This window comes from Ranitomeya variabilis, chromosome 8, assembly GCF_051348905.1.
Source record: "Ranitomeya variabilis isolate aRanVar5 chromosome 8, aRanVar5.hap1, whole genome shotgun sequence".
NCBI lineage: Eukaryota > Metazoa > Chordata > Amphibia > Anura > Dendrobatidae > Ranitomeya > Ranitomeya variabilis.
In genome coordinates this window covers 195091056-195337139 of record NC_135239.1, presented here as the reverse complement: position 1 = coordinate 195337139, position 246084 = coordinate 195091056, and the positions used below count along the sequence as shown (strand labels likewise).

The 246084-nt window shown below is 44.5% G+C and overlaps 1 protein-coding gene across 2 annotated transcripts; it reads right to left on the bottom strand.

The window, feature by feature from the left end:
• Nucleotides 1–4400: 4400 nt before the first annotated feature.
• SYNPR (synaptoporin) lies at nt 4401–191670 on the bottom strand. 2 transcript variants are annotated; one of them, XM_077275882.1, is made up of 6 exons: nt 191461–191670; nt 191302–191367; nt 77059–77183; nt 51517–51715; nt 14835–15026; nt 4401–7067 (listed from the first exon to the last, which is right to left on the bottom strand). In XM_077275882.1, exons 1-6 carry the CDS (start codon nt 191476–191478, stop codon nt 6762–6764), a joined length of 906 nt encoding a protein of 301 aa, XP_077131997.1. In that variant the 5' UTR covers nt 191479–191670; the 3' UTR covers nt 4401–6761. The 2 variants fall into 2 exon arrangements, with proteins under 2 accessions (XP_077131997.1, XP_077131998.1); XM_077275883.1 differs by lacking the exons at nt 191302–191367; nt 191461–191670 and adding an exon at nt 111922–112315.
• Between the last annotated feature and the right edge of the window lie 54414 nt (nt 191671–246084).

The following is a 246084-nucleotide window of genomic DNA, read 5'->3' as shown; positions in this document are numbered from 1 at the left end:
CTCCAAAACTGAACTTCTTCTGCTCCCGCCTTCTACTAACCTCCCTAAATCTGACATTTCCCTCTCCGTGGGTGGCACCATAATAACCCCCCGGCAGCAGGCGCGCTGTCTGGGTGTTATGTTTGACTCCGATCTCTCCTTCACCCCCCACATACAATCTCTTGCCCGCTCGTGCCGCTTACACCTAAAGAACATCTCTAGAATCCGCCCTTTTCTCACCATGGAGACAACAAAAACTCTCACTGCCGCCCTGATCCACTCCCGCCTGGACTACTGCAACTCTCTATTAATTGGCCTCCCCCTCACGCGACTTTCCCCTCTCCAGTCTATCCTTAATGCAGCAGCCAGGGTTGTCTATCTAGCTAATCGTTACTCAAATGTGTCTGCTCTTCGCCAGTCATTACACTGGCTGCCCATTCATTACAGGATACTATTCAAAGTACTTGTTCTCACTCACAAAGCTCTTCACAGTGTGGCACCCCCTTACATCTCCTCCCTCATTTCTGTCTATCGACCTAACCGACCTCTGCGCTCTGCTAATGACTTTCGACTAACCTCTGCACTAATCCGTACCTCCCACTCCCGACTCCAAGACTTCTCCCGTGCTGCACCAATCCTCTGGAATTCTCTACCCCAAGAAATTAGGACCATCCACAATTTGCATAGTTTTAGGTGCTCCCTCAAAACACGTTTGTTCAGAGCGGCCTATCATGTTCCATAATCAGTTATTTTGTTTGTGTGTAGCCCATTCACTACTTCCATCTATCCCCCACCCCCTGAAGATGGCTGGACCATCATTGTAAATACATCATTGTAAATACACACCTGTACTTTGTATCTCCCCACCTCATTGTAGCTCTCACGAGCAGGGTCGTCTTGTATTGCTTTAATTATTGTATTGTTAACATTGTTACTTATGACTGTTGTGTTTGAAGCTGTTAAACTGTAAAGCGCTGCGGAATATGTTGGCGCTATATAAATAAAGATTATTATTATTCACAGTAGGGACCGTGTTCTTTTCTTGATATGCTTCATTTTTCCATCTGTGAACATAGAGCTGATGTGCCTTGCCAAAAAGTTGAATTTTTGTCTCATCTGTCCATAGGACATTCTCCCAGAAGCTTTGTGGCTTGTCAACAAGTAGTTTGGGAAATTCCAGTCTAGCTTTTTTATGATTTTATTTCAACAATGGTGACTTCCTTGGTCCCCTCCCATGAAGTCCACTTTGGCTCATACTATGACGGATGGTGCGATCTGACACTGATGTTCCTAACAGTATACTGTTAGTGAGCTGTGAGGTCCCCTGGTCCCAGTATGGCACCATCAATACATGAATATATCACCAGAACCACATCAGTGCATGAATATAGAACCATCATCATCGTCGGCATAGTAGTTTGACCAACAGTAGAGATAGTTAGGCTTAATGATTGAGACTAATCCAGAGTAGGAGGGGCTAAAGTAAAGGGACAGAGACAGTTTCCTGTAAGGAGGTAAGATCGGGCTCGGCCTACTCTGAAAGCTTGTGCCACTGTATAAATAACTGCCCCTCACTGTGCCCCCTGCACCAAATATGACACCCACGCTTTCCCATTTTTGGTACATTGCCTCTGCAAAGTCTTCTCATGTAAAATACTGTCTCCAAATTTTCTATCTTTATGAAGTACAATTACCACACTGTCCGTGATTTGAACTATAACTGCGACATTGTTCTCCTTTATGAATGTTAATTACCATACTTTCCGCCCTTATGAACTACAACTGCTGCACTGTCTGCTGTAATGAACTGTAAGTGCCACACTGTCTCCCTTTATGAACTATAACTGCCATATTGTGCCATTTATGAGCTATAATGGTCACACTATCCTTCATTATGAACTATAACCAGCACTTTGTCCCCATTTCACAATGTCCTCTATCCACTGCTTCCCTTCATGTTGTTCCCATCTCCACGCTGTATCTTCACTCTGACCCCCTCATGCTGCCCCCTCTCCATACTGTACCCCTTTGCACATTCTCCCATCTCCAACCTGTTACCCTCTATGCTACCCCACACCATACTGTGCTCACTTTTCATGTTGCCTTTTTGCTCACTGTCCCTCCATGCTGCCCCTCCCTATATTGTACCTACTCACATATTCCCTCACACTCTGCATAATGTACTCACCATACTTTGCACACACACTACCCCCTACAATAAAAGTTCATTGTACCTTCAGCTCCACTTCAAAGAGCTTAATTTACTATAACTCAAAAGATGCAAATATAAGTGAATTTACCTGTTCTCTGCCAGCTGTCAGTTTAACAACTGGTTTGGAGAATGTCCGATTCCCACTCTTCGGACTGCCTCCACAGGTGAGGAAAATGAATTGAGCCCTAAATACTAGTTTCCTAATTTTGCCTTTCCTAACGATGATAGTGAACAATCCATAACCCTGACAGGCTAATTAAGGTCTGAAACCGTGGTCAAAGTTCTCTGAGCTGTGACAAAGTCACTGGCAAAGTGCTAGAGGGGAGATACATTTCCCTGAGGCCATTAGCTTAATTGATTTGAAACCCAGAAGTTTTCTTCAGCACAATATGTGATGAGAGGGGTTAATCAGTCATTTTAAGGGCTGGGTTTTTGTGGACAACCATAGAGAAGTTGGGAGGTTGTTCACCTTATCTCCAACTCAGGGTGTAGTCTGGGGTTTAAATAGTGGACCTTCTGAGGCATTCAGTGTTCAGTGTGTCTGGAGAGGCCAACTCCAGAAAGGTGTTCATTTTGAACTAACCTGTGTTGCTAACCCTGAGCAGGCGGATCCCTGCAACCGCAAGGACTGTGCTTGTTTTGTTTTTCTTGTTTCTTGCCCAAAGGCAAAAGGGCCGTGTTTATTTTTTACTTTACCGTGGATTATGCTGCATATCTAATAATCCAGTGAAGGACTTAAAGAGACCATATTCCCTTGTAATAATAACAGTAAATTTGACCAGGGGTGCCCAAACTTTTACATGCCACTGTATTATAACACCTCCCATGTCTTCCACCACTTGTGTTATGTGTTGTAGTAGTTCTGTTGTTATTGTGTTGGTCATTAATTTGGTCAACAGCATGTCCTCACTCTCCGCGAAGATTGGGAATTGCTCACTCTGTGTCACTTAATTTTCTTTTACTCTTTAACTTACTTTTTAAATAGTATTTAGTAATAATACCTCTGTATAACCTACATTCTCCAAAAATATCCAACCAATCAATTTAATAGGAAGTGCTTGAGTGATGTCACTGGTGACAGGTTGCATTTTCGGAATACTAGATCAAGACCAATGAATGGATACTTGTGACTGTGTGCGTGCGTGTGCGAGTCAGTCTGCAGCCACAAAGGCCACCAATGTGTTGGAAATCGAAGAGATCATGCATCTTAAAAGGAAGCTCTCATCAGAAACCCATTGTTCATATAAGTTCTTGTGTTAAATATATATTTTTTAAATATTTTTTGGCAATGTTATTTTTCTTCCATATAACAATCTGTAATGTAAGTAAAAATGAGAACTCTTGCAATTTTCACACTGGCCACTGGGGCTTTTTTAGACTCAAACTTCCTGTTGATTCAGGAAGTTAACATGTACATTAGCAGCAATGAACAGACTCAGACCCTTTGTTTTGTATTAAAGGGGTTGTGCAGACTTAGGGTAGAAGTCTGGTGACTGGAGACTTGTGAATCCTCCCAGTCTGGGAGCACTGTAAGGATTCTTTAGTGCTGGCACCAGAAGTGGCACCTTTTGTGTCTACTTATGCGATTTGCATAAATGCGGTCACAAGCCGACTAGACGTGCTTGTGCATTGAGCGAGGCCAGACACGTCTAGTCAGAATGTGGCCGCAAGTATGCAAATCGCATACAAGCAGTCACATGACTTCCCGCTCCTGGCATCAACATGGATAATCCTCACAGCATGCAGTGCGCACGCTCGGAGGATTCACAAGTCTACAGTCAAAGAATGACCTCAGACTTATACCCCAAGGTCAGACCGCCCTTTTAAAGCATCAAATGAGCATGTGCATGTGTCATTGTGAACAGAGGGGAAGAAGGTGGATCTGTGACATCTATTGTGATTACTGGATCCTGTATTATCAGCTGCGTACAGAGGTGCTACCTTTCACTATAATCCTGCCTCTGCTGATAAGGAGCCTGCTGAAAACTCTTACTGAAAGGATAGGAAGTATTAGTATAAAAAAGCCTCAAAGGTCAGTGTGAAAATTGAAAAATTACTAATTTTGCTTATTTAAAAAGAGACCCAACTTGAAAAAAAAAGATTTTTAAAACATGTAACACAACAATCTGATTTAAACAAGTCATTAGACTCAACGACTTCTCAATCAAAATGCAAAAATATACGAGAAATGAACAAAACTAATAAAAACTTTGATGCATTTTACGCAACAACTTTATTTGAGCCAAAATGCCATTACAATAGAGATTGTCCACGTAGATCCATACATCGTTTACATAGGTGTATAGTAATAACTACATCATTTGTGCTTGTGGTCTGCCAAGAGTACAGCCAGGAGGACGACAAATCAATGCATTAGGTAGTAGATTACGGTCACTAGAATACTCTTGGTAAATGTTAAAAGCTAGTTCAGTCGGTAGGTCCTTAACGCCTAAAATTCATGAATATAGATACATGTATTATAAAATAACATAAACCCCATACACCGGCCACCTATAGCCAGTGGACCTTAATCAATGGACAATATTAAAAAAATGGAATGTTCACGAAAATACATCAGAGACCATAGAAATTCCCCCAGATAGGTGTCTTGAGTTTCTATATATAATAAGATCAGTCACATCAATATCCGATTATAAGAATCAGCAATGACAATGTATTTGATCAACTATAGTCAAAGATTGAAGGGTATGACGTAGGGTAGCAGAACATACACTCACCTTCCAGTATTGCGCCATTACGGGTGTAACACTGACTGTTCTATAATACTGTATAATATTAATAACACTGTGATATTGGACTATTATATCCTTTATATGCTACTTTAACCTCTTTTTAATGCTTAGAATGGCGCAGGGAGCTTTAGCAGGTTCATAATAGTGAGAAGGTAGCAAGTGCAACAAGGAGAAAAGGACCTCCATAGCTTCAAGGTATTCAAAGGGATCGGTACAATCCCGCCTCCATTGTTTCTATCATTGTTGCCCTTGCTACCCAAACACGAGTCAGTAAGACATTGAAGACCAAGCATCAGTAATGATGAGGAAGGTGTTACAATTTTCAAAGACAGAGCTAGGAGGCGAAGATTTAATTGGTTGCCCTATCCCCATGTCAAAAGGTGTCCGTATGTCGAAGAGCAAAATCAGATAAACCTGATCATTTCAAAGGGACTGTCCAACGATTTCATGCATATGTTGGTCTCATGACTCTCCCTTGACCATTGATGTTAGGAAAAAAAAGGGATCGGGCATATTGATTTTAACATATCTGATCCTTTGTTGCCATGCCACCATAAGGGGTGTCCAGGAGCCACTTAGTCTCCTCGTTTAGGACACATGCACTCTTGGTCAAAGGGAGGAAAGTTGGAAAGAATAGCTGTTGGACAAACGATTGTGCATGGGTTTGGGTAGGTAGGGAGGAATAGCCAAGCATTCGGGTAACAAGCGTAAGAGCACCTTTAATACTCTGAACAAGGCAGAGTAGTATGTTGGCACCTGAATTAGCGCCAAGGATCTGGAAAACATGACCCACCAGCTTTCCACCCCAACCGACTCACAAGAATTCTCTCCAATGTATTTTTTGGAACCCTCTGACTCCTAATGGTAAAAATTGGGTGTTTTACTGTCAAACTATTGTCTAAGTCCATAAAATATGTACATCTCGGATTCAGCAAGCCAGCATATCCTAAATATATTCCCTGTAGAGTGAATTACGCCTTAGATTGTAAGAATGTAACACAGTAACGTGGTCCTCATCTCATACTAGCACACAAAGAAGGTCACAACTACTGTACATGTGTTGTAGATGTCAGTACAAGCTACTGATATATTGGTAAGGTACAAGACGTCACTTTTTTTTCTCCAAAAAAATATCATATGAAGATTTGAAAAAAAAAAAATCTAATGGTTACGGAGAGACTTTTTTGTAGGCCCCATACGTGTGGAAACCTTAAGGTTAGAATATGGAGTCCTCTTCATGTAAGAGGTCTCCTTATAATTGTCCTTGGAACACAATAGGTTGGAGCACGTTGAAGTGGTCAAGTGATGGTGGAACCAAAAACTACAACAAGAGATTAACGTTTGCACATTGTTACCATAACGTATGGCTACAGTACAGCATATATACCTCATGTCACTCTAGGTTATATATTACAAAAATACATGTCCGAACCATAGGATCATGCCCGAAACTATGCATTAAACAGAAAAGTAACAGCAAACTAACATACGTCAAGAAAGATGTAGCATGCAGGGTTCGGTTCGAACGATACCATTCTTAGCACAGTGAAATTTGCAATTTTTGCCACATATTAAAACATCCAAGTTTACAAAATGTGCTTACAGATATACACACAAACACAGTAATTTTATACACTAGAGATCTTCACCAGTTCCTAAATGTATCAGGATAGCACGATCCACCTTCTGTGTTTCCTTCAACTCTAGAAGAAACTGTTCGACAGTCTCTCAGGCATACACTGAATCATTCCTAATGAAAGCATTTCTTCTCAAGCTGTCTGTGGTCGTTGGGGTGGAACATGTTTTTCTCCATTCTGTTAAATCTGATTGGCAAAAGATGTTGGGCCTGTTTGGTTGTATCGAGCCTGGTTATAGTTTTGCTGGCCAATTCCACTTGGTTGTCCGAAGTTGGGTTGTTGTCCAAATCCTGCTTGTTGTTGGTTATATGGTGGAGTTGGTCCATAGGTATCTTGGTTGTATCCACCTTGGTTTAATGACTGACTACCAGACTGTTTTTCCATTGGCTCTTGAGGATATCTTTGTCCTGAAGCATGCCAGCCTGTCTCCTTGAAGACAAACCAGATGTTTCCAGCCCACAGAATGAAGTTTAGAAAGCCAAAAACCTAGAGGAAAAAGCAGGAAATGTGTTCTTAATGAATCTCAATAATGAAGACACAATTTGGAAAGTTGTCATTGACACTGTTATGTGAAAATAAAGGGTCTAGCAGGATATACAGTACTGTATATGAACTAGCATTTCCTGATCTCCTATTCCCTTCTCTGGAACTAAGGGACGATGCCAACCCTGAAAAACAAGCCCATAGCAAAATGTCACCTCCACCAAACTCTACAGTGGGCACAATGTAGTCAGCGGGTAACATTCTCCTGGCATTTACTAAAACCAGACTCATCCATCACGCTCCCTATTCTCCTGATACCTCCCCACAAAACCTCTGATCTTTACAAGATCTCCTCTGTTCTGCTCTAGTCTGCTCATCACAAAACTGTCTTCATAATTCTTCAAGTACTTTGGTACTTGCTAGCTCAACCTCAACTCTCTCGAAACCATCAGTTGCAACCTGAAATCCCCCCTCTTTAGGAAAGCCTACAACTTTCAAAACCAAGCTGCCACCACAATGCCATAAAAGCAACTTTTACGCTCACCTACAATCTTCTTCCACCTTATGCGAAGACTGCAAGTCCTCGCGATCAGGGTGCTCACTCCCATGATATCAATCTGTCACTTACTTGCACTGTTTAGTTACTTGTTTTGTACCTGCCATGTATTGTTATATTACATGTCCTGTAAACCCTACTTGTACATTAAGGGCTTTTTAAAATAAGTAATAATGATAATACATGTAAACTGGCCCGAGACCATTACCCCTATCATGGAGATCGTAGCTTAAACTTTTTTGACTCTTAGCTAAGATTCAATCTGCCCTTGCCATGTATCTAAATACCCAGGGAAAATAGACTGTCTTATTGGTAGATCAAGTCACCCTATGCTAATGCACGTGCCCAGCCAGCCCGCCAACTACACACTGGTATATGGGAACCTTGGGTCATATTTTTCAACGGTCTCAATTTCACAGAACTGTGGATCCTGGCAGATTTGGAGATGACCCAGTGTTAAATATTAATTATTAATTATTCTTATTCTCAATTCTGTACTGAACATATTGTCTTTCGCTGACATTACAAAAGCTATTTATGTATATGTAGCTCAGAGTATAAGTTAACACCATATAGAGAGAACACGTGGTTTTGTGGGACATATATATTATGTCTCTAAGGAGGGAGGGGGCTGGTCACGTGGGGGCTGTCACCTCCTGCCTTCACCATCATTCTCCATGGACGTCAGACAAGTCACAGAAGGAATGAACAACTGGTAGCCATGATGACTTCAGACTTCACACAGACAGACGACTTCTATCATTCAGAACTTTGGGAAAGATGTGGAACTAACGCTGATAGGAACAAATGGACAATCTGTTCGTAACTGTTTCACTTATTTTATGTTTTGCTGCAATGTGGTTTTTTTCTGTGGACAATCCAATAAACCACTATATTTTTTATGAGAATATCATGACATTTTTTCTTTAAGAGTAACGTATCTGGTAAAAAGTCCTGATTAAATAAATGTGCAAAATAAACATATTTAACACCCAGGCTGAAAAGGGGCAGAGTTTACGTAAACCTCACCTACGAGATACTCCCTTTGCTTAGTGGCCTTCTTTGATGAGAGTGGGACAGTATGCCATTGACTAATCTTTGATTTGGGAGTATATAGGTAAAATAACGTATGAAATAACGCATGAAAATGATCAATACCAATTTGTGATTGTTTATGGATTACATTTTGCTCCCTGAGTTCTAGAATTGTTGACTAGTGATGAGCGAGTATACTCGTTGCTCGGGTTTCCCAGAGCACGCTTGGGTGGTCTCCGAGTATTTTGTAGTGCTCAGACATTTAGTTTTCGTCGCCTCAGCTGCATGATTTACGGCTGTTAGCCAGGCTAAATACATGTGAGGAATGCCTGTTTGTTAGGGAATTCCCACATGTATTCAGGCTGTCTAGCAGCCACAAATAATGCAGCTGCGGGCGATTAAAACTAAATCTCGGAGCACTACAAATTACTCGGAGACCACCCGAGCATGCTCTGGGAAACCCGAGTAACGAGTATACTCGCTCATCACTATTGTTGACTTGTCTAAGTAGCTTCATACACAATGGTGCTTGATTTTGTGATGTCCTCAGAAATCTCCTTGGTTCCTGCAATAAAACACCCCTACAAGGCCCGGCTCCAGGTTTTCGTAGGCAACGGGAGAAAGAGTCTCAGTGGGCCTCTATAACACATACCACGATTCATGATGCACAGATACGGCAGAGAAATATAGAGATAGTATAATGCCAAAGATTTCACTTACTTCTTACATTACATGAGTGATATGTATTGCAACTTCTACAATAGCTCAGAAACTATCAACTGATATTGCATCATACAGTAGTATGGGCACCACATAGCACTCCATACAGAATAATGAGACCCAATATATTGCTCCATGCAGTATTGTGGACACCACATAGAGCTCCATACAGAATAATGTGCCCCATACATTGCTCCATACAGTATTATGGGCACCACAAAGTGCTCCATACAGATTAATTGACCCTATATAATGCTACATACAGTATAATGAGCTACATACAGTATATTGCTCCATACAGTATAATGAGCCCCATATATTGCTCCATACAGTATATAATAAGACCCATATAATGCTCCATACAGTATAATGAGCCTCATATAATGCTCCAAACAGCATAATTAGACCATATATTGCTCCACACATAATGGGCTACATATAATAATGTTCCAGTATACTATGGGCCCCATATAATGCGCCATACAGTATAGGATGGACCCTATACAGTATAATGAGCCCCATATATTGCTCCATACAGTATAATGAGCCTCATATAATGCTCCATACGGAATAATGAACCTCATATATTGCTCCATGCAGAATGGGCCCCATATAATGCTCCATACAGAATAGGTCACACATAATGCTCCATATATAATGGGCCCCATAAGATGCTCCATATACAATGGGCCCCATATAATGCTCCATATACAATGGGCCCCATATGATGCTCCAGTGTATGATGTGAAGTGAAAATCTGATTCAATTTTAGTTACATTTTATGCAGAAATATTGAACATTCTGATGGGTTCACCAAATTTAAAGAACCATTGTAGGTAAAAGAATATGGCATGATCTTTTTTCTCTTGCTGCATTTAGGACATTGTGAAATACAGAATGCCTTGATAATGGCATCTTGACTCCTCATCTCGACCAGATAATGCTTCGTCTGTTATTTTTCCTCATTTCCAATAACTGATAGAAAAGTGGACTTGACTCCAAACTTTAGGCGTCTGGAGTGTATAAAGACTTATGTCATCGTGGCATGGAGTCAGATTGGCACCGGCATGGAATGGCTCATAAAACCTAAAACCTGGCAGGACCTTACTTTGTTGAGTAAAATCTAAAGTGCGGCCCTAAACTAATGACCCTACAGATGTGTATGAAGGATCATTGTCACTTTTGCTGCCACCATTTCATCTCTCCAAGACATCGCCCCAATAAACTGCAGCATTTATCGGCTTGGTGGCTTCCCGCGGTGACGACGCGCAGTGTCACCTTTCAAGTTAAAATTGAATTTGGTGATAAATGAAGAAGTGAGTGACTTTCTCATATATTATTCATCCCCCTGGTACATCTGTCACACGAGTGGCATTTATATTCAAATTATTGAGTGTCGCAAGAAAATGTAATCTTAAATGCTTTGTAGATTAAATTTCAAGACTGTGTGTGTTCTGGGGGGGATTGTAATTAGGTAACCTTGACATCGTGTGATTTATCGCACCTTAAACAATCTCCTCAGCTTCTGAAGACAACTTCTACATTTTTGGATGAAATACGGCATTGAATCCTTGATTTTTGCACAATAGAGTCAGAGCTCTTGGAGGCGACCATCTGGAGTCGCAGTGATACATGGTCTTTTAGAGGGTTGGTCCTCCAAAAGTGAATTTATCAGCTATCCTGCCATTTTCGAATGATATAACATGACAACTACGGAGCATCATTTATTTTCATTCTCCATTGTTCTATTCCTCTGTTATTACTCCTTGAAATCTATGAATAAAATTAGAATTTTGAGAATTGTGTGCTCTCAGTTGGGGGCGTGTCCCTACACACCCTTGCGGGATCCAATCAGAGCTGCCAGTTTCAGACTGTAGAGGGACACACCCCTTGACACCCAGTTATTGGTTGTCATTTTATAGCAGCTTTTTCTATGCTTCGTTTTCTGGTGTGGATTGCGTTTATGCTTCGTTTTCTGGTGTGGATTGCGTTTATGCTTCGTTTTCTGGTGTGGATTGCGTTTATGCTTCGTTTTCTGGTGTGGATTGGGTTTATGCTTCATTTTCTGGTGTGGATTGGGTTTATGCTTCATTTTCTGGTGTGGATTGCGTTTATGCTTCATTTTCTGGTGTGGATTGCGTTTATGCTTAGTTTTCTGGTATGGATTGCGTTTATGCTTCGTTTTCTGGTGTGGATTGCGTTTATGCTTCGTTTTCTGGTGTGGATTGCGTTTATGCTTCGTTTTCTGGTATGGATTGCGTTTATGCTTCATTTTCTGGTGTGGATTGGGTTTATGCTTCATTTTCTGGTGTGGATTGCGTTTATGCTTCGTTTTCTGGTGTGGATTGAGTTTATGCTTCGTTTTCTGGTGTGGATTGCGTTTATGCTTCGTTTTCTGGTGTGGATTGAGTTTATGCTTCACTTTCTGGTGTGGATTGCGTTTATGCTTCACTTTCTGGTGTGGATTGCATTTATGCTTCATTTTCTGGTGTGGATTGCGTTTATGCTTCGCTTTCTGGTGTGGATTGCGTTTATGCTTCGTTTTCTGGTGTGGATTGCGTTTATGCTTTGTTTTCTGGTGTGGATTGAGTTTATGCTTCATTTTCTGGTGTGGATTGCGTTTATGCTTCATTTTCTGGTGTGGATTGCGCTTATGCTTCGTTTTCTGGTGTGGATTGCGTTTATGCTTCGTTTTCTGGTGTGGATTGCATTTATGCTTCGTTTTCTGGTGTGGATTGAGTTTATGCTTCATTTTCTGGTGTGGATTGCGTTTATGCTTCATTTTCTGGTGTGGATTGCGTTTATGCTTCATTTTCTGGTGTGGATTGGGTTTATGCTTCGTTTTCTGCTGTGGATTGCGTTTATGCTTCGTTTTCTGGTGTGGATTGCGTTTATGCTTCGTTTTCTGGTGTGGATTGCGTTTATGCTTCGTTTTCTGGTATGGATTGCGTTTATGCTTCATTTTCTGGTGTGGATTGGGTTTATGCTTCATTTTCTGGTGTGGATTGCGTTTATGCTTCGTTTTCTGGTGTGGATTGAGTTTATGCTTCATTTTCTGGTGTGGATTGCGTTTATGCTTCGTTTTCTGGTGTGGATTGAGTTTATGCTTCATTTTCTGGTGTGGATTGCGTTTATGCTTCACTTTCTGGTGTGGATTGCGTTTATGCTTCATTTTCTAGTGTGGATTGCGTTTATGCTTCGCTTTCTGGTGTGGATTGCGTTTATGCTTCGTTTTCTGGTGTGGATTGCGTTTATGCTTTGTTTTCTGGTGTGGATTGAGTTTATGCTTCATTTTCTGGTGTGGATTGCGTTTATGCTTCATTTTCTGGTGTGGATTGCGCTTATGCTTCGTTTTCTGGTGTGGATTGCGTTTATGCTTCGTTTTCTGGTGTGGATTGCATTTATGCTTTGTTTTCTGGTGTGGATTGAGTTTATGCTTCATTTTCTGGTGTGGATTGCGTTTATGCTTCATTTTCTGGTGTGGATTGCGTTTATGCTTCATTTTCTGGTGTGGATTGGGTTTATGCTTCGTTTTCTGCTGTGGATTGCGTTTATGCTTCGTTTTCTGGTGGGGATTGCGTTTATGCTTCGTTTTCTGGTGTGGATTGCGTTTATGCTTCGTTTTCTGTTGTGGATTGCGCTTATGCTTCGTTTTATGGTGTGGATTGCGTTTATGCTTAGTTTTCTGGTGTGGATTGCGTTTATGCTTCGTTTTCTGGTGTGGATTGAGTTTATGCTTTATTTTCTGGTGTGGATTGCGTTTATGCTTCATTTTCTGGTGTGGATTGCGTTTATGCTTAGTTTTCTGGTGTGGATTGCGTTTATGCTTCATTTTCTGCTGTGGATTGCATTTATGCTTCGTCTACAGTACATGTTTAATAAAGTTAGTTTTATTCAACAAAATTGCTGCAAAAACACTGTAAAAATGTTGCATTTTTTTTTCAGTATTTTTCACTTCCTCATTGCTTTCTACCTGCAAAAAAACAGTTGAAAAAATGCTGACATGCTGCAGATTTAAAAAAAAAAAAATGGGGGCAACATCTACCTCCAAGGCAGGTGAAATGTTTCATAATGAGGGGCTTTTGGGCTGTAAGGAGCCCATATACTGTTTTTGCACAGGGGTCCTTTTCCATAAGTGTCCACCAGTGGTTATGACCCTGCCCCTGAAGACCCCAAAACTACACATATTTTGGGTGGAACTTTGTACTATTAAAATATAAATAGAAAATAAAACCCAGACTCTGTCTTTTTTTGTATCTGTCACTAATTGTACCTAACAAAAATTAAAAGTACTAATAAAAATAGGGATAAAAAAGTTTAATGTCTGTCAAAAAAGTGAAAAAAATTATTTGAGTAACCGAATGAAAGAAAAACTTTGCAACAAATATATCAACATTAATGCACTATGACATAGCGGCCGTGCAGGATGGGATAAGCAGTGTTTATGTGACAGCGCTCATCTCCGTAGAATCATCGGGTTCTATCATCAGAATGAATTGTTTAAGCTGTAACTGTCATTTCAGGAGAACTTGCAGCAGAATGTCTGTGATGGCCTCTAGCTCCTCCTCCTCCATAGAATCTCATAAGCACCAACTGACCATCTATCATCTCCTATCTCAGTAATCTTCATTCAAGACATACTTTACACATAAAATATAAGTGAATGATCAGTCCCAGGAAGAGAAAAAAAAAACAGATTTCTCAGATAACATATCTTATTTTTATGTGTACTATTGATTTATGAAAAAAAAGGGGAATCTGTCAGCAGGTGTATGCTTTATAATCTGATGTAGAGGCTGAGACCCCGATTCCAGTGATGTGTCACTTTCTAGGTTGTGCTTTTTTCCAATAAAAGCAGTGTTTTATCAGCAGGAGATTATCACTACAGGACTAGGTGTCTTGTGGATTCTGGTTCAACCGCGCCCCCAGCACTTACTGGAAGCTTTCTGTGTACAATGACCGAAAGCGGCCAATCAGCGGTGTTGTGGGCGGGGCTATACACAGCTCAGCATTCCAAGCTATGCTAGATCCGCAACAGAGAAAACTGCGATTGTATCAAAACCGCTGCACCCAGTAAACTAAGTGATACATCGCTGGAATCAGGGTCTCATACTGCTGTCGGATTCCCTTTAAATCAACAGTTACTTTAAAACCTATTAGCCAGGTCAATGCAAAATTTCCATTGTCATAAATTATGTGACTATTAAGGCTGTGTATTTTATGTTTTGTGTCAATTTATTTGAATCTGAAGTATTGTAATATTTTCCCCAAATGCTGGATTCTTTTGAGGACCACAAAACTTGACCCCTGGGACCAACTTTATCTTACTTGACCTTTAAAGTTATAATATCTGTATCCACCGCTCCCGGGGTCTCTGGGAGAATTTCTACATTGATGGGTTCCAGATACGAAGCCCGCAGCATCCTCCCCAGTCCGTCCATCATGCGCGACCAACTTACCACTGATGTATTCAGACTTGACATGACAGGACTGCGCAGCGCCATGCACTTGTTGGAGGGCTGTTTACAAGCCGAAATCAGCAACAGAACTTCATCGGGGTCTGTCGCCACCTTAACATCGGAAAGTCCTTTAGCCCAGGCAGACGAGCTGACGAGCCACATGAATGAGAAAACCACAGTAACAATGAAATCCTGGGGAAAACATAAAAACAAAGTAATAGACAATCAAAATGATAAAAAATATTTTACGGTATCAATGGCTACTGTCTTATATCACTTAGGATCCTAATGATTATCATGGATTTCCAATGTATCTGTAATAAATTTACGGGAAAAAATCCAGTCCATAACCCTGGTCTACACAATTTTTTTGAGGAGTCATTTTGAAAAATTTTTGAAGACTCTTGAAAAATTGCTCCAAAACACACTTGAAAGACTCTTGATTCCTTCTGTAAAAACCCCTTTGCTGTCCATAAGTTCATTCTTTTGGGAGCTTTTTTTCTGCTTCACGTTTTGTAAAAAGCTAGGAGGGAGAAAAAAAAGTGCACGTCACTCCTCCGAAGCGGCTCCTGATGAAATCTGCTCCAAACTACTCACTGTCTAATCAAAATGCTGCAAAAAAACCATTGCAAAACTCTTCAAAACTCTTCAAAACTGATTAAGGAAACAAAAAAGTGTCCAAAAACTCCCCAAGGAAAGAACGTTTCAGATAGCATTGAGACCCATTTACATTTTTCACTCCTTGTTTCATTGCAGTCATTTGGTAAATTCAAAAGAGATCTTTTTATTTTCATTAACCCCTGGAGCTTTTTCGCGTTCTCGTTTTTCGCTCCCCTTCTTCCCAGAGCCATAACTTTTTTATTTTTCTGTCAATATGGCCATGTGAGGGCTTGTTTTTTGCAGGACGAGTTTTACCAGTTTTGAACGACATCATTGGTTTTACCATGTTATATACTAGAAATTGGGAAAAAAAATTCCAAGTGTGGTGAAATTGCAAAAAAAGTGCAACCCCACGCTAGTTTTTTGTTTGGCTTTTTTACTAGGATCAGTAAATGCTAAAACTGACTGGCCATTATGATTCTCCAGGTCATTACGAGTTCATAGACACCAAACATGTCTATATTCTTTTTTATCTAAGTGGTGATAAATATGCACAATATTCCGCTGACCTTTTTAATAATACCATTTTGGTGCAGATATGTTCTTTTGAGCACCTGTTACTGCATTTTAATGCAATGTTGCGGCAACAAAAAAACCCATAATTTTGGCGCTTTTACTTTTTTTCTCGCTATGCCATTTAGCGATCAGGTTGATCCTTTATTTTATTGCTAGAACGGGCGATTCTGAACGCGGCAATACCAAATATGTGTAGGTTTGATTTTATTTTTATTGTCTAGGGAGGGGGGGGGTGTGATTTGAACTTTTATATATTTTTTATTTTTTTAATAATTTTAAAAACTTAGTTTTTTCACTTTTGGCATGCTTCAATAGTTTCCATAGGAGACTATAAGATGCCACAACCCGATCAGCTCTGCTACATAGAGGCGATGTTCAGATCGCCTCTATATAGCAGAATTGCTCCCTTGCTATGAGCACCCATCACAGGGTGACGCTCACAGCAAGCCGGCAGTGACAACAATAGAGGTCTCCAGGAGACCTCAGGTTGTCATGCTAACAGACTGGTGACCCCCGATCAAGTGACAGGGGTCATCGGTGTGTGTATTTCCGGCCCTAAGCTGGAAGCGCAATATAAATGCTGCTATCAGGGTTTGACAGTGGCATTTAACTGGTTAATAGCCACGGGTGGATCGCGATTCCACCCGTTTCTATTGCGGGCACATGTCAGCTGTTCAAAACAGCTGACATGTCCCCTGAAAGATGTGGGCTCACCACCGGAGCCCACATCAAAGGGAGAGAGTCAGACATCTGCGTAAGGCCGGAGACACACTGCTGCGAGATACGGCCGAGTCTCGCTGGTTAAAAGCAAGCTGTGGCACCGGCACTCCGGAGCGGAGCGTGCGGCTCCATGTATTGCTATGCAGCTGCATGCTCCGCTCCGGAGTGCAGGTGCCACAGCTTGCTTTTAACCAGCGAGACTCGGCCTTATCTCGCAGCAGTGTGTCTCCGGCCTTAATGTACAACTGATGTCGGTGGGTTAATGTACGCTCTGCACCCATCTTGACTGAAAAAAAAAAACAGAAATGTAGAAATTTTTGCAAATTTATTAAAAAAGAAAAACTGAAATCTCACATGGTCATAAGTATTCAGCCCCTTTGCTCAGTATTGAGGAGAAGCACCTTTTGAGCTCGTACAGCCATGAGTCTTCTTGGAAATGATGCAACAAGTTTTTCACCCCTGGATTTGGGGATCCTCGGCCATTCTTCCTTGCAGATCCTCTCCAGTTCCGTCAGGTTGGATGGTGAACTTTGGTGGACGCCATTTTCAGGTCTCTCCAGAGATGCTCTATTGGGTTTAGGTCAGGGCTCTGGCTGGGACAGTCAAGAATGGTCACGGAGTTGTTCTGAAGCCACTTCTTTGTTATTTTAGCTGTGTGCTTAGGGTCATTATCTTTGTTGGAAGGTGAACCTTCGGCCAAGTCTGAGGTCCAGAGCACTCTGGAAGAGTTTTTCATCCAGGATATCTCTGTACTTGGCCGCATTCATGTTTCCTTCAATGACAACCAGTCGCCCTGTCCCTGCAGCTGAAAAACACCCCCATAGCATGATGCTGCCACCACCATGTTTCACTGTTGGGATTGTATTGGGCAGGTGATGAACAGTGCCGGGTTTTCTCCACACATACCGCTTAGAATTATTGCCAAAAAGATCTATCTTCGTCTCATCAGACCAGAGAATCTTATTTCTCATAGTCTGGGAGTCCTTCATGTGTTTTTTTAGCAAACTCTATGCGGCTTTCATATGTCTTGCACTGAGGAGAGGCTTCTGTCGGGCCGCTCTGCCATAAAGGCCTGACTGGTGGAGGGCTGCAGTGATAGTTGACTTTGTGGAACTTTCTCCCATCTCCCTACTGCATCTCTGGAGCTCAGCCACAATGATCTTGGGGTTCTTCTTTACCTCTCTCACCAAGGCTCTTCTCCCATGATAGCTCAGTTTGGCTGGACGGCCAGGTCTAGGAAGGCTTCTCGTGGTCCCAAACTTCTTCCATTTAAGGATTATGGAGGCCACTGTGCTCTTAGGAACTTTGAGTACTGCAAAACTTCTGTTGTAACCTTGGTCAGATCTGTGCCTTGCCACAATTTGTCTCTGAGCTTCTTGGCCGGTTCCTTTGACCTCATGATTCTCATTTGGTCTGACATGCACTGTGAGCTGTGAGGTCTTATATAGACAGGTGTGCGCCTTTCCAAATCAAGTCCTATCAGTTTAATTACACACAGCTGGACTCCAATGAAGGAGTAGAACCATCTCAAGGAGGATCACAAGGAAATTGGACAGCATGTGACTTAAATATGATTGTCTGAGCAAAGGGTCTGAATACTTATGACCATGTGATATTTCAGTTTTTCTTTTTTATTAAATTTGCAAAAATTTCTACATTTCTGTTTTTTTCAGTCAAGATGGGGTGCAGGGTGTACATTAATGAGGACTTTTTTAAATTTACCAAATGGCTGCAATGAAACAAAGAGTGAAAAATTTAAAGGGGTCTGAATACTTTCCGTACCCACTATACATTCCTTAACATGACTTTTGGGGAATCCTATAATCCAGGCGGACATAAGATTACAGTATGCCTCCTGCTGTATAGACTCTAATTGCCTACCCCAGATATATGCCAGTTGTGCCTGCTCTGTGTAGACGTTGGAGCAGCAGGACTGCAGGCAGATTTCAGCTCTCGAGCCTGTGAAATTGTGTATAGAGGTACCGTCACATTAAGCGACGCTGCAGCGATAGCGACAACGATGCCGATCGCTGCAGCGTCGCTGTTTGGTCGCTGGAGAGCTGTCACACAGACCGCTCTCCAGCGACCAACGATGCCGAGGTCCCCGGGTAACCAGGGTAAACATCGGGTTACTAAGCGCAGGGCCGCGCTTAGTAACCCGATGTTTACCCTGGTTACCATCGTAAAAGTAAAAATAACAAACAGTACATGCTCACCTGCGCGTCCCCCGGCGTCCGCTTCCCTGCACTGTGTGAGCGCCGGCCCTAACAGCAGAGCGGTGACGTCACCGCTGTGCTTTTACTTTCACTTTAGGGCCGGCGCTCAGTCAGTGCAGGAAGCGGACGCCGGGGGACGCGCAGGTGAGTATGTACTGTTTGTTATTTTTACTTTTACGCTGGTAACCAGGGTAAACATCGGGTTACTAAGCGCGGCCCTGCGCTTAGTAACCCGATATTTACCCTGGTTACCAGCGTAAAACATCGCTGGCATCGTTGCTTTTGGTGTCAAACCTGACGATAAACGCCAGTCTGACGACCAAATAAAGTTCTGAACTTTATTCAACGACCAGCGACATCACAGCAGGATCCTGATCGCTGCTGCGTGTCAAACACAACGATATCGCTATCCAGGACGCTGCAACGTCACGGATCGCTAGCGATATCGTTTAGTGTGAAGGTACCTTATTAGTTTGGAGTATAAATACTACTATCTGTAACATAGGCTTATCCTGCTGCTGTTAGGACATGCTGGGAGCTGTAGTCTTGCAGCAGCTGGAGAGCTCACAGATTAACACATGTGGAGGATTTGCCAACTAGTCAGCCTCCTCCATGTGCTGACGTACTGCACCATCTGAACACATGCAAAGCAACTTGGTGTAATGATGTTATGTGAAGCCTCTGGCACTCTGCAAGCTTCAATGATAAATGGCTTCTGCTGTCCTCCTGTTGTGAGTGATGTTCATATAGAAATCATTATCTGCACACAAGGGTTTCCCAGTTGCCTTCCTGTCACAGCTGGGGAGCAGCGAAGAGATGGAGAATTGCTATTCTTAGGAACATCTGAAGTCATTATAAGAATACATAAGAGCACAGGACACTACTCAAAATGTGCGAGGCAAATAATTACCTAGCACTGAAATGTATTGATCTATGTAGAAATGAATTTCAGGAGCTGCACTCACTATTCTGCTGGTGCAGTCACTGTGTACATACATTACATTACTGATCCTGAGTTACATCCTGTATTATACTCCAGAGCTGTACTCACTATTCTGCTGGTGCAGTCACTGTGTACATACATTACATTACTGATCCTGAGTTACATCCTATATTATACTCCAGAGCTGCACTCACTATTCTGCTGGTGCAGTCACTGTGTACATACATTACATTACTGATCCTGAGTTACATCCTGTATTATACCCCAGAGCTGCACTCACTATTCTGCTGGTGCAGTAACTGTGTACATACATTACATTACTGATCCTGAGTTACCTCCTGTATTATACTCCAGAGCTGCACTCACTATTCTGCTGGTGCAGTCACTGTGTACATACATTACATTACTGATCCTGATTTACCTCCTGTATTATACTCCAGAGCTGCACTCACTATTCTGCTGGTGCAGTCACTGTGTACATACATTACATTACTGATCCTGAGTTACGTTACATCCTGTATTATACTCCAGAGCTGCACTCACTATTCTGCTGGTGCAGTCACTGTGTACATACATTACATTACTGATCCTGAGTTACATCCTGTATTATTCTCCAGAGCTGAACTCAATATTCTGCTGGTGCAATCACTGTGTACATACATTACATTACTGATCCTGAGTTACATCCTATATTATACTCCAGAGCTGCACTCACTATTCTGCTGGTGCAGTCACTGTGTACATACATTACATTACTGATCCTGAGTTACATCCTGTATTATACCCCAGAGCTGCACTCACTATTCTGCTGGTGCAGTAACTGTGTACATACATTACATTACTGATCCTGAGTTACCTCCTGTATTATACTCCAGAGCTGCACTCACTATTCTGCTGGTGCAGTCACTGTGTACATACATTACATTACTGATCCTGATTTACCTCCTGTATTATACTCCAGAGCTGCACTCACTATTCTGCTGGTGCAGTCACTGTGTACATACATTACATTACTGATCCTGAGCTACATCCTGTATTATACTCCAGAGCTGCACTCACTATTCTGCTGGTGCAGTCACTGTGTACATACATTACATTACTGATCCTGAGTTACGTTACATCCTGTATTATACTCCAGAGCTGCACTCACTATTCTGCTGGTGCAGTCACTGTGTACATACATTACATTACTGATCCTGAGTTACGTTACATCCTGTATTATACTCCAGAGCTGCACTCACTATTCTGCTGGTGCAGTCACTGTGTACATACATTACATTACTGATCCTGAGTTACCTCCTGTATTATACTCCAGAGCTGCACTCAATATTCTGCTGGTGCAATCACTGTGTACATACATTACATTACTGATCCTGAGTTACATCCTGTATTATACTCCAGAGCTGCACTCACTATTCTGCTGGTGCAGTCACTGTGTACATACATTACATTACTGATCCTGAGTTACATCTTGTATTATACCTCAGAGCTACACTCACTATTCTGCTGGTGCAGTCACTGTGTACATACATTACATTACTGATCCTGAGTTACCTCCTGTATTATACTCCAGAGCTGCACTCACTATTCTGCTGGTGCAGTCACTGTGTACATACATTACATTACTGATTCTGAGTTACATCCTGTATTATACTCCACAGCTGCATTCTCACCTCTTCAGGGTTAAGAGATTAATTCTCCCTGCACTTTTTACTAGCTAATTCTGCTGATTACTTTTTTGGGGACAGAAGAATTAAGCCTTCACTCCACATAATGTATAGTAAGTCGTTAGAGGCGTTTCTGGATATTTCCAACAAAGGCCAGCATTACTTATGAATGCAGCTCTGGAGTATAATACAAGCTGTATCTCTAGATGATAAGTTTGGTAAAATGTTTAGAGTCACTTAGCTTTTTATGTATCTTTCAGTACATTCTATAGATGGGATTCAATGGCAGACGTACATGGACTCTACAGTGGGCGGACTGGTAACATAAACCCTCTGAATTACCGCGTTGTCTCCTCGGAATCTATCAATTCATCAACTTGACCAATTAAATATTTATGCAGATGAGCAGGTAGTTCCCACCATTTACAGATTATTTAATTACAGTGCCGGGCGTCCTACAACCCACTGAGTGAAATCGGACCCTGCGGGCAGTGGCGAGAGGACGCCGGGAATGAATTCTGTTCCATCCTGGCTCAGATAAGGCGGCCATCTAAGTTTGCTGTTTTCTGTAGATACCGTTCCTTCCTCTTATATAACCGTTTGGAATGCGACGGTAACCTTTAATAACAAATAATACTATATGCTTTTATTTTGCATTGTATTTTTATGCTTTTTTTTTAATATTTCATGTGTTCTGCAAATGCGAGAAGATAAAGCAAAATTCAAATGTCACCAACTAACAGAGTATAAAAACGTTCCCCTGTCCTAAAAGCAATCACCGGATAAGTCTGAATTGTGGTTTTGTGTCCACTCCTGCTATTCTACAGAACTGCTAATCGCTCGTTTGTCCTTTATCGCATCTTTTATACTGACATTAAAATCATTTTTTGTGCTGCTCCTAATTGAAACTTGGGAGAAACTGAATGACCGCATGGAAGATTGAGTTTTTATTAAAATCTTCCAATAAGGGTAGGCTTACTGGAGTGTATACAATATTGTGCAGAATTTCATCCAGGAAATTCAGATGATATTTTTTCTCACTTGTCATTATTATTAATCATTTACAGAACCATTTACAATATCCTGTGTTATAGAATTGTAATGTATTCATAAAGGATGGATTCTATTCTGTGGCTCTGTATGGCATCCAATTTTTTTCACGCACCCTTGGGTGAGTCTCATTCGATTTATAGAAGAAACTAATGAATGCTGACATTTTTTTCACAAGCCGATTTGGTCACTCATCTGCACTGCCCTATTGAATAAAATAGGTGGGACCGAAAATATGGTCGTGTGACCGAGTCCCTATAGTAACATATGAATGCAAATTACGAAGAACCCTTTGACTTGCTACATCATTGTTCGTCGCTCTTTATGGATATTTTATCTGTCCGTGTAAGGAGACTCTGACCTCTTTGGGAACCGATAAGGATAATATGTTTCCCTGAGCTGTAACATTCAGAAGGCATCAGGCTCGGACTGCCCCACAGGAGAACAGGAGAATCTTCCGGTGGGCCGCTGTGCAGGAATTGGCCACCACCCACTTACAGTATATGAGTAGCACTTGGCATAATACACTTGGTTCACCATATACAAGCAAAGGAAACATCTTATTGATTTACCAGTTATTGATATTATTTTTTGTTATTGCCCCATTTCTTTCATCACGCTTTACATGTGAAAAGGGGTATACAGAGCAAAGAGCAAGTACAATAATCTTAAACAAAACGAGTCACCGACTGGTACAGGAAGAGAGAAGACCCTGCCCGCGAGGGCTCACAGTCTACGGAGTAGGGGTGAGGATACAGTAGGTGAGGGTAGAGCTGGTCATATGGTGGAACGATGGTTACTGTAGATTGTAGGCTTGTCGGAAGAGGATGGTCTTCAGGTTCCTTTTGAAGGTTTCCATGGTAGGTGAGAGTCTGATATGTTGGGTAGAGACTCACAGAGTAGAGGGGATACATGGGAGAAATCTTGTATGTGATTGTGGGAAGAAGAGATAAGAGGAGAGTAGAGAAGGAGATCTTGTGAGGATCGGAGGTTGCGTGTAGGAAAGTACCGGGAGACGAGGTCACAGATGTATGGAGGAGACAGGTTGTGGATGGCTTTGTACGTCATGGTTAGGCATTTGAACTTGAGTCTCTGGGCAATGAGGAGCCAGTAAAGGGATTGACAGAGAGGAGAGGCCGGGGAATAGTGGGGGGACAGGTGGATTAGTCGGGCAGTAGAGTTTAGGATAGATTAGAGGGGCGTGAGAGTGTTCGAGGGGAGGCCACAGAGCAGGAGGTTGCAGTAGTCGAGGCGGGAGATGATGAGGGCATGCACTTGTGTTTTTGCAGATTCTTGGTTGAGGAATGTGCGGATCCGGGAGATATTCAACCCAGTTTATTTCTATGGAAATTTGTGAATGAGGATAAAGTCATATTTGCATATAGCTGAAAAGTGGGGCCATGGAATTGATGTTACTGGTGGTCCCTTGGCACCCCTGTCTGACACTGGAAGGCATAGTTAGCTTATAAAGGGAGAAGAATTGGCCTAATGGTGTCACGGGGAGACTAGGTGAGCGAGAGCTAATAACTGGGGCCCCTGCAATTTCCCTCAGACTAGGGAAATACTGACTGACCCTCTACCTGGAGTTTACACTGATGGTGTGCATGTCCAGGCCTCGAACCTCACCCTGTCTCCTGTTTCAACCCTAGGCTGAAACCTCCGCACACCACCCAGTGAAGAGGTAATACACCAATACCCACAGTTAGCACAGACAAGGATAAAGGAAAATATACACCACGCCGCAGTCACTCAGGAATACACTATAAATGTGCAGGGCAAAATAAATACAAATATAGGACGGAGTAAATAAGACTAAGGAAAATACACCACCAGCAACGAATCTCCAACAACCAGCTCTGAACTCCAGACCGAGATAACAACGCACAAGACAGAAGCTATAATCGGCGACGCCCAATGATCAGGAGAACTATTTAAAGGCACTGGGCATGGCCCAGCTTCCAATCCGAGGATCAGGTAAATTAACCCCGGAACAGCTAGATAAAATCTAGCCGACGCCAATGAGCAAATAGTGGTCAAAAGCGGAATTACCGCTGTCTGTCGAACGACCTGGTCTGAACAGCATCCGACATGACAAATGGTCATGGAAATTGTATGGAAAGGGAAAGAAGCCATTTTGGGTCCACCATTTTTTTTTGTCACCATCTCTTTTCTATATACGCTTCTAACAGGACCCAGTTGCCATTGCAAATAATCACGTTCCCTACAACTACGTCACCGAGTGTCGTAACTTTCCGCAGCAGCATTTTGTTTCGATGGAGAGAAGAGTGGAGTGATTAATGGTTACTGCGCTGACACATGATCGCCCATCTCCACTGCGCAGTCACATCTGCAGCCCAAGAAATATGATTGCAATTAGCATCTGTCTCCGCAAGTAACAGACAATAGAGAACAATGGCACAGCGACGAGCGCTGGAGAGATTAGCGCCTATTCCAGGAACCCTCACTGGTAATTAAAGGTTTTGTTATAAAATACTAAAATAGATCTTCCCTTGAACATTTAATGTCGCCTTATCGCAATGTTTGCCTAAAGAAGGACATTTTACTTGCATGTTCCAGGATAATAGGGAGCGATAATTACAGTTTACCGACCGGAGTAATACATGCATTAATGTTACTGCTGGAGACAGCCATTTACACAATAGTGTGTCCCAGTGGAGTCTAAAAAGTTCAGTTTTACTTGGCTTGGTTTTGTGATAGAAATATATATATCATGTAGATCTCACTTGCATGTATACTCCTCTATAATCATATATACTCTTATACTCACAGCTAATATATACATTATAATAAATGGTTTAAAATGGTTGACACGAACTAATATAACCCAGACAGATCATATGGGGTTTTCCATCCCTAAAAGCAGAACAGAGTCAGATGTTTGGTGACTGCTGATCAAGTGTCAGATGTCTCAACTCTGTCCTACATACAGAACTCAAGTTTACTTGCTTGGTCAGCAGTCATATGAGCATTAATCACAATATTCCATATATGTTTAGATAACCAATGGCAGAGGAGCTAGACAATATGGTAATTAACTAACCACCCCTGACAACCCCTAACCACTCCTTTCTATCTGCTATCATAAAACTATGTATGTACAATAAAGTATCAGTATTGATGGAATGTTGTTCTGTCACAGTTGTGTACAGTCCATTCTTGATGAGCGCTCAAAATACTCAGTCCAATTGGGAGCGGCCGCAGCACACACAGGGATATATTTATCCAACCCAAATATTTCCATAACATAATGGCCCCCAACAGCGAGGCATGGATGAAACGCACACGGGGACCCACTACTGACCGGAAAGAAGGAGGTGTTGCCACGGCCTTGGTTCACGGGCGGAGACTGCGCAGCTCCATAAGTAAGGTAAGAAAATGTTATCATCTTACCTGAAAGTCCCCTGTGCCCAGTCCTTGTCTATGCCTCTTGCCGGTCAGGTGTGGTCACCAATTCCCAGGTAGTGTAAAAAATCCGTAGCCACGAATCCAAACCCTGGGAGGTGTCTGCTGTGTGCCGTGTATGTGTTATGTGTTTGTGTAAAATCCGAGAGAAGAAGGAAAAAGTGACTTTTGTTTTTGGTTGCTGGGAAACAGACCGCAGGAGGTCAAATCGCTCGATAAGTTATTGCAGGATTCCCGTGCATAGGAGGAACAGGTAGAGTTCCGGGGCAGGTGGTCCCATGATCCAGGCACGGGTAGTGATAACTTAGAGGGCTACTGCAGATTCCCGTAGTGCCGGCGATCCAGTTAGGACGTCCGGACCGGGGTGGTAGATTTCCCGCTTGTTGTGCTCCTCACTCACTCAGGCGGCCCGGGCGCAGGTGCGTCCAGTGCGATTGGCAGTAGTCTGTTCCCAGCGCAACCTGCACGTGTCACAGAATTTAAAAGGGCATCTCTCGGATTGTCTATCTGTTTCTGTCTGTCAAGTGTTGCTTCTTTAAGAAGCATGAAATAGTAAGAGAAAGTTTTGGTTTTTTTTTTTTCTTTTCCTCTCTCTTGAACTTCCTCTTTTTTCAGCTACGAGCAGAGATGCATTGTAAATCACACTGTCACATCTGTTTTTTTTTCCTGACTGTTTTCAGCTGCAATGCCGGCTATGTGTAGCTATTTGTGAAGTGAAACAAATTGTATCTATCATTTTTGATGCGACATACGTGTTTTCAGATACGTGATTTTAGTGACATTGATTGCAATAGCATACGGAACGAAAAGGGGAAGTGTTTCTCTGACTGTATTTGAGCACAGAGATTCTAGAGAAAAAAAAAAGGGAGAAGAGAAAGGCCGTTTTAATTTTTAATTTTTTTTTTACTCTCTTAAAGGGTCTTTTTCTTTTTGCGGCATTTTAAAGTTTTTTAATTAAGTTTTCCTCAATCTTCAATCTCTTTACCTTTTTACTTTTTTGGGGGAAAAAGTTTTTTTTCCTTCCTTTTGTATCAAAATTTTGAGTTTTTAATTATGAACTAAGTTTTTGACGGTTTTTCTTATCGTTTTGGGTTTTTCTTAGAGTTTTATATACTCATTTTTAGAAGTTTTTTTCCTTTTTTTTAGCACTGTTTTTTTTCATTTTTGTGTGTTTTTCATTTTTTTTGCTTTTGCCATGGGGAATAAAGTGGCCGAGCAACAGGAAAGTCTTTTTACTTCCTAATGAGAAAACAGCCCCTAGTTAGTGGCAGAACACGAAGGTGTTAAGTATGTGAAGATTTTTGGAAGGTATAAAGTACGTGAAATTCATTAGAATGGCAGACTTCAAGCTGCGGAGTGGCATGACGTAGAAAGGGAAAATAAGGGAAGTTAGCTGATGTTAGATTGCTGAATACTAATACATGGTATGAAGTGGCAGCAGAGCTTACATCGTTTAGGTGGTACAGAAAGTTATGTGAGAAAACCAGGAAGTGATTTTTTGTGGGTATAAGACGGGAAATATTGGATCTGCGCAGTCTGCTTTTAGCAGAATCCATGGTATAGGTAGTTATTTTTGCACAGTATGTGGTGCGCCCCGTCTCTCCCTACAGGGAGAAGGCATAATTGCTCCTCTCTATTATTCTTGTTGTTCTCCTCTATCCTCTTTTTTTCTCTGTCAGTCTTTTCTCTCCGCATTCTCTCTCTCCTTTCCTCTCCTCTTCCTCCACATTTTTTCTCTTCTCTCTCTTCCCCTCTCTATCTCTCCCCTCCTTCTCCACTCCTCTCTTCCCCTCTCTATCTCTCCCCTCCTTCTCCACTCCTCTCTTCTCCTCCCTCTCTCTTCCTTCCACACCTCTCTCTCTCTCTCCTCCTTCTCCACTCCCCCACCACACCTTTCTCCTCCTTCTTTTCCTTCCCCACACCCATCTCTCCTCCCTCTTCTCCTCACCCTCTCTCTCCCCTCCTTCTCTCTCCACATTCTCTCTCCCCCCTCCTACTATTCCTTTGTCTCACTCCTCAACCCCTCCTCCTTCTTCTTCCTCTTTTTCCCTCCTTGTTGCCGGCTGGGCCAACGCCCAATTCAAACAATATGGTGCTTACAGCACAAGGTTTCCCTCTATGCCCCTGGCACAGTCCAGCCATTGCCAGTTGTGATATTTGGGAAAGAAGGTGAAAGCCACCCCCCCTACAGTGGGCAGCCCCAGACACATCAGGTAGCAGACAGCTCAGCCCTGGGTGCAGAGGGGGGAGGACTAATATCACCATGTATTGATAATGTACCGCTTCAGCACCGGCCAGAGCTGCCTACATTCACACCAACATGAAACTATAAGCCTAATCCATCATAGCTTCAGCAAGGGGGGAGACATCCTCACATAAAAAAGCAACTTCTAAGTCCAATATCAGTCAGTGTACGACCCCAGTACAAGCTATCACAACTATTCCTCTGATGAAGATGAAGAGGGAACATCATACATGCTGTCCAGTACTAGGAAAAGAAACCCACAGGCACCAAGAATGCAAGGGCAGATAGAGGCACCACCATTACACTATGTGCACTGCACTTCAAGTCAGGTGACAATCTTCCAGACCCAGGGATGCATCCCATGCCATTTTACCGAAGAATGTAGCAGAACCAGCGAACATATGCAGCCACCTGGAATGATCTCTGGGCCATGAATGAAAATAGAAGCAGGTGATGCACTCTGGCCAATCATGAAGGAACAATTCAAACTTCCAGCAGAATCAGACGTACACGCTTGGGAGTCAGGGCCACAGCTAATTGAACAGCTCAGAGAGTGGGCCAAAGGCAGATTGGCAGGACAAGCCATGACATGAGCCAAGATAAGACAGAGTCTGTAAAGAAGTTTCATGGCAGAGTAATGCAAATATTCCAAGACTTGGGCTTCACCATTCAAGACCAGATACACAAATGTTGGCACAGGCCTTTGTGCATGGACTGAGACAGCCAATCAGGAAACCACTGATAGTGGCTAGGCCTGAGAACAAGTCAATGGCAGTGGACTGACCCAGAAAAAATGTTTTATGTGCGCCTAGGAGACTGTTTATTGCCGATTGTCACCAAAACTGCCGCTATTATAGCACCACAAAGAGCGCGAAGAAGGAAACGGCTGCCGTGCTGCCGAGAACGCCAGAAGGGGAGCCAGAGGTGAAGACGCTGCAAAGTGCCGACCAACACACCAGAAGAACTGCTGCAGACTCCAGAGAGGAGACACCGACCTCAATAAGGTTAGCAAAGGGGAGAAGCTATGTCAGACCAGGGGTAAGAAGTGACGGCAGATGCAGCCGCAGCCCCTGTAAGGCCCCAAGACCTTGGGTTGGATGCAGCCGCCGGTCTCATGGCACCCCCGGGCCTCGCCACGAATGCACCTGCAGGCCCCATCTTACCACCGCAGCTTCAATCAGCAGGCCGGACCCCGCCAAAGGGACCAAGTCCCAACCAGGATTGCAGAGGACGGCCCCTCTCATGGTGACTACTAACCTGGAAGCGCAACCACCCTACAAAGACAGAAGAAGTGTCAAGTGTTACATCTGTGGCAAGTTTGTCCATTACCAGAACCAGTGCAAAGCACCCACGCCCCCGAAGAGACTGGACCCATGCAACCCAAGAGTTGGTCCAGAGAAACAGGTCAAGGAGGAAGTGCAGAAAGCAGTGAAGTACCCCGTCCATAGGACAGAGGCAAGCAAGCCAGGCCCGCAAGACACTACGCTCCTGACATGTAAAAATTCATCTGCTGGACCAATACCTCAAATTACCCTTAAAGTGGATGGCGTTGTCAGATCCAAAGTGGTGCAGCCAGAAGTGTGATGACACCTGTGGAACTCGCTGATCCCACCTGCCTATCAGAATCCTCTGTGTCTCGCATGGGCATTGGTGGTCAAGTCAGACATTCTCAGCTTACAAAGCCACTGAGCGTGTGCACTCAGCCAGGACACTCTATCCTGTCCCAGTTTGTGGTGTAAAGGACCTGCCACTCAACCTGCTGGGAGCGAACCTACTGCAGAAGCTGAAGGCAACCACAGTGTTCCAGGAAGATGGGACAGTGACACTTACTTCATCCCTGACCCAAGAAGAGTCATGCTGGCGGCCCTACAAGAACATTAAACAATCGATGAGGCCTACCCAAGGAGGTACTGGATGTAGTACCAGAAAGTCTATGGTCTAAGGGACGCCAGCACATGAGAAAACCTCAAGTTGCCCCAGTACGGGTGTCACTCAAGCCAGATACCCCATGCCCTCGTAAGGCCCAAGCCAGGCCTAGAGTCAAGCTGCCTCTGACCAACTGAAGGTCTACCTGGAAATAGGAATCATTGTTCCTTGGACATCGCCTTGCAATCCTCTGCTTTCCCCGTCAAGAAAAAGACTGTAAAAGGAGAGCCAGCCAAGTTCAGAATGGTATATGACCTGAGAGCTGTGAATGACGTCATGGTGTTTGAAACTGCAATTATGCCGAATCCGCACACTCTGCTCTCAAATGTGCCTGCCACAGCAAAAGTGTTCACAGTGACCGACCTGGCTAATGTTTTCTCCAGTGTTCCCCTTCATCTGGAAGACCAGTCCCTGTTTGCCTTAATGCACCAGGGGGGACACCACACATGGACAGTGATGCCACAGTGGGCCCAGAACAGCCCTCCACAGTTCACCAAAGCCATGTCCACAGTCCTCACCAACTGGGTCGCAGAACATGCAGAAGTAACCCTGCTACAATACGTGGACGATCTACTCCTTTGTGCAATTGACTTTGACAGGTATAAAGCCCATTTCCTTGTATCTCCTACTCTACCTGGCGGAGCAGCACTGCAAGATCTCAAAGAACAAAGTCCAGTGGCGTCTGAAGCAAGTTACGTTCCAGAGACACTGTATTGCTCACCAGGCGAAACACCTGACAGATGACCGGAAGACCACAGTGGAGAAGATGGTTCTACAGGCCTTCCTTGGCCCCGTTCCTCCTGACTGATGCAGTTTTCAGCTCGTTCAAGAAGTTAAAAGGCACAGTAGTCTCAGCACCAGCACTAGGCCCATCTGACTACGAGAAGCCCTTCCATCTCTACTTGATGAGAAAAGAAGGCCTTGCTACTGGAGTCCTGACACAGCTTCAGGGGGGAAAGCAGAGACTTTCGGACTACTTTTCAGCTTGCCTGGATCCAGTTGCAAGGGAAGCCTCTTCCTCCCGCATGAGAGCAGCAGTTGCAGCACACGCCCTCCTGGACAGGACTACTGACATCAGTGGAAAAACCATTGGAAATCCTGGCTCTGCATGACATCTCAGCAATCCTCAACCAAACCCAGCTAAAACATCTCTCCAAAGCCAGGCATCTTCGCCTCCAGTGCTCTCTACTCCTGCCCAACAATGTCACCATCTCCAGATGCACAGTCCTCAACCCGTCCACTCCCCTCCTTCTCCACTCCCAAGGGGGGATACAGATATGGACCTTCAGATAAAAAGTCTGATCAGAATCTGCATGATACCTTCTGCAGGGATCTGAATTTGCTCCGGACGGATGACCATGATTGCTTCAGCATCATGCAACAGGAAACAGCAGGACTACCCAAGGTGGCAGAAGAGCCACTGACCAACCCAGAGTTGATCCTCTATGTGGATGGCTCCAGATTCGCAGATGATGAAGGAAGATTCCACACGGGATGTGCAGTGACCAGCAATCAAGAGATCCTGTGGTCCAGAAGTCTGCTGCCCAGTCTGTCAGCCCAGGAAGCAGAACTGATAGCGCTGATGAAGGCCTACCAGATGGCAGAAGACAAGACTGAGAAAATGTATACCGATTCAAGGTACTTGCATGGCATAGCACACGACTTCGGACCCATCTGGGCTGCAAGGGACTTCATAACAGCAAGCGGAACAACCGTGAAGCATCATGGAGCCATTAAGGACCTGCTGAACACACTTCAACTTCCAAAAGTGGTGGCAGTACTAAAAGTCAAAGCGCATGGAAAACTAAACACAGTAGGGGCACGAGGCAACAACATGGCGGATATGGCAGCCAAAGAAGCAGTCAAGGGAAGACAATATGGACAAGTGGAAGAGGTCGTAGAGCCGGACGGCTACTACAGGACGGCTGAAGACAGGAAACCTGACAAGATGACATCCTGGGATCTGCTCAAAAAAGTTGCAAGAGCAAGCCCCAAAGGACAAGAAGGAATGCTGGATGCAGAAGTGAGCAACACATGAAGAAGGAAGGGTATACTAAATGGACTACAAACCCTGTTTACCCCGAAGCATGTACCCTATGGTGGTCCAGTTGGCACATGGGCCCACACACAGATTAAAGACACAGATGAATGATCCGATTGGTGCTTACTGGTTCGCTCCAGAAATCTCCACCCTAACAGCCAAGTTCATAAACAGCTGTCTGACCTGTGGCAAATGCAACCCTGGAAGAATGAAGAAAGTTCCCACACATCGTCTTGCCAGACCACTGTACCCCCTTCCAGAGGATCCAGATAGACCACATCAAGATGCCGCCAAGTGGAGGATTCGAATATGCCCTTGTGGCCGTGGACATGTTCTCAGGATGACAGCCAGAAGCTTTCCCAGTGAAGAACCAGTCAGCAAAGACTACTGCAAAGAAGCTACTCTCAGAGACGAGATATGCAGCTATGGGGTCCCAGAAGTGATAGAGAGTGACCAGGGACCCGCATTCACAGCAAATCTCACACGAGAGATCTAGTCAGCAGTAGGGTCAGACTTAGGCCTACACACTCCCAATCACACTACTCAGAGTTAGGCATACTCCCAGAGGCCCAGAAAAGCTGTTACCATATGAAATTTTGTTTGTGTCTAGTCCCAGGTTAGGGGTATCCTTTCCCTCAGCAGCTGATTATGCAATATGATACTTTGTCTGCTTATGTAATTGAACTCACCAAGAAACTTGCTAATATCCATTCTCGAGTTTTTTTCTTCATTGCCAGATCCAGATTCAGTGTCCGGTATGCACTCCTAGAAGCCAGGAGACTGGGTGTTGGTGAAAAAGTTTGTAAGGAGAACACCACTCGATCCCAGATTTGATGATCCTGCTCAAGTGTTGCTGATGACACCAAACTCTGTGAAACTGGAGGGAAGACCCACTTGGATCCACTCATCGCGTTGCAAGAAAGCTCCCCTACCAGAAGATGACATCCAAGCCAGAATGATGTTGCGGCCTGACCGAATAGATGGCCTACCTGATAAAGACTACACATCGCTCACTACACATGCTATTGACTAAGAGACTGATTGCAACGAACCCCCGTTAGGGACAGATCTCCTGACCGCCCATTTGCGAAAAGTCTGTACGGAGTGGGGCACAGGCGTTAGGCTTGTGTCAGTTCGCCGACAGCACAAAAGAGTTGCAGCACTTTGGGACAGGAGGCTAGGATTAGGGCAAGTGATATCTAAGGGGGGCTTGTGATAGAAATACCGTATTTTCCGGCGTACAAGACGACTTTTTAACCCCTGAAAATCTTCTTAAAAGTCGGGGGTCGTCTTGTACGCCGGGAATCGCCTTGTACGCCGGGTGTATATGGTGGGTGGGGGGGGGGGGAGTGATCCTGATGACGACGAGGGGGCGTCTCACAGAAAAGTGAGTATCCCCCATTACCTTATCATAGCGCTGCAGCGTGGGGTCTCTGTGCTGGGAGCGGCGGCGGCTGCTGTGCTGTGCTGTGGCGGCTCCTCTTCTGCAGTGTGGGGCCTCTGGTGCTGTGGGGCGGTGGCGGCGGCGGCGTATCTTCATGCAGTCGGGGCTCCTCCGGCATCTCAGCCTGGAAGCCCCGCCGGCAACTCCATCGGTACAATGCGCTGGCCTCCGGGAAAATGGCCGCTGCTTAGATTCAGATCTCGTTGAGATCTGAATCTGAGCATGCGCAGCCCCCAGCGGCCGGGCCACCGCATCGCACCTATTGAGCTGCCTCCGGGAAAATGGCCACTGCTCAGATTCAGATCTCGTCTCCCGAGATCTCGGGACGAGATCTGAATCTGAGCAGCGGCCATTTTCCCGGAGGCCACCTGACCGCATTGTACCCATGGAGTTGCCGGCGGGGCTTCCAGTCTTTGAGATGCTGGAGGAGCCCCGACTGTATGAAGATACGACGCCGCCACCGCCCCACAGCACCAGAGGCCCCACACTGCAGAAGAGGAGCCGCCACAGCACAGCACAGCACAGCAGCCGCCGCTCCCAGCACAGAGACCCCACGCTGCAGCGCTATGATAAGGTAATGGGGGATACTCACTTTCCTGTGAGACGCCCCCTCGTCCTCATCAGGATCACTCCCCCCCCCCCAAAAGGCACATATTCACCGGCCCTATAAGACGACATAGGGTGTATAAGAAGACCCCCGACTTTTAAGAAGATTTTATTTTTTAACTGGTAAAGTTGGGGGGTCGTCTTATACGTCCAGTCGTCTTATACGCCGGAAAATACGGTATATATATCATGTAGATCTCACTTGCATGTATACTCCTCTATAATCATATATACTCTTATACTCACAGCTAATATATACATTATAATAAATGGTTTAAAATGGTTGACACGAACTAATATAACCCAGACAGATCATATGGGGTTTTCCATCCCTAAAAGCAGAACAGAGTCAGATGTTTGGTGACTGCTGATCAAGTGTCAGATGTCTCAACTCTGTCCTACATACAGAACTCAAGTTTACTTGCTTGGTCAGCAGTCATATGAGCATTAATCACAATATTCCATATATGTTTAGATAACCAATGACATAGGAGCTAGACAATATGGTAATTAACTAACCACCCCTGACAACCCCTAACCACTCCTTTCTATCTGCTATCATAAAACTATGTATGTACAATAAAGTATCAGTATTGATGGAATGTTGTTCTGTCACAGTTGTGTACAGTCCATTCTTGATGAGCGCTCAAAATACTCAGTCCAATTGGGAGCGGCCGCAGCACACACAGGGATATATTTATCCAACCCAAATATTTCCATAACAGTTTCAGTCGCCTTACTAACATCCAATGGGTCGCAGTGCAAAATTGGGACCTAGGTTCCCACCTGCATGTTGGTCTCATGTATGGCCACTTCTAGCGTTCTAGATTCTATAAAGACATGCATGATCACCCCACATGTAATAATGTCCCCTGTCCCCTTCCTGTAAAAATATTTCCCTTCCTGAGCCCCTTCCAGCAATAATGTCACCCATCCTGGCCCCTTCCAATAATAAGTGTTTCCCATCCTGTGCCCTTACTATAATAATGTCTTCAATCCTAGGCAACTCCCAGTAATAATGCCCCTCATACTGGACCCTATCCTATATGTCCATCATCCTGGGTCCCTTCCTGGTATAATGTTCCTAATTTGGGTGCAATGTCTTCCATCCTAGGCCCTTTCCTAGGATACTGTCCCTTATTTGGTACAATGTGCACCATCCTTGCCCCCTTTCTGGTATAATGCTCATCCACCTTTGGGCCCCTTCCAGATATAATATTCCTCATTTTGATACAATGCCCCCATCCTAGGTCCCTTCCTAGGATAATGCCCCTCTTCCTATTTTATTTGTCCCTTATCTTGGTACAATGTCCCCCATCCTTGGCCTCTTCCTGATATAATACCCCTCTCCCATCTTGGGTCCCTTCCTGGTATAATGTCCCACATCTTGGTGATGCTTTAGAATGTAGAAGGAGTGAACATGGACTGCACTCAAATTCAAAGGGACTGACTGGGACAGACAAGTACAGCAATAAGTGACCTCCATCAGTCCCACAGACTTTGATTTAAGAGTCAGGGCAAGTGGTCGCCTGCTGCTCCAATCCAAACAGGACACATATGATAGGATCTCTGTTCTCTTTATCAGCTGGCGAGAGTCATGTTTAGATTACTATCTATCTTGTGGATCAGATTTGTTTGTATTTTATTGATACACTTTTGTTATAATTTTTTTTAATTTTTCATATTAATTTATTTATTTCCATAGTTATCGAATGTAACACAGGATCTGCCATTCACAATAGGTGATACAGTATCACAGCTCACCTCCTCCTCCTGTACAATCAATGACTGATAACACCTCTATATACAGTAGATAACACAGGATTCACCATTCACAATAGGTGATGTCACAGCTCACCTCCTCCTCCTGTGCAATCACTGATAACACCTCTATATACAGTAGATAAAACAGGATCCACTATTCACAATAGGTGATGTCACAGCTCACCTCCTCCTGTACAGTGACTGATAACACCTCTATATACAGTAGATAACACAGGATCCACCATTCACAATAGGTGATGTCACAGCTCACCTCCTCCTCCTGTACAATGACTGATAACACCTCTATGTACAGTAGATAACACAGGATCCACCATTCACAATAGGTGATGTCACAGCTCACCTCCTCCTCCTGTACAATGACTGATAACACCTCTATGTACAGTAGATAACACAGGATCCACCATTCACACTATGTGATGTCACAGCTCACCTCCTCCTCCTGTACAATGACTGATAACACCTCTATATACAGTAGATAACACAGGATCCACCATTCACAATAGATGATGTCACAGCTCACCTCCTCCTGTACAATGACTGATAGCACCTCTATATACAGTAGATAACACAGGATCCACCATTCACAATTGACAATATCACAGCTCACCTCCTCCTTTTTGTAGAAATATACTTTACTCATCTTAAATATTAGTGCAAATTTTGCAACATTTTAGCAGAACATGTAACTTTTTGCTCTAGTAAGGTAAAAATAAAATTTAGAGAGCATTTTTCATGCTATTTTAAAGAATTTGGTGCACAAAATGCCAACATATACCAGGAGACAAGAAAAAAGAAAAATGCAAAAAGTGAATTGGTAGAGAAAGGTTCAACTTGATGGATTTAGGTCTTTTTTCAATCTATGCAACTATGAATCTGCCTATAAATTGAAAAAATAATGTAATAAAATTGTTTAGAACTGCTGATGAAATGTTAGACGTATAAGAATGCGAAATAAGACCCCACATCCATAATGCTGATCGATTCCTAGAGATGACTCCTGACTTTGCCTCTTCTTCTGCTCCAGGCGGCCAAGCTCTGTACCAGTCACCAAGCTGTGACTACTGCGGCGTCTCCAGACTTCGAACCTGACATAGAAAGTCGTTGCAACTTTTGGGTTTAAGGGTAAAAAACACAATGAAATATCTTAAGCTCCGCACATGAATTTCGCCGACCCCCACATCGATTGCGAGAATTAATTTCTCCGGTGAGAATCATAACAGCCAGCAGCAAATATTCAGCTGAAGGGTGTGCAGGACATCCCTGCAGGCTATCATCTAAGCTAAAGGGCACATTTCGATTTTATTGTTACATTAGGCTTGTGTTATTCATTACTTTTCCTAATATATTATTTAAAATTACATATACTGTATATATATAATATTTTTTTTTTATATACTCGATATGTTACATTTTGTTCCTTTCACATTGACAGCCCAGAAGAAATTGTTGACATTCACGACATGTAAGGAGACATATAGGTTGGATTTATGTCATTCAAAAGTTATTCTAGGCGGTGATTAACTCTTTAAGGAGTTGCAGCGATTTCACAAGTTTGGGAGAAGTGATATGACACCGGTTATTTTTCCATTAAATATTAACATTTCTACGTTTCAGGCTGGAATATATAGACTGGCACTTTGCAAACAGTTGTCTTTAGCAATGAGTGGGCATGACATGGGTGGGCTATGCATATAATCTGATATCATGATATCATCTTTACTAAATTTACTTTTTTTAAATAACTTTGCCCAGCTTAGAAAGTTCTGAAACTTTGCAAAACACTATATTAGGGGATTTTTCTTCATCCCTGTGAAAAAAATTGCATGTAAATGGCTTCAAATCCCCTGCTTTTTCTCCCAGTTTATTTGCCTGCCTTTAGCTGCACTGATATCAGAACATTCTCATTTGGAGTACAGATGATGGCAGTGAAAAGGTGAACACATGTGTTTCCCGATCTGAGAGTGACAGGAGACCTGCGGCCAGTCAGGGCATTGCAGTCCAATCTTTGCATGGACCTCTGAATGCGCACTAAATCTGGGTAGAAGCTTCGACACTTAGACGAGTAGACAAGTGCTGACCCATCACTGCCATCATCTGTACTCCATATTAGTACATTATGAGATCATTGCAGCCAACGAGACTGGGGAAAAGCCGGGGTTTGTAAGACATTTTCAAGTAATGTTTTTTTTCAGGAATGAAGCTAAATAACCAAATTGATTTGCAAAGTTTTATAACTTTCCTTGCTGGAAAAAATGATAAAGAAAATTAATGCTTAGTTGCTCTAAGTTTCTGCTGCCAGGTTCCATTTAAACCTGTATGTTGGACTGGATCCTATGTGTTTGCTACTGTAGGGATATCATTTCTGAAGATGACATTTGTAGTGCACAACATAATGAAAAACCACGTTTGACCCTAATAGTAATAGTTTACCGTGACAGAGCTAGAAGACCGCAGCGTCTGATTTCTCCTACTCCTGAACTTTTTAGAAGCCCTTCACCTTCATATTAGATGGTGCAGGTTTCTTTTAGCAGTACAGGGGTTAATCTGATCACTTGAGAGGTCTTGGAAGCTTTCCTGCATTAAGGCTCTCACCTGTTCACTTTTAGCCACTCCCATCTCCTATATAATCTGGGCCCTGGCTAGCACTCATTGCCAGAGTAGCTTCATGCTGCATGGTTAGGCTACTTTCACACTAGCGTCGTGCACTGCACGTCGCTATGCGTCGTTTTGTAGAAAAAACGCATCCTGCAAAAGTACTTGCAGGATGCGTTTTTTCTCCATAGACTTGCTTTAGCGACGCAGTGCGACGCATTGACACACGTTGCAGCCGTCGTGCGATGGTTGCGTCGTGTTGCGTCGGTCTGTCGCCACCAAAAAACGTTGCATGTAACGTTTTTTGGTGCGTCGTGTCCAGCATTTCCGACCGCGCATGCGTGGCTGGAACTCCACCCCCGCCTCCCCGCACCTCACAATGGGGCAGCGGATGCGTTGAAAAACTGCATCCGCTGCCCCCGTTGTGCGGCGCAAGCACAGTATGTGTCGGTACGTCGCAACGTCGCATTGCGATGTGCGTCGTACGACGCTAGTGTGAAAGTAGCCTTAGGAGATGGTGGTTTGTTGTTGTTTGAGAAGGCTTTTGGTGGATTTATCTGAGACTGTTGCTAATTTTGTGTATGTTTATTTTCCCTCCTTCTCCTACTTTAGTTTTACCCCATCCTCCACTCCTCGGTGTTTACCTCTGTTGTTTATTTGAGTATATTTGTATGATTAGTATTTTCCTTTATCCCTGTTCGTATTACCTTGTTAGTCTGGTTGGTGTATTATGGTACACTACTACTCCCCTCTTCCCTGGGTGGGGGAAGGGTACAGACTGAGGGCGGATTAAGGAGCTAAGGCATGGCATGTGGCCCCAGCATCTTCACCATCAGGAGTAATCTGGGGAACAGGGTAAGCTAGGGCGCCCCTAGCGCTAGTGACAGGGAAAGGGCCCTTGATCCTTGGACACCTGACAACAGAGTAGCTTCTTGATTGTTTGTCCATAGGAATGAACTACATGACAGAAAATTCTCGTTTTGCTTCCTTTGTCTTTGCACAGTGAATTGTTTCTATGCAGCGGCCCAGCACGGGTATTTCTACTAATTAGTCCTGAAGATCAAGGGAGGACAGGACTAACCAGGAGAATATGTGTGCTGCAGATTTCAAGGTTTATACTTGTATTCTGCAATAAAAAGATATCTAATTACTTTTTAGCTGACTGGTTCACAAACTTGCAGCTGAGAAACTTACACAGGAGTATTTGAGAAGTTTGAGAAGTCGACAGTTTTCCTCTGTACAATTATACAACAAGCTACCAAAACAAATAATAAAAGTCAAGATAAATCCACCTACCGGAGTATTACTGCTTCTTCTTGGCAAAGAAAACATAACTGATCATTATTAAAACCATTATTTATTCTTAGTATGGTCTGAAAGTAAAATAAGAAGCAAGCCAAAGATGAAAGGCATTTTCCTTATTTTCTTAAGGGGACGTAACAAACCGTTTCAATTCGATGGGAGAGTTTAGTGGGCAAGCTCTGTGACATGACAGGGAGGAGGAGGAGGTGAGCTGCTACCATCACCTTATGTGAATGATATAAAGTGTAATCATATATTACTATCCTCCACTTTTATAGTAGAGGAGTTGTCTTATGATCATGAGATGACTTCTGACCCTACACCCGGTGTGCACATCACATCTTACTGAAGTATGAAAACTGCAATATTTCAAGATTTTTTTTTAGTTCAAGTAGTAACATTGAAAATGAAAGGGGTTGTCCACTACTTTGACAACCCCTTCTCATTCCCCATGTTTTGCCCCGTTAAAATAAAAAGACCTATACTCATCTACAGTGCCGTCAACGTTCCAATGGTGTCGGCACTTGCGTTCCCTGGGCTTGCGTGTGGTTGTTTTACGTCACATGAGCCCTAGGTCCAAACAGAACAGGCTTCACTATCCCTGCTTTGAACATCCACAGGAAGTCAGGGCTCAGGCTACGCTCTAACTTCCTCTTGATGTTCCTCTGACTTCCTCTTGAGGTTCCTCTGATTTCCTCTTGATGGTCCTCTGATTTCCTCTTGATGTTCCTCTGACTTCCTCTTGATGTTTGTTTTATCTGAAGGCGGGGAAAGTGACAAGCACACGTGAGCTTCAGGAACGCATGTGCCTACACAGGTGTAATGGCGTCGGCACGGGGTCAGTATAAGTGCTCTTATTTTAACGGGACCAAACATAGGCAATTAGAAGGGATTGTCCAAGTAGTGAATAACCCCTTAAAGAAATATTGATATTAGTCATGCACTCTCCTCTTCCATTCCTAGAATCAGGCTTCAGATTGAATCTAGTGGCATGGCCACTCCATTCACTGAATATGGAACTGATGGCAATAGCTGAGCCCTGTACTTGACTATTTCCGCCAGTTCCATAGTCTATGCATGGAGCAGCAGTGCACATGGGCAATCTTACCTCACCATGAACACTGGGGTTTAGAATGTCAATTCTAGTGATCGGAGGGCTCTTCTGGGACATCCAGTTATTAGACATGTATCACCTCTCACTTTTCATAGAGAAATTACTGGTGCTACATTGCTGTCTTGCTTTGAGCCCAACCTGTAATTGACCTACATATTCTAAAAGTTGTGTAAAAATGTGAAGAACAGAAGCAGAACGAGGTAAGTTTGGAAAGGTTACATCTGATGAGGGCTCTTCTTTCTTCTAAACTTCATCAGCTGCCTATTCCCATGGAAAATTTGCTGTTTTGTTTCGCCCGAGGGCTCTCCCTGTCCGAATCTTTATAATCCTGTCCATAACTCTTGTCACCGCACCGCTCTGAGATGCGCTCGATGCGCTGAACTTGACGGGATATCAAATACTAAGTGATCTGTGCAGAGAAGAACTCAAAGCACAATGACATCTCTTATCTCTGCTGGTGGCTTATAAATAATCTTCCCTGATGGGTAAGATCACAAGAATGGTTCTCAGCGTTTCTTCATGTCTTCTGCACCTTCTTCAGAGGTTTCATTGCTTAAATTAAAGAATTTGCCTCTGAAGCATTTGTATTGGAAGATATAAAAGTGTAAAACAAGAGTTATCCCACAGGCAACATTCAACACCTATCCATAGGATGGGAAAGTAATGTGTCATCCTGGAGGTCTGACCACTGGGACCACCACCGATTATGAAAACGAGTGTCCATGTGTGACGGACCGTAACTCCAAAGTTTGCATGTGTGACCATTGAGTTCAAGTGTTTGGACCTTCAAGATTATACATACATCACATATCTCATAGAAATGGGACAGCAACTATAGCACACGTCAAACTCTGGCCCGCAGGGAGATTATATTTGGCCCACAACACCGGCACTGACACCCATTGTGCTATGTGGGGCCAATGATTCTGTATAGATGACTATGTGAGGCCCATTATACTGTAGAATGCAGCCCTCACACACACACAACACAATATAATGCAGTCCCCCCACATACACAGTATAGTGCAGTCCCCCCACATACACAGTATAGTGCAGTCCCCCCACCTGCACAGTATAGTGCAGTCCCCCAACATACACAGTATAGTGCAGTCCCCACACATAGTATAGTATACCCCCCATGCAGTATAATGCAGCCGACACTTACACACACACAGCATAGTGCAGCCCCCTCCACATAGTATAATGCAGGTCCCCACACACACACAGTACTTACCTCTTCTGGTTCCCCGGCTGCTCTGGCTTCTGTAGAGCATCTCAGCGTCTCATCAGTTTCACTGCTGGCACACACTGAGTCAGGGGCAGAGGGGTAGTGATGGGAGAGGGAGCGTCATCTGACGCTCTCTCCTCCATCACTGCTTTCAACTGAATGTGGGGGGCGGCGCCGGGCCCCTCTTACTCACAGGCCCCATAATGGCCATGTAGTGTGCCGCTATTAGTGGCATGCCACTAATTGGGGGCCCCTGGAGGAGCAGGGGCCCCAGGCAGCTGCCTGGTCTGCCTGCTCCTAAAGCTGGCCCTGGGCACTGGTCACACATGGACCAGGGGGCCTAACAACTCACTAGTAACACAATTCACTTACTAATGGCTCAATGTTGCTTAGGCACCTCCCTATTGGTGAGGGTGCCTTTTATACAAGATGCCTCCGAGCTATTGGCTGGGGGAATTTTAGCAAGTGTGTGTTGCCTCTTTAAGAGCATTGGAGAGTGCACACACTAGGTGTTCTGCTGGAATACAGACACAGGAAGTAGGAAGAATGCTGGGGAGCACGCACCATGGCCGGGGTGGTAAGTACATTTGCATGGATGGGGAAGGGAGACCATGCAGGGGAGTCGGCATAGGTGTTACACTGCCCCCTGTATTCATTGATTAGAGCAGACCAAAAAAAAAAAACCTGGGAATACCGATGAAATATAAGATGGAACAGGCAAGAGGATATAATATTTGGTCCCTATATACTGCCTGTGTTCTCAGTGTTGGAACATGGAGGGCAATGTTGGCTTTAAATAAAGGGGTATAGGACTCTGCGTAGGGTTGCAACTAGTAGGGTAACATGAAGTTTCTTGGTCCAAAAGTACAATTTTGAACAGAGCCATCATGGGTCTTTAATAGTATTGGTCTTCTTACATTAGCCAAAAGGGACTTTTCGGGCCACCATAGGCTCGAAAGCTCTAGGTGTGACTGCAACCCCTGCACCTACTACAGTTATGGCCCCTGGTTGCCATCTCTATTACTATGCCATGAATTTTCTGAAAAGTTTTTGCTAAATTTCTGTTCTGTTTCTTTTAGATGCAATAATCTGATATTAATGATTTTCTTCAGCTCATACTACATAATTAAGTGCTGAGATTACATTAGTACGCGTCTTATCCTTGGCTAACCTGAGCAGCAGGCTTCATTTTGATGACATATTCATGAGCTTCATCATTACATCAACTCCATCTATTAACAATGCATTTTCCTGAATAGATTAATAGACTATTACAATCCTAGTTCTGTTGCCAGTGTTATAACACACAATAATTATAGATGATTAACCTAAAAGCGTACCTTTTGCTTCATACAAAACCTGTAAACAAGCACGTACTTGAAATTCCCATCCCCAACAAGTTAAAACTGCTTCAGGTGCACATATCAGTCTAATAGGTCCCGTAACTGTCAATTCTCATTCTCAATCCAATCATTTCAAGTGGTAGCGCCTCTTCATTAGCATTTTGCCAGCACCATAGGTGCTGGAGCTTCCTTTCCACTCCCTGGCCTACCATTATCCTATGATGTGTCTGTCTCAAGCTAAAACGTCACCTCTCTGTTATGCTTGACAGATAAAAAAGCAGGAGCAGAGTAACAATGATCTCATCCAACTTCTTGTACAGAGACAAAGACCCCCCTCCACGTCTTGAGCATAGACATAAACCTGCCCCCCATTTCTGGTATGTAAGGGCATGTTGAGGTCAACTCATATCCTGCATTCCTTCTTAGTAAACCGGGTACATTTTAAGTGTAACATGGTTTATTATGTAATGACGTATGTGTAATGTATAGTTGTGCATTTTTATAAGACTAGGGACAGAGTTAGGAAACTGTAGCACAAGTGTAGGATTTAGATAGAGTAGTAAGAACGATTAGAATTGAGTTTCGTATAGTAGAGGGCACTGTAGTTTCGGGAGCTAGGTAAGTTCAGTACAGAAATAGTTAAGGGTATAGGGAATTTCCCACTTGGGAGGGGTAGGAGTAGGTATAGTTGACACACTTCGTTGTTTAATGCAGCTAGTGAGTTGGATGGAGATCTATAAGCTTGATCTAGAAACGAGTTCAAAGAAGGACCAACAGTTCAGGGCCATAGGTCTGAAAGTCACACGAGTACAAGGAAACGGGAGCTGCATGAGAACGGCAGCCACTAGGTTTAGTGGAATATCCCAGAACATCCAAGCCCTACGGTCTGGAATAGGCATGGAAGAGCCATCCTTTATTTCGCCTTCGGAAGGGAAAATGGGCAGGAATCCCCATGCAAGAACTAGCTCGGGAAGTCGGGAAGCTGCAGTACCGGATGGTATGTTTCAGGTATAAAGATTGCCAGGAGAGCAAGGGACAGCACAGCTGGTAGGAACTGTGATTGGTGAGAATTATTCTGTGGTATCTGTGACTGAACTGAACTCGTGGAGAAAAGTTGATATGTTAAAATTGGACTCAGAGTCTGTTAGTCAATGTATGGTGACATCTGGAACTGGGACTGTGTGACCTGAGGAGATCTTCAATCCAAGAGTGAGTGATGTGCACTTTACACAAACCACACGACAGACAGGAAATTACTATTACTGACTACCACCCTGGCCACCTCACAGGTACAGAGACAAAGACTCACCCACTCTTTGTACATAAAACAATGCCCATCCCCACTTCATGTACATAAACAAAGACCTGCCACCACTTCCTGTAGATAGGCAAAAAAACAGCCCCGCTTCCTGTAGACAGACAACCCCCCACTTCCTGTAGACAGACGACCCCCCATTTCCTGTGGATATACAAAAAACCACCTCCACTTCTTGTACATAAACCTGTCTCCACTTCCGATCCAAAGACAAAGACTCCCCTCCACTTCCTGTACATAGACATAAACCTGCCCCCACTTCTTGTACAAAGACAAAGATTCGCCCCCTTCCTATACACAAACAAATACCCTCTACAACTTCCTATACATAAACGAAAACTCGCCCCACTTTCTGTATTTAGACAAAGACAAGCCTCCCCACTTCCTGTACATAAACAATAACCGGCAGCCACTTTCTGTACATAGACATAAACAAACCCTCACTTCCTGTACAGAAACAAAGGCCCGTCCTCCACTTTCGGTAATCTGTCTTAATGTCACTGATGCTAGGGAAGGATTACACTTGACAACAGGCAGTAAACAGCAAGTTACATAGATGGGAGACATCTTGTGGCCACTGCTTTGGAGTAAAAGGATTTGCAGATTATTTATCACATTGTCTATCAAATGAGATCAAGTTTGGGGTCTTTACTACATGGATAGACCCTCTCTTTGTTCCCTTTACATATTGCACAAGTACAGTACAGAAGTGGACTGGCTCTATAGAGAACCGAAGTACTAGCCACAGGAGTCATACACCAGGGTCATACTTGCCCATGAAGGCTTCCAAAGAGCCTCCAGTCTTGATGGGTCTCACAGCGTCATGTCGGACGCTGTTCAGACCAGGTCGTTTGACAGACAGCGGTAATTCTGCTTTTGACCACTATGTGCTCATTGGCGTCGGCTAGATTTTATCTAGCTGGTCCGGGGTTAATTTACCTGATGCTCAGATTGGAAGCTGGGCCATGCCCACTGCCTTTAAATAGTTCTCCTGAACATTGGGCGTCGCCGATTATAGCTTCTGTCTTGTGCGTTGTTATCTCGGTCTGGAGTGGTGAGCTAGAAGTTGGAGTATCGTTGCTGGTGGTGTATTTCCCTTTGTCTTATTTACTCCTTCCTATATTTGTATTTATTTTGCCCTGCGCATTTATAGTGTATTCCTGAGTGACTGTGTCGTGGTGTATATTTTCCGTTATCCTTGTCTGTTCTAACTGTGGGTATTGGTGTATGATCTTTTCACTGGGTGGTGAGTGGTGGTTTCAGCCTAGGGTTGAAACAGGAGACAGGGCGAGGGTCGAGGCCTAGACATGCACACCATCAGTGTAAACTCTAGGTAGAGGGTCAGTCAGGATTTCCCTAGTCTGAGGGAAATTGCAGGGGCCCGGGTTATTAGCTCTTGCCCACCTAGTCTCCCCGTGACATTATAATCGGCCTTTAAAAAAAAAAAAGGGGTTTCCTTTTTTTTGTTTTGTCATGGATCCCATGACTTCCATAACCCGCCAGTTGGAGGCGCTGTCCCTACAGGTCACTGAGTTGAGGGGGGCAGTGCAGCAACAGGGACTAGCAGTATCTAATGTGCAAGCTGGAGCGACAGGTAGAGTTGCTGAGCCTAAGTTTCCTTTGCCTGAAAAACTTGCTGGGGAACGCAGTAAATTTGTTTCTTTTTGTGAAGCTTGCAAACTATATTTCCGTATGCGCCCGATCTCCTCAGGTAATGAGGCTCAGCGTGTGGGCCTGGTATTGTCATTGTTAAGCGGGGATCCCCAAGAATGGGCGTTTTCTTTGCCATCTGATTGTGCTGCATTTGACTCTGTGGAGAGTTTTTTTTCCTTTCTTTCTTCTTATTTACGATGAGCCAGACAGAATGGCTCTAGCAGAATCTAAGATACGCACTTTTCGACCAGGGGGAGCGAGTTGCAGAGGATTACTGTTCTGAATTTCGTCGCTGGGCGATCGATACTCAGTGGAATGATCCAGTGCTGCGGAGTCAGCTTATTCATGGGGTTTCTGGAAGGGTTAAAAAAGCCCTTCTGATGTACGAGACTCCTACTTCTCTAGATTCCGCTATGAGTCTGGTTGTCCGCATTGATCGCCGTTTGCGTCAGGGGGAGCATGAGACACCGCCTATGGGAGAGGGTTTAGGTTCACGTGTGGTTGCTGCAGGTGAGCCCACAGAGCCTATGCAAATCGCAGGGGTGTCACATGTGAAGCGTCGAGCCCCTGAGCTCAGGAAGCAGGGAGCCTGTTTTTACTGCGTCAAGACTGGTCATTTTATTAACATCTGTCCTCTACTGTCAAAGAAAGACGCAACGGCGGAAAACTTCTAAGCTCAGAGGGTGTGGAGGAGACCAATCTGAGCTTATGTATATCCTCCATGGTGGTTTCTCAATGCATGCTCCCTGCTAAGGTTATTATCGCTGGCAGTGAGCTGCCAATTACTGTGTTTGTGGATAGTGGTTCAGCCACAAATCTCATTGATGAGGAGTTTGCGCGCACAGCAGGTTTTAGGATCGAAAAACTGCCTCATCCTATCCGTGTGGTCACCATCAATGCTGCTCCTCTCTCACAGGGGGGAGATTACTGAATTTGTGGCTGAGGTGAAACTCCACATTGGGGTTCTACATTCCGAGCAGGTTACATGTAAGGTACTCAGGAATCTTCCTGCTCAGGTGGCTTTGGGTTTTCCATGGTTGTCTATGCACAACCCGGTAATTGACTGGAAAACTCAAGACATAATTCAGTGGAGCGAATTCTGCCAGGAGAATTGCCTGGCCACATGTGTGTCTGCTGTGACTTCAAGCGTTCCGGAGTCACTTCTGGATTTTGTGGATGTGTTCTCTGAGAAGGGTTGTTCAGAGTTGCCGTCACATCGCCCCTATGACTATACTATTAGATTTAAACCAGGGGCCAAATTGCCTAAAGCAAGGATGTTTAACATCTCCGGTCCGGAGAGACAAGCATTAAAGGATTACATTGCTGAAAGTTTGAGCAAAGGGCACATCAGGCCTTCATCCTCACCTGTGGCAGCAGGGTTCTTCTTCGTGAAGAAGAAAGATGGCGGATTACGCCCGTGTTTGGATTTCAGGGAGTTGAACCAGATTACGGTTCGGGATCCATACCCTATGCCACTAATACCAGATTTGTTCAACCAGGTGGCGGGTGCTAAGTGGTTTACCAAGCTTGACCTCAGGGGGGCGTACAACCTCATAAGAGTCCGTCAAGGTGATGAGTGGAAGATGGCTTTTAATACCCCTGAGGGTCATTTTGAAAATTTGGTGATGCCATTTGGGTTGACTAACGCACCTGCAGTGTTCCAACATTTCCCCCATTCTTGTGCAGCCAGACGTGTCAAAGCCTTTTGTTGTGGAGGTCGATGCGTCTGAGGTTGGTGTGGGGGCAGTGCTGTCACAAGGCTCATCTTTGAGTGATTTGCGTCCATGCGCCTATTTCTCCAAGTAACTGTCGTCCGCCGAACGTAACTACGATATCGGCAACAGGGAGTTGTTGGCAATCACGTTGGCCTTTGAGGAATGGCAACACTTCTTGGAGGGGTCGGTATATCAGGTTACTGTTATTACCGATCATAAGAATCTGCTGTATTTGGAGTCAGCCAAGCGTCTGTCCGCCAGGCAGGCTCGCTGGGCATTGTTTTTCACGCGGTTCAATTTTGTTGTCACTTACAGACCGGGGTCTAAAAACGCTAAGGCGGATGCTCTATCCAGGTGTTTTCCGGGGGGAGAACCTCGCGAGGATCCAGTACCCATCCTCCAAAAGGGTGTTGTGATTTCGGCTCTCACTACCGAGGTTGAGGCTGAGATTGCCGAGGCTCAGGAGGAGGTACCATCTGAGCTTCCCATCAACAAATCTTTTGTACCGCTTCATCTCCGCCTAAAGGTTTTGGCGGAGCATCATGATGCTGTCCTGGCTGGCCACCCAGGGGTTAGAGGTACCTTGGAGTTGGTGTCACGTCGGTTTTGGTGGCCCAAGATCTGACAGGACGTGGTCTCATACGTGTCAGCTTGTACCACGTGCGCTAGGGCTAAGACTCCCCGCTCCCGTCCTGTTGGCACACTACTTCCTCTTGAGGTACCTAGTAAGCCATGGACGGAAATCTCCATGGATTTCATCACTGATTTGCCCTCATCAGCTGGAAACACGGTCATCTTGGTGATTGTTGATCGGTTTTCAAAAATGTCGCACTTTGTGTCTTTGCCTTCGTTGCCTAACGCTAAGACTCTGGCTCAGGTATTTGTGCAGGAGGTGGTCAGACTTCATGGGCTTCCGTCTGACATCGTGTCTGATAGGGGTACTCAGTTTGTGGCAAAATTTTGGAAAGCATTTTGCTCACGGCTGGGGATCAAGTTGTCTCATTCTTCGGCATTTCATCCTCAGTCAAATGGTCAGACTGAGCGTATGAACCAAAATTTGGAACAGTACTTACGCTGCTTTGTCTCTGATAACCAGGAGGAGTGGTCTACGTTCCTTCCTTTGGCTGAGTTTGCCATCAATAATCACCGCCAGGAGTCGTCTGGGGAGTCTCCGTTTTTTTGTGTTTACGGGCTACATCCTCAATTTTGTACTTTGAGTCAGGGGGGCTCTTCCGGCGTTCCGGAGGAGGACCAGTTAGGAGCACAATTGTCATCAGTCTGGAGGAGAGTTAAACAGCGCCTGTTGAGTGTGGGTGCTAGGTACAAACGTGTGGCTGACAGTAGGCGTGTGCCAGGTCTGGACCTGAGTGTGGATGACTGGGTGTGGTTATCCACAAAACACATAAGACTCAAAATACCATCCCTCAAATTGGGTCCACGGTTTATTGGTCCATTTAGGGTCACCGCCGTCATTAATCCAGTAGCGTACCGATTGGAGCTTCCTACGGTGTATAAGATACACAACGTGTTCCACAGGTCTCTTTTAAAGAAGGTGGTGGGTTCTGTGGACGCGGCGCCTATCCCACCTCCAGTCTTGGTGGATGGTAATTTGGAGTTTGAAGTCTCCAAGGTGGTTGACTCTTGTGTAGTGCGACGCACTTTACAGTACTTGGTACACTGGCGTGGTTATGGGCCTGAGGAGAGGTCCTGGGTACCAGCCTTGGACATTCATGCGGATTGGCTGGTCAGGTTTTTTCACCGTCGCCATCCGGACAAGCTGGGTCCTATAAGCCGTGAGGGCCCTGGGGTCCCTCGTAGAAGGCGGGGTACTGTCATGTCGGACGCTGTTCAGACCAGGTCATTTGACAGACAGCAGTAATTCCGCTTTTGACCACTATGTGCTCATTGGCGTCAGCTAGATTTTATCTAGCTGGTCCGGGGTTAATTTACCTGATGCTCGGATTGGAAGCTGGGCCATGCCCATTGCCTTTAAATAGTTCTCCTGAACATTGGGCGTCACCAATTATAGCTTCTGTCTTGTGCGTTGTTATCTGGAGTGGTGAGCTAGAAGTTGGAGTATCGTTGCTGGTGGTGTATATTTCCCTTTGTCTTATTTACTCCTTCCTATATTTGTATTTATTTTGCCCTGCGCACTTATAGTGTATTCCTGAGTGACTGCGGCGTGGTGTATATTTTCCGTTTTCCTTGTCTGTTCTAACTGTGGGTATTGGTGTATGATCTTTCACTGGGTGGTGAGCGGTGGTTTCAGCCTAGGGTTGAAACAGGAGACAGGGCGAGGGTCGAGGCATAGACATGCACACCATTAGTGTAAACTCGAGGGTCAGTCAGGATTGGTGTATGATCTTTCACTGGGTGGTGGGCGATGGTTTCAGCATAGGGTTGAAACAGGAGACAGGGCGAGGGTCGAGGCATAGACATGCACACCATTAGTGTAAACTCGAGGGTCAGTCAGGATTGGTGTATGATCTTTCACTGGGTGGTGGGCGATGGTTTCAGCATAGGGTTGAAACAGGAGACAGGGCGAGGGACGAGGCATAGACATGCACACCATTAGTGTAAACTCGAGGGTCTGTCAGGATTTCCCTAGTCTGAGGGAAATTGCAGGGGCCTGGGTTATTAGCTCTTGCCCACCTAGTCTCCCCGTTACACACAGGTCCAGCAGAAGACAACACTAATGGTGGTTGTAGGGTCAATCACCTGCCACTGGGGTCTATTTCTTAGTGACAGATATACAAATATCTTATACATCTTACTGCATTGGACTGGACTATCCCACTGTTATAGCGCCACGCCCTATTGGAGCTACTACACCATCTGCTCAAGGAATTAAGCTATGCTGTCACAAACCATTAAGTTGTAAAGATCAGAAACATTAAAAACAGTCTTTAGGAGGAATTATTTTCTAAAAGCACATCTAATCCTAGTTATACATGGGTGCTGATCGCATTTATACATAGATCCATAAAAGTGGAACTCCCCTTTAAGTAACAGGACATTCTTCTTGATTATTGCTGTCCTGGTTTTTCCTCATTACTCACAGTGGGTGGGAAGCTATTTTATCTATGTATGGAAATAGAAGAACAGTATTTTCTTACATTGTCACAATGGAGGTACATTAGTCACTTGGGTCAGTATTTAAAGTGACAGTAAGACTTACAATTAGGGGCCCCCTGTTGTTTTCCCGATACTTATTCTGGTAGAAGATGTAGACGACGGTGGCGGCCAGAGAGTAGAGGAAGGCGAAGACGGCAATTGTCACAAAGAACTCAGCCGAAGAAGAAAAATCTCCTATCAGCGAGAGATTTTCTTTCCTCTTCCCTTGACATGTGGGGACATCAAAATTCACCTGATGCAACCTGAAAAACAGAAGAACACAATTCACAGACGAGACTCAAATGCCACGAGGAGCAGAGGCATTTCTGATTCAATTACGCCTATTGCATTATTTGGTTCATACAGCGAGGGGCTTAAATATTTTATAGGGCAATGGAGGCGCCTATTATTGGCCCAAATGTTACTCTTATAACAAAGCCGTGTTTTGTCTGTATGACACTCACAAAAAGGATAATTAGGTTACATTCTCATTAAAGTAATGGCCGGGAGACATTTTAGCCTTGAATAAGAGGCTTTTTGTACGATTTTTTTTATTTTGTTCGGTTGAAGATTTAACCAGAACAGGATTAATTTATTTTGGGGAAAATAAAAACTTTCAGAAGCCTATTCCTAATGGAAATGTGTCATCGAAAAACGACCTATTGTTTAACTTAAGATTTTTTTCTTAAACGTAGTGTTTGGGGATGCTTTTTATTTTCCATATTATAATCTTTATTAAAAATAAAATGAGGAAGCTTACAATTTTCACACCGGCCACTGAGGCTTTTTTTAACACTCTACCTTTCTGTTACTTGAGAAAATTTACATGAACATTAGCAGCAATAAACGGACCCCAACTCTATCTTTTGTATTGAAGCATCTAATGAGCGTGTGCAAAGGTCATTGTGAAGGGTGGAGGGGAGCTGTGACATCATCTACAACACACATACACAGTTCCTCTTCCATCTCCAAGCAGGGATGCCAACATACTCAATGCCGCGGTCACGTCCTGTCACTCGGCATGCCCCACTCCCTACTTCTTGCTCCTGTGCAGACCACACTGTGTTCTCGGTGCGCCTAGGCGCACCCTCCCTGTTGTAAAAAGGGCAGCGCATGCACTGTGTTAATTGGCTGGGAGGCATTTCGCATAAAAGGCACCCTCCCCAGTAGGGAGGTGCCAAAGCAAATTGTCCCGCCCACAGGCGGCACACTTGGTTTGTGAACCCACTGTACCACCAGATTTGTAAAAACATGGAATGATCTTTCGAAAGGTAAATCGTCATCTCTTGTGTATGGCCAGCAAAACTTCTTGTTCTTTTACTATGAGTTTCCAGCAGACTCCTTATCATCAAGGCCAGAATTACAGTGACAGAATACACTGCTATACACAGATGATAACACAGGATCCACCAATCAGCTTAATGATGTAGTAATTCCCAGGAGCGGCCGAGCTGACCTCCATGTGAACGGTGAACGGGCTACATGAATAATGTAATCACATTACATGAATAAACGAGTAAATAAAATAATAAAGATAATAAAGATAACAAGAAATGAAAAGGAACAAGAGTCATAAAATACAAAACCTATCGACCCCTTACAGTCCAGATCCCAACATTAGAGCTTCGGGGGCCAAAATCGGACATACACAATCGGCATTTCTCCTGACGATCAGTCGGCGTCCACCCGATTCATTATGTATTTGTACTTTTCTTGCCTGTTTTATATACTTTTTTGCCTGTTTTATATACTTTTATGCCTGTTTTTAATTCTCATTTTTTTTTTAAGTCTATTTTATATGTGTTCCTCTTGTATTTATTGTAATGATCATTGTGGATGAGGTTTCCATATGTTTTTGGCCAATTTATCATTTGCGACTTTTTTTTTAAAAAAAAGTAACAAATATACTTTCCGTAATATTCAGCTTGGAATATTTTGGTGTGCAAAATTTTGAAACATTTTACATTAAAAAGTTCCAAAAAAAGATTAATGACGAAAAAAGAGAACATTTTTGATTTTGCGCAAATTCATGAGCCTCGTGTGCCATTTTGAAGAATTTGGAGCAAAAAGGTTAATAAATACCATAAGACAAAAAAAAAAAAAAGGAAAAGTGACTTTAATAAAAAATCACACATGATGGGTCGGCAACCCAGTAGCATAGCTACTGATGGGGGGAGCAGAGAGTGCGGTCACCCCATGCCCTCCATTGTGAGAGGCCACCGGAAACTATGGTGCCCTTAGTGCGGTCGGCAAGCGCAGTTAAGCTCTAAAGTAGAGCAGGAAGACATGATCTCCCTGCACTGCCGCACTCCGTTTTGTAGACAGCAGGTTGCTTTGAGCCTGTGCTCCGGCGCCGACGCACGTGCAGGACGTCAGAGTCTGCTAGTCCTGTGCGTGTGTAAGAGGGTGGTGCTGTTATGCACAGTAAGGAACACACTGTCACTTTAAGAGACTGCACCCCCTTGTCTGGTGTGAGATGGAATGTTCTGCTTTTCCCCTGCTTTAGGCTGTGATGATGAACTGCCCTAGCTTGAGGGGAGGAGTTGAGCCTGGACTGCGTGTGGAAGAAGAAGTTTCCAGAGGGAACTGAGAGAACTGTGTGCTGGTCTGTCTGCAAGGAAGAGTCGTTGGCTACAAGAAATATCACACAGCTTGAGACGAACTGCGTTTGTTAAATAGACTTTCCCGGTTACAGCAAAGAGTGGCTGTTCTGCGCTGGTTTGTGAAGCCACGAAGATACTTGAAAGGGGACTTACAGTTTCCAGGAGCAAGGAGAAGACCACGCTTTGCAGAGCCGATAGGAATCCGTGCGCACCACCGTTTTGGACTTCTGGGGCCCCCTGGGACTGGACCTGTGTCCCCAACATCACCGTGAGTCTGTTCCTGCCTGGTGCACCAGTTAGGGCATAGTGCAGGCTTCAGTAGTTAGAGCACGGTAGCTGTGTGGCCTGAGTAGTAAAGGCCAGGGAGGCTATGTGCAGAGTAGCATCGATATATGTTTCATTGTGTACAGTTGCTTGTGAGATAGATTTTGAGTTTGTAATTGTTGAAGTACCGTGCTGTTATACAGACAAGTCGACTCATGTGCATTATCTTTTGCTATTGTAAATTCCTGTTTGCACCTTCCTTGTCCCTTTCATCCCCTGTCTCCCAATAAATCTACCCTTTGTTGTTTGCACCTCGTCTGGTGTACAGTAGTCTTCCTGCACTGTGGTGGTCCCCGGGCCATCGCTTCAAGTGGCGCTGTCAGCAGGGTACTGTCAACAAGATGGAGGCAGCAGACAGCAATGGCGGGAATGCTAACATTAATGGGGATGCTGTGGGCATTGGTGGAACCCCTGCAAGGACACTCCCTATGGGCACCATATTTAGTGTGCTCCCAAAATTTGACGGCAAGAATATGCCACTGTCCGACTGGGTGTCCCGGCTGCAATGCACCCTGAAGATTTATAACATAAGCCCAGACCTTGAAGTGGACATTGCTTTAACTGCCCTAGAGGGGGAAGCCCGCAGAAACGTCTGCCTACAACCAGAACTCATCCGCAGCACCCTGAAGGAGCTAGTGAAGTTCCTGGAAGAGATCTACGGTGAGACTGCTAGCGTGGGACATCTTCGCGCCAAATTTTTCTCTAGGCTGCAGCGGGAAGAAGATGGAATTTCTCAGTATGCAACAGTACTGCAAGAAGTGTTCGAAGAGGTGCAGAGAAAGGAAGCGGATGGACTTGGCGGCATGGGCTCTAAAGACCGGATACTCCGGGAGCAATTAATTCTGGGACTACACAGTACATCCTTGAGGCGAGCACTGTCAGAACGGGTCCGGGCAGACCCGGCCCTTACGTTTCGTCAAGTCCTGGCGGAAACAGTGGCCCGAAGTAAAGAAGAAAGCTATGCGTCTGGAGTGATGCGTGTCCAGGGCGCCAATGCCAGAGGGGACCCAAACCATCAAGAAGTGCTGGTCCAGGTAGTGCAAGATTTGCAGCGGTCCCTTGTGAACGTACAAGAAAAACTGACCCAGATGGAGCGAAGAGTGGGGGAACTACAAGAAACTGACCCACCATACTCATACAACCATTCTTCGGCCCGATCGACAAGGGATCAGTGGGAACAAGCCCCCTCCCGTCAGACATCGGCGGCCCGAGGACAGGCTGGAAGTACCCCTCGGCGAGGGGGAGGCGTTCAATGCTGGGAGTGTAGAGGACGGGGGCACCTTGCCAGAGACTGTCGGAACTATACTCAAGGCCAGTGGAAGCCGCCGTTAAACTACCAACCCCCGCAGTAGTGCGGCACTCTGCTGGGGAGGCGAGAAGAGAGGCTGCTCCATATCATAACGAACACTTGATCGCTGGGAGCCCCATCCTACGTGCTGAATTTGAAGGAGTTCTGGTGGATTGCCTGGTAGATACCGGGTCACAAGTGACAACGATGCCAGAAGCGTACTTCAAGCAGCATTTCCAGGACCTGGCCAAGCCAGAAAAAGAGACATTGATCCGGTTGTTTGCTGCCAACCAACAACCGATCCCGGTCACAGGGGTCGTGTGGATAAATATTCGAATTTGTGGCCAAGAAGTTGGGAGAAAAGGGATCCTGCTAGTCCCCGAGCCTATCAAGAAAGATGTGCCTGTAGTACTGGGAATGAATATCCTACGTGAACTCGATCAGATTATGTTTACCAAACGGGGACCTGGATATTGGAAGAAGGCTACCCCACATAAGCCTACTCAAGAAGCCCTTCAACGACTGATCCGCGTCTGTGGGACGCAGAAGAGTGTGCCATCTTATCAGACGGTAGGGGTCATCCGGGCTCCTGGGAAAGAACCTGTAATCCTACCTCCCGAGCAAGAAACTATAGTGTACCTCCCAGTGGGGACTCACCGCAACCTTGATGGGTTGGAAGTGGTTGTTCAGCCTGTGGTAGGTGGAGGAGTGGATCAAGAAGTCATGATAGCTCGTACGATAGCTGTGGTCCAGCGAGGACATGTCCCCATAGGAGCTTTGAATGTGAGCCCCAGGGAGGTCGCCTTGCCACAAGGGACAGATCTGGCCCTGGTGTACCTGCATAAGGGTGAAGTGGTGAGTCAGAAGGAGATGTCTTTATCACCGAAAGAAGGCGTGGGGTGGACCCTAGCAGTTGCTGCGGAAGACGAAGAGACACCATCCCCGGAGTGGAGTGGACGGGTCATCCTTGAGCAAATGGAAGTGGATGTGAAGGCTATGGGCCCTGAGCGTGTGCAAGCGATAGAAACTATGCTGTGGAAGAATCAGGCCGCATTCACCCGTCATGCCGAAGATTTCGGCTGTACTGAAGCTATCACGCATGAGATCCCGACTGGGGAAGCTCGTCCAATTCGAGAACGATACCGGCAGATCCCGCCCAAAATGTACCAAGAGGTGAAAACATTACTGAGGCAGATGCTGGATTCAGGAGTGGTGCAGAGTAGTCAGAGCCCTTGGGCAGCCCCGGTGGTGCTCGTCAAGAAAAAGGACGGGACCATCCGGTTCTGTGTAGATTACAGAAAACTCAATGCCTGCACTGTTCGAGACTCGTATCCGTTGCCCCGCATCGAGGAATCCTTGACAGCGTTGGGGAAAGCCAACTACTTCTCCACCCTGGACCTAGCAAGCGGATATTGGCAAGTAGCCGTGGCAGAGAAAGACAGAGAGAAAACTGCCTTCATCCTCCCTATGGGACTGTTCGAGTTTAACCGGATGCCCTTCGGGCTCTCCAATGCTCCAGGCACCTTTCAACGGCTGATGGAAAAGTGTTTGGGAGATTTAAATTTCGAGGCTACCCTGATCTATCTGGATGACATCATTGTGTTTTCATCCTCTTTCGAAGACCACCTTGCCCGGCTTGGACAGGTACTCGGAAGATTGCGTGCTCATAACCTGAAGTTGAAGCCAAAGAAATGCCACCTCTTCAAGAGGGAGATCGAGTACCTGGGTCACATTGTGTCACAAGATGGAGTTCTACCCTCGCCAGAAAAAGTGGCTGCTATCCAGAAGTGGCCAGTCCCTCAAACAGTGAGAGAACTCCAGGCCTTCCTGGGACTCACGGGTTACTACCGTCGGTTTGTTAAAGACTTCGCGAAGATGGCCGGTCCTCTCAATGAGTTGCTGAGGGGGACCGCTGGAGTGCCGAAGACCCAGCGCATCCCCTGGGCACAGGGACAACACGAGGCCTTCCAGGCTATAAAGAGTGCCCTTACTTCGGCCCCGATTTTGGCCTACGCAGACTTCGATCAACCGTTCCTGTTGTACACTGATGGTAGCCTACATGGACTCGGTGCCGTACTTTCTCAGATACCGGATGGACATGAGAGAGTCATCGGGTATGCTAGCAGGTCCCTGCGAGACAGCGAAAGAAACCCTCACAATTACAGCTCCTTCCGGTTAGAGCTCCTGGCTCTGGTGTGGGCCATGACAGAAAAGTTTGCAGGCTTCCTGACAGGTACAAAAATTCAAGTTCGAACAGACAATAATCCCCTGGCCCACCTTGAGAATGCTAAACTGGGGGCCTTAGAACAACGGTGGATGGCTCGCCTGGCCAAGTTCGACTTTACTATCCGCTATCGCTCTGCTACCGAAAACGCAAATGCGGATGGGCTGTCCAGAGTGCCTGTGGAGACTCCAGTGGGGGATCTTGATGAACAACTCGAAGAGGAGGAAACCCCAGACTTTAATAAGTTCAAGCCCCCAATGGTTGTGGCCCAGTCAAGAAGGGAGGCCTGCGCATTACCTCGGTCCCTGGGAAGAACCAATGAAGAATGGGGACACGTTCAGGATGAAGACGAAGGGCTGAGACAGATGAAATGGTGGGTAACGCAAAAGCGGAAGCCTGGCAAACAAGAGAGAGATAATCTGGACTCCGAAACGAGGAGTGTGTTGCACCAGTGGGATAGACTGGAAGTGAGAGAGTCAGTACTATATCGTAAGAAGCAACAGCCAAAAGATATGGAAGTAAGGTGGCAAGTGGTCATCCCAGGAAGAATGGCTCAAGAAATAGCTAAAGAAGCCCATGAATTCGGAGCGCACTTTGGCTCCACAAAGACCTACCAATGGTTGCAGCGGCATGTCTATTGTCCTCGGTTGGAGCTTGTGGTGGAAGAGGTTTGCCGGCAGTGTCGAGTATGTGACCTCATTAAGAGTACTGAACAGAGGGCACCCATCCAGACCATACAAACTAGGGAGCCGCTGGAAGTCTTGATGATCGACTACCTCCTCGTGGGACACTCGGCCCGGGGGCTGCAATATTGTTTGGTGATGACCGATCATTTCTCTAAGTTCGCAGTAGTCACTCCGACTAGAGACCAGACTGCGGAATCGGCGGCGCGAGCCACCTGTCAAAATTTCATCCGGGTGTATGGGTGCCCAAAGCGCATCCACTCCGATCAAGGCGCATGTTTCCAAGGCAAGGTGATGGAAGAATTGTATCGCCTGTATGGCATCGAGCGGTCCCGGACCACTCCTTATCACCCGCAAGGCAATGGAGCTTGCGAACGCTTCAACAGAACCTTGCTTCAGATGCTGAGAACCTTGGAGGAAGATAAGAAGGTATGTTGGCCAGACTATCTGCCGGAATTGGTCTGGACCTACAACAATCGGGTCCACTCCACCACGGGTTACACCCCCTATCTACTGTTGTTTGGAAGAGCTGGACGAGAGATCATTGAGCTGAATCTGGAACAGCCAGAGGAGCTGATGGCGCGAAATGTCACCTCATGGGTGAAAGAGCATCGACAACGTTTGCAAACGATACGGCGGTTGGCAGGTCAGCAACTGCAAGCAAAAGAACATACAGCCCGCAAACCGACTCAAGAGTTACCGCTCCAACCTGGAGACCGAGTATTGGTCAGAGAGAAATGCCCCAAGGGAAAACCAAGTGAGACATGGGAAGTCCAGCCGTACAAGGTTATCAAGAGAGTGTATGCTAACGGCCCTGTCTACAAGGTACAGATTGAGAATGGGGCATCCGCCCCTAGAGTACTTCACAGAAATATGCTGCGGCCTTGCCGGTCTGAGGTCTGTTCTACGCCATTGTCGCCTGAAGGCGCCACTCCACTTCCTGAATCTGTCATGCCTGATGGCCAAATGGATGAGGAGTGGTGGACCGTCCCTGACACAGTAGGGGGTCCTCAGCCGCCCAGAAACGGTAATCCCATGGATGTACCAGTGCCGCCATGTGAGGATGAGACCAGACAAGAACTCACAATGTCCCCTGCAACAAGTGTCCCTCTGGAAGATAGTCAAGCCTTGCCTGACAGCCAAGAGCTTCAGAGATCCCAGAGGTCTAATGCAGGGGTTCCACCAGTCCGATATGTAGAACAGTGTGCTCTGTCTGTTTGTATACCTTTGTTGTCTCCTCCATTATACTTTTACCCTGAAGCTGTGATGGCCGAGGACGACCATCATTAAGAAGGGAGGCACGTAAGAGGGTGGTGCTGTTATGCACAGTAAGGAACACACTGTCACTTTAAGAGACTGCACCCCCTTGTCTGGTGTGAGATGGAATGTTCTGCTTTTCCCCTGCTTTAGGCTGTGATGATGAACTGCCCTAGCTTGAGGGGAGGAGTTGAGCCTGGACTGCGTGTGGAAGAAGAAGTTTCCAGAGGGAACTGAGAGAACTGTGTGCTGGTCTGTCTGCAAGGAAGAGTCGTTGGCTACAAGAAATATCACACAGCTTGAGACGAACTGCGTTTGTTAAATAGACTTTCCCGGTTACAGCAAAGAGTGGCTGTTCTGCGCTGGTTTGTGAAGCCACGAAGATACTTGAAAGGGGACTTACAGTTTCCAGGAGCAAGGAGAAGACCACGCTTTGCAGAGCCGATAGGAATCCGTGCGCACCACTGTTTTGGACTTCTGGGGCCCCCTGGGACTGGACCTGTGTCCCCAACATCACCGTGAGTCTGTTCCTGCCTGGTGCACCAGTTAGGGCATAGTGCAGGCTTCAGTAGTTAAAGCACGGTAGCCGTGTGGCCTGAGTAGTAAAGGCCAGGGAGGCTATGTGCAGAGTAGCATCGATATATGTTTCATTGTGTACAGTTGCTTGTGAGATAGATTTTGAGTTTGTAATTGTTGAAGTACCGTGCTGTTATACAGACAAGTCGACTCATGTGCATTATCTTTTGCTATTGTAAATTCCTGTTTGCACCTTCCTTGTCCCTTTCATCCCCTGTCTCCCAATAAATCTACCCTTTGTTGTTTGCACCTCGTCTGGTGTACAGTAGTCTTCCTGCACTGTGGTGGTCCCCGGGCCATCGCTTCACGTGCGCCGATGCCATGACAGAGCGTTGGTGCAGGCGGGCCTTGGCGATGGACTCGTCAGGATCCTGGATTAGGTGAGTATAGGATGTTTTTTATTTTGATTAAAACTTATGGGGGCATCATAAACAATGGGGGATCCCGAAACAGTGAGGGGGCCCTCAGACATTATAGGGACTACTGTGAGGTCCCTTATAAAGTTTAGAGGACATTATACAGCTTAGGCACCAATGTGGGGGCAGTTATACAGTCTGGGGGCTAATGTGGGGGCCAATATACAGCGTGGAAGCTAATGTGGGGGCCATTATACAGGTTTTTGGCTAATGTGGAGGCACTTATACAGTTTGGGCTTAATACAGTAGCCATTATTTGGTGTGGAAGCAGTTTGAGGGCTAATGTGGGGGCCATTATAGAGTTTGGTGGCTAATGTGATGACCATTATACAGTTTGGGGCCTTCTGTGGGGGCAATGATACAGTGTGGTGATTACACTGGGGGCCCTTATACAGTGTGGGGCTCTCATACATCGTAGGGACATCTGTGGGGGTCCTCATAAAGTGTGGGAGCCATTATACTGCACGGTAGCTAATGTGGGGAATATTATACAGCATTGGAGCTAATGTTGGGTCCATTTTACAGTTTGGGGCTTACTGACGGGGCCATTATACAGTGTGGGAGCTAATGCGGAGGCCATTATATGGTTTGAGGGCTAGTGTGAGGACTACTCTGGAGGCCATTATACAGTGTGGGTTCTACTTTGAGGACCATTATACTGTGTGATGACTTCTGTGGGAGTCATGATACTGTGTTTTGGGGAATCAGTGGGGATGTCATACTATGTATAGAGGAGCTGTGGGGGTATCATAATGTGTGTAGAGGAGCTGAGGGGATATCGTACTGTATATGGAGGAGCGGTGGGGGTATCATTCTATGTATAGAGGAGCTGTGGGGACATCATACCCTGTATAAGGGACCTGGAGAGACCCAGTGGACATTATTAAATGTTAAGTGGCCACTTAAGAAGCATTATTGTTATAGGGGCACTCAGAGTATTGTAGCCGTCAAAGGGGCAAAATGTGGCACTGTTTTCTAGGGCATTTTCACACGGCATTAATATTTTTTAGGGTTAAATTTTACTATTTAGAGGGCACAAAGAAGGCATTATTACTATGTAAGGGGCACAGTGGGGGCATTACTACGTGGCACGCTAAGAGGAGCGCTGTAATTGTGCCAAACAGCAGGTGCAGTAATAAGGACACATATGGCACCGGCTCAGTATTGGAGTAGGAGATTGTGTAGGTTGGGAATAGATGGGAACGTGGCTCGATATGTGAGAAGTCAGATGTGTCTTTGTTGTAATCCCTGCACATGAGTCCTGGCTGGAGAAGTTGTCATGTCGGTCTGGGCCAGATAGAAAAGACGGGAAAAGTGAACGACTCCACTAGAAAGTAAGTCAGCGATAAGTCACTATCTATAACTGCACTGTAATCTCTTATGTGTTCTGCAGGACTGGTATCTACCGCTATATGGTCACTATGTGGTGGTTATATCAGTACGCCACCATAGTTGTAATCAGGGTTACCAGTTAGGGGCCCACTCAGATGCTTGCCTTCCCCGAGCTGAACCCCTAGCTTTGCCTCTGGTGTGCCTCTTCATGTTTTTGTTCACTCTGCCTCCCAAAAAAAAAGAATAAGTGGCCACAAATTCCTATACAGCCCAAACTGGTGCCAATAAAAACTGCAACTCCTCCTGATAAAGTGCAGAAAGGTAATGATAAACTTCCATGTAGACTTCAGAGAGATGGCACAGATTTCTCCTGACACTGGTTTATATCCTCATTATTGATCCTCCTATATTACAAGGGCAGCAATTGTTCCTAATCATTTAGATGTGAATTATATCTATGCCTCAATCTAAGCCTCAGTGCATTATTGCACTCCGTGCATCGGCTTTTAAAAGGATTCGCAGCTGATTGTTCCAGACAGGTTTATATCACATTTATATATTGCCAATTCCCTTCTGAGCTTGTGAATTAAAATGCTTACATGGCATTCATTCTCTTTACTGTCTGAAATATTACACATCCAAAACTAGGTTTTATATTACTCCGTCTACCCAATTATTTGTCATGGGTTTGACAATGAAAAATGAAAATTCTATTTTGCTGCTATAATACGACCTAATCCTATTGTTATAAAAAGTTGTATATTGTAATTGCAGCTTGAAGGGATCTTCCCGTTATGTCACCTTTGGATATAGTCTCTATTTTGGGCTTCCTGTTTGGGGCTACCTTAGTCAGAGTGGAGAGCTACTGCAAATATTCTTCTGGAGGACTCATCTGAATGTACATCATGTATAACTGACTTTTTGCAGAGGCAGCAATAAATGAAAACTTTGTGACCACTAGTGATGAGTGAACGTACTCAGATAAGGCATTATCCGAGCATGCTCCTGTGCTAACAGAGTGTCTTCGGCGTGCTCGAAAAATATGTTCGAGTCTCCATGGCCACATGTCTAGTGGTTGTTTGACAGCTGCAACACATGCAGGGATTGCCTATGTTGTTCCATGTTTTCACCATTTGTGGAGAATGGCTCCCACTGTGGTTCGCTGGTATCCCAAAGCTTAAGAATTGGCTTTAAAACCTTTTCCAGACTGATAGATCTCAATTACTTTGTTTCTCATTTGTTCCAGAATTTCTTTGATGATGTCTAACTTTTGAGGATCTGTCTACTTGTCAAGTTTGTCTACTTTTCTTTGTCAGGCAGGTCCTATTTAAGTGATTTCTTGATTGAAAACAGGTGTGTCAGTAATCAGGCCTGGGTGTAGCTAGGGAATTTGAGCTCAGCTTCCCAAAGATGTGATAAACCACAGTTAATTAAAGTTTTTAAGTGGGAGTGTGGCGCAATCACTATTTCACAAAGCGCCCTGTAGTTTGGGATTTCTTTTTCTCTTAATAATAAAGTCCTCCATTTAAAAACTGCATTTTGTGTTTACTTGTGTCGTCTTTGTCTAATATTTACATTTGTTTGGTGATCTGAAACATTTAAGTGTGACAAACAAGCGAAAGAATAAGAAATCAGGAAGGGGGCAAACACTTTTTTTTCACAGAACTGTATATATTTTAAAGTTTCTACTTACTCAGTTGAGTTGAGGTAGGAACTGAAAGACGTTTAAGTAAATGTCCAGGTTGGTTTAATAGGTCTCCATAAACCATGCCACAAGCAAAGGAAATAAGTGGCCTTTCAGTGCAGGCAAAACAAAATAGTTCAAATAACGACACTTTAGCGATAGTTCAGTACACTTGGGCTGGATAGCATCCAGCATACAACCTTGGTCTTTAGACCACACACAGCAGGCCTTCTTACCTCCACACCCTGTGCACTAATTATACAGCTGGACTTTCTTATATCAGCCATATCACAGCCCAGAGTGGGGATATGTGAGCACCCAGTCCCACCTTCTCTCTTACTACTCGTAAACTTGTCCCTTGCCACACTCTATTAATACGCTCAGTACTATATGTGCTGGAGCTTGTTTCTGGGCTTACATCACTGAGGAAAAAAACCTCTGTGATACATATCTCCCATCAATGTTGTTTCCAGCGCCATCTCACGATATAAATATACTAGCTATTGAACCCGTTCTACGCCCGGGTGGCGAGCATTTATATTGGTATATGGTCTCCATCCTGGTATGTGCTGCTCCCATCTTGCTCTCCCATCCTGTCATGTGCTGCTCCATCCTGCGCCCCCATCCTGTCATGTGCTGCTCCACCGTGTCATGTGCTGCTCCATCCTGCATCCCCATCCTGTCATGTGCTGCTCCACCGTGTCATGTGCTGCTCCACCGTGTCATGTGCTGCTCCATCCTGCGCCCCACCCTGTCATGTGCTGCTCCACCGTGTCAGGTGCTTCTCCATCCTGCATCCCCATCCTGTCATGTGCTCCCATCCTGCGCCCCCATCCTATCACGTGCTGCTCCATCCTGCGCCCCCATCATTGCGGGCGGCTGTGCGGAGTGCGGGCGGCTGTGCTGAGTGCGGGCGGCTGTGCTGAGTGCGGGTGGCTGTGCTGGGTGCGGCGGCTGTGGACGGCTGTGCTGGGTGCAGTGGCTGTGCTAGGTGCAGCGGCTGTGCGTGGCTGTGGGTGGCTGTGCGTGGCTGTGGGCGGCTGTGCTGGGTGCGGCGGCTGTGCTGGGTGCGGCGGCTGTGCGTCGCTGTGCTGGGTGCGGTGGCTGTGGTGGGTGCGGCGGCTGTGCGTGGCTGTGCTGGGTGTGGCGGCTGTGGACAGCTGTGCTGGGTGCGGTGGCTGTGCTGGGTGCAGCGGCTGTGCGTGGCTGTAGGCGGCTGTGCGTGGCTGTGCTGGGTGCGGCGGCTGTGCTGGGTGCGGCGGCTGTGCTGGATGTGGCGGCTGTGCGTGGCTGTAGGCGGCTGTGTGTGGCTGTAGGCGGCTGTGCGTGGCTGTGCTGGGTGCGGCGGCTGTGGACGGCTGTGCTGGGTGCGGTGGCTGTGCTGGGTGCGGCGGCTGTGCGTGGCTGTGGGCGGCTGTGCGTGGCTGTGGGCGGCTGTGCGTGGCTGTGCTGGGTGCGGCGGCTGTGCTGGGTGTGGCGGCGGTGCTGGGTGCGGCGGCTGTGCGTGGCTGTAGGCGGCTGTGCGTGGCTGTGGGCGGTTGTGCGTGGCTGTGGACGGCTGTGCGTGGCTGTGCTGGGTGCGGCGGCTGTGGACGGCTGTGCTGAGTGCGGCGGCTGTGCTGGGTGCGGCGGCTGTGGGCGGCTGTGCGTGGCTGTCCTGGGTGCGGCGGCTGTGCTGGGTGCGGCGGCTGTGCTGGGTGCGGCGGCTGTGCTGGGTGCGGCGGCTGTGCGTGGCTGTGGGCGGCTGTGCTGGGTGCGGCGGCTGTGCTGGGTGCGGCGGCTGTGCTGGGTGCGGCGGGTGTGCGTGGCTGTGCTGGGTGCGGTGGCTGTGCTGGGTGCGGTGGCTGTGCGTGGCTGTAGGCGCCTGTGCGTGGCTGTGGGTGGCTGTGCTGGGTGCAGCGGCTGTGCGTGGCTGTAGGCGGCTGTGCTGGGTGCGGCGGCTGTGCGTGGCTGTGCTGGGTGCGGTGGCTGTGGTGGGTGCGGCGGCTGTGGGTGGCTGTGCTGGGTGCGGCGGCTGTACTGGGTGCGGCGGCTGTGGGCGGCTGTGTGTCGCTGTGGGCGGCTGTGCGTGGCTGTGGGCGGCTGTGCGTGGCTGTGCTGGGTGCGGCGGCTGTGGACGGCTGTGCTGAGTGCGGCGGCTGTGCTGGGTGTGGCGGCTGTGGGCGGCTGTGCGTGGCTGTGCTGGGTGCGGCGGCTGTGCTGAGTGCGGCGGCTGTGCTGGGTGCGGCGGCTGTGCTGGGTGCGGCGGCTGTGCGTGGCTGTGGGCAGCTGTGCGTGGCTGTGGGCGGCTGTGCGTGGCTGTGCTGGGTGCGGCGGCTGTGCATGGCTGTGCTGGGTGCGGTGGCTGTGCGTGGCTGTAGGCGCCTGTGCGTGGCTGTGGGCGGCTGTGCGTGGCTGTGCTGGGTGCAGCGGCTGTGCGTGGCTGTAGGCGGCTGTGCTTGGCTGTGGGCGGCTGTGCGTGGCTGTGCTGGGTGCGGCGGCTGTGCTGGGTGCGGCGGCTGTGCGTGGCTGTGCTGGGTGCGGTGGCTGTGGTGGGTGTGGTGGCTGTGGACGTAAGTGGTGTAAGTAACAAATAGCTGTGGCATGAAGTGCCACAGCCTCATGGCACAGCAATTTGTTACTTGCGGAGGGTGAGTATACTTACCTGTCCCGTTCCACCGACGCCATTCCGGGCCATGAATATCCCCCTGCTCCCGGAATCGGCGCCTGCGCAGTCCGCGCTTTCCGGCGCCATTTTCTTGAAGACACATTGCAGTGTGCCTTCAAGAAAATGGCGCCGGAAAGCGCGGACTGCGCAGGCGCCTTTTCCGGCACCAGGAGGACAGATTTTCTGTGTCCTCCTGGTGCCGGAAAAGGCGCCTGCGCAGTCCGCGCTTTCCGGCGCCATTTTCTTGAAGACACACTGCAATGTGTCTTCAAGAAAATGGCGCCGGAAAGCGCGGACTGCACAGGCGCCGATTCCGGGAGCAGGGGGATATTCATGGCCCGGAATGGCGTCGGTGGAACGGGACGGGTAAGTATACTCACCCTCCGCCTCCTGGCTCGTCCCTGTTTCTCTGTTGGAGATCGCGGTGTGCGTTCAGCGCTTACGCATACCGCGATCTCCTGGGAGCGTCGCTCTGTGGGGTCCAGACTGCGCCGGTGCTTGCGCTTGCGCAGTCTATAAAGGCTTCGGACAGAGTGACGCTCCCAGCGTTATATTATATATATATATATATATACAGTACAGACCAAAAGTTTGGACACCCCTTCTCATTTAAAGATTTTTCTGTATTTTCATGACTATGAAAATTGTACATTCACACTGAAGGCACCAATCAATTAATTAACACATGTGGAATTATATACTTACCAGCAGACACATCTCTACAACAACTGTTAAGAGGAGACTTTGTGCAGCAGGCCTTCATGGTAAAATAGCTGCTAGGAAACCACTGCTAAGGACAGGCAACAAGCAGAAGACACTTGTTTGGGCTAAAGAACACAAGGAATGGACATTAGACCAGTGGAAATCTGTGCTTTGGTCTGATGAGTACAAATTTGAGATCTTTGGTTCCAACCACCGTGTCTTTTTGCGACGCAGAAAAGGTGAACGGATGGACTCTACATGCCTGGTTTCCACCGTGAAGCAGGGAGGAGGAGGTATGATGGTGTGGGGGTGCTTTGCTGGTTACACTGTTGGGGCTTTATTCAAAATTGAAGGCATACTGAACCAGCATGGCTACCACAGCATCCATCCGGTTTGCGTTTAGTTGGACCATCATTTATTTTTCAACAGGACAATGACCCCAAACACACCTCCAGGCTGTGTTAGGGCTATTGACCAAGAAGGAGAGTGATGGGGTGCTACGCCAGATGACCTGGCCTCCACAGTCACCAGACCTGAACCCAATCGAGATGGTTTGGGGTGAGCTGGACTAAAGAGTGAAGGCAAAAGGGCCAACAAGTGCTAAGCATCTCTGGGAACTCCTTCAAGATTGTTGGAAGACCATTCCCGGTGACTACCTCTTGAAGCTCATCAAGAGAATGCCAAGAGTGTGCAAAGCAGTCATCAAAGCAAAAGGTGGCTACTTTGAAGAACCTAGAATATAAGACATATTTTCAGTTGTTTCACACTTTTTTGTTAAGTAAATAATTCCACATGTGTTAATTCATAGTTTTAATGCCTTCAGTGTGAATGTATAATTTTCATAGTCATGAAAATACAGAAAAATCTTTAAATGAGAAGGTGTGTCCAAACTTTTGGTCTGTACTGTATATTGTAGGGATTCTCTCGCTCTCAGGAAGCTGGGTAATGTTCACAAAGGCGCAAACTTCTTGGTGCAAAGGAAGTTTTATTTAACTTCATAAAGCTCTCCAGGTAATGGAAAAAAATGTCCATACACCTGACATCCAGACTTTGCAGGTCCAATCAGCTACTTGCAGGGACTACCAGTTTCCTACATGTCCTTCACCCAGACCTAAGGGTCAGAGATTCTTATGCCTCTAGATCCAGGCACTTATGAGCAGCTCTATGCTCTTTCAACTCCAGCTGAACCTCCTGGATTGGAGGATGGGAATGACTGGTCCTGCCCATCACTTACCAATCATTTCTGACACCTGAACCTCTACTGCTCCACTAAATCAAAATCTGTCAGAAGAACCCATCAGTGCTTGAGCCTTTTTCAGGTGTCACGTCACTGAGGCCAGTTGCCTCGGTGACACAACCACTCCGGCTCAGGTGCCCTCTTCCGTCCGTCTCAGACCTCAGGATTGTCCCAATAAAATCAGGACTCAGATGTCTGGAGAAGATGAGTGACGGCTTCTCTGGGGGCTTTAATGACGGCCGTATTGTTTGTCTCTCAACGTTCCCAGAAGCACATATAATGATATAAAATGTACAAACACTAAATATAAATCCATATATCGCAGTGTCGTGATTGCCAAAGACATTGCCTCTCATCATAAGTGATGAAACATGTCAGTAATATATCATTCCCTTTCAGAGGCATCTTTAAATGTGTCATTTCAATGGGGGCTGCATGCAGAGACCTGTGTTGGTCCTTCAGGGAACATCTGGCTATAATGGTCATGTGATGCCAAGAAGCCGTTAAATACATTATAGAAATTAATGATCCTGCACGCTCAGTGAGAGGGAATATGAATATACATGATGCACGAGAGGCAGAGGGAGCAGACTATACTCCCCTGCCAGGAGGAAAAGGGTAAATGTTCCCACTATGTCCAAAAAAATCACAAAGAAGAAGATTGAGTGAATTTGGATTCAGAGATTGTAACAATTTTGGTAAAATTGTAAATAAAAGATGATGTAAAAATATAATAAAACATAAAATAAGAAAAAAATCTATATTACAGGTTCTAAAAACCTCCCGATATGGCATCCGATAATCCATAACATTTTATAATCAAACAATGGGTGAGCGAAGCTTCCTGTTACAACTTGCTGCAGCTGCACAGTGAATTGATTGGTGACTGAGCATGTGCAGCGCTGCCGTATTCAAGTCTGAGGAAGGCAAGGGAATACTTTACTGGGCTGCTTCTATTAACTCCATAAAACTCCACAAACGGAGCACTATTCACAATACTCATCAACAAGGTGAAGAGCAATGAAGACACAGAACCCCTTTGATTCTGGGGTCCCAGTGTTGTGGTGCACTGTGATCAGACCTTTAGGTTTTGTTTCGCCGAAAGGAGTCTTCTGGGGATTAAATTATTAATGGATTGGTGGGATTCCAACCCCTAAGAACTCCAACGATCAGCAGAATAAAAAGGTTGTATCACTCTCTGAATTATTGAATCTGTTCAATATTTATTCAGGTACAGCAGCATGTTTTCACGGGTGTGTCAGAGGCTGGAGACAGTCACACAGCATCTGGCTGCAGAAGGTCTCTGCAGTTGGCTTTGCAGATGCCTTGCTAGTCCTTCTGATTCTTGGACCAAGTGGCATCCTCCCCCTTGACGCTAACTGACACACTTGGACCTGGCTGCTTCTGGGAATTGCTGGTGATATTTCCATTTTTCCCTGTTGAGGCTTGGAGCTATAGCTATAGCAGTCGGCTATCTTCCTCTTTGGTGCTGTTGGAGGACGTCTGTGTTATCTCTCTGAGTCTACTCAAGATAAGTGTTCCCCTCGTTTGTCTATCCCATCTGTCTTTAGCTGTAGTGGGGATCGACTAGCGCTCATCCCGTCCTTCCCTAAGCAGAGCTTATTGGCAGGGTCTGGCAGGGATTAGGTATCTGTTCGGCGATAGGTGCAGAACCTATATAGGGACGCTTGGGGAAGACAGGGAGACTTTAGATCTGCCTAGGGGTCTCCACTTCCCCCTTCCCCAGTGTTGGGTTCCTTCCCCTGATCCCTTTGTGTTGCACTTAGTCTTTCCCACACTGTGCGTGACACATGTGGCTTTGAACTGGAGCCGAACCCCATTCAGACCCTCATCAATAACACCTAGCCTATCCAAAGAATGTCCTAATGATAGGTAGATACTTTTTTTTTTTTTTTTCAAAAAGCACTCCTTAGATTAGAACCTCCTTAGAACCAAATGGATTATATAGAGAGTATTCCTTTTATATAGAGATAGATTAATTATATTTCATGGTTATGATACATAGATGACATCTTTTTTAATCTTTTAATTATTCTGTCACGTTTATTTTATAAACTGTAGCAAGTCTGTTGGTTTATAGAAATGGTATGTAAATCAGGCTGAGAACATGATTGAGCATTCATTTTAAATAATAAATAAGATTTTTAAATATTTGAAAAAAAGATAAAATAATGTAATTTCAGAAATGTGGAACAAGTTAGAAAAATCCCAGCTCGGAAATGCTAAATGTGGATATGAATATATAATTTATGTGGGAAGCATGATCTCACCGCAACAACACAGCAACGGTTATTCAAGTAAAATGCATGTTGTATAAAACACGTTTTAGGCTCCGAAAAATAGAATTTATTTTAGGCAGTCATTTATTTTTATAATCGTCAGTCAGTTATTAGCTATTAAAGAAGCTCTTCCATCAAAGTTTTTATCCTCTTAGTATATTGCAGCCATCATATTATATAACAGTATGTACTTACAATTGCTCATTTTGCCTTTCTACCCAGCTAATTCTTCTGTTTTCTCTGCTCTATGTCGAACCAGGAAGTCTTTTGACCCTGCATTTATCATCTTCAACTCTTAACCCAGCAGCTCCCTCTTCCCCCGTCAAAGACTTTTGCAGTGACTTATAACTCATACAGGGAAAATTGACCTCCTGTTTCTACATAGAGCTTAGAATAATTCAGCTAGTCAGTTATTAATCACGTGATGCCATAGGCCGAATGGAAAAGAGAAGAATTAGCTGGGGAGAAAGGCAAAATGAGCAATTGTAAGTACACAGTGCTATATAATATGATGATTGCAATGTCTTAAAAAGATAACAAGTTTGATCGGAGGGGGGCTTCTTTAAGCTTGAAAATTTAACCAAAATATATTAAAGCCCCCGTACACATCAGATTAACCAAACCAGCTGATTTTGTCAGGACTGGTGATGAAAGTGTTTGGTCAACTCTTATAGGAGTTATTCACCAACAATCAAGTTATCCCCCATCTTTAGGATAGGGCATAACTTGCTGATTTCTGGGAGTCAAACCACTGGGAACAACAATAGAGGGCTTTGTAGTCCTATCCTGAATGGAGCAGAGGTGTGCTCCATTCATTGTCTATGAGACTGCCCAACACATGGCTTGGTTATTTCCCATCCCATAGTCAATGAATGGAGCTGATGCCGAGCATGCACATCTCTGCTGCATTTAGAATGTTCTTGGGGTTCTAGAGCCCCATTCTTGACATTACTGGGGTTCCCCGCAGTCAGACTCTAGCAATCAGCAAGTTATCCTCTATCCTCCAGATTGACACACACGTATTGTTTTTTTAAAATCCTGACAGAATTGGAAAACTTGTTTTTTTTAATGTGCAGCATGTCACTTCTTTTAGGCTATCTGCACACGTTGCGGATTTTGCTGCGGGTCTGCAGCAGCTTTCCATGCATATACAGTACAATGTAAACCTATGGAAATTGCAATCTGTAGTGCCCATGCTGTGGAAAAAAACGCGTGGAAACGCTGCGGGTTACATTCCCCAGCATGTCAATTCTTTGTGCGGATTCTGCTGCGGTTTACACCTGCTCCACAATAGGAATCTACAGGGGTAAAACCGCAGGTGGAATCCACACAAAATCCGGGGTAAATCCGCAGTAATTCCAAAGGTAAAATGCAGTGCCTTTTACCTGCGGATTTCTCAAATCCACTGCGGAAAAATCTGCCGAGCTCCAAAATACGTGTGCACATACCCTTAGTGTTTTTGCAGCGTTTTTTTCCCACCCATAAAAAGCAATAAAAAAGTGAAAAAAACCTGCAAAAAAAACGCAACTCCATTTCTCGCTGCTTTTAAATCATATTTGGTGAACAAAACTAGCTTTATTAAACATGTACTGTAGACAAAGCACACATGCAATCCACACCCCAAAAAAATGTATCAAAGCGTTGCAAAAATGCAGCCAAAAAATGCTGAAAAATTAACGTTTTCAATGCAGCATTTTTCCTGGCTTTGGCTTCATAAAAAAAAAATGCATAAAAAATGCTGCAATGTGAATGCAGCCTAACACAAAAACTGATTTACACAATAGGTCATTTTTACAGATGACAAGTTCGAGATGAATTTTCACGTAGGTAAAAAAAAATAAAAATCTGTATTTCCGCTCCTCATTGTCACAACACATAAATGGAATAAAAACTGGCACTTGATGCATAATTGCACCTCATAAATCTCCAGCTATTTTTTTATACTGAGGTCGAGCCCTTGCTTTTTCGCCGGAGAAGTATGATAAATAAGCCCCGTGTTGTGACAGACGACCGGTCGCAGGAACCCATTTACAAAACAACAACAAAAAAAACAACCCCATTGTGTTTTCTGCAGAAAGGCGCGCTGCTATTCCGGGGACTCATTTGCAGAGGTTGAATTGAAGTGTTTATTCCTCTTTATCGAGAGTTAAGATGTATGGGGCTGCTTAGTATTCCGAAAATAGGAGCCTGGAATATGGCACCTGATCACCATAAATCCTGCGGGCGCCGGGGGGGATGATGGGGAAAACAATGCGCAATTTGTCTGTGCAGCTTTCTGGGAAATGACTTGTATTATTGGGGGGGAATAAAAAAATACTAGATGTTATAAGAGCAAGTGCAGATACCTGCGAGATCTATTGTGGGAAAAGTGTCGCAAACCTTTCGCCGCAGAGATATGGATCTTTATACAAAGCGAAATATTTGCAACAACTTTCACTTTTTTTTTTAAATTATTACTTTTTTTTGTGTGTGTGGGGGGGGGGATTTGTGGACAGAATTTTTCCATCACTTTTGGCATTTTTCTTTGTGGATTTTTCGATGATTAAATGAGTTAAATTCATGATGAGATGAAAGTGAATCTGAAAAAGGCAAAAAGGAATATTAAAAAAAAAAAAAAAAATCAGAAAGAAGGCAGAAGAAACGTATACTGTATGTATCCAAGAAGGAAGTCTTAAAGGGGTTATCCATTATTTTTGTTTTACTATGGGCCTAAGAACTACCTGTTGTGCCCAATGCCGATCACCGCCGGCACAGGTCATAGACTGGTCCTTATGGCGATTTGGCGCCTTCCACTGATGTTAAATTGACAGAGAAGTGACTTTTCTTCTTTTCTTTCACTCTGCTCTGTTGACGGGGCGTGACTGACTGACAATGTCATAATGATTGACAGCCGGCTCCCTGCTGCCTCACTGCGGGGAGTCGGCTGTCACCAAGCATGACGTCCACAGTCACACCTTGTCCATAGAACAACTTAGAAAAGGAAGAGCTGCTCTATTGACGTGAAGCAGTTAAATCACTGGCAGTAGCGGTCTGTGTCAGCGCTGGATAGAACTAATTAAAAGGGTTAATCCAATCTTCATAGGTGGATATTGTCAGATAGTGCTTTTAAAACCAAGCACTTTTTTAATTTACCGCTTATTAAAATTTACAACAGTTCTTGAGATATTAATGTTTTTCTTTTGTTTACAGCTCGTTGCTTAGGAAACCGACCGCCGCTCCAGCGATAACGGCCGGCTTCAAAACAGTGCGTATGAGCTCAATAAAAAAAATAAAATAAAAAATTGTTGTATTTACGAGCTCCATCTGACAATACCCATTTATGAATATGGGAATAATCCTTTAAAGGGGTTGTCCGCAACTTTAACATTGATGGGTTATCCGTAGGATAGGTCATAAATGTCTGATTGGTAGGGGTGCGACACCCGGCACTCCAGCTGATCAGCTGATCTCGGGGTCAGACGGAACTGCTCAGTTACAGAGTTGCACAGCTCCATCGACTGAATAGTGGCCAATGCCGGGTACTGCACATCTATTGATTTGTATAGGTGGCGGATGTGCAGTACCCGCTCTGGCCAGTATACCGTTGTTGGAGCTGTGCGGTGCAGCGACGGGACTGAGAAGTTCCGGCACCGATAACAGAACCATTAAAATGGGAAAATCTATTTTTTCCCCCTAATTTAAAGAGTAGAAAGTTCTCTCTTTTTTCATATATAACAAGGATCTGTCATCGCTCCGGATGTGTCTGTTTCAGTATATACTACTAATAAGATTGGCAGCATCCAGGACCAGTGGCCACATCGGTAGTCCATGATGGTCAGATCTGTGGGGAGAAGCCCATGGGAATACCCAATGTGAACTGGACCCCTTTCTCCACAGACCCCATAACATGTAATGGAACTTCCTCTTTATCTCATTGATAGAACATCAATATCAATGTAGTGGACATCCCCGTTACAGTTGTCTATGATTAGAAAAAGGGTCTTCTGGGTTTTGTTGGATATTTAAGGGTCTCAGCCTTATTTAAGTGAATAAAGTGGAGCTGCCCTGTTAGACACAGGACATGGACAGGAGAGGTGCCGAAACCTTGGACAATCCCAAAAATCTGTACTATTGCCGATAGTTCCATGATCCTACGATCAGTTCCCTGTGTGATTCATGGAGGAAAGATACTCACAAATTCCCTCCCCACAAAGGATAAGCTCTGATCGCTGTCATGCAAGTGACCTGTTATAGAGATATTAATTACCAGGAAGGCTTAATCATCGCGAGCTTCTAATGTGAGTCATCCATCAAATGGGGGAAGGTTCGTGACACTGGTTGCACACTCATCCTTCGTGATTAGCAGAGGTTAAGATAGATGAAAAGACCAAAAACACCTACAGTAAGACTGTGAACGTCGTCACCGGCATTCATTATGTACCAATTTATAAGCACATGTCAATATTGCCACTTTCCTCCATGTTATATTTTAATTTCCTTCTAAAGTAATGGAATTTTTGTTTCCAAATTTGCAAAAATTATTGCCAAATTTTGTAAAAATAAAATTGATTTTTTTCCTTCTTCCACTCTACTTAAACTGGTCACAAGTCAGTGGGAAGTGATGACTAGGATGTTGTCATAATGTATGGATCATGCAAGGGTGAAATCCAACATGCCTAATCCTTACGTCTGATGAGTCTACCTTTGGACAGTGGGGAGGCCTTAGATCGTCAAATGATTTTACCGGAATTGCTAAGTTTCCCCAACTTTTGTTTACATCTGATTTCCGTGCTCACAAATATCTTCATAGACTCCTAATCAGTGAAAAAGCAACTTTTTCTTTTGGCATACGTTGGGCGAGTGTGCATTGATGTACTTTTTTTTACTGTATAGTCTGCCAGACTTTCTATCGAGAGAGATAAAGGGCGTCACAGTCAATAATAAATGACCCAACAGAACATCCGTAGATTGGACTCTCGTGCTCAGATTTGGAATGATGCAAGGCTCATACATTGATCGTATCCATAGATTACAAATGTTCTTTGCACGTTTCACTCCATAATTTATCACTGTATGAAATATTAAACTTATGTCTGACCCCTAAAGAATAGAAAAATGAACCAGCACCATGAACGGAATATCCTATCCGGGTGGATTTCTATTGCTCCAATCCATTTACATGTGCCAGATTTAGCGATAAAATGAAGGATTATTCCAAGCAGAAAATGCTGATCCCGAAAGTGTGCTCCGAAATGCACCATCAGAATGGAGTGGTGACCGTACATGCTCATCATGGCACCACTGCTCTTTTCACTGCTGTCGCCAGCATGACCATAGAGGATTACAGTGGAGGTGCACATGCGTGGCTGCCAATCCATTCCAACAGGGCATTTCCGAGCTCTGTGCTCGAGGCTTAAACTGTCATAGGACAGAAAGCTAACACTAGAATTGAGCAAAAATATTTGCACCACCATCATCCAGTGGTCACATTGGTAGTCCTTGGCTGCCGAACCAGAACCCTGTGAGTCTCCTCCTACTTTCCAGCATCCCGGGTGGCTCTCCTAATTAGTAGACGCAGCACAAAGTCATACCACTGGAGGTCACAAACAAAGAGGGACCCTGTACAAGAACAATATATGTACCCTTTGCAGCCCAATAGCTCATCATAATGCACAATTCCACCTGCTTTGGAGGCGGACGTGGCCCTCTTACCTCTAGGGCCCCGTGTTATCACACAGGTTCCATCAATGATATGTCCACCCCTGGTGCACACACCACAATGATGAGGTCTTGCTGAGCCTCCTAATAAGAAGAGGTGATGACAGCAGGTAAGAGGTAGATTGCAGGGCTCTGGTCCGGCGACCACAGATTACCTATTTACTTGCTGCAATATTTTTGCTCAATTCTGGTTGAAGGGGTTGACTCTTTTCAAAAAACTTTTACCGATAAAAAGTTTGCTGCATTATAACATACTGTGCTTAACTTCCTTTTCTGATGTTTGGCACAATGTCTCTGCCACTGCCCATTATTTGGCTGCAACCGTGACGTCACGTCGACATCGCTGCAGTCAGTCACTGGGCTCAGCAGCTCTCTGTATGTAATGCAGTCTGGGTCAGTGACGGAGACACAGCACCGGACCCGGGAGAATAAGCAAAGAAAAGTTTGATTTTTGTTTTTTTACAATGAATATATCAAGAAAAGTTTTCTGAAAGTGATAAAACTGTTCAACTCGGTCCCATTGGATAAGTGATAGCTTTTTAAGGTTAGGAATAACCCGTGTCTTCTTTGGTCACGGATAAAAAAAATATACACATGCAAGTTGAAGTATCCAAATCAAACGTAATGGAAAGTTACCTGAATGGGTAAGCAATGGCGATATCAACGCGGAGGTCGCTCAGAGTTCTGTTGGCGCAATCCACACTGACTCTCAGCTCTCCGGAGTAGCCTCCACATGTTGCAAATGCAAAGATTGCAAAAAGCTGCAAGAATAGTAAAAAAAGACAAGTTTTTAACACATTGATGAGAGGATAAATTGAGATAAGAAATTGTAAAATATAGACAGTAGGTTACATTGTCATTCTATCACCATGGAAACAAAACGTCATAACTTTATATTACATGGAATGAGAACAACTGAAACTGACGCAGAAAAGAACTTATGGATATTAGTGGATAATAAACTATGCTAGAGATCAATGCCAGGCAGCTGCTGACAAGCAACATAAAGTCATGACATGATTCAATGTCTGAAGAAAAAAAAGCAGTTATGTATTCCAGCCATAATCCTTCTCCTGATCCCATGGCCGGCACAATGGTAATGCCCATGCCATCAAAATGCTGTATCATCACAAGACTGAACCTCTGTGAATAATATCCAGTCTGCAATTGGCTCCGAAGCTGTTATTGAAAGGGAACCTGTCAGCACATTTTAACTTATGAAAGTAGTGGAATAGCTAGATTGGGTCTTGTCTCCTGATAACAATGATACCTTTTTTGTAGAGATCAGATGCACCAGTGCTGAGAAATTTAGCAAAGAAAGCATAAGCAAATCAGGCTTGAAGTGCACTGGGGTGTGTTAGTGCTCTTAGAAGAAATGGTTCAAGTGCACTGACACGTCCGCTAAGCCTACCCAGCCTGTTTTGTTCTTTGCTAAATTTCTCATGACTGGCACATCGGATGTCTACAAAAAAGGTATCATTTTTATTGGGGGGCAAGCACCTATCTAGACATACCACTACTTCTGTATGTTACAACATGCTGACAGGTTCCCGTGAAGTTTATACTTATGTGTTAAAAGATGGACCACATATTGATGGGCTACTTGGATCAATAACTTTCTATTTCTTATAACAACAGCTGATTAATTATTGTCTATTATGTGAGATCATCTGTCATGGCACTGTTGCGGAATATCCCAGGGCTAGGGGCTCCTTCTCTATCTCTAAAGCTAGGGGCTTTAAAGATGCTCTCTAGATCACTTCTCATTGTGAAGATGCAGGGGCCACGTGCCTTGCAGAGCTCCTAAATCAGCCCTTGTCTGCCACCTCTCCTACCCAGGGAAGTTGGGAGCTGTAGTGTATAGAAATAATAATAATAATAATAATAATCTTTATTTATATAGCGCCAACATATTCCGCAGCGCTTTACAGTTTAACAGTTTCAAACACAACAGTCATAGGTAACAATGTTAACAATACAGTAATAAAGCAGAATAAAACAAAATGAGACGAAATAAGACGACCCTACAATCTACAATAAGGTGGGGAGATACAAAGTACAGGTGTGTATTTACAATGCCAATAGTAATAGAAATACCCAAACCAGACTAACAAGGGAAGACGTACAGGGATAAATGAAAATACAAATCATACAAATATGCACTCACAAACAACAGAGTGGAACACCAGTAATTAATTGAAGGAAAAAATAAATAGGAGAGGATAAAGATATGTACGCAGAGAAATCACCAAGCAATGGTCTTCTGAACAACACTCAAATCGCCTCCTCAAACAATCAACACCTCCAACTCCAGAACCAGGCAGTATGAAACTAACACTGGCAACCCCTGATTTCCAGAGGCGACTATATAGCAGAAGGCAGTTGTCAATTCTGAACAAAGCAAAAAATCTCCAGGCGCTCTCAACTGAAAAGATTAACCCCTGAACTGTTAGCAGAAACCTGCACTGTTTAATACGATGGTGAAGTGCTTCTAATCAGTGCAGGAGCAAGTGAAATTAGACAATGCGGTCTTCTGGCCTCTCTCTGTGGCGGTAAACCCACGACATCATCTTATCTGGGGATCAGGGGCAATGTAGAATACGGACAAGACGGTAAATGGGATCTGTAATACAGCAGGCGTAATAATGTTCCCACTTCTCAATAAACACTATAACATCAGCTCTAGAGATGGAAAAAGGGATGCGAGCACGGCATGTTCTCTTTGAATCCTCTCAAACTGCAGAATCCATTTAATTGGAAAAATACTTTGCCACGTTTGTGAACAGACGCTCCGAAGAAGCAGCCACTTCAGAGACATTTAAATGTCACCTCACATTCTGCCTCCAGTGAAATGTAGTCAGTGACACGAAGGAAACAACCAGTGAGAAAAATGTAAGTGTCAAACTGATTACATAGGATAAATATCTAATGATGATGTTTATTCAAATGCTCCCACTGCTTTCATACAATGTGTTCTCAATTAATAGGTAATGTGATAAAGAAATAATCTGCAAATCACTTCATTTAAAAACTGTGTTACCTTACCCTTGAAAATTTACTACAAAGAGCTGGTGTTTCTTCTATGTCTACCTTGAAGAAGAGCTACTGCAACACAAATATTGAAAAAGTGGCGGCATCCCATGAAAGCTTTCCAGTCCTCGATCATTAAGTATGATAATTAAACTCTTAAGAAAACATTCAGACCAGAATCTAAGCCCTGAATCACTTTGATTGTGCTTGCATCTACTTCCCTGCAGGAAACTCCAATAAAGTCGGATCCTTTCTCACCTCTTGGAACGGTTTCCCTTCATGAACTCAATTACGAAACACTGATAAAAAAAATATCAATATTCTGAACTGGTGAAATTAGGAACGATGTCACACAGATGTCACCTTGTCACACAATGACAGTGACCGTTACATTGTATGAGACAGGAAAAGTAATGTTTTCGCATTAACTGCAAAGTTTGGCTTATTATTGGGCAAGTTCCTGTTCTGACCTACATAATTGGCTTAAATTATACTTTTAGGTACTACAATAATATGACTCATGATGAATTTTGCCACTGGCTATATTGAGAAGTTGATAACATGTCAACCAGAGACATAATTTACAGATCATGTGGGCTGATATTTAAAGAAGACCTGTCACTTCCAAAAAAAATCGAGTTAAATATCTTGCAAAAAAATCCCCGAGCTCCCCAGATTCCGATGCTTTTTTCTGTTTTGTGCTGCGTCGCTCCATTGCAGAGATATTCACATTTGTTGCTTTTGGAGCGCAGCATGTGAAATCTCTGTTTGCAGACCAACTTGTTTTTTTTCTCCAATTCTCTAGGAGTGTGCGCTTTCAGCTCTCCCTCCCAGATGCTGCAAATCGCAGCTCCTCAGCTGATCTAGAGGTCTCAGACACTGCTTAGCTGTGATTGTCAGCATCTGGAAAGGAGGGGTGAAACTGCACATCCCAAGAGAAGACTCTGAAGAAACGCCCAGTTGGTCTGCAAGCAGAGATTTCACACTCTGTGATCCAAGAGTAACAAATGTGAATATCTCTGCAATGGAGCGACGGAGAGCAAAATGGAAAACAGAGGCAGAATCAGGGAAGCTCAAGGGTTTTTGGTATTTAACTCATTTTTTTGAGCAAGTGACAGTATCTCTTTACGTGATGCCTTATTTTCCTATGTAAAAGAGCCAGTGTTCTATTGATGAAGAATGCCATGGTAGAGCAGGTGGCACTTTAGCCTGCCATGGACATACTTCAAGGCTAGGAGCCATTATAGAATTATTGTTAGTTGGCTATAAAGATACCTGACAGGTAAAACTCAATATATGTTTGCATGAGACACCAGAAAAAAAATCCAAGCAAGTAATTTATTTTTGTCTAAAAATTATTTTTGCATTAGTCTTTCATTAAAAATGTTATCCAAGTTAGCATCTACAGCCTCTATGTATCATTGTACCTAGCGGACAGCTAAATGGGTTACTCATCAAATCTCCTGTAAGATCTTTGTCCTAAGATGGTTTGTGACAGATAAAAGATGAATCTTGATGTGTCTATAAATCGACTTAGAAGGGGAAGAGAGATAATTGTCACACACCCTTCTGTCATACAAAGTCACTGATTGGTTAGTCTGCTATGTACAGTGATACATACAGGCTGTAGAAGCGTTTGGCATGCGAACATTTATCCGACAGTTACCTAATGTGTAAGGCCAGCTTAAAAGTCAGAGCTATTGTTCTTCTGAGCTTTATCGTAATATAGGGGACACCTTGCTTCTCAGTATGCTCTTCTTGAATATATACACCTTGGAAAATGTCTACTTCTTAGAGGGGTTTATTAACTATAATCTGATCACAAAACATACCCAGTGATCATAAAACTATAAATGGGACATATATACCAGGCTGGGGAATAAAATGAAAACTGAGAAAAAGTGTTCATTTTCCCTATAGCGCCACCTCAGGAGAGTTTAACCATTACATGGTGGATTGACTGTGTAATGTAGGAAAGGACAAGTCCTCCAGAGAGAGACACTCTTTGTAGCTGCTTTCTACTTTATCCAAGAAATGAGGGTCTTGAGGATCCCCCTCTTTTAGGCCTCGCGTAGGCAACCATTTTAACAGACGAGTGCTATCTTTGGTTTTGACGGATCGCACTCGTACCCATGTTATTCTAAGGGGCTGTGCACATGTCCGATTTTTTCCTTGGTCCGAAGAAAAACATCGCGACATGTATGATTTTCCTCCAAGAAACGGATGGCTCTCTACAATTCATGTCTATGGGTCCATGAAAAAAATCTTTTCATAGACTGTCATAATGGAGAAGGTGGAGAAACGTTTTGTTTCTACATCTCCGAAAAAATTGGATCACATGCTGATTAGAATCTGATAAGCATAATCGGACTGATTTTTTTGGACGGAGAGAAAACGGTGGTCTGCACCTGCCCTTCCTGTAATTCACAATTTAATACTAGGACAACCCCATTTCTTGAATATTGACCAAACACAACTTGCACGATCTACCTATATTCTTTTTTTAAACTAGAAAAGACTCTAGACTAGATACATCTAAGAAGCCGGAATTAGCGATGAGGAAATAATCGGTAGAAATTGCAAACTTCACCGGGGCCACGGTTGATATGAATGCACTCACTGTACAGCCCTGCAGAATATGTCAGTATATGTAAGCTATGATGTTAGTAATATTAATGAAGCATAGATAATTAGATTTCATTTCATTAGGAGCTTTGAAGATGCTTATGGACTGGCCCCTCCGAGCCAATTCGTGATCATGTGACCAGGCATAAACTAAACCAACAGTATGTATAGCCAATCCACATGACCAGTGGGGGGGTCTACACTGGAATCTGATCATATAGCTCCTAAAAAGAGAAGTTTGTGTATCTATATAAGTGCAGGATGTGTGCACAAGAACCACAGTGTGCCCATTGGGCACCATTATTTCTATATCCACAACATTATTCTTTATTTTCCTTCCATCACCAGTAGATAAGAACTACCTAAGGAGCTCTGTATTCTGTCATTTTGCTTCTGGCTGAGGTCATCACTAGTCACTGAGAAGTTATATACTTTGTGCAATCTTCTTTGTTACATCAATCAGCTATATTCTATGGTTTCGATTCTCCTGCAGCACTCCCACAGGAGGAATGAAGTATTGCAGCAATCCTTTTAGAAAAGAAAATGGGGTATACATGTAATGAACAGATATAGCAGGTCCTCCAGAGCAAGAGCCACTTTTAGTAGTTACTCCACACTGTGGTAAGTTACAAAAATTCTTAAAAGGGGGATTCCTTTTATAAAATGAGCAAAAGTTACAAGTCTAACTCCAGTAGGGGTCGGCATGGAGTAGAGATGTGCGAAAAGATTTGGACTACCCTGGTCTGGCATCCACTTGTTAATCCATGGATCGGGGCAATGCCAGCTTCCGAGTCATCCTGGATGCCTTAGACCCAGTGATGTAGAAAATGGACCTTGACATCATGAGGTGTAGGCACTCAAGATGCCGGCATTCGAGTATTGACCAAAGAAGTTTGCAATTTACTCGTCTGGCTGCTAATGATTACTGGAGTGGACTCTGGATAAGGGTAATGCAAATATTATTGCTCGTCATTGCTCAAAAGAGAAGTTTTATGTATTACTAGATGGTGGCCCCATTCTAACGCATCGGGTATTCTAGAATATGTATGTAGTTTATTTATGAAGTTTTCAGAATAATGCAATTTATACACAGGATTCGGCCAGCCGGGCGTGACCAATTAGCGAAGCGTGGTTCGAATTCCGCGCCAATTTGCGGCCGGACTGCGCCTGTGGCTGATTGTGACCAATCAGTGAAGCCAGGGCCGGCTCCAGGTTTTTGAGGGCCCCGGGTGAAAGAGTCTCAGTGGGCCCCCCTCTTTAACACATACCACGATTCATGAAGCACAGATACAGCAGGGAAATATACCACAGCCAAGTAGCATATAACAAAGCCCACGTAGTATATAGCACAGCCACATAGTATATAGCACAGACCACATAGTATATAGCACAGCCCACATAGTATATAAACACAGTAGTGACACCAAAATCTGATTATCAAGAGAAGATTGAGTATAGTATATCCTATAATTTAATTATAATTAATGGATCACCCCCTATGTGCCAATTATAGTGGAAAACCACTAAAAAGTGCAAAACAAAGCTCCCAACATGAGGACCCGAGCCAATGAGAACAAGACAGGGAATATGCGTGATATCAAATTATTTAATTTATTATTAATAGATAGCAATATTGACAACCATTTATTGAAGAATATATAGTAAAATGAAATAGTTAAAATACATATATTAATTAATAATTTACAAAAATTGTGCACAGTAAAAGCCGCAAAATCATGAGGCAAGCCAAATACTATATAAATACATATGGCAATTTATCCCAGTACACACTAAAAAATAATAAGAGAACCAATAAAAAAATAATATAAAAAAATATATATAATATGTGTCAGTGATAAGAATATCACTAAAGAAACCAAACAATTCACTTTCAAATCTCCAGGTGACCATGTGTCAAAATAAGGTGCTATGTGCAACAATCCAATTATCACCAAAAACTCATAAAGTGTAGCAAAAGTGGCCAGAAGGCCAAAAAGTGCAATGTGCCAATGTAAATGGGAAATGCCAGTTACTTACAATGATAGATCAAGGGAGTGACCCCAGGCTGCCAGCGGCTATCTAATGTGCACCCCGACGCGCGTTTCAGACACGCAGTCCTTCGTCAGGGGGAGTGTATGATTTACATGACCGGAGGTGTTTATATACTATATCATATAATGGTGTTAATGTAAATCCCCGCCGTTTGTGCGGCGCATGAGCCGCCCGAGCAGACCGGAAGTCCGGGACGCAGCGTCATGTGACCGGACGCACACGATAGGATCATGGCGTTACCAAGGACACAGAGACGCCGCGGCCCCGACGCCAGACCGCCGAACGCTCATGCGCACAACAGCAGGGACAACATGGACACAGAGAAGCCCTAAAGGTGTTCGTGAAAAACCAGATGATAGGTGATAATAATTAAACGCTGCAGCGCAATTGTGAGAGTATCATAAGTGTAGTGAAACGCTGCTGTGTAGACAAACTATTCATAGCCATATTAAAGTGGCTATGTGCCATATTTTAAACAATAATGTGTATGACTATAGTGTACCAAAGGCAAAATAAATGTGGGTATGGTGTAAGTGAATACTGAAAATAATAACACTAATACAGATTATGTGACATACAAATAGTATTTATAATAAAATATATTCCTTAGGAGACTCACGCTTAGTCCCAAGGAAAAAAAATATAAATATAGCTATATACAAAAAGAAAATTGACACCATATAACAAAATAATAATATACATAACATTATTTATTTATCTAGTCCGTATGGATCCAATGTGAGCAGAGCCTCGCTCCATCAGAGCCGAACGACAAAAGAGCCCCAGGTGAAGAAGACAGGTCACAGGCTCCTGACTCCACGCGAGGGCCCAGCAAGCAATAAACCTCCGAAAAAGGTACTTGATTAAAAATTTGCCTAAGATGATATAAGCACACTAATTAATATAACATAAATGCTTCATATATCAATATTGGTCATGTTACAAATACATAATAGTTAATATATGTATCTATACAAATAAAATATATTATATATATATATATATATATATATATATATATATATATAGGTGATAGCCAAACCAATGATAAAAAATTAAAAAATTAAAAAAATTATTAAAATATATATTTATAATAAAAGTTATTAAAATATAAATATATACTCTGTATACAACAATAAGAGAATTATGTAGAAATATTTATAAAAATGGAGCAAAACTCAAATTTTCGTTAAGGCCTTTAGGTGACACTGTATCCAATAACCAAATCCATTTTGTTTCTAGTTGTGCTAGGGGTATACTTATCTTCCCATTTCTCTCATTATGTTTTATCATATCTATTCCTACCACCTGTAGGAGAGAGGCATCACTATTGTGATGTATCTTAAAATGTTTGGGAATAGTTTTTAGCATAGTGATGTCCTCACTTTCCCTAGCTGCTTGTATTCCTAGTACGTGTTCTCTTGTACGTACTTTTAGCTGACGGGTCGTCATCCCTACGTATATTAATGAACATGGACATACGGCATAATATATCACAGCTCGAGACGTACACGTGATTGAATGTTTAATTTGGTATGTTTTTGTACCCTTACTATCTTTAAACGATTGTGACCTCAAAATATTAGGGCAGGCTACACATCTCCCACAGGGTTTACACCCAGGTTGTGGTTTAATCCCATTCAGGAATGTAGAACATACTGATGGATCACTTGCATAGTGACTTTTGACAAGAGAATTACCAAGGTTCGGTGAGCGTCTGAATGTAATGGCCGGTTGTTCACCAATATATTTGGATAATATTGGGTCACTTTGGAGTATTGGCCATGATTTTGCCAAATAATGGCGCATTAAATCAGTCTGGCCATGAAATTGAGTGATATACCTTATGGGCTGTTTTTTAGTCAGAGGTTTGGCAGTATATAGCGCCTCATGTCTTGTTGTGTGCTTAGCCCTATTATAGGCCCTTTTAACTGATCTATGGCTGTACCCACGTTCATAAAACCTCCCCTTCAGAATACTCGCCTGTTTTTCAAAGTCCTCATCATTAGAGCATACTCTCCGAAGTCGTAAGAACTGTCCTATGGGTATGGAGTTTATCATAGCCTTCGGGTGTGATGATGACGCATGTAGGAATGAGTTAACTGATGTCGGTTTCCGATATAGATCAGTCTGGAGGATATTATCTACACCTCTTTTGACTACAACATCAAGAAATTCAATTTGATTCAGGTCCCATTTATATGTTAGATGTATGTTCAGCGAATTTTGATTCAGCTGAAACATAAAAGATTCCAAAGATTTTACAGAGCCTTGCCAAAGAATAAAAATATCATCAATAAACCGTACCCATAGGAGGATACGGTCCATTGCCGGTACAGTATCTGACATCAAGAGGTCCCTCTCCCACAGCCCCAGGAATAAATTTGCATATGCAGGCGCAAATGACGCACCCATTGCGGTGCCCTGGAGCTGTAGGTAGAAGGACCCCTTGAATAGAAAAAAATTATGGGACAAGGAAAATTCCAGAAGTTCTAAAGTCAAATTATTTATGTCTCCAGATGTTGGGAAGGAGTCCAAAAAATAACGAACAGCCCGTAGTCCATCGTTATGGCGTATATTCGTGTACAAAGATTCCACGTCACACGATACTAGTAAGGTATCACTACTGATGTGTAGGCCATCTATTTTCTTTAAAAAGTCACTAGTATCCTTAGTAAATGAGGGCAATACCTCAACCAAAGGTTGCAATCTAGAATCTACATATTTATTGATGTTCTCCATAAAGTTTCCACAGCCCGAGATAATTGGCCTACCCGGTGGTACAGTTTTGTTCTTATGGATTTTGGGTAATAAATAAAAAGTGGGTATCATTGGTTCTACCACTTGTAAAGCTGAAAATAAATCTTTAGTTATCACCCCACTATCCCTCGCCCTGTTAAGAATAACTAATAGTTCTCTTGAGAATTTGTCTAGGGGGTTGAAGGTAAGTTTTTTATAACAGTTCTCAACCCTCAGTTGTCTAAATGTCTCCGCCTCATATAGTGATTTGGGCCAGATGACTATGTTTCCCCCTTTATCTGCAGGTTTAACAAGAATATCCTGCATACCCTGTATTTTGGTCAAACTATTTCTTTCTTCCCTACTAAGGTTGGCAGTATGAGGGTAACGAGGGATTTTATCAAATTCCCTACTAACAGTCTGGACAAAAATGTCCAAAGTGGGGCATGTGGAAAGAGGTGGGAATCTATGTGAACGTGGTTTGATGGAATCCGGAATCTTACCTCCCTCAGTTCCGTTATGTTCTCGTGCCAGTTCTTCCAGTGTCTCTAGTGCCTCCTGTTCCGCCTCTGTAGGGAATAACAAATTTACATCCTCGTTATGGAAATGTCGTTTAAATAGTAATTTTCTTGCAAATAGATGCAAGTCTTTGATGGCAGTGAATTTATCAAAGTTGGCCGTTGGACAGAACATTAGTCCCTTACTCAGTACATCAAGTTCCATTTGAGAAAAGGTATGGGAACTTAGATTAATTACCTTATTACTATTTTCATTCCTTTCAGGGGAATATCTGAAATTCCGTTTGGTTGGTATGTAACGAGGTTCTCTTTTACGTTTTGGAGTAGAGATGACAGATACTGAAGTAGAGGCGGAAGAGGAGGCACAAGAGGTGTCACCGTTAGCCGTACTTGACGTTATGGATATCGTGCGTTCACGGTTCATATTCTTACGCCACCTATAGATTCTCCCATTTGCCAGGTCATTTTGGTCTCTCAACAATTTTTTGGCCTGTTTATCCTGTATGTCTTTTGCCCATTGATCCACCAGTTTTTCCAATTGTGGATTAATCATTCCAAACTGTTCAGGGGTAAGGTTATTCTTGGCCTTCATAAGATTTTCTTCTAGGGATTTATCAATCTCAGCCAGGTTTTTTAAATTAAATTGTATTAAAAGCTCCATTAATTTTTTAGATGTCTCATTACATGTAGTTTCCCATTTGCTGATGAAATCTTCGTCATTCACGGGAAAAGATGGTGTAATCTGAATCCTTAGGCCTCTAGGAATGAGTAGCCTTTGCACATAATTCTCCAAAAACGCCCTGTTCCACCAGGAACGTGTACGTTTATATGTCAAGTTCTTTATAGTATAGAAGAAATCATCATATTGTATACCACCATTGGAAGTTATAAGACTACCACTATTGCCAAACACCGCATTAATTTGTCCCTGCCAGGACTGTTCCCTGGTCCTAAAGTCCATGTCCAGGGCAGAAAGGCCTGTGCAAAACACAGTATATATATTAGTAAAGAAACACAGTAGTGACACCAAAATCTGATTATCAAGAGAAGATTGAGTATAGTATATCCTATAATTTAATTATAATTAATGGATCACCCCCTATGTGCCAATTATAGTGGAAAACCACTAAAAAGTGCAAAACAAAGCTCCCAACATGAGGACCCGAGCCAATGAGAACAAGACAGGGAATATGCGTGATATCAAATTATTTAATTTATTATTAATAGATAGCAATATTGACAACCATTTATTGAAGAATATATAGTAAAATGAAATAGTTAAAATACATATATTAATTAATAATTTACAAAAATTGTGCACAGTAAAAGCCGCAAAATCATGAGGCAAGCCAAATACTATATAAATACATATGGCAATTTATCCCAGTACACACTAAAAAATAATAAGAGAACCAATAAAAAAATAATATAAAAAAATATATATAATATGTGTCAGTGATAAGAATATCACTAAAGAAACCAAACAATTCACTTTCAAATCTCCAGGTGACCATGTGTCAAAATAAGGTGCTATGTGCAACAATCCAATTATCACCAAAAACTCATAAAGTGTAGCAAAAGTGGCCAGAAGGCCAAAAAGTGCAATGTGCCAATGTAAATGGGAAATGCCAGTTACTTACAATGATAGATCAAGGGAGTGACCCCAGGCTGCCAGCGGCACGGATCATGGCGTTACCAAGGACACAGAGACGCCGCGGCCCCGACGCCAGACCGCCGAACGCTCATGCGCACAACAGCAGGGACAACATGGACACAGAGAAGCCCTAAAGGTGTTCGTGAAAAACCAGATGATAGGTGATAATAATTAAACGCTGCAGCGCAATTGTGAGAGTATCATAAGTGTAGTGAAACGCTGCTGTGTAGACAAACTATTCATAGCCATATTAAAGTGGCTATGTGCCATATTTTAAACAATAATGTGTATGACTATAGTGTACCAAAGGCAAAATAAATGTGGGTATGGTGTAAGTGAATACTGAAAATAATAACACTAATACAGATTATGTGACATACAAATAGTATTTATAATAAAATATATTCCTTAGGAGACTCACGCTTAGTCCCAAGGAAAAAAAATATAAATATAGCTATATACAAAAAGAAAATTGACACCATATAACAAAATAATAATATACATAACATTATTTATTTATCTAGTCCGTATGGATCCAATGTGAGCAGAGCCTCGCTCCATCAGAGCCGAACGACAAAAGAGCCCCAGGTGAAGAAGACAGGTCACAGGCTCCTGACTCCACGCGAGGGCCCAGCAAGCAATAAACCTCCGAAAAAGGTACTTGATTAAAAATTTGCCTAAGATGATATAAGCACACTAATTAATATAACATAAATGCTTCATATATCAATATTGGTCATGTTACAAATACATAATAGTTAATATATGTATCTATACAAATAAAATATATTATATATATATATATATATATATATATATATATATATAGGTGATAGCCAAACCAATGATAAAAAATTAAAAAATTAAAAAAATTATTAAAATATCTCTGATGGAGATTGGGACCTGATAGTTCCTTGGGACTAAGCGTGAGTCTCCTAAGGAATATATTTTATTATAAATACTATTTGTATGTCACATAATCTGTATTAGTGTTATTATTTTCAGTATTCACTTACACCATACCCACATTTATTTTGCCTTTGGTACACTATAGTCATACACATTATTGTTTAAAATATGGCACATAGCCACTTTAATATGGCTATGAATAGTTTGTCTACACAGCAGCGTTTCACTACACTTATGATACTCTCACAATTGCGCTGCAGCGTTTAATTATTATCACCTATCATCTGGTTTCCTGGCACCTATCGTGTGCGTCCGGTCACATGACGCTGCGTCCCGGACTTCCGGTCTGCTCGGGCGGCTCATGCGCCGCACAAACGGCGGGGATTTACATTAACACCATTATATGATATAGTATATAAACACCTCCGGTCATGTAAATCATACACTCCCCCTGACGAAGGACTGCGTGTCTGAAACGCGCGTCGGGGTGCACATTAGATAGCCGCTGGCAGCCTGGGGTCACTCCCTTGATCTATCATTGTAAGTAACTGGCATTTCCCATTTACATTGGCACATTGCACTTTTTGGCCTTCTGGCCACTTTTGCTACACTTTATGAGTTTTTGGTGATAATTGGATTGTTGCACATAGCACCTTATTTTGACACATGGTCACCTGGAGATTTGAAAGTGAATTGTTTGGTTTCTTTAGTGATATTCTTATCACTGACACATATTATATATATTTTTTTATATTATTTTTTTATTGGTTCTCTTATTATTTTTTAGTGTGTACTGGGATAAATTGCCATATGTATTTATATAGTATTTGGCTTGCCTCATGATTTTGCGGCTTTTACTGTGCACAATTTTTGTAAATTATTAATTAATATATGTATTTTAACTATTTCATTTTACTATATATTCTTCAATAAATGGTTGTCAATATTGCTATCTATTAATAATAAATTAAATAATTTGATATCACGCATATTCCCTGTCTTGTTCTCATTGGCTCGGGTCCTCATGTTGGGAGCTTTGTTTTGCACTTTTTAGTGGTTTTCCACTATAATTGGCACATAGGGGGTGATCCATTAATTATAATTAAATTATAGGATATACTATACTCAATCTTCTCTTGATAATCAGATTTTGGTGTCACTACTGTGTTTCTTTACTAATATATATACTGTGTTTTGCACAGGCCTTTCTGCCCTGGACATGGACTTTAGGACCAGGGAACAGTCCTGGCAGGGACAAATTAATGCGGTGTTTGGCAATAGTGGTAGTCTTATAACTTCCAATGGTGGTATACAATATGATGATTTCTTCTATACTATAAAGAACTTGACATATAAACGTACACGTTCCTGGTGGAACAGGGCGTTTTTGGAGAATTATGTGCAAAGGCTACTCATTCCTAGAGGCCTAAGGATTCAGATTACACCATCTTTTCCCGTGAATGACGAAGATTTCATCAGCAAATGGGAAACTACATGTAATGAGACATCTAAAAAATTAATGGAGCTTTTAATACAATTTAATTTAAAAAACCTGGCTGAGATTGATAAATCCCTAGAAGAAAATCTTATGAAGGCCAAGAATAACCTTACCCCTGAACAGTTTGGAATGATTAATCCACAATTGGAAAAACTGGTGGATCAATGGGCAAAAGACATACAGGATAAACAGGCCAAAAAATTGTTGAGAGACCAAAATGACCTGGCAAATGGGAGAATCTATAGGTGGCGTAAGAATATGAACCGTGAACGCACGATATCCATAACGTCAAGTACGGCTAACGGTGACACCTCTTGTGCCTCCTCTTCCGCCTCTACTTCAGTATCTGTCATCTCTACTCCAAAACGTAAAAGAGAACCTCGTTACATACCAACCAAACGGAATTTCAGATATTCCCCTGAAAGGAATGAAAATAGTAATAAGGTAATTAATCTAAGTTCCCATACCTTTTCTCAAATGGAACTTGATGTACTGAGTAAGGGACTAATGTTCTGTCCAACGGCCAACTTTGATAAATTCACTGCCATCAAAGACTTGCATCTATTTGCAAGAAAATTACTATTTAAACGACATTTCCATAACGAGGATGTAAATTTGTTATTCCCTACAGAGGCGGAACAGGAGGCACTAGAGACACTGGAAGAACTGGCACGAGAACATAACGGAACTGAGGGAGGTAAGATTCCGGATTCCATCAAACCACGTTCACATAGATTCCCACCTCTTTCCACATGCCCCACTTTGGACATTTTTGTCCAGACTGTTAGTAGGGAATTTGATAAAATCCCTCGTTACCCTCATACTGCCAACCTTAGTAGGGAAGAAAGAAATAGTTTGACCAAAATACAGGGTATGCAGGATATTCTTGTTAAACCTGCAGATAAAGGGGGAAACATAGTCATCTGGCCCAAATCACTATATGAGGCGGAGACATTTAGACAACTGAGGGTTGAGAACTGTTATAAAAAACTTACCTTCAACCCCCTAGACAAATTCTCAAGAGAACTATTAGTTATTCTTAACAGGGCGAGGGATAGTGGGGTGATAACTAAAGATTTATTTTCAGCTTTACAAGTGGTAGAACCAATGATACCCACTTTTTATTTATTACCCAAAATCCATAAGAACAAAACTGTACCACCGGGTAGGCCAATTATCTCGGGCTGTGGAAACTTTATGGAGAACATCAATAAATATGTAGATTCTAGATTGCAACCTTTGGTTGAGGTATTGCCCTCATTTACTAAGGATACTAGTGACTTTTTAAAGAAAATAGATGGCCTACACATCAGTAGTGATACCTTACTAGTATCGTGTGACGTGGAATCTTTGTACACGAATATACGCCATAACGATGGACTACGGGCTGTTCGTTATTTTTTGGACTCCTTCCCAACATCTGGAGACATAAATAATTTGACTTTAGAACTTCTGGAATTTTCCTTGTCCCATAATTTTTTTCTATTCAAGGGGTCCTTCTACCTACAGCTCCAGGGCACCGCAATGGGTGCGTCATTTGCGCCTGCATATGCAAATTTATTCCTGGGGCTGTGGGAGAGGGACCTCTTGATGTCAGATACTGTACCGGCAATGGACCGTATCCTCCTATGGGTACGGTTTATTGATGATATTTTTATTCTTTGGCAAGGCTCTGTAAAATCTTTGGAATCTTTTATGTTTCAGCTGAATCAAAATTCGCTGAACATACATCTAACATATAAATGGGACCTGAATCAAATTGAATTTCTTGATGTTGTAGTCAAAAGAGGTGTAGATAATATCCTCCAGACTGATCTATATCGGAAACCGACATCAGTTAACTCATTCCTACATGCGTCATCATCACACCCGAAGGCTATGATAAACTCCATACCCATAGGACAGTTCTTACGACTTCGGAGAGTATGCTCTAATGATGAGGACTTTGAAAAACAGGCGAGTATTCTGAAGGGGAGGTTTTATGAACGTGGGTACAGCCATAGATCAGTTAAAAGGGCCTATAATAGGGCTAAGCACACAACAAGACATGAGGCGCTATATACTGCCAAACCTCTGACTAAAAAACAGCCCATAAGGTATATCACTCAATTTCATGGCCAGACTGATTTAATGCGCCATTATTTGGCAAAATCATGGCCAATACTCCAAAGTGACCCAATATTATCCAAATATATTGGTGAACAACCGGCCATTACATTCAGACGCTCACCGAACCTTGGTAATTCTCTTGTCAAAAGTCACTATGCAAGTGATCCATCAGTATGTTCTACATTCCTGAATGGGATTAAACCACAACCTGGGTGTAAACCCTGTGGGAGATGTGTAGCCTGCCCTAATATTTTGAGGTCACAATCGTTTAAAGATAGTAAGGGTACAAAAACATACCAAATTAAACATTCAATCACGTGTACGTCTCGAGCTGTGATATATTATGCCGTATGTCCATGTTCATTAATATACGTAGGGATGACGACCCGTCAGCTAAAAGTACGTACAAGAGAACACGTACTAGGAATACAAGCAGCTAGGGAAAGTGAGGACATCACTATGCTAAAAACTATTCCCAAACATTTTAAGATACATCACAATAGTGATGCCTCTCTCCTACAGGTGGTAGGAATAGATATGATAAAACATAATGAGAGAAATGGGAAGATAAGTATACCCCTAGCACAACTAGAAACGAAATGGATTTGGTTATTGGATACAGTGTCACCTAAAGGCCTTAACGAAAATTTGAGTTTTGCTCCATTTTTATAAATATTTCTACATAATTCTCTTATTGTTGTATACAGAGTATATATTTATATTTTAATAACTTTTATTATAAATATATATTTTAATAATTTTTTTAATTTTTTAATTTTTTATCATTGGTTTGGCTATCACCTATATATATATATATATATATATATATATATATATAATATATTTTATTTGTATAGATACATATATTAACTATTATGTATTTGTAACATGACCAATATTGATATATGAAGCATTTATGTTATATTAATTAGTGTGCTTATATCATCTTAGGCAAATTTTTAATCAAGTACCTTTTTCGGAGGTTTATTGCTTGCTGGGCCCTCGCGTGGAGTCAGGAGCCTGTGACCTGTCTTCTTCACCTGGGGCTCTTTTGTCGTTCGGCTCTGATGGAGCGAGGCTCTGCTCACATTGGATCCATACGGACTAGATAAATAAATAATGTTATGTATATTATTATTTTGTTATATGGTGTCAATTTTCTTTTTGTATATAGCTATATTTATATTTTTTTTCCTTGGGACTAAGCGTGAGTCTCCTAAGGAATATATTTTATTATAAATACTATTTGTATGTCACATAATCTGTATTAGTGTTATTATTTTCAGTATTCACTTACACCATACCCACATTTATTTTGCCTTTGGTACACTATAGTCATACACATTATTGTTTAAAATATGGCACATAGCCACTTTAATATGGCTATGAATAGTTTGTCTACACAGCAGCGTTTCACTACACTTATGATACTCTCACAATTGCGCTGCAGCGTTTAATTATTATCACCTATCATCTGGTTTTTCACGAACACCTTTAGGGCTTCTCTGTGTCCATGTTGTCCCTGCTGTTGTGCGCATGAGCGTTCGGCGGTCTGGCGTCGGGGCCGCGGCGTCTCTGTGTCCTTGGTAACGCCATGATCCTATCGTGTGCGTCCGGTCACATGACGCTGCGTCCCGGACTTCCGGTCTGCTCGGGCGGCTCATGCGCCGCACAAACGGCGGGGATTTACATTAACACCATTATATGATATAGTATATAAACACCTCCGGTCATGTAAATCATACACTCCCCCTGACGAAGGACTGCGTGTCTGAAACGCGCGTCGGGGTGCACATTAGATAGCCGCTGGCAGCCTGGGGTCACTCCCTTGATCTATCATTGTAAGTAACTGGCATTTCCCATTTACATTGGCACATTGCACTTTTTGGCCTTCTGGCCACTTTTGCTACACTTTATGAGTTTTTGGTGATAATTGGATTGTTGCACATAGCACCTTATTTTGACACATGGTCACCTGGAGATTTGAAAGTGAATTGTTTGGTTTCTTTAGTGATATTCTTATCACTGACACATATTATATATATTTTTTTATATTATTTTTTTATTGGTTCTCTTATTATTTTTTAGTGTGTACTGGGATAAATTGCCATATGTATTTATATAGTATTTGGCTTGCCTCATGATTTTGCGGCTTTTACTGTGCACAATTTTTGTAAATTATTAATTAATATATGTATTTTAACTATTTCATTTTACTATATATTCTTCAATAAATGGTTGTCAATATTGCTATCTATTAATAATAAATTAAATAATTTGATATCACGCATATTCCCTGTCTTGTTCTCATTGGCTCGGGTCCTCATGTTGGGAGCTTTGTTTTGTTTCACATAGTATATAGCACAGCCCACGCAATATATAGCACAGCTCACACAGCGTATAACACAGCCCACGTAGTATATAGCGCAGCCCACGTAGTATATAACACAGCCCACGCAGTGTATAACAGCCCACGTAGTATATAGCACAGCCCATGCAGTGTATAACAGCCCATGCAGTGTATAACACAGCCCACGCAGTATATAGTATCAGAACCCAAGAAGTGGACCCTCTGGGTCATGGCTTCAGAGCTCCCAAAGGGGAGTGGACCAGATGGGACCACCCCCTGTACAGAGAGTGTTTGGGACAGGGCCAAGGAGGGTGAAGCTGCAACTGCCAGAGCCAAAGGGACGACTGAAGATAGGACCAAGAATGGGTCAGAGGACAGGAAAGAGATGGAGTCACTGAGGCAAACAGAACGGAAGAGACACTGGACGGGCAGAGACTGCTGAAACTATGTACTGACCGGTATGGAAGAGACACACGATAAATGGGGAACTACAGGAACACGGGACCGGCAGGGATGGCAGGAACACTGGACAGGCAGGGAAGACTGGCGCACTGGACTGTGCAGGGAAGACTGGCACACAGGACTGACAGGGATGGCAGGAACACAAGACTGGCTGAGACAGCTGGAACACAGGACTGGCAGGGATGACTGGCACACTGGACTGGCAAGGATGGCAGGAACACAGGACTGGCAGGGAAGGCAAAAGACGAGAATGAGACATGAGCCCAGACAGGGTAAACGATAGTGGAGCCAAAGAGGCTAAAGAGACGCTGACTAGAAGCCAGCAATCACAATAAACGCAAGGGCGTCTTACCTGGACGGATGCAGGAGAGAAATACCCGACGGGCGCCGCCATATTGATGGCGGAGCCAGCGCATAACGACCTCCGAGAAGCCCCAGCAGTGAGAGGAGCACGTCTGCACATGTGCAGACCACCGAAGGGACGAGCACCAGGGAATCCAGACGGAGAGGTGCGAGGAGGAGCGTCGGGAGTGCGCCGGCCGGAAAGGTAAGTATTAGGCGGTGTAACATAAGGCACTGCCCACGTAGTATATAACACATCCCACATAGTATATAACACAGGCCACGTAGTATATAACACAGCCCACGTAGTATATAACAAAGCCACATAGTATATAGTACAGCCACGTAGTATATTTCCCAGCCATGTATATTGCACAGCTACGTAGTATATAGCACAGCCCACGTAGTATATAACACAGCCACATAGTATATAGCACAGCTCACATAGTATATAGCACAGCTCACGCAGTATATAACACAGCCACATAGTATATTGCCCAGCCACGTAATATATTGCATGGCTATGTAGTATATAGCACAGCTCACGTATTATATATCACAGCTCACGTAGTATATAGCACAGCCCACGTAGTATATAGCACAGCCCACGCAGTATATAGCACAGCCCATGCAGTGTATAACACAGCCCACGTAGTATATAGCACAGCCCATGCAGTGTATAACACAGCCCATGCAGTGTATAACAGCCCATGTAGTATATAGCACAGCCCACACAGTGTATAACACAACCCACGCAGTATATAACACAGGCCACGTAGTATATAACTCAGCTCACGTAGTATATAACAAAGCCATGTAGTATACAGCACAGCCACGTAGTATATTGCCCAGCCATGTATATTACACAGCTACGTAGTATATAGCACAGCCGATGTAGTATATAACACAGCCACGTAGTATATAGCACAGCTCAAGTAGTATATAGCACAGCTCACGCAGTATATAACACAGCCACGTAGTATATTGCCCAGCCACGTAATATATTGCCCAGCCACGTAATATATTGCACAGCCCACATAGTATATAGCACAGCGATGTAGTATATAGCACAGCCCACGTAGTATATAGCACAGAGATGTAGTATATAACAAAGCCCACGCAGTATATAACACAGCCCACATAGTATATAGCAATGTGGGCACCATATCCCTGTTAAAAAAAAGAATTAAAATAAAAAATAGTTATATACTCACCTTCCAACGGCCCCCGGATCCAGGCGAGGCGTTTAGCGATGCTCCTCGCAATGCTCCGGTCCCAAGAATGCATTGCGGTCTCACGAGATGATGACGTAGCGGTCTCGCAAGACCGCTACGTCATCATCTCGCGAGACCGCAATGCATGGCCCGGAGCATCGCGAAGAGAGGGAAAGGCGCCGGAAGGTGAGTATATAATGATTTTTTATGTTTTTATTATTTTTAACATTAGATCTTTTTACTATTGATGCTGCATAGGCAGCATCATTAGTAAAAAGTTGGTCGCACAGGGTTAATAGCAGCGTTAACAGACTGCGGTACACTGTGGCATAACGCGGTGTAACGCAGCCATTAACCCTGTGTGAGCGCTGACTGGAGCGGGCACTGATAGAGAGTAGGAAGGGGCAAACTTGCGGCCAGCCGTGACCAATCAGCGATGCGGGATTTCCGTGACAGACAGACAGACAGACGGAAGTGACCCTTAGACGATTATATATATAGATGAAGCACTAATTTATCAAATATCATGCAACACTTTGATAAATTTGGAGCAAAAAAACTCCCAGAAAAACAGACTTCAATAATTGTCCTCGTGAAGAATTCCCTCCCAAATCTTTTGCTGATACTCCTCAACAATAGCCTACACAAAGTAGAGATCCGAACACATCACCTAATAATAACAATAAAAGTGATTGCAATGAAAAGTTACAAAGTTTTGCTGAAGTTTCTCTTACGAGTAACTCAGCATTGAGCAGTGCTGATACATTCTGTAACTCAAGGGTTATAAAACAATTCGCACTACATTTATTTTTCAGCACTTTTTTTATAAGCTCCAACTGCATTAACGGTAATGGAGTATTGATGAGATTCACTAGCTGCATTCATTCTGACAAATTACATTATATACGGAAATGCAATCAAATACTAAACGTGATAAACAACAATATATATAAAAAATCCACTAATGTCAAATTGGGTTCCCACCACTAAGAAGAAAGGATTCTCAAATATCCCATCCCCCATCACAATATAGAATATTTACCAATAATGCTGTTTGCACCTGACATATCATCAGTAACCTCTAATATTTGTGACTCATCCCATAAGAGTCAAGTATTCTCCAAATGGGGTTGTCTTCTACTAGACCTGTGATTGCTGGTACCTTGGATGTCAAGCCCATCCTGCATAATTGCCCAAAGTAAAAGTGATTGAGAGCTAAACCGGACTGTCATTTAGCCGAAGTCTTAGACCATGAAAAAGACAGTAAAAGGCTCATGAGATATTTAAAGGGGCTATCCCCAGCAACAACAGGTATCATGCATCCACTGATAAGTGATCAATGGAGGTCCACCGCCAATCAAAAGAAGAATGATCCCATGTCCTATGTGCGAATAAGGCAGTAGTACACAAGTGTGACCTCTGTTCTTTTCACCGTCTAGGTGAGCGGTGGTCAAATATTGGACACTACCACTCTCATAGATCCAGAGAAGTGAATGGAGCATGAACAGTACCCCTTCATTCACATGGGACTTTGGGATCTCCTTTCTCAGGATCTCTGTGGGTCTCCCAATCTATCCTCTAAAAAAAGTCTTTAGCCACAAACATTTCTTGGTCACCATGACAAATCTGAGCCATGGTCCAGACATGACCCCAAAAAACATACTTTAACCCCCAAATCAGAGACCTGAGCAATTAACTGTTCAAGGTCAGCAGAGAGGGGTGGCAACCGCCTGGACAATTTTGTTCACCAACTAGGACACCCCTTCTTCACACTTGATCTTAGAATAAGGATGCACGACACCCCACCAAAAAATAAAGATGTTAAGAAACTGAATCCATATCCAAAGTCAATTTGGCCACAAGTGACCTGAGCTTCAGTGATTTAGGGGACATGTTTCAGAAGATTGTTTCCATCTATAAATCCTGGTAGAAATCCTGGACATTTTTCAGCAGATCTAGATGTTTCCTACTCAAAGATGAAGCTTCTACAAATTGCAGAGGATCTTGGTGTCAGGCACTGATCCGTATTTTGCAGTAACCTTTTATTTCTCGCTTAGTGAAGGTAAATTACTTTCAGCAGTGACTGACTACAGACTGGCAGCAAAAATGGCAAAAATGGTCAATAATATCCAATAGACGCTCAGTACATTTATAATCTGTGGTTAACTACAGTTGCAAAAAAGGAAAAAGATGATGTATTCTTTTACGGGACAAATCCAGACCATGCACAAAGGTGTTATTGCGTCACGTTGCTTGGGCATGGAGATAAAGTTGTCAGACTCTAGTTCATACAGGGCAGCTTTAAGGCTGGACATCCACATAAGTTCTGAAATTGTTTTTTCATTGTCACGCTCCCTTTTTTCAGATCATGCCCCCTCCATGTTTATTCTTTGCTCCTCTACACCACCATCACTCTTTAAATATCCATTAATGATCAGGCGTTATCATTCCCCTTGACAATAGTGTCTGCCAATACATTATTGATTAATTACAATTATCCATTTTGAGAGTGTGCAAGGATTTGCCTCATTGATAAGAAGAATGGTAATACCTAGTAATTATTTATTCCCGCTCACTTCCAACAATTATTCCATGGCCAACACCCGCCGCATGGGCAAAATGCTTGACCTTTTGGAGAGATTATTTGTAAACAGGTTTAGAAATAATCGTTATGTAACATGATGATCTATATTTTGATAGGAGGGTCCCCATATGGAATCCCAAAAACCAAAGAATTCAGCAGCAATCTGAATGTAACAGTGTCATGATATAAAGCCAACATTGATAAAGTCAGCGTGGAGGACGCTGCTGTCTTACGAGGTCCTAGGAGCTCACATCCTCGTATAAAGTTTGGGAACAGGAATGGGGATCAGTGATGTGACTGCAGCACAAAATTTTTAAGGTACGGTATATTAAAGGGGTTGTCTCATGAGCCTATCTTCAGGAGTGGAGATTATTACAACATGCACGACGCGCTCACGGGAAGGATGAGATCTGAAGAGTACAAACAAGCTTTTTATTCACCAACGCGTTTCGGTGCCATCCTTAAGGTAAAAAGCAAGTGATTCTTTACCTTGAGAAAGGCGCCGATCTGACTCTGAAACACGTTAGTGAATGAAAAACCTTGTTTATACTCTCCGGATCTCATCCTTCCCGCGAACGTATCATGATAATCTCTACTTTGCCAAACTATTATCTGGACGATACTCTCCTCCAACCATGGGGCTGCTGATAAGGCACATCAAGCTACTAAAGGTGTTGTGTTCTTAAACAACCCTTACAGAGGAGCGCTACCATCTCTCTCATCTTGCTCCTTACGGTACTGCCCTATCTGTGCGCGTTTGTCCCATCCAGATTTTCCATCTATCTGCGGGAGCACACACTCCGCTCCCTGTTTGAAAATTGATAGTTCACGCCAGTGGAATGGTTGAGCCACTGGCCCGAACTGCATGTACTCCGATTTTACTATCAGAGGAGGCGTTGGTTGAGCAGCATCGGAGAAGCGCAGAGAAACCAAGGCTGACGGGATCCAGTAAGATTCAGAGCACCATTTGCCAGATGTATAGAAAACAACTTGCAAATGCGCCCTCCTCTGTACTCAAAAAGGGAGAATTTTTAATAAGCAGTAAATCCCAAAATTGCTCGTTTTTTAAAGCACTTTTCAACTTTACCCATTTACCCAAGATGAGACCCCTTTAACATTTCTATTTTTCTAGTTTTCACTTTGCATTGTATGCCTTATGCTTAAATCTCTTTAAAGTTGGTTAGCAGAAAGAGTCCGGACAATTAACCAGAAAGATAGGACCTCAAAGGGAGAAACTAAAGTGCAGTCCCGGACATGATAGGGGTTTGGAAGAAGGAGACCAGGAACAGGATAATAGATAATTTTGCACATCCACAAAGTTAAGTTAAAATGCGTGAGGGTAGCGTTCAGGTCACATGGGATGGAACTTAGTTTAGGATTGATCGGAACTTGTGAGAAGGGGTGGGGAAATCTGTAGGTATCTTACAAGAAGAGGAGGAGCCGTTCATCATCATCATCGTCCCTGCGGATCCATGACCAGTGAGTGACCCTCCCTACCGCTTCGTTTTTGATAACATAAAATTCTGGCGTGGTGTGTAGGTTTTTTGCTTTGGACCATGTTTATAATTCAGTCCTAGCAGGTGGAGGTGAGGGATGTCCTTGGTTAATGGGGTAGGGTGACATCGGAGGTATGTTGACTCATCCTTATTAAGTTACGGTTTAGTTCTTGATGGGACAGTTCACAGTGAACATGTGAATCATTGGAGAAGGGTCAGCACCATGAAATTTGTCAAGGCGGTGCGACTGCCGAGTATAAATTCTGGTACTGGCCATTGTTAGGACATCCAGGATGTCCTCAGAGAAGGACAGAAGGACAGAAGTGCTATGACTGATTTGATATACGTTGTAATCAATAAAGGCTGCTGTGGCCATATATTTAGATGTCACTCAGCGTTATGTCTCCATAAATGCTTTACAATACCCTAGTCAAGAAGAGCAGCTATGAAGAATATCTCTTGCTCTGGAGGACCAAGAGATGTTCTGGAGGACTGCCTGGTCGTAATAAATAGATACTGTGTAATACCTGATTTCTCCTCTGGGAGTGATATAGTTTATCTGCACACTTGCTAAGTTCTCCGGCCGATCACTACTGAACATTGGAAAGCCTTATTGTTCACCTAGGATACAATATCCTTCATCTACCCCCCTCCCCCCAACAATCCCATTCTAATCTGCCAGATCGTTATACTAATATATTCTATTACCCATGAAAAAAATCCACATTCACATTGTGGTTTTAGAATAACTGAACCTGTAAGAGTATTGTCTGACGGTATTTCCCGTGAGCAATTAATATCATCCTGTATACAGACCGCAAACAAACATCCTTAGGGTTAATTAGCCCAGGTTACAATTTCTGGATAATTGCACAACCGGCTCAGTGTGCAAATGCTGGAGACACGGAGCAGGTGCCGCCGAGCGCCACTTAGCAATACTCTGGCCATTTATCTGGGGGTGATTTAACAACACTTCTTCGCTGCTATCAATTATGAATGAAGTATACAGATCCTGCCGTAGAAATATTCCTTGTAGCATCGAGCACTTAAACATTTTAAAACAGGCTGTAACAAAAAAAAAAAGGAACAGACTATATTTCCATCAGGCGTAAATAATAGATTACATCAAAGTTTTCTTTTTTTCTCAGCATAGGATTCTTCACATTCGATCGCCTATAAATACATTTTCATAAAAGCATCAATTTTCCTAATAAACTGATCTCCGCTGGAGATTGCGGAAAATCAATGACGTGATTGATTCATTGGAGGAGTCTCTTAATTATTAAATTATCACGGTGGATCCAACTTAGGCAGCACATGAAGAATGGAAGAGATCTGAGTATGTGAGATGCAGCTGGGTTGAGTTTGTCAGGTGTAGCGGAAGTAAACTTGCGACTTGGAGCAACCAGTGTTGCATCTAAAATTTCATAGAGATGAGTGCATGGAGACCATATGGCAGCACAGATAGTCCCGGTGGCTTAGTCATAGGCACCCTGCATGCTCCTTCATGGATTTTTTGCATGCTTTCTTAGAGCTGTGTATAACCTGCAGGTTGTACGGACCATAGTACTCTTGTATGACCCCGCCCGTGCTTAGCATTGTGGCCTTGCAGTGGTTGGATCCTGGGATCAAATCTAATCAATGGTCAGATCTCTATGATTTTTACAGGTTTTCTTCACAAACTGATACATTGGAAAGAAGGGTGTGGACTATGGCAAAATGTTTTGACAGCTAAGAAACTCCCCTCTACCCACGTAGATTCACACAAAAAAATGGAGCCCCTTAGTGTTTCCACATATTTTAATAGCCTATCCATGGCCTGAACACTCTACATCACCACACACAGTATGATGCCCCCACAGTGCCCTTACACATTGATGTTGCCATAGTGACCCTCCACACAATGATGTTGCCACAGTGCTTCTGCAGCGCCCCAGAGTTCTGGTCGTTGCAGTGCTGTGGCTTCGCCGCTAAGGGGAGCCATGGTACGTTCGATGGCACCGAAGGAGTTCCTCCAATCAGGTATCACAGACACCAATATGTTTCACAGCTGGGCCTCCGGGGGGGAGCTAAGGGTGCTATTCATTAGGCCACTCCCCACCATAGTGGGTAAACTGGGGGTCAGGCAGGAAGTTAGAGAGAACGCTGACGGGATTGAACGGAGCAACACCCTGTGGCAGGGGGTGTTGTGAAGGGAGAGACTGTAGGGTCTCTGCCAGGGGTGGGATCCTGGCAGAGGCTTGGCATTGAAAGAACGTAACGGGTCCGCGCAGGCTCCTGGAAGCGGCGGGACTCAAGAAAGGACTAGAAGCGAGATAGATTGTGCTGAGTGAGAAACGAGATCAAGCAGAAGGAGAATACCAGCAGGGGTTGTGCTGAAAGAGGCAGCACCCTGCTGAGGCGCAATACCGGTGGCCGGAACGCCGAGGGAGTGGATTAGAATACAGCTTCAAGCCATACTCCAAACAGCGGCAGGACAGTCGGTCTCAGGCGGGCTGTCTACCACATATCACCTATGAAGTCTTGGGGGGCAATTGCGGGAGAGGGGCGACTCTAGGGTCCCGGAAGAACTCCAGGCCTACCTGACAAACGGGTGCCATTCCAACCTGAATACAGGGAAGGGGTGGATTACAGAGGAACATCAAATCGAGTTGTGAGGGAACTTAAGAAACAGACACAACCGTTGTGGGGTTACTTTCCGTGAGCACAGCAGGGAAGGACTACAACACATAGCGCTAGAAGGAAGGCACAGATTTCCACCTGAGAGGAGAACTCTGGAGGTGCCATTGGACCGGCCGGCCTTGCGTAGCCTGGTGAACCGTGTTCCGGACTGAGGACTCAGAGATCTCCAGTAAAGAGGTAAAGAGACTGCAACCTGGTGTCCTCGTTATTTACCGCGACTTACACCCCACAACCGTACCGCTCCATCGCTACCATTACTACCACTTATTGCACCGGACGTCCCCCACTGACGGACAGGGCCACGGACCGGGTCTAGCCACCGTGACAACCCCGAGACTGAGAACTAGAGGCCCGGCTCCGGGTATCCCCTCGGCCCTGCGGCGGTGCGGGGGCGCTCCAACTTGGCGTCACGAACAGGATCTACTTAAGCCTGAAGAATCAGGTCATGTGTGCCTAGAGACTGTGATTTGTTGTGCTTGGACTGTACTTTATTGTAAGACTGTGCTGCGCCATTAGCCGCCAAAAGTTCCCGCCAAAAGGCGCCGCCATTGCTACACCCAAGGGGAAGGAGGGCGTGTTATGGGCGGAGACTCCCAGTGTGGCGCGAGAAATGGCTACCGCCCCCTGCACTTCTGGCTGCAGAGGAATGACCTGCCCCAAAGCAGAAGAGAAACACCCCTTGATATGCAACGGCGAGGGGCTGGTGACGGAGAAGCCCGACCTCGGAGAAATGGCGGAGCTAGGTGCATGCACTGCCACCGACTATCAGGCAGCGATGATGAACGGCGAGTGCCTGAGCGAGGAAGAAGCAGTTCCGGCCTGCCTTTCTTCACCGGAGATGGACCGGAAGCCTGCGGATCCGACAGCGAAGCTACGTCCACCAATCCCGACCTTGGAGTTAGAGGAGGAGGAACCACAGCCAGCGGAGCGGAGTCCGAGCATCCCATTGGAGGAGCCCCGGTCCGGGCTGCAGCCGACTCCAGCGTCCTCGTTAACGGACCAGAGCGACGCCGGTGGAACCACATCAGGCGCAGGTATGGGCGGCGCCCCTACTCCCCTGGACGGTTCTGCTCTCCCGACCGATCCTCCCCACAACAGTAACCCCGCGTTTACAATCGACCGGGCGGTTCTCACCCCCGGCGCGTTGGGGAAGTTGTTACCACCATTGCCAACCAGGTGGGGAGAGCCCATAGAAATGGACCCAGGAGGGGTGATGTTCCGATGGGATATTCCTTGGGTCGAGCAGGATGGGATTCCAATGGAAGGTCTCACTATTGCGATACTTACCTGGGACCAATACAAACAATGCGTGCTCCAGCATTGGGGGCAGCGCACTGAAGTTGAAAAACGGGAACTGCAGGGCAAAAAAATGATCTATGATGGGACGGATGCTGTCAGGCGAGGGACGGTGGCGGCATTCCACCCAAAGAAGGGGTGGGGTTCCATTTGGGAGTCGGGTCTACCTACTGGCATCTTCGTTGCCGGCTACGATGTGGAGACTCCCTGCTGTGATCGAGAAGGTGAACCACTCCGGGAGGGGGATCAGGTGACGTATACCCGTCACTGGAACACACAAGGATGGCGTGCCCGGAAAGTTCAGCGATACGAGTCTGAGAGAATGGCACCTGTGGCCCCAACTGTGGTCAATCCAGGGCTGCCAGACCTTGTTACTGTTTCTACTGTACGCTTTGTAGCAGCTCCTGAACTTGCCGACAGAGTTAGGCTTCAAATTCAGACAGCAGGCGACCAGGTGGTCCCTGCGGAGCTTGCCGCTGGTGTCCGTGCTACAGTGGCCGGGGTTCAGGAACCCGAGCCACCAGAAGAAGAATAAACCTCGATACCATGAAAATGTAAATAGTTACTGTTTGTTCTTTTAAGTTGCTGCTAAACCTGTCCAGGGTTAATGGATCCCTTTGTTGACCCGGGATCCCCTTTGTTTGTTATTCTTTTTCTAAAATTTTGCACAAGTTTAAAGAACTGCAGAAATCATGGACTGTGCATGATTCGAACTTTCTTTTGTAAATAGTTTGCACCTTCTTAAAGGTGCTCCCTACTGGTTTTAGCCAAAGACACTTTGCGAAGATATTTGCCCTATTGGTTTGAGCCAAAGACACTTTGTGAAGATACCTTTCCTACCGGTTCTAGTTAAAGACACTTTGCGAAGATACCATACCGGAACCTTTGCGTGGGCTGGTAGGCTGAGAAGACGAGCTACCTCAGAAAGACTTGGTCCCCTCTTAAAGGGGATGTGTGAAATTGAACTTGAGAAAGATACTGTTGCAGAACAGTAATGTGATAATGAAGCTTGAAAAAGAAATGTAACTGTTTTACATGCTAAGTTATATGTGTTGAATTTGTTGAAATGTGAAATCTAAATAATGTTTTGCAGAAAGAAAAGATGCAGAGAGCCCGTAGGGGTAGAGATAGAGATCTGCATAGCTGAAAGTAAGGAAGTAATGATGAAGGTGAGGATAGAAGGTCAACCCTGCGTCCCCATAGAAAGTTACTTTGTTACTAAGGACAGAAGGCGAACCCGTAGGGGTTAGAGAGTGAGTCCTTAAAGGAGCCGAGTAGAGCGGGCTCAGAGTTCTTTAAACGAAAGGAATGTTATGTCTATACTATGTATAGTAGTGAAAGGCAGTAGGCCCTGGCTGAACGGGGCGGTCCTGTAAAAGAAAGGAGAGGCAGTAGGTCTGGTGCCATAGGGACAGGCGGTCCTGCAGGTTCAAAGTAGGAGAATGTGAAGTTACCTTACCCTGTAATGTGATTATAGGAAGGCCTTTGGTAAACTAAGAGTGTATGTTTCTTAAAGGCAATGTTAATTTATTGTTCCAGAATTTGCACTAAGTAGAATACCCGGTTGGGTAACAGGAGTTATGCATAGCCTGTAATTTATAATGTTGACCATGTTTGTAACGTTAAAAGTGTCCTCACCTCCCATAAAGGGAAGCTTGTTCAAGTATACTTATCGTTTTGCACTCAACAAAATTGTATGTCTTTTTGCTAATCTGTATTGTTGTTTTTCTTCCCAGTCCCGGAGTACTGTGTTTAACCAGGGGGGAGTGCAGCGCCCCAGAGTTCTGGTCGTTGCAGTGCTGTGGCTTCGCCGCTAAGGGGAGCCATGGTACGTTCGATGGCACCGAAGGAGTTCCTCCAATCAGGTATCACAGACACCAATATGTTTCACAGCTGGGCCTCCGGGGGGAGCTAAGGGTGCTATTCATTAGGCCACTCCCCACCATAGTGGGTAAACTGGGGGTCAGGCAGGAAGTTAGAGAGAACGCTGACGGGATTGAACGGAGCAACACCCTGTGGCAGGGGGTGTTGTGAAGGGAGAGACTGTAGGGTCTCTGCCAGGGGTGGGATCCTGGCAGAGGCTTGGCATTGAAAGAACGTAACGGGTCCGCGCAGGCTCCTGGAAGCGGCGGGACTCAAGAAAGGACTAGAAGCGAGATAGATTGTGCTGAGTGAGAAACGAGATCAAGCAGAAGGAGAATACCAGCAGGGGTTGTGCTGAAAGAGGCAGCACCCTGCTGAGGCGCAATACCGGTGGCCGGAACGCCGAGGGAGTGGATTAGAATACAGCTTCAAGCCATACTCCAAACAGCGGCAGGACAGTCGGTCTCAGGCGGGCTGTCTACCACATATCACCTATGAAGTCTTGGGGGGCAATTGCGGGAGAGGGGCGACTCTAGGGTCCCGGAAGAACTCCAGGCCTACCTGACAAACGGGTGCCATTCCAACCTGAATACAGGGAAGGGGTGGATTACAGAGGAACATCAAATCGAGTTGTGAGGGAACTTAAGAAACAGACACAACCGTTGTGGGGTTACTTTCCGTGAGCACAGCAGGGAAGGACTACAACACATAGCGCTAGAAGGAAGGCACAGATTTCCACCTGAGAGGAGAACTCTGGAGGTGCCATTGGACCGGCCGGCCTTGCGTAGCCTGGTGAACCGTGTTCCGGACTGAGGACTCAGAGATCTCCAGTAAAGAGGTAAAGAGACTGCAACCTGGTGTCCTCGTTATTTACCGCGACTTACACCCCACAACCGTACCGCTCCATCGCTACCATTACTACCACTTATTGCACCGGACGTCCCCCACTGACGGACAGGGCCACGGACCGGGTCTAGCCACCGTGACAACCCCGAGACTGAGAACTAGAGGCCCGGCTCCGGGTATCCCCTCGGCCCTGCGGCGGTGCGGGGGCGCTCCACTTCCATGGTATGATCCATCTTAAAGTCCGCCACAAACATTATGACGTCCCCATCCCCCCTCACAATGATGTCTGATAAAGAGTATGATGCCCCCGCTCTACCCCCCACATATTGATATATGTCCAGGAAAGAAAGGAGAGGTTTGTGGATGGTTTCCGTGCTTGCTGATCAATGATGAGATGTGTATCCAAGTCAATTGTGGTCTTTCCTGATGAAGAAGTCTTTTGTACTTTGAAACACGTAGAATAAACCACTATTTCGTTTGACAATCTGGGATATGCCTCTCATCATTGATCACCAAGCGCGGAAACCATCCACAAACCTCTCCTTTCTTTCCTGGATATCGTTTGGTCATTTATTGACCCGAGAATCTGCTGCAGCTGATGTGCTTAAAAGGTGAGTGTAATTTTGAATTTATCGCCTGCCATACTCCTCGGATAAGACCCTATTTTGCACTGATCTCCCATACAGCTTTGCGATAATGCCCACATGCAAAGGCTTTCCCACAATGCCTTCACACACATAACAATGGCCTCCATAGTATGATACCTCCATAGTCCTACCCTTGTAAAGTATGATGTCCCTAGAGTCTCCCCACCTAATAATGCCCTCAAAGTTCCTCCACACAGTATGATTCCCTCACTTCCCCCTTACTATGATGCTCCCACAGTCCCCTCCAGATGTTGTGATTCCCCACCTTCACCCGCACATACTGTGATGTGTACACAGTCTCCCCCCACATAGTATGATGCCCCCATCTTCCCACACACTATAATGCTCCCACAGTATGATGTCCCCACCTCTCCCGTACTCAGTATGATGCCCCAATCTTCTCTCCACACAGTATTTTTCCCCCACAGTCTTCCTGCATAGTATGGTGTCCCTATCTCTCCTGTACAGAGTGTGATGCCCCCACTTCCCACATACTATGATGGTCTCACTCTCCCTAAACACCGTAGGATGTCCCCTACAGTAGGATGTCCTTCCCTCCACACAGTATGTTGCACCCACAGTCCCACTATACAGTATAATACCCTGACCTTCCCTCACACAGTATGTGGCCCCCACAATCCTCCAACACAGTATGATGTCACCACCTCTCCCCTACAAGATATGATGCCCCCAACTTCCTACACACAGTCCCCTCCACGCAGTATGATGTCCCCACCACACAGTATGATGCCCCCACAGTCCCACCACACAGTATGATGTCCCCACCACACAGTATGATGTCCCTACCTCTCCCCTACACATTATGATGCCATCACATTCCTTCTACACAATTAGCTTCCCCCACCTTCCCTTTCACAGTATGATACCCCCACAGTCCCCCACACAGTATGATGTCCCCACCACTTCCTTATGGAGTATGATGCTCCTACAGTCCTCCCACACAATATGATGAGATGCCCCCATAGTCCCACACACACAATGCTGCCCCTAAGCGATGACTATGATCAGTGCCACTCGAAACACCTTGGCATTACTCCTTCTGTCAACAGTATTTTAAAAATGTATTAAAGTTTTGGGATCTTACCCTCAGTTACAGTGCTGTCTGAACAACCATTGGATACACTAAAAACATACTGATGGATCGTTTCGATATGAGCCCCAATGGGAGCAGGGACTAATGTGAGTGCTAAGAATCGCTGTACACCGCTGCAGAATACGTTGGTGATATATAAACATTTTTTTTTTTAACTTGACGGCACAGATAAAAATTACACCACAACTTAGAAGATTGTTGCACCCATCTGTGGACCTGCCGATGATTGATCATTGCCATTGACCATCCGAGAAGATATTGCACTAATTAATAGGTAGTGACCTAATTGCATTAGCTGTCGGTCTAATGCAGGGACAGAGCAGTGCAAGAATCGCACACGTAATTCTCACTTAATGATCTGTCTCCATTCCTTAGTTTGCTGCACATCAAACACATTTACGGACAGATGTTTGGGGGGCCGGGGACGGTGAACCTAGCGCACTAGAAAAAAGCAGAGCGGCTGGATGCACTTAGGCAAAATAACATTATTTAAGATTTGCCCTTTGCAGGATAAAAAGATCACTGAACCGTAGGTTGTTTCCTTGTCAGTGGAGTTACACGAATATCTGCGCTAAGGGTGGGCTAATGAGGGGCTATGCCGGACTCAGGACTTGCTTCAGTCCCTCCTGGGGCTGACTGATAACCCATTACTGCAAACTTTGCATCCACCTTTCATCATAACCAGAATGGTGGTTAGATGTAGCAGAGCTGAACTTGTGCACAGTTAGGCTATGTTCCCACAATCATTTTTTTGTGATTTAAAAAAAAAAACAAAAAAAAACTATTTTGCTTAATGTGTGCAAAAAATCTACAACATCAAAAATTCACCAAAAGCTCAAAAGCCTTATACTGTACATTGTATCTCCATGGAGTTTACATATTCTACACATTTTCACATTCCACCTATATTCCAAAAACATGCATATGATATTGGCACCTCATTGGGGAAATTAAAGTAATGACGTGAACGCATTCTTCATACACTAAATAAATAGCATGCAGTCCTATGCAACAAAAAAAAAAAATGAAGGATGCAAAATGACAACTTCAACTCTGCTACATCTGTACTTGAATGTAATCTATACAATAAAGGCGAAAAATAAAATTACACCGTTGTTTTTTTTCCCCCTATAAACGAAAACTTGCGCCCCTGTTATACCATTATCTTTTTCTTCCTTTGTCAGGGAGATTAAAAAAAAATAACAAGATTTTAGACAATGCAATCTCAGGATAAGTCATTATTTCTGAAAAATAGAAAAGAAAAAACAAAATAGTAATTTATTTAATATAAAAAAAGGAGATAATGTTTCATATTTGCATCGATAAAAAATTATAATTCTTAAATTAAATACAAATATTTGTAATAAAACAAATTTATAAAAAAAAAATATAAATATATAAATAAATAAATAAAATAAAAATAAGGTATGTAAAATCCCGAGCACATCTCTTGTTCTTTTAAGACTTACCGGAGCGAATATCACCATACACATTTACAAAGGAATTGATAATCCAACTCTGCGCTCTGGAAATGTATCAGAGGTTGTAGCATGCTAAACCGGACAAGATTCCCAAACGCTTCTGTGCAGAGACTTCCAGTAGAGTAAATCAAGAGGAGCAGTGAAATCGATGCAAGGAAAAGTGAGATGTTAGAAAAGAGCAAAAAAAAAAAAAGCCTCAGATTCCTTTTTTCATATTTTTTTCTTGAGGGTTGGCAAGAATTGTCATAACATTAGAGATTACTGTAGAAAGCCCATAGTAAGGCGGGGGGATCTGTGCGCTACTTTTGTGAGCTGCAGAAAGCTTCCCTGTGTTCAGAGGCTTAGCTGTACTCTGTGCAAAGCGTGGTTCATAGTAGAATACGGGAGGGGGGGATACATGTCTTATGTATAGATTCACAAATACATCCAGGGAGGAGGAGACATATACTGGGTGGCATCTCCATGTGTGGAAAAGATGAACTTCTCTTTTCTTTTCATGTGACCGTGTCTTGGATTTAACAATACATTAGCATTAGAATCGATATAGAACTGAAGTGGGCTCAGTAAAGTGGTGGTCTTCAATGTGTGTGCTAGGCTCACTAGATGAGGTGGATCCTCAAAGCCCAAGGTTTGGGTGGGTGCACGGGCCACGGTTGTCGGTGCAGCAGGAAGTTAAAGCACATAGGAAATGGGTCGCAGAGGTCACAGACAAGTAGCAGAGGTCTGGAGACCAAAGACAAGTAGCAGAGGTCTGGAGACCAAAGACAAGTAGCAGAGGTCTGAAGACCAAAGACAAGTAGAAGAGGTCCTGAACACTGCAGACAAGTCGCAGAGGTCCTGGAGACCACAAACAGGTTGCAGAGGTCCTGGAAACAGCAGACAGGTATCAGAAGTCCTGGAGACCACAGACAGGTAGCAGAGATCCTAGAGACCACAGACAGGTAGCAGAGATCCTGGAGACCACAGACAGGTAGCAGAGATCCTGGAGACCACAGACAGGTTGCAGGGGTCCTGGAGATTGCAGACAGGTTGCATGGGTCCTGGAGACTGCAGACAGCTCACTAAGGTTCTGGAGACTGCAGACAGCTCACAGTGGTCCTGGAGACTGCAGACAGCTCACAGAGGTCCTGGAGACTGCAGACAGGTTGCAGAGGGCCTGGAGACCACAGACAGGTCGCGGAGGGCATGCAGACAGCTCACAGAGGTCCTGGAGACCGCAGAGGGTCTGGAGACCACAGACAGCTCACAGAGGTCCTGCAGACTGCAGACAGCTCACAGAAGTCCTGGAGACCGCAGACAGGTTGCAGAGGGCCTGGAGACCACAGACAGGTCGCAGAGGGCCTGGAGACAGCAGACAGGTAGCAGAAATTCTGGAGACCACAGACAGGTCGCAGTGGTACTGGAGATCGCAAACAGGTAGGAGATGTCCTGGAGACCATAGACAGGTAGCAGAAGCTCTGGAGACAGCAGATAGGTAGCAGAGGCCCTGGAGACCGCAGACAGGTAGCAGAAGTCCTGGAGACAGCAGATACGTAGCAGAGGTCCTGGAGACTGCAAACAGGAAACAGAGGTCCTGGAGTCCGCAGACATGTAACAGAGGTCCTGGAGACTGCAGACATGGAGCAGAGGTCCTGTAGACCACAGACAGATCACAGAGGTCCTGGAGACTGCAGACAGGTACTGAGCAGGTCTTGGTGCACAGACAAACTAAGAATCTTAATATAAAGATCCAGGTATGTGTCTTGGGAGGCCACAGCCGATTTCACGCAGTATGGTTATATATATATTGATGAGTTATAGGGGCCTGACGGGGGGAGTTGCGTTGTATTGTTTTTAAATGGTTTTATTGTTATGTGTTACCTATTAAAGTTGTTCCCTTTTGATACGCAATAGGTGGTGTGCTTACAATCATTTAGCGGCTTCTTTTCCTTTTTTGTTTCAGTATTCATTCTAGCCACTAATGTCAGCACCCCCATTTAAGCAGTATTGATATCTACCTAGTAGTGCGCCAGCTGTCAATCTTTAGTACTATTTGCCTAGATAGAAGATCACATGGGAGCACACCGGGTTACTTGTAAAGCCCAACATGGAGTACAAGACAGGTTAGGGATGTAAGGAGCAGAGCCTTGACTCCAGAGATGTGTGTAACACTGTGGCTCTAAAAAACTATAATTCCCAGCAGCTGTAAAGCCACATGCATGCCTGTCCTCTTCATTCGCTAGGTTAGGCGGATTCATACAATTGATAGATAGGTCATAATGACTCATAATGCTGATGATGAAATGGGGACATTTCATCCCTAGCTAACAGTCTTATGGTCATCTAGTTCAGTCCTGAGAACTAGTCCATAAGATAGGTGAGCTTTATACCAATGTGGCATTACAATGGGTGGTTTTGTGCAGAAAAGGGTCCCACGATTTTGGGATTGAGATGCCGGTAAGAATACTAGTGCAACCCCACGATCTGGAGTGTTGTTCGCACTTCTACCAAGACGTCACTCAGATGTCCTCAGAAAAAAACAGAGACATTGTGTGGACAGAACTTGTCCATTCAGCGGACAAATGGAATCATCATGATTTACAATTTTTTCCATCTCATTTTTTTACGCACTCGAAAGTCTGGTGAAATATGAATGGTAAAACCAGACACATAGACCAAAAACAGGAGAAAAATGGACTATAACAAGGGTGGAAAATGAACACGTATGTGTGACTGAAGCTTGTGGCTAAATTCAGGTTAACATTGCCAATCTAGGACCAGTCATGTTAGGAAATTGGGGCAGTGGCGAGGTTCACTTACAGCTCTTCGGGTTAAGCAGGACAAATGCCTGACTTGCACAACAGAAATGACTTGTGCATATGTAACACCCCAGGTAACCGGCTGTTACAGTGATGTTGCCTTCCTTTTGGGGAGGGTGATATCACGCTTGGAGGCAAGGAGGATTCACTTTACCAGGTAAGGCACTCACATTCAACACCATCTGAATCCAGGCCAGAAGTGCGAGCTCAGGACCCGGATTCAGGGGAGCTTCCCTTAGCTATAGGCTTCCTGATCTGGACGAGGAGTTAGGCAGTCTAGAGGAGAGAGTGAGAGGAGAAGGACATCTGGAACAGACAGAGGGGCCGAGCAGCCACGTGGGAGCTGCGACCCCTGAAAAAAAAGAGTGAGAATTTGAAAGAGTTGAATAGTGGAGGAGCTTAGAGGAAAGGAGCACAGTGGAGGAAGAGGCTCAGCAGGGGAACAGCGGCAGGACACCCTCAGAGCCAGAGCGCAGAAACCAGGTACCGGGAGCCCGAGGTCGTGTTGTTCTCCAGGACGCGCAACAGAACCAGAGGGCATATGACTGTATGTCAATTGCCCACATCAAGTCTGAGGTGAAGCAGTAACCTGAGAGCCCGTGATAGAGACCCTATAAAACAAACCTGTGTCCTTGTTCTTGCCATACTTTCCACCACACCATCAGTGCCCTACACCTGGGAAGCCCTGGGGACCCCGCTTCACCTGAGGGAAGCGTCACCATCTTGCTGCATACCATCACTCCAGAGGACCCCTTTAAGCAGCGTCAGTCACCACTGACCGAACAACACAGGTGGCGTCACGAACAATAAACTTTATTCATAAAACCCCTAAAAAACATTCCCTTTAAATTGGGTGCCCAGGGCCACGGACCGGGTCGCAGCCACCATGACATCCCCTTTAAGTACCGGACCCGGTACCGGGTACCCCACGGCCCTGGCCGGTGACTCACATACTGCAATTTTTTCACTTGCACCAGCGCATTCATTGGACAGTGTCAGCGTGCTGTCTGTTGAGCCCACCTGGACGATGGAGGGAAGCATGCTTTCCTCATTCTCTCATTATACCAATGTGTTTTGTTTTGCACTTATATTTTGGATACCCTATTTGATGCCTCCTCTGATATATTATGGTGTATTTTATTTTCCTAATTACTAAATGTGTTTTACATGCGAAAAGTGTCACATCATCACTTGCATTAACCGAATACTCATGTCATGTGACACTGACATGGCGCAAAAGTCAATGAGCGGCACTTGTCAGAAAGTGTGAGTTGCCGGGGTACTAACGGCTGACGTCCTAGAGTTAGGAGGGTAGTTACGGTGGACTGCAAGGGTAATGCATAGAGAGCACCAGTACTGCTGCTCAGAAAAAGAATCCAGAGACCCCAATGTATTTAGAGAACGGGTGGTGATAGATACCAGAGCTGCTGGATGTAACCCCCATTGTACCCACTGTAGTATCAGTGGCCGAGAGACCCAAAGTGGCATCTGACTAAAGAGGACCTGAGAGAGTAACGAGGTGAGTACATTAAGGGCAGAAACTAAACTAGGGCCACAGTGACCACCATGATAATGGTCAGAAACCTATTGGGGTTGTCAGGAACCAGAGAAGAAGTGGGCCTGTGTTATATTGTGAGCCGCCATAAAAAAAGTGATCAGAATTAACCTGAGTACGGTGCCATTCAGAAAGGAAGAGCAGGGTCTGATGGCAAAGAATGAAAGTGTTCCAGAAGTTGTTCCTTCCATCACAATGCTACAAGTACCATCCCCCAAGTTAGAAGACCTTGTGAATAAATTTCCAGTTGTTTTTAAGAAGCTCCTGTGTCACGTCGGTGTGTTATCTTGGAGCCCATTACCCATCGACCGCTAAGGGAGTCTGCAGCGCCCCAGAGTCCTGGTCGTTGCAGTACTGATGATCCGCCGCTAAGGGGGGCTATGGTACGTCTGATGGCACTGAAGGAGTTCACCTGACCAGGTATCACAGACACCAATACACTTCACAGTCTGGCCTCCAGGGGGAGCTAAGGGTGCTATGTATTAGGCCACTCCTCACAGTCTGGTAAAACTGGGGGTTAGATAGGAAGTTAGAGAGAAGCTGACTGGGTTGGAACCAGGCAACATCCTGTGGCAGAGGGTGTTGCAGGGGAAGATTCAGGGGGGTCCCTGTCAGGGGTGGGATCCTGACAGAGACCTAGCGAACAGAAAGAACGTTACGGGACCGCACCTGCACTTCATCGCGGCGGTACCCCAAGAAAGGACAAGAAGCGAGGTTTATTGTGCTGAGTGAGAAACGAGATCAACACAACAAGGAGAAACACCAGTAGGAGTCGTGCTGTAAGACGAGGCAACATCCTACTGAGGCTCGCAGCCGGTGGCCGGAAACGCAGAGGAAGTATTGAGCTCCAGGCCTTACTTCAAACCTACGGCAGGACAGTCAGTTATAGGCGGGCTGTCTCACCCAACATCACCTTAACAGACACAGGGGGCAACATTGGAGAGGGGCGACTCTAGGGTCCCGGAAGACCTCCGAGCCTACCCGTCATACGGGTGCGTCCTAGCCATATAATCTGGGGGACGAAGAAGAACATCATAATCGAGTTGTGAGGGAACTTCAGAAACAGACACAACAGTTGTGAGGACTATCCCGTAAGCACAGCAGGGAAGGACTGCAACACACAAGCGCTAGAAGGTAGGCACAGATTTCCACCTGCAAAGGGAACTCTGGAGGTGCCATCGGACCGGCTGGACTCACGCAGCCCGGTTAACCGTATTTCGAACTGAGGACCCTGAAGCCTTCAGTAAAGAGGTAAAGAGACTGCAACCTGGTGTCCTCGTTATTCATCGCGACCTGCACCACACCATCATCACTCTACACTTTCACTGAACGCCCCTCAGCAGGGTCATGGAACGGGCCTAGCCACCGTGACAACCCCAGAACCGAGACACAGAGGCCTGGTACCGGGTACCCCTCGGCCCTGCGGCAGTGGGGGCGCTCCAACTTGGCGTCACAAACATGATCTACTTAAGCCTGAAGAATCAGGTCATGTGTGCCTTGGAACTGTGATTTATTATACTTGGACTGTGACTTATTGCAAAGACTGTGTATTGCCGCTTGCCGCCAAAAGTTCCCGCCAAAACCCGCCGCCATTACAGCGCAGAGGAAGAAGAAGGGCGTGACATGGGAGGAGACTACCAAAGCGGCGCCAAAAGCAGTGACCGCCCCCTCCGACTTCTGCTGCGAGATGGCGACCTGCCCAGCAGCAGAGGAGAACCGCCCCCTGATTTGCAATGGCGGGAACGAGGTGAAGAGGGAGCTCGACCTCGAAGAAATGGCGGAGTCAGGTGCACGGCTGCCGATCTCAAGACAGCGACGATGATCAGCAGGTGCCCGAGCGACGGCAAAGTGATCCCGGCTTGCCCTCACCCAGAGGCGGAACCGCATCCACCGCAGCTGAAGGATCTGAACTCCTTGGAGCCGCCGGCGGAGGAGCCGAGCCTACCTATTCCGACCACGGAGCCAGCAGGTGCAGAACCATGGAGAGCGGAGCCACATCAAGAGGCCGCCTTGGAGGAGCCGCGGTGCGGGCTGCAGCCGATTCCAGTGTCCTTGTCAACGGAACAGACCGACACCGTTGGAATCACATCAGACGCAGGTATGGGAAGCGTCCCTGTTCCCCCGACCAATCCTGCTCCCCTGACCGATCCCGCTCCCGCGATCGCTCCTCACCCCGACAATAACCGTTTCCTCTCAATGGAGCGGGTGGTGCTGACTCCCGACATGATGGGGAAGCTGGTGCCTCCGCTACCCACCAGGATGGGGGAACCCCTAGACGTGAGTGCAGAAGGGATGATTCTCCAGTGGGATTCCCCCCGGATTGGGCCAGATGGAGCTCGGGAGGAAGGCCTCACCCTTGCTGTGCTCACTTGGGAACAATATAAACAATGCTTGATTCTACATTGGAAAAACCGAAAAGAGACAGAACAAACTGACACGCCAAAAGTGAAACACCCACAGCCTGCGCGTGGCAGGAAAGACGTGGTAAAGCGGGGAACTGTGCTGGCCTTTCACCCAAAGCGGGGTTGGGGCTCCATACAGGAACCGGGACTACCGACTGACGTCTTCGTTACCAGTTGCAACATGAAGACCCCTTTCCGCAACCGACATGGTGACCCACTATTGCAAAGGGGGATCAGGTGACCTACACCCACCACCGGAGTGCACAAGGATGATGCGCTCGGAACGTCCAACGATGTGGGCCTGAGGGGGTGTCACCTGTTGCCTCGATCATGACTGAACCAGACTTGACAGACCTTGTTGCTATCGCCACAGTGCGCCTTGTTGCAGCTACCGAGCTTGCAGCCAGGGTTAGCCTTCGAATCCAGACACCGGGTGAACTGACTGCACCCGAGAGACCAACCACCGATACTGACACCGCATCCGCCGGAGACCAGGGACCGAAGTCGCCACGGTCAGGAGATGTCCACTACCGGCTGATGTCTTGCAACTTATTATGAAGCTCTGAAGTGCTCACAAACTGTGTATAGTTTACTGTCCGTCTTTCTATGTGTCTTCTTACTGCTACAACCCGACTTGGGTTAACTCTTAAAGGGATCCCTTAGTTTACCCGGGATCCCTACTTTTGCTTTTGTTGTTGTTTCTCGTTCATCATTGTTGAAAAAGAACTGCTAGATCATGAACACTGCATGATTACAAACTTATTGTAAATAGTTTGCACCTTCTTAAGGGTGCCCTCTACTGGTTTTACAAAGAAAAGGACTCTTTGCGAAGAAACTGTTCTTGGAAACAGCACCGGAGTCCTTGCTGTATACGAACTTGCAGCTTGAGAAGTTGCACTACCTCCGAGAGACTCGGTCCCTTCTTAAAGGGGACGTTCACCAATAAGCACTTAAGGTGTAATGATGTCTTAAAAGAAGAAGTAATAATGCTTACATGTAAAAGTTATATGTAGTTAGCTAGTTAATTGTAAGAAATGTTTAATACTGTGTTAGAGAATGAGGACAGGAAGTGAACCCGTGTGGGGTTAGTCGGTGAGTCCTCCTAGGAGCCATACAGAGATGGCTCAGCGATCTTGAACTGAGAGAAGGATGATAAGTTCTATACTGTGTATAGTAGCAGAAAGGCAGTAGGCCCGGATGAGAGATGGGGCGGTCCTGCAACAGAGCGAGAGGCAGTAGGCCTGGGGCAGATAGACAGGTGGTCCTGCAGATGTAAAGAAGGAAAATGAAGAAAAGTTGATTAGCCTTATAGCGTTTTATAAGAAGGTCTTTAGTGGATTCAGCGTGTATGTCGTTAAAGGCAATGTTAAATTATTGTTCAGAAATTGCACTAAGTAGAATACCCGGTTGGGTAAGATAAGTTATTTATAGTATGTTATTTAAAATATTTAACCATGTTTGTAACGTTCAAGTGTCCTCACCTCCCATAAAGGGAAGCCTTGTTAAAGTTTACTTGTTATTGCATTTCAAAAATTGTATGTCTTTTTGCTGACATGTATTGTTGTTTTCTTCCCAGTCCAGGAGTACTGGATTTAACCGGGGGGGAGTGCAGCGCCCCAGAGTCCTGGTCGTTGCAGTACTGATGCTCCGCCGCTAAGGGGGGCTATGGTACGTCTGATGGCACTGAAGGAGTTCACCTGACCAGGTATCACAGACACCAATACACTTCACAGTCTGGCCTCCAGGGGGAGCTAAGGGTGCTATGTATTAGGCCACTCCTCACAGTCTGGTAAAACTGGGGGTTAAATAGGAAGTTAGAGAGAAGCTGACTGGGTTGGAACCAGGTAACATCCTGTGGCAGAGGGTGTTGCAGGGGAAGATTCAGGGGGGTCCCTGTCAGGGGTGGGATCCTGACAGAGACCTAGCGAACAGAAAGAACATTACGGGACCGCGCCTGCACTTCATCGCGGCGGTAGCCCAAGAAAGGACAAGAAGCAAGGTTTATTGTGCTGAGTGAGAAACGAGATCAACGCAACAAGGAGAAACACCAGTAGGAGTCGTGCTGTAAGACGAGGCAACATCCTACTGAGGCGCGCAGCCGGTGGCCGGAAACGCAGAGGAAGTATTGAGCTCCAGGCCTTACTTCAAACCTACGGCAGGACAGTCAGTTATAGGCGGGCTGTCTCACCCAACATCACCTAAGCAGACACAGGGGGCAACATTGGAGAGGGGCGACTCTAGGGTCCCGGAAGACCTCCGAGCCTGCCCGTCATACGGGTGCGTCCTAGCCATATCATCTGGGGGACGAAGAAGAACATCATAATCGAGTTGTGAGGGAACTTCAGAAACAGACACAACAGTAGTGAGGACTATCCCGTAAGCACAGCAGGGAAGGACTGCAACACACAAGCGCTAGAAGATAGGCACAGATTTCCACCTGCAAAGGGAACTCTGGAGGTGCCATCGGACTGGCTGGACTCACGCAGCCCAGTTAACCGTATTTCGGACTGAGGACCCTGAAGCCTTCAGTAAAGAGGTAAAGAGACTGCAACCTGGTGTCCTCGTTATTCATCGCGACCTGCACCACACCATCATCACTCTACACTTTCACTGGACGCCCCTCAGCAGGGTCACGGACCGGGCCTAGCCACCGTGACAACCCCAGAACCGAGACACAGAGGCCCGGTACCGGGTACCCCTCGGCCCTGCGTCAGTGGGGGCGCTCAAAGTCCAATGCCTTTGGCTCCTCCTTACCGCGCCATATTAAGCCAACAGCACATTGACCGATCAAACAATTGTCTGCACCTAGCTTAAGGTAAAAAAAAATTGAAGATTTAGGCAGCGGTCCTTCTGAGTGATACTTTAATCACACTTATAACGTTTCATCTCACACTGGGGCCTATCTCAAGATAAGACAATGGTTCAAACAATTCAAAGAATCATCACTAAGAAAAGTTTCTTCTATGATTAGTTATATGACAAGAAGGTTTTATGTGAGTCTCATGCATCCATATGCTATGCATATTTAAGATCAGATTTTACATACTGAAATTTTCAATGTCATTTAAAGCTAGTTTAAAATCTAATAAAGCAATCATATACAGATATAGATAGATAAAATAGATAGAATAAATTGGATAGATATTCTGTGAATATTTAATGTCATAAGCCCCTTTATATAATAAACTAGCACACTTTAGTGCCTTTCATGTGGCACTAAAGGGTGTTTAGCTTTATTTAACCTATTAAATAAGCAATTCATTTAAAAAATGAGATTCCTCCCTTTGTGTGGCATCCCCTTTTTTTAAATAACCAGCTAAGGGAAAGCAGACAGCTGTGAGCTGGTGTTATTATTCTGGAAAGGGACCAATATCCATGGAGCTTCCTAGCCTATTAATAATCAGGAAGAGCCCAGGCTAATTGGCAGAATTGATGGATGTGCCATTTCTGGGGTGGCTGAGAGCTGGTGTTATTAGTCTGGGAAGGGGCCAATATCCATAGCCCTTCCCAGCCTATTAATATCATACTACAGCTGTCTGCTTAGCCTTTGCTGGTTATTAAAAATAGGGGGGACCCCACATCATTTTTTTTGGGTCCCCCTTTTTTAATAACCAGTAAAGGCTACGCAGGCAGCTATGAGCTGATATTAATAGGCTGGGAAGCTCACAGCTGTCTGCTTTTATCTCAGCTGGTTATTAAAAATAAAGATGACCGCATGCACTAAACTTTATCAGCATGCACCAGAGACAATAAAAACGCTGCAAAATCTCAGCAAAACCTGATTTTTGTAAGCAGCTTCTTTACTGCCAAGAGAGCAGAAAAAAAATGCAGCAAAAATGCAACATGCGAACATAGCCTTCATCAGACTTTACCTTCTCTTTGGGAGTGCCCAGGAGAAGGGACGTTTTAAAAACTTTTGCCGATTTATATCAAAGTTTTAAAAAGTGAATGTGTGTTTTCATTACCTTAACCCATAAGTAGGTCAGACCTTAAAGGGAATCTGTCACCAGGTTTTGGTTATCCCATCTGAGAGTAGCACGATATAGGACACCAAGGATTGGAGTGAAAATGAGTTACGTCTGCACTGCCGGTGGAAGAGTGATGAGGATTTAGAATCCAGGAATTGGTCAACGCGTTTCAACGTGTCACGCTTCTTCATCAGGACAAAACACAATGATACATACAGTGAACAAGTGCAAGTATAAATATACATATATATCACTTTTCCATTGGCAGCGTAGGTTTAACCCATTTCCACTCCAATCCTTGATCTTCTTGTGGGTCTGCAGCCACCTAAGCCTTTTTAGCAGGTGGGATCACACAACCCGACCAGGTGAACACCATTGTCCACATTCTATCAATTTCGAATTTGCTAATTGTCCTTCTAGCTCTACATTCAGCATAATGTAGGGGGGAGACCTTCTTGCTACGAGGCCAGATGGAATGGACCATTGGGCATCGAAAATGGAGTTGTGGATAAAGGCAAATACTAACTCTTCTCTTAATTTATACCAGTCCGACCCCTTTTTTATCAGCCGGATATCCAAACTTACTTTCAAGACCCCCAGAAAACAACTAATTTTGCCTTGGAAAGTTGCCTTTGGAAGCTCATCAGAGACACAATAATCAGAAAGACCTCCATTCTAGCGCATTGAATGGTCACTTTTGGTTATTTTTAAGAACGGATGTAAAAGCTGCCTATGTGGGCAGCTCTCTCTATTTACTTCTCTCTGATTTATGGAAACGGCCAAGTAAGCGAAGCGAGAAAGCAATGTTCAGAGCAATAAATGCCAAATTGAACCCATTAAAACTTACGATACAAAATAAACACCATTTATTACCACCTTGCTGATGCTATAATCTACAGAAAGCCTAATTACCGTCAATAGTACTTGCACAGATAACTGGCCTTCAGAAGCTTGTAAGAAGCACCTGTAAAAATGCATTTTCTACTCCACTCCCACATGAAAATCATTATTTCTCGCACACGTTATTGGTTTCTGGACAGAACTTGTCAATCACGTTGTCTGCAGTAGGATGAATCTTCCTACATTGACGAGTGAACTTAACGCTGTAATGTAAGAAAAAGGATACATTTATTATGACTTTCCTAAATTTGGCTGTTCTGACTATCGGGATGATAGGTATTTAGCACGACAAGGTGCAGGGCTGGTTTAGCAGGGATGTGATAAATTAGGATGGCGCTGAGTAGGTTCCCATGAGTTTTTACCTTCTAACAATGGTGCAGCGCCCCAGAGTCCTGGTCGTTGCAGTACTGATGCTCCGCCGCTAAGGGGGACTATGGTACGTCTGATGGCACTGAGGGAGTTCACCTGACCAGGTATCACAGACACCAATACATTTCACAGTCTGGCCTCCAGGGGGAGCTAAGGGTACTATGTATTAGGCCACTCCTCACAGTCTGGTAAAACTGGGGGTCAGATAGGAAGTTGGAGAGAAGCTGACTGGGTTGGAACCAGGCAACATCCTGTGGCAGAGGGTGTTGCAGGGGAAGATTCAGGGGGGTCCCTGTCAGGGGTGGGATCCTGACAGAGGCCTAGCGAACAGAAAGAACGTTACGGGACCGCGCCTGCACTTCGTTGCGCCTGCACTTCAAGAAAGGACAAGAAGCGAGGTTTATTGTGCTGAGTGAGAAACGAGATCAACGCAACAAGGAGAAACACCAGTAGGAGTCGTGCTGTAAGACAAGGCAACATCCTACTGAGGCGCGTAGCCGGTGGCCGGAACGCCGAGGAAGTATTGAGCTCCAGGCCTTACTTCAAACCTACGGCAGGACAGTCAGTTATAGGCGGGTGGTCTCACTCAAATCACCTAAGAAGACATAGGGGGCAACAGTTGGAGAGGGGCGACACTAGGGTCCCGGAAGACCTCCGAGCCTACCCGTCACATGGGTGCGTCCTAGCCATATCATCTGGGGGGACGAAGAAGAACATCAAAATCGAGTTGTGAGGGAACTTCAGAAACAGACACAACAGTTGTGGGGACTATCCCGTAAGCACAGCAGGGGAGGACCACAACACACAAGCGCTAGAAGGTAGGCACAGATTTCCACCTGCAAAGGGAACTCTGGATGTGCCATCGGACCGGCCAGACTTGCGCAGCCCGGTTAACCGTATTCCGAACTGAGGATCCTGAAGCCTTCAGTAAAGAGGTAAAGAGACTGCAACCTGGTGTCCTCGTTATTTACTGCGACCTGCACTGCACCATAACATCATCACCATCCCCACCTTTCATTGGGCGCCCCTCAGCAGGGTCACGGACCGGGTCTAGCCACCGTGACCACCCCAGGACAGAGACTCAGAGGCCCGGTACCGGGTACCCCTCGGCCCTGCGGCAGTGGGGGCGCTACAATGGATATTGGCAGAATAATTACACTATAGAGGTTAGAAGAGTTTAGCCATACTTGTCGCAGAGCCACCTTCCTTTCCATCAGAACATGCCTGAAAGATACCTCAATTCTAACCCCCTGAATGTGCCCCTGGACTCAGCATTAAGTCAATGAAAATAATTGGGGGAATTTGGCTTTTGTGAGGCCTGGAGATTTTGCTAGCTCTTGAGAGGTCTCCACTTTTTCGAGGGCCCTCCTGGATATTCTGGGACAGTTGAATTATGACCTAAGCACTCATTTAGTCCCTCCATCCATTCGAATGACTCTCCCGTTACCGTAATTCACCACCCTTTGTTCCGAAATTCATTGTGGAATGATGGAGCCTTAGACAAGTTTACACTGCACCTGGAAAACAGTGATATGCTCAAACCGTACTTGTCCTTTCTCCATAAATGGTCCTCAGAGGTGAACTTTCATGGTGCTCCATGTATATACCCCAATCTAGAATGGTAATATAGATAACCATGTCTAATCTGTCATGGTACTATGGAGTTTTAATTCCATCGTTTGTGGTTTCCAGATGCTAATACACTACTTAAAAAAATAAAAGGAACACTTAAACAACACAATGTAACTCCAAGTCGATCACACTTCTGTGAAATCAACCTGTCCAGTTATGATGCAACACTGATTGGGAATCAATTTCTCCTGCTGTTGTTCAAATGGAACAGACAACAGGTAGAAATGATAAGCAATTAGCAAGAGTACCCCTATAAAGGAGTGGTTCTGCAGGGGGTGACCACAGACCATTTCTTTGTTCTCATCCTTTTTCGCTGTTGTTTTGGTCGCTGTACAGCAGCATGAGGCAGTGTTTACAATACACAAAAGTTGCTCAGGTAGTGCAACTCATCCAGGATGGCACATCAATACGAGAAAGAAGGGTAGCTGTGTCTGTCAGGACAGTGTCCAGAGTATGGAAAAGATGCCAGGAGACAGGCCGTTACACCAGGAGACATGGAAGGGGCTGTAGGAGGGCAACAACCCAGCAGCAGGACCGCTATCTCCTCCTTTGTACAAGGAGGAACAGGAGCAGCAGTGCCAGAGCTCTGCAAAATGACCTCCAGCAGGTCACTAACATCCATGTGTCTGCTCAATTTATCAGAAACAGACTCCATGAGGGTGATGTGAGGTCCCAACATTCACAAATGGGTGTTGTGCTAACAGCCCAATGCCGTGCAGGGTGATTGGCATTTGCCAGAGAACAACAAGATTGGCAGATATGATATTGGCACTGTCACGATCCAGTTTTGGATGCGTGGCAGCTCTGGTTCCACTATGATTTAAATGTAGCTTTTTTCCTTTCACGGCCAGCAATGGTTAACGTCTGTTTCCCTTGCTGGCTGTGTACTGCAATTGCAGAGTTGCTAGGTCAGCTGATGTGGGTGGTGACCACTCCCACCATACTTTAAATAGTCACCTGATGCATCAGCTGACTGTCGGTGATAGAGCAATCTATGTTGACCAAGCCTGGAGTAAGGAGCTCTCTGGTTGCAGTGGTGAATCTGCTGGTTTCGTGGAGTTTGTGGTCTGGGTGGCTTTCTTCAGCTGTGCGGTGCTTTGCAGCAGAGAAGGCTATTAAGCTAAGTTTGGTGTTGTTTCCTTGTCTGTCTTGTGTTTGTCACTATCCCTTGTGTTGTACCATCTGCAGTGGTGAGGCTAGTGTCCTTGCCGGTCAGTGCACTAGCCAGGGCAGTGCGAGGTGACAGCAAGGACAAGGTTCCTGATGGTGGCAGGGGAAGGACCCACTTAGGGGGTTAGGGGAGTGCAGGGAAAGGCTCAGTTTGGAACTCAGGCGTTGTCCATCCCTCATTCCCTATTGGTAGGGCCTTCCTCTCCTTTTACCATCCCGTTGTATATTCTAGCTAAATTTGGAGCAAAAAGGGTCTCAGATACCCTGCACACTGGGTTTTAGAAACTTTTTGCACCTACTTAATTAAGCATGTGGCTTATAGATAAGTGGGGTGTAGCTCAAATGTATCAAAGTACAATGACATTTTGGCACCAAATATTGGATGAAACTAAGTGAATCAGTAGTAATGTTCAACATGTCTGACACTTCCAACAATAGGCTCCACTATATCACCCAGCATCAGTCAATGATGAGTTTGGTGTATCTTTAGACTGCCTAGTCTAAATATTAGGATAAATAAATCTGGTCGTTGCCAATGTGTCATTTTATTAAACTGAAATATAATCCACTAAAATCACGATGGGCATCTAAGTCTGCACGGAGAACCTTACTCTGTTCCGATCAATAAATTAAACATAGCAAGGGTCAGGTAACACCGAAAACGTTGATAAATAATTCCTAAGTTTGAAGATTTTTTTTCAATAAAATGAGAATAAATACATGAAAGGTAATTTCTGATGAACCACTACCTAAACCCCTGAGAACAAGACAGACCACTTATTCTTTAGGGCGAATTACATGCATAGAATTTGTGCATAATTTTCATTATCCTGTCTTTAGTTTTACTGTTTATCCTTAAAAGGGGATGTCTAGGAGACCACACTTCTATGCCCACAGAACAATCGTTAATAAGATCGTTCTGTGCATATACTGTTACTCAACTATCCACGCTGAGTTTCTCAGGTAACCTAGTGAGCTCTTCTGACATCATCACCCCAGACCTTTTCAGGCTGGCTCGGGCACAGGCCAGGTGCTTGGGTATGAAGTAGCTTTAGTTCCACAGCAGTCTCAAGTTTTTGCAGCAGTTTGCAGTTTTTTCTCTTTGCTCAGCTCCAATGTGTCCGTAACCTCAGCTTCTCCTGACTTCCATGGTACAACCAGAGTTATTTCCTCATTTTTTTATGTTGTCAACACAAATTTCTCAGCAGTCACGTTATCAACTTTTAGCAAATGTTTTGTGGTCCTGTCCACACCTGGCCAGAGCAATCAAGGTAATACATCTCTTCAAGTGAATCTCCAGTTTGCCTATATTACATTATATTACACTGCTGCTTGGCAATAACTTACTACCTTCAAGTACCAATTTGCATACATTGCTGCTATTAACCATTTCCCTGCTGAAAGATACCAGACTGCATTTACTTCTACACCTGTGATTAACCATTTTCTTGCTGGAAGATACCATTCTGCATTTACTTCTCTGTTACTCCTGTGATTAACCATTTTCTTGCTGGAAGATACCATACTGCATTTACTTCTCTGTTTTACCTGTGGTTAACCATTTTCCTGCTGGAAGATTACAGACTGCTTTCACTTCTCTGTTGTACCTGTGATTAACCATTTTCCTGCTGGAAGACTCCAGATAGCATTTCTGAAATTAATTGCAACCCCACTGGAAGATGCTAGTTTCCTCTACAATTTCCATGTGTATCCACATAAGTGGCTCTGCTTCATCTGTGCTACCTACTCCCCTTGTTTGTCTTCTGTCCTGACTATCTTGCTGCCTATTCTTCTGTTATCTGCATGTCATCCATCAAGACCATTACATCCAGTCCGCATTGGTCACCCCGAGATACGGCTTTCATAATCTACTTTACCAGATGAGCCCTTATGACATAGGATATCATTTTATTGGTAGCTCATCACCTGAATTGCTCATTGTTTCTGGTGCTTGCCTTGTTCTTTCAAGGGTTTGTCAGCTTGTTTAGAATTGACTGATAGTCGAACACTCATTCCCTGATCAACAGCCGATGAAAATGGACCCTAATTTATATAACACTGATAGTATAGTATAGTTATGAGTGATTTGATGTATCTGTCACCGTACTGATTACACACTATATATGTTTATTGTAGGTTTATTGATTCATTGTAATTAGTGATGATTTGTACATGTGTTTTTTATGTATACTTTTGCTGATTTTTCATTTGCTCCTCCTCCTTCCTTCCCTCTGCATAGACTTCAATGGACAGCAGTAATCTGATCACTCAGTGAGCTGGCATGAGTCAGATTTTAGCTGTTTTTCAAAAAAAAGGATGAATTCAGGAGGCATTGGTAGGAGAGGAAGTGGAAGAGGAATGAGAAGAAGTGGCTAATAAGTGGCTAAAGAAGGTTATTTCTTCAATATGGAATATAGACAAAACGTTGGCTCAGTGGTTAGCACTGTTGCTTTGCAGTACCGACATCCTGGGTTCAAATCCCACCAAGGACAACATCTACAAGGAGGAGTTTGTATGTTCTCCCCATGTTTCCGTGGGTTTCCTACGGGTTCTCCCATTTCCTTCCACACTCCAAAGACATACAGATAGGGAACGTAGGTTGTGAGCCCCAATGGGGACAGTGATGATGATGTCTGTCAAGCGCTATATAAGTAAATATTATAAATAAATTGCAAACTTTACCAGAATGGAGAGAATCACGTTAGCTGTAGGAAATGAGGAGCCTTAGAGATTCAGATAAAGTTTTTATTAGCACCAACGCGTTTCGGCACCAGACAAAAATTTAGTAATTTGCCAAAATTGAATGCAAATTACAAACTCTATTATATTTAGGCCATTTTTTTGACCGACAGCAACATTGCAATATAGGATTTCCGCACTATCCATCTCATCACTGACCCATTCATTGACATGAGTCAGTTTGGTCCGCAAATTGGACTGAGCTCAGGCAATGTCTCTGCTTTTGTTTTGACGTATGTTAAAAAAAAACCATGTGTGTCTAAGTGCGTGTTCTACCTGCAAAAAAACTCCAAACAAATAAAAAAAACTAATAGAACCATTAAATTATGCAAAGTTTCTTGAAAAAGAGGGATCATTTAAGGTAGCGCCATTGTTAGATCACAGAGGCGAATGGGCTTTACTTGCGCCTCCCCTTCTTAAAGGGGCCCTTGTGTTGTTCCGCATTGTTCTTCTTTCCCCTAGTGATTTCCTCAGACGGACCCTTCCCCTGCCTTGTAGCACTATTACCACGTCACTCCCAAGCTATTCCCAACCACATAATCACTATAATTACTGCTGACATCTAATTAGCATTCCGCTTCCTTCCTGCAGCCGCTCCAGCTGAACACGTCTCACATCTTGGATCTACATTGCGCTGCCGCGGATGAACCTTACGGTTTTTCGTTCTATCTAACGTCTGTGATATTGATAATAAATAAGGCTTCTTTGCATTCAGAAGTGATTCCTCGGGCGTCTCATTAAATAAATTCTATTATGAAATCAGCAGAGAATTTAGATGTTAAACCCCACTGGGCCCTGAGAGCAGCGGCTCCGCGGTGAGGTTCTTCATATTAAATATGCAAGGAATGATGAATTTAAAGATGAATGTCTCAGCTCGGCTTCATCATTTACATCTTGGGTTTTGGATCTAGCGCCTACATTACACATCACCTGATCGGGAGCACATCCTCATTCTACATATCAATATCTAGAATTGTGATCCACTAAGGGCAGGAGTCGCAGGACGACACTCTCTGCTACTATGTGTTTTATTTTCTTTCACCTTCCTTTCTCTCTTTGCTTAATTATTTCTTCTTTCATTTCTTTCGTTTTCTTTTATTTATTGACTCTTTCATTCTTTCATTTATTTTACTTTATTTTTCTATCTTACTGATGCTCTCTTGATCTTATCTTTCTGTTTTCTTTCTCTTTTACTTCTTTTATTTTCTTATCGAATCATTCATTTTGTCATCCTGTCTTTTCTTATTGAATCTTCCTCCCTTTCTTCCTTTCTTTGTTAGTTCAATCCCTTACTTCCTGTCTTTCCTCCTCTCCTTCCTCCCATCCTTCCTTCCTTCATTCCCTCCCTTCCTTTTCTCTCTTCCTTGCCTTCCCTACCTTCCTTTCTCTCCCTTTCTCCCTTATTTCCTTCTCTCCCTTCTTTCCTTCCTATCTCCCTCCATTCCTTCTACCATACCTTGCTTCCTCCCTCCCTTCTTCTCTCCCTTCTTCACTCCTTCCCTCCCTTCCCCCTCTTTCTTCCTTCATTCCCTTCCCTCCCTTCATCTCTACCCCTTCTCTCGCACACTTCCCTCTCTTCCTTCCTACTTCCTTTCCTCCCTTCCCTTCCTTCCTCCTTCACTCCCTTCTTCCTTCCTTCCTCCTTCCCTCCCTTCTCTTCCTTCCTCCATTCCTCCTTCCCTCCCTTCTTCCTTACTTCCTCCCTTCCTTCTTCCCTCCCTTCCTCCTTCTCTCCCTTCCTCCTTCCCTCCCTTCCTTCCTTCCTTCCTTCCTTCCTCCCTCTCCCCCTTTCTCTTCTTTCTCTTCCTTCCTTTCTTCCTTCTTTCCACATAGATGCACACATAAATACACAGAGATAAACACACAAACACATGAACACACATAAAGATACACATACACATATACACATACATACTGTAGATACATAGATGGATACACACACAGATACACACAAACAAACTTGTAGATACACACACACAGATTTACATAGATATACACAAAATATACACACATGTGGATGAAGAGGGAAAGAAACCAGAAGAAAGAAAGAGGTTACGTATTTTAATTAGTTTGGTAGTGAAAACTGGGGAAAGGGACTGAAGGAAATGTGAGGGAATAGGGTCACTGCTGCAGGTTGAAGTGTGAGAAGAAGCGAGGAGTCTAGTCACCTTCTTCTTCTGTGACAGACTCAAGGATGGAAAGTGAATTTGAGGTGCGGGCGGGTATGGGAATCCAGGCTCTGAAGGGATTGTGAAAAAATGTCTCAACGGATATAACTGATTGATTTTTTTGTAGGTATCTATTATCTATCTATTATCTATCTATTTATCTATCTATCTATTATCTATCATCTATTATCTATCTATCATCTATTATCTATCTATCTATCTATCTATCTATCTATCTATCTATCTATCTATCTATCTATCTATCTATCTATCTATCTGTTATACAGTACAGACCAAAAGTTTGGACACACCTTCTCATTTAAAGATTTTTCTGTATTTTCATGACTATGAAAATTGTACATTCACAATGAAGGCATCAAAACTATGAATTAACACATGTGGAATTATATACTTAACAAAAAAGTGTGAAACAACTGAAAATATGTCTTATATTCTAGGTTCTTCAAAGTAGCCACCTTTTGCTTTGATGACTGCTTTGCACACTCTTGGCATGAAAAAACAGAAAAATCTTTAAATGAGAAAATGTGTCCAAACTTTTGGTCTGTACTGTACACTTCAACAGTGAGAGACAGAATCTTAAAAAAATCCAGAAAATCACATTGTATGATTTTTGCATAATTAATTTGCATTTTATTGCATGAAAATTGTCTCTTCAGAGAGGAAGAGCACTAGAACTCTGGTGCCACCTGTAGGAAGTAGCAATCCCACAAGTCAATGTCATCCCTTTAATGAGCCGTGTCACATGACTTAGGATAAAAGCCAAAACCAGAATCTCAATTTGCAGACACTGTGTTTTGGGGTACTGCCCCTCATCAGTGCAATGTGTGAGATCTGGTTTGGCTGAGAGAGAGGCGTCTGACCGGGATCCAAGAAGTATCGTTTCTCCTTGCGGAGAGTGACATATTAAGCATGCCGGGAGGAGGAGATTTAAGCCGCAATGTTCCTCTTGGAAATATGTAAATTGTCTCTTCAAAGAGGAGAAACGTTACTTCTTGGATCCCAGTCAGACGCCTCACTCAGCCAAACCACATCTCTCACTTTGCCCTGATGAGGGGCAGTACCCCGAAACATAGTGTCTGAAAATTGAGATTCTGGTTTGGCTTTTATCCTAAGTCATGTGACAAATCTCGTTAAAGGGTCGACATTGACTTCTAGGATTGCTACTTCCTATAGGTGGCGCTAGAGTTCTAGTCCTCTTTCTCTTTGAAGAGACAATTTGCATATTTCCCAGAGGAGCATTGTGGCTTTAAGTCTCCTCATCTCGGCATGCTTAACATGTCTCTCTCCGCAAGGAGAAACGTTACTTCCTGGATCTCATTTTATGGCTTGAAATAAGAATTTGATCACCTACAAGCTAGCAAGAATTCTGGCTCTCAAAGACCTGTTAGTTTTTCGTTAAGAAGCTCTCCTACTCTGCACTCATTAGTCAGGATTTATTTTACCTGTATAAAAGACACCTGTCCACACAATCAATCACACTCCTACCTCTCCACCATGGCCAAGACCAAAGAGCGGTCTAAGGACAACAGGGACAAAATTGTAGACCTACACAAGGCTGGGATGGGCAACAAGACAATAGGCAAGCAGCTTGGTGAGAAGGCAACAACTGTTGGCACAATTAGTAGAAAATGGAAGAAACACAAGATGACTGTCAATCTTCCTTGGTCTGGAGCTCCGTGCTAGATCTCGCCTCATGTGGTAGGGATGATTCTGAGAATAGTCAGGAATCAGCCCAGAACTACATAGGAGGACCTGGTCAGTGACCTGAAGAGAGCTGAGACCATCGTCTCAAACATTACCATTAGTAAAACACTACACCATCATGGATTAAAATCCTGCAGAGCACGCAAGATCTTCCTGTTCATGCCAGCACATGTCCAGGCCCATTTGAGGGTCACCAATGACCATCTGGATGGTCCAGAGGAGACATGGGTGAAGGTCATGTGGTCAGATGAGACCAAAATAAAACTTTTTGATATCAACTCCACTTGCCTTTTTGGGAGGAAGAAGAACGATGAGTACAACCCCAACAACACCATCCCAACTGTGAAGCATGGTGGGGGTGACATCATACTTTGGGTTGCTTTTCTGCAAAGGGGACAGGACGAATGCACCGTACTGAAGGGAGGATGGATGGGGTCATGTATCATGAGTTTTTGGCCAACAACCTCTTTCCCTCAGTAAGAGCATTGAAGATGGGTCGTGGTTGAATCTTCCAGCATGACAATGACCCGAAACACACAGCCAGGGCAATTAAGGAGTGGCTCTGTAAGAAGCATTTCAAGGTCCTGCAGTGGCCTAGCCAGTCTCTAGACCTGAACCCAATAGAAAATCTTTGGAGGGAGCTGAAACTCAATATTGCCAAAGTTGGCCAAAATTACCGCTGCAGTGAGGGCAAACTTGGTCAAGAACTACAGGAAACATCTGACCTCGGTAATTGCAAACAAAGGTTTCTGTACCAAATATTAAATTCTGTTATTCTATTGTATCAAATAATTATTTCATGCAATAAAATGCAAATTAATTATGTAAAAATCATACAATGTGATTTTCTGGATTTTATTCCTAGGTTCTGCCTCTCACAGTTGAAGTGTACCTACGATAAAAATTACAGACCTCTCCATTCTTTGTAGGTGGGAAAACTTGCATATTCGGCACGTATGTAACTGTACAATGCCCAGATAATGTTAAATAGTGACCAGATAGTGCCATAGAGTGCACTTCTCAGGCCTGAGTTACCTTAATTAAAAACAGTTAATGGGCATATATCCCTAAACTGGTTCACTTTATGTAGGGACACCTACACATGACCATGCTTCCTGCTGATATCATTCTATACTGGCCCATATTTCAACTAACAAGCTGATGTAACAGGAATTGCAGTATTAGTTTATGCAGAGTGGACAAGAAGAGGTTAAAGGGAAAGATTTTACTAGTGAAACCTGTGGTACAGCTGTATAGGTCAAAGCACAACAATAAAAATGATACCTGTCTTGTAATAATCCGATGCGCCAGCGCTGAGAAATCGAGCTTTGAAATAGCTTGTAAATTAGCCTGGAGCGTAGAGTACATGGACACGCCCCTAAAGCACTTCCAGGCTACTTTACATATTTCTTCAAAGCTCGATTTCTCAGCGCTGGTATATGGGATTACTACAAGACAGGTATCATTTTTATTGTTGTTATGTGACCTATGCGGCCGTACCACTAGTTGCAAGAGTAATATTTTCCTTTTTAGTGTCCTTTTATCCAATTTTAGCTGCTGACTTTAACTTTCTGTTATGTGTAAAAAAAAAAAAAAAGAGATTTTACTTTGGAGATGACATCAGTATCTTCCAGCACTTCTCGCTTTATCTCAGATCGTGGTATATGGGTCAATCTGCCTCGCACACTGACTTCCAGCCATTGCTATACAGGAGGTAAATGATGTATAGTCAGCCTTTATTTTTAGATTTTCACTTAATTCTTAACGATATCCAAGTAAAGTCATAAGATCAAAGGGATTATGACACTTGAAGTCGATGAAGCCCTCCATTCAGTTATTTAACGGTGCTGATGGCGCCCGAGGATATTCTCATGTGCGCAGCCTTTTCCAGCCTGTCAGCTCCATTTAATACTGATAATTGCACTTCTACCTTTTTTAACACTGCGGCTCAGGGAGGAATCATTACAAATCATGATAACTGCAGTAATGAAGGGGGTGTGACTCCTCGGCAAAGTGCAGGAGGAAAGCGATAAATTAGATCAGAGAGGGTTGGGCAGAGTAGGCAGTTGCCTAAGACCAAGTTCAGATGGGGGGGAGTCCAATTGCATCAGATTTGCACAGAAAAATATTTGTAGATAGGATATTTTTATGGCAATTTGAGAAAAACTAAAATTCTTCCTTTTTCAGACCATTCTGTAAAAATTATTAGATTTTGAGACACAAATATCGGTATTTAGTTGCGAGTCACAGTTAGTTGTGAGTCATAGTTAGTTACGAGTCACAATTTTATGGATGTACATCCATAAAAGTAATTGCCGGGCTTCACCCAGATCAGTGCCAGCCACAGTCTCAATGTCTAAAAGTGAGTGATTCAATCTATCACGAGTAGAATGCTGTTTACAAGAGGGCATGGTTCACATGATCCTCAGAGGTGTGGCTCACATGGTCCTCAGAGGCGTGGCTCACATGATCTTCAGAGGCGTGGCTCACATGATCCCCAGAAGCATGGCTCACATGATCCTCAGAGGCATGGCTCACATGATCCTGAGACGTGGCTCACATGATCCTCAGAGGTGTGGCTCACATGATCCTCAGAGGCGTGGCTCACATGATCCCCAGAAGCATGGCTCACATGATCCTCAGAGGCATGGCTCGCATGATCCTCAGAGACGTGGCTCACATGATCCTCAGAGGTGTGACTCACATGATCCTCAGAGGTGTGGCTCACATGATCCTCAGAGGTGTGGCTCACATGATCCCCAGAGGCATGGCTCACATGATCCTCAGAGGCGTGGCTCACATGATCCTCAGAGGTGTGGCTCACATGATCCTCAGAGGCGTGGCTCACATGATCCCCAGAGGCATGGCTCACATAATCCTCAGAGGCGTGGCTCACATGATCCTGAGGTGTGGCTCACATGATCCCCAGAGGCATGGCTCACATGATCCCCAGAGGCGTGGCTCACATGATCCCCAGAGGCATGGCTCACATGATCCCCAGAAGTGTGGCTCAGATGATCCTCAGAGGCGTGGCTCACATGATCCTCAGAGGTGTGGCTCACAAGATCCTCAGAGGTGTGACTCACATGATCCCCAGAAGCGTGGCTCACATGATCCCCAGAGGTGTGGCTCACATGATCCCCAGAGGCGTGTCTTTAGACTGTTCCGCATTTTTATCCTGTGAGTACCACCGCCTTGATTAAGACCATAAAAAATAGTCTTAAATAAAAATCCTATATCTCTGGAACCATATGAAGGATTAAATAAAAAACAAAACAAAAATGGAATAGTCAGGGGAGTAACAGGAGTAAAAGAAAAGCAAAAACTGGGAATTTTGACCTTGTGACAGGTCCTCTTTAAGCCTTGTTCTTTGGGGAAATTTTTTTTCTTTTTCAAGGCTAAAAAAAAAATTGTCTTTTGCAATTAGGCTTCAAGAAAATGTTTGCACTGTTTCGCTTTTATATGCTCTTCTTTGTGTCCAGTGCACATTTAATCTTGATGTTACCTGTGTTCATAAATCAGCTGAGAAGAGTTTAAAAAAGTACACATAGAAGTGCGACGAACTTTCCCCAGAATGAGCTCGTTGACAAATTCCCAGTTCAGCCCTGAATTAGGAAGCGGTAACTTACATGGTAATATGAAGTTTGTATTTATTTGCATCCTATATATATTCTTTACTTTCTGCACAGGCTTTATGATGGCAGCAGGTTCCTTCCCCGTCAGAGTGTATGTGATCACCTGATGACTGGATCTTCATCATCACTATTGTGTGGGGTCATTTATTATGGATATCGAACACTTTGTCTTGTGTCGCCTACAATGGCCGCCCAGGACTCCGTACGCCTGTGTTACATTATATATGACCTGTGATCTGTTTACAGCTCCGGCACGATGCGGGAATGTCCGTACATTGTGTGGATGAAATGAGCACTTTTAATTACCTTATCCTTATTATTCACAGTATAGATGAACCCAGAATGCAACTATATCTGCTTCTTAAAGGGGGACCTGTTACCAGATCAAAAGTGACGAGCTTTTGCTCTTATTTTATTCCTGGTCCTCCCTTGAATTTTCAGTTTTTTGTTTTTTTAAAATCCACCTTACGGTTCCAGAAATATGGCCCTTTGTGTTTAGTGCTCATTTTTACGGTCTTTATAAAGGGGTGTGGCTCACAGGCTAAAGACACGCCCCATATAATCATGTGAACCACGCCCACTTAGTAAAGATGCAAAAAATGAGCACTAAGTAAAAAGGCCAATATCTCTGGAACCGTATGGCGGATTTAAAAAAAACAAAAAGCGGATTACTCAGAGGAGCATCACATATTAGCTCCATTGTAGTCAGTGGAGAGGCCAACGGTGTGCTATAAACCAAAGGGGCACCATGGATTGTTCCAGGTCCCTGGACGCCACTGATGTCATCTTATTACAAAAACGTCCTTTCTTATCGAAGGAACTGTGCAAGAGATTTACATAGCATTGTTATTATTATTATGTATCTATTATTATGTATTATTAATTAGTATTTATTATTCTTTATTATTATTATTATTATTATTATTATATATTCATTATTATGTATTATTACTATGTATTTAATATTTATTATTCCGTATTATTAATTAGTATTTCTTATTTTTTATTGTTAATATTATTGTGCTAATTATTATTGATTTTTACTGATTATTATTGATTATTAATATTATCAATTTTTATTGATTACTATTAATATTATTACTTTTATTGACATAGTATCCTAATATATTATCTTAAATTCATTATGAATGAACGTGAACTACAGAGATAGAAAATCTTGCATGAAAGTTTGGAAAATTGGTATTAAAAACTTTGCAAGTTTGAAGAAAAGTTTCCTTTAGCAGCAACACTCTGGTGTTGTACTTCACTGCCCTCTTGTGGTCATCTTTTATATAACATGCTGGAAATGCAATGATTAGTCAGAGTTTGAGACTATAAGTGGGTAGAGGGCGTCGCTGGTTCCTACATTTAAGTAATTTAGATTTATGATGTGACCTATTTTTGGATAATGTGAGTAATTCACTGTTGATTCCCTTTAAAACATTTTTCCGAAGATAAATACATCATAGTCAGCCACCTACTCGCTCAACTTGATAGCTGATTAATCACCAGGAACATGGTCAATGCAAGCACAATGGCCGGAATACAATATAATATATGTATTTGACTTATTAATTGAAGATATTGTTAGGGTAAAGTCTGACACATTTCCTTCTAGAGTGCAGTGGTGGCGGCTTTACACCACTCCATCCGACGCTCAGCATTGTGCTTGGTGATGTACGGCTGCATGCAGCTGCTTGGCCATGAAATTCCATAGTCTTTATGCTGAGGTTTGGAAAAAGTCACAAATCTTAATACAGGCAGATGACATGACAAGGGTCTCGGTACTATACACCTGCGCCAGGGGGCTGAATGAGAAACCTGAAAACATTTCAGTGATTGAGAGGTTTGTCCCAATACAGTGTAATGATGTGTGTGTGATCCTGGAAAGTCCCTGTGCTGTAATTATAGTATTTCAGGAAGATCATCTTCATTACCAGTTTGCAAGGTTGCGCCAAGTAATGCGAGGATTAATGTATGGAAAGCCTGACCTCTGGTGGACAAAACTGTAACTGCAATTATAGGTAAAAATAAATTGTAATTTCATAAACAAATCAGTACATTTTATATTTATGGTGATGATCAGATTCTGCATTACCAGTCCAAAATGTAATTAATTAATTTTCAAAATATGTATACATGCATATTATCATCAGATAAGTGCTAGGTGGAAATGGGTAAAGTTAGACTTCGTGAAAAGTTTTAGTTTTAGGAAAGTGATGTCAGTTTTCAGACTGGTGGAACAGTTTTCCATTTTTTCCATCTTACAGGGAATTTGTCATCAGAAAATAACCTATTGTTTTAATTAGGTTTTTGTATTAAATATGTTATTTATTTTTTATTTTTGGGCAATGTTTTCTTCCCATATCACAAACTGCATTAAAATAAACAATTTTCACATCGGACACTAGAGATTTTTTTTTTAGACTGTCGTTTTATGAAATGCACATGTACATTAGCCACAATGATCCTATCTTATGCACTGAAGTGTCTAATGAGTGTGTGCAAAAGTCATTGTGAAGGCAGGGGGAGGAGGTGAGTTGTGATTAGTGGATCCTGTGTTATCAGCTGTATATAGAGGTGTTATTATCAGTCATTGCTATATTGTCTCTGATGGTAAGGAACCTTCTGAAAACTCTTTAAAAAACAGAAACTGTCACCATTGAGGGCCCCCTTACATCATACCATACAGTGAAAACATAATAGTGCCATATTGTGCCCATATAAATATATTTAATACTGCTATACAGTATTCCCAGTGACGTCAATAACAATGTTCTATAGTGTCCAAATATTACTATTACTAAATAATACTGCTTTTACATCACAAGATATAAGATTCAGAGCATGGCCCCAAAATTGTGGAAGTCTCCTTTGCCTTAGAGAAATTAATGAATATGGGCCTATATCATTTTCTTGCTTTGGTGAGAGTGATAACGTGCACGCTCTGGCAGCCGCAGGCTCTGGCTGTAACCTAATAGCTCACTACTCCCTCTGCTGGCCGCTATATGAAATTGCACATTGTGTGTTTCGCTCTGAACCTTCTGTGCAAATCAGTCATGCAAATGATAAAATTTTAATTTTCTTCTGATATGAAACGAGGCAAAGAACACTTTTCCTACCTCCCTACAACGGGCAACAGGGAGGGTAACAGTGCAGGTAAGGGATGGGAACAATAATGGGCGGTTTCGCATTGGCACCTTCATAGGCTACAACACAAAAGTAAAATGTCAGGTTAAGAAGGAGTTAAGTAGTAGAGGAGCCTGCTGCCCCCTAAAGTATTAGTATTCAGCTAATTAAACCAGTCCTGACATGCCGAAGCCCCCCTGCCGCTAGTGCTAAGACCACACTAATTCTCTAATCCGGAGCTGCTTGCTGGATGTTGTCTGTCCATTCTTCGCCTTGTTGTGACCAAAAACAATTTCAAAAGAATTCCCCATATTTTATAAAATGGCTATGAGAAATCTACACTCCCGGGGTCTGAACACCAAGGCCTTCTTTATACCTACATTTTTGTGTGTCCACATTTCACAGCACTGGAGAAAGTTGTTTTTTTGGGGGGATGCCGAGAACAGAGGTGAAGACTAGCTACCAAATCGATTGCACATTTCTACAACTTTATTCTTCTGGTCAGTACAACTACAAACATGCCAATCTGATATTTTTTATGTTATAATACTTTTTCTCCCCCAAAAATAACCATATTCACCATATTCTCAAAGTCATACGTCTTTTCAATTTTCCATTAATGGAGTTGTATGAGGACTTGATTTATTTACAGGATGGTCTGATTGCATCGTTCTGAAATTGCGTAGAGATGGAGGGCCTTCTCTTTCGCCCCATCTGTCTGACCACTTAAATGCCACAGTTGCTATTAATCGTGGCATCTAAGGGATTAAACTCCCGGGAACAGAGTTATCTCAGATCCCGAGATTTACAATTGGGCTTTAGCTGTATAACAAGGCAGGAGCTCACTGTGTAAGTGTTATGCCTGTGTAGCAACTCACTAAAAACTGCAACTGACCCTGCCGGTTCCTGTACAGTCTAGATATCCTTACTCCTCTGTACCTATTGGTGTCTCTGTGTGCGGATAAAGCACTAACTATAGTCTAGAAGATGGCAACTTGGACCTTTAACCGCCTAAAAGGTCATCAAGTTGCTTCACGTTCCTCCTAAAGAACCTTAGGACAGAGAAGAGTGTAAATTACCTACAAAAGGGAAAGTGTGCTGAAGAAAAGAAAGATCCCACTGTGAGCAAAGTAAATAACAAGATACGAAACAAAGAGTAAAGCAAGTACTGTTAACAAATATACCTCCTAATGATAAACAGAAGATACGTGCAGGGTTTAGCACAGAAATAGCAAAAAGTGGAAATCCTTAGCTGGAATTTCACAGACTGGCTCCAAATATCAACAGACTGTCAGGACATCCAAATGAATCTATAACCAGCAGGAAATGCCAGCAGAGGGAAAGAATATAAAGCTGCACCCAATAGGTGATAGGACAGACAAATGAAAACACCTGTGATAACTAAACAGACTTTAATCAGAATAACAGAACCAGGGAAAAGGTGTGTATGTTGTGGCATGGTGGATAGAGTAGCTGACAACCAAACACAAGATCAAGGGTTCTAACCCAGAAGCATGACAGTAAGTTGAGGGCTCAGATCCATACAATTCGTTCCTACTAGACCCACTAGTGCACCGTGAATTTCAGGAAGAAGTTAAACTGTTGTGCAGGTACTCTCAGCCCCAGAGTAACATATTCCCCTTAGTTTGGTGACAATATTCCAGTTTTGCTTTGGTACCTTTGTCCTCTGGATCTCTCTAGGTAACCCCTTGTGCATTCTGTCACTGACACAATCACCTGGTATCACAAAGGTCAGTCCAAAGCCCAAAAGTTAGACAGGCCAATAACAGGTTCTCCAGGCACCATGCCAAACACTGCACCAGCCAGTCCATTATACATTCCGTACACAAGGTGCTCCGGCACATCTACATCATAGACACAATATCACAGCCGCCCAAAAAAGTTCCCACAGTGACACATACACACAGTACATGAGTCCGGAGCCCACTGTCCTCTCACTTATCTTTTTATGCCATACTCTCACATCTCCTCCCAGAAGGCTCAGAGCTGGAGCAAGCTATAGCCATTTACTACTAACATGTCTCTCTGCTGCTGCAGCACCCCTTACAGACTCTTCTCACGCTCCTCCCTTTTCAGGTTGCTTCTTTGGGAATAGCTTCACCTACTTCTCTGAAGTTCTTACTTCAGTAACTGGTGTCCTAGTAACACATGAGGCGTCAGCCACACACTCACTTCCCGTTGCTGCTCTTTATAAACCTTCTGGCTCCTGCTCCAACAGAGACATCTTGTGGCAACAGTTTGCATTACTGTATTAATGTCTTTAAAAAAAACTGCTAAAACTTTTCCCAAACCCATTTTTGAGGTGGATTCAAGTTAATTTTACTAAGAGTAGAGTGAAAGATACTAGTGGGGGAACTTCGGCAAGAATGATGGCAAAGCTACTGATGAAGCCGATTTAGGTAAAACGACCGCCTGAGATTTCCTGTATCTGCTGCACCTGGGAAATCTCAGCAGCTGCGTGTAATGCTCCTGGGTTCCAACCCTTGAGCCTATGTTTTGTAGTTGGCTTCTCAGTCTGCCAAGCCTCAGCAGACACACCTTTTTACGTTCTATTATTCTGGCTGCTGTTTAGCATACCACAGGTGTTTTAATTTGCCTGCCCCATCACCTTTCAGGTGCGTCCCTGTATTCTTTCCCCCTGTTGGTGATAGTCTCATTTGGATGTCCAGCCATTTTGCTGTAGTGTAAAGCCAGTCAGTGAAATTCCAGTTAGGGTTTATCTGTTTGCTGTCTCTGTTGATTAATCTGCACCTATCTGTTAGGAAGTAGGCAGCATATTATATAACAGTACGCATTTTATTCTTTATTTTGCATTTTGTGGTTTACCTTACTCACTCTGGGATCTTTCCTTTTTTCAGCACACTTTACCTTTTGTAGGTAATTTACACTCCACTCCGCTCTGCACTCCGGTTCTTGAGGAGGAACAAGAAGAGCTTGACGGCCTTTTAGGCAGCATAGGTCAGAGTTTCCATCTTCTAGTTTGTGATCAGGGCTATCTCAGCTCATGCAGGAACCACTAGGGACTACAGGGTCAGGATCTCTAGTCTGTACAGGAACCGGCAGGGTCAGTTGCAGTTTTTAGCTTTTACCTATTATCCCGAGTGAGTTACTACACTAGCATAGCATTGCACCAGTGTCTAAGACCCGCCGTGGTCACATACTCTTTGGGTGGAATTTTCCTTTGCAAAACTTTACATGCAAAAATACTTTCCTGCGACATTGTCTCTCATGTAATATCGTTGAAACAATCTGATGTTGACGCTGTGACAATTAAACTGGCATGTGCTGATTGAAGTAATCATGAATGTGTATTGTGCTCCGGGAAGATGAGTTATTATTATGACAGCTTGTAAAATCTGCAACCACGGTGGAAGTCTCGGCTCAGTTGTCTGTTGCCTTTCTTTCAAATCAAAGTTGTTGTTTTTTATAAATATAACATGGGCATAGGACACTTTCATAAGACAACACCTTCTTAAGAGGAACTCCTATCTCCATATTTACTAAGGCTCACGGCGAAACATACTATGGTCCCGATTATTTACTTTTCTTTTTTTGTCTTGTTTATTTGGCGCCTTTTTTTTCACCAAATTCATCCAAATAGCGAACGCGGTTCATGAATGTTGCACAAATTAGAAAATGCTCGTTATTTTTCTCTTTAACCTGTTTGGCGACTTTTTTAGTTCAAAAAGTTTCTCGTTCTGCTAAAATGTTGAAAAAATAAAAAAGTTTCAGGCACGCAAAAAATTGAAGAGTGAAGGGGACTGGAGTCCATTTGTGCTAAATTTTGTGACTTTTTAATAAGAATTTGGAGAAAAGAACTGGGGTCTAAGGCCAGTATGAGGAGACTTAGAGGCCATCCAATGCTCCTCTGGGACATTAAATATGCAAATATGCATTTGCATCTTTTTTTAAAGTCAATTTTTATGCGTTCGTCTAGTTTTATTTATTTTTTTATTTCACTTCTAAGTTGTTTTCACCATAAGAATTTGGTGAAAAGAACTGATGTCTAAGGCCAGCGTGAGGAGACTTATAGGCCATGCAATGCTCCTCTGGGAAATTAAACATGCAAATTGTCTTTTCAGAGAGAAATAGGACTTGAATTCTACAGTCACCTATTGGAAGTAGCAATCCTAAAAGTTAATGTTTACCCTTTAATGAGCCTTGCTATATGACTTTGGATAAAAGACAATTCAGAATCTCCTCAGTCATGTGACAAGGCTTGTTAAAGCTACAATATTGACTTTAGGATTGCTACTTCCAATAGGTGGACCTAGAACTTTAGTCCTCTTTCTCACTGAAGAGACAATTTACACATTTAATGTCCCAGAGGAGCATTGCATAGCATGGCCTATAAGTCTCCTCACACTGGCCTTAGACCCCAGTTGTTTTCACCAAATTCCTATGGTGAAAACAACTTAAAAAAAATAGACAAACAAGTAAAAATTGATGCAAATGGAAAGATAAATGTGGCACAAAACACTAACAACTAAAAAAAGAGCGCAAATATAAAAGAGTAAGGCGCTAAATGTGCAATTTGTGCCTATGTAGGCTACAGCAGCTCTCTCTTACCTAAGGGGAGATTCATGTTATATTTTTTGTACGGGATTAATCAGATGAATATCATGGCTCACAATTAGAAGCACACATGGGCAGTGAGGCAGCTTTTTGGTTGTAAATTTGGAACTGGAACACTTTTTTAGGGGGTGATAATTATAGACGTGACTCCATCGCATCACCGGCAGAGCTCAGCTGGGGAAGGTTCCTGCTCTTCGTGATTACAGATGTCCATGTGACTGTGAACCCTGTGGCTTCCTATTTATGCAGCCAGAGATATAAATGCTTATTGGACTTTGTAGAACCAAATTATTATATCTCCTCTAGAACAAATCCCCAAATGAGTCATTTAATGTATTCATCAGCACATCCCCTCTGAGATGTCAGACATCTGCTAGTTCTATAGAGTAAGATACCAATAAGCGAGGCAGATTCAGTGGCCGCTAGGGGCAGACACGGCTGGTACTGAGGTCCTGGGCCAGAACTGTCTATGAGCCTCCTCTTACCCCAAAGCTATTACTTCTCTCCAACAATCCACCTGTAACTGACGTTATTTAGCTCATATCAATCTAACTGATACTAACAAACTGACCCTTCCTAATCTATGGGGCCCCGGGGCAGGTCCACAGGTTGCACCAATGGTATGTCGGTCCCCGATGCCCGCGGCATCTTGGGTGGTTCAGTTATATACATTGAAGATGGACTCGCATGGCGGCTACCATTGAAGTGGTGTGTCCTCTAGGAGAAGAGCAAATTCCTCTATAGGCAATGTGTACAAATCACAGACCCCATCAATGTTCACGAACACACGGGAAGGATGTGCACATTGATGATGGCACCACCTATTTTCTTGTCCTGGAAATCAAGAGTCTTACCATGTCTGTGGGTTAATCCATTGTGTCCACCAGAGTTGGGTCAACAAAAATACCGGCAGTAACGTCACACATGTCCTTAGCCACCAGCTTTCCAAATTTGCCAAGTTCCATTACATCCACCCCCTGAGTGGGGAAAAGCAATGCTTTCTGCATGGTTAAGGCAGGCATTTTCCAACTTTTCTTAGAGTCCAATAGTTCTTCTATATTTTTTAGCTGGAACTTCTCAAAAGGTCCTGGAGACTTGTCAAGAATGAATTTGCAACACTTGAGCTTCACTTTTCGCAAGAGGTCGGATTCATTTTATCACTTGGACTTCCTAAGTCATTGGGTTGCCCGAACTGATTCGTTTTAGTTGCACAGAAAGTGGAGGGCCCCATATAAAGATCCGTATTAGGCCCCCAAATTTCATGACAACAACCATTGAGTTCCCACGATTGCGTTGCAAGGACCCAACGAGGGTGATAAAGACCCTTTCTAGCCACTTAGATGACGAGGTCCCTGTTCACCACGGTATCTAAAGAGTTATTCTGCTGTGGCCACATCTGGCTCCAGTCACAGCGGTTTCCAGCAGGTGTTTGCTCTGTAAAACAGATGGCACCAACCGGAAATGTTGCAGGCTCAGCAACTGAGCCAACTCCATATATATGGCCAATATCGAGAGAAGTGGCAGGTCGCACCGTAGAAGCTTCGTGGTCTGCTGCAGATGCACCCTTACACCTTTGATCGGGCGATGGCGGTCTCTCCAGACTCTCCTATACACATGCACACCCAAAGCAACTGAGCGTGCATGTATGTACAATGGGGAAAGAGCTTTTTCTAGACACTTATGTCAGGGAGGCATCAAAATTCGGCAAGGTCGATGCTTCTCTTCCCTGATCTGAGATGGCCACAGACGTTAGATGATTGTCTGGTTTTGCTAAAATTGGGGGGTTGGGACAAATTTTACTTATTGTGTATAGTCACAAAACTCCAAAAACAGCGCCGTGCCACAATGTTCTCATGAATGGCCGTGACGGAGACCTTGTAACTGTCCAATAATATGGCGCTCATGCTGTGTACCATCCGCAGTGCCCTCTTAGGAGCGCGCCAGGCATGGGACGTAGCTTCATGTCCGATCCACTCCTTATACTGGTACATGTCCTGGGATTTATGGCGGCTTCTATGCTACAAAGCCAAATATTGCAGCGTATGTCCACTGAAAATATGAATCCCATTATCTACTTCGACAGAAAGTCTTTACATCTCAGCTGTACGGGACGGGGCACATTCAGAGCCACTAATGGACGGCTGATAAATCAGAGGTGAAGCGAGCCACGGAGAGAACGGTGTCACAGCCACCCCGTGATGGTTACTAGGTTGTCAGGTAAGGACAAGAGCCATTAATGCCTCTGGGCGACATGCTCTCTGCGTAATAAGCACCTTTCACGAGTAATGACAAGCAACAAAGTCTGGAACATGGCAGCGATCGAAAATATGCAACAGCGTCTGTTCATATCCCTGTGGGGTCCAGAGTCAGGAAAAAAGGAGAAGAGCTCATTAAAAATATCTAATCTTACCAAAGCTCATCTCTTACCCTGGGGGAAGGTGGAGGCTTTTCTACTATAAACTAAAGTTTTTTTTTCTTAAGTGCACATATTTAGGCTTAAAAATCATTTTTGCAATTGGGTTTCATAAGAAATGCTGCATCGTTTGTCTTCTATGTCCTCAGTGTTGCACTGTGAATTGCTGGCTCCAGAATGAGTTAACTGGGAAACCGTCAGTGAGCTCTAATGGAAGAGTTGGAACACTTATCCGTCTTTATATCAGCTTTCCACACCCCTTTATTGAGCTCCTCTCAGTTGACCGTAGAATGTGGAGGGAAAGAAAGAACCTGTAAAAGTCAAACGCTGCAACATTTTTAATAAAGACCGATTTGCAAAAATATTTTTTAGCTCCAAATTCATCCATTTAAGTTAAAAAAAAGGCCAGAAATAGGAAAAGTTGATTGGGTCGACAGGTGCTCTTTAAAATGTATATATATATATATATATATATATATATATATATATATATATATATATATATATACTGTATATATATATATATATATATACACTCACCGGCCACTTTATTAGGTACACCATGCTAGTAACGGGTTGGACCCCCTTTTGCCTTCAGAACTGCCTCAATTCTTCGTGGCATAGATTCAACAAGGTGCTGGAAGCATTCCTCAGAGATTTTGGTCCATATTGACATGATGGCATCACACAGTTGCCGCAGATTTGTCGGCTGCACATCCCAAAGATGCTCCATACAAGGCAGGATGGATCCATGCTTTCATGTTGTTTACGCCAAATTCTGACCCTACCATCCGAATGTCGCAGCAGAAATCGAGACTCATCAGACCAAGCAACGTTTTTCCAATCTTCTACTGTCCAATTTCGATGAGCTTGTACAAATTGTAGCCTCAGTTTCCTGTTCTTAGCTGAAAGGAGTGGTACCCGGTGTGGTCTTCTGCTGCTGTAGCCCATCTGCCTCAAAGTTCGACGCACTGTGCGTTCAGAGATGCTCTTAGGCCTACCTTGGTTGTAACGGGTGGCGATTTGAGTCACTGTTGCCTTTCTATCAGCTCGAACCAGTCTGCCCATTCTCCTCTGACCTCTGGCATCAACAAGGCATTTCCGCCCACAGAACTGCCGCTCACTGGATTTTTTTTCTTTTTCGGACCATTCTCTGTAAACCCTAGAGATGGTTGTGCGTGAAAATCCCAGTAGATCAGCAGTTTCTGAAATACCCAGACCAGCCCTTCTGGCACCAACAACCATGCCACGTTCAAAGGCACTCAAATCACCTTTCTTCCCCATACTGATGCTCGGTTTGAACTGCAGGAGATTGTCTTGACCATGTCTACATGCCTAAATGCACTGAGTTGCCGCCATGTGATTGGCTGATTAGAAATTAAGTGTTAACAAGAAGTTGGACAGGTGTACCTAATAAAGTGGCCGGTGAGTGTATATATACATATATACATATATATATATATATATATATATATATATATATATATATATAAAATGCTGCGTTCTGGGTTCTCTGTCCCTTTAATATTTTTGGAAACGTCATGGAAAAAAAAAATAATAAAAGTTCTTAGCTAAGAAGCAGCAGCCTCTGCATCTTCTTTCAATCTGGCATAAATTGATAGTTTGATACTTTGTTTTTCAATATGAACATCTGCAAATGTAACAAAAAATACACTAAATGCAATTAGAGGAATTGTTTCCCATAAGTGCTGGAGGCCGGCGAACGCGGCAGATCAGTTCTCCGCGGAAACATGTTTCAGAACAAAAACAATTCCTTAATATTTTAGGGGTAACTACCGTCATTTTTGGGGGGTCTGCTCTGTAAGTAACACGTGTGCCCATGAAATGAATGCATATACCTCTTATGCACTACTTTATAAATGTGAAAAGCCATAGAAATCTATGCACTACACCATCGGGGTATTGTAGGCGAAATATCCCTTTAATTGCCCGGTTTCTAGCTGATATTTGGAGGTTTCTACATTGTCTGCAGGTAGTATCTCGGGACTGACAGATCTCATCTAGCTTAAGTTGTACTTAGTAATTAATCAAGAGTTTGAGCAGAAGGTTGTATTGATTAATGCAGGTAAATGGCACAGGAGAGGCTAGAACTGCGCCCGGTGGGGCAGCATGCATGTCACAGGCAGTGCCCACTGTGGGGAGAGGTGGGAATACCAGTCTGCAAAAGCATTGTATCATTTATAGGAAATAGAATGGAGAAGATTCAGTAACCAAAACAGAAAATAAAGAGTTAAAACATTTGTCATCCAATGCATTTTTTAGACATACCATATTCCGTACAGCATATTATTATTATTATTGCAGTACCTAACATAGACAGCAGTGGCATCATACATCATGATCAATTCAGTTGAAAAATTGATATTCACTATCAATAAGATAACACTTGTGGCATATTAAAGGGCAGGGCTGCCCCTAGGAATTTTGGGGCCCCATACTGGCAGAATGTTCCGGGCCCCCTTGAGACTCCGCCCAGGCTCCACCCCTTGAACTGTCCACAGTCCCACCGCTCTCTCTTGGAAAAACTCCACTTCTCACCAATCACACATTAACAGTTCCCATCGCCAGATCACACATATAGCCAGCAGCCTTTGTTTTGGCCAAAAGATTTTTTAAGCCGCCACCACGACACGGTAGACTCTTTTGGCCAGGCCCTGCTCTACTCTAACCTATTAAACATTTGTTAAAATATGCAATACAATTTAGGTATATTTTTAAATTTTTAAAATGACCAATAATATCACACGCAAGGGACAAATCTCACAGTACTATGACCAGACACCATATTACCACCACATAGTGACCTATAAAACCACAAACAAAAAACAAATACCACCACACCATGACCAGACCACATATTAAAACCACAGTGACCAAATAATATCACATACAAGGGACAAATACCACCTCACCATGACCAGACCACATATTACCACCACATGGTGACCAATAATATCACATGCAAGGAACACATACCACCACACCATGGCCAGACAACATATTACCACCACTTTGTGACTGAATACTACAATACTGATCAGTATTAAAAAAACACAATACTAATATCACCATATGTGCCATTATACACAGGAGATCATTACTTAGTATGCAGTGTCAGTGTAGAGGTAATATAGTGATCGCTTGTGACATTATACACAGGAGCTCTGTATATAGTATACAGTGTATAGTGTCAGTGTATAGGTAACACACTGACTCATCAGTGATGCCTCTAGGTGAAGTTCTTCATCTTCATCCAGCACAGACCGCCATCACTTCTTCCAGCCAGGGCTCATCTCTGCAGGAAATAACACAGTTATCTCGAGCTCCGCTTGCAGAACACATTACTTAATTTTTTTCCAACTTAATAATAATAATAATAATAATAATCTTTATTTATATAGCGCCAACATATTCCGCAGCGCTTTACAGTTTAACAGTTTCAAACACGACAGTCATAGGTAACAATGTTAACAATACAGCAATAAAGCAAAATAAGACGACCCTGCTCGTGAGAGCTTACAATCTACAATGAGGTGGGGAGATACAAAGTACAGGTGTGTATTTACAATGATGGTCCAGCCATCTTCAGGGGGTGGGGGGTGGATGAGATACTGAATGGGCTACACACACACACACAAACATAAAATGACTGATTAGGGAACGTGATAGGCCGCTCTGAACAAATTAGTTTTGAGTGAGCGCCTAAAGGTATGCAAGTTGTGGATGGTCCTAATATCTTGGGGTAGAGCATTCCAGAGGATTGGCGCAGCACGGGAGAAGTCTTGGAGTCGGGAGTGGGAGGTACGGATTAGTGCAGAGGTTAGTCGAAAGTCGTTTGCAGAGCGCAGAGGTCGGCTAGGCCGATAGACAGAAATGAGGGAGGAGATGTAAGGGGGTGCTGCACTGTGGAGAGCTTTGTGGGTGAGAACAAGTACTTTGAATTGTATCCTGTAATGAATGGGCAGCCAGTGTAATGACTGGCGAAGAGCAGACATGTCCGAGTAACGATTAGCCAGATGGACGACCCTGGCTGCTGCATTAAGGATAGACTGGAGAGGGGAAAGTCGGGTGAGGGGGAGGCCAATTAAAAGAGAGTTGCAGTAGTCCAGGCGGGAGTGGATTAGGGCGACAGTGAGAGTTTTTGTTGTCTCCATGGTGAGAAAAGGGCGGATTCTAGAGATGTTCTTTAGGTGTAAGCGGCACGAGCGGGCAAGAGATTGTATGTGGGAGGTGAAGGAGAGATCGGAGTCAAACATGACACCCAGACAGCGTGCCTGCTGCCTAGGTGTTATTATGGTGCCACCCACGGAGAGGGAAATGTCAGATTTAGGGAGGTTAGTAGAAGGCGGGAGCAGAAGAAGTTCAGTTTTGGAGAGGTTGAGCTTCAGATAGAGAGCGGACATGATGTTGGAGACTGCGGACAGACAGTCAGTGGCGTTCTGTAGTACAGCGGGGGTAAGGTCAGGGGCTGACGTGTATAGTTGTGTGTCATCAGCGTAAAGATGGTACTGAAAGCCAAATCTGCTGATGGTCTGTCCAATTGGGGCCGTGTAGAGGGAGAAGAGAAGGGGGCCAAGGACTGAGCCCTGAGGTACCCCAACAGTGAGAGGAAGAGGAGATGAAGTGGAACTAGAGAACAGAACACTGAAGGAGTGGTCAGAAAGATAGGAGGAGAACCAGGAGAGAGCAGTGTCCTTAATGCCTAGTGACTGGAGCCTAGAGAGTAGGAGAGGGTGGTCAACAGTGTCGAAAGCTGCAGAAAGATTGAGGAGAATGAGCAGAGTGGTCACCGTTACATTTTGCTGTCAGAAGGTCATTGGTCACCTTGATGAGTGCAGTTTCTGTTGAATGTAGGGGGCGGAACCCGGACTGTGAAGGGTCTAGGAGGGAATGAGTGGAGAGGTAACGGGTAAGGCGGGAGTAGATCAGGCGCTCCAGGAGTTTTGAGATGAAGGGTAGATTGGAGACCGGTCTGTAGTTGTTTGCACATGATGGGTCAAGGGTGGGTTTTTTTAGCAATGGAGTAATGATAGAGTGTTTGAAGGAGGAGGGGAAAATGCCAGAGGAAAGGGAGAGATTAAAAATTGTAGTTAGGTGAGTTGTGACGACTGGAGAGAGACACTGGAGGAGGTGTGAGGGAATGGGGTCGGTGGTGCATGTAGTCGGACGAGAAGAGGAGAGGAGCTTGGAGACTTCTTCTTCTGTGATGGGATCGAATGTGGAGAGTGAGCCAGGGGAGATGCAGGGAGGAATGGGAGTCATTGCACTTGGTGTCTGGGAGCGGATTTCCTGACGGATATTGTCTATTTTCTCTATAAAGTGGGAGGCCAGGTTATCAGCACAAATGTCTGTGATAGTGTCTTGTGCTTTTGGCCTGAGGAGGGAGTGAAATGTGTCAAAAAGTTTCTTGGGGTTGTTGGATAGTGAGGAGATCAGGGTGGTGAAGTAGGTCTGTTTGGCAAGGTGAAGGGCAGAGTTATAGGTCCTTAACATAAATTTGAAGTGCAAGAAGTCTTCTGGGGTGCGAGTTTTCCTCCATAAGCGTTCAGCACACCTAGAGCATCGCTGGAGAAATCGGGTTTGCGATGTGAGCCAGGGCTGTTTCACTCTGTGTTTGGAGGTTCTACTCTACACCAGATGAAGAAAAAAAGGCAACATAGTATCACTCTGCACAGTAACAGGACCCCCCATTTAAAACAGTATCCTCAAAAAAGAAAATACATCACTGCAGTAATAATATCTCTTAATTAGCCCCTATGGTAATAATAATATCCCCCATCCTGGCCCCCGTGTGTCTCATTCCTGGCTCCAGCCATATGTTCTCCCATCCTGCCCTCATGAGTATCCATTCTGGCCCATATGATCTCCCCATCTTGCCCCATCTGTCCCATGATCCTGCCCCATCTGTCCCTTGATCCTGCCCCAACTGTCCCATGAGCCTGTCCCATGAACCTGCCCCATCTGTCTCATTCCTGCCCCATCTGTCTCCATCCTGCCCCATGTCTCCATCCTGCCCCATATTCCTCCCCCTGTCTGTCTCCATCCCACACCGTCTCCAATCATGCTCCCTGTGTCTTCAATCCTGCCCCCATATCTTTCATCCTGCCCCCAGTGTTTCTAATCTTACTCCATGTCCCCAATCTTGCCACCATGTCTCCAATCCTGCCCCGTGTCTCCAATCCTGCCCCCTGTGTCTCCATTCTGCTTCTTGTGTCTCCAATCATGCCCCTGTCTCCATCCTGCCAGCTTGCCGCTTTTAATAAAAATAAAAAAAAAATAAAAAACTTTCCTCTTACCTTGCCGCGCTCCTGTGGCGAACGATGTTCCCTCTAGGCTGACAGCGTGCACTTGCCGGAGAATGACAATGACGTCAGATGCCTGCGACGTGCGCGCTGACGTCAGCCTGGGCCTGCACGGCAAGAGAGTAACTGAACCCTGCATCTCGGACGCAGGGTTCAGTCACCGCACCGGCAAAATCCTGCCGCTGGGGACCGATCCACAAAAGAGACGCAGCCCGATGCAGGCCCCCTCTGCTGACCGGGCCCCATACGCCAGTCAGGGTAGTAATGCCCTGATGGCGGCCCTGTTAAAGGGGTAGTCCGGTCTTCAGCAACAAGTCTATAGTCACATGTGATAGGAGCGGCAGGCGTATGACTACAAGAATGTGATTTACATACATGTGATCTCATGCAGACTAGAAATACGTGGCCCCGCTCAATGCAGACAGTCTAGTTGGAATGTGACCAGAAGTTTGCAAATCACATACTTGCAGTCACATGTCGGCCCGCTCCTCAGAATCCTCACGTGCAGGCTGTCCGATGTGAAGACTCACAAGTCTGCAGTCACATAGAGGGACTGTAGACTTGTAGCACTGCAAGTTTTTGGATCCCCTTATTCAGGGACATTTTAACATCACAGGAATCTGGACAATTCTCAGCCAGATATCATGGGACCAGGAGAGCAGCTCAGGTAACAGAAGAAAGTAAGATATTTATTAAAAATTGTTGTAACTATGGCAGATAGCGCACATGAAATGGATTTGTAAAGTAGGAGACAACCCCTTTAAGTTGTATAGGAGTAAAAAAATACATAAATTGTATGTAGTCCTATTCCCACAGGATAGCTGCCGGTCCTGATGCAGGGGCTCACATCTATCACCTCAAAACGGAGTCCTATTGTGCGCCGCCATGAATGGAGACGGCCTTGCATGAGCTGCCACCTCCAATCACGATGGCATGAAATGGGGGATAAATGTGGGAATAAAATCTTCTAGCTATTGGACATTTATGCCGTTTTATGCTCTTTATTAATCTCTACCGTATGCAGTGGGTTAGATATAGGGGTGCAGAAGTAGTCGTCGCACCTCACCCTGGTGCCCTTATGGATGTCAACAGTCCCCCTATTACACAAGAGGACACCAGGTAGGTCGGAGCCCAATTTCACAATTTGCATGGGTCGCAGGAACTCTCATTTTCTCAGATTGTAATTACCCGTTACAATCATATACTGTCCTGCTCATCGTTATTGGCATCCGTGAAGTGTAAGTACATAATGTGTAAGAACTCCGGAAAAAAATGAATCAAGTGAAACAGTTTTTTTTTGTATCGAGCACTCGTGTTAAATACAAAAGAGCAAATGATAAACAATAAAAGAAAAGAAAAAACAACGGGAGGGAAAAATAGAAAAACCCAAAGCTTGTTGTGACACTGGTATTGGCACTTTTACATTAAATTACTATGGAAACACATTTTGGTTCGCCTGTGGTCAATCACAATTGTCGGTGCCCATGTGACATGAATTAACCAATTAATGATGACTTCAGTATTTTAAAAAGCCACATGGCTGTCCCTGTTCCTTTATCACAATGGGGAAGACAAAGGAGCTCTCCGAGGACATCAGAATTACTATTATCAGCAAACCGAAGGCTTCCAAAAGGTATAAGGCCATCTCCAAATACCTTGGTATCCGAGTTTCAGCAGTGGGCAATGTTAATAAGAAGTTTGCCAAGAGATGTTTTCAAAGGTTGCTGCAAATGGGAAAAAACACATCAAACATCCATAGACCTGAAGACCAACCTGGAACAGTCTGAGGTCATGGTTTTAACAAGTACTAGACGCCGAACACTAAACCAAGCATAGCTTTATGGGCGAAGGCCAAGGAAGAAACCATTGCTGAAGAAAATACATAAAAAGGAAGGACTGATCTTTGCCAAAGAATAGCTTGACAGACCACAATCCGTCTGGGAAAATGTTCTGTGGACAGAAGAAACAAAAATAGAGCTTTTTAGCAATGCAAAGAAACAGGTTATTTACAGACGGCGCAATGAAGCTTATAAGGGAAAGAACAACCGACCAACAGTCAAGCATGGTGGAGGATCCATAATGCTTTGGCGTTGCTTTGCTGTGTCTGGCACTGGAGGCCTTGACCCTATCAAAGGAACCATGAAACCAGAGAATTATCAAGAGATTTTAGAGCGAACTTTCCTATCCAGTGTAAGAAAACTTGGTTTGAGTCGAAGATCATGGGTCCTCCAGCAAGACAATGACCCAAAGCACACATCCAAAAGTACACAGGAATGGTTGAAAAAAAATTTTTGAATGTTTCAAAATGGCCATCAATGAGTACTGAACTCAAAAGCATTAAAAATCTTTAGGGTGAGCTGAAATCTGCCATTGGGAAAAAGAACCCTGCAAACAGTCAAGAGCTGCAAAGGAAGAGTGGGAGAAAATAGCAGCTGAGAAGTGCAAGAAGCTTATAGATGGCTACCATCAATGCCAAAGGGTGTGCAACCATGTATTAATTAGGGGCGCCTTTATTGCTGCAACATGTAAGTTGAAACACAATGTTTTATTGTTGTATTACTTTGGACCACTAATTAAAAAAGCCTGAGGATATAACTATGGCACATTTCTATTTATTTCTGAAGATATTTTACAGTCTTTGAAAAAATGAAGGGGTGCCAATAATGGTGACACCACTCTAAGTCTACTACGTTTTCTTCATATAGAGGTGGATCTAGTTGGTTGCCCTAAAAACATTCTTCATTTTTATTTCTTACAAGCTGTCATATCTCAGAAGCAAAAATAAATATATAACCAAGTCCAAAATAGCAATTTCTTTCATAATTCTGAATCCAAGATGAGAAACGACAGGTTGTGACTCTGAGCTATGTACCATGCAAAGAAGGAGAACCTCAAAGCTTCTTAACGCCAGAGAGCATGGCAGAATCCCGCGAGGAGACCCATGAAATAGTTAATGTGTTTAGTGCCGGGAGAAATGCTTTATGAATTTGTTATCGGAATTGGAGCCTGCAGTCATCAGCTACTTCACACAACACAATTATTGCTGGTCCTCCGCCGACTGATCTCAGCGTTTGTGACATGAAGACTTGAAAACCGTCAGGAGAAGACAAAGAATATTTGAAAAAGTCCTCCTCGATTTTCTACTGAATTTTATTTGGAATTATTAAGTAGCATAAACAATAGCCGCTCCATTATGTCCAATACTACATCTGCAGCAATGGCGTAATTCCAGTAATATGATGTTGGAACATATCAAGGATTTTGCCAATTTGACTTTAAATGGTTATTTCCAAAAAAATGTAAGTATCACCTATCCTTGGGATTGGGGGTAATTTGACAATCCTAAAAATGAAGTTCTGCAGACCCGTCTTGAGAGGAGCAGAGGTGGCATTCTCGGCCTCTGCTCCATAGAATGTCTGGATATGTAGGCCTAAAAATGAAGTTCTGCAGACCTGTCTTGAGAGGAGCAAGCAGAGGTGGCATTCCCGGCCTCTGCTCCATAGAATGTCTGGATCTTTAGGCCTAAAAATGAAGTTCTGCAGACCCATCTTGAGAGGAACGGAGGTGGCATTCTTGGCCTCCGCTCCATAGAATGTCTGGATCTGCTGGAGAAAGTGTAAATGAGGTTCTCAGCTATTGACAGTAATATTGGCAAAGAATGGAGCAGAGACTAAACATTTGTACATCCATTCCATTCAAGTCGTTGCTGGTGAGCCCTGATCTTGATGAAGGGGGAATGGTGAAATCAGACTCTACTGATTCATGAAATGTATGCCTCTTTGTGAATATGGAGGGTCTGAAAAGTGGGGTGCGACTCAGTGCGCCATGCCAGGAATATTACACCAGTCACCTCTGCACCTCCATCTAATTCGCAGCATTTTTTTTTACCTCTGAGTTTGGTGAAAATGGTTTGATAAATCAGGGCAAAAGTGTCATGGATGGAATTCAAAGCCTGTCATGTAAAAGATTTACTGCTTCAGCATTGGAAGAGGAGGACTGTGTAGAATGCTGACTCAAACTAACAGTGTCGCTGACAGAGGTAAAATCAATTGGCAGCTGCATTCCCTGCTTCTGCTTTTTATACAAAGTATGATAGTCCCTCTTAATTAGCTGTAGTATACTATGTGATATACAATTGGTAGGAGAATGAGGGTGATAGTCCACGCTACCGATGTAGATAACAAGAAACCGGGGAACAACAATGATATGATCAAGTGATTAATTCTCTACGCATTTCAAAGTCTTCCTCCTTAAATTGAATAGATTTGCTCATCTATACATATCGCACATATACAATGTCTTTCACCTCTTGGTCCACTTGCCACAGATGGGTATCTGGCACAACCAGCTCTACTTTTTGAAGGACGTGCTAGAGGGTTTCGCTTCAATGGTTCTGCGCTTAGAGTCTCTTCATACATTCTTTCAATTTCAGCTAAATATCCATGAACCTCTTCTCTCTCGTCAACAGGGCCACTAGCATTCAAAAACAGGAACCTTTTTAATTCGCAAGCGTATGCTCAACAGAGGTTTTTTACGCATAGAAAAAGTCTAAGATAAGAGAGAATTAACATTGTTTTACAAATTTTTATTTAACTGATAAAAAATTACCAGACCCCAAAATTCAGTGGAACGCAGGAGAGCAGAGAGCTCTGCAAGATTTCAGAATATGAGCAGGTACAGAGGCAGCAGTGACCACCAGTTTCCTGTATTTATGACATGCACTGACTAAGGGGGTGTGGCTATGATAACTACTGCTGCTACATCAGGACCAGGCAGCAGAGGTTTCCACTGTGACATTTTTTTAGCATAACCGTATACAGAAAAAAAAAATTTGAGAATAACCACATTGGAAAGGCATGTTAAAGAGGTTGTCCATATTATGTTTAGAAAATCTATTTGAGTGGAATTGAATTCTACTAGAATTTATCAAGCATTCTTATTCTCCAGAATGTGGATTTTTTTTTGTAATTTGCTCATAATGAATTCAGCAAAATAGTATCTGACTGGCCATCATTTTGCTGAATCGTAAAGAGCCATCAAAAAGTAAAAATAAAAAAACAGTAAAAACATACTAATCTGCTGTTTGCTCTCTCCCCGGTAAGGTCATCGATGCATATTGTTACCATCATTTAACACTGCATCTTAACAATTTGCTGACTTCACAAAATTGAATATATATATTTTTTTTAACATTCCCCCTAGGAAGTATAAGCACCAACCATAAAAAAATCATAATAATAAATAATAAAAAACATTATAATTATGCAATGTTTATATAGTCATTCCAGTGCACCAGCAATGTATAAAATTGCAAAACCTAATCACACCAGTGTGGTACATGGATAACAAAATCAACTATAAAAAAATAAATATATAAAAACTCATATATTCACAAAGTGCATATTGGCTGAAAAGAATATATGTATATATGTGTATGTACACATATAGATCTAAGAAGAATTAATTAATCCGCTGTGTACAACAGTGAACTCTATAAATAAGAAGCACAAGTAATAAAGTGCAAGTGCATGGGATTAACAAGGTGCTAAGCAGTGTGCATTTTAAAGTGGCATGTGCATGGTGTTCCAAAAATCACCAAGGGGAAAAAATGGGGGAATATACTTTTAAATCCTTTAATACTGCCTACCCCGATGCACGTTTCAGGATAGGGATTCCTTCATCAGGGGGTGTGCACACCCCTGACAAAGGAATCCCTATTCTGAAACACGCATCGGGGTGTGCGGTATCAAGATCTGGCGGCATTTAAAGGTATATTCCCCCATTTTTTCTCCTTGGTGATTTTTGGAACACCATGCACAGATGTGTGAGATGACTGTTGTTATTTTTTTTTTTTATATTTTTTCATATCTTACATTTATTACACTCTAGGGTTTTTCCAGACCCCTGAGCATCATAAGGGGCATGCAATTCCCAGACAATAAATTCGGTACAAATAGAATTTCCCAGTAAAATCCATACAGATTGGCTGTTTTCAACATGGCCACTGATGGAGGAGCATATGACGAGATCCGTCCATGATCAGCCTCCTCCAACTGAAACCTCGCACGTGTGAAAGCAGTTTTCAATTAGAGAAAGCTGATTGGCCGGTGTGGTCACATGCTCCTCCATAAGCAGCCATGTTGAAAACAGGAGCTCTTTACCGTCTGTGATAAAGACTGTATTAACAAGCAAGAGAAGACTCTGTAAAAGGATACATGTGGGCCTGCACCACGCCTTTACATTGGAGTTTAAGATAAATGTTCAATCTGCCACCAATTTCATTTTAATACCCCATAACCAGAACATTGTAGATAAATTCTTCTTTATCTCTCTGTTTTGATCCTTTAAATAATTACTCTTTAAAACATTAAAAAGAAAAAAGTTGCTCCGCAGAATTGTTTTACTCGTCCTCTGACAACACATGGAAAAAATATATATATATCCAGAGATCAATAGTTATTTTTAACAGCAGAAAACGTAATTAGTAGTCTTCGGTCTCCCTAATGGCTCTGCTGATTTGACTCTCAAGCACGTGGCTCCGTCATTGCAGGATAATTGAGTGATAATTGCACATCTCCGTGTGGTTAAAACAATGCACCTGCTGCGACATAGAACATGCCAGAAAGCAGGAAACTGCTGCAAATTATCAGGCTCTGCCTTTCGGGACACATTTAGTAAAATCCAAACGACGAGTAATGGGACTGACATGTGGATGAGAAGTGGCTGTGGGATGACTAATAACTAATTATTGACATAATAATTCTAACTTCTGAGTTCGAACTCTTGAGCTTGGGCTTTGTGGTCGACTTCTCTGTACACCAATCCTCAGCAGACACACCTTTTCTTTGGTTGTTTATTTTCTGTTCCTGGATCTAGTCTATTTTGGGTAACAGGTTTTCATTTGCTTGCTCTATCACCTTTCGGGTGCGGCTTTATATACTTTCCCCTTGCTGGTATTTCCTGCTGGTGATAGTCTCATTTGGATGTCCAGCCATACTGTTGTAGTTTAAAGCCAGTCGGTGAAAGACCAGCTAGGGTTTATTTCTTTGCTGTTTTTGTTCTTTTCTCTGTTTCTTTTTAGGAAGCAATTTGATTGTTTTCTAGCAGGACGTATTTAATTTTTTATTTTGTATTGTGTGGTTTATTCTTCTCACTCTGGGACCTTTTCCTATTTCAGCACACTTTCCGTTTTGTAGGTAATTTTCACTCTGCTATGCCCTCCGATTCTTTAGGGGGAACGTGAAGTGCTTGATGGCCTTTCAGGCAGCTTAGGTCCGAGTTGCTGTGGTTAGGTCTATCTCAGCTCATGCAGGAACCATTAGGAACTGCGGGGTCAGGATCTTTAGCCTGGACAGGGTCAGTTGCAGTTTTTAGCTTAACCTATTTCCTGAGTGAGTCGCTACAGAATCATAACGCTCATGGTCCTAGGGACCATTCTACCATACTAGAGGCTGCACCATAAATGGGAAATTTTGGGGGAGCCTTGTTTTCCATTGATGACCAATAGATTTAATTTACGCCTCTGCCACGGTGACCTGTTATGAAACTTAGCCATGACTCAATTAAACCCAATTAAAATAAATTGTACTTATCTCTAATTCTAATGTGATAAAACTTAAAAGTAAGGTTTCATCATATAACCTATGTTATTAAAAATTTAGATCAGAAGCTCTTTAATAAAAAAAAACAGACTTTTGAGACTCTTATACTTTCAGGAAATGTTTTCAGCAGTTTCTTTATCATCAGAGGAAGGATTACAATGACCGGTAATACCTCCAGTGGTGGGATTCAGCCGGTACGACCCGGTACGGGGCAGCCGTTTACTAAAATTTCTATCTGCCAGCGTTCCGGTCATTGAAAATGGTTACCACGCCCCCGGACCGCCTCCGGACCGCCCTCGGACGGGTTGCTGTGCTGCTGGCAGGGCCGCCATCAGGGCATTACAGCCGTGACTGGCGTATGGGGCCCGGTGGGCAGAGAGGGCCCGCAGCGGGCCCCGTCTCATCTGCCCACCGGGCCCCTACCGGCAGCCGCAGGCTGAACCGGGCCCTTAGCTGCGGCCGGCGCTGCAGCGCTACTGACGTGCGGGCCCGTGCCCGCACGTCAATAGTTAACAGCCGCCAGCCAATCTGAGGGGAGCTGACGTCAGCCGCAGCGTGCATGTCGCCGGCGTCTGACGTCATTGTCATTCGCCGGCGAGTGCACGCTGCAGCTGCTTGGAGAAAGCAGGAGCGCGGGAGGTAAGTAGAGCTTGTTTTTTTTTTTTTTTACTGAGAGCGGCGATTCCGGGGGGGGGGGGGGGGGGGGGGGCCAGGGCAGAGCGCTGGACACAGGAGGGCAGAACGCTGGACACAGGAGGGCAGAACGCTGGACACAGGAGGGCAGAACGCTGGACACAGGAGGGCAGAACGCTGGACACAGGGGGGCAGAACGCTGGACACAGGAGGGCAGGGCGCTGGACACAGGGGGCAGAGCGCTGGACACAGGAGGGGGCAGAACGCTGGACACAGGAGGGCAGAGCGCTGGACACAGGGGGCAGAACGCTGGACACAGGGGGGGCAGAACGCTGGACACAGGGGGCAGAGCGCTGGACACAGGGGGCAGAACGCTGGACACAGGGGGGGCAGAACGCTGGACACAGGGGGCAGAGCGCTGGACACAGGGGGGCAGAACGCTGGACACAGGGGGGGCAGAACGCTGGACACAGGGGGCAGAGCGCTGGACACAGGAGGGCGGAGCGCTGGACACAGGGGGGCAGAGCGCTGGACACAGGGGGGCAGAACGCTGGACACAGGGGGGGCATAACGCTGGACACAGGGGGCAGAGCGCTGGACACAGGAGGGCGGAGCGCTGGACACAGGGGGCAGAGCGCTGGACACAGGGGGGGCAGAACGCTGGACACAGGGGGGCAGAACGCTGGACACAGGGGGCAGAGCGCTGGACACAGGAGGGCAGAGCGCTGGACACAGGGGGCAGAGCGCTGGACACAGGAGGGCAGAGCGCTGGACACAGGGGGCAGAGCGCTGGACACAGGAGGGCAGAGCGCTGGACACAGGGGGCAGAGCGCTGGACACAGGGGGGGCAGAACGCTGGACACAGGGGGGGCAGAACGCTGGACACAGGGGGGGCAGAACGCTGGGGTCGGTGAATGGGGGGGGATGCAGAACAGTGGCAGAGGTTGCAGAAGATGATGGGTTAGGATGGGGGAAGGTGGAGGATCCTGGAAAGTGGAGCTGTGTATACGGGGAAATGTGTATGTATATAGGAGGGAGAAGCTGATGTGTATATGACACGATCGTGTTCATATAGACATCACAGTGCCCCTAACACTTTCTCTCTTATTTTCAGCTACCAGCTAAAGCTGCTGGCTAGAAACACAGTGGATGCCACGTTGACATCATGGAAGACTCCTCAAGGTTTGTTTGGTCCTTGAATAATGTATAGAGAAATGCAGAGCTGTAGTACACAACCCGTATAACACCCCTCTCCCATATACAGTATCAGCGCCCTGTTCTTTGGTGCTAGCATTCTTAGAATTATAAAATTGTAGAGTTGGAAGGGACCTCAAGGGCCATCGGGTCCAACCCCCTGCGAATGCAGGTTTACCTAAGGGCAGGCGCACACGGACGATTTTGCTGCGATTATACGGTGCGTATAATCGCAGCAAAGCGGCTGTCAAACCTGCCCTGCGAGCGGGTCTGAGAGTGCTGGAGCGCATACCTGCGCTCCTGTTCAAAGCCCGGAGTCGACCGCAAGTGTCCTGAACGGGACTCAAAGAGGCAGCATCGCGCTGCCTCTCTGAGTCCCGTTTAGGACACCTGCGGTCGGGGCGGGCTCTGTAACAGGAGCGCAGGTATGCGCTCCAGCACTCTCAGACCCGCTCGCAGGGCAGGTTTGACAGCTGCTTACTTTTATAAAAGAAAATTAAACTTTTTTATATTATATTACAGTATTAAACTTTTCTTTGGTTAGAATCCTTGAATACTGTTTTTGCTTTCAAGTGAGTACTACATAGTTTACTGTTTCATACTTCTACTTTAGTAATTTAACTAAGGATGTTGTGGACTGATCAGCTAAAGCACCTTGTACACGGACAATTGTCCTGTGCAGTACATTTGCTTTAGTCGTTTGTTTCTTTGAATGACTTTAATACCGTATGTCACAACGTATTCTTGTCATTAAGGGAGACAAACTGCTTCCAAAAATATGAATCGTGCCACTGGGCGTGGCTTATTAGTATGGGCGGGGTTATTGAAAATGGGCGTGGCCAAAATTCCGGCCGCCGCGACTTAGAGGACCTGTTGTTAAAAATTTGAATCCCACCCCTGAATACCTCTATATGCAGCTGAGAACACAGGATCCATCAATCAGAATAGGTGATGCCAAAGCAACTCCTCCCTTCACAAAGACCCTTGCACACGCTCATTAGATGTTTCATAAAAAAGATAAGGTCTGAATCTGTTCAAAGCTGCTAATCTACATGTGCATTCCCTGAAACTCCGGGATGCTAGATTCTAAAAAAGCCTCTGTGCCAAGTGGGAATATTGCAGGAATTATATATTTTTTTTAAATAAAGATCATGAAATAAAAAAAACCCAATGCATTAAAATATATAGTACATAAAAGGCAAAAATATAAAAAATACATGTAGCACAAAAATCTGATTTAAACAATAGGATATTCCCTTTTAAGGATACATGTCTTCTTACTTGGTGGACCCTTCTTAAGTTTCTATTCAATATTTGGATGGCACGCGGCCCTGCAAGTCATAAAGTCCATGAAAAAAAAATCGGACTGCATTCGGATGACATCTGAGAGCAGGCCGATTTTCGTGGACTGACAGAATGGAGAAGATGGAGAATTTTTTTTTCTATGCTCTCCTCATCTGAGAAAATCAGATCACAGTCTGAGAGTTTGATCAGATTGTGATTAGTATAATCGGCCCCGTTCTCTCATATGAGAGAAAATACGTTGGTGTGACCCTAGCCTAACAATGATTCATTAGGGACTCCATTATTGATAATTACAATAGTAAGGGACCTTTTTTTTCCCAGGGTTCCACCTCAACCATTCATCATAATAACTGTCTGTATCATCTGTCGTCCTCAAGTGGTTAACTGTGCAGAATGGCTGCAGTATAAAATTAATGTCAGAGAACTTAATTGCAATCCAGATCTGATTTCCAAGACTCCTTTGAAGTAGGCAATAAATATTTGTTATCAGATGGGGCTTATCATTCTCTTTTTATGTAGCGACATGCCTTATGCTAATTTCATTAATTATCATCTGGAGTGTGTAATTAAGTGACATGGCAAAACTCCTGCTGTCAGAAGATATACTGTGCTGGAAAATACCAATGCTTCCTCCTATAAAAAGATGTCTATGCGCCTCCTATACTCAAGCCTCACAGTATAAACTGAGTCAGGTAAACTATGGTAATATCATTCTGTCCAGTGAGGAAGAAGAGGTGATTAGGAATCAATCTCACCGTCTTTGGTGCAAATAAAAGTGACAACAGGAGCGCAGGAGAGAAACAGCAAGATGTCCTCCAAAACGGGAATGATTTTGCAGATGGTGGCCACAGATTATTATTCTCTCCTTGTCCTTCCAGACTGATTCTTCTCTAGTGTTGCTATGTTCTATAGTCCATGTAACTTCTGGTGGTATGAGGTGGTACTTGTAGCCCATTCAAGTTGTAGCCCATTCAGGTTGTACAGATTGACCAGCTCATCCAGGATGGCACATCCATATCTGCCATCACTGAAAAGTTTACTGCAACTTCCACCACTGTCTCTAGGGCATGAAGCAAACACCAAAACATGGCTGTTACATGAGAAGAGACGAACATGGCCATAGAAGGGCATCAAACCAGCAGCAGGTACTGTATCTGCTCCTTTGTGTGGGAACATATACACAATAGAACGTATATAGAACCAAATATAAATTTTATTGTACAGAAAAAAAAACAATACACCAAGATAAAAATAGCCACTAGTGTCTGGAAAAAATCAGACTAGATCTGAGTGGCACCACATTGGGCAGGGGGCAAAAATCCAAAATTACAAAAACGAGTAAATGGCAGAAGGTAACAATGTTATACTAGGTAAAAACACCCATATATCCCAAAAAAACAGTCTGAAATAATACATTTATCAAATAAATTTTTTTTCACCATAGCTGCATCTATATATTAGAAAAAGGGTCACAGTATAAAGAGACTAATGATGACAAGACCGCCACATACTGCCAATAAATATCAAGGATACTACATAATAATAACAAAGATGCCTTACCAATACCCAGATAATGGTGCCACTTCCCCTACGCGCGTTTCGGCGGCGTGCCTTCATCAGGGGGAGTGGCATCACATCAATCAGATGTCCCTTATAAACCCCAATCGACCAATGATACAAAAGAAAAAACAACATGTGACCGCAAACAAGGAAAAAGGAAGTGCATGCAAAGGGTGCTGGTAATTGTTGTTCTAAATGGTCATGTGCCCGATATATACGTCATCTGACTCTGATGGATATAGCCCAAATAACTGTAAGGTTACCAGTCTCATCAAGGCAGGGATAAACATGTGTGGGGTAGAACATGTGGAGCACTGATAGAGCCCTGCAAAATGAACTCCAGCAGTAATTCGTGACCAAACTGTTGCATTTGGGATTATTTGTTACATTAAGGGATGATCTGAGCAGACATATCCTTGTAGGGTCACACGATCTTCCATGTGATGGATAACGGTACCCTGACTGCTGCCGGGATGAAGAACCATTATCAGACCTTACACTGGTGCAATGGTCTCCAAGCTCCACTTGGCACAGGTGTGATGCCCCAGGGTCCTGGTCATCACAGTGGCATCGCTTTCCCCTTGGGGAGAGTGATGTCACTCTTGGAAGCGATGAAGGATAACTTTCACCAGGTAATCACTTACATACAACATGTTCATACTCCAGGCCAGAAGGGGGAGCTCTGAACCCGGATTAAGGGGAACTTCCTTATATTCTGGCTGGAGGGAAAGTTAGTGAGCAGTCTGAAGCAGACAGTGGAGGAGGGAGGATTCTGTCAGAGGACAGAGAAGAGAGCAGACAGACAGATAGTGTCGGAAGGTCTGAAGGAGCTGTGTAGTCCGAGGTACTACAGCTCCTGGAGGAAGAAAACAGAAGGAATGAACAACTTGTAGAAAGAGTGCATGAGTGGAGCAGAGCAGTGAAGTGGCTACCTTCCCGGCTAGCGCAGATTCCGGTAGCTGGAAGACTGTGGCTGTGCTGAACTCTAAAGTGGCATGGTTGAAATGGCAGGACAGCTGGATTGTAAATCACCTGTCCGTCTTGATACCCAGGAGACACAGTGATGACTATAGGGCCCGGGTCGTGATAGAGACCCTGTAAAAAGGTCCAGTTCACCTCTCATACGGGTTGCGTCCTAACCTATATGAAGGACAGAGAGGAACTGTGAGGACCTTATCAGAAGCCATAGGCAGTAAGGGACTACAACATCACCACGCTTTGGGGAAGGCTTTTACCTCCACCTGGTCAGAGGACTCTGGATTCGCTTCCAAGCTGGCCGGACCCTTCCTGTACCTGTTGTCTGGTGCCCTGGACTGCGGTTGCCTGAAGCTACAGTAAACCAGGTAAAGAGACTGCAAAACTGTGTCCTCGTTCTTCACTGCACTTCTCACCATCTTCACTTACAGTATACACTGGGAGCCCTGCAGACCTACTTCACCTGTGGGAAGGTATACCATCTAGCTGCCATAACATTACCCCAGAGGACCCCTTTAAGCAGCGTTGGTCCTCACTGACAGAATACCACATGTGGTATCACGAACATAAACTTTATTCAATATCCCTTTTACATGGGCGCCCAGGGCCACGGATCGGGTCGCCGTCGTGACATGTCCCCTTAAGTACTGGACCCGCTCCCGAGTGCCCCAAGGCCCTGGCGGGCGACTCACAGGACAATACCCAGTCCCATGTGGCCAAAATGTGTAGACAGGCCCTGTATAACAAAGGCATTGATTCCATTTAATGGCCCTCACACTTCCCAAATCTCAATCCATCTTTCTAATTAGTACCATAGACTGTACAGGAGCTCACTGATCCCGGATCCAAGTCTGGGAGAAGTTGTCCAGGACCATCTACTATCCCATTTGGTACATGCATGCAAAAAAATTAAATCAAAGGAAAATCTAGTTTGCATGAATTTCATCTGACAACATTGAGTGTTGGCCAATTATATGGAGAGTAGCTACCAGATTGTGAGCCAAAGAAGACCGATGCTTAAAGACCCAATCATCATCCTCAACAGTGATCCACAACCAGGACTGATGAGTGACACTACTGATATTCTATCAGGTGGTGATGATAAAGTAGTAATAAAGTATTTGTCCTCCCCACAACTTGAATCCTCGTTCATCACCATTCCGTAACATTTTCTTATGTATTCCTCACGATCCTTCATTTTACCTCTGTGTGTTCTCCAGCTCTGCTCTTCCTTGGTCTCTCCTTCCAGTCCATTGTGGCCGCTTTCTACATGATCGGTCATCCAGCATCCTATAGCCATTTTACTTTCACCACTATCAATTTCCCTATTGTGTCTGCATACAGCATATTCTTCAAGGCATCTTTCAACTTGCTCCATTCTTAGAGATCATTTTCACCTGAAACTCTGCACGGCTAATTGACGTACCAATGTCCTACACTGGGATATACTATAATTGGGTGCTAAATAATTCATGTACTGTACATGTACGAAGGTGGAAGCTCTGCCCATGTACTCCCTTGAAGACATGTGTATTGTAGCAGTAAAGTGTTTAGTAATGTACGTTATTAGTGATAGTATTACGGGTTTACCATGATAGAGAGAGGCCAGAAGACCACAGTGTCTGATTTCACGTACTCCTGCACTGATTAGAAGCATGTCTCCTTCACATTACATGGTGCAGGTTTCTGTTAGCAGTACAGGAGTTAAACTGTTCAGCTTAGAATCTCTGAAGCTTTCCTGCTGGATGATCTCAGCTGTTCAGTATTGGCCACTCCTCTCTCCTATATATACTCATATGTGGCAATCTGTATTGCCAGTGTTAGTCTTGTACTGCCTGGTGTGTAGTGGAGGAGTCGGTTGTTAGTGGAGGCACTTGGAGTTTTGTTCTGTGACTGTTGCTTGGTGATTTGGCCGTGTGAAATTCCTAATTCTGTCCTGTTTGGTTTTCCTACCCTTTCTCCCCAGTGTATCTCTCTCTCTGTTGTCTGTGAGTGCATATTTTTATGTTTGGCATTTTCATTTATTCCTGTATGTCCTCCCTTGTTAGTATGGTTTGAGTTTATACATGCACTATTACTCCCCACTTCCCTCAGTGGGGGGAGGGAGACAAATATAGGGCTGATAAAGGAGTTCAGCAAGGTATGTGGCCCTGGCATCTTCCCCATCAGAAGTAATCCGGGGAGCAGGGATGGCTAGGTTGCCGCTAGCTTTAGAGACAGCAAAGGAGCCTCTGGGTATTCCGACAACAGAGTTGTGACAGATAGATTCTGGTCTGCCCAGTGGCAAGGAGTTAACAGAGACGGACAGTGTTAATAGTTGGGACTAGCTCAGAGTTGGAGGGGCCACAGCAGAGCTGACTGGTATGGCAGAATACTTAGCAATGTAGCAGAGGTAGGTTAGTCATAATTCAAAAGCAGAACTGACCATCGGTATAGCAGAGTGCCTAGCAACTTCACATTGTCAGGTTTGTCATAATTCCAAAGCAGAGCTGACTAGCAGTAAAACAGAGTACCCAGTGATGTAGCAGAGTTGTCTCAAGTCCAAGGCAGAGTTGACAAGCAGCATAGCTTAGTGTCCATTGATGTAATAGAGTTAGGTTTGCAACAAGTCCAAAGCAGAGCTCAACATCAGTATATCAATGTAACCAGCAATGTCGCAGAGTTATATTTATTATAATTCCAAGGCAGAACTGACCAGGTATATAGCAGTGCAGAGTATGCAGTGATGTAGCAGAGCAAAGTTTGTCACAACAGATTGACCAGTGGAATAGTAGAGTGCCCAGCGATATTAGAAACGTAAAAAATGTACATCAGTTCACCACCAGTCCTGAGATACGGAAATTAGTTTCGGTGCACAAATAGATCTGTGGAAGGCTTGCAAGTAATGGAACATGTAGTGGAATAGTTGAAGGTTCCATCATTTACAGAAGAAAAACTTGTAAAACTTCAATTTGTTATGACTGCTCTTTCACATATACTAAAATTGAGATAATAATCCAGAAACACATAGTCTCATAAACTCATAAAGCCAATCATATCCAGTAATGTAGGGGAGCTAGGTTTAGCCTAAGTTCAAGACAGAGATGACCACAGATATAGCAGAGCACCCAGTGATGTAGCAGGGCAGTTTTTTTCAAAAGTCCAAGGCAGCGCTAACCAGCAATATAGCAGGGTATCTAGTGATGTAGCAAAGCTGGTTTTGTCAAAAGTCCAATGTAGTGCTGACCAGTGATATAGCAGAGCACCCAGTGATGTAGCAGAGCAGGTTTTGTCAAAAGTCCAAGGCAGAGCTGACCAGTGATATAGCAGAGTACCTAGTGATGTAGCAAAGCTGGTTTTGTCAGAAGTCCAAGGAAGAGATGATTAGCAATCTACCAGGATACCCAGCTTGTTACAAGTCCAAGACAGAGCTGACGAGCGGTAAAGCAGAATACCCAGGGATGTAGCAGAGCAAGATTTTTAAGTAGGCATAAAGTCAAGTGACCCACTGCCTGAATTGGCCCATAGGACCTGAGAACATCAAGGAACAGAGACTGGTAAAAGAAGGAGGTCACAATTTCCTCCCTCTCATCATCTCCATACTTATGAGGTGTGTAACTAAAGAAGACATAAAAATTAGAAGTTGTACTTCATCTTGGTTCCCAAAAGGGGCCACATTGGAAGAAACTAATATTATTAATAGCAAATGGTAGCTAGGAAGTCCAGGAGCTTTAATTTGCCCCCTGGTCACCACAATCATGATCAAAGAAAATATTAATAGCTCTTAGAGCTATTCACACCGACATTACTCGCCCTCTATGTTATACGTCTGTCTGACAACAAGTTTGGTGACTGTTTCCAAGGGCAACCGATAGAACTATGAATACAGCTCTGGGCCAAGTTACCTTCTGTAATGTACTTTACAGGGTAATTTACATTTTGGAAGTGGATTATATCTATGTATGAATTGAATGACCTTTCAGGACTATTGGTTAAGATGTGATGGGGTCAGGATATGTGTGTAAAACGATGAACCTTATGCTCCTCATGCTGTAAGCTGGGAGAGGCATGGACATCGGGAGCAGCAATAGACTGGACGGTGGCAGGAGCTTGCCCATTGTGGCTGAAGGCTGGGAGGTGTGACGTGGACCTGAGGAGAGCTGTGACCCGAGGGTTTGTTGATGATTCCTGGAGGACCTCTAGAGGGGAGCAGTTTGATTGCTTCACTAAGCAATGACTGGTTATCACAGGAGCAGACGGTGAAGTAATGGAATTACCGCCTGTAATGGCGCAGTCAGTTGAAAATATTGGACAGAGACATTGGACGGACTGGCCGGCGGCTCTCCCAACCCGAGCATGACAGCTGCATAGAAATATATGACGCTGTCACGCTCAGGTGGGGAGACCCGCCGGCCAGTCCGAGAATTGCATTCCTATTTCGGTCTAATTTGTGTGGTTGTCTGATGACACCCTCAGGCTAAGTTCACACGACTTTTTTCTCTCCATCCAAGAAAAGCAGTCCGATTATGCTAATCACGCTCTGATCAGCATTCGTTCTGAGTTTGAACAGAGTGGGATATAATTTTCTCAGAGGTGGAGAGAAAAAGTCCATGACAATCGCTCCGCACTCAGATATCATCCAAGTGCGGTCTAATTTTTTCCATGGACCCATAGACTTGAATGGCCAGGTGCTATCTGATTCTCAGATGCAAATCTTGTATGCTGCGATTTTTTTTACACGTACCGGTTTTCTCCAAGGAAGTAAATCTCACGTGCGCAGCCCTATAGAATAACATGGGTACAAGTGCAATCTGTCAAAATCATGGACAGCACTTTTCCAATTTAAATCATTGTGTAAATGAGCCCTTAGATTGAGGCTAGCAAGGCTGGCCATGGAGGATGGAGGACTAGATTTCTTAGGAGCTGTGGTGTAGGTCTGGTTACTTGAAGGCGTAACACAAGGACTTTTGGGCTCAGTCATAAAATGACTGTTTGCGCCTATGGGGGAGTTTGTAGGACCAAGGAAAGGAAGAGCAGAGCCTTGACGGAGAGAGGTATCCATCTGGAAATTAGGTGGAAGGCAAACTGGAAGTTGAGTCCTGTATGAAGAGAAACAGTGCTGGGTGTGGATCCTGTGGATTGAACAAGAACCTGGGATTTCTTGTCTAGATGGCTTGATATTAGGCACGAAACATTACTGTATTTAGGTGGCCAATGACCTCCATAATGGACAATTTTTAAAAAATGAACACATATTTTGTGACACTTCCTCTATTGCTACGCCAAAATGGACAACCCCAGTTTAATCAATTGAGGATCCCAGTTCAAAAAAAGCAGTGGACATTCACCTCCCAGAAAGTGAGGAGATTTGCTGTATCACATGTCAGTCGCAGCTAATCAGTGGCCGCTCGTCAGCTGCAAACTTTAGCATTTAGTCGGAACAGATGTCCACCATGATAGTGTCATGACTCTGTTGTTGGGTATCCCAGGACCGGGGTCTCCTTCCCTGTTCCTAACGCTGGGGCGCCCTAGCTTGCCCTGATTACGTCTGATGGTGAAGACGCGGGGGCCATATACCTTGCCTTAGCTCCTTAATCCGCACTCAATCTGTACCCCTCCCCCACCCAGGGAAGAGAGGAGTAGTAGTGTACTGTAATACTCCAACCAGACTAACAAGGTAATACAAATAGGGATAGAGGAAAATACCAATAATACAAATATACACACACAAACAACAAAGGTAAACACCGGGGAGTGAAGGATGGGGTAAAACTAGAAAGAGGAGAAATAAACACACTCCCAAAACCTAACAACAGTCTCAGATAAATTCACCAAATGTCTTCTCAAACAACCACCAACCACCATCTCCAACGATGCAGCATAAGCGTGCTCTGGCAATGAGTGCTTGTCAGGGCCCAGATTATATAGGAGATGGGAGTGGCTAACAGTGAACAGCTGAGAGCCTTAATGCAGGAAAGCTTCCAGGAGCTCTCAACTAAGCAGATTAACCCCTGCACTGCTAAAAGAAAACTGCACCTTTTAAGATGAAGGTAAACTGGTTTTAAACAGTGCAAGAATAGAAGAAACCAGACGCTGCGGTCGTCTGGCTCCTCAGTGTAGCGGTAAACCCGTGACAGATAGAATATCGATGAGCTGCAGCTGACAAGTTGGCACTCCTTGGCTGCAGCTGGCACGTTATACAACAAGTCACGTCACTCTCCTAGAACATTGGTGGAATGGCGCCACTGCAGGAGGTGAGTATACACGGTTTTTACTTTAATTGGTATACTAAATTGATTCATCAGGGGTTGTCAACAGTGGTCAACCCCTTTATGAAGGCATTTATGGTACTTTTACGCAATGTGGTTGCATAAGGGTTGCACAATTTTAGAAACAAAATGTCCCCTTTCTTATAAGAATGGCGACACATCTGTTTATCGTTTGTGTTTGGCATTTTAACTCAGGTCCTTTCATGTGATTGAGGCTGAGCTCAATATCACACAAAACCTGTGATGCTCTGTAGCGGTGTCTTCTGGAAGGAAGCAACCATGCATCGCTAATCCTTTACAACACATTTATGTGTGACCCTGTAGGCAGGACATTATAGTAATGAGCATCCATTTATTTTTGTACCTTTTTCTGTCCATTACTTTTTTTTTTCTTCTTTCATAAATGGAATTGTTCATGTCACATTTATTTATGCTAAAATGGAAAAGACAAAAATGCATTAATAGGACATTCACATAGAGGGATGTGACAGCCGGGGTAGGGTACAGATGCTGGGTGCACTGTAATAGCACACAAAATCACCTCCGCGTCTGAACTCTGACTGATCACAGCACTGTCTGTTACCTAATTACTGATGTGAAGGAACGTCAGCTCATATTAGTGATGTTTATGGAAAGGACAGCGAATCTCAGCCCGACGCAGCTGTGACCGGACGTCAAACAATACGGCTTGTTTTACTGTAGGAAGATCTGATTATATCCATTTCTCATTTTGCATGTCATCATGATAGAAGAGTGACTATAGATAAAGAACAAGTCCAATCTGTCCCCGTGGTATCTATTAGTGATGAGCGAACGTGGTCGGATAAAGTGTTATCCTCCCATGCTCGGGTGCTAACAGAGTGTCTTCAGCGTGCTCCAAAAATATATTCGAGTCCCCGCGGCTGCATGTCTCGCGGCTGTTCGACAGTTGGAACACATGCAAGGATTGCCTAACAGACAATCCCTGCATGTGTTGTGGCTGTCTAACTGCCGCGAGACATGCAGCCGCGGGGACTCGAACATATTTTTCGAGCACGCTGAAGACACTTGGTTAACACTATCATCTAAGTGACTGCCCATCGTTTTAGCTTTCCTCCTGCCCAAGGCAAAAAAATACAATGGCGCCCCTTCCCGTAAGACAAAAAAATCAAGCGGTAGATCCCTTCTGAGGAGCAAGAGGGCATTGGAAGAAGAAAACTGGCCCACTTGTATAGTGCTGATGCCTGACTCAAAGGAAGTCTCAGTGATCGAGATCTGAATCAAAGTTGTTCTTTATTGCAGATGTATTCACACACATGTTTCAGAGCCGTTCTGGCACTATCATGTACATAGAGCTGCTAACCTGGTGGTGCATTAGATATTTATAGTATATTTGTATAGACTAACATTGACCTACAAAGTCATCCATAATCTGTTTCCTACTTATATCTTCGAACTAATCTCCCGATACCTTCTCACACATAATCTCCAGTCTTCCCAATACCTCCTTCTCTCTTCCACACTTGTACGCTCTTCAGTCAATCACCTCCCAAACTTCTCCTGAGTATCCTCCATTCTCTGGAATTCTCTGCCCCAACATGTCTGATTCCATCACATTTGGAACTTTCAGACGGAACATGAAAACCCATCGATGAAAGAAAGCTTACAGCCTGCAATGACCCCCTGCCACCTTATAACTACCGGAGCTGCTACACCTTCCAACTTACCGTCTCCTTCATCATTACCCTGTGTAGACCATAAGCCCGCAAGGGCAAGGCCTTCTCTCTGTACCAGTGTGTCATTGTTAATTTGTGCATTGTTATTTATCTGTATTTTGCATGTAACCCCTTTTCATGTACAGCACCATGGAATCTATGGTGCTCTAAAAATATATAATAATATGTATGTATCTGATGAAGCAGCTGGTTGTGTGAATACATGTGCATAAAGTATTATTTTGATTCAGATCTCGATTGCTGAGTCAAACCACCAAGTGGGTCATTTTTTTCCTAAGTCCCTCCAGACCAATTCAACCAGAGGAAGAACCACCTGGCTGCAGGCACACATCCAACTTTATTCCTTTATAGTAGTTATGCACTCTACACAACACTGTCAGGTTTGCAGCTCTATATTAACCCGTTCTACATGCTGCTTTTAAGTCATATCCTATTTGTATGGGTCTTTTTATGTTTTTTTTTTGAGACGTTGAGGCCTGGATTAGGGCCATGGTCCAAAGTCAATATCAAATAATAACAACCAGTAAAAAACCAGGAGCCACGAAAGGTTTAAACTAAACATGAGCGAGTGGATTCGCAGGACCGTCGTCCAGTGGCCACGTCAGTAGTCTATTGCTCCCATGTAGAAACCCTATGATCTACATCCCACCTGCTGGCATACCATTTTTTTATGTGTGTTCTTGGCACAACGTTATTGTTTTGGCATGACACACACAACGTCTCCCCAGGACCACATATCCAAAAAGCAGCCAGAGATGCTAGCAGGTAGGAGGCATTTTGCTTGGGTAAGGTCCATTGACCATGAACAACTGATCTACCCATTCGTAGGTACAGGGTTCTTTGAAATATTTCATTTATCTCTAGCTTGTGCCTTATTTTCCTGGCTATGTCCAGCTACACAGCTCCACTTTAAGTAGTTTACCGATTTCATATCTTGGAGGGGATGGTCACCCTGGCGTGGCAGCCATGGAACCCAGGTCAAGATTATAGGCCGAAACTGCAGAGCCTCTGCCAAGCACGACCAAAGCAAAGGGGGAAGAACAATCGAATTGCAAACAAACCCAATGTGAACGATGACCAGTCTAGGACCAGTCATGAAACCCCGTCATGGAGCAGGAAACGGTGAATTACACAAAGCAGTTGTTCTGGAGATGGAAGACGGAACAGGTTCCCACAATCTGCTAGTTGAACCATCCAGGGCCAAGCGCCATATCAGCCTACTTGCCTCCCATGTGTTCCGATACATTTCTTCCAGAGGAGTCATCGGGACCGGTACACATGGTGCAATAGGAGTCTAAACTAAGGTGCAAATCATGAGAGCCACTCCACTTGTGCTCTCCACCATGAAGAGGGGCTATGCACTCCATTGAGCTTGAAACACAGTATGACGTGCGCCCTGCAAGGAAATGATGTATCTTAGGTCCATTTTTGCGTGTGTGCATTCCAGCGTGTTTCCACAGCATACGCTACACCCACTGGTGAGTGACTTATAATTAACTAGGCTTCACCTATACCACCATGGATTATGTGACATTGTGAACACAATTGCCAATTGATAGGGGCTCAGCTTCTTTGGACAATTGATTTATTTGACCTACTGTTCCTATTATTGAACCGACCTATCATTCGATAACCCCTGCCTGTAAACCACCCTGCTGCTTTGCTTAGAGATAGTGGAGACAGGATTGGCTCTCATGACTTGCACCTTAGTTTAGACTCCTATTGCACCATGTGTACAGGTCCCCTGATGACTCCTCTGGATGAGGGATGGGGAGAGTGCAGGGCCAACTGCTATAGGGTTTTGCAGTGGACTGCCCTTGTCAGGGCAGGAGCAAAAGGGTGTACTAGACTAGTGCAGTTAACATAAGGATCCATAAGTGTAGAACCAGATGCCTTTTCTTGTATGTCTGCTCAGTACCACCTGAGACACCCTCGATGCTACCAGCGATCAACCATGAATGGGTGAGGATGCTCCAATTTATCTATGTTACTACTACTACTAATAATACACTGTTTTATTATCACATGGAATAAAAGCTATATTTTATTATTATTATTATTATTATTATTATTATTATTATAGACCCTTGCTGCTATCCCGATGTCCACCAATCACCATCGCATAAATGACAACTTTTTATACCTAGAATTGTCCTCCCAATTATCATCAACAAACCAAACTTTTAGGAACTGGAATCAAGTTTTTTTTTCCAAAACATACTGTATCTTCACTTTTTCCAATGTAGATGATGTTTTCCTCTACATATGGCCATTTCTAAAACGGGCACAGAAAATATTCTACAGATCAAGAGCAAGTTTTTTTCTGTACACAACATTGCCTGCCAGTGCCGGAGCCATATGTTTCCAAGGTGATAAGCTTTCCTTTTTTTTTTGCAAAAGACTTCTGAAATAGAGCATACATAGATTAATCCTCCCTGGAGAAGCCAGCTTCTTTGAGTAATTTCAGCAGCTTTAAATTAAATAATTAGTCTGTTGATATTTTTTGTGGGTATTTTTTCCATTCTTGCTCTGCTCAGATCAAACCTTGGATGGAACAAGAGAGCCGCGAGGATTTACGGATTTACTATATAGGACCCATCATCACTCTTGGATGGACAGAAAAACAGATGAAAGACCGAAGATGGGAGCGGAGAGCCAAAGACAGTGCTTCAGGGAGCTCAATGTCTTCTATCAAGGACGGTGCATGTGCGTAGAAATCCATGCACACATGACTGCTCGAGCTTGGTGCCAGCGCCTGGTGTTATGCGCTATCTCAGAAGATTCAGAGCGAATCTTAAGAAACAATCTGTAACACTACTAAGGACCCTTGTTTTGTTTTTTTTCTGGCAGGGGCAGACATGTGATCACTTTATAATCTATGAGCTTTTAGAATGTTGGATAAAATCAGAGAACCCTCCCCGAAAACACGTGGAGAACATTCATGGAATGGACTCAGAAAGAGGGTAGGAAAGGTCCAATGGCTGGATGTTCTAAAGGACAGAAATATCCAAGAAGGATGGGAGATTTTGTTAAATGAAATTTTCACCGCACAATCGGCAACAATCCTGAAAAGAAGGAAGAATTGGAAGCATTTACAGAGACCAGGGTGGATAAACACATAACTTAATCTTAATTTTAATGTTAAAAAGGAAAAAGAAATGTATATCAAATGGAAAGAAGGGGGCATATCTAATGACGAATATAATGCTGTAAGCAGGGAATGCAGGGCAAGAGTTAGAAGAGCTAAAGCCAGTAATGAAGTAAGGCTTGCAAGGGAGACAAAAGCAGTAAAAAAGGATTTTGGGGGTATATCGAGATCAAAAGAAAAGTCAAAGATGCTGTAGGATTTTTACAGGATGAAAAGGGTGAAGTGGTAAAAAATGGTATTGTGAAGGTCAAACTTTTAAATTCCTATTTTGCATCTGTGTTCTCTAAGAAAGCAATTGTAACATCATCTGATCTTCACGGTGTCATCGAAGGAATTAAAGAAACCACACTATCCATAAAGAGAGGGATGGTGAGGGAACACTTAGCTAATTTACATGAATTTAAATCTTCTGGTCCAGATGAATTACATCCTAGGATACTGAAAGAGTTAGCACAGAAAATTGAGAACCATTAGCCAGAATCTTTGAAAGATCCTGGACAACAGGAGAAGGCCCAGAAGATTGGAGAAGAGCAAATGCTGTCCCGATCTTCAAAAAAGGAAAGATGATGGAGCCAGGAAATTACAGGCCAGTGAGCCTTACTTCTACAACAGGAAAAATATTTGCACAAATTTTTAAACAGCATGTATGTAAGTACTTGGATAAGAATACAGTAATTAACCAGATCCAGCATGGTTTTGTAGCAAACAAGTCATGCTACACTAATCTAATTTTCTTCTATGATGGACTTAGTGACTGGGTGGATCAGGGAAATGCGGTAGATATAGTACGGTATATCTTGACGTCAGCAAAACCTTTGATAACCTATTTCATACTATCCTTATTGAAAAAAATGACCAAGTATAGGATTGACAAGGCTACGGTTAGGTGGACTCATAACTGGCTCAGTGATCGTACTCAAAGAGTGTTAATAAATGGTTGCACATCCAATTAGAAAAGTGTTTCAAGTGGGGTACCACAAGGCTCTTTCCTGTCCCCTTTGTTGTTCAACATCTTTATAAATGATCTAGATAAGGGAACTGAAGGTAAACTAATCAAATTTCCAGACGATGCAAAGCTAGCAGGGATAGCTAACACTAGAGAAGAGCATTGAGTAGTGGATTGGACATGATGACCCTTGAGGTCCTTTCCAACTCTAACATTCTATGATTCTATGATTCAAACTCTTTGCAGATATTGTCCTTGGTGAGATTCAAACACTGAACCCCAGTGCTGCAGAGCTAACCACTGAGCCACGGCGCTGCACAACTATTATCAAGCTGACTAAAGGGTTGTCCAGGATTAAAAAAGCGCCCACTTTTTTTTTTTTACCAACAAAAACACCTTTCTTATCCATGGATTTTGTCTGAAATTCTACAGTATTTCCCATTCACTTATGAGCGAACTCCCTTTTAAAGGAGTTCTCTGCTTTCATAAAATCCCAATCCAGGCTCAGTTAGTTATAACTCCCCAGGTCCGGCGCCCCAGGTCCGGCGCTTGTCCATGTGTCTGTTATGAAGTCATTTCGACAGTGCTGCAGCCAATCAGTGTACTCAGAGGCTGTGAGTGGAGCACATGGCCATGAGGATACAGATTTTGCTTCCCTAGAGGTTAAAGCCTCACACAGTCCACATTATCTCAGCTATAGCACCTGAGGTTTCACACAGTCTTCAAGATACTTTTCTTGGTCACAGCTTTCTACGTTGACTTTGGTGTGTGGTATGGCCTTGACATTTAGGGGTCTTTAACTCAATCTCAGGACACGGACTGCGGCTTACGCTTAGGTACACAGTCACCTTCTCTACTTTCAACTCACCGCTACAGACCTTGTTGTAAAAGCTCAGGCTTACTAGCTTATGCAGGCCAACAAAATATTACATTAGCTCCACATGTCGAATTACTGCACCAGTGAATGTGGATTACTGCAGAGCATGACCACTGGAACCTTTGTTTAATTTGGACTTTATGGCTTTGAAATCCCTCTAAGGATATTTAGAGTTAATGGTCGAGTGGCTACCTGTCATGAGTTTACTGCGACAGAGAGGAGCCAGATGACAGCAGCGTCTGATTTATTCTACTCCTGCACTGATTAGAAGCACTTGACATTCATATTAAATGGAGCAGGTTTCTTTTAGAAGTGCAGGGGTTAATCTGCTCAGTTGAGAGCTCCTGGAAGCTTTCCTTCATTAAGGTGCTCAGCTGTTCATTACTAGCCACTCCCATCTCCTATATAATCTGGGCCCTGGCTATCTCTCATTGTCAGAGATAGCTTTTGCTGTGTGGCTGAAGGTTGTTGATTATTATAGGAGAAGGCATTTGGTGGATTTATCTGTGACTGTTGCTGGGTTTTGAGTGTGTACTACTTTTGTTTTACCCCACCCTCCACTACGCATTATTTACCTCTGTTGTTTATGTGTGTATATTTGTATGATTGGTATTTTCCTTTATCCCTGTTTGTATTACCTTGTTAGTCTGATTGGTGTATTACAGTGTGCAGCGCCCCAGAGTCCTGGTCGTTGCAGTATTGTCGCTCTTCCACTAGGGGGAGTGATGGTACGTCTGATGGTACTAAAGGAGTTCACCTGACCAGGTATCACAGTCACACACTACACTTCACACTCCGGCCACCAGGGGGAGCAAAAGGTTCTATCTATTAGGCCACTCCTCACACTCGGGTAAAACTGGGGGTTGGATAGGAAGTTAGGGAGAAGCTACCTGGGTTCGACCCAGAGAAGACCTGTCAGGCAGACAGAGAGAGAAGGAGGAACATCTGAGCTGTAGACAGAGGTCCCTGTCAGGGTTGGGATCCTGACAGAGACCTAGCAAGAGATAGAACGTTATGGAGCTGCGCCTGCACCTCATTGCGGCAGCATCCTAAAGAAGGACAAGAAGCGAAGTATATTGTGGAGAAGTGAGAAACGAGATCACAGCACAAGGAGATAATACCAGGAGGAGTCCTGCCTTAAGATCGGCAACATCCTTCTGAGGCGCGTAGCCGGTGGCCGGAACACCGAGGGAGTAATAGGCTCTACGCATTACTTCAAACAACGGCAGGGCAGTTCAATTCCAAGTTGGCTGCCCGACCTTAATACCTAATGAAGACAACGGAGGCAAATTGTGGGAGAGGGGCGTCACTAGGGTCCCTATAAAATAGCTCCAGGCCTACCCCGTCATACGGGTCGTCCTATCCATACCATCTGGGGGACGGAGAGAAAGAACATCAAAAATATACACGACAGTTGTGAGGACTATCCCGTGGTGCTCAGCAGGGAGGTACTACAACACACAGGCGCTAGTAGGAAGGCTACTGATTTCCACCTGCAAAGGGAACTCTGGATGTGCCTTCAGGCCGGCCGGACTCAGCCAGCCCTGTTAGCAGTGCTCTGGATTGTGGACGCTGAAGTCTTCAGTAAAAGGTAAAGAGACTGCAACCTTTGTGTCCTCGTTATTCATCGCACCTTACAACATCAGCCATTACCACCTACTCATCAAGGGAAGCCCTGGGGACATACTTCACCTGTGGGAAGGTATACCATCTAGCTGCCATTCCATCAACCCAGCGGACCCCTAGCAGCGTCGGTCACCCTGACCAAATATCACAGGTGGCGTCACGAACACTTGACAAACTACACCTTTAATTGGGCACCCCTTAGCAGGGGAATGGATCAGGTCGGGCCACCGTGACATCCCCAGAACCGAGACAGAGGGACCCGGTACCGAGTACCCCACTGCCCTGCGCCTGGGGGCGATCCATCTTCATTAATTCTCCCCTCTTACCTGGATGGGGGAAGGGTACAGACTGAGGGTGGATTCAGAAGCTAAAGCAAGGTACTTTGCCCCAGCGTCTTCACCATCAGAAGTAATCTGGGGAACAGGGCGAGTTAGGGCACTCCTAATGATAGGGAAGAAGCCCCTGGTCCCAAGACACCAGACAACAGAGTCATGACACTACCCATAAAAAGTTGAATGAATACTAAAATTGAATGTGTGATACTAGTCACAAGCCATGGCCAGGCCGTGAATCAGCGAAGCAAGATGTTCCGGGGTCAATACCAAAAGAGAACGTAGTAATCCAAGGGAAAAATACAAAGTCGTAAGTCAGGTCATATGCCAGGGTCAGTATACACGAGAAACAGCAGATTAGCAAAGAGGAAATAACAGACAGGTAGTCTGAACACGGTCCAAAGGTCAGCAGCAGAATATCAGATGCAAAGGGGCAATCAAAAATGGGTAGTCAGAACACGATCCAAAGATCAGCAGTAGAAGATCAGAACTTACAGCGCAGGGTGCAGGCAAACACACCAGAGAGCACAAGCTTAGAACAAGCTTTTGACTGGCAGTAATCCGGGCCAGACAGCTCACCTAAATAGCAGGGCAATTACCAAGAACAGGGAGCACCTGTGGAAATCTCTGCATCTTCCAGTCAGATGGGTCAACCGAGCTATCAATCAAAGCACTGACAGCTCAGCACACCCCATCACAGGATAGGATGACAGAGCTGTCTTTCACTGAGTCCCAATCACTCTGAGCAGAGAAATCGCTGCAGAATACTTTAGGTCAGTTTTACACATCCGTGGCCATGCTCAATTCTCAATACCTGGCCCATCCGAGTGGTCACTGATATTTAAAGGGGTTGTCCACTACTCAGACAACCCCTTCTGAATCCCTATGTTTTCCCCTTGTTGTGTGATCCGATGCCTGAGACCATCAGCGCTGGCTTCACTTTCCTCTCCTTTGAACAAATGAAGAATCCAGAGGAAGTGAGAGAGCAGCCGCAGCTCCCACTTCTTCCAGATGTCAATTACATCTGTAGGAGGGAACAGTGAAGCCAGCACTGATAGGCCACAGGGATCCAAGAACAAAAACAATGACATGTGATCCCCTTGAGAGCCAATGCCGACACTGCTGGAACAACGCCAGCATCGGTGGTGGAGACATAGGAAAACCATAAGGACTGAGAAGGGGTTGTCCAATTAATGAACACAGCTCTTGTTCTGATGCTTATCCAGTCCCCGCTGGTCTATGCTTTCTGGTTCCATTACGGAATGACTTGTTGAAAGGAAATTTGTTACAAAAGGTCCTACACAACTCATTAGACCTATGTGAGTTTTTTGTTGCAGTGATGAAATTTTGGGGTTGTAATTTTCAGATTTTGAGAAGAAGTTAAGGTTACAGTGGTTATATAAAGGTTCACCATCCAACAAGTCAATGACCCTAAGCACACAGCTAAAATACCAAAGGAGCGGCTTCAGAACAACTGTGACCATTCTTGACTGGCCCAGCCAGAGCCCCGACCTAAACCCAATTGAGCATTTCTGGAGAGACCTAAAAATGGCGTCCACCAACGTTCACCATCCAACCTAACAAAACTGGAGAGGATCTGCAAGGAAGAATGGCAGAGGATTCCCAAATCCAGGTGTGAAAACTTTTCGCATCATTCGCAAGAAGACTCGTGGCTGTACTTGCTCAAAAGGTGCTTCTACTCAACACTGAGCAAAGGGTCTGAATGCTGTAGATAAGCCCCTGATGTCGGTGGCCTTAGCTCATATACGATTTTTTGGGTGACAGATTCCCTTTAAGAAAATACTTGGACAGTATATTAACACGTTTCGATAAATGGGAAAAATTATTTCTATGTAGTGTAATGTTCTGAAAATACCTACGTTGTCTGAATCACTGAAATGGTGTCACATGAATCACTAAAGTGTTGGTATCTGCACACATGGTATCTCACTTCAGGATAGATGTGAGGACCACAGATAGAAGCCCAATGAGTCATCAACGCTCACCACATATGTGATATAAGATTGTGACAAATGTTAGATGATTGCGGCTAGCTGATCACACAAAGTATTTCTAACTTCAGAATCATAACAAATAATATATGAAACCGAATCCTATTCTTGCAGTAGATGAGTCCAACCAGTGTCGGACTGTGGTGCAAGGGCCCACCAGTAACCAACTCCAGGGCCCCACGTTTCAGCTACATACAAATGTGACATTATCCTCAATCACAATTTTATATAACAATGGACTGGGCAGATTGTTACATGAATAAGATGTCGCCTCTGAGTACCTAATGATCAAGTATTTAGTGCCAAGTACTGCTCATATAAGAAGGTGGTGGCCACTACTGCACAGCGACCCGCCAGAGAATTCTCCTGTCCTCCTGTTGGTCAGTCCAACACTGGGTGCAACCCTCCAAAAGGTTGTAGCAATATAGAGAAATCCAGCAACCAGTTCATCAGACATCCTCCTTGTGGTTACTTCTTAGTACAGAAAAATCATAACGTTTCGGGTCCGCAGGGCCCTTATCAAGTCATGAAAAATGAGAGATATGCATATGTCTCTTTCTGGCTTGATAAAGGCCCTGCTCGGCCAAAACGTTGTGATTTTTCTGTACTAATACCGTTACCACAAGGAGGATATTCAGTGTCCTAGTTGCTGGATTTCTCTGAAACTGGATCATATGCAGAAATATAGAAGCATTCCGTGTGAGACAGATTAGGAGACTCTACTTAATCCAATCTGTTTTATTTCTAATTATTTTCAAACATACTTTGGGAAAATAAATAATCTAAACAATCATAGAGACTTAAAGGAACTCATCGGGTCAATTTCACTGCTTAATCTAGTGGTATATTTGTATAGATCCTAATACAGAAAGAAAAACGAAACCTGTTTTGTAATAATCCGATGTGCCAGCGCTGAGATATCAAGCTTTGAAGTCACAGGTGAGTTAGCCTGGAAGTGCTACGTATTGACACACCCTCAATGCACCTTCAGGCTAATTTGCATGTAGCTTCAAACCTTGATTTCTCAGCTCTGGCACATCGGATTACTACAAAACAGGTGTCATTTTGACTGTTGTTCTTGGACCTATACAACCGTAAGACTAGTTTAAAGGACATATCGTTTTTTCACCTCTAATCAAAGTTATACACATAAGTTACACTTTACATCAAGACCATAGTATATTAGCAAGTTGGGGTAAGTCATTTTCTTTTGTTTAGTGTTGATACTTAATGTGCACAATTGTAGATACTGTACATAGATTTGGCCCCATTGTTTTTGAAGGGGATAAGAGTTGAGTAGTTGAAGATTTACCAATCAGTGAGCTGATTTGTGATTTCCCATTCCTTTCCTTAAGAATGTCTACTTTGCACAATGCCTACTTATTAAAAAGGGTCTCGTAAAAATAAGCTGATCAAAAAGTGTCCTCCTGCGGAGCCACCAGAGCAGATTAAGCATTACCCACATTCTATTCACATCAATGGTTTGCCTGGATAATAAAGGATATAACAAGTTTCTCTCTCTGCTCACTCAGAATGTCCTAATTGCATACCTACAAACACACCAAAGCATCCATGATCTTTCACATAAAAACTGAACAAAGCATGGCCTTCCTGCATTCACTTCCCATAAAAATCTGAAACTGCTTCTAGTCAACATAGCTGTCTAATATATTCAGGAACTGTTCCATTTCTTACGCTCTATAACTTTCGAGAGAAAGAGAAATTCCTCTTCTTTAGCATTCCACCAGTACTATAGGTGTTGGAACTTTTCCCACCCAACTTATGTATCTGAAAATACAGGGACTATTTCAATCTCCTACCGGGAGACCTACCACCAGGTCATAAGTGGTCAGTTATTGCTTTTATTTTATTCCTACTTCTCCTCTGAGTATTTTTTGCTTTAAACTTGGTCTATGGGTCTAGAGTTAGGGGCCTTTTTTTTAATTAAATCTGCCAAATATGCTAATTTTTATGGTCTTTTCTAAGGGGGACTTTGCTCATTGGATCCTCCTGGGCGTGTCTTTAGGCTTCTCTGCATTATTACCCTGTGAGCAATGAACCTTCATAGCTAAAATGTCAGTGATTGTCCACTTTACTATGTTTGCTATTTAGAATTCTGCAGCATCGAATTCTGTATCTTCCAGACGTACGGTAACCTGGGGCGGCACATCATATCTCCTAGTGTGCCTGTCTACAAGGTGCTGAGCAGTCAGGATGCACAGCTACAACTTGCTGCTAACGCCCTCTGCAACTAACCCCCGAGCGGAGGGAAGAAGAACCTCTTATACCCTTTGACATTCTGGGAATTTTCAGGGGTTTCCACCCATCAGTTCACCTCTCCTCCATCAATCACTTCCCTGACCTCAGGATGGGTCATCAATACCAGATCATTATTGGTTTGACACCCAGTACCCCCACCGATCAGCTGCTCCAAGTTCCAGAAGAATAAGGGCTGTTCTGCAGCACCTTGCAGCAGCCACTACACATTCGATGGAACTGTTAATTTTTGGTTCTGGTTGTAGGTCTGAACTAAATTCAGGTCCCAGCTCATACCCCAAAATTATTATGGCATCCTAACTGGGAGCTATGCAAAAGTAAATGCAGGAGGAGGAGTCATCCATCCATGCCCCGGGGGGTAGATCTTAAAGCTTGCAGGAGTTAGAAGCAGAAGTCGGCCCTACATTTGGTGAGGACCTATAGTCAGTACAAGCAGCGGCTTCATTACAAAATCTTTCTTTATGTTACCTCCCGGCTCCCTACACCCCTGCAGAGGCTATGCTCACCTACTGCACCCCCTTCCTCTAAATAAAAGCAGTAGCAGACCACGTGGCCGCTATGGGGCCCATAAGTTGGGGGCATGGTGTCAGCACCATCGCCTGTCCCCCCATCCACCATGACAGTTTCAACACTTGGAATGCAGATACAGTTCAGAGCAATGATGGTGGAGGGATGGCTTCCTCCTCTATTACTCTCTGTGTGTCTGATGTCTCAGTCAGAGTCCAGAGCAGCGGGGGAACAGGGACAGGTTTTTCCTTTCCATAAATGAGTACTTTATGGGGTCATCATACTATTTGGATGGCTATTGGTTGGCCATCATACTATTTGGAGGGCAATTTGAGGGGCCATCAAACTTTTTGGAGGACTATGTCAGGAACATTACACTATTTGGAGGACTATTTGGGAGCCATCATTCTATTTGCAGAACTATTTTAGGGGCCATAAAACAATTTGGAGGACTATAAGGGGGCCATTATATTATTTGAAGGACTATGAGTGGGTCATCATATTAATTGGAGGACTATGTGGGTGCCATCATACTATAAAAAGACTATGAGTGGGACATCATACTAAGGGGAAGACTATGTGAGGGCGGCCATAATACTATTTGGAGGACTATGTGATAGGCCATCATACTATTTGGATGTCTATGTCTTGGCCATTATATTATTTTGACGGCTGTGTGGAGGCCATTATACTATTTGGAGGGCTATGTGGTATCCATTATACTGTGTGAGGGCCATTATACTGTTTGGTGACCAGTGTAGGAGCCATTATACTGTTTGGAGGGCTGTATTGGAGCCATTGTACTGTATGATGTCTATTATAATGTTTGGGGAGCTGTGTAGGAGCCATTATATGGTTTGGAGGGCTGTGTGTGGGCCATTATACTGTTTGGAGTACTATGGGGATACTTTTATACCTTTGGTGTGGGTATAATGGCAAGTGGGTGCCATTGTACTGTATGCTGGCCCTTATACAGTATAGAGGGTTGTGCGGGTGACATTATACTGTTTGGAGGGCTATGTGGGTGGCCAGTATACTGTTTGAGGGCTAGTGTGGCCATTATAGCATATGTGGGCTATTGTACAGTGTGGAGGGTTATTGTGGGGGCCATAATACTGTGTGGAGAGTTGTGGGGGTCACTATACTATATGGAGGGCCATCATATTGTGTGGAGGGCTGTTTCGAATCATACACAATAATGTGTGGGTGGGACTATGAGGGCCATCATGCTGTTTTGATGTCATTTTTGGTGTATCATTCCTTGCAAGGGGGTATAGTGTAGGGTCGTCATACTGTGCGCATGGAGGGTACGGTGGCGGAATTCACTGTGGGAGTATCTTATTGTGTTTGGGGGGCACATTTGATGGAATCATACTTTATGGGGGCCGTAGGGATTCAATAGGGGCAACATTACTTTGTAAGGGCGCAAAGTTGTGCGATATTCTCTTATGTGACCCCATTAAATATTTTTTGGGGGATGGTGACCCAACTAGGACTTCTGCTATGGGGCCCCATGATTTCTATTTATGCCCCTGCACAAAAGCCCTGCCATGTTGCATCTCCCCTCAGCGTTATGCCCACCTCCACAATTTCTATGCCCTTACCTCTCCCTTTCCCCATACAGAGCCTTGCCACCTTGTCTTCCTCTCTTGCTCCCTTACAGACCCCACTGCCCAACTATACTCTCCACCCTGCACATTCACAAAGCCCCTAGTGGTCGTGTTTTATCTCTTCCTCCCTCCTACCACTGTGGATATATTCACACTTAATCTTTTTCTGGTGGTCAAAAATATCAAACCCCCCAAAAAAACAGCAGATCCATCAGTGCTTCAACTAACAGATCTACAGTGGAAAGGGAAGAAAGTATCTTAAAAGGCTCTGAAAACAGGGTACAAAGAGGAAAGCACATGGAGAGGAAATGCGTGCAATATTGTAGCAATTGTAATCCATGAAAGCAACAGATCGCACATCCAGCCTGTATTACTGAGAGGGACAGTCTCAGATCACACATCCAGCCTGTATTACTGAGAGGGACAATCTCACACAAGAAACTTGAATTAGGCTGCAAAGTGCTAATCAGGGTGTATGAAGGAATTTAGATCGTAGACAAAGAGTGTAATTTTATTAAAAATTAAAGTCTAAAAATTCCAAGAGGGTCCATTGCCTTTAAATTCTGCATTATGTACTGTTACTACTATTTCTATTAATTATGATTATTCCCTGGAAATAGAGAATTGGATTTTTATTAAAAACAATACAAAAATGCTTTAAATAATTCAATATTTGCAAAATCCTAATGAATGCACATAGAAAGAATAAGAACAATAAAACACCAAAACACTGGGTACATAACAATGTGAATCCTAAACTCAAAAAACAACAGTAAAACTGATACTAATTACATGTGGTTTTTTTTTTTTACATTTGTACAATTTTCACATGTAGCCCCCCTAGATATCTAGTGTGTTCCTTGCTAAGAAAGTCTGATTAATGCCATATGACGTGCTCTGAACTTTCCGTTCAGCTGCGTTCTGCGGGACGTGAGCCCTACTGGCAATGCAAGTCATGTGACCTGCAAATATCACCACTGATAAGGATCAGAGAAATAAACAGTGACATTGTTCAGCCGACCAATTACATCTCGTCTTCATTGTTCTGCTGTAATAGACACAACACTGAATCATAATTATAAGGGAGGCAAATCCAGCCAGAAGCCAAACTCCTCCTGGCCAGATCAATTAGAAGCTTATTGCTTGGTGATGAAGAAAATAACAGGTAGAGAATTATGCAGAATGTCTTAAATGGGAGCGCTTTATATTATCTGTCCATCCACTGAGAAAGTCAATGTATCTATCCATCTAATCTATCTATCTATCTATCTATCTATCTATCTATCTATCTATCTATCTATCTATTTATCTATCTATTCATCTATCTATCATCTATATTTCTTTCTACCTTTTATGTATTTTTATATGTATCTATATTTTATCAAGTGTTTTATTGATCTATTTATCTAGCAATCTACCACTCTCATAACGACCATTCACCCTTCCTTCCTTAGTTCCTTCCATCCCTCCGTTTCTTCCCTCCTCCCTCCCATCCATGATCCTTTCCTCCTCCCTTTCTTGCTTCCTTCTTCTCTTCCTTCCTTAATTCCTCCCTTCCTTTCATCAACTCTTCTTTTCATCCTTACTCTTTTCCTTTGATCTTCCCTTCCTCTCTCTCCCTTCCTTCCTCCCTTCTATCTGTTCTTCCTTCCTCCACTCTTTCCTTCCTTCAGTTATTTCTTCCTCCCTCCTGTCTGTTCTTCCTCACTCCTGTTCATTCTTCCTTCCTCCCCTTCTGTTCTTCTTGCTTCCCATCTTTCCTTCGTTCCTCCCCTCCCTCCCTTCCTTCCATTCTTCCTTCCTCCCCTCTTTCCTTCCTTCCTCCTTCTCTTCCTCCCTTCCTCCCTTCCTTCGTTCCTTCATTCCTTCCTTCCTCGACTCCATACATCTTTCTACAGTATATTCCTTCCTCCTCTCTTTCCTTCCTTCCTTTTTCCCTTCCTTCCTTTCTTCCTCCCTCCCTCACTGCATTCCTTCCTTCCTTCCTCTCTTCCATCCATCCATCACTCCATCCATATTTCAACAGTATCTTCCTTCCTCCTCTCCTTCCTTCCTTCCTCCCTTCCTTCCTTCCTTCCTTCCTTCCTTCCTTCCTTCCTCCCTCCCTCCATCCCTTCCTTCCTTCGTTCCTTCCTTCCTCCCTTCAGTTTTTCCTTCCTTCCTTCCTTCCTTCCTTCCTTCCTTCCTTCCTTCCTTCCTCGACTCCATATATCTTTCTACAGTATATTCCTTCCTCGTCTCTTTCCTTCCTTCCTTTTTCCCTTCCTTCCTTTCTTCCTCCCTCCCTCACTGCATTCCTTCCTTCCTTCCTTCCTCTCTTCCATCCATCCATCACTCCATCCATCTTTCCACAGTATCTACCATCTTTCCACAGTATCTTCCTTCCTTCCTTCCTTCCTTCCTTCCTTCCTTCCTTCCTTCCTTCCTTCCTTCCTTCCTTCCTTCCTTCCTTCCTTCCTTCCTTCCTTCCTTCCTTCTTTTCTTTCCATCCATCCATCCATCCATCCATCCATCTCTCTACAGTATCTATGTATCTTCCCATCCCTCTTGTTACATTACACAATTCTTCTGTTTTGTAGCAGAAATCATTCTGACAGGTCGTACGCTAAGGGACGAATGATTTCATTGAGCTAGTTACCAAGCCATCCCTAAATATACACAGATTATGTAATAAAATATTTTTACCTCTAGCCTCCCGGGCTTAAAGGAGAGAGAGAGAGTGAACTCAGCTGCTGCAGAATCTCTTAGATCACGTGACAGTTCTTAAATCAATACTGTAGACAGTAAAGACTTCAGCCACTGAGTATGTTTGGAAAACAGCAGATACTTAGTAGCCAAAATGACACCCGGGTGCATTCAGTCCCACATGTAGACACAGCAGGGGTGAATATAATAACTGTTATCACCCTAATAACAAGACTTGTGATCCACCCAACTCTGATCACTTGATCAATCGCTTGATTGCCGACGTATTAAGGACTTCTATCTATCTAATAAGATCTTACCGAAAGAAAAATACTGTAAGTGAGATATTTAGACAGGCGTGAACTCTTGGAGCCTCCTCACAAGGGCACCTCTTAGTTAGACATCCAGACTCGACACATATATAATAATCTATAAAACCGATACAAATAGAAATGCTCCAGTTCTCTCCCCAATTCATTGGTTTCCTCGCATTCGCATATAGATAAGACTGCAAGACAGGTGTCCCAAAATCCGGACCCCCACCTTTACCCCTATCCCCCGCCTAAGTGGCAAAAAAAAGAGGGGGATAACTCACCCATTCTAAGATGCGAAGAAACGCCAGGGGCTCTTTCACTGTTCGAAAAGACCCCGATGTTGCAATCTTGGGAGGGAAAGAAAGAATATGTTTACCACTAATGTAACACACAATGGAGCGAGATGAACATTCAGCTTTCTTCTCCCCCCCTCCTCTTACCTGGTTTATTATGTCCATCTCGTCTTTTCCGCGAGCAAATAAGTTGCGATATTTGTATAATAAAGCCTTACGCTCAGTCGCTTCGACAATGTAGACGGGAAGGCAGCGCTCATCGCACACTTTATTCTAACGTAGCCAGCGACACAGTGAGACAGAGCAGGGAAAGTCAGCCGTCCCTCTGGGTCCTAAAGACAACCATGTGCAAAACACATCACATTTCGTGATGCCTGCGTTCTGACTACTCACTTTCTTGTATCCTTCAATCGATTTACGTTGTCGGATGGGGCTTATAAAATATCTTAGAAAAATTTCAACCTATGTTCCCAAAATTCTTCCAGCGACGACTACATTTTTTCCCTATATACTTAGAATAAATTGTATTTAACTTTTTTCCATATTGTCTCCCTCTATCTGCATTTTCTGGAAAGGTTCGGAGGAAGAAGAACTCATACGCAAGCATGACTCGGCTCTAAATTTAGAGTTACCCCCACCACTACTCCCCCAACAGAACTGTTGGACAACCCCCCTTTCTTGTTACAAGGGCTCATTGATTCTGACATCTCCAGTAATCAGTAATAAATAATCAGTAAATGTTTAGATGCTCTACAGCGCCACCACAGGCGAAATAAAGGTATTACAAAAATCTTATTCGGTGCTTAGATATTATCTATCCCAATGATAGCTAATCAAGGACCGACATATCATTTGTCTAACCTGTGTATGTAAACAGGGGTCCAAGAGGTGAAGAGGGAGCTGCAGCTCCGATCCAATTTACTTGAATAGGAGCTGAGCTGCAGTACCTTGTAATGGCCACTACTTGGTGTATTGAGCAGTGCTTTTCTAGCTCTATACAGTATGTACATACCAGAGCTGGCAACGACTGTCGGACCCCCACTAATTTATTGATAACCTATCCTAAAGACCACCATACATGTGAGATAAGTGTCAACTGAACAATGCTCCGACTGATTGGTCAGCAGCCATCTTGGCTGTGTCTTCCATACACAGGAGAACTCATAAACTCTGTAAAATCTGTATACAGTGACGACAGATTTTTTTCATTACTGACATAGAATTTTAAAAGCACCAACTGTCATCTCCTATGTAAAGGGGAGGAGCTAGAGGCAGACACAGACATTCTCCATAGAACTTTATGAGCACCAAGTGTAATCTCCTATCTCAGCAATGGGAAATTCTATGTTCACTGAAGACAGATTTTACACATTTAAGGAGGAGGAGAAAGAAGTTGAATTCTCTGATAAGATATGTTACAAAGGTTATTATTTTCATATGCACTGTTGATTTTTGAAAAACATGAATAAGACGAAGGTTACTCCTTAACTCCTGTGATATTCAATTATCTGGGGCCTCCATACACATAATACTGTCGGCTGAACCTGTCGATATCAGCCAGTTCAGTTAACATTAGCCTAATTTATATGGGGGTTTTAGGATAGGTTATCAATATAATAGTTCTGTACAGCCCCTTTAAATGAATGTCCAAAGAAAACATAGAAGCAGGTGCAGCGCCCCAGAGTCCTGGTCGTTGCAGTAGCATGGTTCAGCCACTAAGGGGGGCCATGCTGCGTTCGATGGCACGGAAGGAGTTCTCTGAGCAGGTATCACAGTCACCAATACATTTCACAGCTGGGCCTCCGGGGGGAGCTAAGGGTGCTATTCATTAGGCCACTCCCCACCATAGTGGGTAAACTGGAGGTCAGGCAGGAAGTTAGAGAGAGAACGCTGACGGGATTGAACGGAGCAACACCTGGTGGCAGAGGGTGTTGTGAAGGGAGAGACTGTAGGGTCTCTGCCAGGGGTGGGATCCTGGCAGAGGCTTGGCATGGAAAGAACGTAAAGGGACCGTGCCTGCTCAGCATAGCGGCGGTGCCCAAGGAAGGACTAAGAAGCGAGATAGATTGTGCTGAGTGAGAAACGAAATCAAGCGAAAGGAGATACCAGTGAGGGTTGTGCTGAAAGAGGCAGCACCTTACTGAGGCGCACTACCGGTGGCCGGAACGCCGAGGAGGTAAAGAGTTTCAAGCCATACCTCAGACCTACGGCAGGGCAGTTAGCTTGAGGCGGACTGTCTCACGCATCACCCAGGAAGGCAAAGGGGGGTACCAACAGGAGAGGGGCGCAGATAGAGTCCCGGAAGATCTCCGAGCCTCCCCGTCATACGGGTGCGTTCCTACCATAGTATCTGGAGGGACGAGGAAGATCATTGCGAATTAAGTTGTTGTGAGGGAACACGAGAAACAGACACAACAGTTGTGGGGTACTTTCCGTAAGCACAGCAGGGAAGGACTGCAACACATAGCGCTAGAAGGAAGGCACCGATTTCCACCTGCAAGGAGAGCTCTGGAAGTGCCATTGGACCGGCCGGACTTGCGCAGCCTGGTGAGCCGTATTCCGGACTGAGGACCGAGAGAGCTTCAGTAAAGAGGTAAAGAGACTGCAACCTGGTGTCCTCGTTATTTACCGCGACCTGCACCCCACAACTGCACCGCTACAACATCACTTATTGCACCGGACGTCCCCCACTGACACACAGGGCCACGGACCGGGTCTAGCTACCGTGACAACCCCAGGACTGAGACCTAGAGGCCCGGCTCCGGGTACCCCTCGGCCCTGCGGCGGTGTGGGGGCGCTCCAACTTGGCGTCACGAACAGGATCTACTTAAGCCTGAAGAATCAGGTCATGTGTGCCTAGAGACTGTGATTTACTGTGCTTGGACTGTACTTTATTGCAAGATTGTGCTGCGCCATTGGCCGCCAGAAGTTCCCGCCAAAAGGCGCCGCCATTGCTACACCCCAGGAGAAGGAGGGTGTGTTATGGGCGGAGACTCTCAGTGTGGCGCGAGAAATGGCTACCGCCCCCTGCACTTCTGGCTGCAAAGAGATGACCTGCCCCAAAACAGAAGACAACCCCCTGAGATGCAACGGCGGGAAGCGGGTGATGGAGAAGCCCGACCTCAGAGAAATGGCGGAGTTAGGTGCATGCACTGCCAGCGATTATCAGGCGGCGATGATGAACGGCGAGTGCCTGAGCGAGGAAGAAGCAGTTCCGGCCTGCCCTTCTTCACCGGAGATGGACCGGAAGCCTGCGGATCCGACAGCGGAGTTACGTTCACCAATCCCGACCTCGGAGTTAGAGGAGGAGGAACCACAGCCAGCGGAGCCGAATCCGAGCATCCCATTGGAGGAGCCCCGGTCCGGGCTGCAGCAGATTCCAGCGTCTTTGTTAACGGACCGGAGCGGCACCGATGGAACCACATCAGGCGCAGGTATGGGCGGCGCCCCTACTCCCCTGGACGGTTCTGCTCTCCCGACCGATCCTCCCCACAACAGTAACCCCGCGTTTACAATCGACCGAGCGGTTCTCACCCCCGGTGCGTTGGGGAAGTTGTTACCACCATTGCCAACCAGGTGGGGAGAGCCCATAGAAATGGACCCAGGAGGGGTGATGTTCCGATGGGATGTTCCCTGGGTCGAGCAGGATGGGATTCCAATGGAAGGTCTCACTATTGCGATACTTACCTGGGACCAATACAAACAATGCGTGCTCCAGCATTGGGGACAGCGCACCGAAGTTGAAAGACGGGAACTGCAGAGCAAAAAAATGATCTATGATGGGACGGATGCTGTCAGGCGAGGGACGGTGGCGGCATTCCACCCAAAGAAGGGGTGGGGTTCCATTTGGGAGTCGGGTCTACCTACTGACATCTTCGTTGCCGGCTACGATGTGGAGACCCCCTGCTGTGATCGAGAAAGTGAACCACTCCGGGAGGGGGATCAGGTGACATATACCCGCCACTGGAACACACAAGGATGGCGTGCCCGGAAAGTTCAGCGATGCGAGTCTGAGAGAATGGCACCTGCGGCCCCAACTGTGGTCAATCCAGGGCTGCCAGATCTTGTTACTGTTTCTACTGTACGCTTTGTAGCAGCTCCTGAACTTGCCGACAGAGTTAGGCTTCAAATTCAGACAGCAGGCGACCAGGTGGTCCCTGCGGAGCTTGCCGCTGGTGTCCGTGCTACAGTGGCCGGGGTTCAGGAGCCCGAGCCACCAGAAAAAGAATAAACCTCGATACCATGAAAATGTAAATAGTTACTGTTTGTCTTTTATTCCTTTAAGTTGCTGCTAAACCCGCCCAGGGTGAATGGATCCCTTTGTTGACCCGGGGTCACTGTTGTTTTCCTGAAGTTTATACAGTTTTAAAAAAAGAGAACTGCAGAAATCATGAACTGCGCATGATTCGAACTTCCCTTGTAAATAGTTTGCACCTTCTTAAAGGTGCTCCCTACTGGTTTTAGCCAAAGACAGTTTGCGAAGATATTTGTCCTATTTGTTTGAGCCAAAGACACTTTGCGAAGATACCTTTCCTACCGGTTCTAGTTAAAGACACTTTGCGAAGATACCATGCCGGAACCTTTGCATGGGCCGGTAGGCTGAGGAGACAAGCTATCTTAGAAAGACTTGGTCTCCTCTTAAAGGGGATGTGAGAAACTGAACTTGAGAGAGATACTGTTGCAGAACAGTAATGCCATAATGATGCCTTGAAAAGAAATGTAACTGTTTTACATGCTAAGTTATATGTGTTGAATTTGTTAAAATGTGAAATTTGAATAATGTTTTGAAGACAGGAAAGATGCAGAGAGCCCGTAGGGGTAGAAGTAGAGGTCTGCATAGTTGAAAGTAAGAGAAGTAATAATGAGGGTGAGGATAGAAGGTAAACCCTGCGTCCCCATTGAAAAGTTACTTTATTGCTAAGGACAGAGAGTGAACCCGTAGGGGTTAGAGAGTGAGTCCTTAAAGGGGCCGAGTAGAGCTGGCTCAGAGTTCTTCAACCGAAAGGAATGTTATGTCTATACTGTGTATAGTAGCGAAAGGCAGTAGGCCCTGGCTGAACAGGGCGGTCCTGTAGAAGAAAGGAGAGGCAGTAGGCCTGGTGCCGTAGGGACAGGCGGTCCTGCAGGTTCACAAGAAGGAGAATGTAAAGTTGAAATGCCTTATAATGTGATTATAGGAAGGCCTTTGATAGACTAAGAGTGTGAGTTTCTTAAAGGCAATGTTAAGTTATTATTTCAAAAATTGCACTAAATAGAATACCCGGTTGGGTAACAGAAGTTATTTATACTCTGTAAATTATAAGGTTAATTATGTTTGTAACGTTACAAGTGTCCTCACCTCCCATAAAGGGAAGCCTACTTAAGTATACTTATTGTTATTTGCACTCAACAAAATTGTATGTCTTTTTGCTAACCTGTATTGTTGTTTTTCTTCCCAGTCCCGGAGTACTGTGTTTAACCAGGGGGGAGTGCAGCGCCCCAGAGTCCTGGTCGTTGCAGTAGCATGGTTCAGCCACTAAGGGGGGCCATGCTGCGTTCGATGGCACGGAAGGAGTTCTCTGAGCAGGTATCACAGTCACCAATACATTTCACAGCTGGGCCTCCGGGGGGAGCTAAGGGTGCTATTCATTAGGCCACTCCCCACCATAGTGGGTAAACTGGGGGTCAGGCAGGAAGTTAGAGAGAGAACGCTGACGGGATTGAACGGAGCAACACCTGGTGGCAGAGGGTGTTGTGAAGGGAGAGACTGTAGGGTCTCTGCCAGGGGTGGGATCCTGGCAGAGGCTTGGCATGGAAAGAACGTAAAGGGACCGTGCCTGCTCAGCATAGCGGCGGTGCCCAAGGAAGGACTAAGAAGCGAGATAGATTGTGCTGAGTGAGAAACGAAATCAAGCGAAAGGAGATACCAGTGAGGGTTGTGCTGAAAGAGGCAGCACCTTACTGAGGCGCACTACCGGTGGCCGGAACGCCGAGGAGGTAAAGAGTTTCAAGCCATACCTCAGACCTACGGCAGGGCAGTTAGCTTGAGGCGGACTGTCTCACGCATCACCCAGGAAGGCAAAGGGGGGTACCAACAGGAGAGGGGCGCAGATAGAGTCCCGGAAGATCTCCGAGCCTCCCCGTCATACGGGTGCGTTCCTACCATAGTATCTGGAGGGACGAGGAAGATCATTGCGAATTAAGTTGTTGTGAGGGAACACGAGAAACAGACACAACAGTTGTGGGGTACTTTCCGTAAGCACAGCAGGGAAGGACTGCAACACATAGCGCTAGAAGGAAGGCACCGATTTCCACCTGCAAGGAGAGCTCTGGAAGTGCCATTGGACCGGCCGGACTTGCGCAGCCTGGTGAGCCGTATTCCGGACTGAGGACCGAGAGAGCTTCAGTAAAGAGGTAAAGAGACTGCAACCTGGTGTCCTCATTATTTACCGCGACCTGCACCCCACAACTGCACCGCTACAACATCACTTATTGCACCGGACGTCCCCCACTGACACACAGGGCCACGGACCGGGTCTAGCTACCGTGACAACCCCAGGACTGAGACCTAGAGGCCCGGCTCCGGGTACCCCTCGGCCCTGCGGCGGTGTGGGGGCGCTCCACAGGGTGAGTGACAGTAGCGCAGCTTCCTGATGAGGGCGGTGATGGAAGCTGTGGAGCAGTAGTGCTATCACTTACCCTGCTTCTGTCACCACACCCTGATGACACGATTCAGGGAAATAGACAGCAGTTTAAAGAAGCAAGAACTGTGGCGGTGGGGACAGAAGTATGTCAGCTGCACTGATGGTGGCGGTGGCAGGCATAGAAGAAGTCACTGCAGTCACTCCTTCATCACCCTCTCTTAAACATGATGTCATCAGGTGACAAGGTTGACAAAGCTGATAATATCACGTTTCAGTGATGGTGGTAGAAGCTGCAGAGAAATGATTGCAGCCCCAGCTTCCTGTGATGTCCCGTTTTGAGACTTCCCTCAACCAAAATATCACAGGAGGTAAAGTAAAAAAAAAATAGATATGAGGATTAGATTGAGGAATTTAGTGTAGGAAGAATGGTAGGGAATTAATAATAATCGTTATTTTTATATAGCGCTAACATATTCTGCAGTGCTTTTCAGTTGGCACACATTATATCATCACTGTCCCCATTGGGGCTCACACTCTACCTTCCCTATCAGTATGTCTTTGGAGTGTGGGAGGAAACAGGAGAACCTGGAGGAAACCCATGCAAACATGGGGGAACATACAAACTCCCTGCAGGTCTTGTTGTTGGTGGGATTTGAACCCAGGACCCCAACGCTGCAACACAACAGTGCTAACCATGAGCCACAGTGCTGTTTCACTAAGCCACCCCCCCATTCCCCTTGTGGTTCAATTTGCATCATAGTCATGGCAAAATGGAAATTTCAGCACAGTTTGTAGACAGAGTCCCCGCATGATGTTTCACTGCATCATTTAACAATCAATATGAATCTATGGGAAGGGACTTCCATAACAGACCTATAGATTTAGACCCAAAATAAGTCCATGTGCATAATGACTAGAGGTGTTCCCAATTTCCTGATTGTAGGTTATTACGAAAAGAGCAAATTGTGGCCCTTGGGCCCCCTTCACACATCTGCTTTTTATGTCCGTATGCGGTCTGTTTTTTAAGGACCACAAATACTGACATACGCACACCCATTGTAACTGTATTCAATGGTGGTGCACACATTTAAAGTTCTTCACACGGACTGTGTATCCATGTGAAAAACTTGCAGACATGTCAGGTTTTTTTGCGCAGCACGGATACAATGCGTGCTGCACACGTGCACACTGATGACACCAACTTTTCTCACAATGCTAATGGTGATCTCACTGAGGTCACCGAAGTTCCTCGTCCTGGCTCACAGTGAACTCCCAGTGGGAACGCAGCTTTAGTGACTGGCGGTAACCTCTATAACATCACTGCTCGTCACTGAAGCTGCGCTCGTTCGCTCGCTGCAGCTCATTGTCTCCTGGTGTTCAGCCTGAGCAGGTGCATCATGGGGTGTCTAATAGATGCATCTCCATTACTAACCCCTGAGCTTGATGTCAGCTGACAATACAAAGCTGACATCAACCCCAACAATATTATTCCACTTGCCACTGCACTAGGGCAAGTAGAAAGAGAGAGGCTAAGGGCCAGATTTGACACATCTTATGGATACATCATTTCTGTGGCAGTTGAGGGCTAATGTTTGTAGCGTGGGGGGCACTATCCCTTGTTCTTCCCAGGCTACTAATATCAACCCACAGCTGTCTGTTTAGCCTTTGCTGGTTTGAATTTATAGGTGGACCCAACGTCATTTTTTTTCTGGAGTCTCCCGTAAATTCACCAGTAAAGACTAAACAAACAGCTGTGAGTTGTTATTAATAGCCTAGGAACCCTATGGGATCTTGTCCCTTTTCCCAGATAATTAACATCAGCCCCCAGCTATGGGCTTTCCCTCTGCTGGTCATGAAAATAATGTGTGAGCCCACTCCATTTTTTTCATTTAATTCTTTATTTTACAGACAATGTACACAGTGGGTGCTGAATAAAACTCACATCATTGTCTCCTGCTCGCTTTGATCTCAGGGATACCAAGCAACAATGATGAGAGCTGCCTTCAGCCGCCGGTGCCTAGGATCAGCGTGAACTGTACCACTTCTTCATATGTGTCACATGGACAAACAGACGCACACGGATGTGAAAAATGGACAGAAAACAGATATATGGATGTAACATACGGATGTCAAACAGACACAGATCAAAGATCTCACCATTACTGGTTTTTAATGTACAGGAATCACCAGGACGTGTGACGGAGGCCTTATGCTGGGAGCTCCATGTCAGATATAGTGTGTGATTGCTCATTTTATCAGCAAGGTTCTTGAAAAAATGAAAGAAAATAGTATGGTGCTCATTGAAATCTATGAGTATTCTTTAATTTCTATGGCTCCTCCAAAGCAGAAAGCTGCTCTTGATGCCGCCAGCTCTAGCTTACGGAAAGACTCTCCAGCAGGCGCATCCATTTTTCTGCTATAAATGTCATTTTATGAAAAATAAACAGGAAATTAAAGAGGGGAATTTAAAGGAGTTGTTCACCACCCGATATTGGTGAGTCCTAGACTGTAAAAAGTAGGGAATCCCTTTGGCCTGTGTTGATTTTCGGCATCAATCAATGTGGTGTCAGTGTACAGACTCTCCTGCACTGCAAGGTCCTCTGAAGAGCAGATATTTCTAGTGACTCTCCTCTTGGGATAATAGAGACCACCCTGAAATAGGAAATTACTTGTAATTCCATTGGCATTATGAAGTTCCCCTTAAAGAGTAGTTTCCAAATGTATTGACCAGCAGCAGTCTTTATTTGTTCTGAAGGAGACACTAACGCTTGTTAGTTGGACAATAAGGGTCAAGGTTTAGTATTTAAAAATTACTTAAACTTAACTTAAAGGGGTAGTCCATTCCATTTTTTATATTAAAAATGTTTTTATGGGGGTATTAAAACAAAAAACAGTCATTCACCTACTGTGACACTGTTGCTTCAACACATCGTTCTCCTTATTTTCTCCTTTGATGGAAGAGCAAGGACACCCACAGCAGACACAGACAGGAGTGCAATGGAACGGCAGGTTTATTACCCTCATAGTCCCGTTTTTTATATAAAAAATGAAGTCAATAGCCCCTTTAACCTTGTAGTTCACATCAGTAATCCATAGGCAGTTTGTGTCCAGAGAAGCTGCTGGTTTTGTCTGTCCTACTGGAAGTCTGTGAGATTACCTGCTACCTTATGGAAACCCCACCTACGAGGTTCTTACTATGTAGTACAGATCACTGCATGTTCCTCCATGGTCTTCTTTTCAATGACTATTACTGAAATACTCTCAAATAAACCTGGTAGACTACAAGCAAATCTGCATGTTTCAGATAATCACATGGTCAGAGAGTCTGCATTCTTGTCATGAAATAATAAAGCCTCATGAGGGAACACGCTCACTAAAAAGGACCTTTCACTAGAGTTTAAAACTTAAAGTAAGTACCACCTCCAATTTCTGCTGCTCCTCTGATTGTGGAAGTTTTTCTTTTCCTTCTGTGTCCCTCAATTCCAGACATTTAGTATGTTCCCCGGGAATGACGGTGCAAATTTTTCCTTCAATCAGCTAATTTTATGCAACAGAACTCCTCGAGGGCGTAGACATAATTTGATTGGCCAGTATCAGCTGAGAAAAATCAAACACCACCAAAGAAATTCATTGGTCGAAAATAGAATTTGCATTATATTTTCAGGGAGCATAACAGTGGAACGGACGTGCACAGAAGAAAAATAAAAACTGTACCAGAGTCAGTGGAGCAGCGGCAATAGGAGGATGAATTCAGGCTTAATAAAAAATTGTCTGAAGTGGAGAGTATGACATGTTGTAACTCAAACTGTGAGTGACTGGTAGGGAGTTGCTGACTTTCTGATGCGGAATAGAGAAAAAATAATTTTCTTCCTCTAGAGACAAACACTACTGGGGAAGAGAAGCAGAAATTAGTATCCGAAGGGGATAGGGATAGCTGTCTAGCTACTGTAGGTCATGCTCAAATACAGTTAATGAAGTTATAATCCCCTCTTTTCAAGTCTGGTGTGTGACACAGAAAAGGAGAGGACCAGACAGTCGGGAGATGGTAGTGGACTGAGAAGGCATGAGTTGATTGAGACCACCTTGAAATAATGGGTGTCAGCACGGCCCTCATTGACACCCGAAAAGAGTCGCAGCAGTGTTTGGCAAGGTACAGATTGTTGTGAAAGCCCAGGTGCCCCACAGACCACAGAGTGGAAAGCAGATGCTTATGTGTTCTATGAGAGTTTAACCCCTTCATGACCCAGCCTATTTTGTCCTTAATGACCTTGCCGTTTTTTGCAATTCTGACCAGTGTCCCTTTATGAGGTAATAACTCAGGAACGCTTCAACGGATCCTAGCGATTCTGAGATTGTTTTTTCGTGACATATTGGGCTTCATATTAGTGGTAAATTTAGGTCGATAATTTCTGAGTTTATGTGTGAAAAAAATGGAAATTTGGCGAAAATTTTGAAAATTTTGCAATTTTCACATTTTGAATTTTTATTCTGTTAAACCAGAGAGTTATGTGACACAAAATAGTTAATAAATAACATTTCCCACATGTCTAATTTACATCAGCACAATTTTGGAAACAATTTTTTTTTTTGCTAGGAAGTTATAAGGGTTAAAATTTGACCAGTGATTTCTCATTTTTACAACAAAATTTACAAAACCATTTTTTTTTAGGGACCACATCACATTTGAAGTCAGTTTGAGGGTTCTATATGGCTGAAAATACCCAAAAGTGACACCATTCTAAAAATTGCACCCCTCAAGGTACTCAAAACCACATTCAAGAAGTTTATTAACCCTTCAGGTGTTTCACAGCAGCAGAAGCAACATGGAAGTAAAAAATGAACATTTAACTTTTTAGTCACAAAAATGATCTTTTAGCGAAATTTTTTTTATTTTCCCAAGGGTAAAAGGAGAAACTGGACCACGAATGTTGTTGTGCAATTTGTCCTGAGTACGCTGATACCTCATATGTGGGGGTAAACCACTGTTTGGGCGCACGGCAGGGCTCGGAAGGGAAGGAGCGCCATTTGACTTTTTCAATGAAAAATTGGCTCCAATCTTTAGCGGACACCATGTCGCGTTTGGAGAGCCCCCGTGTGCCTAAACATTGGAGCTCCCCCACAAGTGACCCCATTTTGGAAACTAGACCCCCCAAGGAACTTATCTAGAAGCATAGTGAGCACTTTAAACCCCCAGGTGCTTCACAAATTGATCCGTAAAAATGAAACAGTACTTTTTTTCACAAAAAAATTATTTTAGCCTCAGTTTTTTCATTTTCACATGGGCAACAGGATAAAATGGATCCTAAAATTTGTTGGACAATTTCTCCTGAGTACACCGATACCTCACATGTGGGGGTAAACCACTGTTTGGGCACATGGTAAGGCTCGGAAGGGAAGGAGCGCCATTTGACTTTTTGAATGAAAAATTATCTCCATCGCTAGCAGACACCATGTCACGTTTGGAGAGCCCCTGTGTGCCTAAACATTGGAGCTCCCCCACAAGTGACCCCATTTTGGAAACTAGACCCCCCAAGGAACTTATCTAGAAGCATAGTGAGCACTTTAAACCCCCAGGTGCTTCACAAATTGATCCGTAAAAATGAAAAAGTACTTTTTTTTCACACAAAATTTCTTTTAGCCTCAATTTTTTCATTTTCACATGGGCAACAGGATAAAATGGATCTTAAAATTTGTTGGGCAATTTCTCCTGAGTACGCCGATACCTCATATGTGGGGGTAAACCACTGTTTGGGTGCACGGCAAGGCTCGGAAGGGGAGGCGTGCCATTTGACTTTTTAAATGGAAAATTAGCTCCAATCGTTAGCGGACACCATGTCGCGTTTGGAGAGCCCCTGTGTGCCTAAACATTGGAGCTCCCCTACAAGTGACCCCATTTTGGAAACTAGACCCCCCAAGGAACTTATCTAGATGCATAGTGAGCACTTATAACCCCCAGGTGCTTCACAGAAGTTTATAACTCAGAGCCGTCAAAATAAAAAATAATTTTTCTTTCCTCAAAAATGATTTTAGCCCAGAATTTTTTATTTTCCCAAGGGTAATAGGAGAAATTGGACCCCAAATGTTGTTGTCCAGTTTGTCCTGAGTACGATGATATCCCATATGTGGGGGTAAACCACTGTTTGGGCGCACCGCAGGGCTCGGAAGGGAAGGCACGCCATTTGGCTTTTTGAATGGAAAATTAGCTCCAATCATTAGCGGACACCATGTCGCGTTTGGAGAGCCCCTGTGTGCCTAAACATTGGAGCTCCTGCACAAGTGACCCCATTTTGGAAACTAGACCCCCCAAGGAACTTATCTAGAAGCATAGTGAGCACTTTGAACCCCCAAGTGCTTCACAGAAGTTTATAACGCAGAGCCATGAAAATAAAAAATAATTTTTCTTTTCTCAAAAATGATTTTTTAGCCCACAATTTTTTATTTTCCCAAGGGTAACAGGAGAAATTGGACCCCAAAAGTTGTTGTCCAGTTTCTCCTGAGTACGCTGATACCCCATATGTGGGGGTAAACCACTGTTTGGGCACATGCCGGGGCTCGGAAGGGAAGTAGTGACGTTTTGGAATGCAGACTTTGATGGAATGGTCTGCGGGCATCATGTTACGTTTGTAGAGCCCCTGATATGCCTAAACAGTAGAAACCCCCCACAAGTGACCCCATTTTGGAAATTAGACCCCCCAAGGAACTTATCTAGATGTGTGGTGAGCACGTTCAACCCCCAAGAGCTTCACAGAAGTTTACAACGCAGGGCCGTGAAAATAAAAAATCATTTTTCTTTCCTCAAAAAAGATATTTTAGCAAGCAATTTTTTATTTTCACATGGGTAACAGGAGAAATTGGGCCCCAATATTTGTTGCCCAGTTTGTTGTGAGTGTGCTGGTACCCCATATGTGGGGGTAAACCACTATTTGGGCGCACGTCAGGGCTCGGAAGGGAAGTAGTGACATTTGAAATGCAGACTTTGATGGAATGGTCTGCGGGCATCACGTTGCATTTGCAGAGCCCCTGATGTGCCTAAATAGTAGAAACACCCCACAAGTGACCCCATTTTGGAAACTAGACCCCCGAAGGATCTTATCTAGATGTGTGGTGAGCACTTTCAACCCCCAAGTACTTCACAGAAGTTAATAACGCAGAGCCGTGAAAATAAAAAATAATTGTTCTTTCTTCAAAAATTATGTTTTAGCAAGTAATTTTTTATATTTGCAAGGGTAACAGGAGAAATTGGACCCCAACAGTTGTTGCCCAGTTTGTCCTGAGTACGCTGGTACCCCAAATGTGGGGGTACACCACTGTTTGGGCGCACGTCGGGGCTTGGAAGGGAGGGAGCACCATTTGACTTTTTGAACGCAAGATTGGCTGGAATCAATGGTGGCGCCATGTTGCGTTTGGAGACCCCTGATGTGCCTAAACAGTGGAAACCCCTCAATTCTAACTTCAACACTAACCCCAACACACCCCTAATCCTAATCCCAACTGTAGCCATAACCCTAATCACAACCCTAACCCCAACACACCCCTAACCACAACCCTAATCCCAACACACCCGTAACCCTAATTCCAACCCTAACCCTAATCCTAACCCTAATCACAACCCTAACCCTAATCCCAACCCTAACCACAACTGTAACCCCAACACACCCCTAACCCTATCCGTAACCCTAACCACAAGCCTAATCTTAACCCTATTTCCAACCCTAGCCCTAATTCCAACCCTAACTCTAATTCCAACCCTAAGGCTATGTGCCCACGTTGCGGATTCGTGTGAGATTTTTCCGCACGATTTTTGAAAAATCTGCAGGTAAAAGGCACTGCGTGTTACCTGCGGATTTGCAGCAGATTTCCAGTGTTTTTTTGTGCGGATTTCACCTGCGGATTCCTATTGAGGAACAGGTGTAAAACGCTGCGGAATCCTCACAAGGAATTGACATGCTGCGGAAAATACAACGCAGCGTTTCTGCACGGAATTTTCCGCACCATGGGCACAGCGGACTTGGTTTTCCATAGGTGTACATGGTACTGTAAACCTGATGGAAAACTGCTACGAATTCGCAGCGGCCAATCCGCTGCGGATCCGCGGCCAATCCGCTGCGGATCCGCGCCCAATCCGCTGCGGATCCGCTGCGGATTTGCGGCCAAATCCGCACTGTGTGCACATGCCATAACCCTAACCCTACCCCTAACCCTAACCCTACCCCTAACCCTAACCCTAACCCTACCCCTAGTTCTAACCCTAGTTCTAACCCTAACCCTAGTGGAAAAAGAAAAAAAAAATATTTTCTTTATTTTATTATTGTCCCTACCTATGGGGGTGATAAAGGGGGGTGTTTATTTATTATTTTTTTATTTTGATCGCTGTGATAGAACCTACCACAGCGATCAAAATGTAATTTGTAATGAATCTGCTGGCCGGCAGATTCGGCGGGCGCACTGCGCATGCGCCCGCCATTTTGGAAGATGGCGGCGCCCAGGGAGAAGACGGACCGACTTCGGGAGGCTCGGTAAGTATGAGGGGGTGGTGGGGGGGTGGATCGGAGCACAGGGGGGGGATCGGAGGACGGGGGGAGCGGACAGGAGCACGGGGGAGCGGACAGGGGGACGGAGGGGGGTACCGGACAGAACGGAGGACTGGGGAGGAGATCGGGGGCGGTGGGGGGGGGGCAGAACATGATTTCCAGCCATGGCAGATGCTATTGCAGCATCGGCCATGGCTGGATTGCAATATTTCACCATTTTCATAGGTGAAATATTGCAAATTGCTCTGATTGGCTGTTGCACTTTCAACAGCCAATCAGAGCGATCGTAGCCACGTGGGGGCAAAGCCACCCCCCCTGGGCTGAAGTACAACTCCCCCTCTCCCTGCAGATCGGGTGAAATAGGAGTTAACCCTTTCACCCGATCTGCAGGGATGCGATCATTCCATGACGCCACATAGGCGTCATGGGTCGGATTGGCACCGACTTTCATGACGCCTACGTGGCGTCAAAGGTCGGGAAGGGGTTAAAAGGAACTTGTCACCCTCAAAATCGAAGATGAGCTAAACCCACCGGCTGTAGAAAAGCCCCTGATGTATCCTGAAAGATGAGAAAAAGAGGTCAGATTACACTCACCTGGGGGGGCGGTCCAATCCGATGGGCGTTGCGGTCCGGTCCGGGGCCTCCCATCTTCTTACGATGACGTCCTCTTCTTGTCTTCACGCTGCGGCTCCGGTGCAGGCGTACTTTGTCTGCCCTGTTGAGGGCAGAGCAAAGTACTGTAGTGAGCAGGCAGCGGGAAAGGTCAAAGAGGCCCGGCGCCTGCGCACTGCAGTACTTTGCTCTGCCCTCAACAGGGCAAAGTACACCTGCGCCGGAGCCGCAGCATTAATACAAGAAGAGGACGTCATCCTATGAAGATAGGAGGCGCTGGACCGGACCGCGACGCCCATCGGACTGGACCGCAGCGGGAACTCCCCTGGGTGAGAATAATCTAACCTCTTTTTCTCATCTTTCAGGATACATTGGGGGCTTATCTACAGCATTCCAGAATGCTGTAGATAAGCCCCTGATGCCGGTGGGCTTAGCTCACCTTCGATTTTGGGGGTGACAGGTTCCCTTTAAAAGAGTGGTGCAATACTTTTAAGTTCCATTCTAAATAATTATTTTTATACTCTACGCAGGGGCAGACACAGACACTGACAGCTTGGGGCCCCTGTGCAAGAAATGTGTCTGGGTCCCCCTTCTTTTCTGGCGACAAAGCTACACACATACTATATATATATATATATATATATATATATATATATATATATATATATATATATATATATATATATATATATATATATATATATATATATATATATATATATATAGTGCCTTGCAAAAGTATTCGGCTCCATTGAACTTTTCAACCTTTTCCCACATATCATGCTTCAAACATAAAGATACCAAATTTAAATTTTTGGTGAAGAACCAACAACCAGTGGAACACAGTTGTGAAGTTGAACGAAATTTATTGGTTATTTTAAATTTTTGTGGAAATTCAAAAACTGAAAAGTGGGGCATGCAATATTATTCGGCCCCTTTAACTTAATACTTTGTTGCGCCACCTTTTGCTGCGATTACAGCAGTCACTTGGGGTATGTCTCTATCAGTTTTGTACATCGAGAGACTGAAATTCTTGCCCATTCTTCCTTGGCAAACAGCTCGAGGTCAGTGAGGTTTGATGGAGATCGTTTGTGAACAGCAGTTTTCAGCTCTTTCCACAGATTCTCGATTGGATTGAGGTCTGGCCCAATCCACCACCGCATCATTTTCTTCTCCCCCACATCCCCATTATTGCCCTTTCCACCACGACCATCATTGTCCTTTCCATCACCATCATCATTGCCTTTTCCTCACCACCACCATCATTGCCCATTCCACCACCTCCATCATTGCTTTCTCCCCCACCACCCCCAAAATTGCCCATTCCACCACCTCCATTATTTCCTCCTACCCACCACCCCACCACCCCATTGCCCTTTTATCCACCTCCATCATTGCCTTCTCCCTCACCACCCCCATCATTGCCCTTTCCACCACCTGTATCATTGCTTTCTCCCCCACCATCCCCATCATTGCCTTCTCCACAATCACCCCCATCAATCCCCTCTCCCACACACACACACATATACACCCCTCTCACCTCTTCCCACTCTCTCCCGCAGCATCACCTTCGCCAGCAGCTTCTTCTCTCTGGCACAGCCATCAGCCGTGGTGCTGAATGATGAAATCATCCACTGACCGAAGTGCGGCCAAGAAGCAGGACGCAGGAAAAGATCACTGCAGCTCTGCTGCCATTTTCTTCTGTAGTCAGAGGAGCTGCTGTGATCTCTCCCTGCCCGTCGCACATGAGGGCAATCTGGCCAGGGGCCCCCCGGATAAACAGGCCAGATTGCCCTCATTATTAGCCGCCCTGCAAGGGCCCCCTGGAGCCTCTGGGCTCCGATGCAGCCGCATCGGCTGCACATGCGGTGTGTCCGCCCATGACTCTATGTGCTTTTGTTATTTGCTTTATTAGAAAATACCCTACACTTCTCCCTATCCTGCTAATCCATAAATGTTTTTTTTTTACTTCACTTTTTGTGACGCTTCCAAACTCCTGGATAAGCATGTCCACGCTGAACTTTCCTCCCACCTCTTATTTAACTTGCTCTTTGACAATCTACAATCTGGTTTCCGCCCCATCACTCAACTGAGACAGCCCTGACCAAAATTACTAACGACCTACTTACAGCCAAAGCTAAAGGACAATACTCTGTACTCCTCCTTCTTGACCTGTCCTCTGCTTTCGACACAGTTGACCATTGCCTCCTACTACAGATCCTCTCCTCCTTTGGCATCAAAGACCACGCCCTATCCTGGATCTCCTCATAAATTTCCAACCGCACATTCAGCTTCTTCCACTCCTACACTACCTCCTCATCCCACACTTTCTCTGTTGGAGTCCCCCAAGGCTCTGTTCTAAGACCTCTACTCTTCTCAATCTATACACTTGGCCTGGGACAACTCATAAAGTCCCATGGATTCCAGTACCACCATTATGCTCATGACACTCAGATCTACCTTTCTGGCCCAAATGTCACCTTTCTGCTGTCCAGAATCCCGGAGTGTCTATCAGCATATCCTCCTTCTTCTCCTCTCGCTTCCTCAAACTCAATGTGGACAAAACTGAACTCATCATCTTTCCTCCATCTCGTAGATCTTCCTTACCAGACCTATCTATCACAATTAACAACATCATGCTTTCCCCTGTACCGGAAGTCCGCTGCCTCGGAGTAACCCTTGACTCTGCCCTGTCCTTCAAACCGCATATCCAAGCTCTTTCCATCTCCTGTCGCCTCCAGCTCAAAAATATCTCCAGAATCCGTCCTTTCCTCAACTTTCAATCTACTAAAATGCTTGTGCATGCCCTCATCATCTCCTGCCTTGTCTACTACAACATCCTTTTCTGTGACCTCCCTGCTAACACTCTTGCACCTCTCCAGTCCATCCTTAACTCTGCTGCCCGACTAATTCATCTCTCTCCTCACTACTCCTCCGCTTCTCCCCTCTGCAAATATCTTCACTGGCTCCCATTCCCTCAGCATATCCAGTTCAAATTACTAATACTAACATACAAAGCCATCCATAACCTGCCTTTTCCATATATCTCTGAACTAATCTCCCGATATCTTCCCTCACATAATCTCCGGTCCTCCCAAGACCTCCTTCTCTCCTCCACACTTATTCGCTCCTCACCCAACCGCCTCCAAGACTTCTCCCGAATATCCCCCATCCTCTGGAATTCTTTGCCCCAACACGTTCGACTATCACCTCATTTGGATTCTTCAGAAGGAACCTGAAAACCCACCTCTTCAGGAAAGCCTACAGCCTGCACTGACCCCGCTGCCACCTCACCACCACCGGAGCTGCCGCCTCACCAACACCGGAGCTCCTGCAACCCTCAACTTCAACCTATTGTCTCCTTCCCCACCATCCTGTAGAATGGAAGCCCGCAAGGGCAGGGTCCTCGCCCCTCTGTATCAGTTTGTAATTGTTAGTTTGCTTACTGTAAGTGATATCTGTAATTTGTATGTAACCCCTTCACATGTACAGCACCATGGAATCAATGGTGCTATATAAATAATAATAATAATAATAATCACATGGAGTAATTACGGCTTAATCTTTATGCAATTAGCTCATGTTAAAAATGTGGATATTAAGATGGGATATGTCAGTGAAGAGCCTACAAATGACAACACGATTACTTCTTTGTCAACAGTGGTACGAGAGCCCTGACAGTATAAAGGAAAGACGTGAGCTCCTATAATTAAACTTTTTTGTGTGATAAGTGTCCACTTTGTGCTGCCTGCAGGAATATGATAAAAGGTTGAGCATCTCTGAGATGTGGATTAGCGAAAGCTTTATATCCTAGCACTAGAACATGGAGTACGACGATTAAAGCTTCTGAATGCATCAGACAGATATGATCTTTTGAAGAACTGTAGAAAGGTCAAATTGTTTCTTTCATCGACTGTAATGTGTTTTTTGGCATTCATCGTCAACATAAAGCCCAATCTGAAATTCAGAGCATTGCGTTGGCTTTTGCTAATCCTCCCGCCGGGCTGCCTGCACCTGATTCTGCAATCGTTGTCGGTAAAGAAAGTGGCCCCCGGAGCTATGGGGCTATCCCCTGGTGCATCGGCACATCAGCAGCCACGTCTTGAGATAGGATCTGAAAATGTTTGCTTCCTAAGACTTCACAAAGCTTTACCAGAGACACAAAGTCATAGAGTTACCTGTCTGGTTGAAACTCTAAGTTTCTCAACAGTCATCGATGACATTTTCCTATTTTTCTGTCTCTTTTCTTGTTTTTTTGCTTCCAAAAATTTCATCATGAAGGTTATTCTAGAACTTCTTGAGGCTACGGTTGGCCTCGTGATGAACCTTGGTTGACTGTCTATGTAGGTCGTGTTTGGAAAGGGCAAAAGGGATGGTTACAGCACTGAGGCATGAAGACTAAACCGGTATTTCACTATACCCTACTGCAAATGTCCAAATGTCCCACTATGTGGGATGACACTATGAGCCTAGTGTGAAAACTGGGACAGAGTAAAGGTTGCCTCATTGCCCACGTTTCATTTTTTTCACATTTTATTTTCACCTTCAAATATGAATGCTATTGTTGCTTGCAAAAGGCAATAAGGTCACAATTATGATACACTTTTACTAGGTAAAGTTGTATCTAATGTTCTTTGTAAATGTTAAATTCAAGCACCATTGGTGCGCAAGGCAAGGTTCCAAAATGTGCCTCCTCAAAGTTTGGTTTGGGTAATTCCACAAAGAAAAGTGATTATCGGACCCCAGCACTTAAGATCTTTGGACTTTGCGAACATGAATTTGATCAGTTGTATAAACATTCCACAGATCAGCTGATTGTAGGGTCCTTGCTCATGGGAACAAATTATTAAACAAGTGCCGATTAAGTTGTGTCTAGCCAATCTCAATGTCACGCTTGAAGTCCCCATGCTGTGCCTATCCCTTGTCGAAATAATGGAGAAAAATTTTGCCATTTCGCTCATTTACTCATTGTAAAAAAATGTAGGGTTGGGTTATAACTCAAGCTAAGAAGCCTCAGCTCAGGTCTCTTCCTCTATCCCTATGAGTTGAATGTTCTCACAAACTACTTTTCTTCAATGTTGCATTGAGGTACCTTGGATACAAAAAAGGGAATTATTCTGAGTGCTCACCATCAAGAAATGTCCCACACTGCCTTAATTCAGGACATGATAACTCCAGTAATGTAAAAGTTTGGAAACATTGTTCATGCTCAGTTGAGTTTAGATTAATGGAATTTGTAGGACAACTCAACACCTTGAACTCTTTGTCATGTTCCTCAAACGATTCCTGGACAGTTTTTGCAGTGGGGTCTGTACAATGTTTTGGTAGGTGGTTCGTGCCAACTAACATCTACGTGAATGTCATGACCCAGAGCTTCCAAGCAGAACATTGCCCCGATCATCACATTTACTCCTACCCAACCCATTTTTGTGTCATTTCTTACTAAGGTAAGAAATGCACATGCACAAAAGCAACAGTCAACCACACTGTGTAACATAAAATATGATTAACTAGAACAGGCTATCTTCTTCCGTTGTTCCATGGTCCAGGTCTGATGCTGAAATGCCCAATATAGGTGCATTTGGTGAAGTGATAGAGGCAGCATGAGCACTCTAACCAGTCTTCATGCACAGCAAGCCAGGGGCAGACATGCCATCGATACAACCTCGTGAGTCGCACAGGGCCCAATAGGTAAGGAGGCCTATGATCACCACCAAAGCAGGTGGAATCATGTATTACGTTGAGCTATTGGACAACAAAGGGTCCATGAATTGGTCTTACACAGGGGCCTTCTTCTATCTGTCTCCGCCAGTGTACAAAGCTGCTATGCACTGTGTTCGTATACCGATTTATCACTGCCAACTTGTCCTACTGTAGTTCTTGCTGTAATTGGGCCTGACTGGATAGGCTTGCCTTCTCTCCTCATGTGCATCAATGAGCTTTGAAAAACAGAGGCAGAGGCATTGGTGCAACCTATGCAGGCGCAAAGGGGCCCAAAGGGTAAGGGGGCCACTACCAGCTCCAAAGCAGGTGGAATTGTGCATTATGATGATCTATTGGCCTACAAATGGCCAATTTATTGTTCTATCACAGTGGCAATCTTCTGGTTGTGCCCGCTACTGTTGGGAACCTATGACTGTGGTTAACTGGCTACCCTTCCTTGGACCACTGCATACAGGGAAGACCCCACAAGATCTGCTGTTTTGGTTGTGCTCTAATCCAGTAGTCTAGCGTCCAAACTTTGGGCCTTGTCCAAGTCTATCCCATTTTTTCCCGCTTCCATCACAACAACACAGAACTTCCTGTCCATTTCTTTACTTGTATATTCCAATCTTTGTCAAGTTTCTCAAGATAATAAGTGTCGTTCACTACTCATACCGTTATGATGGATCGGCAAAATATAGTTTTTTCTGTATAGTTGCTTTAAAATTCAGACGTCAATGCTCTTTTTTTGCATTGACGGCACAAAGATAACGTTTGCACGTCTTCATTAAGGTCCTAAAGGCAGGCAAACAAAACATGAGTTTGTGACTCCAGATGCCTTAAAACTTCAAAGTGCAATTAACCCCTTCACGCCGCAGCTCTTTTTCGTTTTTGCATTTTCGTTTTGCGCTCCCCATTTTCCCAGAGCCATAACTTTTTTATTTTTCTGTCAATAAGGCCAGGAGAAAGCTTGTTTTTTGCGGGACGAGTTGTACTTTTGAATGACACCATTGGTTTTACCATACCATGTACTTGAAAACAGGAAAAAAATTCCAAGTGTGGTGAAATTGCAAAAAAAGTGCAATTCCACAAAAGTTTTGGGGATTTATTTTTACCATGTTCACCAAATTCCAAAACTGACCTGCCTTTATGATTCTCCAGGTTATTACGAGTTCATCAACACCAAACATGTATAGGTTGTTTTTTATTTAAATGGTGAACAAAAAAATTCCAAAGTTTGTTAGAAAGAAAAAAAATTGTGTCATTTTCCGAGACCAATAGCGTCTCCATTTTTCTTGATTTGGGGCTGGGTGAGGGCTTATTTTTGTGTGCCAAGCTAACGTTTTTAATTATACCATTTTGGTTTGGATACGATCTTCTGATCGCCCGTTATTGCATATTAATGCAATGCTGTGGCGACCAAAAAAATGTAATTCTGGAGTTTTGACATTTTCTTTCGCTATGCTGTTTACCAATCGGATTAATTCTTTTAATAGTTTGCTATATCGGGCGATTCTTAATGCGGCAATACCAAATATGTGTATTTTTTTCATTTTTTTAATTGTTTTATTTTGAATGGGGCGAAGGGGGTGATTTGAACTTTTATATATTTTTTATCTATATATATAAGAGGCATCGTGATTACTCGCTAATCCCGCTCCCTGCACAGTAGCTCCGCCCCCCCACATCACCACACATAATCCCACCCCCACCCCATTATTACACACAATCCCGCCCCCACCACATTACCACACACAATCCGGCCCCCCACCACATTACCACACACAATCCCGCCTCCCACCCCATTACCACACACAATCCTGCCTCCCACCCCATTACCACACACAATCCCGCCCCCCACCACATTACCACACACAATCCCGCCCCGCACCACATTACCACACACAATCCCGCCCCCACCACATTACCACACACAATCCCGCCTCCCACCCCATTACCACACACAATCCTGCCTCCCACCCCATTACCACACAATCCTGCCCCCCACCACATTACCACACACAATCCCGCCCCGCACCACATTACCACACACAATCCCGCCCCCCCACCACATTACCACACACAATCCCGCCCCCCACCACATTACCACACACAATCCCACCCCATTACCACACACAATTCCACCCCCCACCCCATTACCACACACAATCCCGCCCCCCACCCCATTACCACACACAATCCTGCCCCCCACCCCATTACCACACATAATCCCTCCCCTCACCACATTACCACACATAATCCCGCCCCCCCACCACATTACCACACATAATCCCGCCCCCCACCACATTACCACACATAATCCCGCCCCCCACCTCATTACCACACATAATCCCTCCCCCCACATTACCACACATAAGAATTACCACACATAATACCACCCCCCCACCACATTACCACACATAATCCCGCCCCCCACCACATTACCACACATAATCCCACCCCCCCACCATATTACCACACATAATCCCGCTCCCCCACATTACCACACTAGGCTCCGTCCCCACACATTACCACACAAGGCTCCGTCCCCACACATTAGCACATGAGGCTCTGTTCCCACACATTATCACAAGAGGCTCCGTCCCCACACATTACCACATGAGGCTCTGTCCCCACACATTACCACATGAGGCTCCGTCCTCACACATTACCACATGAGGCTCTGTCCCCACACATTACCATACGAGGCTCCGTCCTCACACATTACCACACGAGGCTGCATTCCCGCACATTACCACATGAGGCTCTGTCCCCACACATTACCACACGAGGCTCCGTCCCCACACATTACCATATGAGGCTCCATTCCCATACATTACCACACGAGGCTGTCCCCACACATTACCACATGAGGCTCCGTCCCCACACATTACCACACGAGGCTTCATTCCCACACATTACCACATGAGGCTCCGTCCCCACACATTACCACACGAGGCTCCGTCCCCACACATTACCACACGAGGCTCCGTCCCCACACATTATCACACGAGGCTCCGTCCCCACACATTACCACACGAGGCTCCGCCCCCACACATTACCACACGAGGCTCCGTCCCCACACATTACCACACGAGGCTCCGTCCCCACACATTACCACATGAGGCTCCGTCCCCACACATTACCACATAAGGCTCTGTCCCCACACATTACCACATGAGGCTCCATTCCCACACATTACACGAGGCTCTGTCCCCACACATTACCACACGAGGCTCTGTCCCCACACATTACCACATGAGGCTCCGTCCCCACACATTACCATACGAGGCTTCATTCCCACACATTACCACATGAGGCTCCGTCCCAACACATTACCACACGAGGCTCCGTCCCCACACATTACCACATGAGGCTCCATCCCCACACATTATCACACGAGGCTCCGTCCCCACACATTACCACACGAGGCTCCGCCCCCATACATTACCACACGAGGCTCCGTCCCCACACATTACCACATGAGGCTCCATCCCCACACATTACCACACGAGGCTCTGTCCCCACACATTACCACACGAGGCTCTGTCCCACACATTACCAAACGAGGCTCCATTCCCACACATTACCACACGAGGCTCCGTCCCCACACATTTCCATACGAGGCTCCATTCCCACACATTAACATATGAGGCTCTGTCCCCACACATTACCACACGAAGCTCCGCCCCCACACATTACCACACGAGGCTCCATTCCCACACATTACCACATGAGGCTCCGTCCCCATACATTACCACAAGAGGCTCCGCCCCCACACATTACCACACGAGGCTCCGTCCCCACACATTACCACACAAGGCTCCGCCCCCACACATTACCACACGAGGCTCCGTACCCACACATTACCACACGAGGCTCCGTCCTCACACATTACCACACGAGGCTCCATTCCCACACATTACCACACGAGGCTCCGTCCCCACACATTACTGTTATGATCCGGTGGTAGGATCTCAAAACTGACCTGACACATATAACCAGAATGATAGGACAAGTTCTGGGGATGTGAAAGCTATATGGACCGCAATCCTGATCCTATCCAACACACTAAAGGCAGCCGTGGAGCGTTACCTAAAAACCTAGACGCCTCTTCACAGCCTGAGAAACTGACTGCCCCTAGAGAGAAAGCAAAGACCTTACTTGCCTCAGAGAAATAACCCCAAAGTTATAGACAGCCCCCCCACAAATAATAACGGTGAGTTAAGGGGAAATTACAAACGTAGAAATGAAACAGGTTTAGCAAATGAGGCCCGCTAACACTAGATAGACAGAAAATAGATAGGAATCTGTGCGGTCAGTACAAAAACTATCAAAAATAAACCACGCAGAGAATACAAGAACCCCCACACCGACTCACGATGTGAGGGGCGCGCTCTGCACCCCAGAACTAACCAGCAAGCAAAAAATCACATAAAAGCGAGCTGGACTGAACTCATCATATACAGAGAAACGTTTTCAAGGAAATAATGAGCAAAATGAACAAGCAAACTTGACTGGTCACAAGTAGTGTTGAGCGATACCGTCCGATACTTGAAAGTATCGGTATCGGAAAGTATCGGCCGATACCGGCAAAGTATCGGATCTAATCCGATACCGATACCCGATACCAATACAAGTCAATGGGACTCAAGTATCGGACGGTATCCCTGATGGTTCCCAGGGTCTGAAGGAGAGGAAACTCCCCTTCAGGCCCTGGGATCCATATTAATGTGTAAAATAAAGAATTAAAATAAAAAATATTGCTATACTCACCTCTCCGACGCAGCCTGGACCTCACCGAGGGAACCGGCAGCGTTCTTTGCTTAAAATGCGCGCGTTTACTTCCTTCCGTCACGTCACGGCTTGTGATTGGTCGCGTGCCGCCCATGTGGCCGCGAAGCGACCAATCACAGCAAGCCGTGACGTAATTTTCAGGTCCTCAATGCCTAATTCTAGGCATTCAGGATTTTAAAATTACGATCCGGCTTGTGATTGGTCGCGTCGCGGTCACATGGGCGGCACGCAACCAATCACAAGCCGTGACGTAATTTTAAAATGCACGCGTTTCCTGCCTCCCGTGACGTCACGGCTTGTGATTGGTCGCGTCGCCCATGTGACCGCGACGTGACCAATCACAAGCCGGATCGTAATTTTAAAATCCTGAATGCCTAGAATTAGGCATTGAGGACCTGAAAATTACGTCACGGCTTGCTGTGATTGGTCGCGTCGCGGCGACATGGGCGGCACGTGACCAATCACAAGCCGTGACGTCACGGAAGGAAGTAAACGCGCGCATTTTAAGCAAAGAACGCTGCCGGTTCCCTCGGTGAGGTCCAGGCTGCGTCGGAGAGGTGAGTGTTATGACCCCAATGGCGAGGGTCTCAGAGGAACAAGTAAGTCTGCGAAGTACAAAAATCCAGCTCATAGGGCAGTGGTAACTGGGTTGACCATATATCTACTCCTAACGCCAACACTAGAAGTAGCAGGGGAACATGCCTACGTTGGTCGCTAGATGTCTCGCGCCAGCCGGAGGACTAACTACCCCTAGAAGAGGAAAACAAAGACCTCTCTTGCCTCCAGAGAATAGACCCCAAAAGTTGGATACAAGCCCCCCACAAATAATAACGGTGAGGTAAGAGGAAATGACAAACACAGAGATGAACTAGGTTTAGCAAAGAGAGGCCCACTTACTAATAGCAGAATGTAGTAAGATAACTTATATGGTCAACAAAAACCCTATCAAAAATCCACACTGGAAATTCAAGAACCCCCGAACCGTCTAACGGCCCGGGGGGAGAACTCCAGCCTCCCTAGAGCTTCCAGCAAGGTTAGGATACAGATTATGTACAAGCTGGACAAAAATGCAAACAAAAACAAATAGCAAAAAGCAAGAAAGCAGACTTAGCTTAATCTAGCAGGAACCAGGATCAGTAGACAAGAGCACAACAGATTAGCTCTGATTACAACGTTGCCAGGCATTGAACTGAAGGTCCAGGGAGCTTATATAGCAACACCCCTGACCTAAAGACCCAGGTGAACATACAAGGGATGGCAGACATTCCCAGAGTCAAATCACTAGTAACCACTAGAGGGAGCCAAAAAGGTAAATTCACAACAGGTGAGTATAGCAATATTTTTTATTTTAATTCTTTATTTTACACATTAATGTTGTTTCGATACCGATACCCGATACCACAAAAGTATCGGATCTCGGTATCGGAATTCCGATACCCGCAAGTATCGGCCGATACCCGATACTTGCGGTATCGGAATGCTCAACACTAGTCACAAGGAATATTCAAGAGAGCTCAGAATCAGGACTGAATACACCGACAGCAGGCAACAAATGAAGGTCCAGGTGAGTTAAATAGGCCCAGCATAGAATGAAATGAAGCAGCTGAGCCCAGCCATATCGCTAAAGGCTACCAGAGGGAGCCCAAGAACAAACTCACACAGTACCACTCATGACCACAGGAGGGAGCCCGAGAACAGAATTCACAACAGTACCCCCCCTTGAGGAGGGGTCACCGAACCCTCACCAGAGCTCCCAGGCCGATCAGGACGAGCCGAATGAAAGGCACGAACCAAATCGGCCGCATGGACATCGGAGGCGACAACCCAGGAATTATCCTCCTGACCATAGCCCTTCCACTTAACTAAGTACTGAAGCTTCCGTCTCGAAATACGAGAATCCAAGATCTTCTCCACCACATACTCCAACTCCCCCTCGACCAAGACAGGAGCAGGAGGATCCACAGAAGGGACCACAGGCACCACATATCTCCGCAACAATGACCTATGGAACACATTATGAATGGCAAACGATGTTGGGAGGTCCAAACGAAATGACACAGGATTCAGGATTTCCAAAATCTTATAAGGACCGATGAAACGAGGCTTGAACTTAGGAGAGGAAACCTTCATCGGGACATAACGAGAAGACAACCACACCAAATCCCCCACAAGAAGTCGGGGACCCACACTGCGACGGCGGTTAGCAAAGCGCTGAGCCTTCTCTTGGGACAACGTCAAATTGTCCACCACATGGTTCCAAATCTGCTGCAACCTATCCACCACAGAATCCACTCCAGGACAGTCAGAGGGCTCAACCTGACCCGAGGAAAAACGAGGATGAAAACCAGAATTGCAAAAGAAAGGTGAAACCAAAGTAGCAGAACTAGCCCGATTATTGAGGGCGAACTCAGCCAATGGCAAAAAAGTCACCCAATCATCCTGATCAGCAGAAACAAAACATCTCAAATAAGTTTCCAAGGTCTGATTAGTTCGTTCGGTTTGGCCATTCGTCTGAGGATGGAAGGCCGACGAAAAAGACAATTCAATGCCCATCTTAGCACAAAAGGACCGCCAAAATCTGGACACAAACTGGGATCCTCTGTCAGACACAATGTTCTCCGGAATACCATGTAAACGAACTACATTCTGAAAAAACAATGGCACCAAATCGGAGGAGGAAGGCAGCTTAGGCAAAGGTACCAAATGGACCATTTTAGAAAAACGATCACAAACCACCCAGATGACAGACATCCTCTGAGAGACAGGAAGATCCGAAATAAAATCCATGGAAATATGCGTCCAAGGCCTCTTCGGGACAGGCAAAGGCAAAAGCAATCAAGCAATCCACTGGCACGAGAACAGCAAGGCTTGGCCCGAGCACAAATCCCACAGGACTGCACAAAGGAACGCACATCCCGCGACAAGGAAGGCCACCAAAAGGACCTCGCCACCAAATCACTGGTACCAAAAATCCCAGGATGACCCACCAACACCGAAGAATGAACCTCGGAAATAACTCTACTGGTCCATCTGTCCGGGACAAACAGTCTCTCCGGTGGACAACGGTCAGGTTTATTGGCCTGAAACTCCTGCAACACCCGTCGCAGATCAGGAGAGATGGCAGACAAAATCACCCCCTCTTTGAGGACACCAGTCGGTTCAGAAACTTCCGGGGAGTCAGGCACAAAACTCCTAGAAAGGGCATCAGCCTTTACGTTTTTCGAACCGGAAGATATGAAACCACGAAATTGAAACGAGAGAAAAACAGCGACCATCGAGCCTGTCTCGGATTCAACCGTTTGGCAGACTCGAGATAAGTCAAATTCTTGTGATCCGTCAAGACCACCACACGATGCTTGGCTCCCTCAAGCCAATGTCGCCACTCCTCAAATGTCCACTTCATTTCCAACAACTCACGATTACCAACATCATAATTCCGCTCGGCAGGCGAAAGCTTTCTTGAAAAGAAAGCACATGGTCTCATCACAGAGCCATCAGAGCTTCTCTGCGACAAGACAGCCCCTGCTCCAATCTCAGAAGCATCAACCTCGACCCGAAAGGGAAGAGAGACATCAGGCTGGTGCAAGACAGGAGCCAAAGAAAATCGACGTTTCAGCTCCTGAAAGGCCTCCACGGCCGCAGGAGACCAATTCGTCACATCAGAACCCTTCTTGGTCAAATCCGTCAAAGGCTTAACCACACTCGAAAAATTAGTGATGAAGCGAAGGTAAAAATTAGCAAAACCCAAGAACTTCTGAAGACTCTTCACAGATGTAGGTTGAGTCCAGTCATAAATAGCCTGGACCTTGACTGGATCCATCTCAATAGTAGAAGGAGAAAAAATAAAGCCCTAAAAGGAAACCTTCTGGACTCCGAAGAGACATTTAGAGCCCTTCACAAACAAGGCATTGGCACGCAGGACCTGAAATACCATCCTGACCTGCTTCACATGAGACTCCCAATCATCAGAAAAGACCAAAATATCATCCAGGTACACAATCATAAATCTATCCAGATACTCTCGGAAGATGTCATGCATAAAGGACTGAAACACAGAGGGGGCATTAGAAAGCCCAAAAGGCATCACCAAGTACTCAAAATGGCCTTCGGGCGTATTAAATGCTGTTTTCCATTCATCGCCCTGCTTTATGCGTACAAGATTATACGCTCCTCGAAGATCTATCTTGGTGAACCAACTGGCCCCCCTAATCCGGGCAAACAGATCGGACAACAGTGGCAAGGGGTACTGAAATTTGACCGTGATGTTATTTAGAAGGCGATAATCTATACAGGGTCTCAGAGAACCATCCTTCTTGGCCACAAAAAAGAACCCCGCACCCAAAGGGGACGAGGACGGGTGAATATGCCCCTTCTCCAAGGACTCCTTTATATAACTCTGCATAGCTGCATGTTCTGGTACAGATAAATTAAAAAGTCGTCCCTTAGGGAACGTACTACCAGGAATCAGATTTATAGCACAATCACAATCCCTATGAGGAGGTAGGGCACTGGATTTGGGCTCATCAAATACATCCTGGTAGTCCAACAAAAATTCAGGGACTTCAGAAGCAGTAGAAGAAGCAATTGACACCAAAGGAGCATCGCCATGAAATCCCTGGCAACCCCAACTTGACACAGACATTGCTTTCCAATCCAGGACTGGATTATGAGCCTGCAGCCATGGCAGACCCAACACGACAACATCATGCAAATTATGTAGCACAAGAAAGCGAATCACCTCCTGATGTGCAGGAGCCATGCACATGGTCACTTGGGTCCAGTACTGAGGTTTATTCTTGGCCAATGGCGTAGCATCAATTCCCTTTAGTGGAATAGGGAATTGCAAAGGCTCCAAGATAAAACCACAGCGCCTGGCAAATGACAAATCCATCAAATTCAGGGCGGCACCTGAATCCACAAAAGCCATAACTGAGTAGGATGACAGAGAACAAATCAAAGTAACAGACAAAATGAATTTAGGTTGTACAGTACCAATGGTGACAGACTTGGCGAACCTTTTTGTGCGCTTAGAACACTCTGAGATAACATGAGTAGAATCACCACAGTAAAAGCACAGCCCATTCTGACGTCTGTGGTTTTGCCATTCAACTCTGGTCAAAATCCTGTCGCATTGCATAGGCTCAGGTTTCTGCTCAGAAAATACCGCCAGATGGTGCACAGGTTTGCGCTCCCGCAGACGCCGATCTATCTGAATGGCCAAAGACATAGACTCATTCAGACCCACAGGCGTGGGGAACCCCACCATAACATCTTTAAGGGCTTCAGAAAGACCCTTTCTGAAAATCGCCGCCAGGGCGCACTCATTCCATTGAGTGAGCACAGACCACTTCCTAAACTTCTGACAGTAAACCTCTGCTTCATCTTGACTCTGAGAGAGAGCCAGCAAAACCTTCTCTGCTTGGTCTACTAGATTAGGTTCCTCATAAAGCAATCCAAGTGCCAGAAAAAATACATCCACATTTAGCAATGCAGGATCTCCTGGCGCCAGAGAGAATGCCCAATCTTGAGGGTCACCACGTAACAAAGAAATAACAATTTTAACTTGCTGAACAGAATCACCAGAGGAGTGAGGTCTCAGAGAAAGGAATAACTTACAATTATTCTTAAAGTTCAAAAACCTAGATCTATCTCCAGAGAACAGCTCAGGAATTGGTATTTTAGGCTCTGACATAGGACTGCGGACTACATAATCCTGAATGCCCTGTACCCTTGCAGTGAGATGATCCACACTAGAAGACAGACTCTGAATGTCCATATCTGCAGCTGAGTTCAGAACCACCCAGAGATTAAGGGGAGGAGAGAGGCAAAACACAGAGCAGAGGAAAAAAAAAAAAAATGGCTTCAGGATTTCTCTTCTCCCTCTTCTGCTGCATTAACACTTTGTGGCCTGCTGTACTGTTATGATCCGGTGGTAGGATCTCAAAACTGACCTGACACATATAACCAGAATGATAGGACAAGTTCTGGGGATGTGGAAGCTATACGGACCGCAATCCTGATCCTATCCACACACACTAAAGGCAGCCGTGGAGCGTTACCTAAAAACCTAGACGCCTCTTCACAGCCTGAGAAACTGACTGCCCCTAGAGAGAAAGCAAAGACCTCACTTGCCTCAGAGAAATAACCCCAAAGTTATAGACAGCCCCCCACAAATAATAACGGTGAGTTAAGGGGAAATTACAAACGTAGAAATGAAACAGGTTTAGCAAATGAGGCCCGCTAACACTAGATAGACAGAAAATAGATAGGAATCTGTGCGGTCAGTACAAAAACTATCAAAAATAAACCACGCAGAGAATACAAGAACCCCCACACCGACTCACGATGTGAGGGGCGCACTCTGCACCCCAGAACTAACCAGCAAGCAAAAAATCACATAAAAGCGAGCTGGACTGAACTCATCATATACAGAGAAACGTTTTCAAGGAAATAATGAGCAAAATGAACAAGCAAACTTAGCTTCTCCAGCAGGAGACTGGTCACAAGGAATATTCAGGAGAGCTCAAAATCAGGACTGAATACACCGACAGCAGGCAACAAATGAAGGTCCAGGTGAGTTAAATAGGCCCAGCATAGAAGGAAATGAAGCAGCTGAGGCCAGCCATATCGCTAAAGGCCACCAGAGGGAGCCCAAGAACAAACTCACACAGTACCACTCATGACCACAGGAGGGAGCCCGAGAACGGAATTCACAACACATTACCACACGAGGCTCCATTCGCACACATTACCACATGAGGCTCCGTCCCCATACATTACCACACGAGGCTCCATTCCCACACATTACCACACGAGGCTCCGTCCCCACACATTACCATACGAGGCTCCATTCCCACACATTACCACACGAGGCTCCGTCCCCACACATTACCATACGAGGCTCCATTCCCACACTACCACACGAGGCTCCGTCCCCACACATTACCATACGAGGTTCCATTCCCACACATTACCACACGAGGCTCCGTCCCCACACATTACCACACGAGGCTCCGTCCCCACACATTACCACACGAGGCTCCATTCCCACACATTACCACACGAGGCTCCACCCCCACACATTACCACACGAGGCTCCGTCCCCACACATTACCACACGAGGCTCCGCCCCTACACATTACCACACGAGGCTCCGTACCCACACATTACTACATGAGGCTCCGTCCTCACACATTACCACATGAGGCTCCATTCCCACCATTACCACACGAGGCTCCGTCCCCACACATTACCACACGAGGCTCCGCCCTCACACATTACCACATGAGGCTCCGTACCCACACATTACCACACGAGGCTCCGTCCTCAACATTACCATACGAAGCTCCATCCTCACACATTACCACACGAGGCTCCATTCCCGCACATTACCAAACGAGGCTCTGTCCCTCTACATTACCACACGAGGCTCCGTCCTCACACATTACCACATGAGGCTGCGTCCGCACACATTACCACACGAGGCTCTGTCCCCACACATTGCCACATGAATCCAGTTTGCTTTTGATTTTACACTGTGAATAAAATGTATTAGTATTATTCTGATTTTTAATTATTATTATTGTTTTTAACTTCATTTTAAGTTAATTTACCACCTGCGTAAGCGCTATTGAATGTTGTCATTATTTACTTTAGTTTAATCACTAGCAGCGTTAATTAGATAGCAATGAGCATGCCGAGCATTAGCTGGCTGGAAACAGCTAGTTTTTTTTATATTTTTTAAAACTTTTTTTTACTTTTTGCATGCTTCTATAGTCTCCATGGGAGACTAGAAGCTTCTGTAGTCTGATCGTCTCTGCTACACACAGACAGTGATCAAATTGCCTGTGTGTGGCAGAAATGCTGACTTGCTATGAGTGCCGACTGCTGTGCGATGCTCATAGCAATCTGGCTATGACAACCATAGGGGTCTCCTGCAGACCCCGGGTTGTCATGCCAACCCATCGGCGACCCATGGTCATATGACATGGGTGCCGATGGGTGGGATTAGTGATGTGCTTCAGGCAAGATCATATTAAATGGCGCTGTCAGAGATTGACAGCGGCATTTAGACAGGTTAACAGCCCCGGGTGGATTGCTATTCCACCTGCGGCTGTTAGGGGCACATGTCAGCTGTTCAAAACAGCTGATATGTGCAGGGAAAGATGCGGGCTCACCTCCGGAACCCACCTCAAAGGGAGGGACATGACATGTGCCGTACTAGTACTGCGCATGTCGTGAAGAGGTTAATACAAATACCCCCAAAAATCCAAGAGATGCAGTTTTCTAAAAACAAATATGCAATGAAACAAGGGAATTCTATATATCTCCAAACCCTCACATGCCTCTTATAAACAGCCGCAGTTCGTTATTAGCTGGATAAGCACAGGAACATAAAATGAAGGAGCATCTGCTTTCTGTCTTCAAGTTGTTAATAAGAAATTAGAGCCATGTTACAAGTTATGTTAATTAATCAGGACATGGAGAGAATCTGTTTATCATAATTAATGGGACTGGGCTCTAAGTGAGGATATTAGATTATTGCGTACCTGGTTATTATTTTCCCTCAATAACTCTAAAAGGGGTATTACCATTTTAAATATTTATGGCACCTTGCTTCTCAAAAAAGATATGGGTCTTAGCCCCTTCACACCTCAGTGTGTCTGGTACGTGTGGTAACAGTTTCCACGGGTACTGGAGACGCATTCAAATCTATGGGTCTGCGCACATCTCAGTGTGTTTCCACGCACCGTGTGTCCGTGTGCAAAACACATTGACATGTCCGTTTATTGCCAGCAGCATGGTCCGCAAAACATCCTGCACAAGTGCATACTGATGACACATGGATGACATCCATATGACACATACTGGCGCCTGGAAAAAGCAGAAAATTTAGCGCTGTTTCCAGGTGCCGGTTGCTGAATACAGCTCTCATCATTGTCGTCTGTTCTGCCTGTGATCAGTGTGACCAGGCAAAGCTGTAGTTGGAGTCAGCGCTGTGTATAGAGCATATAAAATAAATAATAAAATGAAAAAACTATATGGAGTCCCCTGTAATTTTCCTAACAAGCTGAGCAAAAGTCAAGAGGGAAGGGCTGATGTTAATATTCTGGGAAGGGGCCAATAGCTAAAAAAGTTCCCAGGCTATTATTGTCAGCTTACAGCTGTTTGCCTAGCCTTTACTGGTTATTATAGAGGAGAGTCCCCGTAAAAAATGACATGGGGTCTCCCATATATTTACTAACCAGCAAAGGCTAAACAGACAGCTGCAGGCTGATATTAATAGCCTTGGAAGGGGCCATAGATATTGACTCCCTCCTAGACATACAGTAGAGCATCAGCCCTCAGCCACTCCAGAAATTGCACATCCATTAGATGAAAGCAGTGTGAGACCCTGCAGGGTCCACTGTTATGACCTGGTGGTTAAGAGGCCACACTGAAATGACCTGGTGGCTAAAACGCAACATGGTACGAGCTCTGAGGAGATGGTATCTCTACTGACCGCAATCCCTAATCCTAACAACAACACTAGTAATAGCCGTGGGATGTTCCTGACTCTCCCTAGACACCTCTTCACAGCCTAAGAATTAACTACCCCTAAAGAAGGAAATAGAAAGCTATCTTGCCTCAGAGAAAACCCCAAAAGGAAAGATAGCCCCCCACAAATATTGACTGTGAGTGGAGAGGGAAATGACATACACAGAAATGAAATCAGTTTTCAGCAAAGGAGGCCAGTAGGGTTGAGCGACTTTTATTTTTATAGGATCGGGTCGGGTTTCACGAAACCCGACTTTCTCAAAAGTCGGGTCGAGTGAAATCGGCCGATCCTATAAAAAAATCGGGGTCGGGGTCGGCTGAAACACGAAACCCAATGCAGTGCAATGGGATACTATGGTTCCCAGGGTCTGAAGGAGAGGAAACTCTCCTTCAGGCCCTGGGATCCATATTAATGTGTAAAATAAAGAATTAAAATAAAAAATATTGATATACTCACCTCTCCGACGCAGCCTGGACCTTACCGCTGGTAACCGGCAGCCTTCTTTGCTTAAAATGAGCGCGTTCAGGGCCTTAGATGACGTCACGGCTTGTGATTGGTCGCGGCCGCCCATGTGACCGCCACGCGACCAATCACAAGCTGTGACGTAATTCTCAGGTCCTAAATTCCTAATACGTCACGGCTTGTGATTGGTCGCGTGGCGGTCACATGGGTGGCCGCGACCAATCACAAGCCGTGACGTCATCTAAGGCCCTGAACGCGCTCATTCTTAGGAAGGAAGGCTGCCGGAAAGAATCCGAGGGTGAGTATATTCCTATTAGGTATATACTCACCCTCGGACGCGCCCTGCTTCTTTCCGGCAGCCTTCCTTCTTAAGAATGAGCGCGTTCAGGGCCTTAGATGATGTCACGGCTTGTGATTGGTCATGGCCAACCATGTGACCGCTCACGCGACCAATCACAAGCTGTGACGTAATTCTCAGGTCCTAAATTCCTAGAATTAGGAATTTAGGACCTGAGAATTACGTCACGGCTTGTGATTGGTCGCGTGGCGGTCACATGAGCGGCACGCGACCAATCAGAAGCCGTGACGTCATAGAAGGCCGTAAACGTGCTCATTTTAAGCAAAGAAGGCTGCCGGTTACCAGCGGCGATGTCCAGGGGCCTCCGGAGAGGTGAGTATATCAATATTTTTTATTTTAATTCTTTATTTTACACTTAAATGTGGATTCCGATACTGATCTCCGATATCGCAAACATATCAGAACTCGGTATCGGAATTCCGATACCAGATTCAGAAGATCGCCGACCTCATGGCCGACCCCACACTGGGGTCGGGTCGGGTTTCATGAAACCCGACTTTGCCAAAAGTCGGCGACTTCTGAAAATGGCCGACCCGTTTCGCTCAACCCTAGAGGCCAGTACTAAACTTGATAGACAGAGAGAAAAGGATACTGTGCGGTCAGTATTAAAAACTACAAAAATCCACGCAGAGTTTACAAAAATGAACTCCACACCGACTCACGGTGTGGAGGGGCAAATCTGCTACCCCAGAGCTTCCAGCTAGCCTGAATATGACATAGCGACAAGCTGGACAAAATGAGACATATTTGCAAAGCAATAGAGTTCAAAGCAAATGGACAAACAAGTACTCAGAAACTTATCTTTTGCTGACAAGGACAGGCCATATGAGAAATCCAAGGAGAGAACAAAATCAAACCTAAGACAATGACAGCTGGCATGAACTAAAGCCCAGAGCAGGTTTAAATAACAAACCCAGGCAAGGCGATCAGTGAATGCAGCTGCTACAGCCAGCTAAAGGAGCAGCAGTTCCACTCGAAACCACCAGAGGGAGCCCAAGGGCAGAACTCACAAAAATACCATTAGCAGCCACAGGAGAGAGCTCCAGAACGGAATTCACAACAGTCCACATAGAATGAGCTCACTCTTGGATAGATGGATCCTTGCTATTCGCATAATCCTGTAGTAATGCAAGGTTTCACTGTAAAAAGGAGAAAGAGAAGAAATCCAGCAAAGGGTCCAGTAAAATAATTCTTCTTTAAATGGACCCTTTGCTGGAATTCATCCATTAGATGTGCCAATTCTGGCGCTTAGCCTTCCCTCTTCCCACTTTACTCCGTCTGTGTTTTTATTAAATTTGACTATGGGGATAGTAATGGGGGTGTCTAATAGACACCTCTCCATTACTAAGCCCTGGAATTGATGTCAGCAAACATTAAACAGCTGACATTAACCCCGCAACTATTACCCCACCAGGCCAAGTGGGAAGAAGTAGGCTAAGCATCAGAATAGGTGTATCTAATGAATGTGCCTTTTCTGGGGCAGTTGAGGGCTGATGTTCTTAGTCTGGGAGGGGGACAATATCCGTAGCCCCTTCTTAGGCTGTTAATATCAGACCCCACTTCATTTTTTGGGGGGAGTTTCCCTTATAATGACCAGTAAAGTCTAAGCAAACAGCTGTGAGCTGATATTAATAGCCTGGGAACCTTTATGGCTATTGGCCCCTTCCCAGAATATTAACATCAGCCTCCAGCCATCAGCTTTCCCTCAGCTGGTTAGGAAAATTACGAGGGACTTCACACAGTTTTTTTTAATTCAATTATTTATTTATTTAATACACATTATACACAGACAGCGGGTGCGGATTCTAACCACCATCAGTGTTGCCTGGTCTTGCTGGGAGAACATGCCACAATGATGATAGCTGCAGTCAGCGCCTGGAAATGGCGCTAGGTTACTGCTCTTCCGAGGTGCCAACACGTGTCACACTGATGCGGCACACAGATGACACATGGATGCTAGCTGTATTTAACACAGACACACTGACACAGATAGCACCTGTATTGGTTTTTCCTATACCGTTAATATCAGGATGTGTGAAGGGGGACTTAGAGGTGTGTCCTGTATCTTTCTGACACTTATGGCATGTAATGGAAACCAGGGGCAGACATAACATTGGTGAAATCTGTGCGGCCGCACAGGAGCGCAAGAGGAAATAGGGCCACTTCCATCTCTAAGACAGGTGAAATTGTGCATTATGAGGAACTATTGGACTGCAAAGGTCCCTTACATTGTTCTTAATGTACATAGGCAATGAAATTCCAAAACGTGAAAAACTCTTAAAAAATTCGTCCCCACGATGAGTTTTAAACTCAACGTATTTTCGCTGCTTTAAAAACGCAGCTTCTTACAGTTCTCGTAAAGTATAGAAATCTCATGCCCACTGTGCTTCTTTTTTACTCAGCATAAACTGACCTGCGGAAAGTGTTTCAGATTCGCAAAATGACAATTTCCCTTGAGGGTACGCTGAGTTTCCCGTGCAAATTTTCCCCCTGTATTAGGCCGGTTTCACACGTCAGTGGCTCCGGTACGTGAGGTGACAGTTTCCTCCCGTACCGGAGACACTGACACACGTAGACCCATAAAAATCAATGCATCTGTTCAGATGTCATTGATTTTGTGCGGACCGTGTGCGGACCGTGTCTCCGTGTGCCAAACACGGAGACATGTCAGTGTTCGTGGGAGCGCACGTTTTACACGGACCCAATAGAGTCAATGGGTCCGCGTAAAACACGCACCTCACACGGACATTCTCCGTCTGGGGTCCGTGTGCGTGCCGGAGACAGCGCTACAGTAAGCGCTGTCCCCCCCACATGGTGCTGAAGCCGCCATTCATATCTTCCCTGTAGCACCGTTTGCTACAGAGAAAATATGAATGATAGTGTTTAAAATAAAGATCCATGTGTCCGCCGCCCTCCCACCCCCTGTGCGCCCCCCCGCTGGTCAGAAAATACTTATCCGGGTCCCCCGTCGGCTGTCGCTCCTTCCTGGTCTGGCCGCGGCTTCTCTACTGTATGCGGCCGATTACACTCATGAATATGTGGCTCCACCTCCAATAGGGGCGGAGCCGCCTATTCATGAGTGTAAATGAGCGGCCCCACGTGACCGCATACAGTAAGCCGCGGCCAGACCAGGAAGGAGCGACTGCCGACGGGGGATCCGGGTGAGTATTTTCTGACCAGCGGGGGGGGCGCACAGGGGGTGGGGGGGGCGGCGGACACATGGATCTTTATTTTAAACACTATTCTTCATATTTTCCCTGCAGCAAACGTTGCTACAGGGAACATATGAATCGCAGCTTCAGCACCATGCAGAGTGGGTACCACACGCTCCGTGTGGTACCCACTCGCCATACGGGTGGCACACGTGTGCCGCAGGTATGGCCTCCGTGAGTTCCCAGGCACACGGACACGGATAACTCCGGTACCGATTTATTCCGGTACCGGAATTATCTGGACGTGTGGGTCAGCCCTTAGATGCAGAAAATCTACAGGTAAAAAATGTATATGTGTTCCTGGTGTGTTTCCGTTTCAGCTTCATTTAAAGCATGATATACCTAAAAGAGACAAAAAGCGCAATCTCAGAAAATGCAATAAAAAGATGTGTAAAAAAAAAAAGCACCTAAACATGCAATGAAAAAAAAAAACAAGGAATAACCTAGTTCTCATAATAAGTGCAGAAAATCTGCAACATAAAAAATTCATCAAAAGATCGTTGTGTGAATGTAGCCTTAAAGTCAGGCAAAAGAAAAAAATCCAAAAAGAACCTTAGATTTTTTTCCTGAAGAAAAGTGACCATTCCACCGCAAAGATATCAGGTGTCCCTAATGGTTGGTTGATAGGGGTCTCATTACCGACATCCCCTTCATCAAGCTTCCAAGTTCCGGTCCCGATCTGCAATTTAATTTCCCCCCCCCCACGAGACGGTCATATAAAATATCATTAAGCATTCTTTTTTTTAATTTTTTTTTCCAGCATGGAAAGTTATGACACTTTGTAAATCACTTTACTAGGGAACATGTCTTCATTCTTTTATAATAAATGCATGTAAGTGGCATCCAAACCTCTGCTTTTCCCCAGTCTCGTTGCCTGCCTTCAACTGCATTAATATCAGAACGTAGTAGGAGTACAGAAGATGGCAGTGATGGGTCAGCGCCGATCTCCTCTTCTGAGTGTTCTGCTAATCAGAACCTGCAGCCGCTTATCCCCAGACTTAGTGAGACATAGGAGCTGAGCTGCCTCTGCATGGACCAAAGCTGCAATTCAATGATATCATTAAGCCTGACCGAGCTGGCGGACAGACCAGGGTTCTGTCAGCTCAGTGGAAATTGATGGCTGGATTTTCTGGGTAGTGGGTCACTTTTGCATATTTTTGCTTATATAAGATAGCATAGACTGTTCTTATAGAATAATGCAGAGGCTCTTGTGTATGCCGTGTGTTGTCATTAATATGCTGTTTAAGGGTTGTTTGCAATGTTTTACTTCATTTTATATCATGCCACTGACTTGGAAGCAGATGCAGAATCTCACTTACTCTGCAGTAAGTAGTAGCAGATCAGTAACAGAGAACTGCTGTACGTTCAACCTTACAGTCTCTATGTATCCTATATGATGTCGTTTCAACCTGTCTCCACTGCCTCTTCCTTGTGATAGGTTCCTCCTTGTCAGTTCTTACAAGCAGGAGACAGTGGAGAGAGACTGAAGCTTCATCTCATAAAATATACTACAGAATCTGCACATAAAATATAGACAGTGAATGCAAGTCAGGGGGCATTATTACTATACAAAAAGCATTATTACTATATTTTGGCAGAAAAAGGGAGGCAAGAACACAATATGTAATATATACTGCTCTGGCAAAAATTAAGAGACCACTGCAACATGTTCAGTTTGTCTAATTTTGCCTTTTATAGGTATATTTTTGAGTAAAATGTAAATTGTTCTTTTAGTCTATAAACATCTGACAACATGTCTCCGAAGTTCCAAGCAATAAATGTTTTATTTGTTTTCTGACAAAAAAAAAAAATGGTCAAAATTAAAAAAATAATATTAATAGAGCAAAGAAAGCAAGTTCATAATCATTTAGAAACAACAATACTAATGTTTTAACTCAGGAAGAGTTCAGAAATCAATATTTGGTGGAATAACAATAATTTTTAATCACAGCTTTCATGTGTCGTGGCATGCTTTCCACCAGTCTTTCACAGTGCTTCTGGAACAAAAATGTAAGCAGTTCTTCTTTGTTTGATGGCTTGTGACTATCCACCATCCTCTTGATTACATTTCAGAGGTTTTCAATGGGGTTCAGGTCTGGAGATTGGGCTGCCCATGACTGGATTTTGATATGGTGGTCTCTTAATTTTTGCCAGAGCTGTATATATGGTGGACACAGGGAAATGTTACTATTTGTCGAGGAACTCTTTGGTGAGGTACTCAGGGCATTATTTTACGCAGTGAAATCACTGAGAATTATTATTTTTTTGTGGTGCACTGAAAGGCAATATTACTTTTAGAGGAACTTGGGGCATTATTATTCAAGTGCCACCCAGGGGGCATTTTTACAATATGGGGGCACTGAGGGTATGACAATCACAGGTTTATACAGGGAGCATTATTACTTTGAAAGGGGCAAAAAAAGAATACTATTGCTTTCTAGGGTAATCACAATGAGCAGTAATATTTTTATGGGGCAATTTTGCCTTTTATGGGGCATTATTAATATTTGGGGAAAGAAGAGGAGCACTGTATTTTTATCACACAGCAGGTGCAGTTATAAGGATAAATATGGCAATATGTATTAATCGTCAATAGATCGGGACTAGCGATGGGCGTACCCGAACTGTAAAGTTCGGGACCGTACCGAACACATAGCGTTTGGTCACATGGTCCCGAACATGTCATGTGGTGACGACACTGCCGGAAAAAGCTGAAGATTGCCGAGTGCAGTGAATACTGCCGGCAGAAGGTAATGAGCGGCCCCCGAAGCAGATGCGGCCGGGAGACAGCAGGAAGGGAGAACGCGTCGCCAGACAGGTAAGTAGAATTATAATGTCATCTGCGGCCCCGAACTTTACAAAAAACTTGGGCGAACCCGCCGATCCCGAACATCGGGGGGTTCACCCATCACTAATCAGGACGGTGCTTGAACGATGAGAAGTCTAATGTGTTTTTGTTGTTATCTCTTCAGATGAGTTGTGGTTGGAAAAAGTCATCATGGCGATCTGGGCCAGATGGCAAAGACGGAAAAAGTGAACGACTCGAACAGTCGATTTTTGGGGTCTATGGTAGCAGTAGTGCGCATGCATGACCATGGCTCCCATAGAGTTGTAGGTGGAATAACACTTTTAACAGGAAACCAGTAGAACCTATCTTCAGATGTAAGTGGAGAAGAATCATGGACTCATCGTCTAGAAGTAGACTTTCCATTGAAGTCCTCATAATTCATATTCCCATACATTCTCCTTACAGTAATGTAGAACATAAGGCTGCATTTTTTTTCCTGTTCATTCCCATTTAAATTCAGAATGACAAAGCCCATTCTAGTGTGCCATCTGCGAGGTGGAGATAGGAAAGCATCGGCCTCTCCGGGGCAGTGTAATTAGTGCGCACAGATACCGGGCAGACGGAAAAGCTAATGAAGTGCTCTGTGCCTATAGAAAGTGCAGCGAAATGCTCCTGGTGGGGCGTAATGTATGTGCTGCGCTCCACAGTCTGTGCCAATCTCCACGGGGTCACGCCGGATACAGGCCTGGTTCTCAGCAGAACATCTGTGGAGTAGGATGCAGCCATCGGAAGTCCCACTGAAATGCTGGACTGTATGAACATCACCTGACCCGTCAGAACCTGGCGATGCTACAGAGAGGAGCGCCACCGAGCCTCATAATACACCTCAGCTGCTGCAGAACATCATGATACACCTCAGCTGCTGCAGAACCTCATAATACACCTCAGCTGCTGCAGAACCTCATAATACACCTCAGCTGCTGCGGAACCTCATAATACACCTCAGCTGCTGCGGAACCTCATAATACACCTCAGCTGCTGCAGAACCTTATAACACATCTCAGCTACTGCTCATAATTCACCTCAGCTGCTGCAGAACATCATGATACACCTCAGCTGCTGCAGAACCTCATAATACACCTCAGCTGCTGCAGAACCTCATAATACACCTCAGCTGCTGCGGAACCTCATAATACACCTCAGCTGCTGCGGAACCTCATAATACACCTCAGCTGCTGCGGAACCTCATAATACACCTCAGCTGCTGCAGAACCTTATAACACATCTCAGCTACTGCTCATAATTCACATCTCAGCTGCTGCGGAACCTCATAATACACCACGGCTGCTGCAAAACCTCATAATACACCTCAGCTGCTGCAAAACATTATAACACATCTCAGCTACTGCTCATAATTCACACCTCAGCTGCTGCAGAACATCACAATACACCAAGGCTGCTGCAGAACCTCATAATACACCTCAGCTGCTGCAGAACCTCATAATACACCTCATTTGCTGCATAACCTCAAATTACACCTCAGCTGCTGCAGTACCTCATAATACACCTCAGCTGTTGCAGAACCTCATAATACACCTTAGCTGCTTCATAACCTCATAATACACCTCACCTGCTGCATAACATCGTAATACACCTCAGCTGCTGCAGAACCTCATAATACGCCTCAGCTGCTGCAGAACCTCATAATACACCTCAGCTGTTGCAGAACATCATAATACACTTCAGCTGCTGCTGAACATCCTAATACACCTCAGCTGCTGCAGAACCTCACAATACACCTCAGCTGCTGCAGAACCTCATAATACACCTCAGCTGCTTCATAACCTCATAATACGCCTCTTCTGCTGCATAACCTCATAATACGCCTCTTCTGCTGCATAACCTCATAATACACATCACCTGCTGCATAACATCGTAATACACCTCAGCTGCTGCAGAACCTCATAATACGCCTCAGCTGCTGCAGAACATCATGATACACCTCAGCTTCTGCAGAACATCATACACCTCAGCGGCTGCAGAACCTTTTAACACACCTCAGGTGCTGCAGTACATTATAACACATCTCAGCTACTGCTCATAATTCACACCTCAGCTGCTGCGGAACCTCATAATACACCACAGCTGCTGCAAAACCTCATAATACACCTCAGCTGCTGCAAAACATTATAACACATCTCAGCTACTGCTCATAATTCACACCTCAGCTGCTGCAGAACATCACAATACACCACGGCTGCTGCAGAACCTCATAATACACCTCAGCTGCTGCATAACCTCATAATACACCTCTTCTGCTGCATAACCTCATAATACACCTCACCTGCTGCAGAACCTCATAATACGCCTCAGCTGCTGAAGAACATCATGATACACCTCAGCTGCTGCAGAACATCATCATACACCTCAGCTGCTGCAGAACCTTTTAACACACCTCAGGTGCTGCAGTACATTATAACACATCTCAGCTACTGCTCATAATTCACACCTCAGCTGCTGCAGAACCTCATAATAGACCTCAGCGGCACCTGAGGCTCTGACCCCTCAGTTGGAAGCCCCTTTGATATTTTCGCTTGCAGTGTGCCGATCTTCGTGCCTCCTGTGATTGTCAGATCATTAATTGTCTAATTGTTGCAGGAGGTAAACAGCTCCGTACTGATTGATTCATTATTTCCTCCTAATTGGACATCTATGTGTTTATTTCGTTAATTCCTGCATATAAAATCCTAAAGAATAAAATCCCTTTCGCACCGAGCTCTTCTTCTTCTTCTTTCCCCAAAATTATCCACTGGTGTTTAATCATCCAGTATCTGCATTTAATCAAGACAGCACTTAATGAATATTCAAGAAGCTGTAATTATGAAAGCAGAGATAGGAAGAAGCTTCAATGTGTAAAGAGCCATAAAGGAGCCGGAGCGGCGCTCCCCTCACCGGCACGGCGCTAATCAAATCACTGACATTTTAACACATGAGCTCGGAGACTCGCGCCATGCTAAACGCACAGGAGGAAGAGCAAGGAAGGAAAAGACTGATTCCGAAAATGGGTCAGCGTGGATTATATTGTGCGTCCTTCCTGGCGGCAAGGTCATATAGTGTGACTACAATTCTGGCATCTCAGAGAACGCCGAAAAACTATCTTCTACTCAGTAACATCTCTGCCTGTAATCACTGAGGAACGGTGGAGCAATGCGGAAAATAGCCAAAAACGACAGCCAAAAAGAACTGCATATTATGGATCTCATAGCCATATATTAAAATAAATAAAAATGGGGCTTTACTCACCCTCCCAGGGTCCAACACAGATTCTCTAAGTCAAGTCAATAGCGCTGCAGCCAATCAGTGAGCCTGGCAGCTCTCAACTTGGCCATCAGTGCTGCAGGCAATAAAAGTCACCAGGATCAGCGGTGAAGACTCAACTTTGGACCTGGGAAGGGTGAGAAAACGAAACTACAACATATCTCAATTTATTCAATATTGAGTTTTTTTCTGTATCATGAAGAAATCTCTGCACTTACAGCCTCGAGGTTATTAATGGTTGTCTTGAGGACTGTTCTGCTGAACAGAACGTGCTTGGGCAAATCATCAAGATCCGCTGCTGGCAGCTTCCTGAGCAATTACTGACCAATGGTGTCTCAGATGTGCTCGATGGGAGACAAGTCTGGTGATGCTGCAGACCATGGCAGCAGTTTTACGCCAATCACAGATTTTCTAGTTGTCACAGTCTTACTGCACCTCTTCCCCATGGCACCAAAACTACTGCCCATGTACAATACTGTAGCCCAGCACTTTAGAAGCACAGCACTGCCCACTTAAGTGCATATCAGGGTCCTGCAGAGCTAGCACTGACTGACACATATGCGAGCCTACGTGATCACCTTGCTGGGAATTTATAGGAAGGGATTCGCTCCAAGTAGAATGCAAATGTCCTTTAAATGCATGAACCTGTTTTTCAACTTCTGTCCACAAGATGGTGCTGCTGAGTTTCAGTCTGCGCACTGAACGCTGCAAAGTCTCGCTGGGCGCGTACTAAGTATAGCAGATCGCGTAAGGGATGTGTAATTATGTCAAATCATCTCGGTTTGTCCTGGTGTGAAAGCTCATTTGTCTATCCCTTGCATTGCACGCTCAAGCTGTGAAATGTTTCTTCTAGTCACTCGGTCCAGACTGAGATACATATAGTGCATAAAATCTATTTATCAAATTTAATGTACTCCGATGAAAATGACTCCGGCATGGTAATGCTCTTTATTTACTAGCAGCAAGGAACAGAAAAAAAAATGTTACATAATAAATCATCAATATATTAGAATCGCCTCTTCAGAGAGGAAGAGGACTTGAACTCTAGCGCCACCTATTGGAAATAGAAATCAGAGACATGTTTCAGGGTCCTGCCCCTCATCAGTGCAAAGCATGAGATCTGATTTGGTTGTATGAAAGGCTTCTGATTGGTCTAAAGAGTAACGTTTCCCTTGTAGAGATTGGCAGAGCGAGAAATGTTAGTGTAAGGAGACATATAGGCCATGAAATGTTCCTCTGGGAAATTAAATATGCAAATAGGAAGAGGACTTGAACTGTAGTGCCACCTATTGGAAGTAGCAATCCCAATAGTCAATATTGACCCTTTAACCTTGCCATTTGATTTAAGATAAAAGCCAAACCATAGTATCAGTTTGCGGACCGGTGTTTCAAGGTGTTGCTATTCGCTAGTACAAAGCAGGAGTTCTGATTTGGCTATATGAGACTTTTGACATTTAGGATTGCTACTTCCAATAGGGGGCACTAGAGTCCTATCTAAAGAGGCAATTTGCACATTTATTTTCCCAGAAGAGTATTGCATGGCCTATAAGTCTCCTTAAATTAACATTTTTCGCTCTGTTTCCTATCCTGTCTCCCATTGAGCACATCTGGGACCCCATTGGTCAATAATTGCTCAGGAAGCTGCCAGCAGTGGATCTTGAGGGGGAGAGGCTCCTGCTGCAGCCTATTGTCTTACAGTCAGACATAGGTCAGTGAGTGGAGGAAGGCGGACATAGCCGATCTCCTAGGAGACATAGAAAATATTTCTTTAGATTTTTCTCACTTTTACTCGAAAGACAAGTAGGAGATTGAGGAAGTTCTGGGATCATTTTTGCACATTTTCTGCATTTAGAGGACCTTTAATTTTCTTTGGGGGGCACTATTCAGTATCGGAAACATGGAAGAGGTCAGCACTATGCTTTATGGTCACACCTCTGTCATGCGGTACACTGTGGCTGGCAATGCCTACGTGTACTCTACCTGAATCTGTTACGGTGCTCAAAGTATAGACAAGTTATGAGGGCAAGGTGACTCCTTGTGTAACCATTCTGTGACTGGTCCAGGAGCTTTATTGTTGGAATCAATATTATATAATAAAAAAGACAGAAGTATACAAATTTGATGCAGAAAATGGTGTTTATTCACCTAGGTACATGCACCACTTCAACAATCATTGGTCTTTGTTAAAGAGACATTCTCCAGTTGTCTCTTGAGCAGCTCACAGTTCTTAGTTTCCTTATTTCCCGTTTTTTGGAGTGGTGGGCACTCCTCCTTGAGTGACTGTTCTAGTAAGGTTCCTTCTTCTACTGTCATTGTTCTGAAGTCCATAATGTTATCATTGTATTTGCATATAGAAATATCAGGGGATTTGAAAAATCACATAGCTTAGAAAAGTGACAGCCATGACTAGAAAAACCGCTTAGGAAACTGCCAATGGTGGGGGCTGCTGATTTTGCAAGATAAGTAACAGTAGCTTGTCAGGAGCTGAAATGGAGGGGGAGGGAGGTGAGCACATAACTGCTGTATAGAAGTAAATGGGCTGGAGATAAATAGCTGGGATATTAGGGGTTAACTCATCTCCTGCAGTGCAACTGCTCTACACACTTAACCAGCCTCTGGTGGATAATCTTGGAAATAAGCTTTACACTATGTAAGATAAAAGCATAATGAAAGCAGACATAAGTAATTTTGTTTGCAATCATTAGATGTCATACAAAGAACTTACTGTATACTCTTTCCCATCTCTAACTTGGGGAGGTTTGATGGTCCATATATCACAGAAAGGTCTAGGATCTGCATCAGGGCAGAGGCTGGTTAACATTGTCTTACTAAACAAAGCATGCCCCAAACACTGGTCTATGGAAGGAAAAGAAGTGGTAAGTAAATGGAAACCACCGCTTCTGCTGTAGAGAAAGGTCCTAACTGTGACACTGAGTAACTACTCACGGACAAGCCATAAGAGAGGGTAGTCAGGAGGTCTGAGGTCAGATACCAAGAGGGTTCATGGTACAAAGTGCGAGACAAAGGCTTGGTCAGGTAACAGTCCGGGGTCAAATGACAGAAGGGTGTGTCAAGACAAGGGAGTAAGATAAATGGAAAGGCAAAGTCCGGGGCCAGGTACCTGCAGTCAGAGAGCGTCAATAGCAGAAGGGATAATACACATGAGTGGTCACAACAAATCCTAGGTCCGGCAACATCAGAGAATAAGACAGAATTAGACGTGAGAAAGGTTACTCAGGAGGTCAGATATCAGGAGGGGGTAAGATGAACGGATAGTTAGAGGCCGAGTACCTGCAGTCAGAGAGTGTCAAGAGCAGCAGGGATAATCTACATGAATGGTCGCAACAAATCTTAGGTCCTTCAACAAGATCAGAGAACAAACCACAATCAGACACAACTAAGGTAATGACGCAATAACATGACTAAGACAGAAAGCTGTCTGTGAAGGAGAAAGGGGAAAGAGGAGCAGTATGTGAAAGAGGGAGGGCATGGGAAGCACTTTGAGAGAGGGCATTGTGAGCAATCTATGAAATAGGAGGGGTCATGGGGAGCAATCTACAAAATATAAGGGGTCATGGGGAGCAATCTGAGAAATAGGAGGGGTCATGAGGAGCAATTTGTATAATAGGAGGAGGTGTGGGGAGCAACCTGTGAAATAGGAGGGGTTATGGGGAGCAATCTGAGAAATAGGAGGGGTCATGAGGAGCAATTTGTATAATAGGAGGAGGTGTGGGGAGTAATCTGTGAAATATAAGGGGTGATGGGGAGCATTGTGTGAGAGAAAGGGGCATGAAAGCAATGAGAAATGAAGGGACAGAGAGAAGTATGTGAAAACAAAGGTCACAGCCTGAGGGAGCAGGATAGAGGATTGCCCAGGGCCAACTTGACATAAGAATATATTGTATTTTGCCTTTATCTGATAAGTAAACAGTAATGACAGATATGAATGACAACAAGAGGTTGCTGCTCCTTATATCACCTGTAGTGATAAGTGAGTATGCTCGTTACTCGAGATTTCCGAGCATGCTCGGGTGTTCTCTGAGTATTTCGGCGTGCTCGGAGATTTAGTTTGTGTTACCGCAGCTGCATGATTTGCGGCTGCTAGACAGCCTGAACATATTTGGGGATTCACTAACAAACAGGCAACCCCAACATGTATTCAGGCTGTCTAGCAGCCGCAGATCATGCAGCTGCGGCGACACAAACTAAATCTCCGAGCATGCCCAAAATCCTCGGAGACCACCTGAGCATGCTCGGAAATCTCAAGTAACGAACATACTCGCTCATCTCTAATCACCTAGCATTGATGTGGCCACATGACTGATGAAAATGACAGAAGCCAAAATATAGAACCCACTTGATATGTCAAAAAGCGATACTCACTGGGTACCCTGGACACAGGATCCTCACAGAGGACTCAGTTAATTTAGCTTGGGGTTGGAATTTATAGTGATCTGCTATTAACGATATGGATGAGTCCAATAAAAAGGGACAAAGACATGTTTGCACGCAGGATGAGGCACAATATGAAAGGCAAGTCTACAATCAGAGAGCCTATAAGATGACACCAGTGAGTCATTGGACATATCTATACTCTGTGTGCCTATATGGCCTGCAAAGCGCTTATGTAAAACCCACAACGCCCATCAAACAGTATAATTTGCCCCCATATACCCTTACAAACAGTATAAAGGCCCCCACACAGTATAATGGACCCCACACAAACCTTCAAACTGTATAATTGCTTGCCTACAGTATAATGGCCCCCACACAGCACTCCATAAAGTATAAAGGCTCCCACAAAACCCTCCATATAGTATAATAGCCCACCCCGATAGCCCTTTAAATATTATAAATATTATAATGGCATCCATATAGCTCTCCAAATATTGGAATGGTCCCCACATGCACCCCACAGTCCTCCACACTGTATAATGCACACCCTATTGTCCTCCATACAGTATAATGCACTCCCCATAGTTCTCCACACAGTATAATGCACACCCTATAGTCCTCCATACAGCATAATGCACTCCCCATAGTCCTCCACACAGAATAATGCACACCCAACAGTCCTCTATACAGTATAATGTACACACCATAGTCCTCCATATAGTACAATGGACCCCATAGTCCTCCATACAGTATAATGCACTCCACATAGACGCTCATACAATATAAGGCACACCCCATAGTCCTCTATATAGAATGTAGAATGTCTGGCTCCTTAGTTCCTGGATTTCTTTGTGCTGCTACAACTTTGTGAAGGGTTGCACTAAGCATGGACGGACAACAGAATGTTGCACGTAACCCATCTATTGCAAGTGTGGTGGTTAAGCTTCAACAGCATTCTTCCAGCACTATAGGTGCTGGGACTTACGTTCTCAGATTGCTTTGCTTCATGCCATTAAATAGTCTGACAAACCTTAAGTACCTTAGAATGGCCACAGCGCCTCACCTTTTTCTCTCCATGCTGATGACTAAAGCCAATAGTGAACTTCACCTAAAGTTGGCAATGACATTGCCTTCACCTCTATATGCTTGCCGATGGAAAAAGGGGGAGACCTTTGATCAGCAGATCTCCTGGACTCTGCTGAAACCACCTGAGACCTCCTAGAAATCTGGTGAGATTTTCGTGCCCGGACCGGTACGGGACAGCTCCCATAATTCCTGACCTGTGTAATTAACTATTTATTCTAGTAAGAACCTAAAATGGTTCACAGAGACCTCAAAGATTTCCCCTGCAGAAAAAGTACAAGAAGAGGCTGGAACCCAGCAAAGATCTGAAGGAAACGATTTTCATGCTCTACTTCTCGCTGGGTATCAGAAGATTTGCCAAGGATGTTTTCGTGAGTCAGAGAAATCCAGCCGGCTTATTACATTGTGCTCATTAATGTGATCATTAACGTCGTGTGCACATTGCTTACTGGACGTCTTCCCACTCGTATAACGCTCCCCTAGATGTGGATCCTTAGCTTACATTTGTTATTACCAAGGGTTAAGAAGATATTTTCATGCTTAGGATGGATTAACCATTTGCTTTAAGAAATATATGAGAATAGTATATTGTGTATTAGTTGTATGATTGATGGTTAATATAATAGTGAAAAAAGGTCTACATTTTGTCCTGTCCCTGGTGGTCATGTAGCGTCCGATCATTTATGGTCCCAGGTGTTTGACCCTAGAGCAGCTAGTTCATGGTGATCACGGCTAGGAAAATCATCTGTTCCCTGAGAATCAGAGCTTTTTGGTAGCTAGTAGTGATGATGAGTGAACGTGCTGGGATAAATTGCTATCCTCCTATGCTCGGGTGCTAATCGAGGGTCTTCGGCGTGCTTGAAAAATATGTCCGAGTCCCCGTGGCTGTATGTCTCGCGGCTGTTTGTTAGTCAATCCCTACATGTGTTGCACCTGTTGAACAGCCGCGAGACATACAGGCGCGGGGACTCGAACATATTTTTCAAGCACGCCGAAGACCCTTGATTAGCACCCGGGCATGCTCAGTACTATACAGCATCCAGTCACTGGCGCTAAGTTGCAACCCCTTCCCAACAGGGAAAATTTTCTTTTTTTGCACTAACTTTTCTTCCATGAGCCATAACATTTTAATTTTTGCGTCTACGCGGCGAAACGATGGCAACATTTTTGCAGTAAGAGTTGTAACTTGGAATGAGACCATTTATTTTACCATGCAATGAACTGAAAAGTGCAGCAAAATTAAACAAACAAATAAAGAAAGAAATAGAAGAAAAAAAAGAAACAACATTTCCGCCATTGCCTCTCGGGAATTGTTTTTATGAAATTCACTTTCCAGTAAAAAAATGGTCTTGTAACTTTTTTTATGAAACTAAAAACAGTACGTCTTCTATGCTTTAGAATTTGCTTTTTTCCTTTGGAGAAAAGGGGAGTAATTTCACATATACATGTGGGAATTTATATCAAATATATTGTTATGAAAATTAAAAAAGTAAGAAAAAAAAAAAAGCAGCTGGCGACACACAAAAGTGGGAAACTATCAAAAGTTCGGTGAAACTTTTAATAAGCCATATGTGCAACAGGCAATTGTGACGCTAGTCACTACTCACGGACAGGCTAGTCACTAGTCACGGACAGGCCGTGAGGCAGAAGAGTCAGAGGTTCCGGGGTCAATATCAAGAGAGCATGTAGATAACTAAGGGAAAAGACGAAGACGTAAGTCAGGTCACAGTCCAGGGTCAATAACAAGAGATAACAGATGAAGTACAAGAAAAAAGGGATAGTCAGACCATGGTCCAAAGGGTCCGGCAGCAGAAGATAAGAACTCAGAGCAACAGAATCAGGCTAACACTCACCTAGAAGCACAAACTACGTCTGACAGGGATCAGGGGCAGACAACCCAGTTAAGTAGCTATGCGATCAAAACACTGACACCTGCAGAAAGTCCCGTAAGACCCAGTAACAGATTGGACAGCAGAGCTGTCAATCAAGGCACAGACAGCCCAGCATGCCCATCACAGTATTGGTGTCACGGGAAATCTAGGTGTCTAGATAGGCAAGAGCTAATAACCAGGGCCCCTGCGATTTCCCTCAACTCTGGGAAACCCTGACTGACCCTTCTCCCAGAGTTTACACTGATGGTGTGCATGTCTGGGCCTCCATCCCCACCCTATCTCCTGTTACAACCTCTGGCTGAAACCACCACCCACCTCCCAGTGAATAGACCACTAACCAATACCCACAGTTAGCACAGACAAGGATAACGGAAAATATACACCACGCCGCAGTCACTCAGGAATACACAATAAGTGCACAGGGCAAAACAAATACAAATATAGGAAGGAGGAAAATATGACAAAGGGAAATATACACCACCAGATACGATACTCCTTTTCCTAGACCACCACTCCAGACCAAGATAACCAAGCACAAGACAGAAGCTATAATCAGCGACGCCCAATGTTCAGAAGAACAATTTAAAGGCAGTGGGCGTGACCCAGCTTCCAATCCGAGCACCAGCTAAATTAACCCCGGACCAGCTAGATAAAATCTAGCCGACGCCACTGAGCGCATAGTGGACAAAAGCAGAATTACCACTGTCTGTCGAACGCCCTAGTATGAACAGCATCCGACATGACAATTGGATAGCCAAGCTGTCAATCAAAACAGACAACTCAGAAAGGCAGTTTCCTTAGAACAGCATAGCAATCATTCACTTAGCTGAGGAATCATGACAGCAATGTTTCGGCTTATCGGTAGGACCCTGGTGAGACCCATTACCATTCGTGCAATTGACTCTGTTCCTCTCAGCCAGAGGAGTTTGACCAAAGTCGCAGACAATATTAACCTGCGTATAGGGACTCTTCATGAAGAGTCCCTGTCGTGCTATGTCTTGGAGTGTAGGAGAACTCCCATCGTCTTAGGTCTTCCCTGGCTGGAGAGACACATAGATTGGCGGTCTATGGAAGTAGTTAGTTGGCACCAGTCTTGGTTTAAAAACTGTTGTCTGGGAGCTACGATCTCTGTCGCCCTTCTCAAACCTACCTCTTCTTCTCCGGTTGAGGCAGCTAAGGTGCTACCAGGGAGTAGGGGCAAGACTCAACCCTCACCGCAAATAAACCCTGAGCCTCTGCGTTCTCTCAGGAGGCGGTATAAGGGGAGGGTGGTGGTTCCCTCTGTGTATAGCGAGGGTATGAGTTTGGTGACACAGGGGAACGCCTCTGTTGTCTGTTCCTCAAAGAGATCACCATCTTTTGGCAAATGCAGGCCTGGAAATAAACGTTCAGGTCTGGACCTGTGTGTGAATGAGTACGTGTGGGTGTCCAGTCCACTACAAACATCAGGTGGATGTAT

Bases quoted from the DNA above. Each gene is read 5' to 3' on its own strand.
- SYNPR (XM_077275882.1), bottom strand. The intron at 15,027-51,516 runs GTAAGTCTTACT...TGTTTTCCCCAG, and splicing joins ACAACAGGGGGCCCCTAATT to GATTTCATTGTTACTGTGGT. The intron at 7,068-14,834 runs GTAAGTTGGTCG...TTTTTCCTCTAG, and splicing joins CAAGTCTGAATACATCAGTG to GTTTTTGGCTTTCTAAACTT.